Source organism: Eretmochelys imbricata, chromosome 4 (assembly GCF_965152235.1).
Source record: "Eretmochelys imbricata isolate rEreImb1 chromosome 4, rEreImb1.hap1, whole genome shotgun sequence".
Classification (NCBI taxonomy): domain Eukaryota; kingdom Metazoa; phylum Chordata; order Testudines; family Cheloniidae; genus Eretmochelys; species Eretmochelys imbricata.
The window spans coordinates 114,300,377-114,588,734 of NC_135575.1; the positions used below are offsets into that span (position 1 = coordinate 114,300,377).

General features: G+C 42.6%; 5 protein-coding genes and 1 pseudogene across 8 annotated transcripts; 2 read left to right on the forward strand and 4 right to left on the reverse strand.

Moving 5' to 3' along the window:
* Positions 1 to 2,624: 2,624 nt before the first annotated feature.
* On the forward strand, positions 2,625 to 92,290 carry FAM184B (family with sequence similarity 184 member B). Its single transcript, XM_077815815.1, has 18 exons — positions 2,625 to 2,759; positions 40,488 to 41,258; positions 43,807 to 43,942; positions 44,050 to 44,198; positions 45,222 to 45,428; positions 50,650 to 50,760; positions 52,171 to 52,308; positions 76,254 to 76,360; positions 77,024 to 77,156; positions 78,174 to 78,386; positions 80,016 to 80,169; positions 82,460 to 82,572; positions 83,853 to 84,034; positions 87,715 to 87,861; positions 89,699 to 89,816; positions 90,378 to 90,482; positions 91,578 to 91,780; positions 92,200 to 92,290. The coding sequence occupies exons 1-18, from the start codon at positions 2,625 to 2,627 to the stop codon at positions 92,288 to 92,290; spliced, it is 3,213 nt and encodes a 1,070-aa protein (XP_077671941.1).
* A 3,249-nt stretch (positions 92,291 to 95,539) lies between these two features.
* MED28 (mediator complex subunit 28) lies at positions 95,540 to 106,645 on the reverse strand. Of its 4 annotated transcripts, XM_077815820.1 has the most exons (4): positions 106,456 to 106,645; positions 106,006 to 106,072; positions 103,529 to 103,641; positions 99,132 to 102,753 (listed from the first exon to the last, which is right to left on the reverse strand). In XM_077815820.1, the coding sequence occupies exons 1-4, from the start codon at positions 106,615 to 106,617 to the stop codon at positions 102,556 to 102,558; spliced, it is 540 nt and encodes a 179-aa protein (XP_077671946.1). In that variant the 5' UTR covers positions 106,618 to 106,645; the 3' UTR covers positions 99,132 to 102,555. The 4 variants fall into 4 exon arrangements, with proteins under 4 accessions (XP_077671944.1, XP_077671942.1, XP_077671945.1 ...); XM_077815818.1 differs by lacking the exons at positions 99,132 to 102,753; positions 106,006 to 106,072 and adding an exon at positions 95,540 to 97,668 and having other exon boundaries at positions 106,456 to 106,592; XM_077815816.1 differs by lacking the exons at positions 99,132 to 102,753; positions 106,006 to 106,072 and adding an exon at positions 95,540 to 97,694 and having other exon boundaries at positions 106,456 to 106,592.
* A 1,523-nt stretch (positions 106,646 to 108,168) lies between these two features.
* On the reverse strand, positions 108,169 to 134,722 carry LAP3 (leucine aminopeptidase 3). The gene is made up of 13 exons (XM_077815821.1): positions 134,565 to 134,722; positions 133,184 to 133,299; positions 132,772 to 132,826; positions 131,041 to 131,146; positions 125,764 to 125,923; positions 123,794 to 123,958; positions 122,794 to 122,952; positions 119,863 to 119,987; positions 118,528 to 118,616; positions 115,494 to 115,596; positions 111,932 to 112,011; positions 111,079 to 111,191; positions 108,169 to 109,270 (listed from the first exon to the last, which is right to left on the reverse strand). Exons 1-13 carry the CDS (start codon positions 134,691 to 134,693, stop codon positions 109,075 to 109,077), a joined length of 1,596 nt encoding a protein of 531 aa, XP_077671947.1. The 5' UTR covers positions 134,694 to 134,722; the 3' UTR covers positions 108,169 to 109,074.
* Positions 134,723 to 145,937: 11,215 nt separating this feature from the next.
* Positions 145,938 to 153,485, reverse strand: CLRN2 (clarin 2). The gene is made up of 3 exons (XM_077814622.1): positions 153,233 to 153,485; positions 146,695 to 146,874; positions 145,938 to 146,203 (listed from the first exon to the last, which is right to left on the reverse strand). The coding sequence occupies exons 1-3, from the start codon at positions 153,483 to 153,485 to the stop codon at positions 145,938 to 145,940; spliced, it is 699 nt and encodes a 232-aa protein (XP_077670748.1).
* Positions 153,486 to 156,304: 2,819 nt separating this feature from the next.
* On the forward strand, positions 156,305 to 169,509 carry QDPR (quinoid dihydropteridine reductase). Its single transcript, XM_077815822.1, has 7 exons — positions 156,305 to 156,458; positions 157,021 to 157,113; positions 158,588 to 158,684; positions 160,962 to 161,102; positions 163,954 to 164,062; positions 165,516 to 165,599; positions 168,588 to 169,509. The coding sequence occupies exons 1-7, from the start codon at positions 156,363 to 156,365 to the stop codon at positions 168,691 to 168,693; spliced, it is 726 nt and encodes a 241-aa protein (XP_077671948.1). The 5' UTR covers positions 156,305 to 156,362; the 3' UTR covers positions 168,694 to 169,509.
* A 115,689-nt stretch (positions 169,510 to 285,198) lies between these two features.
* On the reverse strand, positions 285,199 to 285,594 carry LOC144264417 (ubiquitin-like FUBI-ribosomal protein eS30 fusion protein pseudogene; annotated as a pseudogene).
* Positions 285,595 to 288,358: the final 2,764 nt, after the last annotated feature.

A 288,358-nucleotide genomic window follows, 5' to 3' on the forward strand; every position in this document is an offset into this window, starting at 1 on the left:
ATGGATCAAACCATTAGTTAATTTATATTGATATTTGTTTGAATAATATGAAGGGCTTAGAATGTGATATACATGTTTTAAAGGCTGAATAAAAGTTTCAATCCTTATGAAGCTTTTAGCCAGAACAACAAAACTTGGCTAGTTTAAGATGGCAAGTATTTTATAATAATTTTACCAGTGTTTGCCAATCCTGATAGTATTGATTTAGAGCATCTTTGAAAGATTTATTTCTATTGACTCACCAGTTATGGAGGAGTGTTTCTGACCTCTGAGTCACTCATATAGAATAAATGGGCAACATGACAAAGTGTTGTTATGTTAGCAAAACAGCTTGTCACTGCTATGTTATTGTTGTACAAGAATTCCAGATAAGGACTAGGTAGGTTTACTTATTCTGCATGCAGGTTTTGTTCTGAACCCTTCACTTTTTTGTAGAGGGAGGAAAAAACATTTCAAAAACGTTTTGGAAGGGGAGGCCATATTTGATGCTCTCCCTCCCCTAGAAGTAGCCAGGACTCACGGGTCCAATCCAAAGCCCACTTAAATCAATGGAAGGACTCCTGTTGACGTCAGTGAAATTTGGATCAGAACCTATATGCAGAAAACAAAATATGTACTGGTTAGGGTTGCCAACTTTGGCTGGATGAATTCCTGGAGGTTTCATCACATGACATTATCTTTAATTAAAGATTAACCGTTAATTTCTGGTGATTACAGGACAATCTGAGAGGGTTGGCAACCCTAGTACTGTTACAGATGTACTATATGTACTGTACAAGTTTAACACAAATGCCTGAGTTTTATTTGAACTGAAGCCTGATTACACAATATGGGCTCAGTCCTACACTATTGAAGCAAAAGGAAGATCACCTCTAACATAAAGGATGGGCTAACAGTTTTCCAATTAGAAACTTTGAGCAATGATTTGCTAGGCTACAATACATTTTTCTAATGCACTGAAGATTAGGCTTTTTGCAACAACCAACATCAGTGTGCATAATTTTAAGAAACAATACTATTGTTATTCTGAAGTGTAACAGAATAAATGTTCAACATTGTTTAGTTGAAATTTATTTATAAAATAAATGTGTGGAAAAAAAGTCATATGCATATCTAACATTCTTAAATATTGGTAGAGCACGGGCACCATGAGCCCATCTAACTCGCCACCTATGCTCCTGGGGATCTCTGCCTTCTCCCTGCTTTTTCACTTACCTGGGGCTGCCTTTCCCCCTTCTCTTCACTCACACTCCGCCCATTTCTAATCCCCTTGGGTGAGGTCTCCCCTTCCCCACCACCCACTAACTGCGGCTCCTGGTGTCTCCCCCATCGTCCCCAGGGGAGTGAAGCGGTTGAGACTCTTGCAGGGGGAAGGAACAGCATAGCGTCCCCTGAAGGCAGCCACAGCCACCTGGGAGATGATGGAGTCGCTGATGACCAGGGGCCTGCTGCCTCCCCCTTTGGAACCTTTTGCACTGGCTACAGTTCAAAGGATGCTCCAAAGCCTGGGGTCTGGAGTGTCTTTCCCTGTTTGCCTTTTCATCCTTCTCTCTTTCCTTCTCCTTGCATTTCTTCTGACCTTCTCTCCATTTTTCTTCTTCCTTCCCTCTCCCCACCTCCTTTTTTTAAACACTCCCCATTGCTTTTGTAGCATCATCTCCTTACCATATTTTCACTCCTCACCAGCCTTGTCCTCCTGTCCCCGTCTCAATCATTTCCCCTTCCCGGCACCTTTTGTGCCACTTCGTCTTTCTTTCACACCCCTCTTTCCCCTGCCTCTTCTGCAGTCTCTTTTGGACTCAGAAGCCTAAACCCCCTGCACAGGAGCCAGGGCTGCAGATGGAGAGAAAAGGACCTGGAACCTAGGCACTGTGCCTCCCCTGCAACCTTCCAGCGTGTAAAGAGTTTCTGCACTTGATGCACCGAAGGAAAACTGATCAATTCTGCGTAATAAGCAGAGCGATTGCCAGGATCCTTCCTACCCAAACTTGCTCAACGCTCCCCCTACATGCTCCCTGGCTGGAGGGGGCTGCTCCATCCCACGTGGGAGTGGAGGAGCAAAGCGAAACTGACAAGATTCTTGAAGTACTTTGCTTTGCTGATGCACCATGGAGATGAGCCGTACAACAGAGCCTTCAACAAGGTGCCAAAGGCACCCGCCTGAGCCCCCTGCCCTCGCCAAGCAAGTGGTACGATTTAGTCTGCAGACCTCCTCTGTAATCTATCTCCGGTAATATCTGTGCTGCTGGCTGTATGGCTGGCTCAGCGTCGCCTCTGGGGAATTTGTAGCATCCAGCCATTGGCATCTTCTCGTGGCGGAAGCTCAACCATTTGGAGAGAAAGAATAATAATATTAATAATAAAAAAAATCCTGAGCAGGAGGAGCACATGTTGTCTGCCTCCTCGCCTGGGTGTTTTGCGGAAGCATAGAAAGGAGGGGGGCAGCTGCTCCGGCTGCCCTGTTTGGGGGCTGAAGTTCCTAGTGCTACTGGACTGTGTGTGTGCAATACACGGGGAAAGGGAGGGGGGGAGTGGTGCCAGGATTGCCGTACAGTACTTAGAGCAAACACCCCCACACACATCTACGTCTGGTTTTAGAGAGAGATTAAAATATTTCATGTCTGATGGCCTCTGGCATAAACAAGATTCATCAGCCCGGGACTTGCAATGAAGCTAAAGCCGCTCACTGCAGCTCGACAGAGGAATGCAACCAGGAACTCCACCTGAAAATGTGCAAGAAGATTGCCCAGCTCACCAAGGTAAATCTTGCTGTTCGTTCAGCGCCTTTCGGGCGAGGGGGCCGGGGCTGGAGGGGGAAGTGGGGGGGGGGGTGGCTGCTTGGAAATGTCCTCTCGTGATGATCCCCCCCTCAAAGAGGAGAGGAAGGAGTTTTAGCTGATCTGATAAGGAAATACCTGGGGGATCTATGTGCAGAAACTTCATTTCAAAACGCCTTCCCTCAGGGTGCTACAAATCAATCTCAATAGATTGCTTGTTGCCTCTGCGGCTAACGCTCAAGTCGCGGCGCACAGCATGCCCTGATTACAGCAGCGGAGAGAGCCGTAACTCTCTGAAGTTACGTCAGGTAGGTGGGAGGATATTATCCGGCTTTTATCTTAAGTCCTAAGGATCAGAGTTCGTTTGCCTTTTACTGCTTCTGAAGTAATATTGCCCACAAGTCTAATAACTTTGCTGTGTGGAATGCAATACTGCTTATAGCATATGTTGCATAGCTACCGGCTTCAGGTATGTTTGGGAAAATAAAAAATCGATTTCATTACCTTAGCAAAGGATCGTAGGTACTGGGGGTCAGAGTGGACTAAACTACCTCACTGGGCTCTTCCATATCTCAAGAGAGCCTGTCAGTTAATCCTGAGTTGCAGAGGTAAATCAGTGGTTTAGCCTGGCCACTTCCTACAGCATGTAAAAGTTTTAAAAAGTCTCCAACCCAGTAGCAGTAGTAACTGTCCTTCAAACTATTTGTACACTGCACCTGTGTCAATGAAAGAAAAAAAACCACCCTCATTCCAGCCCAGGTTTATGTGCTCCATTTCTACATATTATGCAAGCTCAACACAATCTATGGAGACATGGCTGCACATGGTCCATTAATCTATCTAATAACTTCCACTCCTTTCATTATTAATTAATACAGTACTAACTCCAGTTTAAATTGCCACCTATATAAATATGGTATGAACATAAAACAGCAGGAAATCATGAAAATATAAATATTCACTGGGCAGGGATACTGTATTGTGCTACTTGTGACTTCTTCAGTCATCCCTAACTAACGACAAATATGGAGTGTGTGTTGTATGTATGCTGTCCACACAGATATACACCAGTGTTTTGTGTTTGTGCATGCGTATAGCAATGGTTATTTCTACTTATTTTATATACACACATGAATGCACATTTTTGCACATGAATGCACATTTTGATCCTATAGTAAACTTAAACTACTTGTGCACGTATCTGCAGCCTTGCATTACTTGGGAGGTATTCAGACACAACTGGGATGAGGCCCATATAAGCACCTAGAAATAATCAGCATGTAAGGTTATGACTTGTTTAATCATGTTCATTTTTTATTTATCCCTGACATTGCTGCTCCCTTGCCCCACAACTATGCATGCACAAAAGGTGATTGGAAGATTAATTTAAATGGCTCCTCATTTTTTACCTACTGGTTCAGCCACTGTCATTGGTCCACTTTATCTTTGGCTGAAGACTCAAAATAGCAGCAACCTCTTACACCTACTCTACTTTACTGTTCTATGACACACCGCACAGGGCATGCTGAAGTAGTTGATCCATAAGGATCACATTCAAGTGCTAATTTTCAAATTCTTGTCATTTTTTCAATGTGAAAAACAATAGTAAGGTTATTATTTAGTTTTATTTTTTTAAAGTGAGACTTGATTGTTTACAGCATCAGTAATTCATAGGATCACCAACTCAACCTTTCAGGTGATCCTGCCAGATCAGACCTGAGGCATATTTGTGCAGCAGAGTGGTGAAACATGCTGCTGAAACTCTCTGTGGATAAATAGAGGTTTTCATTCTCTGAGGCTTTCAGCATGCTGCCTTCCACAAGCATTTAAGTCATACCAAAATTTTGCTTGAAAACATCTTTAATTCCAAATAAATGTTGAGAGAAAATCTTTTATTCTGTCCCAAACTACAGCAACAGTATTTTGTAAAGTTTGTCTCTGGATTAGAAAAAATAAATCTGGTGTCTGTTCTTATTCATTGTGGGTAAAAATTCAGCTGAGTGCAAAGCACTCCCCACTACTGAAGTCCTTAGCCAGTGATATGTGAGGCTTTTCAGAGCTTTTTGTTAGAATTGCACCATTAGAATTCTTTGCCTTTGATGGGATTCATCCTCTGGATACTGCTACATCATCTAAAACTGAGATGATTTATCCCTGAAGCTCATAAAAATACATCTGAAGAGTAATTTCACACTATTATAGGATGTGGCCCTTACGCACTTTTTATTATTGCAATGAGATACTTATTAAGGCTATATACCTATGCAGAGATCATTGCAGGATTTGGGCTGAAGTCTCTTGCCATTTTGTTTTTTAAATTCTTGATGCAGCAATGTTAAATTAAATAAACACAATGAAACACTACCATAGTAGGCTTCAGAAAAGGTCTAACTTTTCAAAAAGTGGCCTCAGAATTTCAGCAGGCAACATCTCTCTTGCAATTCAGAGGCCAGAGTGAGGTCAGCTGAAAAATTTGGCTTCTGTTTGGAAAAACTGTCCAAGTAGGTCAGATTTTGGCCTAGCAACTAAAAAGATGCCCCTTTGACTGGTCCTCTTCTCCTGGCCAAATTCCAGTCTGGAAAATTACAATACATTACAGTAAATTCCTCCCTTCAATTTCAACTGGATATAGTATTCACCTCCACCTCTAACCTGAAACTAATGTATAAAGTATAATGTTGCTATATATGGTTAAAGAGCTGCCACCTTCCATCCCAAAGGTGTCAGTATTTCAGTGATTGAGTGGGTGGGGTGGGAGGAAATACATTTTTTGTGTATTGAGGTGCAGCCCCGCTTCCAGAACCTAAGAGATTCTGGCTGAACATTTTCTCACATCTCCTAATTCATGTGCACCCCATCCATGGCCCTACAAAGTCACAGGACCTCCTTGCCAACCTCCTCCTGGCAAAGATGGCCATCCATCACATGAGGAGGAGGAAGCTAGAGAAGGGGTTACTCTGACTTTAGGGACTATTTCCAGTCCCCCATCCAATCGTGTCTCCAGGCAGATTTCCTCTTGGCAGTGTCCACTGACGCCTTAGACACCTTTGAGGAGCAGTGGACACGGTCTAGGGTTCTCTGCTCAGGGTCCCCTTCAGGCTCCCTCATTTTTCACCTTGTACCTCACTTCCATTCCTGTTTTTTCTTTCATTTTCCACATACTAACTTGTGGACTGGGCCTAGTGGTTCATCTCCCGTTTAGTCGAGGGAGTTGGCCTTTAATCTTATGGAGAGGCCCTAGACCCGCCTGTCCCATACTGACAAATAGTATCCCTGATAATTCTGTTCACAAGGAGGAAGATTATGGCATAGCTTTTGTACTTTCAGCCAAGTGCATTTTTGCATGGAAGGGGCTGAGGTTGCCTGTATGTACGTAGCTTGTAAAGCATAGAAAAGCCTTTGGGATGAAAGGTGCAATATAAATGTCAGATAGTATTAGCAGTGGTTATTAATAACTATCTGCAAGTGATGTAAGAGAACATCAGTTTGGCTGTGGGAAAATGACTAATTTCATTTTAAATACTGCATAATAGAGCTGTATGAGTCTGAAGTGCCAGAATCTAAAGAGTTTGCAAGCCATCCTTGCTTACGGCATAGCCGGAGCAGGGACTGCACAGAGTTTCACTGGAGAAAAGATGTTCATGTCTTGGTACAGAAAGCTGTAGATTGATTTGCTTCCCACAAAAAAAATAAAATAAAATAAAATAAAATAAAATAAAAACCAACCACAACAGTATTTTCAATACATCAGTCCCCTTGTTATACTTATAAGAAGCACACGGGATCTTTATAGGGAAGAAGGCGGCACACCGCATTTGTTGAGAATACAACAGTTAGCATATGCTTTTCAATCTCTCTCTCACACACACACACACACCCCATGCACACAGTCCTGCCAGTTGATTTTTAGTTACCAGTCCAAGGCTGGATCAATCTAGTGGCCAACCAGATTGGTCGCAGAGGGGAGCAGGTCGCGATCCGATGCTCCTGGAGTGTGGCAAGACGAACCCAAAGTCCCATGGCCAAGCACCCTGTTCTTACAGTCTTTTTTCTCTGTTGAAGTCGGATCCGATGAAGTGAGCTGTAGCTCATGAAAGCTTATGCTCAAACAAATTGGTTAGTCTCTAAGGTGCCACAAGTACTCCTTCTCTTTTTGCAAATACAAACTAACACGGCTGCTACTCTGAAACCTGTCATAGTAGACATTATAACTTATCTTAAAACAAAAGGGTGACCATAATCAGTCAAAAGGATTGTTTTGGTCTGTCCCTGCCTTAACATCAGTACAGACAGTGGCAGTCTGTCAGATGCATTCCTACCAATGTCCCAGAGGGTCATTCCTTTCTCCTATTCAAAAAGGGTGGCTGATAAAATGAAATCAAGACATACATTAGTACCTCTATTCTTATAGTACAATTATAAAATCCTGTTCCTACACCCTCAAATTTTAAACAACCAGTAACCACAGGTACTTTCTCATTATTTGAGAGTTTAGCTAGACCTCCAGCTTCCTGTGCTTGATATATGCCTATGATGTGAAGAACTCTTTTTATCAGTACAACACTGAAAGGGTGGCAAGCATCACATAGTTACCAACTCTTGTGATTTTTATTGCATATCTGATATTGTTCCAGCTCCTGGATCATAAGAGAATCTCTATTTTTTATTTTATTTATTTATTTATTTTAATGAAAATGAAGTTTCTAGTTGTCCTGGTTCCAGAGAGAAGCTTAAAAACATGAACCCTAAAGTTTCAAAAATTTTGGTTGGTTGGTTTTAAAATCATGAGATTGTTTTTGATAAAACTCAGGATTTTTGGAGGGTTTGACTCAGGACCTAGGAATGCTTGGTATTGGCAATACTATGTGTATGCACTGATATTTGTGTAAAGTATTCCTAGTCAGTGTTTGGATGACTCAGATTTGTGTCCTAGAAAGGGAAGGAAGAAAAACAAACACTTGCTCAATGGATTTTTATTAAGTCTGTGTAAAACTTTCATAATGAAATCCATGTTTCACTGCAAACCCGAAACTTTGGCCCAATTTGCCAAGATCACAAACCTTGTGGCAAACTATATTCAAGTTTCAAGTGGACCTTGGGACCTGGGGAGATCTATGGGGTTGGTGGAAACTAGTTAAACCTAAAACAAGGTAAAATTAGCAGTTTCAGCTGAACTTTTCTTTGAGTTTGAGTTCTGAAAACAAAACACAGGGCATGTGAACTCACAAAGTGCATGTTGTAAAATGGAAACTGCCAGCTTTCTCACAGTTGTAGTTGTGCTTGACTGATACAAAGACCACTTCTGCTCTCAGATACATACCTATGCAACCCCAATGGATTCAAATCAATAGGGATTTAAAATCAGTGGACTTTCATGTCTGTAGTTGAGTGTGGAATTTGGTCAACTATGTATTAGTAATTAAACTTAGCTTTCTGTATTGGACCCAACCTAGTGAGAATAATACTACAGCCCTGGCTTACTGTATGTATTGCACTTGCCAACTCTTTGTATTTCTGTTCTGTATCACAATAACATTCAACTTAGAATGAAATGGCAATTTTCATTTAAAACTTTGGGCCCAATCCTGAGAAGTACAGAGTACCCACAACTCTGTAATTGCACTCTGTAACTGCAATTGACTACAAGAGGAGTTACAGGTGCTCAACACTTCTTAGGATTGTCCCTTTTATTTAAGACAACTTGAGAAATGCAAATGAGCTTTCAGAGACCAGCAATGAGGGAAATGGATCAACTTTCATTTAAAAGGAGATTCTGACATGGCTGGCAAGAACTAGGCATTCTCTAGATATTCATTATATACAAACTTCTCCTTGAAGCCATACCAGTGGGTCTCAGTCTATTCCAGACTTTAGTCTCTTGAGCAGAGCCTGGCAGGCATAAGATACCCTGCTATAATATCTAATGATATTATCAAGCAGAAAGCAAAAAGCCATTCGTGAGATGAGTCCCAGCCCAGTTCTTTAACCACAAGACGGTCCTTTCATCCTTCTCCTGTATTTCCCAGGATTGAAATTCTGGAGGCTGATGGCAGAATATTCTCAGTGGAGGTTGACCTCCGCTCTGGAACTCATTTTCCCCACAGATCCATCTGACCCTGTGTATTTAGCGATTGTTAGGCATCTGTGCCAGATGTACATTGGTTTTTGTTTGGCTGTTCAGTTACGTGGACTGTGTTAGTCAGTGGAGAAAATTGGCTTAGGGGAATGTTGTATGTGTTGAAGTCAGAGGCACTGGTCACATGCTTAAATGTAAGCACATGCTTAAGGGCTTTTCTGAATGGGGGCCTTACTTTGCTTAAGCACTCCCTTCATTGGCATCCTATATCAGTTAAAAAAGGAGTCTTAGGGTGTGTCTATACTACAAGCATTAGTAACACAGCTGCAACGAAGCCATGGGCAGCGGGTGGACTCCCCCTTCGAGGAGGCTAGCCCCCTGGCCCCGCCCCTTCCACCTGAGACCCCACCCCTCTGCCTGCCGGAGCCCTGAACACCGCCCCCACATCCCAGCAGCCGGAGACCTGAGCTCCCACCTGCACCTCCCAAGCTCCGGGCCAGCCCCAGCTGCCAAATGAGAAATACACTGCGCTGCGTCTCCCCTCCCGAGACCCCGAGCTGCCCCCAGCAGGAAACCCAGGAAGCTGAGGAGCAGATACTGCCTCCTCAGCCACCCCGGAACCTGCATTATGCATAATAATAAGCAAGAATTTCCTCTGGCAGAAGCTCACTCCTAGCTCGTGCAAACCGTAAAAAACAGCAACCTGGCATCCGGTGGCAACAGCTGCACCAGGGGAAGTTTAGTCTCCCCATGCCTATTATACTGGCCACCTATGACAGCGATGCAGCTACGCTGCTGTAGCTCTGTACTGTAGACACTTACAGCAATTGGAAGGGGGTCTTTTAGGGCTGTCAAGCGATTAAAAATATTAATAGCAATTAATTGCGCTGTTAAACAATAACAGAATACCATTTATTTAAATATTTTTGGATGTTTTCTACATTTTCAAATACATTGACTTCAATTACAACACAGAATACAAAGTGTACAGTGCTCACTTTATATTTATTTTTGGTTACAAGTATTTGCACTGCAAAAAACAAAAGAAATAGTATTTTTCAATTCACCTAATACAAGTACTGTAGTGCAATCTCTTTATCATGAAAGTGAAACTTACAAATGTAGAATTATGTACAGAAAATAACTGAATTCAAAAATAAAACAATGTAAAACTTTAGAGTCTACAAGTTCACTCAGTCCTACTTCTTATTCAGCCAATCACTCACACAAACAAGTTTGTTTACATTTGTAGGAGATAATGCTGCCTGCTTCTTGTTTACAATGTCACCTGAAAGTAAGAACAGACGTTTGCATGGTACCGTTGTAGCTGGTGTTGGAAGATATTTATTTCCAGATGCACTAAAGATTCATATGTTCCTTCATACTTCAACCACCGTTCCAGAGGCCATGCGTCCATACTGACAACAGGGTCTGCTTGATAATGATCCAAAGCAGTGCAGACTGATGCATGTTCATTTTCATGATCTGAGTCAGATGCCACCAGCAGAAGGTTGATTTTCTTTTTTGGTGGTTTGGGTTCTGTAGTTTCCACATCAGAGTGTTGCTCATTTAAGTCTACTGAAAGCATGCTCCACATCTTGTCCCTCTTAGATTTTGGAAGGCACTTCAGATTCTTAAATCTTGGCTCTAGTGCTGAAGCTATCTTTGGAAATCTCACATTGGTACCTTCTTTGCATTTTGTCAAATCTGCAGTGAAAGTGTTCTTAAAATGAACATGTGCTGGGTCATCATACGAGACTGCTATAATATGAAATATATGGCAGAATGCAGGTAAAACAGAGCAGGAGACATACAATTCTCCCCCAAGGAGTTCAGTCAGAAATTTAATTAATGCATTATTTTTTTAACGAGCGTCATCAGCATGGAAGCATGTACTCTGGAATGGTGGCAAAAGCATGAAGGGGCATACGAATGTTTAGCATATCTGGCACGTAAATGCCTTGCAATGTTGGCTACAAAAGTGCCATGCTTGTTCTCACTTTCTGGTGACATTGTAAATAAGAAGCAGGCAGCAGTATCTCTCGTCAATGTAAACAAACTTGTTTGTCTTAGCAACTCGGTTCACAAGAAGTAGGACTCAGTGGACTTGTAGGCACTAAAGTTTTATATTATTTCGTTTTTGAACACAGTTATGTAACAAAATAAAATGTACATTTGTAAATTGCACTTTCATGATAAAGATATCGCACTACAGTACTTGTATGAGGTGAATTGAGAAATACTATTTCTTTTGTTTATCATTTTACAGTGCAATTATTTGTAACAAAAATAACAATAGAAAGTGATCACTGTGTTGTAACTGAAATAAAAATATTTGAAAATGTAGAAGAACATCCAGAAATATTTAATAAATTTCATTTGGTATTCAGTTGTTTAATAGTGCAACTAAAATTGCGATTAATCACAATTATTTTTTTTAATTGAATCATGTGAGTTACCTGTGATGAATTGACAGCCCTAGTTTTTTCCTATCGCTGTAGTAAATCCACCCCTCGAGAGATGGTAGGTAGGCCACCAGATGAATTCTTCTGTTGACCTAGCTGCATCTCCAGTGGGGGTTAGGTCGATATAACTACATCACACAGGTTATGAAGTTTTTCATGGCTCTGAACAATGTAGCTAGGTCGACCTACGTTTTAGGTGTAGCCTACGTGGTAGCCATCTAAATTCTAGCTTCCTGGAAAAAGGTAAGGAAGGTATAATTATTGATCTCAGCACTCCAGAGAAGAGTTCAATGTTCTCCAGAAATGAGGCAGCATGAGACTACATCTAAACTAGGATCACATTTTTTGGAGCAATTTTTTTTTCTCATGGGCATGCAGTACCGACACTGGTCAGACAGGAAAAGTTAATCTCTTCCAATGCATCTTAAAGGATCTCATCGCCCTTTGCGAGCATTAAAGACTCAGGTTAGACTTTCCAAACTTGAATGCCTCCCATCTCAATGGGAACCAGGAATGTAAGAGGCAAGGGAGCTAGGAATCCTTGGTCCCACTAAAAACCAGCCACTTAGTTTCGTAAATATGTAAGTTTCGTATTCTGGGGAGCAGTTCAGACCAGTGAGGCATTGTGTCACCACTTGACTTGTAACCATGGGTGCCTCACAATGCTCTGCTGCTCATAGGCGCTGACTCTAAGGAACCTAAGTGTTTGTTGACCCCTTCAAAGAATTCTAATAGACTGGTGAGGCATGTTTTCCCTTTACAAAAGCCATGTTGGCTCTTCCCCATCATATCATGCTTACCTATGTGTCTGATCATTTAGTTCTTTACTACAGTTTTAACTAATTTGCCTGGTACTGAAGTTAGGTTTTTTAGTTTGTAATTGCCAGGAACACCTCTGGAGCCATTTTTAAAAGTAGGTGTTACATTAGCTTATCCTCCAGGTATCTGGTACAGAGGCTGATTTAAGTGATAGGCTGCATACCACAGTTAGTATACTCCTGGGGGGAATTATATGCCAAAAAATTAAAAATTCTGCACACAATATTTTAAAATTCTGCATATTTATTTGTCAAAATAACACAAAATAATCACCCTAGTTTCAATTATTTTGGTAATTTATTTCAAAATATCTGTCAGCAGGTATGTCTGTAACAATACAGACAAGAAAAAGATTCAGGAAATGTTTTTTGTGGGGCTGCTGATTAATTGAAGTTAACTCACACAATTAACCCAAAAAAGTTAATTGCGATTAAAAAAAAATTAATCGCGATTAATCGCAGTTTTAATTGCACTGTTAAATTATAGAATACCAATTGAAATTTATTAAATATTTTGGATGTTTTTCTACATTTTCATATATATTTTATTCTTGTTGTAATTGAAATTAGAGTGTATGTTATTTTTGCTTATAAATATTTGCACTGTAAAAAAGATAAACAAAAGAAATAGTATTTTTCAGTTCACCTCATACAAGTACTGTAGTGCAATCTCTTTGTAATGAAACTGCAACTTACAAATGTAGATTTTTTTTACATGACTGCACTGAAAAACAAAACAATGTAAAACTTCAGAGCCTACAAGTCCACTCAGTCCTACTTCTTGTTCAGCCAATCGCTAAGACAAATAATTTTTTTTACATTTAAGGGAGCTAATGCTGCCGTCACCAGAAAGTGAGAACAGGCATTCACATGGCACTTTTGTAGTTGACACTGCAAGGTATTTACGTGCCAGATATGCTAAACATTCATATGCCCCTTCATGCTTCGTCCACCATTCCAGGGGACATGCTTCCATGCTGATAACGCTCATTAAAAAAATAAGCATTAATTAAATTTCTGACTGAACTCCTTGGGGGAGATTTGTATGTCCCCTGCTCTGTTTTACCCACATTTTGACATATATGTCCTGTTATAGCAGTCTCGGATGATGACCCAGCACATGTTGTTCATTTTAAGAACACTTTCACTGCAGATTTGACAAAACGCAAAGAAGGTACCAATGTGAGGTTTCTAAAGATAGCTATTGCACTCCATCCAAGGTTTAAGAATCTGAAGTGCCTTCCAAAATCTGAGAGGGATGAGGTGTGGAGCTTGTTTTCAGAAGTTTTAAAAGAGCAACACTCCAATGCAGAAACTACAGAACCCGAACCACCAAAAAAGAAAATCAATCCTCTGCTGGTGGCATCTGATTCAGATAATAAAAATGAACATGCATCGGTCTGCACTGCTTTGAATTGTGAACGAGCAGAATCCATCATCAGCATGGACGTATGTCTTCTGAAATGGTGGTTGAAGCATGAAGGGACATATGACACTCTAGCACATCGGGCACATAAATATCTTGCGACGCTGGCTACAACAGTGGTACGAGAACGCCTGTTCCCAGTTTCAGGTGACATTGTACACAAGAAGCGGGCAGCATTATCTCCTGCAAATATCTCTAGACAAAGCTCTGGCTGGGATGATTTAGTTGGGGATTAGGTCCTGCTCTGAGCAGGGGATTGGACTAGATGACCTCCTGAGGTCCCTTCGAACCCTGATATTCTACGATTCTATGAAATGTAAACAAACTTGTTTGTCTGAGCAATTGGCTGAACAAGAAGAAGGACTGCAAGGAGTTGCAGGCTCTAAAATTTTACATTATTTTATTTTTGAATGCAGGTTTTTTTGTACATAATTCTACATTTGTAAGTTCAACTTTCACGATAAAGAGATTGCACTACAGTACTTGTGTTAGGTGAATTGAAAAATACTATTTCTTTTGTTTTTTTACAGTGCAAATACTTGTAATCAAAAATAAATATAAAGTGAGCACCGTACACTTTGTATTCTATGTTGTAATTGAAATCAATATATTTGAAAATGTAGAAAACATCCAAAAATATTTAAATAAATGGTATTCTATTATTGTTTAACAGTGCAATTAATCACGATTAATTTTTTAATCACTTAACAGCCCTAGTTTTTTGACAAATGGATTCTGTACTAGTCATATTAATACAGTACTCTGAGTAATAATTCATTTAAATTACAATACAGAAATCTATTTCCCTCACCCCTCAGAAGCAGTGCAAAGGTTTGGCAGAGTCAAGGGTATGGGAGGAGCCGAGAGAGAGAGAAATAATTTCTGGGAGCCTGGAAGTGAACCTGGAGGGTTGTTAGGTGTTGGGGGGGAGAAGTATGGAATAGAGTTTTTTTTGGGGGGGAGGGATTGTTAGGGAGTTGGGGAGCCTCCCCCATACAGACCGTGGCTGACCCATAGCCTCTCCCATTCAGTCAGGCACATCTGTCTCATCCCCATCTTTCCCTGCACCTCCTCCACATACACACACCTGGTGCCCTTGTGTCCCTGCACCCCACTCCCATTCAGCTCTTGGGTCAATGCTGTCACCCCACTTGCTCCTGTGCCCCTGCCCCAGTCTGTCACCCACTAGTCCTTCTGAACTCCAGTGTATGTAACCCCCCCAGCAGCCCTGTGTGCCCTGCTCTGTCTTTCCCCCTATATACTGTCACTTCTCGCCTGGCCCTGCGGGCATATCACTGTGAGAAAAGCAACCTCTGTTCTCTCCCTCTCCATGGCTGGCTGCTCGGGCTCGTGAGCTGGCTGCCCTCTCTTCTGGCACCACAGCAGCCTTTGGTCAGTGAAAGGTGTAATTGCAGCATCTCTCCAGCAGAATGTATTATTTTGCTAAGAGAAAACAATCTGTAGGTAACATTAATTCTGCGCATGTGCAGTGGTGCAGAATTCCCCCAGGAATAGTTAGTAATTCTGCAATTTCATAGTTGGGCCCCTTCAGAACTCTTGGATGCATATCAACTAGTCATGGTGACTTATTACTGTTTAATTTATCAGTTTGTTCCCAAACCTCCTCCTGTTGACGTCTCACTCTGGGACAGTTCCTCAAATTTGTCACTTAAAAAGAATGTCTCTGATGTGGGGATTGCCCCCATATCCTCTGCTGTGAAGAACGATGCAAAGAATTAATTTAGCTTCTCTGCAATGGCCTTGTCTTCCTTGAGTGTTCCTTTAGCATCTTGATCATCCAGTTGCCCCTCTGACTGTTTGGCAAGCTTCCTGCTTCTAATGTACTTAAAAATAATAATAATAACAATAATTTTTTTGCAGTTAGTGTTTGTGTCCTTAGTTAGCTGGTCTTCACATTTTTTCTTGGCCAGTTTTATACTTTTACATTTGACTTGCCAGAGTTTACATTCCTTTTTATTTCCCTCAGCAGGATTTGACTTCCAATTTTTAAAATGATGCCTTTTTGCCTTTAACCTCCTCTTTTACTCTGCTGTTTATCCATCATGGCATTTTATTGGTCCTAGCCAACTGCACTAAGTTTGCAAAGAACTTCTAATAATTGGCAAATAAATGCTGATTTACAGTATAAATTTGGACCAAATTCAAGCTACTATTTCAAGTCCCCTTATTTAATGTTTTTATCTGAAATGGCTTACATTTTGCCTGTAATGTAAGAATTGATAAAAAGTAGTAAAGCTTAAAAGTAAATGAGCCATTAAATGTATAAAAGAAATGGCAAGTACGGGCTCTAGTCTCAGTAACCCTTTTCTCATTCTAGCTTTTAGTTTTGGATACTATACATAAGTGCCATTTTTCAGTGACTTTCTAAATTGTATATCTCCAACACCCATTTATTTAAACAGTATTATAGCTGCTAGGGTTGAGACATTACAATCAGAAAAAAAAATAGTATCTGAGTTAGGAGTTGCTACAGCACCCATTAGCCTAGTTTTCTTAAGGTATTGCATTCTCATGTAATCCTTTAACAGAGGTTGTACAGCAGTGGATTATATTATGTGTCCTGAGCATTTCTTTACACTGTGGTATACATGAGACACAAAATATTTCTATCTATCTGTGATAGTGATGGTCTACAAAACGCAAGGGGAGGACAGGGGGCCTAAACCCCCTCCAAAATAAGCAACTGAATTGATAGATTGCATACAATATTATTGTACTATAAAAATGTATTGAGTAAGGTGTCATAACTGGTGACACACTGGTCATGAATATGATTGTGTGAGGTATGGATGGATGGTGCGTAAAGAGTTATGTATGTGTGCTGGACATATGTTCCTAAAATATGTTTTGGGGACAGACTTGATAAAGCTTGTCTTAGGTAAAGGGATGTTGGTTTGCCTGTGTCTCCAGTGTAACTGAGCAAGGTGATGCGAGAGAGAATAAAAGTTACATTTACACCAAAGTCAACAGGAGGATGATAAGACAACAGGAAGAGACAAACAGAGGGGAGACTAACTTTATCTGGGGATACACTTCAAAAAAGTACATGTCAGAGGTTTACTGGACTATTAAAAAGGACAGAGAACCCCTTACTTATTCATCGCAGAGGGGACAGCACAATTTGATTCTGGGTGTGTTGAATCATGCTCCTGGAAGGGCTGGAGTTGCTGGTAGTTTGATATAAATGAGAAAGCTGGATAGGCAAAGATTGTAGCTTGCTAAAGTTGTCTTGGACACTAGCAATGTGTTTTTATTTGGGGGGTTGGTTGTAACCATTTTCTGTTACTCTCTCCTTAGTATCACTTTAATCTGTTTTTTATTAATAAATTTATTCTTCGTTTCACTATAAACCATCTTAGTGTTGTGTATTTAGGCAAAGAGTGGATCCTCAGTGAGTTAACAGGCTGCTGTGTGTTCTGTCTCTTTGGAGACAGCAGACTTAATAATTTCTAGGTGTCCAATGAGAGGGACTGGACACTGCAGGGAGATGTCTCGGGGAACTCAGGAACTGAGGTTCACTGAATCTCACCTGCAACTCCGGGTTTAGACTGGCAGAGTTTCAAGGAGTTTGCTGGCAGACAGACTGGAGTGGCAGGGAACTGTCACACAGTTTAAGCTCCAGCAAAGCCATAGCTCTGGGTGCCCCAGGAGAGCATCACAGCATGCATACAGCCGGTAGCAATTGGTGGACAGTGAAATACTGTAAGTATCTTAATGGTGGTTTAGATAATGACCTTACATTGCCATTCGCTAAGGCTGTTTCTAAGGCAGGTAGAACGTATGGATTTTTACAATAGATAGTTAGCATATCCAGCTACATCCAGCTACATACAACTCAGCCTGTCTACACTAGGATCTTAAAACGTGTGAGCTACCTCACTGTAAGAACACGCCTATTTTTCTGGATGTGCCCATAGTCTAAGAGATTGGTCATATGTGGTACTGAATGCCTTCTGACTACGGTGGGAGTTAAGGCCACGCAGCAGCTCTCGGACTGTATCGTCAGTAGGAAAAAAGCTGTGTTCTTGCATTGAGGTAAAACCCTGGTGAAAACAAGGCAGTTTGTAGGCTTCAAACAAGTTAGCAGGTCAAGTTAAAGGCTACAGGGGACCCCAGTGTTGTCTTATCTGGGATTGTATCCTACGTTAGTTAACTCAACTTGCCTAATTCAAGTTAAGAACACATCTTTTTCTCTAATGAAGACAAGGCCTCAGAAGGTCAGCACTTTGTATGATTGGACTCAAAGACCATTTAAATTTATGGTTAACTTTAAGCAAATGAGTAGTTCTGTTAAGTCAATGAGACTATTCACATTCTTAAATCTAAGAATTTGCTTAAGTTCTTTGCAGACCTAAGGCCCAACAGAGGAGCACGCATGCAGTAATGCCTATAACAAAAGGGGACACCTTCTCATTGCACACTTCGAAATTATTAAGTCTGCTGTCTCCAAAGAGACAGAACACAGAGCAGCCTATTAACTCTCAGAGGATACACTCTTTACCATAATTCAGTATGTGGAAGAGAAGCTAGCTCATTTGTTTGCTGATGCATTTCTAGGCAGAGCAATCTTTCCTTTAATTGTTCATCCTGTGTTTGCTCCCGGTTATGTTCAGGCCAGGTACAGCTAAATCTACTCACATTTGTTCTCAAAACAAGATAAATTGCATAAGCAAGTAATTGTAGGAAAACAACAGCCAGAAAGCTATTTGATACCCAGTCTTCATTATGGGATTAAAATTCTATATCCCCACTGTTTGGATGTTTTTGGTCTCTCATGGACATACTGCAGTTCAAAGTTATCTCTTCCCTTTGCCTCTTCTAAATTTCCGCTAAACATACCAGAAACAATTACAAAAGTGTAGACTAGAGAAACCTTCCCTTTAAATTATCTTTGGAACTTGAGACATTTGCTTGGTTGTGGCTACAATTGGACAATGAGTGAGTTACTTAGCTGGCTGATTCCAGTGACAGATGAAATAAACCTATAAACATACATTTGAGTTTTACATCCAGAAAGTGTTTTGTATCTATCTACAGTCATGAAGTGAGAGTTACTAGTTAAACTGATAAGGAGACTTGATAGAATTGTGTCTGTTTCTTAATATTTTTGTTTAAATTGGATTTCTAAGCTGCTCTAGTGGCTTAGCATCATTCCATGCAAAATACCATCCACCATATCAATGGGTGGTGGAAATTGATGGGGCCAGTGGTGAAAGGGGGGCAGTCCCCGTAGCAAGGGAGGGAGGCACTTGCTGAGTGAAAATAGGTAGCTCCTCCCATGGGAGTCTCTGGCACCCCTTGGCCAGCTAGCGGAGAGTAGGCTGATTGGCCAGCATTCCCCAGCTCTCAGGATTTAGCCCAGCACAGGGGCCATGTGGAACTTCTTTGCAGCATCCCACCCTACCCACTGAAATAGGAATGGGAATCCAGCCTGATGGATGCTGTGAGTCTAGCCAATAACCTCTTTTCGGAGGTCAGGAAAGAAATTTTTCTCCCAGAGGCCAAATTGGCAGAGGACCAAAGCATTTTTTGCCTTCCTTTCATGCACCTGCAGGCCACAATGGGTTAAGTAGGAATGCACTGGGACCTAACTGAGGTACTGGTGTGGTGTTGCTTACTCGTCACAATTCGCGGACAGTTTCCAGTGCAGTTAAGAGAAGAAAATGAACAGTTCCTAGATGTAAATGATCTTGGATTTTGGTAATGGGCCTTGGGCTCATGTGATAGGGTCAGACCTGGTGGCCTCACGGGCTGAGGTCACCACCCTGCTGCACCCTCTGTCCCTCTCGCGGGCAAGGAGAATAAGATTCACAACTCTCAGTATTGTATGGAGTGTAGCTGTAGCTGTGTTAGGTCCCAGGACCTGAAGAAGAGTTGTGTGGCCCAAAAGCTTGTCTCTCTCAGCAACAGAAGTTGTTCCAATAAAAGATATTACCTCACCCATCTTGTCTCTCCCACTCCCATTATTGTTAGAGAAAGTTGCATGTCACATTTCACATGTCCTGCCTGGGAAATTTATCACTTATATGAAATCCCAGGTCAATAAAGTATATCAACGCCTATAGCTCACTATGCAATTGTTTTAAACAAACATAATTTGTCAGCTGACAGTCCCCTAACAAATGCAAGAAGCAGAATTTATATCCATGAGTAATTGTGAAAAGGGAACTGCCTTCCAGGTTAGTTGGCAGTGTCTACTTTTTCAGCACATCACAGAACTGCCTTCTAAGGCCCCACTACTGCAGCTGGCTCCACACTGGCCACTGACCTCCGTGAGGTTCCCCGCGGGTGCAGGAGAGCCTGCTGAAGGGCAGACTGGAGCCTGGTTTGTACAGCATCTCAGGAACAAAGCCATGCCTTTCCCATTGAGTCAATGACTACTTCTCACAAGTGTCCCCTTTGAGCTAATTTCTTCCTTCCCCCAAATATGAAATACTCTGTTTATGTCGCTGCCTTTGAGGTGTAGGGCAGCAGATTTGAACCAGCCAGGGCAATATATGTGTTGCTGATACTGAGTTGAAGAAAAAGTAAAAATTTGAGGGTCGCCCCCAGTGTCCTCTTCTTACACTAAATGGACTAGCAGAGCAAAGACTTAATGCTCTGCCAGTTGCTCTCTTGGGATCCTTTTAAAATGCTTTTTAACCATCTCACATAAGCTATTGATCTTGGGGGAAATTCCTGCAGAAGTACTTAAAATCTCCAATAGCGCCATAAATCCTCTGACAGTTACAGTATCCAATAAGTTCAGCTCCATCTTACAAAGCTCTTTTGGGTAGTTAACATACGGGAAATGGAAATGTTCTTGGATTTAGACCATATTTATTTCCACTTCCTTTTCTGACATCCCAGTTCAAGTTTGGTTTTAAGGTAGTTGTATTGTATGTGAATTTTAAGCATAGAGATGTAGTTACCCATTCTTCAGTAGCAACGGAGAGAAATGCAAGGCATTATTCTCATGCTCTGCAAAGCCATGCAAGACCTTTTCTATATCTATCTAACAACTACTTAGAAGTGCACATCCCAGAGGCAAGGCCATTGTTATATTTCAAATATATGAGCTAGTGCATCTCAGTAAGCAGTTCTAAGTACACAGAGAGAGAGAACTGATTTGCCACATTATCAATAGTGGAGAATCATTGCCATGTGTTAATATTTAGCTACAAAGGGCCAGATTTTTAAAAGGTAGGCACCTAGGAACTTTGAAAATTTCACTAGGTGCCTATCTTCCACTTAAGATACCTAAATACCTTTTAAAAATCTGGCTCCAAATAATTATCACAGAATACGGTACAGTATTCCAGAAACCTCAGCAAATCAACAAACTCTCATAGGACCATATCCTTCTCATTCTCCTTTTTAAAAAATATTTCCTAATTTTAAATACTGTTAGAGTAGGATTTGGGGAATTTGATAAACAGCCTGGAATTCTTCTATAGTTAACATCTTTAAATGCACAGTTAATTATGAACATTTAGTCCTTGTTTAGCCAAAATCTTTGCCCAGTCAAATTGACCACTTCTTAGGAGACAAAGGCCATTAGTAAAATATGGTTTATTTGAAAGTGGTGTAAAATGACAAGCAATCACTATAAATTACGGTTGTCAGCCCTCTAGGATTGTCCTGTAGCCTCCAAGAATTAAAGATTAATCTTTAATTAAAGATTATGTCATGTGATAAAACCTCCAGGAATACATCCAACCAAAACTGGCATCCCTACTTTAAATGTGAAGGATTTTCTGGTCCTGCTTGCAGGTTAGGAAGCTCTGAAGGAAGCTATATGATCTGTGTCATCTGTGTCAGCTAACAGACAGGCAGTCTGAAAAGAGTGAAAAAAGCAAGGTGAAGTGAGTTGTACCTCACTGCCTCAGGGAGCAGCCTGTTTCCTCTCTCTCTGTTTTTTAGGTTCATGTGTGTTATCCTTCTGAATTCTAAGAAATAAAGTGATGTTATGTTGCAGTCTTCCAGCAAGAACATTGATGTTTTTATCTAACATCTATGTATGCTTGAATATAACATAAGTAGGTTGCAGCTGTCCTCATCTTTAATACAGAGATGTGGCCTGTGGAGACAATAGGTCCCAGGGAAGAATGTTCCATCTTAATAAATGTGAAAGCATTGTGCTTGGTTTAGTCAGACCCTGACTCTCATAACATAAGAGTAGACTTTTGGTGGAGGAATTTTTAAAACTCAGGGAAATCCCTTAGAGATCTCTAGACCTTGCTATTGAAGAAAGGAAATTTCTGGGCAAGCATATATTTCCCTAATCACACTCCCTCCAAGGCAGTAGCTAAGCAACACTCTTCTGGTGTAGATCAGACCACCACCAGAGGAGCTGACCCTGTCTTGCTCTCTCTTTCATTCTCTTATATATAGCAGGGGAGTTGTTTTTCTTTTCCTTCCTTCAGAGCTTACAGTACATTTATACAGAAATTGGAAGTGCTTCACTTAATGTTCCTGAATATTTTTACTGAGATCATCGCTAGTTATATAGGGAATTCACAAGTTAGCTGCAGTAGATCTTCAATTTTAATTAATAAAGCCACCCGAGAAATGCAATATTAAAAAAAATAATCTGTCCCATTGTTTCTCTTGATTAAACAGCAGGGAGCAATTTAGAAAATCAGAATTTAGATTAAAGCTTTAATCTAAACAGCGTCTCTTTGAGAACAATTCCCATTTCTTTTCAGGCAGTTTACGCTACAAATGTTTCATAGATTTTTATCTGTGACATTTAAATGAGCTGGTTTTACATTAGACATGCTGTGTAAGTCACTTATGAATGCTGGAAGTACAGTTCATTAAAGGCAGTCTGTAATATTAAAGAAATCAAAGTCCCTGCAGAGTAAAATGCCCCTACTGGGAAACTTCAAAAACTTCAGAAAGCAATAAAAATAGACATGACACCCAACATTCCACATAAATGAAAGTTGCCATCATCTAAAATGTTCTGTTACTTTCCCAATATTTAATCTTAAAAACAAAATTCCTATGAGAAATACCTTCAGATTTGCCACACCTGCATGTAAATGGGGATGGATAAGGAGGAGAGTAGCTTCTTATTTAAATTATAATAGCTAAAGGCCGCTATCCTTTTGGCATTCAAATCCCTCCTGGAGAGTCGCTTCTGCTGTGATTCCAACAAGAAACTAACCATGAGCTGATGGCAAGGTTGATGGGTGGTTTGGGATCGTTTATATATTGTATCTAGGGGAAGGAAACTGTATTAGCTAAGTATTTAAAGTGGCTTATCTCCACTTTTTCCCACACCCTCTGTTCACTTGTTTAGGCCTCAATCATCCAGACAGCTACATATGAAGATATGATTAACTTTGTGTGCAATACACATGAATTGAATTCAGTAGGACTGTTCATGTGTGAAAAGTCCACTCATACAGATAAGCGTTTGCAGGATCACGTAATCTTATATCGTAAGCCCTTAGGGCAGAGACTGCCTTGAGTGGGATTTGTTGGTCCCCAAAGAATACTGCAAAGTTCACAGCAGGCCAGGGTGGAGACTAAGCAGTGGGGCACTGGCCTTGTAATGCTCGCATAAAGGATTGGCGGGTCCTTCCAGCCTCCTAAGAGGATTTGTCGATCTATTTAATCTGTCCATATAGATTTTTATACTGAGCTTATATGGTGGAAATGGGGATAGAAATGTGTGTGGAGACAAGGGAGGAATGTGAATGAAGCCCATGCCAAGAAAGCCATAAAGTGAGCTGAGAGTAGATGGATAGTTGTACTGTCTCATTCATAGTTACTCAAAAATGATATGGAGGTGGGGAATTTGAATGAGACAAAACCCTTCTTGAAGAGTTTTGGTGAAGGGAGAGGGAATGGTGGGAGATGCAAAGCAAGGAAGAAAATGGGAAGAAGAGAAAGGGGGGATAGCTTTTAAAATAAATATAATGTAACAAAATTCTCACTGAGGAATGACCATCCACATCCATATAATACTCAAGGAAACCCCCCTGTTCATTTGTGTCACAGGGTGGGCTGGTCCCTTTAAGGGAGTTTGGGCTCAGTCTCACCTGTGCCTGATTTACCTCTCAGAGCATGTATCTGAGAACCCGGGCCTGCTAGGAGCTACAAGGGTAGCTTGTGGTCGAGGGAGCAGAGCTCGTAGGAAAAGCTGTGTGCTGAGAGGAAGTCTAGCAATGGGCCATATGACAAAAGGAAACTGGTGGGAATAGCTGGAAGGATAACAGCTTGCTGAGGAAACTCCTACGTAACCCTGTGAGACTTAATTACAGAAGCTCAGAAAAAGGTTGAGTAGTGGAAGGGGCCCTTCATTGCAGGTTAAGTGAAACGAGAGTGAACTATAATATTATGGGGTGGAAACACGAAATTAATTTGCTGTATAATAAGTGTTTCCTTTTTAAAATGAACCCTAAACAGTTATTAAATCACAAAGCCTATGTTTATATAAAAAGACATATTATTTTGAGTTGTGAATTCCTATTTTTCTTCAAAAGAAATACCCATGCTGTATCAGCCAGCCAGCGACTTTGCCATGTTCCATCAAAGTGCCTTACAACTATTAATAGACTTGGGGTTTGTTTGAACACAAACATTGTGCTGTAACTGTAGGCTTACATCACACAGTTTTGTTGACAAAAGTCAGGCTTCATCAAAAAAAACAGTGGAGGTGAACACACAACAATGCTCCTCCCGCTGATTTAACTCTCCTGATATGCCAACACAATAAAACCACGTCAATGAGTGGCATAGAGCTTTTTGTGACACAGTTAGAGCAACGCAGTGTCAGTGTAGACAATGCGCTTGCTTAAGTCACTCTAAGTGGCCCTCCAGGAGGTCTCCCACAATGTCCATCATGACCGCTCTGGTAAGCAGTTTCTACTTCACTGCCCTGCAGCCAGGTACACAGGCACCCCCCTTTAAAGCCCTGGGAATTTTTGAAATTCCACTTCCTGTTTGCTCAGCATGGACAGCTCACATTGCATCTTCCCAGCTGACCATGCAGCAAACGCACTCTCAGCTTTCCACAGCAAACGCGCTCACGCCTGGAGTACACCAGGGAGTTGCTGGGAGGGGAGGCTGTGCAGTTGCAGCTCCGATCCAGCCGTAGGAACTTTGACACCTATAAACAGATTACTCGTGTCATGGATGACAAGGGACTCAAAAGAGACATGTAGCAGTGCTGTGCTAAGATCAAAGAGCTGAGGCAGGCATACCAGGAGGCAAGGGAGACCAACCATTGCTCTGGTGTGGTGCCAATAACATTCCGCTTCTACAAAGAGCTGCATGCCATCCTCGGTGGCAATCCCACCTCCACTGCCATAAGCCCTGTGGATACTTCAGGGGGACTGGAGGCAGTGGTCAGATGAGTCAATCCTAAGGATGAAGTGGTGGATGAAGAAGTCGAGTTGAAGGAGGATGTGAGCCAGATGCGTGGTGAGCCAGAACCTCTTTTTGACTCTGGAGGGGTCTAGCCAGTCCCAGTACTCCAGCTCTGGCATGCCTGAAGCAGGAAAGGGGAGCTCTAGTAAGTACTCATTTTTCTTTGATAGTGCACAGTTATATGAGGTAGAGATGTCCTTTATTTCGTTACATGGTGCACGTGGGAGAAGGGATAGAAATTAACAACACTAGGTACTATTTGTATCTGCATCGCATTCTCCTGTGCAGCTACACAGTGGGGGCCCCGTGGAAAAGTTTGTTAATGTACATCAAAAGCTCCAAGGAATCCTCCATAGAGATCTCTAGGAAACCTTCCTGCAGATACTCTGCAATCCTCTGCCGAAGGTTCCTTGACAGAGCTGCTTTGTTTCTTCTCCCATTGTAGGAAACTTTGCCGTGCGAATCGGCAATTACTTCAAGAGGAACCAAAACAGCACACAGGTGAGCAGCATAGGAACCCACTCTGAAGCTGCACACATGCAGAAGATGCACCCTGGCATCTTCAGTTACCCTCAGTCATGTGATTTCAGCGTCGATCGCCCCCATCTGTGGAAAACAGTGCCAATATTCAGAATAGTCTCCCCAGGCGCATGTACTGATCCCCTTCTGCTGAAACCTTGCAGATCCTTTGTCCTGTCTTGCACCCCTCCTCCTGGACTGAACTCACCATGTTTAGTGGTGTGGCCGTGCTGCATGCTTTCCAAGGGAAAGTGAGAAAGTATGTAGCTTTTATGATTCAAGACTGTGAGTGCACACACAGTACTGACTCTGTGCATTGTTTCTTTTGCTTCCGTAGATGTGCCCTTGAGGGCCAGCCACTACACACTGGTGGAGCGCTTCTGCCAGATAAGGAAGCAAATGAGAAGGAGTAAGGAGGACACAGTTTCACAAAGTGCTGCCATCATCAGATCAGGCCGATAGTGAGCATAGAGTGTGGAGAGAGACAATAAACAAAAAACTAGAACAGGATAGACAGAAGTGGAGACAGGACCAGCAGCAGATAATACAGGTTCAGGAGTGGATAATAAAGCTCATGGAGATGCTGAGGTCCCTGACTGCAGGTGGAACATAGGAGTGCTTGATTCCTCCTGCAGCCCGTACAGAACTGCCTTCCTTGCCCTCCCCAAACTCCCACACTCACACATTCCTCTCACATTCCCGGCCCGATGCAGTACCCCTTGCACTCCACCCCTAGGGATATTTTCCGTAATGACAGCTGGACTTACACACTGCTGTGAGATCCTTACTTCAGAGAGTGCTGTTCACTATCATGTCCCTTGTAAGAAATGTTAATTTGTGTATTGCTGTTAAATAAAAATTGAGTCTTACAAAGACAGAGATTCTTTATTTGAGGATGGTTGCAACAGAAATTCATACACAATGGGAATCGCCACATTTGCAGACTACAATTAATGCTCAGCCAGGAATCATTACAGGGGTCATTCAATGTGGCAAGTAAACAAAGTCTGGCTCAATTAATTACAGAAAGACACATTACTGGGGCTCATTGTCAAAATGCTGCTTCAAAGCCTCCCTGATTCGAATAGCCCCTTGGTGAGCCCCTCTAATAGCCCTGGTGTCTGGTGTCAAAATCAGTCGCCAGGTGATCCACCTCAATGCTCCACCCCAGGAAACTTTTCCCCCTTGACTTCACAAATGTTATGCAGAGCACAGAAGGCTGCTATGACCATGGGAATATTTTCTTCACTGAGTCTAGCCTGCCACAAAGGCAGGGCCAGGAAGCCTTTAATCTGCCAAATGCACCTGCTGAACCTGTTGTTGACGCGCTCCTTGCTGCTGTCAAGGTTTCCGGTGCATGGCTTCATGAGCCACGAGAGTAAGGGGTAGGCTGGGACACCCAGGATCACTATGGGCATTTCCACATCCCGTATTGGAATCTTCTGGTCTGCAAAAAAATTCCCTGCATGCAGCTTTCTATATAGCCCAGTGGTCCTGAAGATGCATGTGTCATGAACCTTCCCTGACTATCCCATGTTGATGTCAGTGAAATGACCTCAGTGACCCACCAGCGCATACAATACCACAGAGAAGTAGCCCTTTCTGTTGATGTACTGCATCGCCAGATGATATAGGGCCAAAATTGGGATATACGTGCCCGCTGAAGTTAGCAAATCCCATTGCCGCAAAGCCATCCACTATTTCCCACACATTGTCCAGAATCACAGTCCTTCGTACTAGGATGTGATTAATGGTCCTGCACACATTGCAACCCCTACAGTGTACTTTCCAACTCCAAACTGATTCGAGACTAACCAGTAGCAGTCTGGAGTTGCCATCTTCCACACAGCAATCGCCACTCGCTTTTCCACCATTAGGCCAGCTCTCATTTTGGTGTCCTTGTGCCGCAGGCCTGGGGCAAGCTCTGGATAGAGTTCAAGGAAGGTGGCTTTACGCATATGAAAGTTCTGCAGCCACTGCTCATCATCCCATACCTACATCACAATCCGATCCCATGTCTTGGTGCTTGTTTCCTGAGCCCAACAGCGATGCTCCACCATGTGCAGCTGCTCCATGAATGCCAGCATCAATCTTGAAATGTTTCTTTCCAGGGCACACAGCAGGGCAGGCACCATGGATTCCTATTCAGATTCGCAGCTCATGAAACACTGCAGGATCAGCCACATTGTGTTCATAATGCTTATCCCAAGACTGGTGAGTGGTGCAGGATCCATGCTTTCAGGCAAAGATAGCAGGCACACAATTTACAGGGGCAGCTGAAAAATGGCACGAAACGCAGTAGGATGCCCTGGGAATTATGGGACCGAGAAAACTGCACCATAAGGTGATCATTCTGCCCCCATGATGCACTGCAATCCATTCCCAGAACTCCTAGTGGGAGAAGGTGGTGATTTGCACAGTGGGATAGCTACCCACAGTGCACTGCTCTCTCTGTTAGTGCTAGAATACCAACTGTGGACGTGCTCTGCTGACACAAGGAGTGTTGTGTGAACACGCGCAAGCGATGTAATTACAGCAGTTTATGATCGTCAGTGGAACTTAAGTCAACTTAACTCTGTAGTGTAGACACGGCCTTAGTCTCCACTACAGAGTTTTGCCGGCCTAGCTATGGTGGCTAGGAGTGTGGAAAAAATTGGCATAGCTATGCCAGTGAAACTCCCCAGTGTAGAAGCAGCTATGCTGACAGAAGAGTGCTTTTGACAGCATAGCTAATGTCTCAGGGGCGAAAGGGGGAGGGGGGCTAGCTATGCTGGCAGAAAAACTCCTGCCAGCATATGCTGCACCTACGATAGGGGTCTCTGCTGGTATAGCTGTGCCAGAAAGGTATTTGTAGTGTAGAGAAGCCCACAGAGGTATTGTTAAAGTCCTACAGCCCTCCAAGTGTGGATGTAGTTATACCTCTATAAAGGTGCTTATACTGGTAGAGCTTATTACTGTAGTGAAAGGGGAACAAACTGTAAGAGTATTAGGCACCTTGGTATCAGTACGATTGCATCCACACTAGGGACTGTACCTAACCCACACCTGTATAAAAACTGCATGTTGACCAGGCTCTAGTCTCACAACAAAGCCTATGAGATGATGCCCTTTTTTACAGGTAGGGAAGCTGGAGAAAGATTAAAGGACTTGACCAAGTTCAGAAGAAATCCCTGGCAGAACCAGTAAAACCGTCATCGTGTGACTCCCAGTCCTGTGTCTTAACCACAGGTTCATCTTTCCTCCCCATGCAAAAGCATGTGAGAATTATAGCATTGTGGTTCATCCAGCAAAGCAATAAATGTTTAACGGAAAGCATCTTCAGTCAGTTCCCACTGTGGCTAAATGAATAAGCAGCATTCATCTAATTCTGTGAGGAGTGTGCATCTATCTTGCACCACAGTCCTTGACTTCCAAGAGACAGCACCCTTTCCAAATAGCCATAATACTCTAGTGATGTGATGCAAGTCACACCTCCCAGACCAGCCTTGACTGTTGGAAGCCACGTACGGTTTATTTAATGGAAGGTAGCATCCACTGTGTGCTATGTACACATTAGTGAAAATGCAGTGTGTTTACAGCGAAACAATGCAGACCCCTTTGATTTTAGTCTAATTCCAGATGATTAAAGATTCTATTTGTGTTTATTAAACCCATCAGTTTAACTAAATGCAACAGCAAAATAATCTCTATCTGACTTCAATGACCATATTTTTACTTAGGACTTAGCTTGGTAAATACGTTGAGGCTCAGTTTGATTAACCACAGTAATTACCAGAGCAAAAAAAAGGAAATATATTTCATTTAATGATAATACAAGTTGCTTTTTCTTCCACTTTCATAGCACTTTAGTTATTGTCAAATGAATTCAAACTAGTTTGGATAAGGGCACTGCCACATGAATTGAAACCTGGCTTAAGAACGGTAAACAAAAGATAATGATAAACAGCCACATATCAAGTTGTGGAGAGGTGGATGCTACAGGGATCTTGCCTTATTTAACACCTTAATTAATTATATGGAAGTGAGAAAAGTTAAGAAAAGTCATAGATGATCCTAGGTCATGTGGAATCACAAACACCAGTGAGGGAAGAGAAATAAAACAAAAGGAACTGCAGAGGGGGAAATATGGACAGAAAGCAACAAAACTGAATTCAGCTTAGAAAACTGCATGCGAGCGCATGTGGAGAAAACTAATCCAAAATGTGGCTATTGAATGGGAAGGAGAAACCTGGAAAACTGTAATATTGAAAAATATCTGGGAGGAAGGAAGTAAAAAGCTGTTCCACAGTGATTTATGTAGGAATCCTGCACTGGCAGAGGTATTGACAGGATGGCTAATTTCTGTCCCTAATTTGTGTGTCCAGTTCCTACCTTGCTTTACAGGGTGGGAAGAGCTCCATAAACGCTACTGGACCACATGAAGTGGCTGCACTCTGGTCTGACTAAATCCTCAGTGCACAAAAGTCAAAGGAGTAAATCATGGAGCGGAGATGAGTGGAGAACTCGAGCTTCCTGCCTCTGAGAAGTCATCCATCCATCCTGATCTTCCCTCACTGTAGGGCTTTCTGCCTGCTCTGTGGGAACAGAGAAGGACCAGAGCCTTTGCTGTTCAAAAATAAATGCTTATTATGCAGGGAGAGCTGTTTGTGAGAGAAGAGGGAATTGCTGGAGTTTCGCTTTCTGTCTTTCCTCACTGTGAGTTCCAGGGGGTCTCATCTAAGCTGTCTTGCTGATAGAATTCCTTGCTCACAGTTCTGAAATGGAACTTTCTTCTTTGAGATTTCCCAGCTAACTGTCAGTCATCCACGAAAGGCCCACTCCTTGGGTCCTGGCACTGCATCTGCCCAGAGTTATGGTGGTTAGAATTTGTGACTCTACCTCTGGATATGGGGAGGAACTTGAGGCTGCATAAACACTGTCACACATCCCCAAAGGCTAATCCCACCCACACAGTATGCATTTAGGCAGGCTGTGGAGGGCACAGAAGACTCTGTGTCCTGGATTAGACCTTCTGATTCTATGATTTATTTTTCCTTTCCTGAAATTATTTGGATACTCTATTGGTGGTGCCTTTTTCACTACCTCCCCTTCCTTGGAAACTTAAAAATACCATTACTGCAGTACATTTTTACTTTGCAAATTCTTAAACTAGCTGAGCAGCTATTTCCAATACAGGGCAAATTTAGCACATGTCTATATTTCACAAAAGAGACATCCAGCTGGCCTCACTTTTATTCATAGACCTTAATGTGATTAGCAGAATGATAGACTGCTGAGTACATAAACAACTTGGGTACTGTGTGTCCAATATTAATCTTAGGAGTTCAGGAACATTTCAGCTCAGATAAGCAAAAAGAGCACAGGAGGGAGACGAATGTATGTTCTTGTCTGGTTTCTGGGGCACTTTAGGTGAGCTAAAACATTTTAATTTAATTTATAAAATTTCAGTTGAATGGGGGAAAAAAAAAGATACTCTTCCCCCTCCCACACCTTTCCAAAATCTTAACAAGAACAAGGAGGAAGCATAATCTAGGCAACAGGCATAGCAAAAGAAAGTAAATAGTAATCTGAAGCAAAGTATTCTATGGTTAGAATCTCTTAATGCACCTCTGCTGATATGTATTATTGATAGCAATAGATAGCTCATTCAGGAGAAAAGGGCATACATCGGAATATCCAGGATATGAAGTGACATAATTTGATGGTAAAATTTCACTAGAATAGTTTTAATAATGTGTTGGTTGATGGATAAAGGCTTAATATAAGATTGCTTCATTATGTGTTGGTAAATGGAAGTCAATACCACTAAGATCAGTGTAGATTCACGATAACGTTAATGGACAATGATGGAAAAGTTTTAATCTACTGTAGCAGGGATGGGAAAACTTTTTGGCTTGTGGGCCACATCTAGGTATAGAAATTGGTGGGCCATGAATGCTCATGAAATTGGGGTTGGGGGCGGGAGGGTGGGAGAGCTCTGGCTGGGGGTGCGGGCTCTGGGGTGGGGCTGGGGGTTTGGGGTGCAGGAGGGTGCTCTGGGCTGGGACCAAGGGGTTTCGAGCGTGGGAGGGGGGTCAGGGCTGGGGCGGGGCGGGGGGTGGCTCAGTGGTGCAGGCTCTGGATGGCGCTTACCTCAAGCAGCTCCCGGAATCAGTGGCATGTCCCCCACCCTCTGGCTCCTACGCGGAGGCACAGCCATGCGGCTCTGCTGCGCACTGCCATGTCTGCAGGTGCCACACCTGTAGCTCCCAGCCGTGGTTCCCAGCAAATGGGAGCTGCGGGGGCGGAGCTTGGGGTGGGGGCAGTGTGCCGAGTGGAGCTCCCTGACTGCCCCTATATGTAGGAGCTGGAGTGGGGACATGCCGCTGCTTCCGGGAGCCGCGCAGAGTGGCCTCCGACCCCGCACCCCGGCTGGAGCGCCAGAGTGGGGCAAGCCCCAGACCCCACTTCCCAGCGGGAGCTTGAGGGACAGATTAAAATGCTGGTGGGCCGGATCTCACCCACGGGGCGTAGTTTGCCCACCCCTGTACTATAGGCAAGTAAGTGAGCTATGAACTACGGTCAGAGAGTGAACTGTGTTTGTTTCTTATATACAAGTGGAATTGTACTTTACAAAATCTCTCTCATGGATGTAGTAATAGTGACTTGAATTTATAAAACCTGTCAACCTGCATGTTCAAAGCAGTGTTGCCAACTCTTGTGATATTAGGTAATTTTTTTCTGTAGCTTTTGGAATCAAGAGATTTCAGGAGAATTAAAAAATAAGTTTCTAGCCTTCATTGTTACAAAGGGAAACTTGAAAACATGACCCGAGTTCATCCTAAAGGTTCAGAAACCAGAAGGCAAGTAAAAAGCACCCCACATTTATTATAAAAAACCTCATGATTTGGGGGACTGACTCATAGTTTTTGAATGCTTGAGATTGACAGTACTTCAAGGACCTCAATCCTGCAAATACAAACATGAGTCACTTTACCATTATTCAGTAGGACTATTCATGAGCATAACGCTACCTATGGGTATGTCTACATTGCAGCTGGGATCATGCTTCCCATTCCCAGCTTGAGCAGACATGCTAGCTCTGCTCGCAGGATAGCTGGGGTAGCACATGCAGCAGTTTGGACTAGTCAACAAAGTACAAACCCACCTGGACCTCTGTGTACATAGGGGGGCAGCTAGCCCAAGCCTCCTGCCATGCTACCCCTGGATAAACTGCCTTTTTAGCACACTAGCTGGAGTGGAGCTAGTCCATATCTGCCTACTTCAACTGAGAAGCACCCTCCCAGCTGCAGTGTAGATGTATCCTTTGTGTGTGTCTTTAGGTTCTGAGCCAAAGCGCTTTAAAAATATTGCAAAGGAATTGTATTGAATTACAGACTATAGGCCAGTGATGTGGCATTTGGATACATCAGGTCTGAATTTGCTCCTATTTGTGTATAAAACTAATTTCACCCACCATTGAACTGCAATGATGTGGACTGAGGTGACCCTCCAGATTGAAATTCAGAGAAGTTTTAACAGTGCGCAGCAGCAGCACCCAACATACCAAGGCAGGAAGTTAAAAATTCCTCCTAATGATGTCAAAGCCCTTTACAGCACTTGAATGTATCCTCACAACACCCCAAGTGACGAAGGGAAATCTTATTCCTGTTCTACGGGTCAAGAAACTGAAGCAAAGAGGGACTAAGACCCACATCCTCAAAAGTATTTAGGTGCCTAAATAACTCTTGAGGATCGGGGCCTAGATGACTTGCCTAAGATTATACATGAAGTTGTGGAGGAGCCAGGAATAGAACTCCGGAGTCTGATTCACCACTGCACTATTCCAAGTTCATATGAGTGGAACTCCACTGAAATCAGTGAAGGTCCATTGGCATAAAAGTACTGCAATGACAAATCCAGAACTTCTGGATCTCAGACCTGTGCCTTCATCATAAGAATATCTTCCTTCTGCTTGAATATGAATAAAAAATATGGGAAAAGGATGTCGGTGTGGACATTTATTAAAATATTTATTTGGGATATTTGTGAAATGTATTAGTTGGTTTTGTTTTGTACCATTTATATAGTTATATCTAGAACACCGGGAGAGGAAGATGGAGCCTGTCCTTTTACTAAGGGAGACTTTGCTTCAAAACTCATTGCATTATTTTTGGAAAGTAACTCCTTTCAGGCTGACATAATAAAATATGCTCTTCTGTAATCTGCTTGGACAGTAGACAATGTAGAGTTCATGGTGACAAACTTAGCTGCCATCGGTGGAAGTGAGAGATGCTGTCTCTGGAAACAGAGATGGAAACAGAGATGATGCAATCACCTGACCTCAGTGAACAGATATCTAACTAGTTAGTATTTGAAGTTTGTCCCCTCCGCATGCTGTGAAGAGTTTGCATAACTTTGTAAATCTATGTCTGGTTTAAACGAGGTCTGTCAAGTGATTAAAATTAATCACGATTAATCGCACGGTTAAACAATAATAGAATACCATTTATTTAAATATTTTTGATGTTTTCTACATTTTCAAATATATTGATTTCAATTACAACACAGAATACGAGTACACAGTGCTCACTTTATATATATATATATATATATATATATTGTTACAAATATTTGCACGGTAAAAAAACCAAAAGAAATAGTATTTTTCAATTCACCTAAGTACTGTAGTGTAATCTCTTTATCATGCAAGTTGAACTTACAAATGTAGAATTATGTACAAAACCCCCAGCATTCAAAAATAAAACAATGTAAAACTTTAGAGCCTACAAGTCCACTCAGTCCTACTCGTTGTTCAGCCAATCGCTCAGACAAACAAGTTTGTTTACATTTGCAGGAGATAATGTTGTCTGCTTCTTGTTTACAAGTAATCTGAAAGTGAGAACAGGCATTCTCATGGCACTGTTGTAGCCAGCATCGCAAGATATTTACGTGCCAGATGCGCTAAAGATTCATATGTCCCTTCATGCTTCAAACACCATTCCAGGGGATATGCGTCCATACTGATGATGGGTTCTGCTCGATAACAATCCAAAGCAGTGCAGACTGACTGTTCATTTTCATTACCTGAGTAAGATGCCACCAGCAGAGGGTTGATTTTCTTTTTTGGTGGTTCGGGTTCTGTAGTTTCCGCATCAGAGTGTTGCTCTTTTAAGACTTCTGAAAGCATGCTCCACACCTCATTCCTCTCAGATTTTGGAAGGCACTTCAGATTCTTAAACCTTGGGTCGAGTGCTGTAGCTATCTTTAAAAAATCTCCAGTGAAAGTGTTCTTAAAATGAAAAACATGTGCTGGGTTATCATTCGAGACTGAAAAGGAGTACCGATGGCACCTTAGAGACTAACCAATTTATTTGAGCATAAGCTTTCGTGAGCTACAGCTCACTTCATCGGATGCTGTAGCTCACGAAAGGTTATGCTCTAATAAATTGGTTAGTCTCCAAGGTGCCACAAGTACTCTTTTTCTTTTTGCGAATACAGACTAACATGGCTGCTACTCTGAAACCCATCCGAGACTGCTGTAACATGAAATATATGGCAGAATGTGGGAAACCAGAGCAGGGAACATACAATTCTCCCCCAAGGAGTTCAGTCAGAAATTTAATTAATGCATTTTTTTTTAACGAGTGTCATCAGCATGAAAGCATGTCCTCTGGAATGGTGGCAAAAGCATGAAGGGGCACACGAATGTTTAGCATATCTGGCACGTAAATACCTTGCAATGCCGGCTACAAAAGTGCTATGCAAATACCTGTTCTTACTTTCAGGTGACATTGTAAATAAGAAGAGGCAGCATTATCTCCTGTAAATGTAAACAAATTTGTTTGTCTTAGCGATTGGCTGCACAAGAAGTAGGACTGAGTGGACTTGTAGGCTCTGAAGTTTTACATTGTTTTGTTTTTGAGTCCAGTTATGTAACAAAAAAAATTTACATTTGTAAGTTACACTTTCACGATAAAGAGATTGCACAACAGTACTTGTATGATGTGAATTGAAAAATACTGTTTCTTTTGTTTATCATTTTTACAGTGCAAATATTTGTTATAAAAATATGTTTGATTAATACTTTATTTTAAATTACAACACAGAATACAATATGTATGAAAATGTAGAAAAACGTCCAAAATATTTAATAAATTTCAATTGGTATTCTATTGTTTAACAGTGCGAGTAAAACTGTGATTAATCACGATTAAATTTTTTTAGTTAATCACATGAGTTAACTCCGATTAATCAACAACTCTAGTTTAAACTGGTATATTTTCCTGACAGGTGCTAGGCAGGTGTTAATGAACATATTTAGGTTTCGCAGACTTCAGAGAGGTGCCACAAGTACTCCTTTTCTTTTTGCGAATACAGACTAACAAGGCTGCTACTCTGAAACCTATGTATAATATAATGTTTCTCTATAAGCATTTTTTTCTATTTTCATCAATTTAAGCTTTCTCAGTTGCAGGAAATTATGGGGGTTGGACAACATGGGGATCAGACAATAATTACTGAATGACTATAGATGTTGGGATTCAAAATGTTAAAGCTTAATAGCTGTTAAAATACAAATTGTCAACATCGTATGAAAAAGTAAAACACCTTAAATCAAACTAATGAGATCTCAAGCAGCATTTTTCTTACTGTGTCTAGCTGTATATTTTGAGTATTAATTAATGGAAAAATTTTTCATCAGTTTGTGTGTGTACAGTGAAATCAACATTTACTAACAAAAATCTAGTCCTTCCAAGCCTAAAAACATATTTTTGAATGCTGATTGCCTCTAGTATCACAATCACTTATGATTTTATTCTCCTTTGATTCTCATCTTTTTCCTAACACCTCGCTCTGACAAATTTTATCCAGCTAATGAAGCAACCTGCTGGAACAGCACCTTCAGTGCTGGCATTCAGGTTCCTACAAGAATAATGTGCCTGACACTTCTCTGTAAACACAAATCAGCTTTTTTCCACAGTGAGCCAGTTAACCCCATCTCCACTGCTGAGGTGAAATTCGATTTTTCTTTTAATTACCATTTTTAATTACCAGATTTAATAACAGAAAGCAAATGATTTAGAGAAATCAAATAATAAAGTGGGAGTATTAAGGTTTATTATCCATTGCACTGGTAATGCTTTGGTGTATATTGTGTGCCAGTGCTTTTTACCAGCATGTCATCTAACTCTGCTCAATAGCAGAAAAATAGGTAAGAAATTTCTTAGTGCACACATAGCTTTGGAGAATTGCTATGGCAGCAGTAGCCTAGATATTATGCTGGTGATTCAAAGAACAATATAATCATCTCTGCAGGTCAAGGTGGTTCAGTCTTTGCTGTCACACCACACTGATTGGCTATTTAGGGTTGCCGTTGAAAACCACTTAAACTGCAACTAGGATGCTGCAGTGCAGTTCCACAGAGGCTTTCACCAGGTTAACTGATGATACCTTTGCTCCAGTAACTGCACCTGGTGGCTTATAGTTCAGCAATTATGCTTTAGTGTCTTCCTTCTGGTATATTGAGCTATAAATAACAGGAACAGTCCACCTGACTGCTTCCCATACCCTCTATGACAGCATTTTTGATTGATTGGGTTAGAGCATCTCACAGTGCACACAGAGGCTTCTCCGTCCAAAGCCCATGACTTTGGAATGATTATTCTGGGGCAAGGCTAAAATGTTTTTTTATTTTCTTTTTCAATTTATCTATGTGGGTTTCTTTTGCTGGGCTTAGTTTTATATTTTTGGGAGTTCTAAATGTATTATTATTATTTTATGTTATTTTTAGAGTTGGGACATTGTTGTCAATTACCATTTTTATTACGGGGCTTGGATGTCTTTGGGCATTAGCATTTAACAAAAATTGATTTTTGTTTTCTTATTTAGGCGAGTTTAACTGTTTATAAGATTAATGGCTTAAATTTTCTCAAAAGACTAATGATTTTGGGCCTCCAATCTGAGGATCATTTTTAGAAAGTGCTGAGCACCTGCTCTCTGAAGATCAATTTCCTTTAAGTCATTTCAATTTGAGTACCCAAAAACTGAGGTACCCATAACCACTCGTCACTTGTGAAAATGTTATGCCCTTAAACCTAACAATATTTAAATCAAAATTATACCTGCATAGTGGTTCTAGTCACCAATAAAAGACAGGATACCAATAATTTCTAAATGGCCACAATGGGTAGATAAGCCATTGTCTCCCAGCCTTTTTGGGCAACGGAACCAACTACAACGTTGGCTATTCCCACTAGCGCAGGTTGACTCCCATTCCTTTGTACCTGCTCTGACCTTCATTGGAGTTTGGGTTCCTCTCAAGCCCAATTTCACAATAGCCAGTAGGGGGCAAGGAGCAGCCCAAGCTCAACAGCGACCAGCAACACAACTGAATAGGAGGCAAGTAGCGGTGGCACACTAGAATTCAAGACAGGGACTCAGCATTAAGATGTGAGTGAAAGTCAGGACCCTATTAATCGAAGGGTTACCCAAACAAGTTACTTTGGTCATTGCCAAAATACATGGATGGAATGAATCCCTTCCCCCTATTTTTCAAGCAGACTATAGAATAATTAAATATGTTCCCAAACTGACTTAGGTTAGCACTTTCAGAGGAGAAAGAATCTGCTCAGTTCTTCCAAGCATTTCTGTTTCATTGAAAAACAGTTAAAAATAACAGGGTAGAATTAACAAGATGTAATACAAAGCTAAAATATATGTCTAAATTGAGATAATGGCCAAAAGACTTTTGGCTGTTGGTTTGCTTGGCTCTGGGAATATGATTCTATCACTGTCTGTTGTCATATATTTATCCAGAAATATACCCAGATACTGCTGTACTTGTGTTATTTTTATTAAGGCCCCTCCATGGACTTGAATATTAGCAGGGCATGAGGTTACATTCTGCAGGAGGTAGTTGCATGTCTGCTTATTTTTTTTTTTAATGGATAGCTGAAGGCTGAAGTCCAATGTGTGAATGTCACACTGTGGAATATATAAAATAGTACTATGGATAGCACAGAAAACTCTTACATGTGACCAGACAGACTCATGTTACCAACAAAGTATCTGGAAGAAATCTGAAGATCTTCTTAAGGTGTACAAAATATAGGCCCCAGACCTGCAGTTCTTACTTAGACAAAGCTCCTCATGATCTCTCAGTTGATGTTTTGCCTGAAGATTGAGCAAGGATTGCAGGACTGGGATCATACTGTGACCAAAGAGTTGGATGTGATTCTGATTCTAGATGCATGCATTTGAGGCTAGTGTTGGCTATAAATGAGTGGTCAAAAGCCCATTGGGACTCTTGCCATTGATCTCACAGGGCTCTGGTCAGGCCCATAATCTCTAGCATACATTGTATGTAGTCCCAGATATTTATGTAGAGCTATGAGCTTTGAACTTTTGATATGAAAAATAAAAGCAGGAAACTCCAGGCATATGTCAATATATTAATTAATATCCTATTTGAGTCTTGACACCATTCTATATTTTTATGCCATCACTTTGTATGCACATGCTTAATGAGAAAAGACATCCTATTTCACAAAGGGATCCAGAAACAGCCAGGCCAGAGTAGACCAGTCCATTTATGCCAGGATCCTGTCTCTGATAGTGCCAGAAACTATACGTTAGCCAATAAATACAGAAAAGGGAGCCACTAATAAACAGAAGGAAACCAAAAATCCATGGAAAACATTATAACCAGACACATGTATCTGACTAACATAGATGTCACCTGTAGGGCTTTTAGTGGGCGGACATATGGATACTAAATGACTACATCTATATTTCTGTAGTGTATGTTGGTAGCAGCACAGTTCAGTACTGACCTTTATACATTTCAAACACAATTACCTCTGCATTAGTCCTAACAAATTCCTCTAGCTCAATCCGTTCAGAAAGCCACTAACAGTAAATAACATGAATATGCTGATGCATAAGTTTTACATACTACAGGATGACTTACAGCATCACAAGGGATTTTGAATGTATTAAATCAGTCTGTTTGACATTTAGGGGGGTGACTGTTATTAACAGTACTGGGATACATCAAAGCTTGAAGCAGAAAATAAAGAAAACATCTATAACAAAATAAAGATGAAAATATTTATAACAATCAGTTACGTCCCATGGGCCTGATCCTGGTCCCTGAAGATCAATGGCAAAATTCCCATTGATTTTGCTGGGAATGGGATTAGGCTCCAAGTATCTCTTCAAAGAGAATACTAAATATTTTGCAGTCACATATAACAGCCTTGCAAGCTCATCATGCAAATTTACCAGCTCAGGCAAAAATTCTATGAATCTACCCTTCATTCCAACCCACTGTAGATTTTTAATAGATAATTCAAAATAATAATAATATTTTGTATTTATATAGTATTTTCCATATGAATAAGAATTTATGTAGTACTTTCCATATGGATAAACTTTACAAATATTGAGTGAAGCATAATCAGCCCTGAGAGAAGAGGATTATCACTCCCCATTTTATAGACTGAGCAAAGTAAGTTGCAGAAAGTTTAAGACCAACAATTTTAAAAGTGGCCACTTATTTCTCAGCTGTTGAATGCTCAACTTGAGCCAGCCAAAACCTGATTTTCTGCAGCATTGTGCAACCAGCGCTTCCATTGACCTCAAATGGATTTGTGTGAACTCAGCACCTCTGGAAATCAGGCCTGTGTTTTGAATTAGGTACAGTGGACACTCCTGAAAATTTTGTCCTTAGTGACTTGCCAAAGTTGTCTGAGGAAATCTTTGCTAGAGTCCAGAAGAGACCCTATATTTCCCAGGTCTCAGTCTCCTATCTTAAACTCAGGGTCATTTTTCCTCCCTTCACCTATGTTGCTTTCTAATTTGCACTTGAGGTGTGTCTGCCTGTTATTTTCACTTTTTTCTCCTTGCTAGTAAGGAACAATTTACATTTAACTGTAGTGATCATCATCTTAGACATTAATTTAATACATTGATGAATACAACTGCTGAATCTTTAATACCATAAATTAAAACATATTGTAATATTCTATTCCCGGTCTATAGGTGATATATGCTTTGAACACTAAAAATGACGAGCATGAGGCCAGTATACAGGCTCTTAAAGAAGCCCATCAAGAGGAAATTCAGCGCATCCTTGCTGAGACAAGGGAAACCATTCTCCAATATAAATGTAAAGTAGGAGAAGAGCAGGAGCTACGAAAGCATATTCAGACCCTTGAAGATACACTGGAGCAACACACAAGGCTAAAGGAGGAAACCTTAGCAGAATTTACCATGTGCAAGAAGCAGGTGGAAGAGAAGGCATTCAGAACAGAGGCAAAACATACTGAAACGATCATTACCCTTTCCAAGGAGATGCTAGATTCAAAGACAGACTTTGAAAACAAGCCTCAACATTTCAACCAGGAGTCCGAGAGCCTGGTAAATGAATGTAAGCCATTTAGGCAAGATAAATTGGATAAAAAGGAGACAATAGATGAAAAATGCAGCATAGAGTTGCAGGCTCTAATTAATGAAATGGAAAACCTCAAGAGGGAGAACCAGAAAATAACTGAAGAATATGCTCAGAAAGCCAGCAAACTACAAGCCTCTTACAAGAAAGAAAAAGAGACTTTGAAAAAAGCCATGCAGCAGTCAGTGGCCGATACACAGCAACAGTGCCAGCAAAGAGCAACAGAGCAGAAGAAAAGCTCTGAGGCCCAGGAAGCTGCTTTGCGGCAGCAGGCGAAGAAGCTGGAAGCTGAGCTGGAGGTGAAAGGCCAGAAGATAAATGAGTTGAAGAAGCATTCCCAGAAGCTGAAGGAGAAGATGCAGGTAGAATGGGAGATGCTGATCCATCTGCCTATAAAGTAGCAAATTACTAAATCTTTAAAATTCTGTTTTATAAAAGCGTTTTTTCTTTCTATAAATAGCCCTTTGAGTTAAGTGCTTTGTAAGCACTAGAGAAGTGTAAGGCAAGAGGGAGAAACTTAATTAACTGACAGAGTTTCGGAGACAATTAAGAATCCATTGGGGAGCCTTCCGGAACAGCACCCTCTCTTAAAGCTGTAGATGATGCGTGGGGGAGAGAGGTGAACCTTGTGCCTTGCCTGAAAACTTATCCTCCCCTCAGCTGCCAGGTGAAGGGGGCAGTAATGTTGCCAAAGTGTGGCAGGGGGTATGCAAGGAATGGGGGACGGCAGCTGTGTATCCTCCCACCCTCTGGCCATCAGCAGCCCATCCACTTCAATATGAGGTGCATTCTTGGGTAGAGAGGCTAGCCAGCAAGACAGCAGGTTGGACCTCAGCTGCTTTATGTTGTATGCTCCTAGTCATGACCCTCAATTTAGGTAGCATTTAATAAAGCGTGCATCTTGGAAGATTCTGATACAATGATGATAATAGGCCGGATCACTTCCTCAATGGGGAATAATCTGTTGGAGGGGGCTCAAAAGGAGGAAATCTGGAAATCATAAGGATCCCCTCACAGAAATTCCCTCATACTGTTCCATTGGGGGTGCAGGAGCAGGGTTTACCTCCCAGTCAAGGCTCGGAACTTCACCGATTCCCAGGGTCCATGGGTGGCCAGGGCCAGACACAAGGAAGCTCCTTCCCCCTACGAGAGCGCTGGTGCCCTCTGTCCCCACCTCACTGACTGGCAGTACAGCTCTGAGTGAGCTGCACAAGCACAGACTCCTCCTTAAAGGTGGATCCCTGCTGACGGGGGGCTTCAAGAAAAAAAAAATGAGACAGCCCCAGGCCACATCACCTGTTCTTTGTGAATTCCACAAGGCCAGATGGGGAATGTGTCCAGACTCCACTGCCTCCCTCTCCCCCACACTCCAGAGAAGAGGGGGAGGGTGATGCCACAGAGTTGGGTAAGCCCTTCCATCACACAGGGCGGGGGGATCCAGACACAAACCTTGGTTCAGCAAGGTACTTAAGCATGTAGCTAACTTTAAGCAAGTGAGTAGTCCCATTGAAGTGACCCCTGCGGAACTTTTCTACATGCAACTCACTTACTTGAGCTGTGTTCAGGGTCCCGTATCTGTTCTTAAGAATGTAATATTTCAAATTTTAACTTTACAGTTAATTAAGTCTTAATTTACAGTTGCTAGAAGGCCTGTAGGATCTAGGCCCCCATTTGGCAAATCGCTTAAACTGAGTGCATGCTTAATCTTAAACAGCTGCTTAGCCCCACTGAAGTTAAAATTAAGCATTCACTTAAATGCTTTGCTAAATTTGGGCCTTGCTGAACTAGCTAATCTGAAAGAAGCAGAAGCTGAGGGATAGAAACAACACTTCCTAGAACCTGGTCCCAGAAATAAAGATTAGATTGTAATTATACATGTAATAGTACAAATATAAAAGACTTCATGCTACTGGTGTATGTGTACGTGTAGCCTATAGTTTATGCATATTATAACATGCAACTGTTTTATATCTATTAGTTTTCCACATACCATAATAGTTTATGTATTGCTAGCAGAAACTGATTTAAATGGAAGAAAATGCAGTGTTTCTGGCATGCAATAAATAAATAAAAAAGGAACTGGAGGTGTCGAGGCAGTTTCAGGTCTTTTGCTTTTAGTTTCTGATTTTGGTATCAGCTGAATGGGGCTCAGGTTGAAATTACATTAGGAAGATCTGTTCTGAGGGCCAGATCCTCAGCCTGTGTAAATTGGTGGTGTTCCTGTGAAGCCAATGGAGCTATGCTGATTCACATAAGCTTAGACTCTTGCCTTGAGTGTTGAAAGAAGAACTCTCACTTTGGGATAAATTTGGGGGAGAAAGAGAACAGTTACACAAAATGTAGTTTCCAATATTTTGTTAATATTTGTTTTCACATAAAAGCTCTCCTTCATAAGGTGGCTTTTTCTACTGTTACATATTTATGACAACCTTTCGCAAACACATACAAGATGACAAACTGTGAAGAAGAAATTTCTTTAGTCACAAATATCTCTGATCATAAGCAAATACTGGCAAGGAAAGCCATTAAATGCATTAAACATAAAAGGAAAAGGATGTTTAAGTGTGATGAATTTTCTATTTTTTCCTCAGTGCATGACAAGTGCTTGGAGACCTTTGGATGAAAGGCCCCATATTAGAGCAAATTTATTATTATTATTATTATTTCAGAGCCAGTGCATGTGTGATGAAGCTGGTTTAAATAAAGTTCTAATCTTTCTAATCGATGTTGGAGGTATTGCAGTGCTTGACAGAGGCAAAACTAACTAGCTTACCTCTAAGTTTCCAAGGTCTGAGGCATCACTATATAGTAATGGTGACTGGTGACTGTTTGGTGACCTCTGCACCTTGAGAATAAAATGGATTATATGCAAGATGCCAAAGAAATAAGTGATATCCTATGATATTTTAGGACTTGGAAATACAGCTTAAGGAGTCTCAACAAGAGACTCTGGAGTCCCAAAGCACAGTGCAAAAACTGGAAGAAGAACTGACTGTAGCCAAAGAGAGGCTCATGCTCCAGGAGAATGAAATATTGAGTAACGCAGGTACGATGCTCATTAATGTCATTGTTAAATATTTCCCTTGCTAGTCAATCACGTTGTAAACTCCCAAGTGATGTATGTTGTTTGAAATGTAAATCTTACAACCGCAGAAGAAATGGAAACTGTACTGAATTCCCAAAGCAAAGCTGAGAAAGAAGTAGATGAACTGAAGAATCAAATAATGCAGCTGCAGCAAATGACCTCCACCAAACAAAGCCAAATGAAGAAAGGCAGTGAAGACACACAGGTGCTTACACAGGTATTTACTCCCAGACCTCTTAAGGCATGGTACCCCATCTAGGGCCTGATCCAAAGTGCATTGGTATTAATGGGGATCTTTCTTTTGACTTCCGTGGACTTTGGATTACGTGTATAGGCCTCAGTCCTGCCAGGTACTGAGTGTTTGGCCCAATCCTGCAAAGCACTTAAACACACACTTGACTAGTTTGACAGGTTTCAGAGTAACAGCCGTGTTAGCCTGTATTCGCAAAAAGAAAAGGAGTACTTGTGGCACCTTAGAGACTAACCAATGCTCAAATAAATTGGTTAGTCTCTAAGGTGCCACAAGTACTCCTTTTGACTAGTTTGGTTGACTTCACTTGGACTACTCACATGCTTAAAGTGAGGCTTATACTTAAGTGCTTTCCTGGTTCAGGGCAGAATGCTCAATAGCTTGTAGGATCAAGCCCTTAAAAAGGGAGAGGATCAAGGCAGACTTCCTAAGGCTAAGATGCTGATTAATGTAAAAAAAGAAACTTTTCGATTCCATTTAGAAGCTTAACAACAAAAAGTTCAAATAATGAACTCCCACCAGTAAGGAGTTTATAGACCCTAATAGCTCCCTGATCACAATGCCTCCTGCTAAATTAATTATCCAATCCAAACTCTCTTTACCATGATCTGTTAGCTCCCCTTACTGGATTATTGCACTTGGATGTTAGAAAAACACACTTGGTGTGAGAAACATAGCGGGGACCAAATTTATGGTGGTATATCGCCATGAAAGTGCAGTTGTCCATGGGGAGATCTCTAATTTCAGAAGTAGATCGCAATATGAAAAAGTGTGAGAAGCTAGATTATAAAAGTTGTGTACAGTCCTGGAGCGTTAACATTTCACAGGAAGGGAGTGCTTTTTTTTTTTTTTTTTTTTTTACAAGAACCCAGTGTTGTCCAATGAAATTCACCTCAGAGGACAGGAAATCCCCTACAGAATAGGTGGACTGTTCAGGCTCCAGGACTTTATCTTGATTTTCTTATATTATAAGGCCACTGTATTTTATAGGCCATGGAAGCTGCAGCTACTGAAATAGAAGATATAAAGCAACGGCACAAAGAAGAACTTCATAAAATTAAACAACAGTCAGATGAGGAGAAAATGCGTTTGAAGGAGCAGCTTGTGAAGGGGTTGGAAGATCTTGTAAAGAAACACACAATGGAAATCAAATCTGCTCAAACCTCCATGGAAGCTGAAAGAAAAACATTGCAGAAGGTGGGGATGTTCTTCTATTAATAGATACTCTGATTCATCTGTTTTTAATCTCATTGGTCATAGTAATTTTCATTATTCTAACTGGAGGCACTTTGAGTTACTAGAAAATGAAAGGATTTTGTTGCTGCATTTCTGTTCTAAAAAGTGAACTGAACTGGTGGTTTTTCTAAGAAAAGCTTCACAGTCAAAGTGAATTTATCCTTGATGTGACTCCTGTGTTCTTGGCAGTGCCTATGCTTGAATGCCTTGCCTGTGACAGCAATGTGATTAAATTAATGTCCATCCCAAGGGATAATGACCAGGGGTTGTATATTCCAATCTCAAATTTAAATTCATATGGATCCTTGCTATTCAAAACTCGAATAACATTGACCTACTCAATATTTACACATTTTCCAAACATAGAGCCCAATCCTGCAAGATGTTGATAACCTCCTGTAAGATAATAGAATTGAGAGGATTTAGCACCACTCATCATTGGCTCCAGAGTGCAGTTCTTCAGGTCAGATGTTGCTGCTGACTGCAGGAACCAGTGGCCACCCAGGCACAGAAGAGACTAAATAAACTGATACTAATCTCCATACTTAATTCCAATCAGTAGGAGTAATTCTTGTCTTCCCTCAGATCCAAATAGGTTGCCTTGGTAACAACAGTAGTCATGGAAATACTGTAGGAGTCTATACTGCACTTTAATTTAAACTGTTGGCATAGCATTGGCACCCAGTCGCTAAAGAGATTCATCAGAGAGATGTAGTTTTTTGAGAAATAACCCTCTGCGATAAATTCTGCCCTTGTGTCCGTGGGTTGCACTCCCTTCAGTTCAGTGAATTTGCACATTGCAAAGGCCTCGATACAGCAAAGCACCTAAATACATGTGTTAAGTCCATCCTAATTTAGCAGAGCACTTAAGCACCTGTTTAACTTGAAGCAGGTGCTTAAATCCCAATGGGACTTAAAATTAAGCATATACTTAAATGGCATGTTGAATCAGAGCCTAAATCAGAAAAGAATTTGGCCCTCTGTCTCCTAATGGGACTTGCTTATTTCTGTCTATAAGATATATAAGCAAAACTATTAGAGCACACAACACAGCAATCAGACCAACTGGTCTGATTATCATTCACATCCTTGTTGGAGCTGCAAGGGCTTCCCTACCCTATTTTCTCTGCTTTTACACTTTTCTCCTTGGAGTTCCACTTCTGGTTAAGAATCACTGAGCACACATCCTTGTAAAGAGCATAAGGGAGGTTGCTGCTAAGCCACGTAAGGCACTCTGCCCTGCTTGTTAGCTGCTGAGTACCTTGTTTTGTAGTACTCTTAGCCCCTGCGAGCCTGGGGAGCAAAAGTCTGGGGATTGAACGCACGTTCTTCGATGTAACAGTGCAAAGCAGTTTGAGTTTTCATTTGTATTGTGAGTAACCCTAATTTTTAAACAGGATGGATTGACTTAAATCGCTTTGATTTAAATGAGATTTAAATCAGCAAGCAGGAAACTTTGATTTAAAGAATCGATTTTAATCAAATTTTGCATGTGTACCTTTTAATTATTTTCCTAAAGAAAGATTGATTTGCAACTAAGTATAGCCTTTACACTAAATTTGGTGTTTCTTTTTGCTAACCGGTAGGATACCCTATATCTAATACACATCTGTTTAAGTAATTATTTAGCTTAACTTTTTACTAGATGGTGCTTTTTTTCCCTTGTGATTTGTGTCAAGCTCTATTTGGATGGAATTTCAAGTTAACAATGCAAAAAGCAGCTTTTTAAAAATTAAATAAAACAACCTTAAATGCTGGATACATTAGAAAAAAAGTTTATCAACACATGTTTTGCATTTAAAACTAACTGATTTTATTAAACAAAGGATGTATTATCTGTAGTTAGTGAATTGAACTGATTATTTTTGATCACCGTGTCCTTCATGAACTAGGAGATCACATTCTCTCACATCTAATTTTTATTCATAGATTGGTGAAAGAAAACAAGCTTTCCTGCTGTTTCAATTCCCAGTTGGTTTCTTAACTTTGAATGAACTTGTCATTGAACTGATCTAGCTGAATAAACTAATGAAGAAAATATTGTTTCTGAACCTACAGAAGAGGCTCTTGATGTCAAAAGCTGGTTTAGCACTTCAGCAAACTTGGCTTCCAGTGCTTAGCCAGTGACTTCCACCCATTCAGTGGTTTGATTTTGTTTAAAACTTGGCAACAAACATGTACTCTTTAATATTTATTGTAGTTATTTAAATTATTTCATGTGTTATAATAAGTTTAGGCCTCAACAAAAGTTGTCAGTTTCAAATTTAATTTTAAATAAAACTGCATTTAATTTAAATAAAAAAAATACAATTTAAATTAAAAAACCCTTCAATTTTTTTATTTTTAAAAAAATCATAGTTTTTCTACGCTGTTTTTTTAAGGGGCCACAGCCTGGCCCCCTTTAATGTGTGTGCACATTTGCATGTGCAAAACATCTGCATACATACTCTCATTAATAATAATATATATCTATATTACAATAGCATTCAAAGGCTCCAGTCAAGAGCTGGACCCCATTGTGCTAGGTGCTGTTCAAATTTTTTTTGAAGCACTAATACATGTGCATGCAGCAATAGAGTTTAAATGCACAAAATCTCATTTGTCAAAAAGGGAACTGTGTGTGGAAAATTCCATCCCCTGACCATGAAAGTGCAAGTATTTGAACAGGGCGTGTCCAGGTGTTTGAACAGGCAAAGTTGTGCTCACACAAAGGGAAGCCTCCTTCTGAAAATCCGACCCCTTATTTTTGAATAGCACGTATCTATGAGCAATCTCATGTGTATGCCAAATGGCGCTGGGAAAAGCCACAGGACGTTTTCTGTGTGCACAATTTAAACTTCCAGGTTCAAATGTGAGTTACTTTTTTTGTCAATGATAAATGCACAGATATAGATACTGCTTGTAGGCATCTTCCATAAACAGTAAAACAAAACTTGTTTTTGTCAAATAATATTTTTCACTGCTACTGTTACTTCTGTCCCAGGATCTAATGAGTTAAGTCCCTCAACAGCTTCATGAGGTAGGGAGAGATGATAATATTCCCATTTTCCAGCTAGGAAAACAGACATAGAGAGGTTACATGCCAAAGCTCACACAGAAAGCTTGTGTAGATTTCTGATCCTCAGTGCTTTAACCACAAGACCATTTGTTCTTCTCCTTTTCTTTTAAAACTAATTTTATCTATTCCAACTCTCTTCTCAGTTCTCTGTTAATCTCTGTCTGCCAGTTCACAGCACCTCCACACTGTGAATTGGTGCTAGATTTCCATTTGTTTGTTAGCTATGAGGAATCCCCATTACTCCACGGTCTTTACTTGTGGTTGCTAACCTTGTACCTTCCTTTTAATTATATTACTTGTCTCTTCAGGAGTTTACATTCACATTCTGTTATGTTGAATGCTTTTAAGTCATTCTGCTTTAAACATTATAGACTTCCATTGGGGCTGAAGTTCATAGAATTGGCATCTTCACCTTCCCCCTCCCTTCCCCCCAACCTCCTGAAGTGGTCTCTCAAGAGCTGCTGGAGAAATGTTTTCAGTCAGCAAGTTGACACAGATGAGAAGAGCAAGTATGCAAATGAGCTTCAAATAACAGATTGCCCAAGGAAATATTTAGGAGTTGCAAATTCAGTCTTTCTATAGCAAATGAGCACTCTAAATGTGCAGGTATTCAGACACTCAGGGGTACATGTTCAGCTCAGAGCACAGGGAGTTAGATGAGTTAAACTGGGTAAATCCCCACCTTCTGCTTTGACAATGATGTGTACAAAGTTGTGCATGCCCTGAAAGGAGATTTAATTAACTATAAAAGCATTGGATTGACGACCCTAGACACTGAAATCCTCCATCCATTGAGCAGATACATCATGGGCAGCATCACTGCAAGCTTCCAGTCACTCTCCTGCCAATGGGCATCAACCTTGAACTGGAGGGACAGTTTCTAAGGGTGAGAGATGGCAGTTCAATCTTCATTTAATTTTTGATTTCTCCACTGGGGTTGTCATTAAGGTTGCAGTTGTAATGGTGATTTCTGAGATGTGCATACCTTTCCACTAGAAACTCTACTGAGATTATCAGTCATCAGACTTTGATGATATAGTAAATACATGTTTAAAAATGTGATGGATGGTTTTTACATTAATACAACTTTAACCCTTCTTGAACATAGAAGCAATATCAGACAAGTGTCATCTACCCACTGCAGTTTTAATACTCCAAGCTGCTTTTTGGTGGAAGATTGAGACCACAGCCAGTGTAAGCCTATGCTGATCACAGAAACAGAACAAAACACTTAGATGACTCTGTAATTAATGTAAGGAGAGACACTACAGGAGAGCAGTATCTATTATTGAATAAACTGTTATGGCTATGCAGAATGCATGGAGGCAGCCTTGCTGAATCTGAAGAGACACGACAGAGTGTGAATCCTGAAACTAAGTCGTGAGAAAGTGTATCTGATTTCTTCAGCTGAAATTCCCTCGCGCCCTCACATGGAAATCCTCACCACAATTCAGTTATGCTGGAAGCATCATCAGGGTCAAGGATAACAGTTTCTAATGGGTTGTTTGTAGGAGACTTGCACTCAATGATTTTTCCACATAAAAGTTGCTTGCAAAGTAATGAGATATGATTTCATAATATTGATTAATAATTATATTTTCTAAAATGCAGAAATTAGTGACCGAACTCCATTATCTATTAATATGCATTCTCTGCCAATGCTTTTGCAATCCTTTGCTAAGGGACAATGTGGTCTAGCTCTGGTCTGACTTCCAGTCAAGACCATTATTTTAAGCTCTCCTACTGATTCACTCTGTGACCTCAGCCAAATCACTTCCCTTCTCTGTCTCTGTTTCATCATCCAACAGCACTTAGATACTACAGTGAGGGGGGCAACAGAAAACCCTAATTAAAACCCTAGATCTAAAATGGGGACAAGGATACTTAACTTTCTTTGCAAAAAGCTGTGACAATCCTTGGATGAAAAGTGCCATTCAAGTGCTTAAGTATTATTATTAGCTTTCATAGAACTGTATGGACTCCTGTGATCTGCCTCTGTTCATGTTCCTGAAACATATTGTCCATACCTCTTCCACCCTACTGAGACACTTCCTTTCCTTCCTTCTATGATGTATACTCTGGGCATGCTCCTGCATGTTTGTAATTTTTTTAATTTACTTTTAGGAGGTTCAGATACAGTTAGAGGAATTAAGAAAGAATGCTGAGAATGAAATAAAGCAGCTAGAGAAGGAGAAAGAAGCCCTAAGTAGAAAACTTCAGGACTCTTCACTTGAGGTATGCTGGGCATAAATCCACTGTGATATTAAAAGGACTCTTAATTTTTCTTCTCATTCGAAAGATTTTTAATGAGATTCATAATCCTTGCTGTGTGCGATATCCTTCAAGGAAATTTGCAAAGACTATAAGTAGAAATATCAGGAATTATTATTTTTAAATGTCAACAAAGATTTTAACAAAATGATATTAATTTTCACTGAGCTTCATATAGGCTTACTCTTTTTTTGTTGTTGATTTTTGTTTTTTGTTCCATAGCTCTCTAATGAGAAATTTGACTTAATGAGGGCAAGATTGTGACTTGGACTATGTGCTCATGCAAGAGGGGAATAAGAACCTTATTAGCTCCCCTATATGGGCTCCCCCAGATCTTGGATCCAGGTGCCTAGAAGTAACCTGCTTACTCGTTCCATGGAGCACATGACGGAGAGGGGAAAGGAATGGATGGAACTTTGGCTCTATCCTCCATGCTCACTAGCCAGAGTAGCTGAGCTTGCATGGGATAGATAGTAATTTACTGCTGGTATAGGGCAGCAATTAGTCCCACCCCTCTCCCAGGAAAGAAAAGGATGCAGGGGAGGAATTGGGACCCAGAGGTATGTCTCTGAGTCATAGTGTCTCTGAGAGTGCTGCAGCTTACACACCAGGCCTTGCTAAGGGCTGTGCAAAGTCACAGTGTATCCCTAATCCATTTTTAGCATAGAAGTGTCTATTCTAATACAGAATCCAGCTGAAAAATAAGTCTGAGACATGTTAAAATCCAGATGATGCCTTTGTAGCACTTGTGTATAATCTATGGGCTAAATAATATGCATTTGCCAAATAAGTATATCTGTCAAAATGTTTATCCTATGGAGTATAATGACTGAAGGTTCGATAAATAATTTGCCTGTCAAAATAAAAACAGAACCCTCATGAAAGCACTTCTTTACCCAGAGAAACAGTACATCTATAAGGATGCTGACAATTGTGAATTTTGATCTACATGAATCTGGAAGGCATTTTTATCTTCTCCTAGCTTTCTCCCTTGCATCAGCCAGATCTCTTAGGGAAATGTTACCTGTTTTAAAACTTTCCATACATAATATTTCCTTTTCATATGCTACTCAGAGATTTTTGCCTGTGAGCATTTTTAACATTTTATCTCACAGGAAACAAGCTGTCAGAGGCCAGGAAATTCCTTGTTCTCATCATATTATAAGTGAATTCAGTGCAATGGTGACATGCACTGATGATGCTCAACACCATATTTGCTTTTCCATCTCATTACATTTGATGTCCTGCCCAGAATAACAAATTAACTGACCTGTAACTTGCTTCTCTGGGATTACATTAAAGATAAGAAGATGGGTTTTGGGGAACGGGGAAGTTTTCATCTGTCGTTGTTGTTGTTCTCGCCTGCCAACCTAGGTTTTAAGGCTTGAAGATTTTATCAGGCAAAATCAGGACATTCCCAGATACAAAGAATTTCTTCACTCTCACTCCAGAAAAAATCATGAGAGGCAACAGGAATCAGATAGCCCACGCTACGGAATGAGTGAGGCACAGGTAGGACCTGTTGATTTTATGTTGCAGTTTAGGTTTCCCATCACACTGTATCCTCCGTTTCACCACTTCTAAACCGTTTCACTTCCAGCACAGGGGGGTGGGCCAGTGGGAGCACTCATGACACCACTTGCTGCCAACCAAAACATTCTGTTTCAGCTGGTACTTACAGACTCAAGGTGGTCATAATAAACTCTGTCTTCTTGACTTACTATAATTCAGTGTACAAAGACACAGAAAACATAGGGTTCCATTGCCCTGAATGAAGGGGAACTGCACATTCCAACATCAAACAGTTGTCTTGTGGGCCTTCTACTAATTTCCTAGTGTTGTCAACTGAGAATATAACTGTAATCTGAACTCCATCTAACTCCTTTTTGCTTCAGTTTCTCTCTGTTTGCCTCTTGGCGCCCCTGTAAAAAGACTGCCTGTGGATGATACATACATTTTGACGTATTTCAGATGGTCTTTTTGTGGCTTCCAGGGTGCCTGATGCAATACGGTGCGTCATTTGGGAAGCCAGAAGTCACAATACTCTTTGTGCCTTTCTGTCATCCTGCAAAAATACACGTATTCTTAGTACATTCAAAGTTGAGAGGTTCTTCCTTACCATGAAATAATGTCACTCTCAAACAATGCTTGAATATTATAATGATAATAAGCGTTGATTGCTTTTGGAAATCATCAGTTGTCATAATAATTCTGTGCATTCATAGAGTACCTTCCATGCAAAGATCTCAAAGAACTTTATAAACAATAATTATTTAAAACGTACCTGAAAATAAATATTATTGTCCACATTTTACTGATGGGGAAACTGAGGCAGAGAGCCATTAAGTGACTTTTTCAAGGTCACAGAGGAAGTCTTACTGGCAATACAGGGAATGTAGCCTAGGTCTCCTGACCTCCAGTCCTGTGGTGTGGTTATGAAATCATTGTAATCTCAAGAGACTTATAAGAAAGGCCATACTGGGTCAGACCAATGGTCCATCTAGCCCAATATCCTGTCTTCTGACAGTAGCCAATGCTTGGTGCTTCAAAGGGAATGAACAGAACAGGGCAATCACTGAGTGATCCATCCCCTGTCATCCACTCCCAGCTTCTGGCAGTCAGAGGCTAGGGAACCCAAAACCTGGGGTTGCATCCCTGACCATCTTGGCTAATAGCCATTGAACTCCATAAACTTCAATAATTCTTTTTTGAATCCAATGATAGTTTTGGCCTTCACAAATTCCCCTGGGAATGAGTTCCACAGATTGACTGTATGATATGTGAAGAAGTTCCATTCACTAGGTTGTAAAGTCATCCATTCATCTGCAAGTTCTGGCATAGAGAAAAGGATTTCCTATGAAAGGACATGTGGATTCTTGATGTCGCTCTGTAAATTGCTTGTCTAGAACCATCATTTCTTGGCACAATTGCCCAAGGATTGAGGTCCAATCAACTGATAATACTACCCTTTCATATGCACTGAGTATTCACAGCCAGGAGACCACTGTGTACTGTATGAACAGTATTGTGTTTTGCTAAAGACATGATTCCCAGCTGGAAACACTGAAATAGCTCAGTCTTGAGCTTCTGCCTCGAAGGTTAAGCAGTGTGCTATCACTAATCCAGTTCTAACCTAGACACAATTTCAGACCTAAAAATAGCTGCATAAGGCACATTTGTGGTTGGGTTGAAGTAGTGAGAGTGTTGTGCAGAGTGGAGGGAAGCGTTATAATTAAATCTCACTCTGGATGCTCCTGAAAACACAATATTGATATACCACTGAGATTTTCTAGGTAAACTAAATAAATCAAATTCTTGCCTCTTCTCACTCTCAGAAGGAAGCATATGGGAAATGGACTAAAATAAAATTCTAAAGCTTAGGCATATTTGGTCATCTCCTTAAAGCTTTAGGAGCTTTCTCCATATGTACTAAAGTGCAGGAGCTGATATTACAAGATACATAGCATGGAAGGGCAGGGACCATCTTTTCATGTTATATGCATGGACAGCACTTAGCACAGTGCGGTCCCCTGATCCTCGTTCGAGGTACCTGAGGTACTACCAGAGTACACATAATAATAATGGCAACGTGGTAACCCATCTTGGTTTCCCCATTTAGGAATTGCCCTGAGTATTGATGGGGTGAACCTGTGACCTTAAATGAGCCTGAAATAACTTTGGAGCCAGCAAAACAACATCACATGGTGCATCCGATGAAGTGAGCTGTAGCTCACGAAAGCTCATGCTCAAATAAATTGGTTAGTCTCTAAGGTGCCACAAGTACTCCTTTTCTTTTTGCGAACATCACATGGTGACACTGTGTCACTATGTTGTGATGTTTTGTCTAACATGGTGCCATTTTGATGCAATATCATCATATTGTGAGTGAAACATTGCAACATCATGGTGTCCAAATTTGTCTCACTGACAGGGCTGAAAGTAACTTAAAAGTCTTAACTGGCCCCCGGAAGGGGCGGGGCCTCGGCCAGAAGGGGCAGAGCTGGGGGGGGTCAGCCTCCCCTAGCTAGCCCTTCAGCGCTGCCTGGCCCACGCCGCCCAGACCTCCAGTAGCAATTTAAAGGGCCTGGGGCTCTGGCCACTGCTGCGGTAGCAGCGGCTGGGAGCCCTGGGCCCTTTTAAATCACCAGGCCCCAGGGCAGCTGCCCCTCCCCTCCACCCGCTCTGGCAGACCTTGTGGGGGGCAAAAGGGGCAATGACATTAAAGCGCTGCCATGCAAGTGGTTTAAGGACCCTATCAGCAGGGCCACTGACGTGGGGGGCGGTGCAAAAGGGTTAGTGACGTCAAAGCGTTGCCGCTGCAGTGCTTTAATATCGGCTGTGTACGGGCCCATACCGGCAGCCACTTCTTACCGGTATACCGTACCGGCCCGTATTGGCCCACTTTCACCTCAGCTCACTGAACACATTCTCAAAAGTGGCAATTCTAATATGAATGCATCAGAAGGCAGTTTTAAGTCTTCCCAATGAATGCAGCCCCTTACAATAGGGATAGCAAGAAGAACATCAAATTTTCTTTGTAATCAGATAGCTAGTACAGTAAGCCAAATGCTTCTCTTTGATTGCAAGAGCAGAGCTCAGCCCTGGTATTTCACTCTTCTTACAGGCACCAGAAAGAAGGAAGGTCCAGGAATTAGGGCGCTAGCTAGCACTTAGGAGACCCAAGTTCAATTTCCTACTCCACCACAGACTTCCTGTATGATCTTGGGCAAATTGATTAATCTCTTTGTGTCTCAGTTCACCATCTGTAAAATGGGGATAACAGTACTTTCCTCCTTCACAGGAGTGTTGTGAGGATAAGTACATTAAAGATTGTGAGGGGTTATGATAAGGTGATGGGGACCATATAAGTCACTTAGAAAGATACAAATCTTTCACTGGTGTCTAGCTGTTTAATTTATCCATACAAGACATTTCTAGTGCCCCCCAAACCTTGGCAAATAGGGATTTCCACATGTGTAGAGAGAGCAGAATATGGATTGAAAGCAATAAACCCATTTTCCCAACAAAGAGATCCTAGTTATGGTTAGAAAAGGATAAGACTTCTGAGGAAAACTGAAATATTTTAAAAGTTTTATAATTCATATTCTTTCTATACCACACTGGATGTTTTATCAGTCATTTTCTCTTTTCTTTTTTTTTGTGGGAGAAGGGGCAGGGGAGAAGGTTGGGAAGCAAAGTCAGCTGTTCTTAGAGGGACAAGTGCAAGCATACTGTGAGAAAAAGACCTTAATATTGGTGAAAAAATGATATTTATGAAACTATTTGTTAGGTCATTGGTTAGGCCATTACAAAGTTGTCTGTGTCTTTATGGAATATTAAGATATATAGCTACAAGTATGTTACAGCCAGGATATTTGAAAATATAACACTACATAGTATGATTAGCTAGTTATGACACAAAATATTCAAGCTAATCAAAGAAATTCCATGAGGTTTCTATCACCATGGAGACAAGCCAAATGTCAGGAAGTTTCCCCTCCTTAGTCAGAAAACAATGTTCATTACCCCTAAGTGTCTCATCTAGACACCCCCATCTTATATAAATATCGGTTTGATACAAATGTCAGCCTTATCTCAAGACAAACAATGTAAAACATTCACATTTTAGGAAGAGACCTGCTTTTGAAAAGAAATGTAGGGTTGAATTATCAGAGCAATAAATCTAGGGGTAAAGTGGGCTTTTTCACCCTCCGAAGAGAAACTTCTAAGTAAATCCACACAACAAAGTCTATAAATATCTCTGTTGAAATGAATTTTTTAATTACCCTAAAATCGTCATTCAGAAAAGCTTATAGGAAATATATGTGTACTTGGAAATGTTTTAAACCTTTTGTTTATTTCTTAAATGAAATGCCAAACAACTTTGTGAAATACATGTTTGCAAATATGTTAGCTAAATTCAAAGCTCCTAATATCATAGCTTTATAAATGGTTGTCAGGGTTCCCTCCCCCCTCTGAACTCTAGAGTACAGATGTGGGGACCCACATGAAAGCCCTCTAAGCTTATTTCTACCAGCTTAGGTTAAAAACTTCCCCAAGGCACAAATCCTTTGTCCTTGGATGGTACGCTGCCACCACCAAGTAATTTAGACAAGAATCAGGGAAAGGACCACTTGGAATTCCTATTCCCCCAAAATATCCCCCCAAGCCCTACACCCCATTCCTGGGAAGGCTTGAGAATAACATACCAACCAAATAGGTAAACCAGATTCTTAAAGAACAAAACTTTATTATAAAGAAAAAAAAGTAAAAGAAGCACCTCTGTAAAATCAGGATGGAAGGTAACTTTACAGGGTAATCAGATTCAAAACACAGAGGATTCCCCTCTAGGCAAAACTTTAAAGTTACAAAAAAACAGGGATAAACCTCCATTTTAGCACAAGGAAAATTCACAAGTTGAAAACAAAAGGTAATCTAATGCGCCCTGCCTTATTTACTTACTCTTTTTGCAATATTGAGACTCACTTTAGGATGGTTTATAGGAGAAGGAGTTTTCTGACCTTGTGCTTCTCTGCTTCCCAAGAGAACACACACACAAAGAGCACAAACAAAGCCTTCCCTCCCTTCCCCCCCACCCCAGATTTGAAAGTATCTTCTTTCCCCATTGGTCCTTTTGGTCAGGTGCCAACCAAGTTATTTCAACTTCTTAACCCCTTACAGGTAAGGAGGAATTCTAGGCTACCCTTAGCTGTATGGTTATGACAATGGTAAAATGCTTTATGTACTGACATAGGATCTAGAGACCTTGCTGAACTAATTAGTAATGTAAGAAGACATTTAAGAGTAGAATATTTAAATTAATGGGGAATTGATTAATTAATTAATTCCTGGCAGTGGGCAAACAACTCCCTCACCCATCTGAGGAAGACACAAAGAATCATCTCTCCAAAAATTGTTATAAAGAACTAATAACTCGTTAAATAACTATTTAAGCAAAAGACTTTCTGCGAATTATTTAATTTAAAAAAACTGTTTTGAGAGCCAAACACTTGGCTCCTATAAATAATAGGAGTGTTTGGACTCTTTAAAAACAAAATTTCATTTCCTGACAAATTCTAATAAAATGGAAGGAATATCTCAGAAAGTGAACTGAATAAAAAGAGAGAGTTAAAACTCAGTTTAAAAGTTGTCTGATGCTGTCCTGCCACAAGAATAACAAAGGCAATTAGACGAGTATTCAGGAGCTATAGGTGTCACCTAAGCCAATCCCAAAGGCATAGAGCCAGTGAAAGAGTGACAGCAACCGACTTTGAATCTAAACAAACCTGGAAAAGGTGTGTTTTCCTACAGTTCCATGGAATTAGGAAGGAGAAGAGTATAAAAAAACTCTGAAGTGAACACCCCTCACACACACACCTGCTCTGCTACTCTGCTTAAACAGCAAGCACTCCACAACTTATCCTGTCAATCTCTACAAGCAAGCTACCAGAGACACACAAGAAAAACAAGTATCGGGGGTAGATGTGTTAGTCTGTATCCACAAAAACAACAAGGAGTCGGGTGGCACCTTAAAGACTAACAGATTTATTTGGGCATAAGCTTTTGTGGGCTAGAACCCACTTCATCAGATGCATCCGATGAAGTGGGTTCTAGCCCACTAAAGCTTACAAGAAAAACAGAAGACTCAAGAAGAGAACAAGCCAAGGACAACCTCCCCAAGAGTTGAACGTGGACTGGTGAGAAAAAGTTAACTAATACACTGTCAAGGGATTAGATTTAAAAACTCTTGTAATGATTTTATTGGAATATTGAAATGCAATTGTAACTTAAAATATGAACAGTTTCTCTTGTTAATCACCAAATGGTTAGACCATGTATTCTTGGAGAGGGCTAAACATTAATAAACCAAGAAATAATGGGACTTAATTGGATTTTAGATTCTTTATATTGGTTAAATAGCCTAATTTAAGGTGACTCTTTAAATGGCTTCTTCTAAGTAACTCCCTTTGATTTCATAGTATTCAGTTAAGATTGCTTACTTTCTCATGTATAAACTAGCTGGTTATTATAAAATAAACAGGATCTACCTGCTTATAAACAAATTTGTTTGCTCAGCTATAGGCAGTTCAAGTATGAATGAATTCACAATAATTTTGGGAAATGAAACAATATACTTTGGGATTAAATTTACCAGATGAAGAACACCTAAGAGTCGAGTTCACTCTCGATGGCATCTCTCCCAAAACTCTGCACAGAGAGGCACACAGGTGCGATTGTAATGGAAATAACCAGTTTATTATTTGTGTTGTTTTGTTTAATGTTTTCTTTGCCTTTCTTTAATGATAAAATAGCCATTGCTATTAATTGTGATTCTGGTCTCAATTACGGTGTCCCCTAAAAGAACCCCTGTGACTAAAATAGTGGGAGTCACACCCCTGAGTTGACAATAAGAGGAACAATAATCAGTAAGTGCCAGCCTACCACTTCTTGTTTCTCTAAACTTAAAATTACTTGGTATCCCACAATTTAAAATTACCCTCTTTACTCCACAATACTCTTGAAATTTGAAAATAATTCAGCAGCACATAGTAAACATACTGCTACTTGCTGTTGGAGCTGTGGAAAAGGGATTTGATGCATCTTTAGGTCCCTTAACACAAAGTCTTGTTGGATGGAAGTGTATGAATTATGGTATTAGGTCTACAACAGACTGTGCTTTCAAGAGGCTTTGTTTTGCAGTAGGATGGTATAAAATACAAAGTCATACAAGCTGTTGCTATTATTATTGTCTATTAATGCCAAATAAAATGAGCCAGATATTCAGCTGATGTAAATTGGCGTAGTTCTTTTGACATCAGTAGAGCTATGCCAATTTAAACCACCTGAGGGTCTGGCCAGATATTCTGAAGCAATGAAAGACTGCAAAAAGGCTGAACGTAGCAAAACGATGGGGAGAGAGGGCATGCATTGGTGAATCTTGAAACCCGTTTTCGTGGCTTGAAAGATAAGAAAAAGAAGTTTAGTGGGATGTAGCCTTTGTTTCTGGACGTCTGTCTAAGATATTAGAAATAGTGGGGTGCATAATGTATTCCTAAGAAAGCACATTCATCCCTGCTCCCAACTCCGTTTCTACAAAATAAAATATTTGAAATAGGAAATCCTTTTTCCATCCAATTTCCTCTTCATCCATTATTCTCTGTGACCCTGCAGATTTACTGCTCAACCTGTTCCTAGTCAGTGTGAACTTAATATTACCAATGTTTTGAACCATTAGTTTCCCCTTAGAGTCTGGAAGCTTTCTAACCTGGTAAGCCCAGTTGGAGTTCAGATGTCCCTCTTCTTTTCTTCATATTTATTTGATTCACAAAAGGAAAAAGCACCCTGGGTTTTTTAATTGGAAAATACAAAGCCTGAATCCAAACACCTCATTTGAAAATTGTACTTTGATGCTTCCTCTCAGTGGTATTTGGGCCCAGAAAAAGAAATAGGCTGTGGACTAAATTAATGCTAATGTGTGTTATGCCCAGCCCCACAGGAAAGCTAATATACCATTGACTATGGATATGTCTACATTGAGAGTTTACCCATGTCTTGGCTCATATGCATTTGTCCACATGTCAGTCAAGCCTGCTGCCAGTCCACACTGCAGAGATGCACGTGTGCCATACCCTATGTAGCCATGTCCACAATGACACTATAGCTACTTGTTATTCCAAGCCTGTATTCATAGGTGTGCCTAATTGGGTACAGAATGTGAGCGAGGCCAAACAGCAAAAATTAAGATGTTTGTACACCAATGCGAGGAGCCTAGGTAACAAAATGGAGGAACTAGAGCTATGGTGCAGGAAGTGAAACCAGATATTATAGGGATAACAGAAACATGGTGGAATAGTAGTCATGACTGGACTATGTGTATTGAAGGGTATGTGCTGTTTAGAAAAGACAGAAATAAAGGTAAAGGTGGTGGAGTAGCATTGTATATCAATGATGAGGTAGAATGTAAAGAAATAAGAAGCCATGGAATGAATAAGACAGAGTCCATCTGGGCAAAAATCACATTGGGGAAGAAAACTACTAGAGCCTCCCCTGTGATAGTGTTGGGGTGTGCCACAGACGGCCAGGATCTAATTTGGATATGGATAGAGCCTTCTTTAATGTTTTTGATGAAGTAAATACTAATGGAAACTGCGTGATCATGGGAGACTTTAACTTCCCAGATATAGACTGGAGGACAAGTGCTAGTAATAAAAATAGGGCTCAGATTTTCCTAGATAGCTGATGGATTCCTTCATCAAGTAGTTGCTGAACCGCCTAGAGGGGATGCCATTTTAGATTTGGTTTTGGTGAGTAGTGAGGACCTCATAGAAGAAATGTTTGTAGGGGACAATCTTGGTTCAAGTGATCATGAGCTAATTCAGTTCAAACTGAACGGAAGGATTAACAAAAATAAATCTGCAACTAGGGTTTTTGATTTCAAAAGGGCTGACTTTCAAAAATTAAGGAAATTAGTTAGGGAAGTGGATGGGACTGAAGAACTTATGGATCTAAAGGCAGAGGAGGCCTGGGATTACTTTAAATCAAGGCCGCAGAAGCTATTGGAAGCCTGCATCCCAAGAAAGGGGGAAAAATTCACAGGCAGGAGTTGTAGACCAAGCTGGAGGAGCAAGCATCTCAGAGAGGTGATTAAGAAAAAGCAGAAAGCATACAGGGAGTGGAAGACGGGAGGGATCAGCAAGGAAAGCTACCTTATTGAAGTCAGAACATGTAGGGATAAAGTGAGAAAGGCTAAAAGTCAAGTAGAGTTGGACCTTGCAAAGGGAATTAAAACCAATAGTAAAAGGTTCTATAGCCATATAAATAAGAAGAAAACAAAGAAAGAAGAAGTGGGACCGCTAAACACTGAGGATGGAGTGGAGGTTAAGGATAATCTAGGCATGGCCCAATATCTAAACAAATACTTTGCCTCAGTCTTTAATAAGGCTAAAGAGGATCTTAGGGATAATGGTAGCATGACAAATGGGAATGAGGATATGGAGGTAGATATTACCATATCTGAGGTAGAAGCGAAACTTGAACAGCTTAATGGGAATAAATCGGGGGGCCCAGATAATCTTCATCCAAGAATATTAAAGGAATTGGCACATGAAATTGCAAGCCCATTAGCAAGAATTTTTAATGAATCTGTAAACTCAGGGGTTGTACCATATGACTGGACAATTGCTAACATAGTTCCTATTTTTAAGAGAAAGAAAAAAAGTGATCCGGGTAACTACAGGCCTGTTAGTTTGACAACTGTAGTATGCAAGGTCTTGGAAAAAATTTTGAAGGAGAAAGTAGTTAAGGACATTGAGGTCAATGATAAATGGGACAAAATACAACATGGTTTTACAAAAGGTAGATCGTGCCAAACTAACCTGATCTCCTTCTTTGAGATTTTTTTAGACAAAGGGAACGCAGTGGATCTAATTTACCTAGATTTCAGTAAGGCGTTTGATACCGTGCTACATGGGGAATTATTAGTTAAATTGGATAAGATGGGGATCAATATGAAAATTGAAAGGTGGATAAGGAATTGGTTAAAAGCGAGACTACAGCGGGTCCTACTGAACAGTGAACTGTCAGGCTGGAGGGAGGTTACCAGTGGAGTTCCTCAGGGATCAGTTTTGGGATCAATCTTATTTAATCTTTTTATTACTGACCTCGGCACAAAAAGTGAGACTGTGCTAATAAAGTTTGTGGATGATACAAAGCTGGGAGGTATTGCCAATTTAGAGAGAGACCGGGATATCATACAGGAAGATTTGGATGACCTTGTAAACTGGAGTAATAGTAATAGGATGAAATTTAATAGTGAGAAGTGTAAGGTCATGCATTTAGGGATTAATAACAAGAATTTTAGTTATAAACTGGGGACGCATCAATTGGAAGTAACAGAGGAGGAGAAGGACCTTGGAGTGTTGGTTGATCATAGGATGACTATGAGCCGCCAATGTGATATGGCCATGAAAAAAGCTAATGCGGTCTTGGGATGCATCAGGCGAGGTATTTCCAGTAGAGATAAGGAGGTGTTAGTACCATTATACAAGGCACTGGTGAGACCTCACCTGGAATACTGTGTGCAGTTCTGGTCTCCCATGTTTAAGAAGGATGAATTCAAACTGGAACAGGTACAGAGAAGGGCTACTAGGATGATCCGAGGAATGGAAAACCTGTCTTATGAAAAAAAGAAAAGGAGTACTTGTGGCACCTTAGAGACTAACCAATTTATTTGAGCATAAGCTTTCGTGAGCTACCGCTCACTTCATCGGATGTCTTATGAAAGGAGACTCAAGGAGCTTGGCTTGTTTAGCCTAACTAAAAGAAGGTTGAGGGGAGATATGATTGCTCTTTATAAATATATCAGAGGGATAAATACCGGAGAGGGAGAGGAATTTTTTAAGCTCAGTACCATGTGGACACAAGAACAAGTGGATATAAACTGGTCATTGGGAAGTTTAGACTTGAAATTAGACGAAGGTTTCTAACCATCAGAGGAGTGAAGTTTTGGAAGAGCCTTCCAAGGGAAGCAGTGGGGGCAAAAGACCTGTCTGGCTTTAAGATTAAACTCGATAAGTTTATGGAGGAGATGGTATGATGGGATAACATGATTTTGGCAATTAATTGATCTTTAAATATTCAGTGGGCTGTGATGGGATGTTAGATGGGGTGGGATCTGAGTTACAACAGAGAATTCTTTCCTGGGTATCTCACTGGTGAATCTTGCCCATATGCTCAGGGTTTAGCTGATCGCCATATTTGGGGTCGGGAAGGAATTTTCCTCCAGGGCAGATTGGAAGAGGCCCTGGAGGTTTTTCGCCTTCCTCTATAGCATGGGGCACGGGTCACTTGCTGGAGGATTCTCTGCTCCTTGAAGTCTTTAAACCACAATTTGAGGACTTCAATAGCTCAGACATAGGTGAGAGGTTTTTCGCAGGAGTAGGTGGGTGAGATTCTGTGGCCTGCACTGTGCAGGAGGTCAGACTAGATGATCATAATGGTCCCTTCTGACCTTAATATCTATGAATCTATGAATCTCATAGTCCTTGGCGTCCTCTCCACATGGAGCTGCTCCAGTGCTACAACTTGTCTGTCTTTCCCGATCGCCTGTGCGGAAGTGCTTTCAGGTTGCCATACTGTAAAAATCAATTCTGGCTATGCAACCTGCTCAAATTCTCTCTGTTCCAGCCTGGGGACAAGCCATGATCAGCTGCCCCTGCTTGCAGGTGAATGGTTTGTGCAGTGGAATAGACATTCGGCGAGACACTGGATGGCATTTCATGAACAGTTTCATAAACACCAACTTTGATAGCAATGGCAAAGTGCCTGACGTGTGGGTTGTCAGGGGATCTAGACACTACCTGCTGGGAGAAGCTGGGGCCTTACTTCCTCCTAATAATATCATTATCAATGGCGTGTTGGTGCCTACCATTATTTTGGGGAACCTGATCCTAGCATGGCTCATGAAACCATATCCAGACAACACAGGACCTGGCAGAAGAAGGTTCAGTTACATGACCAGAAGTTGCGGGATGGTTGTGGAGTGTGGCTTTGGCAGGATAACAGTGAGATGGTGCAATTTACTGACCTCTTTGGGTGCCCTTGTGGGCAATGCCGGCCATGTGATTGCAGTCTGCTGCGCTCTCCACCACATCTGCAAGGTTAAAGGTGAACATTTTTATGGAGTGGATGCAAGACAAAACATCATTGGTCAGGGACAATCACCAATAGGGGCTCTAACTTTGGGGAACATAAATATTTTTGAAATACTAGAATGGAAAAAAGTGCTGTTCTAGTGGTGGGATCCTATCAACTTACGCAAGGGAGAGTTTTAGAAAACTGGCCATGGAACTGCGTATCCATTGAGCAGAGAGGCCTAGTGAGCTACCAGCATGGTCCAAGAAAATGTTCTCTTCCCAGAAATCTGAGAAATCATCTGGAATTTTTATTTATGAAAAGTTTTCAGACATAATGTTCCCAGAGGGGAATGAAATCATGATGAAAATGAACCAAAGTTTGCATTATGAGGCATACCTCTAATGCCCAGTGTCTGAAGCAGGGTAGGGGGAAGTCTGGAGCAGAACTCAATTGTGCACAGGTTGTCAGGTAGCCGGGAGGTCAATCCATATAAGAGGCTGTCCAGGGCAATGGTCAGGTTTCTCACAGGGGTCAATAGCTGGAAGATCCAATCCAAGGGGCTGGGTCAGCGGATTAGGAATGCAAGGTAGCAGGGTAAGATCAGGCAAGGCAGCAGGGCAACAAGGTAGGGTCAGGCAAAGCAGCAAGGCAGTCCAGGCAGCAACCAGCAGATAATTGTCTGTTGCTCAGACACCTTCCTCCTACTGTTGGGGCCTCTATATAGTCCAGGTACACAATGGAGTACTGCCTGTCCATCCAATCAGGGACCTGGAGTGTAGTTGCTGTGGGTCTGTAGGCCTTGAGCACTACGGTTATTGGTCAGGAATGGCATTTCAGTGCCCTACTGTGGTGCAGCAGTTAAGGATGATGCTGGTGGGCATGTGTTTAATACTGGGGTCTTGAGATAACCCCTATTCCCATCGTGGCACCAAAGGAGCAGGCTTGTCTGGATGGACTCTGTGGAAGGCTCTGGCTTTTTCTGGAGGGTGCACTTGATGGTTCCCAAGACCGCTCTTCCAGCCTGTATGCTTCCCAGTTGATGAGGTACCATATCTTCCCTCTTCATATCTATGAGTCTACATTTTGTGGACCAGGTATTTGCCTTGGACTTGGACTGGTGGAGGGGGAAGTTGTTTTTGTTGGGAAAAAGATTGTTGGAGAGGGGTTTAAGGAGGGTGACATGAAATACAGGTTGCACCTTAAGATATTGGGGAATTTGAAGTTTGAGGGTTACATGGTTGATCTGCCTGCAGATCTGGTAGGGCCCTAGGTACTGTGGTCCAGTTTACGAATGGGTCTGCCTGTTTTGAGGCGCTTGGCCAATTCCCAGGAAATATACCCTGCACTGCTTCATTAAACCCCTGTTGTAGCACTCTGGTAAGGTTCTGTGAGTTTGGCTCCTGAAGGCAATGTGGGCTGTGAGGCTGCAGGAGATGTTCCCTTTTGCAGTCTTGTGAGCTGTTCTTGAAGGGTGTGGTTTTCTGCACAAAGTTGGTCCATTGTAAAGCTTGGTTTTCCACCTGCAGGCAAGTGATCTGCTCCTGGAGACTCAGCATCCCCTGTGACTCTGCACCTGTGAGTTTTATACGCTTTTTGGGTAGGACAATCCAGGCGGAGACTGACATGGTCTGAGCAAACTGTAATGCCTGGTGGACAAGATGGCTAAGGGGCAGTCCAGAGCAGTAGTCAAGTGTGCACAGGTTGTGAGGTAGCTGGGAGGTCAATCAGTATCAGAGGCAGTCTGGGGAAATGGCCGGAGTTCTCACAGGGGTCAGTTACCAGAGGCCCCCCCATCGCGTTCTTGGGCGTCTGGGTGAGGAGGCTATGAAACTTGGGGAGGAGGGCAGTTGGTTACACCGGGGCTTTAGCGGCAGTTTGTGCTCCAGCTGCCTTTGCTGCAGCTCAACCATACACTGGAGCATATTGGTTTGATCCTCCAGCAGCCTCAGCATTGAATCCTGCCTCCTCTCATCACGCTGCTGCCACATTTGAGCTTCAGCCCTGTCTTCAGCCTGCCACTTACTCTCTTCAGCCCGCCACTTATTCTCTTCAGCCCGCCACCTCTCCTCCCGGTCATTTTGTGCTTTCCTGCACTCTGACATTATTTGCCTCCACGCATTCGTCTGTGCTCTGTCAGTGTGGGAGGACAGCATGAGCTCAGAGAACATTTCATCACGAGTGTGTTTTTTTTTTCCTTTCTAATCTTCACTAGCCTCTGGGAAGGAGAAGATCCTGTGATCATTGAAACACATGCAGCTGGTGGAGAAAAAAAAAGTGACAGTGGTATTTAAAAAGACACATTTTATAAAACAGTGGCTACATTCTTTCAGGGTAAACCTTGCTGTTAACATTACATACATAGCACATGTGCTTTCATTACAAGGTCGCATTTTGCCTCCCCCCACCGCGTGGCTACCCCCTCAACCCTCCCCCCTCCTTGTGGCTAACAGCGGGGAACATTTCTGTTCAGCCACAGGCAAACAGCCCAGCAGGAACGGGCACCTCTGAGTGTCCCCTGAAGAAAAGCACCCTATTTCAACCAGATGACCAGGAATGATATCTCACTCTCCTGAGGATAACACAGAGAGATAAAGAACGGATGTTGTTTGAACGCCAGCAAACATACACTGCAATGCTTTGTTGTACAATGATTCCCGAGTACGTGCTACTGGCCTGGAGTGGTAAAGTGTCCTACCATGGAGGACGCAATAAGGCTGCCCTCCCCAGAAACCTTTTGCAAAGGCTTTGGGAGTACATCCAGGAGAGCCGCAAATGCCAGGGCAAATTAATCCTTTCACATGCTTGCTTTTAAACCATGTATAGTATTTTAAAAGGTACACTCACCGGAGGTCCCTTCTCCACCTGTCGGGTCCAGGATGCAGCCTTGGGTGGATTCGGGGGTACTGGCTCCAGGTCCAGGGTGAGAAACAGTTCCTGGCTGTCGGGAAAACCAGTTTCTCCGCTTGCTTGCTGTGAGCTATCTACAACCTCCTCCTCATCATCATCTTCTTAGTCCCCAAAACCTGCTTCTGTGATGCCTCCATCTCCATTGAAGGAGTCAAACAACACGGCTGGGATAGTGGTGGCTGAACCCTCTAAAATGGCATGCAGCTCATCATAGAAGCGGCATGTTTGGGGCTCTGACCCGGAGCGGCCATTCGCCTCTCTAGTTTTCTGGTAGGCTTGCCTCAGCTCCTTAAGTTTCATGTGGCACTGCTTTGGGTCCCTGTTATGGCCTCTGTCCTTCATGCCCTGGGAGATTTTAACAAAGGTTTTGGCATTTCAAAAACTGGAACGTAGTTCTGATAGCACGGATTCCTCTCCCCATACAGCGATCAGATCCCGTACCTCCCGTTCGGTCCATGCTGGAGCTCTTTTGCGATTCTGGGACTCCATCATGGTCACCTCTGCTGATGAGCTCTGCATGGTCACCTCTGCTGATGAGCTCTGCATGGTCACCTGCAGCTTGCCATGCTGGCCAAACAGGAAATGAGATTCAAAAATTTGCGGTTCTTTTCCTGTCTACTTGGCCAGTGCATCTGAGTTGAGAGTGCTGTCCAGAGCGGTCACAATGGAGCACTCTGGGATAGCTCCTGGAGGCCAATACCGCCGAATTATGTCCACAGTACCCCAAATTTGACCTGGCAAGGCCAGTTTAAGCGCTAATCCACTTGTCAGGGGTGGAGTAAGGAAATCGATTTTAAGAACCCTTTAAGTTGAAAAAAAGGGCTTCATCGTGTGGACGGGTACAGGTTTACATCGATTTAACACTGCTAAATTTGACCTAAAGTCCTAGTGTAGACCAGAGCTTAGTGCTAAAGGCCTATAGACCCACAGCAACCATCCCCAGGCCCCTGATAGGATGGACAGGCAGCACTCCATTGGGTACCCGGACTACATAAAGACCCCAACAGGAAAAGGAAGCTGTCTAAGCAACAGACTATTGCCTGGTGGTTCCTGCCTGACCCTACCTTGTTCCCCTGCAACCTTGCCCCACCTCACCTCCCCAACCCACTGACCCAACCCACACTTCACCACAGAGGATTGCCCAAAAAACAGAAGGCTGTCATTCAATAAATTTTAAAGTTGTAAACTTTTAAAGTGCTGTGTGGCATTTTCCTTTCCTCCTCCACCACTCCTCCTGGGCTACCTTGGTAGTCATCCACCTATTTGTGTGATGAATGAATAAAGAATGCATGAATGTGAAGCAACAATGACTTTATTGCCTCTGCAAGCGGTGATTGAAGGGAGGAGGGGAGGGTGGTTAGCTTACAGGGAAGTAGAGTGAACCAAGGGGCGGGGAGTTTCATCAAGGAGAAAGAAACAGAACTTTCACACTGTAGCCTGGCAAGTCATGAAACTGGTTTTCAAAGCTTCTCTGATGCGTACCGCACCCTCCTGTGCTCTTCTAACCGCCCTGGTGTCTGGCTGAGCGTAACCAGCAGCCAGGCGATTTGCCTCAACCTCCCACCCCGCCATAAACGTCTCCCCCTTAGTCTCACAGATATTGTGGAGCGCACAGCAAGCAGTAATAACAGTGGGATTATTGGTTTCGCTGAGGTCTAAGCGAGTCAGTAAACTGCGCCAGCGCGCCTTTAAACATCCAAATGCACATTCTACCACCATTCTGCACTTGCTCAGCCTGTAGTTGAACAGCTCCTGACTACTGTCCAGGCTGCCTGTGTACGGCTTCATGAGCCATGGCAGTAAGGGGTAGGCTGGGTCCCCAAGGATAACTATAGGCATTTCAACATCCCCAACAGTTATTTTCTGGTCTGGGAATAAAGTCCCTTCCTGCAGCTTTTGAAACAGACCAGAGTTCCTGAAGATGCGAGCGTCATGTACCTTTCCCGGCCATCCCACATTGATGTTGGTGAAACATCCCTTGTGATCCACCAGAGCTTGCAGCACTATTGAAAAGTACCCCTTGCGGTTTATGTACTCGCCGGCTTGGTGCTCCGGTGCCAAGATAGGGAATGGGTTCCATCTATGGCCCCACCACAGTTAGGGAATCCCATTGCAGCAAAGCCATCCACTATGACCTGCACATTTCCCAGGGTCACTACCCTTGATTTCAGCAGATCTTTGATTGCGTGGGCTACTTGCATCACAGCAGCCCCCACAGTAGATTTGCCCACTCCAAATTGATTCCCAACTGACCGGTAGCTGTCTGGCGTTGCAAGCTTCCACAGGGCTATCGCCACTCGCTTCTCAACTGTGAGGGCTGCTCTCATCTTGGTATTCATGCGCTTCAGGGCAGGGGAAAGCAAGTCACAAAGTTCCATGAAAGTGCCCTGATGCATGCGAAAGTTTCATAGCCACTGGGAATCGTCCCAGACCTGCAACACTATGCGGTTCCACCAGTCTGTGCTTGTTTCCCAAGCCCAGAATTGGCGTTCCACCGCATGAACCTGCCCCATTAGCACCATGATGCATGCATTGGTGGGCGGGGGGGGAAGGGCGGAAGCAAATGCGTACAAGACAAATCTGGTCTATTTCTTGTTTTGATCCACTCCATCTATCTTTTACATCTTTGGCTGGCAGCAGACGGTGCAGAAGGACTGCAAGCCATCCACATCTCTTGGCTGCTCGGCAGAAGATAGTACAATAGGTCTGCTAGCCATCCTCATCTCTTGCCTGCCCGGCAGAAGATGGTACAATAGGACTGCTAGCAATCCATATCGCCTGCCTGCTCACCATAAGATGGTTCAATAGGACTGACTGCAGGACTAAAGAGAATGACCTGGTCAAGTCACTTCTAATGTAGTCCCTGCACGCATGTCTACACAGGTGCTCCTGGCCGACGTGGCCACGAGCACCTCGGACATGACGATGACTGCTACCAGTCCTATTGTACCATCTGCTGTCAGAAGGCAATGGGTAGCTGCTGCTGTGTAGCAATGCAGTACCACGTCTGCCAGCACCCAGGAGACATACGGTGACAGTCAGCTGAGCAGGCTCCATGCTTGCCGTGGTATGGCGTCTGCACAGGTAACTCAAGAAAAAAGGCGCAAAACGATTGTCTGCTGCTGCTTTCATGGAGGGAGGGAGGGAACAGGGGCCTGACGATATGTACCCAGAACCACCCGCAACAATGTTTTAGCCCCATCAGGCATTGGGATCTCAACCCAGAATTCCAATGGGCAGCGGAGACTGCGGGAACTGTGGGATAGCTACCCACAATGCAACACTCCGGAAGTCGATGCTTGCCTCGGTACTGTGGAAGCACTCCGCCGAGTTAATGCACTTAATGCACTTAGAGCATTTTCTGTGGGGACACACACACTCAAATATATAAAAACGATTTCTAAAAGAACGACTTCTATAAATTCGACCTAATTTTGTAGTGTAGACATACCCTAAGACTGGTCGGGGTGGCCGTTCAGTGCACTACCATGGCGTAGCAGCTAAGGGTAACTCCTAAGAACCTGGTGGACTCAAGACCAGCGACCTGGCTACACTGTTGCCCCAAACATCACTTGCCCCATCAAGAGAAAAAACTACCTGCTGCATGAGCACTGCACTACCTGCTGCATGAGCAATCATCTTAAATGGCCTATTCAGAGAGTCCAGAAGAATAAAAATGGACTTGCAATGGACATACCATCACCACAACATGGGACAAATGTTGTCTAGCCAAAGAATGCAAATGTAGCGTTGACAGGATGAATGAGTGACAGTCACAAAGAACTTTACCATTTTTTGAAGCCCTATGGATGTATAAGTGCTACCATAGGGAACAGCAATGTGGTAGCCAAAGTACGTGTCTGTACCAATAACAGGATGAATAAACTAAAAGCAATGTCAGTCACAGTTAACTTTACCAGTTGCTGCAGCCAGATAGGCTTGTAAGCAGTAGTTGATGGGAAAACCAAGGAATACAGCCACATTACATAGTCAATCCCGGTTTTACAAAAGGCATTACTGGCAAAATTCCACATTCATGCCTGCTAGGCCATGAATTCTGTACCCTTATAGGAAGGCTTAATTGGATACAATGTATGAAACAGAGTGTTGAATTTACATAATTGTTTCATTTTTTTCTCCTGCTTGGCATCCATCTTGGGTAGCTTGCGAGCGTGGGGAGAGGGTGGGCGGGAATTCTATATGGGTGGGTGTAGTTAAACAGCTGCCACCCAGGATAAACAGTATTCTATGGTGTTTAATTTTTTTTTACTCCTGGCATCCAATTTGGGTAGCTCATGGTGGGGCAGTGGCAGTTTGTAGGGAATATCCCATAGGGGAGTTGAAGTGTAGTACCCACCACCCAAGACAAACACTTGTCCTCCTGGAATCTAGCATCCTCCTGCATGAAAAAAAATTACTTGTCATATCCCAAAATCCTGCCCTCATGTACCAAAGAAGAAGTACTTGGCAGTAATAATAGAAAATGTGATGATTGGTGCTTACCAGGCTGTAGATCGGGGCCCCAGTCCAGCTCCACACTCTGTCTCCCCAGGGTGGCCCACCCCAAACAGGACCTGAGGGGATCCACCCGGACTGTCTGCTAACCGTCCTGCTGGGGGTCCTGACTGGGAGCACTAAGTTCTATGGGCAGCTCCTGTCACACCTGCCTCTCCTTCCTCCTGCCTCACGACACTCTGCAATGAGGAGGAAATCATGTCTGTGCTGTCAGCCAAGCACATTGCTGAGCTCCCCACAGCAGGGGCATGCGACCAGTCTGGCAGTTGGAGTACTTTTCCTTGCAGTACATGGACTTGAGGTGTTTAATCTGCTCCCAGCATGGCACTGTTGTCCGGTGGATGCCCTGCTCAACTAGCCTCTGAAATCTTTTCATTGAGATGAATATTACGCCAGCTCCTACTAAAGCCATGGCTCTGGATCACCAGGCAGCACCTGGTGTGGTTCTCCTGGCAGCTTGCAGCATGCTGGGATTCAGCCATTTTGAGATGGCCACGCAGGCATCTGTGAGTTGTCAGCACAATCCTCCTGCACAAAATAGGAGGGGGCAAAATGCTGTTCAAGGGAACATAAACAGTGGGTAACTTCTGGCCCATAGAGAACAAGAGGGAGGGAACTGAGGGGGCAGAAAGGCAGGAACATACAGACAAGGAATTGTGGGAGTGACAGTGGAGGACTATGTTGTCTCAAGGGTGGTTCACCTTGTAATTGGTACACCCACATCACAAAGTGGGTGGGTACTTAGGTGGGTCAGATGGTGACACACTCTCTTACCCACACCCCCAAACGGGTATGTTTCCTCATATTTTACAGCCCCTAGCCTAGATGCATGTCTAAGGGCTTCCAGTGTGAATGCTAGGGGCAAAAACCCGTGACTCAACACGCGTAAACCCAGAAGTGTAGACATCCCCGTGTTATTTTGAAGGCCAACTTTATCAGCAACAGCAGTATCTAAAACCTTCAGTAAGTGCTGTCTTTCCATTACATGTGGTAAAACAGCCATGACCTCCATAGCTCACAAGTCACAATAAATGTGTTAGTTTCATCTTAGGCCTAAGTGGCTAGTTGGCCAAATCACAGACCTGAGCTGATTCACCATCTCTTTTTCAGTGAGACCTTGGGCTAAAATAGTAGCAATGTTGGAAGGTGGGTGCAGTTGGCAGGTGGATGAAGGAAGCTCACCCAGCATCTGCCTGCACTAAGTATATTTATAGCCAGTGTGACTAGTCCCTTAGAACATTACATAAAAATGTTTAAAACATAAAAAAATCACCCCATTTTAATTAATAATAATAGGGTGTGAGCCTGGATACAGTTACTCATGCAATAGTCCTTATTCATGCAAACATTTCCCTTAAACTCAATTGGACTATATGAATAGGTGAAGACTATTCACATGAATAAAGGTTTGCAGGATTGGGCCTATACTCTCTGCAGAGCCCAGTATGCAGGGCCCTCCCACTCATTTTGTAACTCCTGGCAGGCATCCACACACACCGGCCCTCAGTCCTGAGCTGGAGTTCTGAAATGCAGCTTTTTGCCCCAAGTGACCTATTTTACTCAGACTTTATGACTTTGGAATCTCTTATGGCAAAAGGTGTTTTTTTGGACTACACTCTTTAGCTGCTCACATTATGCATGCTGTTTTTACTTCTGTTTACAAGTGAACAGACAGATGTATCCTTTGATGTGGTGCATTAAATTTACATTTGATCTTAATGAGTACATATTGTATTGGGATAAATGAACCTGAATGCTTATTCCTATCAGTCTTTTTTAGTGGGCTCAAATAGCTTGTATATAATTTTGCCAGTAGATGGCACTAAGTGTACCGCAGATTAAACAGTGTTTACTCCTTCCAGAGTGATTTTAACTGCACACGCACAACTTGTGCTTCTTGCCATATTGGCACAAGGACACTAGATGGAACTAGTTTCGTTTCTATATACATTAAGTAACAAGTCTCAGTATAACTAACATGGTGTGTGATTTTTTTTGTGATGTGTGAACCTGTCCGTTAGACACTAGACCAACCTTTCGAGTCTTCATTTATTCACTCTAATGTAAGGTTTTGCGTGCCGGTAATACATTTTAATGTTTTTAGAAGGTCTCTCTCTATAAGTCTATATTATATAACTAAACTATTGTTGTATGTAAAGTAAACAAGGTTTTAAAAATGTTTAAGAAGCTTCATTTAAAATTAAATTAAAATGCAGATCTTATCAATTTAGTGCAATGGTTCTTAACCCTGCGGGTGCGAGATGCCCTTTCTGGGGGTGCGAGACATGCGAGATTTTTTTAGAAGGTAAATCATCGAAAACACAAATTAAGCACAGGCACATAAGTAACAACTACTTTGTTTCATCAAACCTATGTATTTATTAACATTATACATTTTTTAACGATTACCGTAATATACAAAGTTTTCAAGTTTTCAAGTTTTTAAGCTAATTGTAGTGTAATTTTTAATAAGGGCTGCAGAGTGCTGGGCCCAGGCCAGGAGCAGAGCCCTGGGCTGGCTGCCGATACCCAAAGCTGGCAGGAGGGCTAAGCAGGGCTGGAGGCCCAGAACCAAGCTGGCAGGGGGCCGGGCGGCTGGAACCCCAGACCAGCAGCGAGATGAGCAGAGCTGACGGCTGGTATCACAGGCTGAGTGGGGCCGATGGTCAGGACCCCGGCTGGAAGGGGCCGGCGGCTGGAACCCCAGACTGTCCATGGGCTGAGTTGGGTGGCGGACAGAACCCCAGACCATCAGCGGCTCACCCGCTGCCAGTCTGGGGTTCAGTCCGCCAGCTCCTGCCAGCTGGGGTCCTGGCCACCAGCCCCGCTCAGCCTGCTGCCAGCCTGGGGTTCCATTCACTCAGCCCAGCAGTAGGCTGAGAGGGGCCAGCAGCTGAGACACCGGCTGGCAAGGGTCCGGCAGCTGGAACTCCAGACTGTCAGCGGGCTGAGCGGGGCCGGTGGACGGAACCCCGGCTGGAAGCAGCGTGCCAATAAAAATCGGCACGGGTGCCGCAGGTTGCCGACCCCTGCACTAGACTGAGTCTACCACCTAACTTTGCATAGGCCACCCCAATGGTTCATATAGATTGTAACTTTCTTTCACAACTGACCTCAGCTTGATTTGACCTGTCAAACTATGTGAAAAGCTCCAATTCGCAAATCTAGCCACTGATCCAATCCACACATATCCCAGTCTCCCACGGTGAATACTGAAAGATGTGGCAATGGTACAGACTTGGCCACACATCGGAGACTTGAATTTGTTTCCAACTTTCTCTGTGCATGTAATGAATGGTGAGTTGGGGAAGTCTGATATATATATAAAAATCATCAGGGTTGATTCAATTTCCCTGTTAGATAAGCTTTCTGTCCTTGGCAGCCCTGCTAGAGAGCTTTTTTTAGCAAGGCTTATGGCTGCTTGCAGCCTTCTGTCGTGTCTTAAGTACAAACATTGTAATGCATCCATGGACGCAAATGGCCATGTTTCCCAGCTAAACTTCTACACATGCAGCACCAGTGATCGCGATCCAAAACACGGACTTCTACTGCTTGAGCTACAGGAGTATCCCCACTATCTGTAGTACTGCTGGGACTTCAGGCCTTTGGGCAGCTACTCAAGGGGGAGGAAATATATGATCAGAGTGGATAATATATCCAGCAAGGACAGTGGGACAAATTCACACAAGCCACTGTATTATATAGTCTTCTCTCACCCTTGCCCTGTTAAACCAAGCTCATCCTTGAATGTCTGACACCCAAAGGAGAATCAGATGCAACAGGTGTGTGCCAAGCAGCCACACATTTATAGGCAGCTGGTGCCTGAATGTTGGAGTCGATCTCCTGTGAGCCTCATACAATCCAGGACAACAGTACCTGAGTGGAGGGACTACAGTGTTCTGGTTTGCACTTATGAGCACCAATGCTGTATCCATGAACTGAATGGAATGTCAGACTGAGTCCCTCTTGTGGCTGGCCTATACAGATATAAAATCATATCTAACTAGGGGAGAGACATGGCTCAGGTGCTAGAGACCTGTGTTGTTGGAACAGCTGCTTCTGAGTTTTGTCCCCAGTGTTGCAAATTCATGGCCATGGCAGATTCATTACCGCATTCTTCATGTGATCATCACATATAAAGGAACCAAGACTACCCTGCTTTTATTTTACTCAAAGCCATAAACAATACCAGCCCTGCCACCACCAACCCTGCCATTTATATGCAAAGTTCCTTCCCCGTTCTCCTTTGATTGTTTTGCAGAAGAAATAAATTTGAGAAAAAAAAATTACAAATAGCAAATTAAAGTAACTTTACAATAGAAATAAAGAGCTTGTGATTAATTAAGCTGCAGGTGTCTCTAACAGCAAGCTTCATACTTGCCTTTTTCTTTTAATCCCAGGAGCCGTTTCTGCAGCAGAAAGACAGGTCTAAACTACAGAGAGAAAGGGGCAAAGGCCAAGAGCCCTTGAGAGCACAGACAGGGATCAGAAATGAAGTCAAGCCACGGTACAGTGCAATCAGAGGGCTCCAGTCATAAAGTGACTTGGAATTTAGGTTTTACCTGGAGTATGTTAATGGAGACTGTAGAGGGGAGTATCCTGAGACCCTGGGAGTTACATCCCTTCCGCGGTTTGGGGAGGTTTTGTGCTGAACCCCGGAAGGATAAGGGCACACTGAGTACTTCGGGGATGGGCCATGTGTGTCTGGAAATGGGGAGAGGTAAAGAAAATCTGCTGGGAAAGTGCTCATCCCCTAGAGGAGAGCAGCAGGCATGCTCATCCCCGGCAGGACGGACTAAGTACCTAGGGAGAGGGAGCACATTGAGACCCTGGGAGAAAATGCATGGAAGCTGTAGTATGGAGTGAGGATGTGGTCTTGCATTGCTCATTAGCACCTCCCTCTGGCCACTGCAGACATGAATGAGTGCCACAAGAGCAAAGCAACTGTAGACTATAAGCAGCTAATAAAGCTTTTCCACTTGACAAGTAATTGTAATTAGCTGATGTAAACATAGAAAACCCAGACCACACTGAAGAAGAGTAAAATGAGCATGCAGTAGTTTGGAGAATGGTCAAATTATTGCCTATCTGGAAATGTGTTTATCACATTAAGTAAATTACAGGGCCTGCGAGGCTCTACCTTTAACAACATGGGCTCTGTTTCTTTAAGGCTGGAAAATGCACGTGTTCCCAGAAGGGAAGACAGGCAGCCTTCTCTTTCTTCTTTACAGAAAGAGAAGGCAAAAGAAGCAAAGGTTTTGCAGAAGGAATGGCAGAACCAAAAGACGGATTTACAAGCTCAGGTACAGTGACAAAACTCTTAGTGACATTACATGGTAAATGTGCTCCTTGGCTCATGAGACATCTGCAGCAGTGAATTTTGTCATGGTAGCCTTTAGGAAAAATCTGTTGCTAGTTATTTAGAAAATGTAGCAATAAAAAAAAAAAAACAGGAATGAGCATACACTAAATGGCCCCATTGCCCCCAAAAGAGAAAGCTGTAATTCTAGTTACTCATACAGTAAATATTATTTCTTCTGTATTTATTTGTTATGGTGAGAGAGAGAAAGCACACAACATAAGTCTAGGATGTGATGCACGGAACTCCCATTACCGCTAATGGGAGTTTTGCACTAAATTCTTCATCTACCATTTTGTCATTGGACCCTTCAGTGTCACAACTCAAATGCCACTCAATTAACTGTGCTCTTGAGCCTGCTCTTTGAACTGTGCCCTTCATTACTATGCAGCCTGGACAATGGACTACCCACACGAGCAGGAGATGATTTGGGAAGATAAGAGATCAAAGCTCTGATGCTTTATTTATTTTTTTAGTAAATTACTTGATGCAGTCTAACCAGACAGTTGGTGGAAAAAGGATGGTAGTGTTTCATTACATTCTTTCTGGGAGGGTATTAGCATCCCTGCAAAGCCCTCAGACCTGCTCCACTTTCCACCAGTCTAACACCTCCATCCTCAAGGTGTTCTATGGCATCCACCATTCTTCAAGCTGGCCATGATTTTCAGCGCTAGATAGGCCCGTAGGGTCATCGTTGAGAGAAATAAGGGCTCTCTCCCACCAGGAAATGAATGTCCTGTTGTTTTCTTAGAGCATCACACGTTCATAAAATATAGTAAAACTGAACACACTTTCTTCAGATGAGTCTGTTTTGATGCTGCGCAGCAGCCGAGTGCAGTGGTTTGTACCGTACGTAGCACAGTGTGGTCCTGACTAGGGCTTGTAGGTGCTATAGTAATACAAATAATAATTGATGAGGCTAACAGCTAACCACAGCCTAGTAATTGTACCATTGTTGAAGGTTGCTCAGCTGAAGCAAACATTAGACCAACAAGCAAATAACTTCAAAGAATCTCTGAAGGAGCAGACGCTACAGTTCAGCAAAGAGAGGGAGAAGCTTTTGCAGGATCTTCAAGACACCATTCAACAAAGCCAGAATGTTAAAGCACAGTTGGAGGCATCACATGAGAGAGCTCTACAAATACTAGAGAAAAGCAAAAATCAGGAACTCAAGGTAGTTTTGTACTGACATTGGTGCTGTTTATTTTTATTTGCTTACTTGGGTCAGACTTAAATCATTTTAGGGTAACTATAAGCTGAGAGATGATTCTCTAAATTCAGGTATTTCCAGTTATCCTAAAGATAGGTCAATATTATTTCAAATAACAGGCTACCCTGCTGTTCTGATTGCTCATGGCTCTGCTGTTATGCTTTATTTCTTTATGTCAGTGCTTGAATATAGATCACACTGTGCATGATATGTTTTTATAGGAATTATCTGAGCCTGGCCTCAAAAATAAGAGGAAATTCCTAAGAAATATATATTTTAAGCATATTGTTAATAGGACTCTGACTTTCTCAGGTTCATCCATAACTCATTTCTACATAGAATACTTATTTACAATATAATAAACTGATTATTATAATAATGTGTACAGATTAAAGAAAGTGTAAAAAAATCAATTATACAAGTGTAAAAACCACTGCTTTTAAAAGCTTATGTAGATTTACCTCATTGACAAAATAATAATCAAAGTTCATACTGTGTATTGTCCTAAAGGGAGGTTTCCATTCAAGAAAAAGGTAAATTTTAAAATATCCATGTGATTGTGACATTGACTTCATATCCAGATTGCACACCTGCTGTAAATTACTTTTTCTAGCTATAGAGTAAAACAAACACTTTGGGAATGGAGGTTGTTTGTAACTCTGAAATGTTCATAACTCTGAACAAAACGTTATGGTAGTTCTTTCAAAAGTTTACAGCTGAACATGAGCTTAATATAGCTTTGAAACTCACTGTGTTGAAGAAAAATGCTGCTTTTAACCATCTGAATTTAAATGAAACAAGCACAGAAAGTTTCCTAATTTTGTCAAATCTTTTTTTTAAACTTTCCCTTTATATTTTTAGTAGTTTTATGTTTAACACAGTACTGTACTTATTTTCTTTTCTTTTTTTTTTTTTTTGACTCTTCTTCTGCCTAATTGCATTTTTTCAGTTCTAAATGAGGTGTGTGGTTGACCAGTCAGTTCCTAACTCTGGTGTTTGTAACTCTGAGGTTCTACTATACATGGTATAACCATCCCAGGAGGAATTTAACTTAGACCATTTGTTTACAAATTCTGCCTTGGACACTTGGAAAACCACAATGAAGTCAGATCTAATTTAGGGGAGCATTTGGCCCTCAGAATGTCCCAATCACATAGTGCCATATCCTGCAGGCTAGACTCAGTCAAAATTTCACTGACAAGGGCAGGTTTTTTTGGACCAAGTAGGACCGCAGGTTTTGGCCAATATATACTAATAACCAATAATGCTGAGGCCTTACTGGAAGCTGAAGAAAAATTACCTTTCTAATGACTAATAGTACAATCTTCAACATTTGTGTTTCACAGTTGATACAAACATTGAAAACCTCTCAAATTCTACTATAAGAAGTCTGGAAAACGTCTTCTGTTCCTTTGTTGCTTGGTTTTATTTTGTCTTGAGTCTTCTGCTAATCTTGTATTGATGAAATAGCAACATTTGGTGATGCTGCAAATTAAATATGCTGTGTGTATGAAGGGTCTGATTCACCCTTGCATTAAACCTGTAGTAGCAAAGGAGTGAATTAGGCCCTACATATATTTATCTTACTTGCAGGAGGCAGAAGAACGTTTGAAGAAAAAATATGATGACAGCATCAAATTCCAACATCACTCTCACAGATTGGAAGTACAGTCTTTGGAAGAGAAGGCAAAGAAAGAATTACACGGTGAACTTGAACAGAAACAAAAACAACAAGCTGCATGGATAGGTATAACAAGCCACATGTCACACACAGCTTCCTACTTTATTATGATTTGAGAAATGCTCTGGTCATTCCATGGATCCCATGCCCTACAAACCCAGCTCTGTCAGTTCCTGCTGTATTTCCCAAAGTTTTAGCCATACATGCTTACTGTTAACTTAGCTCCTAGTTGTCAGTGGCCTGTTTAAAAAAGCTGCCTTTGCAGTCACAGTAAATCAGTACGTGATAGCTGGAAATTTGTGGGATTTCCTTTGTTTCTTTTACATCAGGATTGATCAGCTGTGGGCCAAGTGTGTCCCACTGAGTTCTGTGATGCTGCCAACGGCAGCCTTCATCTTACTACTGTGATCCGCAAATATCTCAGCCGAACATGCTCAGGTCTAGATGCAGCACTGCTTGCTGTGACCTGTGGTCTCTTTGCACAACACCTTAAAGCTAAAAGGCTTCAATTTGCTCCACTTTCTGCAAATTAGGCACATCCCCCAGGTTCATGGCAAATTGCCAGCATAGCCCTTGCTTAAATAAAGTCATCAGTCTTGATTGTTTCTAGCCAGTGTGATTTACCTGGTACTGGGTCATAAGTGAAGTGTTTGGGGGTTTTTTACACCTGGCTCAAAAGTGGGGAAAAAGTGAGGCTGAATGATGCAAATGTTATCATTTTTACTTTTAAAAAGCAATACTCGTGGGGTGCACACTATTTTAATTACAATTAAGTTGTTTGTCATATGAAATCATAAGAAAAATCAATATATTTTATTGTATAATAAAATGGTTTAGACCCGCTTAACTATACCTAACTAGTAGCCTAATGCCATTAAAAAATGGACACTCCACTACATTGGATATACGGGTGGAAATTCATCCTTGTGCCAAGTGCTACTGCAGGCCTGCACATCTCTAAGTCCCTATAGGTGGGACAAAGTGGTGCAGAGGTCTTCTGCTGGCCCTCTGTAAAGTGGTGAATCTCACCCAGAGGTGAAAGGAGAGTAGCAGAAAAAGTCAAGCCTGTAGAGTACTCACATGCTAGGAGTTAAGCACAGGCTTTGTTGAACAAGGGCCAAAAAGAGGAACCAAGCCCATGTGAAGTTAAAAAATACTTATTCATTTGCAGAAATATGAAAAAATGTGATGTTAGAAAATCAGCTGTTCACTAATGTTGGTAGCTGGCTGTACAGAAAAGAGAAGCTGGGAAGTCAGAAGTGTGTGTAAGAACCTTATGTGAGACTCTAATTTAGTCACTAAGGAGGTGTTAAATTCAAAGAAAAAGGATTCATCTTTACCATTCCCTAGGAAGTGATCCAGACTATTCAAGCTCACTATTAAAGGGGCATTCTTGTTGAAAAAAAGAATAATATGAATATTCTTAAAGATATCATCCCCTGCAACCACAGCTGGAAAAATAAGATCAAATGTAAGTTTAAGCTTCAGGCAATTTGAGGTTAAAAGATTAATATTTCATTTACTTTCCAGGTTATATTGCCAGGGTACCCTAAAAACTGATCATGAAACTAATATATTCTGTATAAACATATTTTAGAGAACCGTTCATAGATTTACATGCTGGTTGACTTTGTTTTAGAGTAATGTACACAGAAATCTCTCTTAATGTACCTTTCCAATATAAAGAAAAACAAAGAATAGGCAAAATTCTACCCACTGATGCAACACCATTGATTTTTAAGGATTTTGAGTGATTTGAGTTGGCTGTGGTGCAGGCCAGAATTTCTGTAGTGCTCAGCGATATAACATGTCCCCTCCTGCTCTGATCAGCTCCCCTCCCTCCCCCCAACCTGGTCCCAGTATGCCTCCTATGCCAGGGACTATGGTTGGTATAGAGCCATTTACATCAGCCCTATACTGCTCCTTCTACATGTGGGACTCCTTTACAATCCTCTATGCACCACCAGTATTACATAAAAGAGGACCGGATAGGTGCATTCATAGATTTAAAGGCCAGAAGAGACCACCGTGATCATCAGTCTGACCTGCTGCATAACATAGATTATAGAACGTCACCTACTGATTCTGGCATTAAGGTCTTGTTGGGGAAGCACAATAACCTGTGGTTATTATTTAACAGATGATTTATGCCATCAGGCCCAACAGGCTCCTCTTGTACAGAGCATGTGGGGTAACTTCCTGCTCTTTCCAATCTTATTCAGTGGACGGAATGGTGGCACAATTGCGTGTCAAGGCAAAACTTAATGCTTTAACTTCTACTGCAAAAGTAGATGTGCCCTATGTCTGGCCTCTTACCTCCTTCACTCCTTGATAAGTCTTTTGTTATTGTTGCTAGAAACTCTGAGGATGGAGCTGTCGGAGCAATACGCATCCTGCACCGGTCACAAAAAACAAATGGAAGAACTCCAGACGGAGCTGAAGAATGTGAGAGCACTGAAGAACCAACAGGCAAGCTTCCAATTTTTACTTCACTGACATACAGTGTTACTGATCAGATAGCGAAAACTCTGTTTTAGGTTTTTAACTGACACTATTCCTGTTTAGAAACAGACGGGGTCGCCTTCCTTTGAGTCACAGTCAAAAGGCATTAGCACTGTTTATCAACAGTTTGGTGGGCAGATTTGTATTTCATGCAGCATTTTGACAATGTGATCTACAACAGAAATAAACATTCAACCAAATTATCACTAATTTCAACATTGATTGTGTATGTCGGTGGCAGTGGGGATCTTACTGCACTCACATTTGATATTGTAAATCCACAAGCCCTTATCAGGGATTAATTGAATACCAACGCTACCAGTCCATGAAAAGTGCAGCATTTGGACTAGGAGTCTGTGTAGCTTTCTTCTCATATTCAATGGGAAACTTATAAACTGAGTCTGTCCCCATTCCAGTGTTTGGTATTGTTTAGCGTTTCATGTGTTTAAAAGTACTTGCTCCTTTTTCTTCCTTATATACAATGTGCCCCAAATTTTCAAACATTTTGTGCCTAACAATAGGTACCTAAAATAAGTGGCCTGATTTTTAGAGGTGCAGCGCATGCAAGAGTACCATTGATTTTAATGACTTGCAGGTGCTCAGCACCTCTAAAATTTAGGACAGTTACTGATGTTTATTGTTAGGTGTCTAACTACAGATTTAGGAACATAACTTTAAGCATCTAGGTTTGAAAACTTTGACTTGTGTGTGCATGTGTGAGAGTTTAGTGGGGGATGTGTGTGTCTGTACTACATAAGATGAATACATATATATTTTAGTACCCAATCCCTTGATTATATTATAGCCAGTTAATTTCTCATTATATTCAGTTACTTTATAGACTCATTCATGTCATGCAGCTTCCTGGCACCTTTAAAAAGATCCTGACCACAGAAGTTTGTTCATTGAAAGTATTCCTAAAATCTGTTTGAATATTTTCTGTTGTTTTGACTCATATCCTTAAACTTTTATTGATGATGGTGGTGTTGGTGGTGGTGTTTTATTTCTGGCAGTTTGCTAGGAACAGAGAAAACAGTCCTGAATGACCGGATTTGAAAGTGACATGATAACATCTGAACTATATAAACCATGCTGTACATCATAAACTTTGTGTTTCACTTGTTTTATTCAAGTAATAAAATTGTAATTATTATTACAACTGAATCTCTCAATCATGATCACCAATTGCAATCCTGTGAGAAATTTAACCAGCAGATAAAAATAGCTAATTCTGGCCTTTTTCTTAGGAAGGACGTAACCAAAACCAGATTAAATTTCTAAATGAGGAACTGGAGAAACGTCAGAATGAGATTGCTGGGCTCAAGAAAGAGAATTCGCTTCTAAAGGACACAATGGAGCTGCTCAGTCCAGAGATGGACTTACAGAAGCAAGAATCTACACAGCTTTGGGACAAGGAGAAGAAACACAGGTCTGCCTTATATTACTGCCCTTCACAGCTTCCTCATACAGGGTCAGCATATTGCTAACATCAGTATTCTTCCAAATGCTGTGAGAGATCTGAATTTATCCTTCCTAAAGAGAATTATATTTTAGGCTTGGAGCTTTTCAAAAGTGGTCTTCACTTTTTGCAGTTCCTAACGGTGCAGCCAGCATTCCCCTTCCCTGCTGCATTGAAAATATTGATGTTTACTGCTTCATCCATCTAAATACATGACACAGAAATGTGTTCTTTGTAGCCACCAGGGAACGCTACTTACTTTCATATTATAATGAAAGGAACTAAAGGTTGACCAGTCCAAAACTTCCCCCATGCCCTACACACTAAATTCGTTGTAAATGTCTGACTGAGAACTAGTCTCAGCCTTCCAAAATAAGGGCTTCCCACAGGGTTAAAAAAAAATCTCTGCTCCTCAGCTAGTAACCAGCCAAGTGTTAAGACATCCCAGGGACCGTTTTTGAATGATACTTGAAGTGATCCCTGCATATATGGGGCTCGGTTATGGCTGAGAGATCCATGACTGCACTGGGGAGGGGAAGTGGCAGTAGCTATTGGCATTGTGCCTGCAGAGGCCAGGAGCAGACAATTTGCCTCCTGGGCAGAGGGAGGAGCACACTCACTAGTGAAGATGGCAACACTGCATGACTGGAAAAGGTGTAGTGTGTATTCCCTAAACATAAGCCATAAGGCAGTGTGCAGGGGCAATAGGGCACAGGATCATGGCCCGGAGATGTCCCACTGGGGCACTGGATACTGCTGCAGTGCTTGCAGCCTCACCCCCTTTGCATGCAAGGGGTGTAGGCTATCTCCTGCTCTAGAGCATAAGGGCTTCTCTGTGTTAGTGCAGCGATCATTTGGCTCGTAGTTTGTAAAGTGTTTTGAATGCTTTGGGATCTTTGGAGGAAGGGAACTCCCTGAGCATCACTCAGCGTTGCTAGTGTTGTATTGAAAATGAGGAGAGATTGAGGGATCTAGAGTCACATTTTCAAAAAGCTTTTCCACTGGTATAGAATGCTTGTCCATAATTACTCAATTTGTACGACACATGGACGCCAGCCACTGGACAGGCCCTTTACAAATCTGGCTAGGACAATCTAGAAAGAGAACTCAGGGAACATATTGAGAAACTCATTACCTTCAGGAGTGCCTGAGTAACTCTGTTGGCCTTTGTCAGTCAGTAACTAATTAATGAATGGGAATGAATCCTCTTCTTGCACCATTTTGGAAGTTACTTGAAGGTGACTTTAAACTAAGTCAAGTATTAAAAAGAACTGGAGACTTTGCAACAAGATCAACAGAAAGAAATGCAAACCACAGTGTCTAATTTCAACAGCGCTTCCACTTACTTTGGAGGTATTTAGAACCTGTGTTCATGAAGGAAATAATTATTCACAATCTGATAAGATGATAGGGAAAAGGAACAATGACCTGAGGCTAAAAAAGGAGAAATGCAGGATAGACACTAGGGGAAAAGTTTGAGGTGTAAACATTCTCAACAGTGAGAGCACCTGGGTATTAGGATAAGGGAAGTAGATCAAATTACCTCATTACAGTAGCAGAATGCAAGGAGTAAGAGTGGATGGCCCAAATTGTCATTGCTGGTCATAATACTTTAATTTCAACCCCTTGCTAACTCATAGAATGGAGCGGACAAGCAATTGGTAGCATGGCATGAGGTGCAATGCATGTACCAGCCATTACAGGTACCCTGGATTTTCTTTTTGCAGATCACACATTGGAGGAACTGGGATCTGAAGCCCTGTTTGGGAAGGACAGTAATAGTATTTTAAAATTTAAGGTGCCATATGTGCATGTAAATTTGATACTGTTCCTTTCAGGGCACTGACTCTCCCTTCTTTTTTTCTGCAAGTTGTTTTTCAGTTGGAAGGTCCGACTGATGACTATTGTAGCCTGCAGTCATGTCTCACATAAGTTGGGGGTGGAAGCACAGAACAGGCTCACCACAAAGAGGAGCGAGATTTGTATACACCAGCTTATTATAACTGCTGTTACTGAGAGTTTTAATTGCTAAGCAGCAGAGCAAATTCTACATATGTTATGTTAAGGTGTCATGTGCCACACTTGTAAAAAATGGCCTGATTTTTTTAGCTCACAGTTGTCACCAAGTGAGGTGCTGTGTGTGAGAGGGTCAGATAAACATGTGAAAGTCTGGCGTACTCAATGGGATCATTTACATCGTTAGTGACATTTATAGTATTAGTCCCATAATCTTTATTTCAAACCAAGTGTAAAGTATTTCTCATGCGGTACCATGGTCAAATTAAATGCAGTATCAAAGAGCTTCAGCTTAAATTCCCAGATCCCTCAAACAACTAAACATAAATATTGTTAACAGGGAATTCACATAATATATTATGTCACTTTCAACCTCAAGATTGACTGTTGTCCTTGGTGTTCCTCTGGTGCTTCAAGCCAGTTACAGCCAGAATGCCAAAAGCATCATGTGGGCCAGGACCCCCTTTGAACACAAATGCAACTTGGCTGAGGCTCAGACCCTGTAGCCCAAAGGATCGTTTGCCTCTTCTTAGAGCAGCTGGCCATCCCCATTCCCTGGAGAGTAATGCAGTGGGGTCCAGCTTTAAATTCCAGAGAAAACTCCTGTAGTCTTATCTATAGTTATGGGTTCCTTTAACTAATTACCCAACCCAAGGAGAGGGTTTACACCTACTTTAATCTGTGAGAGTTCAGCCCCAAGATCGACTACAGAGAGAGGTTTTCAGTAGAAGGGGGACCCCATGGTGCACCACAGAGACGATACAGTGCTTTTTCTGTAATAACTGGTTGGTTAATAAAAGTAAACAGCAACACACAACCTGCAATCTGGTAAAGGAGAGAGAGGCCATACAGAACACATAGTATTTGCATTACCCACACCATGCCTTGCGAAAAACAAGAAGTGTTAGTCATCATCCTCACCACCAGTGTTTGTGAATCTGGTGTCTCCCCCAAGGCAGGCCAGCATACAACTTTTATAAAGTGTTACGCTGAGGCCCAATGGGGTTCACACATTTATGAAGGTTTCACCCCCTTTTCCTTATTTGAACTTCCATACTCCACGACTTTTGGGGTGCCCTGTTTTTCATAGACTAATTCATTAGTTCCCTTTATACTCGTACATACTTAACATTTATGTCACCTTATCACCATAGTAACAGGCAATTACCTTAAGGAAGTCTTTTAACATTTCATCCCAGCTGCCAACAATCATCTTGCGATGTCTTCTGATCTGTTATTATTCAAACTCAGCAGTTATTTTCAAAACATCAGCCTATTTCACACAAACACAAGCTCAGCAAGTTGATTTTTATCTTATTTAGCTATATTATAAAGATAATTTAGCATAAATTATCCTAAGGCCTAATTTGGCTAAGCTTAATATCTTACAAGCGTGATGCCTGTAGGCTTTGAGTTATAACATTAATTCATATATTTCACCTCGATAGCCTAAATATTTCTGATATCTTTTATCCTTGGCTGAACTTCACAGGAGCCCCATCAATGGGTGCTGCGCATAACCCCCTCCCGAGCCTAAAAAAATCAGAGCTCTTAATAGTCTTTACCCATCAGTAACTAAATAATGAATGTTAAAACACTTGAGACTTACATAATTTTTAACATCATTTTGACAGGCTACTGGAAGAAGACCTCAAGGTCAAGCACCAGAAAGAACTGGACATCTTGAAACAAGAGCATCGTAAGGAAATCCAGAACATGATAGCTGATTTCAGTAGTGCTCAGGCCCATCTCCAAGCAAAGATTGTCTCCCTAGAAACTGAGTAAGTGATTTCAATAAGACACAGCTGCAGTAAGGATGTTTCACTATATCAGTGATAAGAATTAATTATTGTTAATTATTATTTTCATTACATATGGGTGGAATATTTTAAGTGTTGGAATAATAGTGTATTGTATAACTATTTCCCAGGCACTCAAACCAGGCACAAATATACTCTAATGAAGCATAGATATGCCTGACTGTACACACATAATATCAGTACCAGTAAATTACACCATGCACTATTGCACTTATGCACGTCATCAGTCTTACTAACTTTAAAATAATTTACATCATGATCCCATAGGCCCTGATCCTGCAAACACTTACACACATGCTTAACTTAACTTCAAGGGAACTACGTACATGAGTAAAGTTAAGCATGTGTGTAAGTATTTTAGGATAGGGACCAAAGTGGGAATGACAGAGGATAAACCATGTAGTTGCTGAAGCAGTATGTTCTAGGTTAGATTCAGGGGACTAGGAGTCAGGAGTCCTGGTTTCTATTCCTGGCTCTGGGTCAAAGTGCTCACACTCTGTGCCTCAGTTTTCCCATTTCACAAATATGGGAAATATCCCTTGGTAAAGTGCTTTGAGATCTTTAGAGGAAGGTGCTCTGTAACTGCAAAGTGATTATTAGATTATTATTAATTATTATTATTATCAATTTTGATTTTTTAATGTTAAAAAGGCCTATCTGAAACAACAGACATCCTGACATCAGTTAAAAAAACAAAAATAACTATTACTTAAACCCACAACAGCCAATGAAACTCAATCCCCCAAAAAATTCCCACCCACAGACACAAACTGACTCCATCACACCGCTCCCTCTGCAAAAGCCTGAATAAAGCGAGGCACCTTTCACCATGCCCTGAAGGTCACCAGCTCTGGGCTGTTTCAGACAATGCAAAGAATTGGTTCCAAAGCTGAGCATCCCTCACAAAGAACCCTCTGCTCCCAGCCCCCTCCCTTTTAAATCAAGTGGCTGCACCAATCACAGCTGTGGTAGCATGGCAGGGATGCCCAGAGGATTCAGGGGGCCTGGGGTCTTCGGCGGCGGGGGTTCTTCCACTCCGGGTCTTTGGGGCACTTCACGGAAGACATGGAGCGGAAGTACCCCCGCCGCCGAATTGCCGCTGAAGACCCAGAGTGGAAGAAGCGGTGGTGGGTCTTCAGCAGCGGGTCCTTCACTCCGGGGGTGTTCGGCAGCACTGAAGGACCCGCTGCCAAAGTGCTGCCGAAAACTCTCGTGGGGGCCTCTACAGGGCCTGGGGCAAATTGCCCCACTTGCCTACCCCCGGGCAGCCCTGTAGCATGGCAGTGGGAGAGGGGCAGTCCAAGCCATTGATTGTGTTTTATCTGCGTGCTGAGGAGGCTGGAGGCTTCCTTTCTCTTGACAATTTCCAGCTAAAACAAAAGAATAAATAAAATATATTCTCTGTAGTGCATTGCTCACCATCACCACTGAATCATTTAAAAATTTAGCTTATGTGAATTGAGGCCCAAATCCTGCCTGGGGAGTGGCTAGCACAGATCCCTGTTCGTTCCTGTGCGGAGTCCTACCGACAACATAAGCTGGATACACCTAGTGTACAGGGTTGACTTCAGCTGAACTTTGCCCAGGAGTGGAGGGGGGCACATTTGTATTTAATGTGTGCTTTCTTCACCACATTCCTCTTTTTTAAAAAATACAGTTTTGTCAGGGGAGCCCTGAATATTTTCCTGGATTTCAGGAATGGGGTTTATGATGGGTCAAAGAGGTCTAAACTCTTAGGCCTTGAATGAAGTTGTTTCCTGATCTGGATGAAAGTGTTTGCATTTTTTATTTGACACAGACTTAAAGAATTAGAAGAGAAACCAAGAAAGCGAGAGTCCAGGCCAGAAGATATGCACCTTATAGGCTGCTTGCAAAATAAATTAAGTGAGAGAGAAGAAATTATCAAACAACTGACGGTAAGCATTCCTTGGTAGCAATATACTGTATAATGTGTGTGCTGTCACTGAAGTCAATGGCAAAACTTCCATTGACTGCTATGGTACAGGATCAAGTTCTTAATTTATCCAACTGGTATAGCAGCAGAGTATTAACGATAAACCTAGGATGCCAGGCCCGTACACTATTCTAAGTACACTCCTGCCCCTTTCCATAGCAGCTTTTCAGCAGAATGAGGCCCCTTACTTGACTCAACAAGACTGAGACATTCATTAGAAGTGACATGAGATGGGAAAACATTCCATTTCCTAAATGTAAACCCCCATGCTGTTAACAAGAGATAGTGAATCTGCTTAAAAGTATTGCAAAAAACCTTTCAATCTTTTAATAGGGTCTTTTCAATTGCCAAAGCCCAGTGCTTAGGTCCAGCTCATAATTAACAATTTCAGATTATACTGAAAGGCTCTATCTGCTAGTCATTTCACACAACTCATCAAGTTCTTGCTCTCTTACTGCTCTGGGCCATTCTGAACATTGTGTGCTTACAGACCAAGGACACACATGGTTTTATTTCCCTTCAGGAGGGAAGAAAATTTCAGCATTTGCTTTTACCCAGCACTGAATCTCATCCAAATAGATCCTTTTCTTTCAACACTAATCCTGGATGCTTAACTCCTTCCATGAAGGTAAGACAAACAGTTCAAGTACAATAGCAAATCATGTTGTGTTGTTAGTATTTGAACACTTACAGGTGCTCAGATTCCCTGGAGAGCAACGTACAATAAGTAGATGGATAGAGATTAATTTTTATTCTTCAGCTAGTTCATTCCTAATATTTCAGCCACTATACTGCTGCTTTTCAGTAGAAGTATAATATGCCATAATGTGAGCTAACCTAGAACCAGGTGATGAAGATAATGTGTGTATTCATGCAGATGTGAGACAGTCTGCTTAGAGATAAGAGCCTGATCTTGTGCTGGGATAAGGGCTATTTCTTGCATATCCCTAAGAACTGGCCACTCTACCTCACTTACAGTGAACAAGTAGGTTAGCCACTGAATCGATGGCTACACCACCTGTGCAGAATCTGCTCTCCTCTGCTCAACCTTAACCAACACTTCCCTGTAGTACCCTGGCGTGCAGGGGAAGGGGGCATGTTGGTGGAGGAGAAAGGGAGGCCCAGTGGCTAAGGACACTAACTCAACATGTTATTCAATCCAAAGGGTCTGTATGGCAGCTACTGTAGCTCTCGAGTAGGAGTGACCACACATGTGCAGCAGTATAGCCAATAGTGAAGGGTTGCTACCAGTGGCTGTAGTGAAAACAAGTGTATGTCAATGTCAAGTAGTGAATGTACTTCTTGTCAAAGCCACTTAGAACCCCCCCCCCCCGAACTAGTGTCAACAGATCTGGGGATCTGTGTGAAGCTAGCAGGGTTATGGCACTCCAGCAATTTTAAAATCAAGTCACCCAACTGCTTGGGGTGGACACCATTGACCCATGGGCCCCTGCAGCGTGTTCTAACTGAGCCTACAGGAAAGGTTTTAATTGAAACGTTATAGCCAGAATTTTCAAAAGTAGCTATTAGTTTTGGGAGCATCCATTTTTGGGTGCCCAATATGAGACACCCAGATTACCTGCAACAATAACTGAAATCCATGGAATTGGCCCAGGGATGAATTTGGCCTATACTGTTTTGAAATGAGCATATGTAGTGTTTATAGTACCATCCGTGTGTAAGAATGTGTGCATAATATACATTTCTGTTCCCACAATAAAAGCAGAAGAAACTGAACGAGGTGCCAAGCCGTGTTGTCAGTGTTCCGAATTTAGCCTCCTACGCAAAGAACTTTTTGAGCTGTGACTTGAGATCAAAGAGAAATTCCCCTCCAATAACTAAATCGACAAGCTTAGACCAGAGTGCTGGCTGCATCAGGGCCAGCTATCCATCAGGACAGTCGTCAGACAGTAACCAGGCCTCAAGGTAAATGTGCACTTTGTAGAAACTTGATTATGAATTAATTAGTATTTAGTATTTTTCAAGCACCAAGACAGTGCTAGGTACCACAAAAAAATAAAAATAAAATAAAATAAAAAAGCTATAGGTCCGAAATTCTGCGCGCACACATACACAGCTCACTGCAGGATCTGGACCATTGTCTCTGCCTGGCAGAGCTTGCAATTTAAATTCAATATGGCACAAGTGATACTGGTGAGGGTTGCACCTGGCCTCTTCCAGCTCACAGGGACATAGCTCCATCCATTCCAGGGTGTTTAGTAGTTCAAATATTTTTGGTTATTTCCAGAAGAATTTGAGCAACAAAGTAGCCCTTCTCTCCCCCTTCCCCGCCCCCACCCAAAAAAAGATTTCTGAGTAATGGTAGTATTTGTCTCTTTGCACAGGACACAAGGCAACGAAGCACCCATAACCAAAGATGACCAGAAACAAGACCCTCAGCATCAGGAATGGTTTACTAAGTACTTTTCATTCTAAAACCAATTATTTCCAGAGTACTCAGAAAGATGACCTCAGATAATTTCACACTCTCCTGTGAAATGTTTAATCAGGGTACGGACTGGAAAAAAAATTGAGCGGCACACAGCTGACTAGGAATCTAAGTGTTCTTGGCATCCAGATACTATGGGATTAGAGGGTGAGCGCCTTAGAAATATATATTATTATTATTGTAAAAATGAAGGCAGGTTAAGTGAAAAATTATGGGTATGTTGTCATCTCAATAGCACAGGAAGAGTCTTTCATATCAAGATAGGAACCATTTCACAGGCAGAATGCTGAATTTGTTCCCCAGTGACTCCTGTTCGGCTCTCTTTTAAGAAAACACCTTAACTTTATTTTGTGCATGTTTTCATATAAATCATATATAATTTCATATTTCTTACATCCCATGCTTTCTTTTCCCTTTTTTTTGCTGTTTAATATTCAAATAAAATAAATCGACGGGAATTACCTTTACAGGGTGTTTGTTTAATCTGGTAGTTGTGTTAAATTTGTTGTACGGTATACTGAGAGACAATGTCTGCAAGGTGCTTTAGAATGATTAATATAATTAGAATAGGGAAGTATCCCTTTTACAGTTGTATAGACAGCTCATTACGTCGTTCTCATTAAACATATTTAAGGATCAGTCTGGAAAATTCAGGATAACATTCAATTATGAATATTAATAAAATATTTGCTTACAGATCAAGTTAATGTTTTACACTTTAATTCATGATGCAGAATTTTGAACCAGACTGTGTACAATTCATAAAGTTTCAAGTTTATGAAAGATGGGTATTCAGTACATTCCATCCATGTGTATCTTCAATATGTCTACCTCTGGTATCTAAGCACCAGGTACATCAATCCACTGGGAGGATCCAATTATCCACATCTTACACTGCTTTTTTAAGTGGGTCATTCTTGATTGCTGTTGCTCATCATTCTGAGGGAAGATATGCATAAAGAAATGTGCATTTTACAGTAAATTACCGCCCTGAAGCTGGCATAGCTGTGTTTCACCCTGATCTTGGATAGCAAGGAGTTCCACATCTGAGAGCCTACTACTGAAACACCCACCAGCCTCCAGGACTTCTGCTCTGTTAGCCTATTGTTGTTTGGAAACAAGTAGTTTGGTTCTGAAAGGGATTCAAGACAATTTAGTTTACGGACAGAATGTTTGGTAACAAAAGGAGGAAATTACAGAAGGGCTATTTACTCTGTTCTGTGTTTGTACAGCAGCTAACACCGTAGGGTCCGGGTCCATGACTAGGTTCCTGGCCTAGACTATAACAATACTACTAAGAATCAAGTTAAAAAAACAGTGTGCAGGAAGTATCTGAGAAGTATCTGTCTCTGACAGTGATAACTCAAATTATACCATTTTTCATGACAAAATGTTTCACATAAATTCTATTGTCCTATGACTGAACTGAAGGACTTAATAGGTGTGGTTCTGATCTAAATAAAGCTACATTGTTTATAATGAACAATTAGATACATTTTGCTTATGGACAATATGCAAGATGTTATTCTCAGCTATCCATTTATTAATTTCCTAAGCAAATGATGGAAATAGAATCATAGAACCATATGGTTAGAAGGGACCGCAAAGGTCATCTAGTCTAACCCCGTGCCAGGATGTAGGATTTGTTGTGTCTAAACCAGGGGTCCCCAACGCAGTGCCCGCGGGCGCAATGGCGCCTGCTGGGGCAGTTGTGTGTGCCTGCAGGACACCGCACCCCCAAAATGCCGCCGCTGAGCGCGACCACCTGAGAACTGGCTGCCGAAATGCCACCGAGAAGCATTGCCATTTCTTGGCGGCATTTCAGCGGCAACGCTTCTTTCCGCTGCTGCTTCTCGGCTGCATTTCGGCGGCGGGGTGTTTGGCGCCCGCCACAGTCTGTTGGGAATAGGAATGTGCTATTCCCACAGAAAGGTTGGGGACCACTGGTCTAAACCATCCAAGACAGATTACTATCAGGCCTCTTTTTGAAATCCTCCAGTGAAGGAACGTTCACAACCTCCCTAGGCAGTCTGTTCTTTTGTCTTACTGTCCTTACAGTTAGGAAGTTTTTCCTGAGATTTAATCTAAAACTTCTGTGCTGCAATTTGAACCCATTGTCTCCTGTCCTGCCCTCTGTAGGAAGAGAGAACAATGAGAGAACATACAAGGGGGCATAAATTATATGATTTAGGATGGCAATACAAAATACAGTAGCCTGAAACCACAATTATATAATAATGAAAAAAATGAAGTGTATTAGAAACCAGAGCAATTTACCCTTTCAAGGGATGTATCTTAAGTATGGTCATTAGGAAAGATAAAAGGTAGGCTAGATTAGTGTGAATGGCACTACTTGTTTTATGGGGTTGAATGTGGAATAAAGGGACTTTCATCTGTAGGTTGTAAATTTGAATCAATCCCAGGTTAATGGTAGTGGAAATTTGTTACTTTAGGATGAAGACTGGGTGACTTAAGTGAGCTGTAGCTCACAAAAGCTTATGCTCAAATAAATTGGTTAGTCTATAAGGTGCCACAAGTACTCCTTTTCTTTATGTGAAATGAGTTGATCTTAGTCCAGGTCGCAGTGGGAAGTTGTCCATCACACAAAAACCACCACCACTAATGACACTAATTGACAACTGTGTTGGCACAGAGTTTAAAGGACTAAATAAGCCAGGGACTGAACTCTCCTCTCATGGTTAGAGGGGATTCCTCCAAAACAGAAGAACGGCAGATTGCTGGAAAAATTTGTGAGAGAGCTAGTACTTACTCTGAATGTATGGAGGTTTTAGGTGTTGTCAAGGTTCCTTCCCCACTCTGAACTATAGGGTACAGATGTGGGGACCTGCATGAAAAACCTCCTAAGCTTATCTTTACCAGCTTAGGTCAAAACTTCCCCAAGGTACAAAATATTCCACCCTTTGTCCTTGGATTGGCCGCTACCACCACCAAACTAATACTAGTTACTGGGGAAGAGCTGTTTGGACATGTCGTTCCCCCCAAAATACTTCCCAAAACCTTGCACCCCACTTCCTGGACAAGGTTTGGTAAAAAGCCTCACCAATTTGCCTAGGTGACTACAGACCCAGACCCTTGGATCTTAAGAACAATGAACAATCCTCCCAACACTTGCACCCCCCCTTTCCTGGGAAATGTTGGATAAAAAGCCTCACCAATTTGCATAGGTGACCACAGACCCAAACCCTTGGATCTGAGAACAATGAAAAAGCATTCAGTTTTCTTACAAGAAGACTTTTAATAGAAATAGAAGTAAACAGAAATAAAGAAATCTCCCCTGTAAAATCAGTATGGTAGATACCTTACAGGGTAATTAGATTCAAAACATAGAGAACCCCTCTAGGCAAAACCTTAAGTTACAAAAAAGATACACAGACAGAAATAGTTATTCTATTCAGCACAGTTCTTTTCTCAGCCATTTAAAGAAATCATAATTGAACACGTACCTAGCTAGATTACTTACTAAAAGTTCTAAGACTCCATTCCTGGTCTATCTCCGGCAAAGACAGAATATAGACAGACCCACAGACCCTTTGTTTCTCTCCCTCCTCCCAGCTTTTGAAAGTATCTTGTCTCCTCATTGGTCATTTTGGTCAGGTGCCAGCGAGGTTACCTTTAGCTTCTTAACCCTTTACAGGTGAGAGGAGCTTTCCCCTGGCCAGGAGGGATTTCAAAGGGGTTTACCCTTCCCTTTATATTTATGACACGCCCCCCCAAATCTCAGCTACGGTGAAACACTGGCTGGGATTTCTTCCTGGAGCTCTAGGAAAAACAGAGTTAATAAGACACATGCATCTCTAAATATACTACCAAGTACATAAAGACTAACAATATTTTCTACATCTCAAGGACGATTTTAACCAGTTGATTCTGGGAAACTTTCACGGGACAGTGCATCAGCCACTTTGTTAGAAGCTCCTGAGATGTGTTGGATGTCGAAATCAAAATCTTGGAGAGCTAAACTCCACCGAAGAAGTTTTTTGTTAGTTTCTTTGACGGTGTGAAGCCACTTCAGTGCAGCATGGTCGGTTTGCAGGTGGAAACGCCGTCCCCAAACATATGGGCGTAGCTTTTCCAGAGCGTAGACAATGGCGTAACATTCTTTTTCAGTGACCGACCAGTTGCTTTCCCTCTCAGACAGTTTTTTGCTGAGAAACACTACAGGGTGGAATTCTTGAGCAGGTCCTTTCTGCATTAAAACTGCTCCCACACCACGCTCAGACGCATCTGTGGTTACTAGGAACGGTTTGTCAAAGTCTGGGGCCCTTAGTACAGGATCAGACATGAGTGTCGCTTTAAGCTTGTTAAAGGCCTTCTGACACTTTTCGGTCCACTGAACAGCATTTGGCTGTTTCTTTTTGGTTAGGTCTGTCAGTGGGGCGGTGATTTGGCTGTAGTGCAGTACAAATAGTCTGTAATAACCGGTCAAGCCTAAGAAGGATTGAACCTGTTCCTTTGACTTTGGGACAGGCCACTTTTGGATGGCATCCACTTTGGCCTGTAGTGGGCTGATAGTTCCTTGACCCACCTGGTGTCCAAGGTAAGTCACTCTGTTTAGGCCTATTTGACACTTCTTAGCCTTAACAGTTAGTCCTGCCTCCCTTATGCGCTCAAGGACTTTTTGTAGATGTTCCAGGTGGTCTGCCCAGGAATCCGAAAATATGGCCACATCGTCAAAGTAGGCGACTGCATATTCTCCTAATCCCGCTAGGAGACCATCTACAAGTCTTTGGAAGGTGGCGGGTGCATTTCGCAGCCCGAAAGGGAGTACATTAAATTCATACAGCCCAAGATGTGTGGTGAAGGCTGACTTTTCCTTGACAGATTCATCTAGCGGTACCTGCCAGTACCCCTTGGTTAAGTCCAAGGTAGAGATGAACTGGGCCCGTCCCAGTTTCTCTAATACTTCATCTGTGCGTGGCATTGGATAGTTGTCTGGGCGAATTACAGCATTTAGCTTACGGTAGTCCACGCAAAAACGTATTTCCCTATCTGGTTTGGGAACTAGAACCACTGGAGATGCCCATGCACTTTCAGAGGGGCAGATTACACCCATCTGTAAGATATCCCTGGATCTCCCGTTCTATAGCAGTTTTAGCTTGAGGAGACACCCGGTAAGGTTGGACCCTAATTGGGTGAGCATTACCTGTGTCAATGGAGTGGTATGCCCGTTCAGTCAGTCCTGGGGTGGCTGAGAACGTTGGCGCGTAGCTAGTGCACAGCTCCTGGATCTGCTGTCGCTGAATACGCCCAAGGGTCATGGAGAGGTTCACCTCTTCCACACCACCAGCTCTTTTCCCTTCGTAGTAGACACCTTCAGGCCACTCAGTGTCGTCTCCTCCCTGGGCTGTAAACTGACAAACCTTTAATTCTCTGGAATAAAAGGGCTTTAGAGAATTAATACAGTAATATGGCACTATGGCAGGACTAAGTATATCTAGACGATCCCTGACAGGTGTTTGTCCAATCTGCTCTTAAAAATCCCCAATGATGGAGATTCTACAATGTCCCTAGGCAATTTATTCCAGTTCTTAACCACCCTGACAGGAAGTTTTTCCTAATGTCCAACCTAAACTGCCCTTGCTGCAATTTAAGCCATTGCGTCTTGTCTTAGCCTCAGAGGTTAAGAACAACAATTTTTCTCCCTCCTCCTTGGAGCAACCTTTTATGTACTTGAAAACTGTCATCATGTCCCCTCTCAGTCTTCTCTTCTCCAGACTAAACGAACCCAATTTTTCCAATCTTCCCCCATAGGTCACATTTTCTAGATCTTTAATCATTTTTGTTGCTCTTCTCTGGACTTTCTCCAATTTGTTCACATCTCTTCTGAAATGTGGTGCCCAGAACTGGACACAATACTCCAGTTGAGGTCTAATCAGCGTGGAGTAGAGCGGAAGAATTACTTGGTTACAATATCGTATCTTGCTTACAATACGCCTGCTAATATATCCCAGAACGATGCTGGCTTTTTTTGCAACAGGGTTACACTGTTGACTCATATTTAGCTTGTGATCCACTGTGACCCCTAGATAATTGTGAATATTCTACGTTCATGCTATGCTGGGTACCCAGGGCAGTGAGGCCACCTTGCTACCAACTGCCCTTAGTGTGAGCAAGCCTTGTCTCTGCCTGCCATGGGTCAGCTCCCCAACTACACTGTGGCCACAGGCAACAGAAGCACTCCCCTCCCAAGATATTAGACAGACTTGGGGTGGGGTGGGGTGGGTGAGGGGTTAGGTAATCTTTTTTTACTGGACCTAAAGATGACCATTGTGTAAGCTTGAAAGCTTGTCTCTTTCACCAGTTGGTCCAATAAAAGATATTACCGCACTCATTTTGTCTCTCTCTGCTCATATATTCATTCCAGCTATTGCAAAGCAGAAATACCCAATTTTGAAAAGCCATAAAATGAAAAACACGTCCATTTCCATACCATGCAAGTTAATTGTTGAACTGGTTACCAGTTAATACTCTAACCCTACAGCAGTCTCCAGTGTGAGTCATTCGCACTCTGAACTCTTGCCACCAATCACCTGGATGCTTTAGTATACTCAAAGCTATGACTTATTAGGATTCTACATCAACTTTTGCTAGAAACAGTCTACTGTTCTATCTGGAAATATTTTTAAAATTTCTACATTTTTCATCTCACAGCATGTACCATCTGGCTTCATTTAAGTAGGAGGTTTTTGCACCCTCACATAGTACACTTTATACATAACTTCAAGATTTGCTAAGGTCTGTTAATCAGTGCATTTGAAACTTCTCATCTTCAAAATCCTTCTTTATAATGTCATACATCAGGCCAAGTTGTACTTCAATTAGTTTAATCAAATTAGCAGTATACATATTTTATACACAATTATTTTCCTTCTGGTACAGTGGTCCCATCTTTACAAGGTTGCCTTTGCAGACAGATAATCCCATAGTGATCTCTATTCTTGATTTAAAGGGTGACCATTGCTTTCCAATTTTATAAGTATTCCCCTTTCTACTTTAGTGTGTAATTTGTGGTGCCAATATTACCAAATATGTTAAATTTCTGGCTATCCAATATTCAGAAGCCATAGCAACTGTCTTTCATAAGACAACATTCTTTGAAAGATAGTTAAGGTTAATACATAGCTCGTATAGTGCTTCCCTTCAGTAGTGCTCAAAGCACTTTACAAAGATGGTCAGCATTACCCCCATTTTACTGAGGGGGAAACTGCCGAACCTCAGGATTTTCTAAAGGAAAACAGACTAGGCCTGTCAACATGGCAAAATGGGAGAGCTCCAGTAGCAAACAAATCTGCCAGAAACACTGAGTGAATTTTAGACTGCTACCACACTTCCTTGTTTCTTCTCATTGACCTCTTCCCATGGAAAGTCTAACTCCAGTCCCTCCCCCAAATCTCCGTGTAATATCTAGAAGGCTTAGTTTTCCACAAGCAACCCTTTAGAAAATCTACGAACAGTGCAAAAAGCTTTTTCTGTCTAGTAAGGGAGACATTTTGTATGGCATCCAAGAGTAGATTGACAACCTGTGACAAAAATGATTGCAGTACCAGACCATGTGGCAAAAGCTTGCTCTCATTTAAAAACCTAAAGCACAGAGGTCTCTCCCACAGCCAGTCTTGGCAGCATATGCTACTGCCCAATCCTGTAAGGCCATATTTTTGGGTTTTAATAAGCCAACTATTTTTTGTACTTACAATACATAGCTACAAGTATTATGAGTAGAGCAACATATCTGGTAGTTGAGTAGGTGGGAATTGGGGGGAGGGTTTGGGACTGAAGAATCAATATTTTAGGATGTTTCTGATAAAATGATCAGCAATGAAAGAGCTACTAGTTAATAAATTGGAGTAGTAGTGCGTGTATTGAGAGATGCAAGAGCAAAATGAGCTTTTTAAGGTGAAAAAAAATCTTTTCAAAATCTGAGTCCAATGAACAACTAGAAGCCTTATGAGGAATAGCAGTAAAACCACTCAAAAACCCCACAAAGGACAGACATTATCGACTTCGATTCTTATCATTCAGCCATTTTCAGGTCGATGAAAGCCTTTTTCCACTGAGGGAGTTCCCTTTCTCATTTCACAGGTGCAGACAAAAATGGACACAGTAGTTAAGTGTGATGTACATGCCTAGACAGATTGAGTTAATTTAAAAAGCAATCATCATGTAACTCAAGTCCTGTACTTGCAGCAATCAAGGGGAGTTTGTTACTGACTGACTTTGTGGCAGCCTTCCCATTCCTTGTGTGAAAATAGGTGACTGTCTCTACAGGAAAATGAGAAACTTCAAGTACTGTCCAAGTCAAGCAGATGGTTTCCTTAAGTCAGTGGTTCGAAGAGAGGCTTTGAGAGAATATTTAGCTCCAGAAGTTGGGAGTAGTTTCTCCTGCATTGCAGCTTCTCTCCACTTACAGCAGAGTGAAGTTAATTTAAACCTACTCTCTAAAGGGAGTTTGAGGGCTTGGCTACACTTGCGAGTTACAGTGCAATAAAGGAGGCCCAGGCGCACTAGCTCACTACCTGTCCACACTGGCAAGGCACCCAGAGCGCTCTGACTCCGTGGCTACAGAGCTGCTGGTACTCCACCTCAGCGAGTGGAATAACGTTTGCTGCGCCCCCGCTGGAGCGCCGCAGCACCAGCGCGAACGAGGTGTTGCATTACTGTGCTCTGATCAGCCTCCAGAAACGTCCCATACTCCCCTTAAGTCAAGTGGCCACTCTTGTCATTGTTTTTGAATCATTGTAGGAATGTGACTATGCCCTTTGAAAGCTCCGTTTCTGACAGCCGGCTGCTTATCTGCTCCGAGACAAAGCAAGCCATTAGTGTGGAATGCTGTGTGTGTGAGAGAGAGAGAGGTGTTGGGGGGGGGGCGGTCTGCTGCTGTCTGAACAACACGCTCCCTGTCACACTCCACCCCACCCCATTTGAAAAGCACGCTGCAGTCACTTGCATGTTGGGATAGCTGCCCATAAGGCACTGCTCCCAATGCCACTGCAAGTGCTGCTTGAACAGTGCGCTTGAAGCTGTCAGTGTGGACAGACTGCAACGCTTTCCCTACTGCGCTCTCCGAAGGCTGGTTTAACTCAAAGCACTCTACATCTGCAAGTGTAGCCATGCCCTTAGTTTACATTCTCTCCTGCACTGTGCTCTCAGAGCACAATGGCAAGCACAGAGCAGACAAGCTGTCTGGTTCCCTCACTTACAAAGCCTCAGGTAATTAGCCACATAGTACACAATCAGGCAGTACTTCTCCACTCGCTTTCCATGGCAGCTGCAGCGGCCTGAAACTGATAACACTCAATTTCTAGCTACTTCAGCTAAATCTGCTTTGATGAGGAAAGCCAACAACGTTCTCCCAAGGTGCCAAACCCTTAAACTGAGTGGGTATAGTTTCAGGAGGAAAAGAAGGCACCATACATTTGTAGAAACAGGCCATGGAAAGGGTAGAAAATGCCAGGCATTATGCTTAGATGGAGGATGACTGGGAAATATTAACCACATCTCCATCCCTTTCCAACAGGAAGCTCTCCTACAAGATTTTAAAAGCATCAGATGCCAGAGCATTTCCCATTAGCACCAATATCCCATCAGCTCTTTCTGGCCATGTCTACACTAGGAAAAGAGATGTACTTTTTAAAACACATTTAAAATACATTCTCCCCCACTCCTAGCGAAGACAAGTGCCTAAGTCACAGATAGCAGCAGTGCTCAATAGAAAATCCTTGCTTTGATTTATTTGACTAATCAGTCTCAGCAATAAGAAGTCTGCACTATTTCTCCAGAATCTTAGGATGTGACATGATTAGAAACACTCACAGTGAAAACTGTATACAAGGCTACACTTGAGATGAACAAATAAACTCTGCAAGTACTTCTAGATCAATAGTGCCTTAACTAGACTTTAGCTTCATTAGGACTTCTCTGTCAGTTTCCCCAAGTAATAGGAGGGGGGTTTAGCATATTCTATGCAAGTGTATTGTGACGACAAGATAAGACATACATGAGCATTTGTTCAGTTTGAATGTAAAACCAATCCATACTTTGATAAAAAGTTAAAAAACTACAGATTCTTCCCCATTTATTTTATGCTTAGTTGTGTCCCAGTGTCGTAGTAAAACACTATTTATGTTTATACTACAAATTACATCACATATTATACAAGGTAGAAAGTTCAATATTCCATTTCACTTTAAGTTAAAATACTACTCAAAGATCTAAATTCAAACATCTTTCTTAATCATGTTTGCTTCATGGGTGCAGGAATATTAGCAGAAGCCTGTTCTAGATAAGCTAATGGTCCTTGAGGCATTTCTGCAGGTTTTTTGTGTTGCACATTCATGTCTTCTAGAACCTGCTGCCAGTGACGCAGTTTACCCAAATGCTTCTGAATTAGTGCTTCTTTCCGCTGTAATTCATTTTTCAATTCTGAAACATCCTGCAGTTGATAGACATCTTGAATTAATTAATGACTTATTTTCCTTGTAAAAAGATTACATCGTAAACTCATTTTAACTATTACAGTTTCTATGAAAGAATGGACAATTCTCAGAGTGAAAACAACTTACTATGAGAACTGGCTGAACTGGAGATAGAATAATTTGGCTACTCCCTTCCATGATATACATTCTACTTGAGTGTACCAGGTCTCTGTTTCCATACCCCGCATGTAATTCAGAAAGAGGTCTACCCTCTGCACATCCAAATTTGACTAACTGGTCTGTTCCCTCAAAGGGGCATATCTATATCCAGATTTTCTTACGTGCTGTAAAGAGCTACTGAGAATGATCCAGGTGAGCTCTACAAACTTATAGGGACAGGGCAATAAGCTAATTAAAATCAACCATTGTTTGTTCTGTGCTGCATTGCACCTATTTGTACCTTTAGATTCTAGGATCTTCAGGAAAGAGACCTGCTTGTTTGCACGGCACACTTGTAGTATTAATGTAGCCATATAAATAATAATGGTAGGACAGTTAGGAAAACCAGCATAAATGGGAATAAATTTTAAAAATCCAGTATGCTTGCAGATGGAGAAAGAAGAGAAATGTTCCACTGAACAAAAACTACATTTCTTGATCAAATATGTGCCTTGTCTCAGATTCTCTGTACTACCATGGAACAAAAGAAATACACCCTTAGTCTTAAAAGAAAGGAACAAATTAAAGTTGTCACAGGTCAAGTAAGTAGATAAAAAGATGGTAATCTCCTACCTCTTTAATAACTAGCTCTGGTTTCTGGACAGACAGATGTAATCTTTTTTGTAGGAAAAAACATTCTGTTTGTCTCGCAACATCCAGGAATTTCTGGATACATTGATCAACACCTAAAATACAGAAATATAACAAGATTTGAAAGATAAAGAAATCAAAGACCAGATTAGTTTAACAACATCCATAGAAGGAAATTAGTTAATGTACATTAGCCTCTTTGTCCAAGTAGCCGTGTGTTCAATATTTAAAAACTAATCTACAGCTTTTTACAAAAGACATTTAAGAAAGTAAATCCAAAAACTTGATTGTAAAGCTCTGTATTTTTAGTGGCCTGTATTTTTAAAATCTGAAGTCCCTAAATAATGGAAAGTAAATTGACTAAATATATCTATAGATATCCCCCCACAGACCTTTACTTCTACAAGCTCAAAGAGGCATGCCTCTTTTTTAATAGTAACCAAGTTACAATCAATATTCTGTAAGATGTGGAAAAGAATACGGTCACTTCCCGTTTCACTGCAAAAGGTTAATTAAAACTTCTCTAACGACAAAGGGCCTCAAAACCCAAGTATACAAATGAACAGAAAATCACTTCTGTGGGTATTGAATGCAAATACATTAAGTAACATTTCAGTGTATTCCCATGTAGCAAGATCACTGCACAAAACCCTACAGTAATGTTTAGAATAGACGAACAGTACTCAAAAAGGCATATTTGTTAATGACTCTTATAAAATTTATTTAGTTATCCAGTGCAAGAGTTTTCTTCATTCCAGCATAGTCCAAAAGCAGTGTTCCCTCTAATTTTTCCCACTCATGTGCAGAATGAATTTTATTATGTGCACCAATATGGACACACATCACCTCCATATTGGTGCACATAACAAAATTCATGTGGTGGGGGTGGGGTTCAGAGTGTGGGAGGGTGAGGGCTCTTGCTGGGGGTGCAGTCTCTGGGGTGGGGTCAGGGATGAGAGGCTCAGGGCTGGGTCAGAGGGTTTGGCTCTGGGGTGTGAGGGCTCCAATTAGGGGTGAAGGCCCTGGGATGGGGCTGGGGATGAGGGGTTTGGAGTGCAGGCTGCCCCAGGGCTACAGCGGGGAGAGAGGACTCCCCCCAGCTCTCTCTCCCCGCAGAAGCGCCTCTCCCCCAACCGCAGCAGCTCCGGAGCTGGGGGAGAGCATCTCTCCCTGCTGCGGCAGCTCCGGGGCTGGGGCCAAGGGATAGGCACCTCTCCCCCAGCCTCAGCAGGGTTGGGGCTGGGCTTGATTGGGTCCGGGGTGGGGTGCCTCTTCCCCAGTTGCGGCTGGTCTGGGGAAGGGGCGCCTCTCCCATGACCAGTCCGGGGATGGAGCCGGTGAGGAGAGGTGTCCCTCTCTGCCGTGGCAGGTCCGGGGCTGGGATCTCTCCCAGCTGCAGCCCTGAGCACCTACGCAGCACTTAATAGGCTACTGTGCAGACGCACAGCTTACAGAGAACTTAGTCCATAGGTATAACCTGATATCTGAAAAGAGAACAAGGAGCTAGAGTTTTCAAAAGCTCGTAAGTCACTTTCGAAAATGGGACTTCAATTCTTAAATCCCTTTCATTTTCAATAAGACTTCTGAACATTTTACCCAGGCCTTTTTCTACTTTATAAGCTACTATAAACAACAGGGATTCCAGAATTAGAAGTTGGCTTCTAATGCTGCCATTGCATGAGCAGAACAGCAATCCACTAGAATATATTCCTCCCAGTCACATAGCTTTGAGTGCAAAAGAAAGATTTTTTTAAAAAAGGTATTGTTAAGGTAAGCAGAACTCAGGTTCTCCTTTCCTCCCTAACCTTTTTGCTCAGTCACTGTAATTCATGAGGCTTATCTGTTTTACAAACCAAATGCTTCAGTGGGATTCTCTCTCCCATTGCCAGCTAACTATAATAGTCGTGAAAAATTCCACAAGGCTGTGGCTATACTAGGGACATTTTTCAAAAATTCTTGTAATTGTTAACACTGGTTCAGACCCATTGGATTAGCCACATTTGGATCTCTACCATAAATGACACATAACTTGCTGATATCATGTTAAGCACGTTGGGCAGATTTTCAGTAGTGCCTAGGTGCCTAACTCTGAGAGTTATATGTTTTTGAAAATCCCACTAGGCACATGACTACCTAAATACTTTTTAAAAAGACCGATCTTAATAGGGTGAGATGACATAGTATTTAGAACAGTGGCAGCAGATACTGGGCTCTCTCCACTACTGCTTCCAAATTAGCATAGACCAGTGAAGCTCAAAATATATTAACAGTGGTAAAATTTTTTTATAGATTCCCTAGTGTAGATAGACCCTATAAATGCACAGGTTCCTGAGATTATGTGTAGGAAATTAGAAGGTTTGTAGTTTAAAAATTAGCACAGATAACTTAACAGTATCTTTTTAACGAACCCAATGTGCCAACCCTGTTATAGCCAGAACAAAATACTGGCAGGCTCTTACCAGTTCTAATTTCTTCCTGATCTGTGCCATTCACATAATCCTGACTCACAAGTGAAGCAAAGCAAGCCTGGATGATTGGGAAAATAGAGATACTTGTTTTAAAGGAGAAACCAGGCACCTTATGCACATGTCATGCAAGGACAGCCAGCCAGCCGCCACTGGTCAACAGCCCTTGCAAATGGCAAGAGTGGACCAGGGAGGCAGAAAGTCAGCGCACACTGCTTCATGCAGGTTCATTCCCCCCAAACTCCTCAGCCCTGTATGCCTCCCCCAGCCCCTCTGCCTCCTCTTCCCCACCCCGCCCTGAACCTCCCCCCGCCCCTCTGCCTCCCCCCACCACCCCCCGAACCTCCCTCTGCCTCCTCTCCCCCCCCCCGGTCCCGAACCTCCCGGAGCCTCTGCCTCCCCCTCGCAACCCTGAGCCCCCCAGTCCCTGAGCTCCCCCCCCACCTCAAAGGAAGCTTCTAGCTCGTCCACCAGGGTGCTGTTGGGGTTGCGCGGTCCCGCGGCGGCCGGGAGGAGACCAGCCTGGCCGGGGCCGCCGGGAGGGAGCGGAGGGGGAGGCGGCCCCGACGGCTGGTTTGTAAACATCCCGCTCAGAGCCGCCGCCATGACGCACCGCCCCGAGAGCGAACTGCGCCTGCGCGGCGGAGGGGACAGGCGACGCCGCGGTGCCGACGCCCGGGGCTCCGCGGAGGTGGGCGTGGCCTGCACGGCAGCGTCGCCCTCGCGCGCCTTGGGAGCCGGCCCTAGGGGCGGGGCCAGGGGGGCCAGGGGCCCAGCACCAGGGAGCTGCCCCGACAAGGCCGGTGTCACTGCCCCGGCCGGCGGCAGCTGCTGGCTCAGGCCCCCGTCCTGACAGGAACGAAGAACAAGCCCCCAGGCTGCCGGGGGTTGCAGGCCCACGGAGTCGACCTCTGCCCCTACGGCTGAACGGAGCCCCCGGAGCTGCGATGGCTGTAGGCAGCCCCGCGCTCGTTGGCCTCTCTCCACAGAGAGGCAGCAGCTCGCTGGCCCTCTGAAGGCCACCCCAGCTTCCTTCTATCACCGGGTTGCCACTTCTCCAGGAATTAAAGATTAATCTTTAATTAAAGAGGTCATGTGATGAAACCTCCAGGAATCAATCTGACCAAAGCTGGCAACCCTATTGCATCGTCACCCAACAGGGGTACAGGTTTTCCCACGTCCTGGCAGTCACATACACAACCCCCGGCTGTAGCTTCTGTCGTCAAATGCCTCTCCTCTTTCTTGTATCTATGATCATAGTGGCCTTTTTTTAAACCTGGAGAGGTTCAAATTTGGTAAAAGTATGCTTCAGCTTTTTTAATCTGGGCTGCCTTTTCACTGTCCATCCAAAAACAAAAGCAGCAGATGAAAAATAAATGAGTGCTAATAATTAAGGATCTAATTTGCATATGGAATTAGCAATATGTACTGAGATATACTGGTGTTTTTGCAAAATTATGCACAGGTAAATGCTGAATTTAGGACAGCTATCTGCATATGGATCAGATAGTGGTTAAAGCAATTAAGTTGCAGTTCCAACTCTGCCACTGATTAGGTGTACAAATCTAAAATTATCACTACACTGCTTTGAAATGATCAGACAGAAGGAGCTTTACAAATGCAAAGTATAATAGCAAGACAGAGGAAAAGATTATCCTTTCACATGTATCCTGTTAACAGTTTATTTTCCTGTCACACTCCTACAATTGTGCTGAGCCTGTATCTATGGCACTCAGATGCCACATCTGCTGTGAATTCTTGGGGCCAACCATGGTTACAGGAAGCTAAACAGGGGTGCTGTCCTCTAAACAATTAGCCAGCCACAATTAAGTCCCAACTGAACTGCAGTTGGGAAATTTACAGGTGTCAGGGGAATACTAATATGAGGGCTCAGATTTCAGAAATTAGAATTCAGATGATGTCACCTGATGGTGCAGACTGATCAGTAAAAAAATAGTAGTTTTAGTCTCTGTAAACTCCTCTATTTAAATATACTGACACACTGCACATTAGAAAAGCTGTCCCTCTTACTGACACACACTCCAAGAAAAAGTTTTTCTTTAAACAATCCCTCCCCTAAAACTGTGATCAGATTGAGAGTACCATTAACTATGGTATTACACAACCAAGAAGTTACCCAAATCAAAAACAGTCATGTTAATTTCAGCTTTATTGAAGGCACAAGAGAAAAATCAATGCAAGCACAATGAAAAAAGCAAAACCACCATTAGGGAGACAAATTTTTATGCCAAGCTTTTTGAGAGGAATTTAAACAATTTCCTGCAGTTGTTTATATTTCCATTAATTATGCTCAATAAATTGGCATCTCATATAGACATTGGCAAGATAATCCATCTCCCTGACAACATAGGAAGGTTCCTTACAGCTTATTTTCTGGTTCATTATCTAGTTTAAGATACCTCTAGCAATGGAGTCTCCCAATACCTAATAAAACACTACCATGGATTAGCTGATTAAACAGATGGTAACAGTACCTCTAGCTTCTTCCAGTATGTTGTTCTGACAAAATTTCTGTCAAACACTATCCAGACTTATTCTTCCATGTATGGTATATCCAAAACACAGAAGAAGGGCCATGATTCCAGATTAATGGTTTTATAGTGGAGGCTACATTATACTGTTTAGACAAAAGAACTTGCTAAAGCAACTAAAAAGGTAGATTTATTGTTTGTGACCATTACACAGATCACTACTACTTATACATCTGAACACAAATCCAGATGTTTACAATGATCTTTTTTCAGTATTAAATGTCTAAAAATAGTTCAAACAGAACTTCTCACCTTCAACAGCATAAAATGGGAAGAGAGAACCTCAACTATGGGATAGTCTTACTCAGTAAGAACTGTTTATAAAATGCATTTGTCTTTCATCATTATATCTTTTTAGATTATGGGAAGTATTCCTGGATTGCAGATCTACTTCCACATTTGGCATTTTATCAGTGTACACATGCCATAGGCCATTAACTCGTTTTAAAACAAATTTTAAGATTAATTGAAGTAGACAGGTGGAGTGGAAGATTACAGAATTAGTATTTTACTAGACACTTCGCTGGTCTTGGCTCAAGCGTGTAGCAAACTCTACTAATGTTCGTGTGGGTCGTCCTGCCATGCCTTTTCGAAGATAAGGAACCTCATCTTTATTTGACATCACACCAGCAATATCTAAATGAGCCCAGTTAGCTGCAGTCACAAATTCTTTCAGGAAGGCAGCAGCTGTGCATGCACCTCCAGCTCTGTTGAGGGAGGAGGGAGAAGAAAAAAAAAAAAAATGGATTTTTAAAAACTTTAAACAACTCTAAATCAACAATAAAATGCACACTGAATGGTCAGCTACTCTCCAGCAACTGGGGTTCTTCAATATGTTCAGTGTGGATCCACCTCATGATTGGAAGCTTCTGCATAGCCGTGTCTGTCAGAGCTGTAGATGCACCCTGTGCCGTCTAACGCTTCCACACAAGGGCATAAAGGGTGAAGCAGCTGGAACTCTCCCTCAGTTCTCTCAATTAAAAGCTGAGAACTTCAAAAAGTGGGGACTGAGGGCAGGGCAGATCCACATCATCTCAAAAGAACCACAGGGTAAGAAACCATTCTTCCTTCTTCAAGTATGCATCAGTGTGGATCCCACTGTCGGTAAGTGGCAAGCAGTATCACCTCAGGATGGTGGAACTGAAGAGTCTCAGCTTCAAATAATGACAGAAGCACTGTTCTGCTGAACTTGGCATCAGACCTGGCTGCCATGTTAAGGACATTATGTTTAACACAAGTCAACGGGTTGCTCAACATCGCTCTGTTGTAGATCTCAGATACTAGCATGCTTCTCAACCAAGCTGACAACACTGCCTGTGCCCTGGTGTAGAGTGTGTCTTGGTGTTTGTAGGGAGAGGCTTGCCAGTTATCTGATGGCAAGTGGAAATACATTGCTTTTGTCCACTGCTTTTGTCCAAAATGTCACATAGGCCCACAAAGAGGTGGAGAGGATCTAGAGTATGTTGCTTTTCTCCTTGTGTTGAGTGTGGTTTCAGGAACAAGACTGGAAGATTAACTGATTGATTTAGGTGAAATTCTGAGACCACTTCAGGGAAGAATTTGGGGTGCTGTCTCAGCATCACTGTGTCCCTGTGAAAGAAGGTGTAAGGAGGTCTAGCTCTGAGAGCTTGGAGCTCATTAGCCCTCTCTTCTGAGGTAACAGCCACTTGACGGTAAGATGATGTACCAAGCAATCAGACAGCAGCTCAAAAGGATGCTCCATGAGCTTCCGGAGAATAATGTTGAGATTCTGTGCAGAAGCTGGCTGACAGATGGCTGAGTATACAGGAGGTCTTTGAGAAAACTGATGGAGAGTTGTGGCTGCCCTTTACACATTCAGACAAGGTGCATGCATGGCCCCCCAATATTAAAAAGATTATGATTTTGTGACATGATGCACGTGAACCTCTATGTGGGATCCACACTAACACGCACTTGAAGAACACAGTAATACTCAATGTTTGGTAGAATTACAGAGCCATGTGCCTGTTTAAACATAATATTACCCCTCCCCCAGACCTGTAAAGTGATAGTACTGATGTTCTGTTCCCCAGCTTCCAGATATGCTGGTTACATCATTTTAAGATGGTAGAGCTTCTTTTCTTTGGTGAAGCTGGCCCACTCTCAGCCCTCTTTGCAGAGAAACATGCCCCTAGGGCAAACTCTCCATGCTTCCTGGTGTGCAAGGACTGGACTCTTAAATACTCATTGGGCAGGACACAGAGCGGGGGTGGGTAGGTTCATTGTGTGCTCGCCCCCTGAACAAGAGTCATTGTCACCATCTGGTCCTAAATGGACAAATAAAGATTTGGCTCTATATTTTAGCAATTTTTAAAAGTAAAAATACTGAAATCCCAACTCCTGTTTTAAAATCTAACTGTACTAGTGACTGTTAGCGCAAGTTCAAAGTATTCCAATAACTATGGAAATGCTGGCTATTTCTAAAGCAATAATGTGATGATAAATAAGTGTATCAGTCAAGAAAGCGTTGCTGCATTTCAGTTAAGTAATGTACCTGCTATATTTTCCAACATTACTGAGGTCTGCAAGTGGACAATCAGTAACTTGTTTTGTGTAATGTTCAAAGAGAGGCATTCTCCAAACGCGGTCCCCTGTCAAAATACTGGCCTGCAGAAGAAACAACTGTTATACTTGGGGCAAAATTGATGTGGTATTTTTTGTTTAGATTAACTCTGCAAGTACTGTAATGTATACTGCAATCGCAGCTTTGGGTGGACTGGGTAGTTATCAAACCACTTTGAAATTAGTAACACACGATAACTTCAGAAAGATAACTTCACAAGATAACATCTGAAAAAAATATGCTAAAACAATAAAAGAGGAAACTCAATTTTAGATGCTTTAAATTTTGCCCTCCATGATTATGATGAAAAAGAGCCAATTTTCTGCAAGACATTTTTCTGCTGGTAATGCAGATTTTTCATAAATCACTTCCTTTGGAGAATTCCCTCAGGAATTTCAGTTTGACCATATATTAGGCATTTTTAAGAATTTAATGAATGACACATAATCAAGACCAATTCACCTTTTAACACAAGTTACTGGCAACCAGTAGATCTAGAGCTTATAATTAAGCAATAAACCATAGGAGGGTGTGTATCCTTGAGACACAGGTGCATGCCACTAGTGGACTGTAAGCTACCCAAGAAGTGTATCAATGGGCCTGCAATTCATACACACATACAACCTATGTTTCTCAATTAAATGCAATATTAACCCCCCCCACAAAAAAACCCCACTATATTTTAAAATTTAATACAATATCTATCATCTGACTTATATAAGAGACCTTCAGGAACATATATACCTAACATTTAAAGAAAAAAAAAGTCCACCGTATGGCCTACCTCATAAAGGTGAGTCCAAAGCCAAGATGAATTGGTAAAAACTCCAGTCGCAGCAGATCCTAATGCTACATCCATGGCACCTATAAAATACCACCCTGTAAATTATACCTCTTGCTCTTGGAGATGGAGCAGAACATTTCTTTTGCATTCTACCTTCCAATTGTATTTTTTAAGATGATTTCCCGTCCTCCTTATCCCCAATTCCTACCTTGGACACTTGGAATCTTGGTACTCTTGCATTTATTTGGAAAAGTATTATTGAAAACCTGCTCCTTTGTTAATTAGTAATAGGCCCAATTGTGCCCTCTGGTCGCCCAGATGGAGACAGATGTCATCCCTCTCACATGGAAGGGGCAGACATCTTCACAACAGCATCCCCCGTTGCCCAGGACCCAGCGGAAGGCTGTCTGGATGGAAGGGAGCAGGCTGACACACACTATGTCCCCTGTATCATGATCATCAGGCAAGAATGGAAGCGCAATCCAGGTCTTTTTAGCAACACGAATTCCCCTTTCAGGAGGCTAAACCCTAATAGTACAGATAGAATGCAAGTGAACAAAGACAAGCTCCCAAAATACCACGGTAGATGGCCCTAATCTCCTATAGATCCCCAAGCACAAGAAATCATCTAACACCCATTCCATAGTTCACACAACAATCTGAGAGGAAATTTGCATACTTCCTTCTCTTTATAACTGGCCTGCCATGGATTTCACCACAGAAAGGGGCGGTCTGGCCAATAACCTTAATATGGACTTTTTATACAGCCGGTTATAGAAGTTCCTTGTCCTTCAGCTCTGTAATTACCATTTTGGGCACATTAAAGGCACACTGTCAGGTAACTGAAGGCCAAAATAATATTTTCTTATAGAAAACCTACAATAGAAATATTTTTATAAATTTGTAATGGCGTGGCACTCACCTCTCATGAGCACCCCATTCTGGTAGGGTGTGTCTGCAGTCTTTAAATAGTCCTGGCATCGGGCCGTACCCCCAGGGCTTCCTCCATGGAAGCAATGGTTTCACCTTCTTGGTCTACTTTGGCCCCAGCTCTTCAGCTGGGCCACTAAGTAGTTCAGTTCCCCTTCTGGGGCTCTCACTGTCTGATTGTAAGCCAGTTCCCCAGTGGCCTATGAGGGTAGAGGGGGACCCAGGCCTGCGCCCACTAATCTGGGTCCCAGGCCAGGGATCCTAAGAACAACAGCCATGTGTTGCAGTGTCCCTTTAACTATACTGCTTTCAGTTACATTGACCATTTCCCTAGGTCCCAGCCTTTGTCAAAGTTTCACCCTTACCTCAGGGCTCATCTAAGTTCAGATCCAGCAATCAGCCAGGAGCTCTCTTCAGTCCCCTAGTCGCTGCCAGCACTGAGTTGTCCGTGGTGCTGCAGTTCCCTTTGGCCAGCCAGGAGCACCAGCTGCACTCCTACAGCTCCTGCAAGGAGCTGACTATCTCTGGCTCTGCAGCTTCTTTTATATGGCCCTCTGGACCCTGACTGGCTGCTCCCTGCAGCCTCTCTGATTAGTTGATTACCCTGCAGTAACTCTAGGCTGCATGGAGGACTTCTCTACTGCTCCTTTCCTGGGATCAGTGTGGCAGGACCCTGAGGCCTCCAGTGGGGGGGAGGGGGGGGTGGGTCTTGGCCTCGTCCATCCCATCACAGAATTCTTACAAGTATTCAGTGAAACAGGTTTACTTGTTTGGAGTTTGAAATTCCCTTGCAGTGTTTGTAATCTAAACTTTTCAGCTTAAAAACCCACGAAAACTGAAGCTTGCATCACTGTCTAAAACAGAGTGAACAGAAATCAACATGCTGATCCAGTTAAAGCGGGAAAACCCTATCAAGATATTGACCCATGTATAAAGGTAAAGGGCTCACACATTAGTATAACTGGTGCCACAGAGCTGCTTCTTGATGCTGACCCTTCTTGGGACACTCAGGGTATGTCTACACTGCAGACAGACACCCATGACTGCCCTGTGCCAGCTCACTCAGGCTCATGGAGGTCAGACTGCACAGCTATTCAACAGTGGTGTAGACATTTGGGCCAGGGCTCTAGGATCCTGCGAGGTGGAAAGATCTCAGAGCTATCTCAGGCTGCAGCCCAAGCCCAAATGTCTACACCGCAATTAAACAGCCCCACAGCCCAAGCCCTGTAAGCTTGAGCAAGCTGGCACAGGCAGTCACAGGTTTCTAACTGCAGTGTAGACATACCCTGAGTGCCCAGGTAATAATGAGGAGGCCTATTTTAACAACGGAGCATACCAAAACTGAAAGGTCTGCAGGAAACCTGCACAGACCAAAAGCATGCAGCGCTTTGGCTCCTCTTCATCCCCATGACACCTACATACCCCAGACAGAATCATTACTATCATGGTGGTGGCCATTACCTTCTCCTCCTCTGGGCTGTCAAGTACCTCAAGGGGAAGTTACTACGTATAAGCCAGTAATCCTTGAATCAGCTTCCTCTGTGGCTGCAGAAGCTGGCATATACATGAGTATATATCGGGGTGGGCAAACTTTTTGGCTCAAGGGCCACTCCTGGGTGGGGAAATTGTATGCAGGGTCATGAATGTGGGGCTGGGGCAGGAGGTTGGGGTACGAGGAGGAGTGTGGTGTGCAGGAAGGGGCTCAGGGCAAGGGGTTGGGGTGCAGGAGCGGAGTGCGGGAGGGGGCTCAGGGTATGGGGGGGCTTAAGGCAGGGTGTTAGGAGGCTCAGGGCAGGAGGTTGGGGTGCGGGGTGCAGGAGGGGTGCTGCTTACCTCCAGCGGCTCCGGGGTGGCAGCGGCGCGCAGCGGGGCTAAGGCAGGCTCCCTGCCTGCCCTGGCCCCACGCTGCTCCCGGAAGTGGCCAGCATGTCCAGCAGTGGCTACTGGGGGTGGGGCGGGGCAGGTAGCTCCGCCATGCGCTGCCGTCAACTGTGGGTACCACTCAGGAAGTTCCCATAGGCCACGGTTTCTGGCCAATGGGAGCTACAGGGGCCTGGTGCCTGCAGGCCAGGGCAGCATACAGAGCCCTCTGCCCCCCGTCCTCCCAGGGGCCGCAGGGACGTGATGCTGACCGCTTCTGGGAGTGGCGTGGGCCCAGGGCAGGTAGGGAGCCTGCCTTAGCCCTGCTGCGCCACGGGGCTGGAAATCCCATGGGCCGGACTGAAAGCCCTGACAGACCGAATCCGGCCCATGGGCTGTAGTTTGCCCTCCCCTGACATATATTAGCACAAGTGATTAAACAAATGTAATTTAAGGCATTATTAGACATATGCATAAATAATTCTTTGGTTTCACAGATGCATTTTAACCTAATTAAATACTGTTTGTAAACTACAGATTTCCTTTTTTTATGACAACTGCTTTACTGTGATGTATGTGAACAGAAAAGTTAAAAATATTAAAAATAAAATGTAAAAATAAAACTACAACATAATTCATGCATAAACAAGGAGGAAAAAATACACAAAGTTCTCATTTGTTAATGAAACTCCTAAGAAATGTGTTTAAGGAGTTAGTTTCTCATAATGAAAAACTTTTTTGCAACATGAAGCAGGAAAAGAAAGTTAGTTACCTGTTAATGTTGCAGCATTCACAATGGCCCTTGCATTAAAATTGTGGGCATAACAGAGAGCATCAGCTAATAGCAACCTTCCCTCTGCATCTGTGTTATCAACCTGTAGATACAAGAGGGGAGGGGAAAAAGCCATCTACTCACAAGTTCCCCTTTACTTGATTTGCTTCTTAAAAATTCTTTTTAAAGAGACCATCTGGGTTTTTGGCTATCAGGCTGAAAGTGATCCCTGTATTACAGCTTGTGTAATAACTGCAAGAAGTTGAAATTTACTTTCTAATATAAATACAAAACAAAACCAAAAAATATTTTGATGATCAATTATTTTTCAAAGTGATCTTAGGTAAGTGAACTAAAACAGGACACTAAAATCAACCCAAAATGGAGTTGTCAAGCATTCAGAAAAAGCTTATTTTTAATGTAAATCAGGGAACCTCACAGCATTGCCGCCAGGCCTCCCAGGCCAGGGCTCTTAGGTGTCAGCAGCATAGAGCAGGGCAGGAGGGTACAGCAGAAGATTGGTTGCTGTCCCCTGCAAAGCCCATGGAAATCCAATGGCTATTATCTAGCACAGGGTGGGCAAACTATGGCCCATAGGCCGGATCCGGCCCACCAGCTGTTTTAAGCCGACCCTCGAGCTCCCGCTGGGGAGCAGCGTCTTGAGCTTGTTCTGCTCCGGCCCTCCAGCCGGGAAGCAGGGTTGGGGGCTGCTCCACGCAGCTCCCGGAAGCAGCGTCATGGCCCCGCTCCGGCTCCTATGTATAGGGGCAGCCAAGGGGCTCCGCTCTGCACACTGCCCCTGCCCCAAGCGCCACCTCCACAGCTCCCATTGGCTGGGAACTGCAACCAATGGGAGCTGCAGAGGTGGCGCCTGCGGACAGGGCAGCGCGCAGAGCCTCCTGGCCGCGGCTCCATGTAGGAGCTGGAGTGGGGACATGGCTGCTGCTTCCGGGAGCCACTTGAGGGAAGTGCCACCTGGAGCCTGCACTCCTGAGCCTCTCCCCGCGCCCCAAACCTCTGCCCCAGCCCTGATCCCCCTCCCGCCCTCCAAACCCCTCAGTCCCAGCCTGGAGCACCCTCCTGCACCCCAAACCCCTCATTCCCAGCCCCACCCAGAGCCTGCACCCCCAGCCAGAGCCCTCATCCCCATCCCCCACTTGCCTGCCCCAGTCCGCAGCCCCCTCCTGCATCCTGAACCCCTCATATCTGGCCCCACCCTGGAGCCTGCCCCCCTACCAGAGCCCTCACCCCCTCCCACACCCCAACCCCGATTTTGTGAGCATTCATGGCCCGCCATACAATTTCTATTCCCAGATGTGGCCCTCGGGCTAAAAAGTTTGCCCACCCCGATCTAGCAGCTGCAGGGGAACCTAGTCAGTGGAAACACAGATCCTACTGGAACTATATTGCCAGGAGGGAAAGGAAACTGTAGGGTAGCACAGAGGCAGGAGGCATCCCTGTAAATGGCTCTGATATCTGTAGATTCAGAGATCTACTTCCTTTGGTTCTTGAGGGCTCCTCCCTCCAAAAATCCCTGCCCCCTGCAGCCCCTCCTGTTTGAGGGGTTGCATTAGAGTGAACTCTGCTTGGTAACCCTTGTGGTGCTTTCCTGAGCCTCTGGTTCTTTCCAATGGGTTTCTTTATGGCAGGGGGTTATGAGGCCCCTCAGAAGCACAATGGTTTAGAAACCGATAGTCATGCATATAGCTTGGTGAAGCCTCAAGGAAAGGAAAGGTTCCCAATGTCAAACTCATGAATGGGGGTAACAGAATTACATAGAAATTCTGGAAGGAGAAATATTGATTTGTCCATTAATTCCTACAGGGAAACAACAATCTATAGCATTAGGGCATGTGTTAAGATTTAACCAAATGGGGAATGGTTATGTATTTCAGATTAAACACAAAATATGTACTTTAGGCCCTGATTCTGCAAGCTGCTTTGCACAGCCCTGGTGTTATGGGATGCTCACCCCACCCAAGGCCTGGAGGGGTTAAGGTGGCTTGGCAGGCCAATTAACTGCCCAGACTACACCTGAAGAAGGAGACAGGGAATAGGCCAGTAACTGGAAATGGGCTCAGCTAGACAGGAACAGGAAGTAGTCTACAGTCACTCCCTGGGAGGAAGAAGCTTGGGCTGGCAAACCCAGAGAGAGGGAGAAGCCAGAAAAATAGGAGAAGCCAGAAAAACAGCAGCAAGGGATAGGACCGTACAGATGTTGGCTGCTTGTTATAGGGTCCCTGGGCTGGAACCCAGTGTAGAGGGTGGGCCTGGTTTTCCCTACCAGCCACTGGGAAGTGACACAGGGTGTTGGAGATGCCAGCCTGACAGCTGGTCTGGAAGGCCTTTGAATTCCCCAGAAGGGGAGGACCTTAGTGACCTGGCCAGAGGGCCAAGCCATGAACAGGAAGCAGCAGCTCTGGGAGTGAGAAGAGCCGCAGGGTGAAAGAGCCGATGGGTAGACACACCGCCAAAGGAGGGCAGTGCCTGACAAGAGCTACCCCCAGAGCCACCAGGCAGAGTCATCATGTGTGGTGAGTGGCCCTCGCGACACCCGGGTTCTGCATATGTGGAGCAGTTTGTAGGGTCAACGCCTTGGTTATGTCAGCAGAAGAGTAATGCTCTCGTGTTTTACAAAAGAGGTGCCTGAAGAGGGCCTTGAAAATGTACCAAAAGCAACTACCATTTTGCACACCATGTTTGAAGACTATCTTTAACTCTGGCTTTATAAGCACTATAACAGCCTCCTGTATGGATACAGCAGATTCTGGAAAATGTAAGTGACTGGGCTTTTTAGCTTTCCCTAGTCATTTATAATATTTTTGCAAATACAAACCCCCAAACCCACCCCCAACACTGAAAGAATGCTCTGTTAGCAATTTTAGTTACATGTATTTCTCATACTGTGTAAATTCACTAGTTTTTAAAAATAGTCTTTGTGCACTTATTATAACAGAAGTTGAAACGGTAAAACTTGATTGATTAGTAGGTTTGCAATGAATGTGTCTAAAACCAAATTTAAACACACACATACCTGGATTGTTTTTCCATTCTTGGCCCTAACAACATCTCCAGGCTTGCTTGCCCTACTGCTGGGCATATTTTCACAGAGAGGTGCCAAACCTGAGAGGGAAAAGAAAGAAATACTGCAGTGTACCATGGGTTTCTAAATTCAGCAGTTACAGAAAAGCTACTTAAAAGACAAGTCTTTACTCTAAAATCACTTGTAACAGAAGGATAGCATTCTTGTCTGGAATTTACATACAATTTCTAGACTGGCACCTGAAATTTCCTGAAGAATGACATGTTCCAAATTTCCCCATTAGTGACATTTCTGCATTATACAATTAAGTCTGTACATTTATCTTTAACATGCTGCATTCATAGAAGCATAGACTATCAGGGTTGGAAGGGACCCCAGGAGGTCATCTAGTCCAACCCCTGCTCAAAGCAGGACCAAGCCCCAAATTTTGCCCCAGATCCCTAAATGGCCCCCTCAAGGATTGAACTCACAACCCTGGGTTTAGCAGACCAGTGCTCAAACCACTGAGCTATCCCTCCACTCACCTATGCTATTTTTACACCATGTGTTATACCTGATTTACATCAAGTGAGGACAGAATCAGGCACATTGTCTTGAAAAAGAGTTGTGAGCTTCTCATCTCAACGGTGAGGCTCCCGGTCAATAAATTACTCCTTACAACATGTAGACATATATGCATATTTCATATGCTTATAAAGGGCTGTTTATTTCTGGAATTCTAAAGCTATCTGGGGAATTTCAAGAGCTTCTCATTCCAAACAAACATTTTACAGTGTCAAAAGAAAGAGATCCAGGGGAACCACTATACAGGACTGACATAAGGGCAGCTGGGGAAGATGGTAAAGAGCCCAAGTCAGTGCTCTGGTTCCAACTGTGGCTATAGCGATAAGGAACATGGTAGTCCACCAGTCATACACAAGGAGAAGCCCATGATCATGTGTTCTGGACAGAGCACACTAAAGAGGATAATGCTGGGCTGATGAAGTAGTTTTCAGAACTAACAAACATCTTTAATTCCCATAAAATTGGGGTTTCTCAAACTTGTTAGTTGTATCAGCCTCCTCCTGGACATCCACTTTTGCTATTGTGTGAATCAACTCATTTATTCACAGCTGCACAACATCCTGTGGCAACTACAACCAGTACTTATACGGAAAAATATTAAAAAGTGAGTTAGCTAATCACATCTCCATCCTTAAGAGTGGCTCCTATTTCCTTTCTTCCTGTTCTGCAGCAATGGCTAAAATAGATATTAAAATAGCTTTGCCCTAGTGTAACATTTTAAAGCATATTTTCTGATATTTTCCCCTCTCCCCTGCAACTTACCAATTATATTAAGTGGTAGATTTAGTGTTGCTGCTGTCACAATAGCTGAACACACCGTTGCTGCTCCTCCCATATCTGCTCTCATTGCATCCATACCTGAAGAAGGCTTAAGTGAAATGCCACCACTGGGGATGCACAGATCAAGAATAGACGTTAACAGAAAATCTCATTCAGCACATAGAAGCCTCACACCACGTGCTTTAAAATAACTATTTTGTCCATCTGTATGTTTATGACAATAATATCAATAGTTCGTTATTTTTTTAATTTTCTAGTATTCTAAAAAGCAATATATCTTGTTTTAGTAAAAGCTATCGCCTCATCAATTTAATCTGACACAATAAAACATCTCCCGGATAATCCGCAACATACTAAAAATGTAACCAGGCAAAACACACAATTACATTTAGGAAAACAAAGATAAATCAAAAGGATTTAACAGAGGGAAGGTGGTATCCCTAGTAAATCAGTTTAACTAAAGTGCAGAAGATGAATAAATTAGTCAGTAGTTAGGTCTTCCAGGTGAGAGAGTGGAGAGGAAATTCTGTAAGAAGAAAAAAAAACCAACCTATGTTCACTCTGCCAAAACACGCTACAGAAACAAAGCAGATGCTTCGATGACTGTAGACTAAGAAACTTATACCTCATTTACAACTGTAACAAGGCCAAAAAAACCAAAATAAAAAACAAAAACAAACCAACAAGTCTGCTCTACATCTGCTGTTGGCCCACTGAGGCTCCATCTCCCCTTTGGAAGCAACAAGGTACAGCAGAACCTCAGAGCTACGAATGCCTTTGGGAATGGAGGTTGTTTGGAACTCTGAACAGAACGTTACAATTGTTCTTCCAAAAGTTTACAACTGAACATTGACTTAATACAGCTTTGAAGCTTTACCATGGAGAAGAAAAAATGCTGCTTTTAACCATCTTAATTTAAATGGAACAAGCACAGAAACAGTTTCCTTACCTTGGTCTTTTTTTTTTTCTTTTTCCCTTCAACTTTCCCTTTATTTTTAGGTAGTTTACATTTAACACAGTACTGTACTGTAATTGATTTAATTTTTTTTGGTCTCTACTGCTGCCTGATTGCGTACTTCTGGTTCCAAATCAGGTGTGTGGTTGACCAGTCAGTTCGTAACTCTGCTGCTCTGAGTTTGTAATACCAATTCTGCTTTATGCAGACACTCAACCCTGCTGTGTTCCCAGGGAGAGTGGTAGTCTACCACATATGGCAAGTTCATGGGAATGATACGAAAGATACACTGAGCATGATAAAAGCATCTCCTTGTATATCATAATATTAGAGGGTCACTGGCAAGAATTCATCTGTGCCTGGCTGAGATCAGCAGCTCAGAGAATAAATGTTAACTAATTTCTGACACTGTAATCTCTATCTCCCTGGCAGAGTTCCAAAACTAGTCCATCTGAGCTAAAGAACCCTACCTTCCCTCCTGCCCATCACCAGGGACACTGACGAGAAAGGGAAGGATAAAAAGCAGGGAGCCTCTTCACTTGGATCAGGAGACCCCTTTGTCTCTCCAGAACGATGGGGGTTGGCTGAGGCCCTCACACTAGCAGTCAGGATGGGAGAGTCCCAACTCACCCACTTACTCTGATGTATAGTAAAACATATATAAAACAAAATTACTATTGATATTGGGTCTCATCAGTTTCTCTCCACTTGCCCAGCCCCATGTACAGCATGGGGGTTGCAGTAGCTTTCTTGGTCTCCATGGGGAGACAGATGGCTAAAAGATGGGCACTGCACTGCACAGGAGGTGCAGAGCTCATGTAAGCAAGCACTCCTTTTGCCTCCTGAGCAGCTGCACACACACCAGGCCACAGGAATGTTTGGTTTTCATTTTGCTCTTGCACCGGAGGCTAAATTTTCCTCTGGAGCGGTTGGCCCACAGCAAGTGTATCTGACCTTCTGAAGTAACATTTGGATTTTCTGATTGGAATATGCTTCTCAAAGTTACTTTAAAGGTGAGATGCACATCTTTTTGTAAACAAATTTTTAAAAACTTCTCATTAAAATTTCAGACCAAGAGAACAACATTGGCAAATGCAAAGCCTTGAAATTACTATTAAATACATTTTAGAACAAGAGCATTTAAAATCCATTCCTTTCTCATTCTCCTGAGAGACCATAAGTTGAGGATGTTTCATTTCCCTTGAAACAGTTGATAAAGCCAAGCACTCATAGTAGTGGCCAACTTGTACAACTGAAACACAGGATCCCTATCTCTGAGCTTGGCAGAGAAGTGAAAAAGGGACAGGTTTTCAAACATCCTGTTTAAAATGCACTTATGTGCAATATTTAGGTCTCCATATATTCTGCTATGGGTTTGAGATCTTCAGCAAATTATTAAAGTTTTGCACAACCTGTAAAATTTTATGCTGTTGTGTTTTTAATATAATTTTACATACCAATTACTAATTCTCATTTGATGAATTTCCCCTGAAATGCTATTTGTAAGCAACGCTAAACAGAAGCGGGCATAATGGATTATTTCCTCCATGAATAAAATAAAAGAAATTGCCAAACTCTTCTTGGTATTTTCCCAAATTTTGTTAAAGTAAGCTGTTCTGATTGGACAATGTTTTCTTCCAGTCATTTGCAACAGAATATCGAATTGTAAATAGTAAGCGGGGTTGTTAATGGTTCAGGTTTCAAATACGGTTGATTTTTCAATGGAAATACCAAGAGGTCTATTACTAAATTTTATTGGATAATCTCTTTAATTTGTTGGCATACTTTACAAACAATAGATTGGTAAAGTGTTAGCTAATCTGCCTGTTTTGGGAGAAAAAGAGCGAGTGGCACAACGACAAATATTTTTGTAGTACCCACTTTTTTATAGGCACCTCAATTCCTCCACAATTGGATTATAGTTTTTGTTTCAGTCATAAAAATATTAGCAAACATACCTATCAAAGGTAACTCCTTTCCCAACAAACACTAACGGAGAGTCGCTTGCATTAGCACTGCCTGAATAGTGAATCTCCAAGAAGACTGGAGGCTCATCTGAACCCTTAGCTACACTCAAGAATGCTCCCATCTGTTGTTCTTCTATCCATGCTTTTGACCTATAATAAAAAAAGATTTTAATTAGAGCCATTACAAAAGACAAGAAAAAATATATACAAAAGATCATAACTCTTAAGAGTTTTAAACACATCTGTAAGCAATTTTATTTACCTGACAGATTGCCAAGTAAAATCACTGTTTTTTATCCACTATTACTTCTTTGTTAAATAGAAAAACACTTTCTCAAAGTTATTTTGTTTTCCTTTTTAAACTATTGTTTCCTGGTTTTCCACATTACAAATACCATGCCTTCCCTTCTCACCCTCTTGGCTGGAGGTGTGCCCTAAAATCTTTGGAGGACCTGAACAGTAATGTGACATGAGACTGCATCCACAAAGCAGCAGGGCACAGCCTGGTTCTACAGTTTCAAAGAAACTGCTACAGTTATGGGCAAATTCATAGAAACAGGTAATGAGAGTTTGCTTACCACCTCCAAAGGATAAGCAACTAAAACCAAGAAGAAGGGATGTATATTCACTGGGAAGTAATACGAAAAGATTGTCAGGCTTCCTCTTCCATAGTTTTTTAGAAGGCTTGTCATGTTACAGAAGTAGTTAACATTTTCGTCTTGTTTCTTTATTTTTGTCCCACCAGACTATTCTCTGCCTACTGTAGTGACTGGAAGTCCTGCTCTTGATACTGAGAATAACTTGCTATTTCTGGGAACCAACAAAGCTTTTATTTATTTTAAAGTTTACAGACTGTTACACAAATACTTTCCTTGCATTTGTCATCGTGAATGGCAAAAGGGTAAAAATGAGCAAACTCCAGAAACATTTTACATGCTGCATCTTAATTAATTACAACTTACAGAGAAGGAATGATTTAAATTGAACTTACCTTATATGGACCTTCACATTGCTATTGACACTTCTGAGTTTCTGTTCAATAACTTCAGCAAATTTCATCGGTGTTATATAATTAGCAGGGGCCTCCATCAAGTAGCGAGCCAGGTTTTGACCCTCAGCAAACATGACACCTTTCTGCCAAGCTTCCTTGCCATCACTAAACAAACACCACATAATTATAATTGAACCCTTGCAAAAATAAGATTGTCAGTATTCAATTGTCTATATTTTGAAAAGAAAGCTGCCCCACGAAGGGAAGGTGAGAAGGAATGTTACATTAGCTCTATTATTATAGGAACATGGGAACTGCCGTACTGGGTGAGACCTGAAGTCCACCTAACCTAGTTGAGTACCTGTCTATGGCAATGGTCAGCGCTAGATTTTCAGAGGAAGGTGCAAGAACCCTGCAGTAGAAGATATGGGATACTCTCTGCACCCACATTACATCTCATAATAGTTAGAGATGGCTTAAGCCATGAAGCATGACGTTTAATATCCCTTCCAAAATGTGTGTTCACAGTAACAACAACTCTGGACATTCTTATTCTCCACATACCTGTCCAATCCATTTTTGAATCTTGCTAAAATTATGATTATGAGTTGATAAAGGTGGAGCTTGGCTAGTGGGATCCCCACTTCAAAGCATAGTTCTGGTCACTGAACTGTCAACAGTCACAGTAAGGTGTTCATAGAGGGATACCCCTAAATCCTACGTATGCTGTGCTATCTAGGCGCTCGCAACACTACTATGAAGAATGGAAGTACTATTTCCCCATTTTACAGATGGGAACCTGAGACACCCAGAAAATAAATGATTGGCTCAGAGTTGAACAGGGGAAGTCTGTGGCAGAGCTGGAATTGAACCTAACTCTTCTTAATCCCACTCCAGAGCCTTAGCCACAAAGCCACCCATGTCTTGAGAAGTTAGTTGTTTCATAAAGACCAATAATCCTGAGCGACTCTCAGGGTATCTGTTGCCCTGGGAAATGGATGAGTGTGACACTGAGGCGTATCAGTATAGGATTAGGTTGAGAGATTTTCCAAGACTACTACTTAGCAGGGTGCAGCTTCCCTCTTTCAAGGAAGGAACTGTCCTAGTGCATATCTGGGATTCATTCCCTAGGAGCAGGGAAGATGTGGGAGGCGGGGAGGGGAGGGGATATAAAAGAAGCCATTGAATTATTCTGGGGAAGTGCTATATTACTGAGAGAAGTTCTGTTATTTGTCTCATCTCCCAAGGAGAGGTCAATGCCATTCAGAATCCAAAAGGAGTGTGTGTGTCATTTTTCTTGTTGCATACTAAATACATTGCCTATCACAGTGTATCTAGTGATTTATGTAAGACATGCTGGGGTTCAAGAGCTTATCAGAACTCAAAAAAGAATCAGATATTTCTGAACAACAAAATAAACAGAGGAGATATAAATCCATGCACTCCAGGGCACATACCAACCTCTAACTAACAAAGGTTAGGAAGTGTCTTCCCCTGTGGATCCAGTGTTGTAATTGTTCATTAGGTTTCTTGCAACTTCTTCTGACATACCTGGTACTGGCCACTGCTAGAGACAAGGTGTCAAGTGGAACTCTGGTGTGATCTGCTACAGCATTTCTCATGTCTTAGAAGGGTTTGTTCATTGAGTGAGAGAACGAACTCCTGCACTTCTGAGTTTTTGATATCATTAAAAGGACTGTACACATCATAAAACAGACAGAGTGGTTTTTCCCCCTTCTTTCTTAATCCCAGACCCTTTTTTGCTTCAGGGAAGCACTTATGAGAGGAAAAACAAACAAACATGACACACTATTAATGGTAATTAGACATGCAAAGCAAATGCTGTAAAGATGTCTCTGCTGCTAAAATATTTTATGCAACACCAACTAAAAGAGAGGTGGGGGGAAAGGGAGTGATACATACTCTAGGTATCCAAATGTTTCACAAATAAAACTTTAGTTTGTCATCACCTTCCATGTAGCTGAGCAGTAACTACAGGTTTCTTTTTTTGCTTAAGTTCATTGTATTCATATAGCCCAAGAACAGCTCCTTCTGCAGCAGACTGAGCATCTCCACAGGGGTCTACTTCAACACAAGGTACCTCCAGGTCCTGAACTTGTCTGCATCCAACTGGAAAATACAATACATCAATACGTGAATACTGACTGCAGCAGCAAAATGGATTCCGGAGGTAATTAATATAACTTTTCAAGGAAAGAACCCAGTTCTATTGACACCTGGTAGATTCTGGCATAAATCAGCTGAAAAAAATTTTCAATAGAGCAAAGCCTATAGCAGCAATTTTTAAAAAGCAGAGTATTGGTGTTTGTCGTGCAACTGTGAACTTTGAATATAAGACTTATCAAGTAAGCAATTCAGCAAGGGTTGAAAGAGAAAACCAAAGTTCTTAAAACTACACAACTTTAAAGTATTTCAGGTGACCAAAGCCTGTAGCCATCAGAAATTAAGTTGTAATACAGTGTGTTGCTAGTATAGCTTAAGTAGCAATTAGTTTTATAAAGTCACAACAGCCTTTTGATTCAAAAGGCACATCTACGTGCAGCAGAAAATATGAACGTATTCCATAGCCATCACATTTGTTTAAGAGGGACTCCCATATAGCACCCCTGCCTGGAAGCACCCTACTGCTGCAGGTTGTGGCATGACAGGCACACCTGCCTGAGTTTCCCTCTTTCAGTATCCCCAGTAACTCCACTACCCCCTCTTGGTGCTGGTTTATTACAGCAGCAAAACATACATAGTCCAAAACACAGGTGTTGGATCATATTAAAGAAGTTCTGTATTAAAATCACAAATGAGTTTGATTCCACATAGTTTACATTCCAGGGTATTACTAATTAAGGTCTCTTGGTTTTTGGTACGGTTTCTCTCCCTCTATGTGTGAAACTTGCAAGCTGCTAATTGTGTTAGTACATTCTAAGACAGAGTCTGTTCTCAGAGCAATTCTTTGTAACAACAACTACTCACACAGAGAGAGACTCAAAGCAATACTCTGTAACAACAGAAACAGCACCCAGAGACTCCCCGTCCTTTTGTTGTATTCATCTCGCTTTGTTAACAATTGTGATTAAAATAGAGATAGAGGATGTATGTGGATGGATGCTTGGTGTGGATAATAACAATGATCAGGGAGGTGCCAGCCTAAGAATCCAGTGTCCATCGGCTGAAGAAGGCGTCAAGTGGAAATAACCAGAAGACCCCGGAGGGTAGACTGGAATCCACCCAACAGCCTCAAGAATGGGAGAACAAAAGAACAAGATAACATCTGGCAGCACAGAGCCATCAGGAATGTGCCATTTGCTGATTGATTCAGCAACAGCATGATGAAGCAATTCCCATAGACTGGCATAGGAAGAATTCCTATAAAAATGGACTCTAGAAAGTGAGAACTTTGGGGTCTGATTCTGCAAACCAACTTCCAGGAGCATCAGATGAGCATCTGACAAGGCCCTGCTCCCTCCTCATGTCCAGGCCAGTGGCTTGGCATGAGCAATTCTAAGACTAGTAACTATAATAACAACCTTGCACGCGCGGAGGGAGAGGGGGAGAGAGACTAAATATGAAATTGAATGGAATGTTATAGCTATAACTAACTGCTTACTATGATTCTTTCTGTTTTCACAATAAATGTGGCATTTTGCCTTTTCCCCTTTAATAAGATCCTGCTGGTTTTTATTTTATTGGTATAACACAGGCCCCAAAACCCAAGCCTGTTTCTCACCCCAGTGTAGTCATTAAGATCACCTGTGGTCTTATTCCATGACATCCTACATACCACACGCTGGCATCTTCATCCATGCCCAGACTCTGTCAGTCTACTCCAGCCTTATACCAGAACAGCCACCCCAGCCCTTTCAAGTGGAGTGCAACCCTGATCTTCCCAGCAGGAACCCCTGCCAGTCCCTCTGCTCAGGAACATCCTTGCCAGGGGAGCATCCTTCACTCTTCTTGGCTCTCTCATGAGTCCTCTGGGACCAGATCTCCAGCCCTGTAGATGTCGGTGGGTAAGCCCCTCCACTGCTTGCCTGCCTTCAGCTCTCTTTGGCCCTTGGCTCTGGGTTACAGCCAGCAAGCAACTCTCCCTGCTGCTGCTTCTCCTGCTTCTGCCCTTTCCAGCCCTCACTCTCTGGCTTGGGGACATCAGTCAGCAAACCTGTCTTTCCTTTCTTTAGCCTTCAGCTTTCTTCCAGGTCCCAAACATACAATTTTTGGCAACTCTCACCTACCCCTGACTCCCATTGGGCATAGGCAGCTCTGATTCACCAGGTCTCTCCATCTCACTGAATCTCTTCCTGTGTGGGTCTCCCTGGTCTTTTACAGCCCCCAGGTGCTGTTCTCACTTAATTGGCCAACTAGGAGCACCTGTTCTGGCACAGGGGTGCTGGACCTACTTCATTTACTGGGGCCAACCACCCTGTGACAAGGAGCAAGGTTAAAAGCGATATCCCTCTCAATTAAAATGCTAGAAAGCAAGGCTATACCAAATTATGAGACACCACATAAACATGCCTAGTGCTCACACAGCATGATTTCACTGATTGCAAGAGACAGACTTCACAAATTCACAAGGAACTTTCTTCAGCCCCCAGCTGATGGGGGGGGGGGAATGGGGGGGGGAAGGGCAAATATAGTGCCAATCTATAAAAAGGGAAATAAGGGCAACCTGGGGAATTATAGACCAGTTGGTTTCAGTGTTCCCTCTTAGTTTTCCAACCCATGTGTGGAATGAATTTTGTTACGTGCACCAATATGGAGGTGATGTATGACACATCACCTTCATATCGGTGCACATAACAAAATGCATGTTGTAGGGGTGGGGCCAAGGGACTTGGAGTATGGGAGGGGGCTCAGGACTGGGGCAGAGGGTTGGGGGCAGGGTTGTGAGGGCTCTGGCTGGGGGTGCAGGCTCTGGGGTGGGACCAGGGATGAGGGGTTTGTGGTGCAGGAGGGTGCTCCGGGATTACAGAGGGGAGAGAGGACCCTCCCCAGCTTTCTCCCTGTAACAGCACCTGGGCTGGGGAGGAGAGATGCCTCTTCCCACCATAGCAGCTCCGGGGCTGGGGCCACAGGATAGGTGCCCCTCCCCCAGCCCCCACAGGTCTGGCTGGGGCTGGGTTCAGGGAGGGCCACCCCATGACAGGTCTGGTCTGGGCCCCCCTGGCCGTGGCTGGGTCCGGGCTAGGTTGGGGCTGGGGCACCCCTCTCCCAGCAGGTCCCCAGGTGGGTTCCCTGAGCACCTGCACAGCACTAAATAGGCTGCTGCATAGCCACGCGGCTTCGCAGGTTCCTGGGAATTTAGGTCAGCTTAACTTCAGGACCCAGAAAGATAATGGAGCAAATAATCAAGCAATCAATTTGCAAACATCTATAAGATAATAAGGTGATAAGTAAGAGTCACCGTGGATTTGTCAAGAATAAATTGTGTCAAACCAACCTAATATCCTTCTCTGACATGGTAACAAGCCTTGTGGATAGGGAGAAGTGGTAGATGTGGTTTATCTTGAATTTAGTAAGGCTTTTGACACTGTCTCACATGAACTTCTCATAAACAAATTAGGGAAATACAACCTAGATGGAGCTACTATAAAGTGGGTGCGTAACTGGTTGGAAAACCGTTCCCAGAGAGTAGTTATCAGTGGTTCACATTCAAGATGAAAGGTCATATCAAGTGGAGTCCTGCAGGAATAAGTTCTGGATCTGGTTCTGTTCAATATCTTCATCATGATTTAGATAATAGCATAGAGTGCACTTATAAAGTTTGTGTATGATACCAAGCTGGGAGGGGATGCAAGTGCTTTGAAGGATAGGATTAAAATTCAAAAATGATTTGCACAAACTGGAGAAATGGTCTGAAGAAAACAGGATGAAATTCAATAAGGACAAATGAAAAGTACTCCACGCAGGAAGGAACCATCAGTCACATGCATATAAAATGGGAAATGACTGCCTAGGAAGGAGTACTGCGGAAAGGAATCTGTGGGTCATAGTGGATCACAAGCTAAATATGAGTCAACCGTGTAACACTGTTGCAAAAAAAAGAAAATATTTTGTGATTTATTAGCAAAAGTGTAGTAAGCAAGACACAAGAAGTAATTCTTCCACTCTACTCTGCACTCACTAGGCCTCAACTGGAATATTGTGTCCAGTTCTGGGTGCCACATTTCAGGAAAGATGTGGACAAATTGGAGAAAGTCTACAGAAGAGCAACAAAAATGATTAAAGGTCTAGAAAACATGACTTATGAGGAAAGATTGAAAACATTGGGTGTGTTTAGTCTGGAGAAGAGAAGACAGAAGGGGGCCATGATAACAAGTTTCAAGTACATAAAAGGTATTAACAAGGAGGAGGGAGAAAAATTGTTCTCCTTAACCTCTGAGGAAAGGACAAGAAGCAATAAGCTTAAATTGCATCAAGGGCGGTTTAGGTTAGACATTCTGAAAAATTGTCAGGGTAGTTAAGCGTGGGAATAAATTTTCCTAGGGAGGTTGTGGACTCTCCGTTACAGGAGATTTTTAAGATAAGGTTAGACAAACACCTGTCGGGATGGGTTAGCTAATACTTAGTCCTGCCATGAATGAATGGGACTGGACTAGATGACCTCCCTTCCAGTCCTACGATTCTATGATGAGGAAACACATAATATATCATGTTATATTGTCAAGGATATCAAAGTCTTAATTACCACCTAAGCAACAGCAGAAAACATTTAAGGTTGTCATATGTGCAACAGGTTAGGGGCATATGGTTATAATCTCGTCAATTTCACTGATCCTCACATGGTGAAGTGAAAGTGACAAGGGTCTTTTCAATTTCATGCTACTTGGGAAAGCTATGAGAAGCAGATACTGGAGTTGCTTGTTTGCAGACTTAGGAAGACTACTCTGCATTGATTGTTATTTGGAAGGTTTTCCACAACCATAAAGCTATAGTTTGGGAGTTGGAGAGAGGGGAGGGTTGTTTTTTTTTTAAAATTGTGGAAAATACATATTCTGCAAAAAATTAAAGGCCTCGGCCCTTTTCTCACCAGGGAACCCTTCCCACTTTTCAGCGGTGAGTGAATTTTCCAAGCCATGCATTAGGTCTTATGCTTTAAAACAAAATGTGTTATGGTCTGTTTGATTTAAGCTCATGTGCTTCACCGAAAATGGAATGTATCACATTACAGTAGGGCTTTAATAGATCAAATACTTGCAACAGAAACAAATATTAAATGAAAATAAGTTAACCTGCAACAGCTGTCCGAATGTTTTCTTTGTCCTCATTCCAGTTTTCCTGATCATTTACTCCAGCAGCCTTCTTACCCAAGCTGACAACTACAATGCTTGGAAAATCCTGTGCAAAACCAACACACAAGTGGATTTAATTTCTTCACTCTGATAACCATGATGTAAGGTTAATATCAGTTATAAAGAGTATTCTTTTTAAATGAAGGCAAACATAACCTGAAAATGTATCCATTATCGTTAGTATGTCATTATGATAGCGATCTCCTCTCTACCTGTCATAAGCAGATGGACAAATTCACGGTTATCTAATTGTTAATATTTATGTGTATTGTTGTGGTGCCTAGAAGACCCAGTGTCCCATTGTGCTAAGCCCTGTACACACACACTGAGAAGTTGGTGTCTGCCCCAAAAAGCAATCTAAGTAATAAGACTGTTCTTATTGGTTAGGGCTTTATGTTCAGTATAACATGATGAGGTCTGTGCACTTTTCAGCCTGTCCCCACCTATTAGTCTACACAGCATGGCAGGATGCCTCCATCCTGAGCAAGGGTATTTACTTTTGTGGCCGCTCCACAATTCAAGGGCAGCAGGCCACTGGCTAACTGATTCTCTACACACATACCCCTACCTTTTGAGCACTACAGAGAGCAAGGAGAAAAAGTCTCAAAAGGGCAATCTGTCTTTTCCCACCTTACCACTGCTGAGAGCTCTTTCTAGTGCTGCTATGCACTGAAAAATTATTTAAAATGTGATGTGTCTCCATCCACAAAGATATAGAGGTGGACGGATCCCCATTCATCCTGAGCAGGATGAAGTTAGGAGAACTTGAGGTCTCCTCACACTTCTATTACAAAAACTATGCTCTTTCAGTTTATAACAACAACGAGGAGTCCGGTGGCACCTTAAAGACTAACAGATTTATTCGGAGACAGGTTTCAGCCTGGTAGCCGTGTTAGTCTGTATCAGTAAAAAGAACGAGGAGTACTTGTGGCGCCTTAGAGACTAATAAATTTATTTGAGCATAAGCTTTCGAGGGTAACAAACCACTTCTTCAGATGCAACTGAAGAAGTGTTTTTTTACCCACAAAAGCTTATATCCAAATAAAGCTGTTAGTCTTTAAGGTGCCACCGGACTCCTCACTGTTTTTGTGGATACAGACTAACATGGATACCCCTCTGATACAGTTTATAATAATCATTTTTAAAACTGCTGCACCACGCAACATCCAGCTCACAAGAGACTGCAGCTAGTATAAGCTTTCCAGCCCAGCTACAGCCAACAGTGATTTGAACGGTTTTCTTTTTATCACTTTTTCATTCTCTTGGGAGAGAATTGTGTAGGGACCAATTCTGCAGCCTTTTCATGCAAGGAATCCCTACTTACTTTAATGGCAGTTCCACATGCTACAGAATTGGGATTTTGGGACCTGATCTAATCTCCACTAAAATCCATGGGAATCTTTCCACTGACTCTGTCAGTTGGATTGGGCCCTTGTAGAGGAACTTAGATAGAGAAGGCAAAAATCACTAAAAGTATTTCTTTGAAATTTTAGAAAAACCACAGTATAGCAACACATTAAATTCAAACACCACAGTATTTAATGACAAAGAATAACATTCTGCTGTAATAATATGCTGCGCCCAGAATGAGCTTATAATAAGGAATAATGCCAAGACTCAAATTCAAGCCACCCACTAGTCATTATACTCATAAAAATTCAAGTTTCATACCTGATGCAAGCCATGAAATAGGCGTGTTTTGCCTTTCTTCAAAGGAGGCCCAGATCTAGAACACAAAAAAGTGCCATGAGCTCTTTTAAAAACAGAGATCCTGATTTCTGTGGTAATAATTTTATTCTCCGGTCATGCAATATCACTCAACTCCATACAGGAACATTGGATCAGAATGGATTCAAAGGAAAAAACATATCACCAACAGAACCATCACCACCACCACTTCCTGCAGCCCTGGTTTTTCATTAGAGGTCCCCTTATCTGATTACTGACTTAATTCTGTTTAGCAAGAGAGATACGAATGTCAATGCATGAGGTGGTATGGCTGCACACTAGAACAATGAATAAAGATGTATTTTCTGTGTTTACACTATCTTAAAAAATATAAGAAACTGATCTAAACACTTACATGGACAATAGCTCTGTCAGCTTTCCAGATACAAGTCTATCAAAACTCTCTCCAGCATTAGTAAATTGAGGAACCGCCTCTTCTTCTTCTTTTGCATAGACTCCTAAGATGAGGCCCTTTTAAAAAAAACAAAAAGTACACTAATGCAAGATACTCTTTTCTAAACAATATATATTGAGATTTGATAAATGTTTCTGAACATAACCATAACACTGTATGAAATAGGTTTAGTGAACTCAGTTTATTAAATAATCGAGAGTCTAAAGTCCAGATTAGATAAATCAGGATACAAGCCAAGACCAAAAGGAACATTCTTTAAACAGGAGAAAGAAAGATAGAATATGAATAATTCCATGCTTCAGATCATGGTGCTGCTTTTTAAAGGTATTTAGGTAAGTAGGGATATAGGCGCTTTGTAAAAATCACACTAAGCACCTACCTGAATTTTGACACCCTCAATACCTTTAAAAATCTGGCTCACCATGTACAAAAAGAAAAGGAGGACTTGTGGCACCTTAGAGACTAACCAATTTATTTGAGCATAAGCTTTTGTGAGCTACAGTATCATCCGATGAAGTGAGCTGTAGCTCACGAAAGCTCATGCTCAAATAAATTGGTTAGTCTCTAAGGTGCCACAAGTACTCCTTTTCTTTTTGCGAATACAGACTAACACGGCTGCTACTCTGAAACCTATGTATAAAAATGAAGTTTCCAGACACTGATTTAAAATACAGGCTATTTTGCTTGTTAATTAACATTATCTCTGAACAGACACACATCCTGAAGAAAGGAAAAAGCTGCACTGTTTGCGACTGAGTCAGGGTCAAGGACATTATCGGGTGCATTAAGAAGGAAACAAAACCACCAAACAAGAGGAAATCAGGTGCAGGAGGGCTCTGCACTGGTAGCCGGTCGAAGATCAGCTGTCAACAGAGACCCTTACAAATAGCTCCAGAGCGCCAAGGAGCGCCCCGAGTTGCTGACTCTGGCCCCAGTCCCACAAAGCCAGAGGTTTAACTCTGAGCACGACAGCCCTCGCAAGGGCTTCCACGCAACCGCTCCTGACTGCGCACATGATGGGGGCGTGTGAGTGCGGGGCAGCAGGTGAACCAGCGAGTGAAGAGGGCCGGGAAAAGCCGAGGGGGTGGAGGGGGGCTGATGACACTTAACCGGCAGCCTGGCCAGTCTTCACTGACAAGGGCGCCTCTCGGAGGACAGCCCAACTACCGCCTCCCCACCCCTGCGGCGTCCGCTCTGCCGCTGGCATTTCCACCCTCGGGACACAGACACGCGTGGCCGGGCCAGCGCCTGCCTGCAGCTCGTCGCTCCCCTCCTCGCTCGGCTCCCCGCTCCCACGTGCTGGCGGCCCCGCACCCTTTACCTTGCGCCCCGCGCTGCTGCTGGAGCCCCGCGGGGAGGAAGAAGGCCCCCGGCCGGGGCAGCAGCAGGCGAAAGGGGGAGCCCGGCTGAGGCTGCCGTGAACGAGCCTCCTCAGCAGCGGCAGCAGCATGACCCAGCCCGGCGGCGGCAGCGCGCGTCCCCGGCCGCTGCAGGGAGGCAAGGAAGCAGCGCGCGTGTCCCGCCCCTCTGACCTCGGCGCACGCCGCGTGCTTCGGGGGCTGGGCCTCGGCCTGGGGCTCCCGGGGACGCCCAGGAGCAAGGGGAGTTCCAGGGAGGCGGCGGGGGCCGGGCCCGGCGAGCGCCTGGCTCATGCGGGAAGGCGGGAGTGGCGCGTTCCCGGCGCACGGGGGTAGCCGGGCGGGAGCGTGTGGCTGGCTCCCGCAGAAGGAGGCGGGAACAGCGCCGGGGCGAATGGGGGGCTCTTGCCTTTGTTGGTGCTGCGGTGTTCAGTATCTGCGGGCGCAGACACAATCTCGTCTGAGCGGCTGCCTACCCCGCCCGACTGTTTCCCTCCCCATCACACCAGACTTTGGGAACATCTGGATTTGGAGCCGGACTTTGTGGCTCGGGGTCATTTTTATATGAAATCACCCACAAAGACGACCTTGAAAGGACATGGTTAAGATTTCAAAGACAGCGCTCAAGAGTTAGGAAATGCCTGAAATAATGGGAATATTAAGGACAAGTGGCTAGACCATGGTTTTATGTCTTATTCAGAAAGAGTTAAATCAATCCAGCACCATAGAAATTACAGTGTTAAATTTGCTGTAGCCATATTAGTATGCAGTACATCTTGCATAGAAAAAGTGGATAGTTGCCCTCTAGTGAATAGTCGTTCGATGCATTCATTTATAGTAGTAAAAAGTATTGTTCAAGATGAACATTATTAAAATATTTTCTCCATTTGCTTACTATAAGCTTTTTAAAAGCATATAGCTGTAATTTATGTTTTATGGTCACACTAAAAGTCACCCTGTTTGTAACTTGCATTTCGTTAGGATGAAAAGAATTCTCAATACAGGATTGTGTTCTTTTGTGGCATATGAAAAGCTTTCTTGATTTTTTTTTATTTGATTAATTAGTCTTTTGAATTATTTCTATTTGGTATGTCTGGCTGTGATCCTACATGAACTGCATCAGTAGGACTACTCACTCATAGGTGAAGTTATGTGCATGTTTGCAGGATCAGGCCATAAACTGCTCAGATACCACAGTTAAGAGCATAATATACATGTTTAGAGAGAGAGGTTAGGTTCTGAGTGAAGAGAATGTAAATCTCGGAGATGAACGGAAAAAAGGAGACAAGGTAATAACTGAAAATTTAAGATTAGTGAGTGTCAAGGTTCCTCCCCCACTCTGAACTCTAGGGTACAGATGTGGGGACCTGCATGAAAAACCTCCTAAGCTTATCTTTACCAGCTTAGGTCAAAAACTTCCCCAAGGTACAAAATATTCCCCCCGCTGTCCTTGGACTGGCCGCTACCACCACCAAACTAATACTGGTTACTGGGGAAGAGCTGTTTGGACGCGTCCTTCCCCCCAAAATACTTCCCAAAACCTTGCACCCCACTTCCTGGACAAGGTTTGGTAAAAAGCCTCACCAATTTGCCTAGGTGACTACAGACCCAGACCCTTGGATCTTAAGAACAACGAACAATCCTCCCAACACTTGCACCCCCCCTTTCCTGGGAAATGTTGGATAAAAAGCCTCACCAATTTGCATAGGTGACCACAGACCCAAACCCTTGGTTCTGAGAACAATGAAAAAGCATTCAGTTTTCTTACAAGAAGACTTTTAATAAAAATAGAAGTAAATAGAAATAAAGAAATCCCCCCTGTAAAATCAGGATGGTAGATATCTTACAGGGTAATTAGATTCAAAAACATAGAGAACCCCTCTAGGCAAAACCTTAAGTTACAAAAAAGATACACAGACAGAAATAGTTATTCTATTCAGCACAATTCTTTTCTCAGCCATTTAAAGAAATCATAATCTAACACATACCTAGCTAGATTACTTACTAAAAGTTCTAAGACTCCATTCCTGGTCTATCCCCGGCCAAGACCAGCAGACAGACAGACAGACCCTTTGTTTCTCTCCCTCCTCCTAGCTTTTGAAAGTATCTTGTCTCCTCATTGGTCTTTTTGGTCAGGTGCCAGCAAGGTTACCTTTAGCTTCTTAACCCTTTACAGGTGAGATGAGCTTTCTCCTGACCAGGAGGGATTTCAAAGGGGTTTACCCTTCCCTTTATATTTATGACAGTGAGAATGACTGTTGTAAGATTTCTTGCAAAATCTACTCAGGAGTGTACCCTATATTTTCTGAACAGAAGTGGATTTGTGATGTTATAGCAAAAGTACCAGTCATAAAGGAACTGCTTTGGGTGTGTTGAGATTCATTGGATTGTTAGCATGTACAGTAGAATGTAGCATTTCACTAGGACTTCACATGCATTACATTTTAATGCCAAATGATCTAGAAAATCTTTGAGAAATAAAGAGTGGTTGACTGCTAAGCACAAGAATCTGAGACCTTGAGCTGCTGAGTGATGCAGTCATTTTACTTTTCCAGATTCCTGTAACTGAACTTACACTGCTACATTTAAAGTACACTTTGAAGCAGCTGGCATGTCCATCATTTCTTCTCTCACCTAACTGTGCAGTTTTTCCACTAAATGCTAGGAAGCGTTTTAAATAATAGGTTGCAGCATTACTAAGTGGTATAGAATTATATCAAGATACAGAGATGTGTGATATCTAACCTGGTATCACTCAGCAAGAATGGTCTACAAACAATCTAACATATTACCTTTTTAAATTACATTTTTAAACAGTTGCTGCACAATATATCATTTGAAAATCAACAAAGTGGTAACATTTGAGGTAGTTATTTATTTCTGGGAGGGCCATAGCTAAAAACAAACATTTAAAGGCATGAGCTGGCCATTGGAGGGAGGCATAGTTAAGGCTACGATTTAGTCATGGAGGTCATGGTAGTCACAGATTCCGTGACTATACCGGACCTCTGTGACCTCTAGGGACTCAGGAGGCAGAGACAGAACTGTGTGCTTCTGCCCTACAACTGGGGCTGGAACCAGGACCCTGCAGCCCCAGCCTCACAATATCCTGGGTTTGGCGGGGCCTCGCGCCCCAGCCCCGCGGCATCTCAGGCTTGGTGGAGGCTGCAGTCAGGGCTGTGCGCCACTGCCCGGCAGCTGCAGTGAGGGCCTTGCACCCCCCTCACAGCTTCCCAGGGCTGTGCGCACCTCCCCTGGCTGCCACCTGCCAGGCACATGGGGCTGCACTCCCCACTGTAGTTGCTGGAGATGGGGTGGTGCCCCCTGTCATAGTGGGGAGCTCAGCCTGTCAGTCCTGCCCCCGCCCCCATGGAATTCTATTCCACCCCTTCACCTAGTCCTGCCCCCCATTATGTGTAGTTAAAGTCACGAACAGGTCACAGGTTCTGTGAATTTTTGTGTATTGCCCATGACCTGTCCCTGACTTTTACTAAAAATAACCATGACAAAACCTTAGCCTTAGGCATAGTATGTATAGCTACATAGGTTTTATTGGATTCTGTATATGGGATGGCCAGAAGCTGGGAATGGGCGACGGGATGGATCACTTGATGATTATCTGTTCTGTTCATTCCTTTTGAAGCACCTGGCATTGGCCATTTTTGGAAGACAGGATACTGGGTTAGATGGGCCTTTGGTCTGACCCAGTATGGCCATTCTTATGTTCTTATATGTTATCTTCTACCCTCTTGGTGAGCACACCGGCAATTGAACTGAGGAGCTCCAGAGCTAAAAACATGAGCGGTTACATCTTGAGCTAAAAAGTTAAGGCTCTGTAGTTGAGGCTGTAATAATTCATATTCTCTGTGGATCATACAAGGGGGCCTGTAACATTCACTCACCAGCAGGTTACATACATACAAACTCAGTGGCTCATTTTTCCAAGTGTGTGAAAATGTCTTTTGATTGTGCTGAAAGAGGAACCATGTGACTTGTATCTCTGTGTAATGTTCTTGAAATATTATCCCCCTCCCTACTGCTCCCCTCCCTGTTCCTGACTAGGACTTTTATTGTTCCAAAGTTGAGAGAGCCCTCAAAGAATCCTTCCCAGTCTTTAGACCATATCCAGTACATGGAAGGGCATGACGCTGGAGTTTGTAATATCTTCTCTGCAGAGGTCTAACTGAAATAGATATCTGAATAAAACAGATTTCAAAGAAAGGTTGCTTCGGTTAAGTTCCAACATCTTCATTAGACACCTAAATAAGTGGCTAGATTTTCAAAGGTGCCAAGCACCCAGCATATCCTACTAACTTAAAATATGGGGAAAACTGGATGTAAAAAATTAGTAACTCTGAGTTAGTGAAATCTCTTAGTAAAAAAATAACTCTAGATTCCATTTAAAAACACCTATTGGTCATAATCCTGCTCATTGTGAGCTTTGCCACCGACTTCAGTCGGAGCAAGACCAGGTTTTTTATTTATAGTGAAGAATGCTATTATTGCAAAGCTGCAGTGTTTTATATTTCAACACTGAAGACTGATCCTTTTCATGTGGGAGTCAGGGATGGAAGTTCCGAGTCCTTATTCTTTCCAAAGCCTGTGCTTTACATCAAGCTTGATTTTGTACCATTTACTTCAATAGAAGTTTTAAGTGTGAATAAATATCAGGATCAGGCCCTTAGAGTTTTCTTTCCTATCAACGTACGGTATAAGGGATCTATGCACAAATCTTTAAGAGCACATCAATCCTTCATGCTTTAATGAGACAATAACTCCTTTAGATGCCAGTGTAATGCTGTAGTTTAGGAAAATAAGGGATAACACTTTATTACTAAAAGCAACAGACGTCCTCATTAGTATGCACAAGAAAAGTTTTGCTATGCAGTATGGAGAAAGGCTCTTAATAGCTTTGTCTGATCTTGGAAGGCACTGAGTACTGTCAGCGTGGGCTGAGGCCACTTTATTACTTTGCTGGATATACTTAGAATCTTGCAAGGTCATGGCTTAAATATTCTACTAACCGTGCACCACGGTGCATCACTTTATCTTTGTTATACATTGTCTGGGGAAGCGTCCCTCCATCATCCATATTAGCAACACAGTAGAGTAATTGGATTCACTTTTCTCAATTCATATGTACACCTCTGTCAAAAACAGAATCAATAATGTTAACTTAAAGGTGGGAAAAGAGCAAGCTAAGCTCTCCCCTTTCCTAATAGCACATTTGACCATACATAAAGCCGAATGTTCCACATCACTCAGGAACCTGCCTTTTGTATAGAAATGTTGTTTCAGCCATTTTCAGTTGCCACGGCTTTGCACTTCTTCAAAACGCAAGAGTGATGTTCAGTCCTCTAAAACTGACATGCTGCACTTAAGCTTATATTTTCATTCTCTGACCAACTTTGATGTGGGCAAAGTGGCCATCAATGAACAGTAAGTGATACTTCCTCCTTCTCTTCTTTTTGTAAAGAAATTAGTAGTAAGCAGAAAAATCTACACAAGAAAAATGACAGCTCCCAGCCACTGGCCTGTGCACAAGTACTGTACTACAACTAGGGGTACTTCAGGCTTTTGTGATTGCCGCACTAGACTCCGGACTCTCAACTAATGAGCCTTTGTGCTAGGCTTCATCATGCTCTGCTGTCCACCTTCCATTCAGTTGTAGACACTCTAACCTGCAGTTGATCTTCAGTGACCATGACATTTGGATCTGGAGCAATCCAATTCTGACTGCAGTTGAATGGAAAGCAGCAGGCACCGGGCACAATCGTCATTTGCACTGGCTGGAATTCGGCTCTTTGAGAGAGATTTTTAAACTTGGTTGCTCTTGCAGTGCAAAGGGACCTTAATAAAGCCAAGGATCTAGCTTAAGTTTGGAAAAATGAAAGGTTAGGAATCACAACCGCTGTACACTTACACACACACAAAAACTACATTAAAAGAACAAAAAGAAAAGGAGTACTAGTGGCACCTTAGTCTCTAAGGTGCCACGAGTACTCCTTTTCTTTTTGCGAATACAGACTAACATGGCTGCTACTCTGAAACCTGTCATTAAAAGAACACTATGCTATGCAGGGTGAAAAGTCTAGCACTCAAAAGTTGGGAAATGTCATCAATATGGTTACCTATACAACCTTAATTGGGCTCCGTTGTCCATATGGGGGATGGGACACTTTGCCAGGGGGTTTCACGTGTATTTTCTGACAGCAGAGGAATAGTGAGGCTCCGTGATCTTGGGTACCATACCAGGCACTGGAGGGAAGTGTGCCCTTGTGGGCACAGACTCTTCTGCCTATTCTCCCCAAGCTTGATCCCTTCTATGCTGTTCCCTCCAACCTGTCTGTATTCCCATCCTGTCTCTTCCCCACTCCTGGCTCCTTGTCCCTGTCCCATTCTCTTCACTTAACCAGTCCCAGTCTCTATTTCTCAGGCTTCTCATTCCACTCTCCTTGCCCAACAAGTCCTAGTCTCACCCTTCTGGACTCCCAGGCCCAGTCCGTCCCCTCACTATTCCTTATCTCCAGTTGCATTGCCCAGCCAGTCCCAGTTTCCTCACCTGCTGTCTCAATCCAATCTGTCTCTCTCCTACCCTGGCCTCCAGGCTCCCCCCACCACCCACACTCTCCACTGACTCCCTGTCCTAAAGTCCCGCCCTGGGCTACTCATCCAGTCTCAGCATGCCTCAGCCTCCTCCTCCCAAGCCTCTTTGTCCCTCCAGTCCCAGTTCTCCCCATGGACACCCACTTCTTGTCAGATTTATCTCCCCTCTCCCTTCACCTCCTTCCCTCTGCCCTACCAGTTCTCACTCCCAGTGTCCTTGCCCAGCTAGTCCCAGTTTCCCCACACTCCTCATCTGGTCTCAGTCATCCCCCACCTTCTGGCTCCCAGGCCCTCTCTTCTGTTGCTCTCCTCAGTTCCCAGTCAGAATCACCTTGCCTAGCCAATCCCAGTCTCCCCCATGCCAACTCCCAGGCCCATTTTCCCTTCTCACCCCCCAGGTACCATCCTCTCTGTATATGAATAAGACAGTTTCCTCTACCACACGCCTAGGCCCAGCAGCAGGCTCACTGATAGATGAGGAGAGACTGGCTCTCTGTTCAGGTACCCAAACCCAGCACAGCCCACAGCAGTGCAGAGCTGCAACTGCAAGAAATTTGTGCTCAGCCCCTAGCTAGAGCATGCCCAGTGCAGACAGAATCTTCAGTTGAATTTAGCTGCTAAAATCTAAGAAATCTCTGATGAGCACATGTGAACTGCAATTTTTCAAAGGAATATAAGTTGGCCAAATATGGCACATTCCTGACATAAAACTAACCCCCTTGCCAAATTTCATACTCCAAAGCTCTAGAGCAGTGATACTCAGACTGAGGCTCAGGAGCCCCAAATGGCTTTTTAACGTGTCTCCTCATTGCATCACACAATATTAGAACAATGTGATTTAATTATTAACCAATCAGGATGCGTTTACTATGTTATTAACCAATTGTAGAATACCTGGTCAATCATTTTGCTGTCATCACTGCTCTAAAGCTTCTTAAGAAAAGGCTGCCAGAATATTTTTTAACATGAGCAAAACAACATATTTCCCCCCAACCTCGTTCTTGGAAACAGCAAACTATTTTGGCTAAAATTTACAAATGATAATAATAATAACCAGCTTGAGGCAGATTCCTGACATTGAATATATCGACCAAACAATTAAAGTTTGGTAACTGAAAACAGTGTCTTACAATAGGAAGTGTTGGGCAATCTTAAAATAGATGGTGCTATCAGTTCCATCTATAATTGTAGCAGACTGCTAGTCTCTCATAGTTAAGGATATATATTCAGTCATTAGTAATCATAATCACTAATATGAATCACTGGCAAATATTAGTAATGTATGAAGGCACTAAAAGGGCTTTAAGCCAGAAGAGTGGAGTAATTCTAGCAGAGTAGTATTATTCATAACCTGGGGAGTATAAGCTAAATGTAAATCTGTGAACTAAAGTAATAGCAGTATTTGTTGACAACTGAATGAGTCCTTATGACAAAACTCATTTGAAAGAACAAGGATACATGTGGGACGTTACACTAGTAATAAGGGTCATTCAAAAGCACAAAATGTTAATTAACCCTCAGCATCTGAACCAACTGAGGTTATGGGTCAAATTCTCTTATCATTTATACAAATCCAAAGTAACCAACTTAAATGAATGGGGAATTATTCTGTATTTGCACACCATTAACTGTAATCAGAATTTGGATTTTACAGAACGTTACAGTACAGACAGCTAAAATGCAAGTGTCCTCCACCCTCTCCTGTCGACATGTCTCAACGCTATTTTGGGGAGATGACCTCTGGATGTGAAAGGCTAATTCAGCCTGCAAATCGGTCCAGGTGACTTCCTCTAAGGGTATCAGCTGTCATGGTAGTTTTTGTGATTACAAGCACTTGTCTACCAGGAACAAAACTCAGGTTACCAACTCATTTCCCAGGCATCAGATGATAATGATAGTTGATCACACTACACACTGTGCAAACAGTACTACAGTCTTCTAGGGTGATAGCCATGAACCTATTGTAAGCTATATCATTTTGGACTATTATTGCAAAATGTTGCATCCATTTTTATGTGTGTGATGTTGGCTGAATTTGAACTGGTGACCAAGAAGTAAAAGGTTGTTGTACAAATCTTCTGAGCCATCTTCTCTAGTCTTATTTACACAATGGCTCCTAATGGTACCTTTAGAGCCACTTTGATCAGTTTGTGAGCCTAGTCCAACAAATGTTTACTCTGATCAGTAATCCTTACTCAAGTGTGTAGTCCCACTGTAGATTACTCATGTGAGTAAGAGTTTTCAGGACCATGCACTATGTCAGCAGTTTTTGAAATGTGTTGGAATAAGTGGTAAAAATCCTCATGAAAAGTAGCTCCAGTACACTTTTATAGCTATTTCTCAAAATTAAATATCTCAGAGTGCCTTTCCTTTTTCAGTTCCTAAAGGCAGTTATGGCTAGTTATGGATAAATGACTTGCCATGATTTCATTGTTTCTGCATCAGAGCTGCTTTTAAGTTATATGTTCACAGAACAGCATAGTAATTTGACAAATATTTCATTTTACACCAAAGTTCTTTGGCTAAAAATAAATAAGTGCTGTATTGTAAGGCCTTGTGCTGTGTACCAAGCTTCAACTTGGAAAGAAGTTTTGCAGTTAAGTTTGTGCTTAAATTCAGCCTTAACTACAGCAGCATTAGTGAGATCTGCAGTTATGTAGTAAAGCAGAGCCATGTGCCCAAGATTCAGAACCAGCCAGAACTGTTTTGGGAGGTGAGGGTAAGGTGGGAATACTAATGGTGAGTTCTTCCAGGGGGCACTGACTGACAAGAGTGGGCTGCTAAGATATAAGTCATAGTCACTTTGTGGGTTGGATTTCTGCAGTCCCTCTCCTAATATTGCCTCCTCACCATAGTCTTGACTCAAGGAAGGAAAGTCAACAAAGCAAAAGTAAAACAAATACAAGACAAAATTGGCTGTTATAGCTTATGTTAGGAAACATCTCCTTTATTGACTCTAGCTTCTCACTCATGCAAAGCTGATGGTAATAGTGCTCCAAAAGAATTGAAAATTCCAGCTGCCTTCCTTATCCTGATATTTTGTAATCTTTATGGGTGAATTTTTTGAATGCTTATGGAATGAGTTTCCAGCTGCTCTGTCTGGAATCAGATAAAGAATTCTTCCTAAATTTAAGTACCCATGTTTGAAATTGTGGATCTTGGCTTTTAAAATTATTTTTTTCAGTGGAGAGGGATTTTCATATAAAAATGAAGGATTTTCTTAAAATATCCTGCAGCAGTATAAGAATTATTCAGATCTTTCTTCTAAAAGATTTTCATACCTCCTTTGGGAGAGGCTTTGACTAAAATAAAGATTTCTATTTGCAATTTACAAAATATAGCAGTTTTCCATTAATCAGATGACTACAAATAAAATGCATTTTAAGAATTAATTTGGGATGGCAGCTTTACTATAAGAATTTTTCATTAATTCAAATAAATTCTTTACATCCAATTTTCTGTAACTGTCATTTATAAATAGTTTAGGAATCTATTTTGTTTCACTCTGATAGGTAAACTCAAGAAGTCTCATGTTTACCTTAAGGCTTGATAATTTTCAGTTTATGATGCATCACTTGCAACTCAGTTTATTAAATGCTTGTGGTAGTGTTGGTATTTCACACAAACTTTTTCACACATCTAACCATTTTAGTATAACGTTTTTTCATTTTAATACTGTTTCATCAAACAACATTTTGGACTTAATTTCAGATAAAAACAAGAATTGGCAGAGGCTTGAGGACCATAAATCTGTCAAAATATGAATCTTCAGGTTATTATAAAAAGAAAAGGAGTACTTGTGGCACCTTAGAGTAATGATGCATCCGATGAAGTGAGCTGTAGCTCACGAAAGCTTATGCTCATATAAATTGGTTAGTCTCTAAGGTGCCACAAGTACTCCTTTTCTTTTTTGCGAATACAGACTAACACGGCTGCTACTCTGAAACAGGTTATTATAACAATTGTAATACCATTACTTAGAGTCTGTGTACAAACATTTTGCCCATCATTGGCTAGAGAGCTCTTCACTTTTCTTACATGCTATTATTCTTCCCTAAGAATATTCTTATTATAATATTCCATATTCTTCTTCTTTCCACTTCTCTAGAGTCTAGCTTTTGATGTTTGTTTCTCTGTTTCTAAATCTTTCCACAAGTTCTTGGTGATTTCCTTTACATTTCAGTCTTCCAGGTAATGGAGTTTACTTTTCCAGTTCTGTAGCATATCAATAAACAAGGTGTACTTGTTCCTCTCAGATTTTCTAGAGAATTCTGAGGAAATAGCTTGCAACTCTGGATAAAACCTTAAATCCTGTGTCTGTTCTTCCTGCTTTGAAATAAAAATGCATTCTAGTAACTTAAAGGCCAAAGTATGGCGATTTATGTATTCTCTTCCTTATTTATAGTTCACTTTTTGGTTTTGGTGAAAACATACTTTAACTCCAATATGTAAAATATTTAAGATGAAAGATATTCTAGAAAATAACTTTATTGTTGTCCATATTGGTTGGTTTTTCAATTATGTGGTTTCTGTAGTTTGTCTTCCATGCAGTGAATATTAATTGCTGGTACTGACAACTGGCCTCAAAAATACTGTATATTTCTGAAAGTGGCAGTTTTACTGTCCATGACAGCAACAATCTCCATCCAGTACTAAAGTTGCAGAACCAAGGAGTTGTTCTTTTCATGAGAGTTCACTTTGTAGAACTAGTTTAATGTAGGTGAAGGTTATCAGTACATGATATCTTCTGCTGTAACAGTCGCCTCTTCTGTTTTAGTCTTGAATTCAGGGAAATGAACCCCACTTATGGCTATTAGCAACAAATTTACTACATGAGATGTAGCACTAGCCACACAAAGCCAAATGGAGCTTTCATACCGTTCTTCCAAAATTACAAACTGAAAGACATTTTCCTGGAAATTGGCAATTCTTTCTGTGAGGCGATGAAGTTTAACAGCAGCTATAAAGCTAGTGACTGCCAGTGCTGTAAAGCCTCCTGCAACAAAATGAAAAAATAATTAATCATTTTCAAAACAAGTCAGACATTTTGGCTGTGATTCACAAAAACATGCTTTAAGCACATAATTAAAGTTAAACACATAATTAAGTGCTAGTCAGATTAAGGATGGATTTAAAGATGTGCCTAAGTGCTTTCCTGAACTGGGGCTTTTATTAGTTATGTGACCAAGCATTGCACCAATGTTATGTTTCTATTAAAGTTCTCTTGTATGTGATATTGAGGCTATATATGTGAATTCCCTGTTCATACAAAACAATCTACAATATGCTGAAGGCTGAAATGCCTTCTAATAGTTTTAGTCTAATATGGGGGAATACAGTGCTAACTCTATTTTTGCACACAAGTATATAAGCCAAGGAGAAATACAGACTTGGCAAGGGGAAGATGTTTTCATTTTTGTACACATTTACTTTTACCATTTTATTCAAATGTGGTTGGTAGTAAAAGTTATTTTAAAATTATTTTACCTGCAAGTAAATTCCATAGGCATATACCGGCTGGACCTTTAATAGCTCGGTATGGAACTTTTATTGCATTGAGAATGCAGAATCCAAAACTGACCAGAGCAAAGGAAATGGCCGCACAAAGGAAGATTAAAATCATCACATGAAGGCCTGCATTCAGCTTTTTCACCAGATGCGGGAAGACTGGCAAGAAACAAATATTCAGTTATTCAGTGTATAAATCTTCCTGTGAAAATGACAGGATACACATTATACTGATGCTATAAACTGCTTTTCACTCAAATTAACAAGGCATTATTTACGAGAGGAATCAATCTGGTAGATACAGGTGTGTTAGTTCATGAGGGATGAATTTATCTGCTCACTACATCAGAGGAGCAGAATTCGGACCCTGTAACCCCCTGAAGTTTGGGGAAATTCAGATACAGGATATGTCCATGCTGTGAGCTGGAGGTGTGATTCCCCCAGCTTGAGTAGACCTATTCACACTAGCTGTCATGGAGCTAGTGTGCTAAAAACAGTAGTGTAGCTGCTGTTGCATAGGCAGCGGCGAGCAGCAGCATGGACCAGCTGCCAAGGTTATGCATCCTTGTGGCCCAGGTGTGTTCGTATGCAAGGCAGCTAGCCCATGCCACTGCTCACTGATCCCCGTGCTACTTCGACTGCATTATTATTTTTAGCATGCTAGCTCTATTAGAACTAGGGCAACTATGTCTATATGAGCTGGGAATCATATACCTAGTTCCAAATGTAGACACAATCTCAGATCCAAACCCAGTGCCATGAGCTCATTTCTAATAGTTACGTATCTGTATTGTATTTATACAACTAAATGTGATTAAGTGCCTTGCTGAATCAGGCTGTCAGCCTAGGAGACTTTACTACAGGCCAGGCTGCCTTAAGCAGGCTAGATATGCTACTGCAGTCACAATAGATAGTGCTAATGAACAAGTTACTTCTGTCTTGATACCACCACCAAAAAATAAAAAGTTAAAAGAACATTATTAAGGTTGCAAAGTCCAGTATGCAAAAGTTAGGAAATGCCACAGTTAAGGTTGCCTGTTCCCCATGTGTGTATGCATTATAATACGGCCTTTAATTACAGAGTCACGAACTATTTTTTCCATAGGACTCCTGCCTCATTTCATGTTCCCATGGGTCCACTGTTCTGTCCATTCTCCTCAAGCATAACCCCTTCTACCTTGTTCCCTCCAACCTGTCCCAATCTGGTCCCTTCTTTTTCCTACCCCAGCTTGTTCTCTCAGTCTCATTCGCTATTTCTCAGGCTTCTTGCCCAGACTCCCTGCCCATCAAGACTTAATCCCACCCCTCCAAACTTACCTTCTCAACCAATCCCAGTTCCCTGCCACTCCCAGCTCCTCATGCGATCTATCTGGTGTGTAGTCACTACCCCCCTCCTCCGCCCCGCAGCCACAGACTCTATCCCCACTTGTTTGTAGTCCCAATCTTTCTCCATCCAGTCTCTGTGTCCTTGTTCCAGTTTCTTTCCCTAATCAGTACCAATTCTCCCCCCTGCTCCCTGGTTGCTCATCAGATAAATCTTTCCCCATCCCCTTTTCTCTCCTTACCGAGGCCCCACTGGTTCTCAGTCTCTTTGCCTAGCCAGTCCCAGTCTCCCTCGACAGCTCATCCAATCTCAGTCTTCCCCACATCCACTTCCTCCCAGTCCCTCCCACAACCTCCATTTCTGGCTCCTAGTCCCATCTCCTTGCCCTGTCAGTTCCAGTGTCCCCAGGCCCAACCTACAAAAAGCTCTTAATAATACAGGCCCAAAGTTTCCTCTGTGTTCCCTCCAATGTATCTGCGGTCAGATGAGTTTTCTCAGTCTCCTTTCTCAGGTTGCCTCTGAATGAGGCAAGGGAATAGCCATTCTCTGTTTAGGGACCTCATCTGCAGAATCAAGAAGCTGTTCAGCAGAATCCTTCTATGACTGTTTTCCAGGAATGGTCTAAGGCCTTTGTATTTGGGTCAGTATATTACTGACCATTTTAGCCTCCCCCTTTCACCTTCTTTTTCTTTTCTATGTTTGGCTCAGTTGTAGTCTAGGAAGGTAACAGCTAGTTTTGCTGCAGCACTGGCCAAGTTTTAGTTACATTTTGTATAAAGTTTGCAGAGCATCCCAGTCCGGGCTGGCCTTAGGTTTTATGTGGCTCTATGTGAAGTAACACATGCAGGATCCCCTATATGTTATAAACTGTTCAGGAAGGACAGGCAGGGCAGAAAAGGTGGGGGAGTAGCACTGTATGTAAGGGAGCAGTATGACTGCTCAGAGCTCCGGTACGAAACTGCAGAAAAACCTGAGTGTCTCTGGATTAAGTTTAGAAGTGTGAGCAACAAGAGTGATGTAGTGGTGGGAGTCTGCTATAGACCACCGGACCAGGGGGATGAGGTGGATGAGGCTTTCTTCCGGCAACTCGAAGAAGCTACTAGATCTCATGCCCTGGTTCTCAGGGTGACTTTAATTTTCCTGATATCTGCTGGGAGAGCAATACAGCGGTGCATAGACAATCCAGGAAGTTTTTGGAAAGCATAGGGGACAATTTCCTGGTGCAAGTGCTAGAGGAGCCAACAAGGGGGGGAGCTTTTCTTGACCGGCTGCTCACAAACCGGGAAGAATTAGTGGGGGAAGCAAAAGTGGATGGGAATTTGGGAGGCAGTGACCATGAGTTGGTTGAGTTCAGGATCCTGACACAGGGAAGAAAGGTAAGCAGCAGGATATGGACCCTGGACTTCAGGAAAGCAGACTTCGACTCCCTCAGGGAACGGATGGGTAGGATCCCCTGGGGGACTAACGTGAAGGGGAAAGGAGTCCAGGAGAGCTGGCTGTATTTCAAGGAATCCCTGTTGAGGTTACAGGGACAAACCATCTCGATGTGTCGAAAGAATAGTAAATATGGCAGGCGACCAGCTTGGCTTAACGGTGAAATCCTAGTGGATCTTAAACATAAAAAAGAAGCTTACAAGAAGTGGAAGGTTGGACATATGACCAGGGAAGAGTATAAAAATATTGCTCGGGCATGTAGGAATGAAATCAGGAGGGCCAAATAGCACCTGGAGCTGCAGCTAGCGAGAGATGTTAAGAGTAACAAGAAGGGTTTCTTCAGGTATGTTGGCAACAAGAAGAAAGCCAAGGAAAGTGTGGGCCCCTTACTGAATGAGGGAGGCAACCTACTGACAGAGTATGTGGAAAAAGCTAATGTACTCAATGCTTTTTTTGCCTCTGTCTTCACTAACAAGGTCAGCTCCCAGACTGCTGCGCTGGGCATCACAGCATGGGGAGTAGATGGCCAGCCCTCTGTGGAGAAAGAGGTGGTTAGGGACTATTTAGAAAAGCTGGACGTGCACAAGTCCCTGGGGCCGGACGAGTTGCATCCGAGAGTGCTAAAGGAGTTGGCGGCTGTGATTACAGAGCCATTGGCCATTATCTTTGAAAACTCGTGGCGAACGGGGGAAGTCCCAGATGACTGGAAAAAGGCTAATGTAGTGTCAATCTTTAAAAAAGGGAAGAAGGAGGATCCTGGGAACTACAGGCCAGTCAGCCTCACCTCAGTCCCCAGAAAAATCATGGAGCAGGTCCTCAAAGAATCAATCCTGAAGCACTTACATGAGAGGAAAGTGATCAGAAACAGTCAGCATGGATTCACCAAGGGAAGGTCATGCCTGACTAATCTAATCACCTTCTATGATGAGATTACTGGTTTTGTGGATGAAGGGAAAGCAGTGGATGTATTGTTTCTTGACTTTAGCAAAGCTTTTGACACGGTCTCCCACAGTATTCTTGTCAGCAAGTTAAAGAAGTATGGGCTGGATGAATGCACTATAAAGTGGGTAGAAAGTTGGCTAGATTGTCGGGCTCAACGGGTATTGATCAATGGCTCCATGTCTAGTTGGCAGGCGGTGTCAAGTGGAGTGCCCCAGGGGTCGGTCCTGGGGCCGGTTTTGTTCAATATCTTCATAAATGATCTGGAGGATGGTGTAGATTGCACTCTCAGCAAATTTGCGGATGATACTAAACTAGGAGGAGTGGTAGATACGCTGGAGGGCAGGGATAGGATACAGAGGGACCTAGACAAATTGGAGGATTTGGGCCAAAAGAAATCTGATGAGGTTCAATAAGGATAAGTGCAGGGTCCTGCACTTAGGACAGAAGAACCCAATGCACCGCCACAGACTAGGGACCGAATGGCTAGGCAGCAGTTCTGCGGAAAAGGACCTAGGGGTGACAGTGGACGAGAAGCTGGATATGAGTCAGCAGTGTGCCCTTGTTGTCAAGAAGGCCAGTGGCATTTTGGGATGTATACGTAGGGGCATTGGCAGCAGATCGAGGGACGTGATCGTTCCCCTCTATTCGACATTGGTGAGGCCTCATCTGGAGTACTGTGTCCAGTTTTGGGCCCCACACTACAAGAAGGATGTGGATAAATTGGAGAGAGTCCAGCGAAGGGCAACAAAAATGATTAGGGGTCTGGAACACATGACTTATGAGGAGAGGCTGAGGGAACTGGGATTGTTTAGTCTGCAGAAGAGAAGAATGAGGAGAGATTTGATAGCTGCTTTCAACTACCGGAGAGGTGGTTCCAGAGAGGATGGTTCTAGACTATTCTCAGTGGTAGAAGAGGACAGGACAAGGAGTAATGGTCTCAAGTTGCAGTGGGGGAGGTTTAGGTTGGATATTAGGAAAAACTTTTTCACTAGGAGGGTGGTGAAACACTGGAATGTGTTACCTAGGGAGGTGGTAGAATCTCCTTCCTTAGAAGTTTTTAAGGTCAGGCTTGACAAAGCCCTGGCTGGGATGATTTAATTGGGGATTGGTCCTGCTTTGAGCAGGGGGTTGGTCTAGATGACCTCCTGAGGTCCCTTCCAACCCTGATATTCTATGATTCTATGCAACTCTTCCACTTCTCTGAGGTGTCCATGCCTTCATAGACCCAAGTTGACTGGATTACTCTGAAAAACTCAGTGGTCTTCAAGCATGTGTATTTTTAAAGTTTATGCTTCCATTTATTTAATTTTTGGGTTGTTAATTGGGTTAAAAAACTAATCACCATACTGCCAGGCTTTGCTATAATTTGGAGCCTAAGGAAAAACAGGACCAACAGATGGAAGAAGAGTGGGGGAGGTATGAGGATGCCTGAGCAGTGTGGAGACGGAAACTAGTATCCTTTGTTATTAGAGAATAATTATCATGGTAGGGTGTTCTGTGGCACACACTGTCGGTGTGATACTGGGAGCACTAATATAAAGCAGTTTATTAGGGGAGAGGGCATAAGGACAAAACGTACAGGGCAAAATTCCAACTAAGCCTTCAGATTTGTGTGGGGAGGAAGGAAAGAGGATGAAAAGTGCGTCCTCATCAAGGGATGAGGGCAGATAACCCACCACACAGTACTCTGAGGTCACTGGGTTTGGGGGTCTGTTCAATGCCTGTTTCTACAGCAATAGAGAGAAGGGTCCTTATTAAGTGTGGTCCCCTAGGGCCTCCTGAGGTGTTCTACCTGTGTATGCTGCACACTGGCAAAATGGCTCTGGAGTGCCTGCCAGCCTGCCACACCCAGCATAGGCAACCCCTCAAGGGGAGAACAGGTGTTTGCCCACAGTATCTAACTAAAGATTTCATAAATCTACATTTTTTGAAAAAAGGAAATCTCGATACCGTATTCATTTACAGAATTTGTGAGGGCCCGATCTTGCAGTCCTAGCAGGGAAGATTCCCGCTGATTTTAATTGGAGTTTGGTTTGCGTAAGCACTGTAGGATCAGACCCTTTGGGCATAATATCTATGTATTCCAGTAGTCACTGCAATTATAGCACTCCCCTTCAGGTTGCATAGCAACTGATGAGAAAGTCTGTATTTATTAAGGATTGAATTAGCCCTACATGATTGAGCAGGGGACTAAGGGGATATAAAGTTGCCCCTTCCTCCATTCCCCTGAGCAGAATCTACCCAGATATTGAGCTCAGGTATGGGCAAGTGAGTGAGCAGGGGCTGTATGCCAGTATTCCCTCCCACAAGCAGCTGGGCATGGTGGAAGAAGAGAGTGTCAAGGAGCAGGCAGAGCCATGGCTCCTTCCCCTGTTACAGCCTTTGGAGTCAGCTGGAAGGGTAGTTGACCTACACAACATACTTCCTCTTCCCCCATGTAAAATAGGAGCTCTAAGACAATCCTGTCTCGGAGGGGTGTCTCTGAGTCACAGTTCCTTCCCAGAACTCCTCCTAAGGTGGCACAGAGATACACACAGGCCCAACACAGAATTTAAAGGAAACTCTCAGTCTATCCCATAATAATTAAGGAATATTTTTCTTATCTTGCTTATGCAGTGATACAAGGTTGTACCAAAGAACGTAACTAAATGTTTGTTTTTTAAAATTCTCTCTCATATTTCAGAACCATAAAAGCCCCAAGTAAACTGAGCCATAGATGTGAGTTCAATAACTATTCCTATTCTATGGGTACTACAAACAAAAGGACTTACAATGCTCTTAGAATTTATTTATATATTCAACCAAAACTTTACTTACTTGTGAATTTGGAAAGCCGCCCACCCAAACCACATTGTCGTATTTTTTCCCCCCGAAAGAGTCCATAGTGAATATCTCCAATGAACTTGACTAGCTCTGGATCTGTGGCGTTGACCAAATCAGCTCCTGTTTTACAAAGGATTTTGCCAGCCATCCACTTTTGGATCCCCATAGCAATGACAATCAAGAGAAAAGACACAAAACTCAATGCAGAAGCCAAGGCAAACAAGGTCTTTTTAAAGCAGTTGGGCATCCTAGTAGTTTCAAGAAATCATCTCCAAGGCCGCTCTGCAGTAATTAGATGAGTTTCACATTTTGCTGCTGCTCAGAAATCCACAGGTGGTAAGATGCCAGTTATTCCACACACACCCTTTAAATCTCATTGTATTTTAAAACTTCAGAGGCACAGTTAAAAATCAAGCCCAAAGTATAGATTTGCTGCAACAACATCCTGAAATGGTTGCAAAGAACAACTTCATTACACTGTAGCACAGTGGTGCTTGTTTCTGCAGAAAGTAATCCTATCTCTATTGCACGACTAATGTTTCATCAGAGGGTTTAATTGTTCCCTGTTTTAAATATTCAAATGACACCAATTTCTTGACAATGATCACGTAGGAGAAATTTAGATGCACAATTCAGTTGTATGAATTATAAAGAAAAGTTAAACAAATTGTGTGAATAGGACGTAGCGTGGAAAAAAAAATTGGCACCAGAATTCTGCTGACACCGAAGCTGTATCAAATGTCTTTCCCTTGGTGCGTGCTGCGGTCCCACTTTTTCTAAATGTCACTACTGTCACAGCCACCAGAAGTGTTTGTAAACAACAAAATGATGACCCTCCATTCGCCAAGCCTGTTAATTGAAGTGTATAAATTATGTTTCAGGATGCCAAGACTTATTAGATTAATCTTCTATATAAAATGGGGTGCAAAGCAAGTTGTTGTAGCTTGGAGAAGCACAATGCCAGCCTTATTTAACATATACCAGCAACTTGCTATTGTAAACATGTGCAGAAACAGCCACCACTGTACATGCCAGAAGTTCTGCTAGATAGCACTGTAAAAAAATAGTTTGCATGTCTATAGGCACTTTTACAAAAGGACCTCAAAGCTCTTTGCAATCATTAATTAATCAATTCTCCCAGCATCCCTGTAAAGTAGGTAACATAATACTTCTCTGAGTAGTGCCTAAACAAGTTGTGGAGGGGTACTAGTGCTGCCAAAGGTACTGCTGTCTGTTGGGTAAAATACAAAACCAAAGTCTTGATCATTTATCGTCAGTGAAGGTCCCATATAGCACTATTTGCAGAAGTAAGGAGGGTAATCCTGGAGTCCTGAATACATTCCAACTCAGTTAATTACAGTGGACCTAAATTTCACCTGCAGATTCAGTTGGTTACTTAATCTTCTTTTATCTAATCTATATGTACATATTCTTATACCGTGCCCATCATCAGAGAATAAGATCACCTGACAAATTTATTAAAAGGAACAAACATTTCCTGCCCTAAGTTATTATGTAGTGTTCTGCTTAACAGCTGCTGTCATCAGAGGTATCTGCATTTTGTTGGTAAATTAACATATAGGGATATAGGTTCATTGAATATGTGATAGACATTTAAGTAGGATGTAATGATTTGAGTTGGAGTTTGACCAAGATGCCTTTATTTTTACATGAAGTGCAATGTGGGGCCAGTAGTGACCATGAGGGATTGGGGGGAACTTGGTTTTACATCCCAGCCACAAGACAGTACTGTCCACCACAGGACAGTGCTCTCAAACATGCTTCTTGGGCACTGGCTTAGTACTGAGTGACTGTCTCCTCCTGAATTTCCAGCACCATTTGCACCCTGGCTTTTCCTTGTATTGGGGCATTAACGTGTTGCTTGAAAGACCCTTTTATTTTTAACTAAAATAAGAAAGTTTCTGCTGCTGCCACTAGTCTACAACGACGCCTAGCCGCGTGGGAAATCTGTGTAGGAGCGCAAAGGCAATCCACCGAAGGGAGGGAAATGATCGAGAATGCACATTCCGCCTGCATAGGACTCTGTTGCACAGCTCTGTCTCAGCAGCATTTGATAGATCCATCCATGGTGTGCAACCGGGCGTCCTTATTTAAACCACCGTTGCCGGCACAGAGTGCCCCAGGCAAGCAACAGCGGGGTTTGTTGTTTGGTGTGCCTTGCGCCAATGATTACAAGGGGGTGGAGAAGCGGAGAGTTTTATTTGAAGCTTTAAATAGGGACACAGGGAGACTGGGGCGCAGGATTTAAAACAGCTTAGAGACAAAAAGAAAAGGAGTACTTGTGGCACCTTAGAGACTAACCAATTTATTTGAGCATAAGCTTTGGTGAGCTACAGCTCACTTCATCGGATGCATACTGTGGAAAGTTTAGAAGATCTTCTTATATACACAGAAACCATGAAACAATACCTCCTCCCACCCCACTCTCCTGCTGGTAATAGCTTATCTAAAGTGATCACTCTCCTTAAAATGTGTATGATAATCAAGTTGGGCCATTTCCAGCACAAATCTGGAAATGGCCCAACTGGATTATCATACACATTGTAAGGAGAGTGTTCACTTCAGATAAGCTATTACCAGCAGGAGAGTGGGGTGGGAGGAGGTATTTTTTCCATGCTTTGTGTGTATATAAAAAGATCTTCTACACTTTGCACAGTATGCATCTGATGAAGTGAGCTGTAGCTCAGGAAAGCTTATGCTCAAATAAATTGGTTAGTCTCTAAGGTGCCACAAGTACTCCTTTTCTTTTTGTGAATACAGACTAACACGGCTGTTACTCTGAAACCTAACTTAGAGACAGGTTACACCTTACAATTTATGCCTTTTTTATGCCTGGAACTTAAACCGAAGGCCCCCCGCCGCAGGGCCGCCTTGTACTGAGCCCTGTCCCGTGGGAATTGGTGCAGCCTGCCGGCCCCGCGCAGCTTCTCAGCCAGCCTAGGTGGCGGTGGCGAGCGCGGAAGCGGGAAGCGAAGGGGGCCCCTCTGCCGCTGGTCCGGCGGCCCGGCAGGGAGGCGGAGCTGCTGGGCTGGGCGGGCTCCGGAGCCCCTGGCAGCCGCAGGCTCAGAAGGCGAGAGGGAGCCGGGCGGGCGGCGGCCGGAGCATGGCAGCGGCGGCGGAGGCGCACAGGGTGCTGGTGTACGGAGGCAGAGGGGCCCTGGGAGCCAAATGCGTGCAGTATTTCAGAGCCAAGCACTGGGTAACCACCGGCAGAGCGGGCTGGGCACTTGGTGCCATTGCTGTATGGCTTGGGGTGTGTTCTGGGAGCAGCTGCCTGGGGAGGAAGCGCTCTCCAGTGTATCGCAGCCCTGCACCGCTCTGCGTTGCTTCGGCCCAGCGGCCAGGGCTCTCCCCCGTGCAGTGACCTGTGAATCGCAGAGCTCCGGAAACTGACGAGCCCGTGTAAATCTCGCCCAGACTCAGAGCGAACTCCTCTCTCTCCTGCCAGAGGAAGAGATTTTCAGCCCTTCCTGGCAGCAGCTAATCCCCAAAGAGGAGGAAGGCTTCCTCCCCGCGAAGGAGTAAAGCTCGGCAACTAGTTTGCAGCTGGCCAATTGCTGCCTTCTTTGCAAATCATCCAGTGCATTGGTTTTTCACCCCAGCTGTGAAGTGGGCAAAGTACAGACTTTGTTATTAGAGAATAATTATCATGATAGCCACTGCCTGGCTCCTTAAATACTTAAAAAAATGTAGTTATTTACTGATAAATGATCCATTTAAAAATTAAAACGCTCTTTGTTGTCCTTGTTTGTTGTTATCAGTGGGTTGCCAGCATTGACCTAGCAGAAAATGAAGAAGCTAATGCCAATGTTGTTGTGAAAATGACGGACTCCTTCACTGAGCAAGCAGATCAGGTGACTTATTCATTTTCCTTTAAGTGTTGTAATAAAGCTTGTGGTATCAAGCTCTGGGGCAGCTGCTTTGCATTAGGAAGGTGCTTGGGCAGTTCTTTCAAGTGTTGAGAAAAGCACTGGGTCTCTAAATGTCTTTGGGACTGGAGTATGAAATCCTATCTAGAATAGACTATAGAATAGACTGCCTTGCTTTGTTTCTTATAAGCTGTTTCCCCGTGGCCGCACAGTTAGGTCCTTTTCAGCTTGATACCTGGCTTGCCAATGGTTAAGGCTATCATCAGTGTATTCATATTTAAAGAAAACAGAGTTCTCATTTACTCTTGGGATTACATGGAGCCTATGTATATGTATTATTACATTCAGAGAGCCCAGGGACACCCTCCTTTTATTAAAACCATATTTATCTTTAAAATCTGTATCTGGGTAACAACAAACTATGTAGACTCCCTACTCGGGCACAAGAACAAATCCGCACAGACATACCCCTGGAACCCCGATCTGGGGTATTCTGTATGCTACCCAAGATCCATAAACCTGGAAATCCTGGACGCCCCATCATCTCAGGCATTGGCACCCTAACAGCAGGATTGTCTGGCTACGTAGACTCCCTCCTGTAGGCTAGTAGTTCTCAAACTCTTGTACTGGCGACCCCTTTCACACAGCAAGCCTCTGAGTGTGACCCCCCCCCCATAAATTAAAAACACATTTTTAAAATATTTAACAGTTAGAAATGCCAGAGGCAAAACGGTATTTGGGGTGGAGGCTGACCGCTCGCAACCCTCCATGTAATAACCTTGCAACCTCCTGAGGGGTCCTGACCTCCAATTTGAGAACCTCTGCTGTAGACAGAATCTGAAAGAATTTTACAAATCTGTTATTTTTTATAAGTTTCACAGAGATAAAGTTCAGTGCTAATATATATATGAAGCCCTACACTTAGGAGAGGAAACAAAAATAGGGTAGGCTAAAAGTATAAACTCTCAAACTTTAAGCTTATAAGTAAGGTTGTAAAGTATACTCCCAAGCTTTAGGGTTGGGCAGAAACTTTACCAACAGCAAGGCTAGTCCATTATCAGATTTCTTCCTTGCACCTTCATTCTGTGTTTCTGAACAGTACAGTACAAAGGGAAGGACTATTGCCTGAAAAGCAGTGTCCCAAGAGAAACTCAAAGTGTTAGTAGCTAGTAAACTAAGGGCCTGATCCCTGAAACTAACTGATCCTGCAAGCCTCACTCATACGTTAGTTCCATTGACATCACCTAGCACTTGGTTGTCGTTTAATCTGTTTTCAGTATTCAGCATTGTTGTTTTGCTTCCAGTGGGTAAAATCATAAACTCTAATTTTGAATAGCTGCTTACATCACCATGTGTGCAACATAATTTAAAAAATTACAATTTAAAGGCTGGGTATTTATATCTTCTTCAGTGCAGTATTTTCAGAATGACTTTATAACTTCTTTGTTATCTATTTAAGGTGACAGCAGATGTTGGAAAACTTCTGGGTGAACAGAAGGTGGATGCTATCCTATGTGTAGCTGGAGGATGGGCAGGTGGCAGTGCAAAAGCTAAATGTAAGCTCTTTGTTAGTAGCATACTTACAAATACATTAATGCAATGGGAAGAAAAAGTCATGGTAAGAGGTAGACTAAAATCTCTCCTTTACTGTGATCACACAGAAAGGGAGCTAATAGCTCCACCCAAATCAATGGGAGCTGGAACACCTCTAAGTGCCTTTCATACCCTTTTCTATTTGATGGTTTCATGTGATTAATAATCATACCTTGTTCTAATGTAGCATTTTTCATCAGCACATCTCAAAGTGCTTTACAGATGAGATCAGTATCCTTAGCCCCATTTTACAGATGGGGAAACTGAGGCATAAAGAGGTTAAAGTGACTTGCCCAAGGTCACTGGCTGAGCCTGGAATAAACCCCAAGTCTCCTGAGTCCCAGTCTAGTGGTCTATCTACTAGGCCACACTACCTTCCAGAGTCTTCAGTGCTGGTGTATTGTGGCACTATACTGTCGCATCCTGACAGGTTTTTATGTAGTGCCTAAAATAGCATTTTTAAATGGATGCAGGTCTTCAAGTTTAACATTTAAAATGGCTTTTTACTGAGCTCCTAACATTTCATAATAGCCAGTAATTTTTCTAACCTAGGTTAGGGTACCCAAAATTATTAGCCTTGTTTCTGGTCTGGAGCATATAAAGCAGCTGGTGGACCCTCCCCTCCTCACCCCATACAAACATACAAGGCAAAGGTATTTCTTATTTTTAAAGACAACATAGGAAGATGACATTCACTACTGTTTCATAAAAAAGAAAATATTTGTGTGTGTCTGTTATAATCCAACACAATGCAGTCAAACAGTTTAACTGCTGTATATGAGATAACACATAGTACTACCAGTTTAAGTTATTGACAGTGAGGATGGGAAACGTCTTGGGATGGGTGGTCATCCTGTCCACTTCATGCCATTAATATGTGTGTGTGTGAGTTTTAGTTTTTATGGAAATAAACATCTTAAATGCTAAAGATATAGGTATTCGATATTATTATTTGCTTAATCTTAATTTTTCTTCCTCTGTCCCCCAATAATATGTTGCTAAAACTAATGATTGCTGAATTGATTTTAAAATTCTATTTTCATTTGAATTGACTAACTGTAATACAACAACTCTTCTTTTTTTTTTTTTTTTTTAATTGAAACTACGTGCAGGCCAGTCCTTTAGAAGTCTTGAGATTCTGAGCCTGTCTAGGCAGCAGTCGTACAGTCCAGACCGCCTGTAGGCAGATGGAGCCCCTGTTTGAACAATAGTCTGATGAACAAAAGATGTGTTTCCCACCAATTCCTTTATGCCTTGGAGTTTTCCATCCACTAGGTCCAGTCTTGCATAGCTTATGAGATCTAACAAGACCAAAGCCCCTGGGAAAAAATGGTTGTGGTCCAGCAGTTACAGTGTTGTTTTACATGAAATTTCAGGGAGTAAGCAAGCAGCGTTTGAAATAAAAGCCTAGGTTTTACATAATACTCCAGAGCACTATCCAAAGATCACCACTGCAGACATAAAATATTTTAGAGCAGTCTTTGAGATCACAGAAAAGAAAAAGCATATAGAGCATTTGGTTTTCTCAGGTGGTCACCCATCCAAGAACTAAGCAGACTTAAACCTATAGTTTATGGAAAACAGCATGACTTTATTTTATACAGCTTCTCTCATACAAACTAATTGGACTATAGAGTTAAATAATACAGTTACAGAGTTAAAAGAATAAAGAGTGAGACCTTAAGAACGATAGGCAAGGAGAAGAGTTGTTTATCCTGCAGATGAAAAGATCATTCTAGAAGGTAAGAGCTGCAGAAGAGAAGGCTCTCTCACCGTCACAGGTAAGACTATGCAAAGGGACAGAGAGAGGAAGCTGATGCAAGATAAACACAAGAGGAGGAAGTAAAGAGAGCGACAAGGTCTTTGACACTGATGAAAGCAAAGTCAATGGGAGTTTTAGAAATGAGGGGAGTTTTGAACGGGGTCCAGAAATCAAAGGTGAGCCAATGGAACTGGCTGAGGTTAGGGGATATGGTCACACTTGTTGTAATGAGAAGTCAAGTAACGGTATTGTGCACGTGCTCTTGAGCAGGAACTTGAGGAAGCCAAAGAGAACGGAGATACAATTGGCAAGGCGAGAGGCGCTGAAGGCATTGATGAGGATTGCAGCAGAAGTGGGATATATGAAGTGGCGTAAGGCAGATTTGCATGCTGCTGTTTTAGTCTGTATGGTGGGGCACAAGCTAGAACTAGAAGACTTTTGCTTTCTAGGTAATTGACCCAACTATTTTGTTTTTCAGCTTTATACAAAAATTCTGACCTTATGTGGAAACAGAGTGTTTGGACGTCAACTATTTCCAGTCACTTAGCCACAAAACATCTGAAAGAAGGAGGCTTATTGACTCTGACTGGAGCAAAAGCTGCTTTGGCTGGAACTCCAGGTAACCAGCAAAATGTGGTGTTTGCTTTGACACCAACAATAATTGTTTTAATTATTCCTATTTGAGAAACAACAGTTTTACTCCCTTAACATTTCTTCCCATATTATACATATGGTAAACTGCTGTTTGAATCCCTTGAGGAAAGTTGTAACTTTGCAGTTGGCAATCCAAAACCCATGGCAAGTATAGTGTAAGAAAGAAAGAAAGAAAGAAAGAAAATCTGTTGCTTAAATACTAGTTGTCTGGTTTTGGTGAAATCTTTTTTAGTATGCCAAGCAGTCAGAAGTGCTTGGGAAATAATGAAGAACAACACATTAAAAATTTTAGGTTTAACATTGTAAACCCTTAGAGAAGGTTAAAGTCCATATTTGCTTTCCTGGAAGGCAGGGTTCTTAGGTAACTAATTTTTTTTAAAGTTAGTGATGACTCAGTTGTTTTTATTGAACATGGTCATCCTGCTTGTGTTCTGAATCCAGTTCACCTTGCTTCAGACATAGATAAGCTTGATGACCTTCTGCCTCTGTCTCCATTAGTTGTTTAGTATAGACTTTGTGACATATACCTTGTGATCTTTGATCTCATTCCAGTTTTTCTTGCTCTTTATAGAGAAGAAAGTCTGAAAGCAAATTAAAAAACACAGGTACTAGGGGACTGTGGGCGTGAAGGGTGAAGACAGAGAGGTTAACATCCATTAAAGTCTGCAAGATTTATCTGAGATTCAAATGAAGTAACTTCCATTTAGTCTCTTATATTAGTGTTACTTTGCTCTGTTAGATATCTGCAACAATATTCTGATATGACATAAGAAACTTTAAAAGTTAAAATGATGGAATGGGTTGTAAAGATAAGGGGTAGTGCTTCAAAGCTATGTCTGAAAACCGAGCTAAAGGAATTAACTGTTACCATTATGTTCTAAGAAAGTATACTGTGTTTTGTAATTAATGATTTGGCCTCTATATTCGCATGTTTAAAGCGGCATCTAACGTAGTCTGAAGATAAAATTGTTATTACTGAGTGAAAAGGTTGTTTTGTTTCCTTTTTGCAACAGACTGACCATGTACTGTTACAAATGCAAATAGGTGAACTCTTTGGAATAATTCCGTGACAGTTTGTTAGGGAAGAGAATCAATTTAATTTGCTTTCATGTTTTGAGCAGGATGGTTTCAATCATTGTGGATTTTTAGGACAAGCAGTGCTGTGGGAAAACACATGAACCTTATTAAATGTGAGGAGGAATTGGGAAAGACATTTGCACGAGTTGAGCAACAATTATCTTCTGACATTTTAGGCTTGTTATTATTCATAATTATGGAAGTCTAGCTATTCTTGTTTTTCAGTAGACTCTGGAAACAATTTTCCTATTTAAGTACCGTAACTTTATTGGCAATCGCCTACAGCAAACTGGAAAGAAAAAATAAATAGAAGAAGTAGAAGGGGCTCAGGGATGGATGGCAAAGATTGAAAGATTGGGACTATTTGGTTTACAAAGGAGACAAATAAGAAGGGATATAAGGGATACAAACAACAAATAGTAAAGAGAAGGTAAATTGTCCACTTCTATTTAGGCTTTCTCTTAATACACAAAAAAAGGAACATTTAGAGAAACTGTAGGGCAACACATTTAATATTGATCAAAGGAAATACTACTTTGCACAATGCATAACTAGCCCGTGGAACTCATTATCGCAAGATCTCATTGAGTGCAAGAATTCAGTAAAATTCCAAATAAAGTAACAGGCATTTATAGGGATAGTGAAAACATATCCAGTTACATTAGATAGTATAAGGCATTTGTTTTTGGAGAGAGAAACTCTCATGCTTCAGAACCTAATTCAGCTAGTAACTAATAAGGGTTAGGAAGAAAACTGCCCATAAGGGAAGTTATTTAATGACTTTCCACTGTGGGGTTTCTTGCAACTTCTGCCAAAGCATCTGGTAGAGGTCTGTGTCAAACATGCCAGTACACAAGACGAGGTGGACCACTGGACTTATCTAATATGGCTGTATGTATTTACCCCTGATTCTGCTAACATTTAAGCACTTGTTTACTGTTAAGTATGTGAATAGTTTCATTAAAGTCAGTAGGACTACTTGTCCTTAAAGTTAAGTACATGCATCAGTGTTTGCAAGATTATGGCCATAGATATATCTACAGCGGGGTAAAAAAAATTTTGACTAAAAAGGCTGATTTGATGATTTTTAAAATTTGTGTAGATTTCACTCAAGTATTCATTTAGAAAAACAAAACAAAAAAAAATTGAAAAAATGAAAACATTTCATTACAACATTTCCTAAACAGAATGTTTTGATTTTTGGGGGGTTTGAAACAGCTTTTTTCAAAACTCTCTTTAATTTTTTGTTTTAAACATTCAAAACATTTTAAATGGTCAAAATTGAAACAAAATGTTTTATTGAACCTGAAACAATTTTTTTTCCAACTTTTTAAAATCGCCAATGAACTGAAAAATCTGTTTTCTCAGCTCTAGATATATCTTCTCCGGGTGTCTTTTTAAAGGCAAGTGCTATAACACTGTGTTCAGATCTCATGGCACACAATCTGTGAGACCAACTAAGCGAATCTTAATTTTTAAAAATATTTTTTTAAATTCCGTGTTTCTAGATAAATTGAGCTCTGTGATAGCAACGCAATTCCTTTGTCACGGGTAAGTTCTTCTAAAAACGTGTATACATTTGTGCAATGTGCTATAAGACTGATTCGGTTCCAAGATTGCTGCAAGTGAATATAAACCTTCCTTTCATTAAATAACATAGAAACTTTCACTGTCTCCTTTTTATACAACTATTGTCAGTGAGATAACTTTTTGTAATCTGTTTTATTTCTAATTGTTAGGGATGGTTGGGTATGGCATGGCAAAAGGAGCAGTACATCAGCTTTGTCAGAGTCTAGCTGGTGCGAACAGTGGCTTGCCATCTAGGTCTGCTGCTCTTGCTGTTCTACCGTAAGTGGTTGCATAGTTACCTGTGCTATTGCATTGTTTAATTTTAAAGTATGGCTGTAACTGAGTGACACATGGATGTGCTTCTTTTCTAAGGCCCCATCTGCACTACAGAAGTAACAGTTTAAACACGGTTGTGGTTTCTCAAAGGAGGGACCATCCCTCTTCAGTAGTCTCTAGAGCATACCTAGCATGTTATAGGCATTACCATCAACAATAAATAACATTTTTTCTTTCCTGTGCAGACAGAAGGAATCATTGTTACAACAATGTTAGAAAACCATGATTTAACCTTGACAGATGGTTAAACCATATTTAAATATGGTTATTTTGTAGTGTAGATAGGAGTCTAAAAGTGACACATTAGACATGAAACTGTTTAAAATATGTTTTTTTATTTGAAAATTTATGTGAAAAAAGAAAATAGTGGAATGTTTTATTTAGCTGAAAGTGCTTTTGAATGTTTGCATTCACTATTCCTTAATTTTGGTTTGGGCAAAGCCAATGTCTATCAAACTTTACTTCTGAATACCAAGTGGTGTTTAGATGAGGAAAATATGTCTTGCCAAACTTTTACCTTTTTGAGATTCTTTCCCCTAGAAATGTAGCTTCTACTGTAGTGCATAATATTATATATCCTCTTGGTAGAGTGACTTGGGCAGCAAAAGTAATTGTCCCTTGAAGACTTGTGAATACAAAAGGTTTAGTTCCTCTTTTCCCTGCTACAGACCTACTAACATTTATTATAAGTTGGCTGCCTGCATTGGCAGAGGGGTGAATGAATTGGCTGGCCTAATAGATATAGAAAAGATCTAACTTCTGTGATTCCCTTTGATAACCTAGTTAAGGATTTGAGTATTTCCTTTCCAGGCTTGTGTGAAACATAGTCTTTGAAGATTGTCAGTGCTCAGAAGTACTGGAGAGGGGCTTAAAAATGCTGTCTGAACTCATTTAATTGCATCTCACCCTCTTCTTTACAAACTTCTCCACCTGCATTTCTTTTTGGACAGAGAATGACAACATACAGGATAGTTGAATAATTAACACCTGGCCCTGCAGAGTACCACCAACAGTCAGATACCAAGTTCACACTGGTCTCCTGGCTATTGGCCATTCCAAACTTGCATAGATGCCTTGAAAGGTTTTGGTATTGTACAAAGTTTGAAGAGAGTAACAGTTAAGGGTGGGATTTTCAGCAACGTATAAGTGACTTAGGCATTTTTGAAGATCCTACCTTACAAATATCATCATATTTAATTATATAGATTTAAAAACTTAAGACTGATGATTACATGCTGTTAGAGACATACAGCTTTCGAGAGAAATCCATCTAACGTTTGGATTTCAGTGCCCTGTTCTGCAAGTTCAGCATACACTAGAGCAAAGGACGGAAGAGCAGACCGCTCTTATCAGAAGCATGATGTACAAATGAAAGGCTTATCTCTCTCAATTGCAGGGTTACCTTGGATACGCCAGTGAACAGGAAATCAATGCCTGACGCAGATTTCAGCTCCTGGACACCCCTAGAATTCCTTGCTGAGTGAGTATATGCACAATGACTAAACAATTCCTAGCTCTCCTTTTAAAACAGCTGGGTTTTTTTTTGCATCTTCCCTTCTTAAAAATAGGCAGTCTTGTCACTCGGATTTGGATGTTTCCGTGCACCCCCATTTTCTGTACCTTGAAGTTAGGTTAAGCTTATAGGGCCAAATCCTCAGCTGGTGAAAATTGGCATAACTCCATTGACCTAAGTGGCCCTGCATTAATTTACACCAGCCCTGAGTGTTTTTAAAGTCAGCAAGCCTTTTAAAGCATGCGGACAATTAAGTTAAATCACAAACAGCTGTGTCAGACATAAGCAGTCTGGTTTAAAGGTGAACTGTAAAGAGAAAGGTGTTTATGCCCTTTACTGCTCGTTTTATATTGTCTTAAGGTAGATGTAGTTCCCCCTCCTTCTGTGTGCCCACTTCCTCTCCCCAGAAGTGCTATTGTCTGCTTATTTCTTGAGTAATATCACTCAATCAAGTCCTCACTGGCTAGATCTGTGGAGGGTCAGACCCAAATGAAGCTGCAAGATGAGCTGCGGATCTCTTTGCTCCATACTGAGGGGTAGAGGCTCAGCCTCTTCTCCTTTGCTCGGCCGAGGGTAGAGCTCTGCAGCTCATTGGTGCTGGCTTTGTGGCATTATTCAGAACAGGCCCTTCAAAGATCTTGCCAGAGAGAGGGAAGTGAAGGCATGATATAGGATTTTCTTTCTGTTTAAACAGCAACATTTTTGGGAGGGGTGGGGGAGAGAAGAGTGGAAACCGATCCAACTTCGTACATCATAAAGGGCACTGAAAAAAATCTCTCTAGTTTTGTAGTTTCCCTTTAAACCTGCGGAAGCCAGGACATTTGGATTTGAGGCTGAAGCTGTGTCCTTCACAGCATGTCTGTTTTGACTCTGGATTTCCTTGCCTTTTGGAGTGCTTTCGTTGGGCCTTCTGTTCAGGGATGGTTTTAGGCAGAGGAGGTCTAGGCAGCTGTTTGAGTTGCCTTATTTAAAGGGCCACTGCCAACTTGACATAGTTAGTTTAAAAAAAAAAAAAAAAAAAGTACTTTCAGTTATTTACCCACACTCCTGAGACCGTTTGGCGAAATGCTGTGGTTTTACAAACATGTTCCTAATTTTAAGGGCTGTTTTTAAATTTTTTTTCCTCTTGTGAGAGAGGCTCACAAACAGGGGAACTGATTCTACATGTGAGACTGACTGCACAGAGTGATGCATAAAGTAAATAAATCGGGGGGGAGGGGGGAGGAGAGGAATAAACTATAAGCTGTTCCACTAGATTAATTTTAGCCATAGTGGGTAAAACAAACCCCTCCCCCCACCCCTCCTTTTTTAAAAGAGTTAAACCAGTGCCATCAACTTAAAATCTTAAGTTGAAATTTTTATGAGTCAGTAATGTTCACACTCTGTAAAAAGCTCCATCACACTTCCTGGTAGAAGCAAAGACTATTTTCCTGTATTGTTAACCCCACATACTCAAAAATCACGAGCCAGGCCCCCCCAAATCACGAGATTATCTTGAAAATCATGCTTCCTTTAATTTGCCTTCTGGTTGCTGAGCCTGTAGAGTGCTAAAGATTTACTTCCTTAATGAAAGCTGAGATTCTCCCATAATCACTTGCCTGCAGGAGCTAGGGCTTTAAGAAAAACACCAAATATTGTGAGAGCTGGTGACAGTGCCTTCCTCTTGAGAATCCCCACAAGAATTCTCATACCATCTAGTAATCACATTCTGGGGCTTAGTGTGCCCCAGAATTCATTGCATCAGATTGCATGACCATTCAAAATAGCTACTGGGGAGTGCAGAGCATGAGGATAGAGTATGGACCCTGAAGAATGCCTTGCATTCTCTGGATGAAATTGGACTCCTCCCTTCCTCCTCAAGCAGCTAACACAAGGCCTCTACACCTCTTCCAATCTTCAAAGTAGAGTTTAAATTGAGCGTAGGCAATGTGGTGGCCCACTGCTGATGGGTGAATTCGTCCCTGTGAGACTTCAAGTCCCACTGCTCCCCTCACAGCCCTGAAGAACCATTTCCACAATTGTGCAGTTCAGTGGTGTGATGATGGGAGAGAGTGGTTGAAGGGGTAGGCTGCCTAGGGAAGGAAAAGAGCTGAAAGAAAAGAGTACTAGACAAGGGAAAGAACATGAGACTGAGAAGGATAGGGATGGGATAGGAAGGGAGGACATTGGAGGTGAAGGAAAGAGAGGAGGGAATCGGGAAAGACTCAGAGGATGATAATAGGGGGAAAATAATGGACAGAGAAGGGAGAAGAGCGAGAAGAGAACAAATATATGAGAAAGGGAAAGAAAAAACCAAATCACAGCTTTGAAGTATATTAACTTTATTTTAGCCATAATCTTCAGTGGAAGGTTGCCTCTGAAGGAAAAAAATCTCTACTGGGATGCCAACAATATTTTTTGTTTTGGACCCCAATGTTCCTAGTCACCTTGATGACATCAGTTTCAGTAAATTTCTGTTGGATTATCTTTTATCTTTAAAATGTTTTTTTTCTAAGAAATTGAAATATTTTGCAAACTTTAGGAGCAGAATCGAGGTACAGTTACCTTCCACCCAAAGTTAACGTTTATTATTTATTATGTGTTTTTAAGACTGAATTTTCAGAGGTGCTGCACGCACTCTGAAAATCATGGTGATAGAGCCCAACAGGACAATAGGTGCTGTGTATACAGATGAGAGACAGTTCTTTGCCCTGAAGAACTTACATTCTAGGCCCCGATCATGCCATCAGATCTCTGCGGGTGGATCCCTGTTCCTGAGCAGAACATTATTGATTTTGTGGGGCTCCATGTGAGTGTAAGGATCTGTCCTCGTGGAGACAATTATAGAGGATCCACACATAAAAAGACAACATACGGAGAAGGAAGTGGATATGGCAGGCTGACTCTATATTTTTTTTTTTTTTTTTACACCTCTTGCCTATTCACACTTATCATATTCTCATATTTTTTTAACAGAACCTTTTATGACTGGATCATAGGGAAGAACAGACCAAGCTCAGGCAGCCTAATCCAGGTGGTAACCACAGGAGGGAAGACAGAACTAGCTGCCGCACATCTTTGAGACTGATCAGTGTGATTGTGAAAACACAGCAAATGAGAAGGTTGTAACATTCTAGTCAAGTTTGGGTGGTCTTCTGTATCCAGTGATTCTATTATCTTGTTTGTGAAACAAGATGTTGACTAATGTTTCTCTGTTCTTAGATGCAAGCTGTGTTCCTTTACCAAAAGGTATCCATTGTCTTCTCTATATATCAAGGCTGTAGATTTTAAAATCTTAAAAGTCCTAATCTTGAGCATTCTCTAAGGGGTTACCTCTATTCTTTAAAATTAGGCAAACAGTGGTGGCTATGTATCAGAAATTGTGCTTAATGATGTGATGCACCTACATTTATAACTGTCAAGTTCTGTCTCAATTGTCTTTTGTGCAACTGTTTTTGTCCATTTCAGCAATATCGTTGTCTTCTAATATCCTAACTCTAGGTTTTTTTTGTTGGACAAGATATAAAATAAAATCACTGCAGCCCTACGAAAAACCCAAACCTGCTACCCCTTTTCCTGTGAGTATTCTATACCAATTCAAGTTGTTCCATTGGAGCCAATGGGACTGAATAAAGGTTACTTGCACAATATGGGGTTGCAAGATTAGAGCCCTTAAATTGCCTTAAAGCTTTCAAAAGGGCTGTCAGCCCAACAATTATTGTGGGGTGTTTTCTGTCCCAAATAATTGATTTACGATATTATAAATGTGTCTTGTGTAACTCCTGTTGGCTCTTTACTATCTGAAGGAGCAAAAGTGCCCTAAGGAAATATAAATAGAACACACAGACTATTGTTAGACTATAGAGGATTTTGGGCTAAATAAATATGTATTGTTTTATTTATTGGGTTGGTTACTTCTTTATAATCTAAATTTGTGGTGTAAGAGATTTGTACAGTGCTTCCAAAACAACTCTTAGCTCCCCACTTGAGATTATTGTGTACAGACAACAGGAATACTTTAAGGTCTCATGTTTTCTTTCTTATAGTGGAGTTATGGAAATGTTATAAATAGTTTCTTACTATAGAGAAGTAAGGAGAATCTAGCTTGGACTTGCCTTATCTCCTTTGTATCTGTTGTCTACTATCCAAAAACTCTCATTTGGAAATGAGATTTGAGTCAAGTAGAGGTCTCCGTGTTCATGTTCAGCACCCCCTGTCTGACACAGGACTGGGGCTGGACTTACAGCACCACTCAAATTCATAGGTATGGGCTAAGGTATACTGGCAGGGGCTCTCCAGAATGAGAAGATGGCTGGAAGTGTGGCTGGAAGATGGCTGGAAGTGTTGTCAACATCAGCTGATATTCTTTGAGACATTTTGCTTAGTGCACACATTAAAGAAGGCAGTATTTTGCCCACCTGCTTTCTCCGAGTAGTGTGGCACTGTGATCTCCTCATTGTTCCATTGCCTGAACCAAACCTTATGAGTTTGCTAGAGTTCTTAGGAGAAAACACCTTTCTCTTGGGGTTTTATGATATTTCTGATTCTCCTGCTATTTAGAACCTGGACTGGAACAAATGTAAAATGATGAGGGTAGAGAAGATGGGGGCCCAAACTGAACTGCAGATATAAATAGCCCTGAACTTTTGAAATTCACATGAGGGTCTGAACTTCGCAGCTAGCTTTACCTCTAAAATGAGCTAATCCAAAACTAGTTTAGAATCTCTCTCTGCTTCTACTACATGCAGATTTGGATCTGAACTGCATAATTGGGCCCAATTCTTCATTATTTTTTTTTTAAACTAATTCAATTAAATGTGGTCAGAATTTTTTTCCAAAAATGTCATTTGAGGACAGATCACGAGGCAAAGTAGCAACAAAAATAACTGCAAAGGATTATGTTAGAGAATATAAACTGGGAGAGCTACATGAGGAGATGTACTGTACAGCCTGTAATATTTCCCTGGACTACCATTTAGAAAGCCCTGTGCACAAAAAAGGAAATTGAAAAGGAAGCAACAGAACAGGGCTGAAAAGAATATGAAGAACTCTAAATATTGGAAAGATAATTAAGACTAAGAAAATCATGGGCTGCGATTTTGTTGTGGAAATTGCAACTTTCAGCATTCACTACAACATTGCCACAAATTTTGAGGGAATTAAAAAAATTGATACTTTTCATTGGTTAAAAGTATGATATTTTGCACCTATAGAAAACTGATGCACTTAGTCATGGTAAATTTGATTGATTTTCCAGAGAATTTTATATAATAGAATCACTATCAAATATAATTGTATCAATTTCTGAATCATTTATGAATTGCAACTCTTAGTCAAGCCAAAATTATGCAGTGAGATCTTTTGTGGAAATAATCCACTTGTGTTTAGTGGGCTCAAGAATTTATAGCAGAATAACAACAGAGGTGAAGGGAATATGCTTTACTGCTCCCACCTCTTTTTCTCTCCCTCCCTGTGTCAGCCAGCCAGAGTGCAGCAGCTAGAGACTGTCTGTGTGGGAGGGAGATGTTTCATTCTAATCCTTGTGTTCGACTGATATCTGAAAAATGTTGCAGAAGTCAATAGCGAATGTCACTTGTGACTTGGATGCCTGCCAGACACACTTATTCCTAGAATTTGACACACCTTATCCTAAGGATTTGCTCTGTAAACAGTGATCTAACAAGGCCAGCCTTTGAACACTAATGGTTTTTTTGTGAGAGAATTACAGAATCTTACAGAAGAATTGTGAGCAATTTTCAAGAATGCCTGTAGAGGGCAGAAACTTGCAGTACATGGGAAAGACCTCCTTTTTACTCCCCTGAATATATGGTTATTTAACAGGTTTTGAAATGCTCTTTTTGGCAGGGAGGATCCTTCAGCTATTTCAGCAAAGACTGCGGCATGCTCTGTTTTTCTTCCTCTGCTTTGTCGTCCCTAGCTCAAGTTTTCTGGCCTTTCAGGGCACTGTGCAAGACCAGGCTCCCACCACTTACCATGCTCCCCATGAGGCTCCCAGACCCATCCCCTTTCAAGAGTTTCCCACTATTCTCACCCCTTCCATCTTCCTCTTGAAAACAAAATAAAGAAAAGATTGCTGCTACTCCCAGTCCCAGGGTGCCATGGCTGTGGAGGAGGCACTGGAGCGGGGTGTGCCATTGCAGCAATGAGTTGTTGACAGGTTATCAGCAGTTGCATTTTCAATGCATGTTCTGTCATCCAGCTTCATCAAGGGCCTAGACATGTCTGGGATGGGAAGAGGAGCATTTAACTTTGACGCTCCTTGTAAGGAGGGCAAGAAGCTGCAGTATGCCTGGGCCCAAGTCAGGGGAAATGGCTTATTTTCAGAAATCAAGAGTTAACAAGAATCCAGAATTTGGGTAGAAGGCAGGTTTAGTTATAGCATTTAAATTTGGAGGAGCTGAAATCGGGTTTAACTCTTAAACAAGTGGCCCTAAGTAGTAGATAATATCACAACAATGTTACTTAGGGGTGGGAACACAAAGCAGCCAGCCACACAAGTGCTAGTGATATAACTTGAAAGTTGTTGTTCTGAAAATATAAGCTACCCTCCATAATGGTGGTTCTTTTCTTTGTATACTGTATTTCCTTTTAGACACCATTACCATTTTGTTTACATTAGTCATTGTTCAAGAACAGCAGCAGAACCAAATACATATATGCAGCCTATGGCCATTACTACAGTATGGCCTACAGGCTAGAGCACCGGACTAGGACTCAGGGGAACTAGGTTCTATTGCTGATTCTGCCAATGGGCTGCTGAGTGATTGTAGACAAGTAATTTCATCTCTCTATACCTCAGTTTTCCCCTCTGTAAAATAGGGTTAATGATTCTTCTTTTGTACAGCACATTGAGATCTACTGTTGGAAAGCACTATGTACAGACTAGGTATTATTTTTCCACAGATTCAGTATATGTACACACACACTTTTTTAGTCATCAGTTTCTTTCGGGGAAGAGAAATTAAGAGTGTGATGGGCGGCCTCAAATCACATCACTTCAATAATTTTTTCAGTGACAGGTATGTACAGTAGTTGCAGACTGACGGTAATGATTTACCAACAGTTGCCACACAATGGTAATTGAGATACCACTATTATCTTCAGAGTAACAGCCGTGTTAGTCTGTATTCGCAAAAAGAAAAGGAGTACTTGTGGCACCTGAGAGACTAACCAATTTATTTGAGCATAAGCTTTCGTGAGCTACAGGTCACTTCATCGGATGCATACTGTGGAAACTGCAGAAGACATTATATACACAGAGACCATGAAACAATACCTCCTCCCACCCCACTCTCCTGCTGGTAATAGCTTATCCAAAGTGATCACTCTCCTTACAATGTGTATGATAATCAAGTTGGGCCATTTCCAGCACAAATCCAGGTTTTCTCACCCTCTGCGCCCCCCCCCCCCACACACACAAGCTCACTCTCCTGCTAGTAATAGCCCATCCAAAGTGACCACTCTCTTTACAATGTGTATGAAAATCAAGGTGGGCCATTTCCAGCACAAATCCAGGTTTTCTCACCCCCCCACCCCACAAAACACACACACACAAACTCACTCTCCTGCTGGTAATAGCTTATCCAAAGTGACCACTCTCCCTACAATGTGCATGATAATCAAGGTGGGCCATTTCCAGCACAAATCCAGGTTTGCTCACCCCCCCACCCCCATACACACACAAACTCACTCTCCTGCTGGTAACAGCCCATCCAAAGCGACCACTCTCCCCACAATGTGCACGATAATCAAGGTGGACCATTTCCAGCACAAATCCAGGTCTTCTCACCCCCCGCCCCCCCAAAACACACACACACAAACTCACTCTCCTGCTGGTAATAGCTTATCCAAACTGACCACTCTCCTTACAATGTGTATGATAATCAAGGTGGGCCATTTCCAGCATAAATCCAAGTTTAACCAGAACGTCTGGGGGGGGGGGAGGGGGTTGGAAAAAACAAGGGGAAATAGGCTACCTTGCATAATAACTTAGCCACTCCCAGTCTGTATTTAAGCCTAAATTAATAGTATCCAATTTGCAAATGAATTCCAATTCAGCAGTTTCTCGCTGGAGTCTGGATTTGAAGTTTTTTTGTTGTAAGATAGCAACCTTCATGTCTGTAATTGCGTGACCAGAGAGATTGAAGTGTTCTCCGACTGGTTTATGAATGTTATAATTCTTGACATCTGATTTGTGTCCATTTATTCTTTTACGTAGAGACTGTCCAGTTTGACCAATGTACATGGCAGAGGGGCATTGCTGGCACATGGCATATATCACATTGGTGGATGTGCAGGTGAACGAGCCTCTGATAGTGTGGCTGATGTTATTAGGCCCTGATGGTGATGGTGTCCCCTGAATAGATATGTGGGCACAGTTGGCAACGGGCTTTGTTGCAAGGATAGGTTCCTAGGTTAGTGGTTCTGTTGTGTGGTATGTGGTTGTTGGTGAGTATTTGCTTCAGGTTGGGGAGCTGTCTGTAGGCAAGGACTGGCCTGTCTCCCAAGATTTGTGAGAGTGTTGGGTCATCCTTCAGGATAGGTTGTAGATCCTTAATAATGCGTTGGAGGGGTTTTAGTTGGGGGCTGAAGGTGACGGCTAGTGGCGTTCTGTTATTTTCTTTGTTAGGCCTGTCCTGTAGTAGGTGACTTCTGGGCAAACTGGACAGTCTCTACGTAAAAGAATAAATGGACACAAATCAGATGTCAAGAATTATAACATTCATAAACCAGTCGGAGAACACTTCAATCTCTCTGGTCACGCAATTACAGACATGAAGGTTGCTATCTTACAGCAAAAAAACTTCAAATCCAGACTCCAGCGAGAAACTGCTGAATTGGAATTCATTTGCAAATTGGATACTATTAATTTAGGCTTAAATAGAGACTGGGAGTGGCTAAGTCATTATGCAAGGTAGCCTATTTCCCCTTCTTTTTCCTACCCTCCCCCCCCAGACGTTCTGGTTAAACTTGGATTTATGCTGGAAATGGCCCAACTTGATTATCATACACATTGTAAGGAGAGAGATCACTTTAGATAAGCTATTACCAGCAGGAGAGTGGGGTGGGAGGAGGTATTGTTTCATGGTCTCTGTGTATATAATGTCTTCTGCAGTTTCCACAGTATGCATCCGATGAAGTGAGCTGTAGCTCACGAAAGCTTATGCTCAAATAAATTGGTTAGTTTCTAAGGTGCCACAAGTACTCCTTTTCTTTTCACTATTATCTTGGGGCTTGTCTTCATGGCCCCATAGTGTAGTATCTCCGATACTATGGTATAGTAAGTGTTAACCTTTTTTTTTTGTTACCTCTAAAGCTTGAATCTAAACGCTTCATGTTTTTTGGAAGGAATCACTCCTCTCTTCACTGCAGAAAGCGAGTCCCTTCCCCACACCTTGCAGTGGCAAAGCTATATTAGCAGCATGTGTGGTCCGTATTAGACCCCTGTAATTCAGATGAGCTAATACAAAAGTTGTCTTTCATGTGAGACCATGCACCTGCAACATATGAAAAATATGCTCTCATATTTAAGAGCCACACATCTTTATGACCGGACTAGTCTTATGAACATATTAAAGATACTTGATAGCCAGGCAGAGTACAAATGTCCTTGAATTTCTGTCACTTCAAGATTCTTAAAATGCCAGCTACTTAGCTGTCCAAAATAATAAATGCTGTCCTAGCTAGCAGGGAGTAGTTAGGCACAATTAAAATAAGTGCCATTTTGCAGCCAGGTAGAGAAGTGTCACGTTTATAGTATCAATGGGTACTCTATGCACGTCTGTTGCAACTGTTCAAAGGGGCAGTCCTCAATCCAGAAACTATCAATGACTAATTTTTCCATAATATATGATAAATATCTTTAATGTGAATAATTTAAGTGAATAGCAAGTTTTGGTTTTTTTACAGCAATAAAACAAATGCTAATGATTTGCAAATTTAGGTCCAAATCCTTCTAACCTTTACTTCTGCAAACCTTTTGTCACCTAAGCAGTTGATATTCAGGTAAGTAATGCCATTAACAAAATGAGGCTACCTACCAGAGTAAGGATTACTTATGTAATGCTAGGAGCCTGGGAATAAACAAGAAGAATTGAAATTGCCCATTTATGATGTTTGTTTAGTTGATACTACTGAAACTTGGCGGGATGATTCCCATGATGTTAAAATCAATGTTTATAACTAGGGCTGTCAGTTAATCGCAGTTAACTCATGCGATTAACTCAAAAAAATTAATCGTGATTAATCACACTGTTAAACAATAGAATACCAATTGAAATGTATTAACTATTTTTGGATATTTTTCTACATTTTCAAATATATTGCTTTAAATTACAACACAAAATACAAAGTATACAGTGCTCACTTTATATTATTTTTATTACAAATATTTGCACTGTAAAAATAATAAAAGAAATAGTATTTTTCAATTCACCTCATACAAGTAGCATAATGCAATGTCTTTATTGTGAAAGTGCAATTTATAAATGTAGATTTTTTTTGTTTGTTACATAACTGCTCTCAAAAACAAAACAATGTCAAACTTTAGAGCCTAAAAGTCCACTCAGTCCTACTACTTGTTCAGCCAGTCGCTAAGGGCTTGGCTAGACTTGCGAATTAGAGCGCATTAAAGCAGCCCCTGGCACCCTACCTCAGTACCCGTCCACAGTGGCAAGGCACATAGAGCGCTCTGACTCCACGGCTAGAGCGCTCCTGGTACTGCACCTCAGCGAGAAGATTAATGCTTGTTGTGCTTTGGCTGAAACTCCCAGGCATCAGCGTGAACAAGGTGTTGCATTACTGCACTCTGATTAGCCTCCGGAAATGTCCCATAATCCCCTTAAGTCAAGTGGCCACTCTTCTAATTGTTTTGGAATCGCTGCAAGAATGCAGATATGCCCTTTGAAAGCTCCCTTTTTGACAGCCGGCATGCTTATCTGCTCTGAGACAAAGCAACCATTACTGTGGAATGCTGTGTAAGAGAGAGAGGTGGGGGAGGGGAGTCTGCTGCTGTCTGAACTTACAAGACAGCATGCTGACATGGTCTCAGCCCCCCGCAAAACCCACTCTCCCCCCCCACATACGCACAATACACTCCCTTTCACACTCCACTCCACTCCCCCCCCATTTGAAAAGCATGTTGCAGCCACTTGCATGCTGGGATAGCTACCACAATGCACTGCTCTCTGTGGCCGTTTCAAGAGCTGCTAATGTGGCCCCACCAGTGTGCTTGTAGCTGTCAGTGTGGACAGATCGCAGTTCTTTCTCTACTGCGCTCTTTGAAGGCTGGTTTAACTCAAAGCGCTCTACATCTGCAAGTGTAGCCATGCCCTAAGAGAAACAAGTTTGTTCACATTTAGGGGAGATAATGCTACCGGCTTCTTATTTATAATGTCATCTGAAAGTGAGAACAGGTGTTCGCATGGCACTTCTGTAGCCGGCATTGCAAGGTATTTACATGCCAGATATGCTAAACATTTGTAGGCCCCTTCATGTTTCAGCTACCATTCCAGAAGACATGTTTCCGTGCTGAAGACGCTCGTTAAAAAAATAATGGATTAGTTAAATTTGTGACTGAACTCCTTGGGGGAAAATTGTATGTCCCCTGCTCTGTTTTACCTGCATTCTACCATGTATTTCATATTATAGCAGCCTCGGATGATAACCCAGCATGTTATTTGTTTTAAGAACACTTTCACTGAAGATTTGACAAAACGCAAAGAAGGTACTAATGTGAGTGAGATTTCTAAAGATAGCCACAGTACTCAACCCAAGGTTTAAGAATCTGAAGTGCCTTCCAAAATCTGAGAGGGGACAAGGAGTGGCACATGCTTTCAGAAGTCTTAAAAGAGCAACAATCTGATGCAGAAACTACAGAACCCTAACCGTCAAAAAGGAAAATCAACCTTCTGCTGGTGGCATCTGACTCAGATGATGAAAGTGAACATCTGTCAGTCTGCACTGCTTTGGATCGTTATCGAGCAGAATCCGTCATCGCAAAAGGGCCCATTTCACAAAGCTGAAAAGAATTCTGAACCAAATCACTGCAAGGAAGAATTTAATCAGAAAAATATGAATGATAATTGGGAATATTACAAAAACACTTTACAAGATGTTTATGATACAGAAGCCTATTGGTGGTTCGCTACTCTGTGTCAGCAACTCTTGCGAGGCCTGACATACTCACTTCATCTAACATACTGTTATCATAAAATTATATATGGGAACATGTAATACATAATTGAAAAACTAATAACTCACTGATCATTAATATTCTAGTGTGATGGAGGCATGGCATGTATACAAAGAGTTATGGATAGGTGCTCGAATTATGTTAAATGTGTTTGGCAAGTAGTGCGTAAGTCCAGTCTCCCCTAGACAAAGGAATGGATATTTGCATGTTGGACTAGCCTGGTTGTCAGGCAGAGATTATGAAGGTACATTTACATACAAGGTAAACAAAGCCATCAAGCTAACAAGGGGAGGAGGTAATGACAACTATCACCACATAAGGACTTTCAAATATAATGGAGGGAGACTTCTCTCTTGCTGGTTCCAGTTGTCCTTGGGCCTCCCAAAATTCTTGGTTTCTCTCTCTCAATGCTAGTGAACTACTCAGTTCGCCGTTCCCGGCCAACGAGAGCTGTGGGCAGCCATGCCTGTAGATGGTCAATGTAAACAAACTGTCTCACAGTCCGCCAGCAGATTACCCTGACTGGCCACGTGGGGCCCATGGGCTGCAGGTTGCCCACCACTGACCTAAATCATTGAGGAAGATATTGAACAGAACTGGACCCAGAACTGATCTCTGCGGGACCCCACTTGATATGCCCTTCCAGCTTGACTGTGAACTACTGATAACTACTCTCTGGGAATGATTTTCCAACCAGTTACGCACCCACCTTATAGTAGCTCCATCTAGGTTGTATTTCCCTAGTTTGTTTATGAGAAGATCATGCGTGACGTTATCAAAAGCCTTAGTAAAGTCAAGATGTACCACATCTATCACTTCTCCCCATCCACAAGGGTTGTTACCCTGTCAAAGAAAGCTCTTAGGTTGGTTTGATGTGATTTGTTCTTGACAAATCCATGCTGACTCTAATGTATCACCTTATTATCTTCTAGGTGTTTGCAAATTGATTGCTTGATTATTTGCTCCATTATCTTTTCAGGTACTGAAGTTAAGATGACAGGTCTGTAATTCCCTGGGTTGTCCTTATTTCCCTTTTTATAGATTGGCACTAGTTTTGCCCTTTTCCAGTCCTCTGGAATCTCTCCTGTCTTCTTGAAGATAATTGCTAATGGCTCAGATATCTCCTCAGTCATCTCCTTCAGTATTCAAGGATGTGGAATACAAGGAATCTTGTCCTCTCTTGCAGTGAAGGAGTTAAGAAGGATGGTTCTGGGGAAAGGCCAAAAACTAACAACACTGGTAGAGGAAAGAGAGAGAAGGGTAAGGATACTATTCACATGTTGTGTGAAAATCATAGACACTCTCTATCATCAGGATTGTCCCTAGCTATTCTGGGGCCCTATGCAAACCCGCTGCATTGGGGGCGGGGGGCAGGCCTTTGCAGGGGAGGGGTGGACTTGGGGGCAGAGGGGGAACCACTCCCCAGCACTCACCAGCGGCGCAGCTGGGGCTGGGTCGCTGCACTTCCCACCACTGGTGAGTGCAAGCCCAGCCCTGCTGCAGTCCTCAGGGGAGTAGGGGCAGGAAGGGGTGGGGGCCAGGGGGAAGAGGCGGGGCAGGGTAGGGATGGCCTTGTCTATCATGAAAACTTTTTAGATTAGGCGATAGCTTAGGAAAGTCCACGTTCTCCCATTCTCCTTCTTTAACAGCTGCTGGAGTGCATTAGTGCTGGTTTGGTTTTCATAAAACCACTGCTGTGTATCACTCCCCATTGCATCTGCACCACCTACTGGAGGACTCGCCTGCTGTGTGTGCCAAGCATGTGGGTTTGATGAATGTAGTATCTACATAATGCGTCCATGGAAGGGGACATTTTGGATCCCATGGAAAAACCTGAAAACTGCATGTTGGACAGGGGAGGAAAAGCAGGGGAGATTGCTATTGACTACATAGAAACTTACTGCAGCTGATATGCACAAGCATGTATTCTTTAAAAAATGGCAGTTGGCTTCAGGAAGTGCAAAACATTCCGCATGTACCTGACCCAAAAAGTATGCAGCTGGCATTGGGTATTAAAATGCTGTTTGAACAAATTTTTACAACATATAAACTGTCACTGTTGGCCAGTGGTCCCCAGCTGTGGGGTATGCCCCACTATGGAGGGGCGAGGAACGTTTGGGGCACGTGTGGCGGGGCCGGGCCAGCCCCACAGGGGGTGGGGAAGGAGCACCACCCAGCCCCACTCCAGCCGCAGCTCAGCTCTGCCCCCTGCTCCACCCCGCCCCAGCCACAGCTCCGCTCACTGATCTACCCCAACCCCAGCTCTGCCCCTAACTCCACTCCACTCTTCCCCCTCTTTCACCCCTAGCCCAGCTCTGTCCTCATTCCCGCTCTGCCTCCAGACTAGCTCCGCCTCTAGCCCCAGCTCCTCCCCCATCCCCAGTGCTGCCTCCAGCCCAAGCTCCTCTGCTGAGCCAGCTGTGCTGTAATGGGGGGATGGGGCGCAGACAGATTCCATTCCTGGTCGGGGAGGGGGGACATGACAGGAAAAGTCTGGGCACCACTGCTGTAGGCTCTTTGCCTGGAACCATGTATTGATGGCCACGCTCCCTGTCTGCATTTCCAAATAAAGAGGGGGTGGGAGCATGAGTCTGCCTACACGCTCAGATGTGTTCACATAGTACAGCGTGAACAAATGCTTCAAGTGGCAGTTAGCCTCAAGAGTTAAATAATTTAAAAGCAAAGGAACCTAACTGTATAAAAGTCTTTCAGCACGCAGAAGAGGTCTGATGGATGCCTTATCTAGGAGCTGTATTGTCAAACAAGGCAATAACTGACCCCTTTGTTAGCATCTTTGATATCTTTTTAAATATTTTAACACAGCCACCGTTTCAGGTTACTTAGTAATCCTGTCTAGTGTGGACTGGATTCTTAAATGAACTCCTAAATCCTAACCCTGTAAGTAACGCATTCCAGTATTTCACCACCCTCCTAGTGAAAAAGTTTTTCCTAATATCCAACCTAAATCTCCCCCACTGCAACTTGAGACCATTACTCCTTGTTCTGTCATCAGCTACCACTGAGAACAGTCTAGAGCCATCCTCTTTGGAACCCCCTTTCAGGTAGTTGACAGCAGCTATCAAATCCCCCCTCATTCTTCTCTTCCGTAGACTAAACATCCCCAGTTCCCTCAGCCTCTCCTCATGAGTCATGTGCTCCAGTCCCCTAACCATTTTTGTTGCCCTCCGCTGGACTCTTTCCAATTTTTCCACATCATTCTTGTAGTGTGGGGCCCAAAACTGGACACAGTACTCCAGATGAGGCCTCACCAATGTCGAATAGAGGGGAACGATCACGTCCCTCGATCTGCTAGCAATGCCCCTACGTATACATCCCAAAATGCCATTGGCCTACTTGGCAACAAGGGCACACTGTTGACTCATATCCAGCTTCTCGTCCACGGTAACCCCTAGGTCCTTTTCTGCAGAACTGCTGCCAAGCCATTCGGTCCCTAGTCTGTAGTGGTGCATGGGATTCTTCCGTCCTAAGTGCAGGACTCTGCAGTTGTCCTTGTTGAACCTCATCGGATTTGTTTTGGCCCAATCCTCCAATTTGTCTAAGTCCCTCTGTATCCTATCCCTACCCTCCAGTGTATCTACCACTCTTCCCAGTTTAGTGTCATCTGCAAACTTGCTGAGGGTGCAATCCACACCATCCTCCAGATCATTTATGAAGATATTGAACAAAACCGGCCCCAGGACCGGCCCTTGGGTCACTCCACTTGATACCAGCTGCCAACTAGACATGGAGCCATTGATCACTACCCGTTGAACCCAACAATCTAGCCAGCTTTCTATCCACCTTATAGTCCATTCATCCAGCCCATACTTCTTTAACTTGCTGGCAAGAATACTGTGGGAGACAGTGTGAAAAGCTTTGCTAACGTCAAGGAACAACACGTCCACTGCTTTCCCCTCATCCACAGAGCCAGTTATCTCGTCATAGAAGGCAATTAGATTAGTCAGGCATGACTTGCCCTTGGTGAATCCATACTGACTGTTCCTGATCACTTTCCTCTTCTCTAAGTGCTTCAGAATTGATTCCTTGAGGACCTGCTCCATGATTTTTCCAGGGACTGAGGTGAGGCTGACTGGCCTGTAGTTCCCTGGATCCTCCTTCTTCCCTTTTTTAAAGATGGGCACAACATTAGCCTTTTTCCAGTCATCCGGGACTTTCCCCGGTCGCCATGAGTTTTCAAAAATAATGGCCAATGGCTCTGCAATCACATCCACCAACTCCTTTAGCACTCTCGGATGCAACGCATCCGGCCCCATGGACTTGTGCACTTCCAGCTTTTCTAAATAGTCCCGAACCACTTCTTTCTCCACAGAGGGCTGGTCACCTCCTCCCCATGCTGTGCTGCCCAGTGCAGTAGTCTGGGAGCTGACCTTGTTCGTGAAGACAGAGGCAAAAAAAGCATTGAGTACATTAGCTTTTTCCACATCCTCTGTCACTAGATTGCCTCCCTCATTCAGTAAGGGGCCCACACTTTCCTTGACTTTCTTCTTCTTGCTAACATACCTGAAGAAACCCTTCTTGTTACTCTTAACATCTCTTGCTAGCTGTACCTCCAGGTGTGATTTGGCCTTCCTGATTTCACTACTGCATCCCCGAGCAATATTTTTATACTCATCCCTGGTCATTTGTCCAATCTTCCACTTCTTGTAAGCTTCTTTTTTGTATTTAAGATCAGCAATGATTTCACTGTTAAGCCAACCTGGTCGCCTGCCATATTTACTGTTCTTTCTACACATCGAGATAGTTTGTCCCTGTAACCTCAATAAGGATTCTTTAAAATACAGCCAGCTCTCCTGGACTCCTTTCCCCCTCATGTTATTCTCCCAGGGGATCCTGCCCATCAGTTCCCTGAGGGAGTCAAAGTCTGCTTTTCTGAAGTCTAGGGTCCATATTCTGCTGCTTTCCTTTCTTCCCTGTGTCAGGATCCTGAACTCAACCATCTCATGGTCACTGCCTCCCAGGTTCCCATCCACTTTAGCTTCCCCTACTAATTCTTCCTGGTTTGTGAGCAGCAGGTCAAGAAGCGCTCTGCCCCTAGTTGGTTCCTCCAGCACTTGCACCAGGAAATTGTCCCCTACATTTTCCAAAAACTTCCTGGATTGTCTGTGCACTGCTGTGTTGCTCTCCCAGCAGATATCAGGGTGATTGAAGTCTCCCATGAGAACCAGGGCGTGCAATCTAGTAACTTCTGCGAGTTGCCAGAAGAAAGCCTCGTCCACCTCATCCCCCTGGTCTGGTGGTCTATAGTAGACTCCCACCACGACATCACCCTTGTTGCTCGCACTTCTAAACTTAATCCAGAGACTCTCAGGTTTTTCTCCAGTTTCATACTTGAGCTCTGAGCAGTCATACTGATCTCTTACATACAGTGCAACTCCCCCACCTTTTCTGCCCTGCCTGTCCTTCCTGAACAGCTTATATCCATCCATGACAGTACTCCAGTCATGTGAGTTATCCCACCAAGTCTCTGTTATTCCAATCACATCAAAATTCCTTGACTGTGCCAGGACTTCCAGTTCTCCCTGCTTGTTTCCCAGGCTTCGTGCATTTGTGTATAGGCACTTGAGATAACCTGTTGATCGCCCCTCTTTCTCAGTATGAGGCAGGAGCCCTCCCCTCTCACGCTCTCCTGCTCGTGCTTCCTCCCGGTATCCCACTTCCCCACTTACCTCAGGGCTTTGGTCTCCTTCCCCCAGTGAACCTAGTTTAAAGCCCTCCTCACTAGGTTAGCCAGTCTGCTTGCGAAGATGCTCTTCCCTTTCTTCGTTAGGTGGAGCCTGTCTCTGCCTAGCACTCTTCCTTCTTGGAACACCATCCTATGGTCAAAGAATCCAAAGCCTTCTCTCCGACACCACCTGCGTAGCCATTCGTTGACTTCCACGATTCGACAGTCTCTACCCAAGCCTTTTCCTTCCACGGGGAGGATGGACGGGAACACCACTTGCGCCTCAAACTCCTTTATCCTTCTTCCCAGAGCCAAGTAGTCTGCAGTGATCCGCTCAAGGTCATTCTTGGCAGTATCATTGGTGCCCACGTGGAGAAGCAGGAAGGGGTAGCAATCCGAGGCCTTGATGAGTCTTGGCAGTCTCACCGTCACATCGCGAATCTTAGCTCCTGGCAAGCAGCAGACTTCTCGGTTTTTCCGGTCGGGGCGGCAGATAGATGACTCAGTCCCCCTGAGGAGAGAGTCCCCAACTACCACCACCTGCCTCCTTCTCTTGGGAGTGGTGGTCGTGGAACCCCCAACCCTAGGACAGTGCATCTCATGCCTTCCAATCGGCGGAGTCTCCTGCTCCCTTCCCTCAGACATAACATCTGGACCACTCTCCGCATTAGTACCTGTGGAGAGAACATGAAAACGGTTACTTACCTGTATCTGCGTTGCTGGTACATGGACGTTCCACTTTTTTCTTCTGGAGGTCACATGCTGCCAAATTTCTTCACCATCCTCCTGTCCCCTATGTGGAGTCTGCTCTGAATCTTCAGAACCTTGTGCCCGTAGAAGCATATCCTGACGTCTGTCCAGGAAATCTTCAGTTTCTCTTATGCAACGCAGGGTCGATACCTGTTGCTCCAGACCTTGAACCTTCTCTTCCAATATGGTCGCCAGCTTGCACTTTGTACAGACAAAGTTGCTTCTGTCCTGTGGAAGAAAGACAAACATGGCACATCCAGTGCAGGTCACAACAGGTCCAGTGCAGCTGAACACCCCCCATCCATATTACCTTCCTTCTACGAGCTTACTTAGGAGTTGTAGTAATTACTCAGAGACTTCAGCAAGATGTAAGCCTCAGTGGGCTCTCCCCAGGCAAACTCCTTCTGTTAGCTGCTGTGCTGTTCGCAGCTCAGCTTGTCCACAGCTGACTGGCTTTTTATACAGTCAGGCCCACTTAAGGCTCACCTGGAACAAAGCACTCCCAGTTCCCGCCCTTTTCAAACAACCAATCAAGCACACGGTCAAACTGTCCTCACAACAAACACTCAGATACTCACAACAAACAAACACTCAGATACTTACCAACACAGCCTCCTTAATGCAGCCCTTAGCATATCTCCTCTCAGGCAGATCCCAGCCAAAATCCTTCTGTTAGCTGCTGTGCTACTCGCTGCTCAGCTGGTTCACACTGTCACATCTTTTTGTGTCTCTTTAGCTACAAGCGCTAGGCTCAGATGCAAACCTTTTAAAAAACATAGCTCAGTTTATTCAGTGAGAGGTGCTTCTTAGCTGCTGGCCTAAACCCAGGCCTCATTGGGTCTCCCCATGACGGACATTTTACCCACGGTAGGAGATCCCAAGGCAGTTGCAACCTCCCCTCCACCACAGTGCCAGGTTTACAATGGCGCCACTGGCGACATGGAGCCGGGCCTATGCTCAGAAGGGCCCCAGCCTGCTTTGCTTGCACTGTTCCCTGAGACCCCACGAGCCCCCTGGCTCTCCTCCCCCTGCCTCCCACCCACCACTTACTCCTTTCAGCCTGTCCGCCTGCGAGCCAAGGGCTCCGCTCCACCCCTTGGCCCCCACCTGCCGGCTTCTCACTGCCTCCTGGCCAGACCCCAGTGCAGCTCCAGCTCCGGGCAGTCTCTGCTTCCTATCACCTGTGGGGCCCCATCTGTCTCCCTGGAGCTGAGCCGCCTCGCACAGGTGCAGAAGCCTGGCCAGTCTTGGCCAGTTTGGGAGGGCACGACAGTGTGGGGGCTTGGCTGGGCCCCTCCAGGCAAGTGCGTCCTGAGGGAGCCCAGCCAGAGCAGGCCATGGCCTGGCTGACCGCGCCACTCCCAAGGGGCTGGAGCAATTCCCTGCTCCGGGACCAGCCCTGGCTGCACTGGCATCTCAGCCCGGCAGACACAGTCACCTCGCAGAGGGCCAGTGAGTGCGGCCGGGAGACAAGGTGTAGGGGAGTGGGTCTCTGGAGGGCCTGGGTGGGGGTGCTGGGCTGTGAGATGGTGGGAAAGATCTCTGTGTGTTGGGGCACTAGGGAATGGGGGTTCTGTGTGGGATGCTGGGCAATTGTGGTGGGGCTGTGGGCAGGGAGGTGCTGAGCAGAGGTGGTAGTGTGCAAGGCGCTGTGCATTTGTGGCAGGGTCTGGGGGGGCTCTGGCCATAGGGAATCATGGGGGTGTTCCGGTGTTGAGCGGGGGGTGGGGGATGTGTGGCGCGGCATGGGCCCACCCCCAAGGGGAAAGGGCATGCTGGCAGCACAGGGCCGGGTGGGCCATTGCGCGTCTGGCAACTGCCGGTTTGTAAATAGTGCCCTTGCACTGGGCTGGGCGGAGCAGGGCCGCCTCTGCCATGCCGTGCCCTTAGTCGGCCCCTCACTCCGGAGACCGATCGCCCCATGTCATGCTCCATTGCCCCCATGGGAGCCCACAAATATGTTTGGCGCCAGGCCCACAAAAGGTTAATCTGGCCCTGCTCCACCAGGGTGTCTGTCAGAACTGAAGCCAAAGCTGGGCAGGGAGGGAATATGGCCAAAGGAAGCTGGGGTCTGAGTGCTGACTCAATGAAATCTATTGCAGCTACTGCTGGCAGGGGCTGCCTCAAAAGGGAATGGGGAGAGAAATACCACTGGCCTTTCCCAGGCTACAGCAGCCTTTCCTGGTGCAGGAGGTGAGACTTGAATCTCCGGCAACAGCGACTGTACCTCTGGTCCATATGTCTAACTGCCCACTCAGTGCCAGAAACTCTAATGGGCTGGTTTTCAGAGCTATTAAGCATGCAGAAATTGAGTTTATATCCATGGGAGCGGCAGGCACTCAACACGTCTGAACATCAGGACCCAACAGCTTAAGAACAAGGATCAGACCAAGGCTGGCAGTTGAGATGGCAGCAATCTGCCCACTCACCCCAGGATAAACAAGCCAAACTCATTTGATGGCAGATCTCAAGAGTCATGGGAATTGCAGATTAAGAATCATGTATGTAGAAAGCTGGATTTACATCTTTCCAATTTCCTTGCGAAACAATGTCACATTTACAAACCATCATCTAAATGCTGCACAGGAGCAAAGGATACAAGCAGAGCTCTGTATTAACAGTGACCTACATCCTGGGGCAAACCAGAGCCACAACAATGTCAGACAGGATCTTCGTATTAGCAATTTAACTGTCAGCCACATGATTTGTAGCTGGATGGAGTGAAGGCTAAAAAGCCAATATTTCTGTTAAAATGAGCCTAATTTATTGCATATTATGAAGAGCAACAGAAGTTTGGCAGGATTAAAAGAGGCTTTATTCACTTGAAAGTCAGGGGTTTGGACAGACCAGGCTAATTTTCCAAAACTTGGTACATTTTTTGTGATAAACAAATCCCCTCATCTTTCCTCTCTCTTCCAAACAAAACAAACCCCCCAGAAAATGCACACACATGCATGTAACTGGTAAGGGATAAGAATACATCCCTTGGCTGTAGACAAATCTTAGGGGGAGCAGACACTGTCTCTTGGCTGCAGTGGGAGAGGCAGTCTGTGAAGTAAACTTGACCTAATCTACTTCGAGCTTTGAAGATCAAGACTAGGACCTTAAACTATGTCTGCTATTTGAAGCACTTCTGCATCCCTCCAGTGAGCTCTGTTAACTCAACCTCCCTCCCCAGTTCTGCTCCATTCTCTTCAAATGCCCTTTTCTCTGGCCTTGTCTTCCTAGTTCTGCTCTATATCTGTCTGGACAAAAGCCTCGATTTAGGGTTGAGCTCACTGCAGGCTTAGAAGCTTGTAATCATGGCTGCTGGCTCCCTCTGCTGAGGGGAGGGGTGTCTGGCCCACTGTTTTGCCCCACCTAGTCCTCACTGGAATAAGTGGAAGAGACATGGGATCAGACTCAGTCTTAGTCCCAGACTTTCTTTTCCAAATGAGGAGCTGGGGACTGGCCTCGCTTCATGTGCTGAGGGAAGACAGGAGTGGCTTTATTTCACTGGGGAAATGGCTTACTTCAGCCATGGGAGCAAGAGAAGCTGTAGTGCTGCAGATCACCAGGGAAGTGCTCAAATCTCTAGAACCACTGAACCGTTCAATTTGTGTGTAACAGCCACCCACTTGATTCAACAGAGGGGGGAACTTGATGGGGCTGGGGGTGAAAAAGGACAGGCTCAGCAGCAAGGGCGGGAGACACTAGTTGAAGGACACCAGTTAGCTCTTACCCACCTTGGGAAGCTCTGGCACCCATTGGCCAGCTTGGGAGAAGGGATGTGGATTCGCCAGCATGCCCAGCTCCCAGGATTTAACTTGGAACAAGGACAGAGGCCACATGAAGCCTCTTTTGGCAGGAAGGGTGGCTTAGGTAGTGTTGAAGGAATGTGCAGATGAACCCTTGTGCCCTATAAAAGCTTTACTAAAAATCTGGGGCCAACAGCCAAGTCCACTGTTCATACACAGTGAGGGCAGCTTTCTCACAAGGTACCAATTTGCGACAGTACTGAGAAAAACCTTGCCCTACTGTGGTCTTGACCCACTTAAACTTGGTTCTCATTCTTTCAGAACGTCAGTGGCTGCAGGAGGCTTTGGTCTGTAGCCAGTTTAGGTGATAAGGCACTGGAAATCAAGGTGTTACAGGACTTACATTCGCACCAGGGAAAAGATGGCAGGGAATAGGAAGTGTAACTAAGCCAGTGCACTTGTTTGTATCAGAGGCTACCCAGAGCGTACTTGGTATTTGGATTTGCAGGCGCTCTATGGTGCATTGGGCCCACAAGAGGGCAGCCAGGACAACAGGCAGAGCTAAGCTGGGCTTCAGGGCCGAAGCTGTTTGCATCCAGTGGTTTGGCAGAAGAGGCAGGCAGTGGGATCAACTCATGCTGCTTCTGCACTCACTGACAAGCACTGCAGACTCACCTCATGTCCTGGCTGCTCACCTTGAAGAGACCACACTCAGGGGCTGTACAGGCACCAACTTCAGGGACAGAATCAAGAGGCATGTTAGTATGATCAGGCAATTATGGCTGGAGGTGAGGTTAGTATGGCCAGAAACTCTCGCAAGGCAGGTTCGGCCAGGAGCCGCAGACACAGCCCATATGGACAAGGCTAGGAAGAAAGTGACTAGGGAGGTCACCAGGATATCCCTGGAGCCAAGGGGTTCAGTGACACAGCACAGGCACATCCGTTAGTCTTGGCCTGAATTTCCCAGGGATGATGGCATGGGTATGGAATGTGAGGGAATGGATTGGCCAGGAGTTTGATTCCAGGCTTCATGGCTGGGTGGGATATGACCAAGCTAGGTGCTGGCACCCCTTTGTGACTAGTTTCCACTGTGGTTAAAAGGCTAAAATGAATGGTTCCCAGAGGCAAAAGACCTGGGATTTTGGTGACAGGCCTTGGGCTCATGGGATAGGGTCAGCCCTCGTGGACTGAGGTCCCCACCCTTTTGTCCCCCTCATGGGAAGTGTGTGCTAGGACTCAGAGAGAACTGAGTGCTGGGGAGTAAGCTGAGGAGAGCCCACCCTGAGCTACAGGTTCTGTGGTAGGACCCCTATACCCTGGAGTCAATTAAATGCCTGGTATAGGAGAACATAGGTGGGGGGGGTAGTGCCCCTCCCCTGTGTTGAAATTTAATAAAAGTGGCAGCCTGTTGCTTAAATCCATCCATGTGTCTGTCCTCATTTTGCCAGTTTCCATATCAAAAGATGTGCATAAGTTTCTTCCACTGCATTGGTCATGCAGTATTACACTGCAGTGCCGTGCCAAGTGAGGCTGCAGAGTAAGCAGTTACATCATATTTATGTAGCCATGACTTGTGTTCTGTACTCTGGATTGTATTATATATTAGGGTTTTTAATTGCAGGTAAAAGCTGCAGCAGCTATTGAAATACGCTAGTTTAACCAGATTTCACCTGAATGTCCCTTTCCACATATCAGGGGGTAGCCCTGTTAGTCTGTATCCACAAAAACAACAAGGAGTCTAGTGGCACCTTAAAGACTAACAGATTTATTTTGAGCATAAGCTTTCGTGGGTAAAAACCCACTTCTTCAGATGCATCCACATAATACATTAACTACAGCATGTGAGTCTACGGCTGACAGTTTAGTCATAAATGACTATACTAGCATCAGATATTGAAACCTCAGCCAAGTATCAGAACCTTCCTTGTACCATAAAACGCCAGATTTTGTCCCTGGTGAGCCTCCTCTGCACAGCCCAGGAGCAGGATTTAATCCAGTTTAACCCTGTTTCTCCTCTTGTAATTCTACAACTAAGTCACTTCTGTTGTCGATCTCTTCAACATTCCTCTGCCCTACTACACACAGCTTTGTCAGCAACAGCTAAATGGAAATTATAGGTTGTTCTAGAAGGTGGAAATGTTCTTCTCATGCAGCCCTCCAGCCTTCACTCCCCCTCCAATAGAGATTCCTAAAGTATACAAGTGGAAAATTTAGCCAAATAACTAAATGGCAGAAGTGACACAACCATCCTTTTCAAGTGGTATGGCAGCCTTTCTTTCATTTACTTTCACAGTCTGCAATCCCACCCTGCCTCACAGCAAGTAAATACAACAGAATGGCTGGCTCTGCTGAATGGGATGGGTGGGCAGGATGACTTTGGAGAGGCTGCGAAGAAGCGTGGAGGTAGTGTGACCAGTGCTCTGCAACTTCAGGTATCCACTCGCCCAAACTTCTCCGTACTGCAGAGAATGATAGTTAATGCTCGGCTGTTACACAGAGCCATTCATCTGCACATCTCCAAGTTCTTTACAAAGGTGGTAAGCATAATTATCGCCACCTAGAAAATGGGGAAAACGGACACAGGTAAATTGTGAGCTTTGATGGACGACTCCATCTCCATTATGCCCCAGAAAGATCCTCTGTGCAAGAAGAAAAGGAGTACTTGTGCCACCTTAGAGACTAACAAATTTATTTGAGCATAAGCTTTCGTGAGCTACAGCTCACTTCATGGGATGCAAGGTTCATTTACTCAGGCATCTGGAATTTGGCAAACTGTGAGCAGTCCCTCTGTTGAGCACTTGCATGGGAAAGCTCTGTGCTGCTTTCATTTACCCCGTGCATCCTTCATACTTGTATCACTTGAATAGAAATGTGATGCTAACTTGATTTCACATCCACGTCTATATTTCACTCCTTAAAGCTTGTTGCACATGCCTGTACATTTTGAAAAGTTGGAGAGGGTAAGGTAATGAGGAGGAGGCGGCCTGTATTTTGCTGTTAAAAAGAGTGGCAGAAAGAGGAATACTGAGAAAATGGGTGCATGTAATAAAGCTGCACTTTAAAGGCAACTTTAACATCTGTGACCATTTCTTATGTATCAGATTATCACATAGGACTCTCTCATCTTGGTATTACTAGAGCATATTTTAACATGGGTAAACTGATCTTAACCAATTTCTCTTGTGCATAAAGCAGCATCAGGGATGCACGTTCTCTTTCCACTTAGCTTATCTTCATGAAACTTATGATGGAAAATGGAAGGAAAATATCCCTCCTCTTTCATGGTTTGAGTTCCTACATCCCCCTCTTACAATATCCCAGGGCAAAGTGGCACATTCCTGGTGGTGGGTTTTGGATCTGCAAAGAGAGGGGGAGGTGTTGCTTGATCCTTTCCAAAAAGGATTGGCAAAGGGATGAGAGTGGGGATCTAGAGAAGGCTAAGCCTTCATCTTAGTAGATGGTTTGCATAGATCCCTAGTGCTCCCTTGTCCCATCTCTCATGTATTAGGAGAGTACAGGAGGCAATCTTCTCTGTCAGTGTGGTGGTGGAAGTATTTGCACCCATTTTGGGTATACTACATTGATTGTATATCCTCCTAACTTCTTTGAGTCACACTAAATCCAGTCCTGTTCGCTGCCCACTTCTGGAGACTACCTCTTCGTGGAAGACTCAGTCGTCATTTCCCTTCACCTTGTGTAGTCATGCCACCTGTGCAAAGCGTGCATAAAACACTTCCATTCTGATTGGGTAGCATTAGCAATAGCAAATTAGGCCTGAAGTGTGCATTGTGAACACACTGCTAGTACTCTACTATTAGAGACTATGCATGTTAGACTAGAGGATATGTGGAAATGTAACTTTTATAGCCTCAGGAGAACACAACATTGTGTGTCTAAACAATAACTCATGAAAGTGTGTACACTGAGCAGTCTATACACTCGTAACTTGGATGAGCTAAAGCAAGCAGCCCAACTCCCAACGTGTTATCCAAGTCCCAGCCTGAGAGACCAGTGCCAGAAAGTTTTTGACTATTGCTACCACTGGATTCTTTAACAGCAGCTTAGTTGTGCTGCAGCAATGAAGATAGAACTAGCTGGCATTGTTTAAGATAGGCGTTTGTCAGCTGGAAGACTGCTTGAAACAGCTTAGATGTGTTTTATAACAAATCCTTGGTTGCCACCACTGCAGAGCCACATGAATAGGGCCCTACCAAATTCACAGCCATGAAATACGCATCACAGACTGTGAAATCTCTGGTCTCCCCCTGTGAAATCTGGTCTTTTATATGCTTTTACCCAACAATATACAGATTTCACAGGGGAGACCAGCATTTCTCAATTTGGGGGTCCTGACCCAAAAGGGAGTTGCGGGGGGTGGGGTGTCACAAGGTTATTTTAGTGCGGTCACACTGTTGCCACTCTTACTTCTCTGTTGCCCTCAGAGCTGGGCGGCCAGAGAGCGGCGGCTGTTGGCCGGGCGCCCAGCTCTGAAGGCAGTGCACCACCAGCAGCAGTGCAGAAGTAAGGGTGGGAATACCATACTGTGCCACCCTGACTTCAGTGCTGCTGCCTGCAGAGCTGGGCGGCCAGAGAGTGGCGGCTGCTATCTGAGGGCCCAGCTCTGAAGGCAGCAGTGCAGAAGCGAGGGTAGCACTACATGCCATCCCATCCTTCTGCGCTGCTGCCGGCGGCAGCTCTGCCTTCAGAGCTGGGCTCCCGGCCAGCAGCCGCCGGTCTCCAGCTGCCCAGCTGTGAAGGCAACGCCGCCGCCAGAAGCAGCGCGGAAGTAAGGGTAGCAGTACCGCAACCCTCCCTTATAATAACCTTGCAACCCCCCACAACTAATTTTGGGGTCAGGACCCCTACAATTACAACACCATGACATTTCAGATTTAAATAGCCAAAATCATGAAATGTATGATTTTTAAAATCCTCTGACTGTGAAATTGACCAAAATGGACTGTGAATTTTGTAGGGCCCTACACATGAATATCAGAAGACTCTGAACAGTAGAGGTATGTCTATAGTCCAGTAAAACACCTGTGGCTGGCCTGTATCCGCAAGCTTGGGCTGTGGGGCTATAAGAGTGCAGTGTAGATGCTTGGGCTTGGGCTGGAGGCTCCAGCCTGAACATCCACACTGCAGTTTTATAGCCACTGGAGCCAGCTGCAGGTGTTTTACTGCAGCATAGGCATACCCTAGTTGTCCCCTCAAAAACACATTGGTGCTGTAATTTCAGGCTTTACTTTGAGAACTTGGCTACTCAACCTGTAGGTGCAGGTGCATGAGGAAGCAGCAATAGAAGTCTGCTTTTAACACAGTTCCTAGTTAGTTATTAGCAAGTAACTGACAAGATCTATCACGCCAACCTCTCCTTTTCAAGGAATTACAGCATCAGCAATTTGAAAGAGAGGGAAGAAAAGGGGCGTGAGAGCTGAATTGAGCGAACCTGTGTGATGCTGGAATACGTGTCAGCTAAGCCCTGACAGATTCATGGCTGGAAACTAGACCTGCTCATCTGTATGTTAGTATTGTTCAAGAGAGGAGTTAGACTTGTAAGGATGTATTCAATATCTAGACTCTATAAAATGTTTGTAAGTTGCTGCATACATTAATCTTACTTGTAATGGCTGCAGTTGATACTAAAAGGTACTAGGTAAGTTTTGCTTTATAACTGTAAAAAAAAAAAAAAGCCTGCGCTGAACTTGTCGTAGTTCCCCTGCCCATCAAGAAAGGCTGTCAGAATTACATAGGCATCACAATACAAAAACTGGGCTAATGGTCTCCTCACACCCTTGAACTTTCCTTGTGCAAGAAAGCTCATCCACTCAGCTTGAATCCTGGAAGTAGGAAATAAAGATAACTGTCATGAAATTTTTTCATCTCCTTGCTGTGTGGACTCACAAGGCTGGCGCTAGGAAACGAAAGCAATGATCCCCAAGGTCATCCAGCATTAGCCCTACAATACATACAGTGCTGACAGATTAGTCCATAATTCCATTAAGTGACAGTTGTAGTAAACGCATTTGTGTATATATGTTGTCCATTTTCACCTTGTAATAATTCGTTCCTTTTTCCTGGTTAATAAATCCTTAGTTTACTATAGGATTGGCTACAAGCATTGTCTTTGTGAGATCTGAGGTACAAATTGACCTGGCATAAGTGACTGATCTCTTGGGACTGGGAGCATCTTGAGTATTTTGTGATTTTTGGTGTAAGTGACCATTTATCACTAAGTCCAGCTTGCCTGGGTGGCAAGATAGACTGGGGTGCCCAAGGGGACTCTGACTCCATGGTAAGACTCTTACAGTGCTTGAGGAGTTTGCATTTGTTACGGAGGTGGTGAAATGCAATTATAGAACATGCTGTCAATTTGGGGTGTCTGCCCTGAGGTTGGCACTCATATTCATGAGTCACTCTAGACAGCATGAAAACCTGTAAGAAGAGTCTTGTTTAACTTAAATCATTTAGTACTTGTACTGGTCTTTGACTGGGATGATTCAAGGCTCAGTCAGAAGGCCTTCTATCTCAGGTATTTTTGTAGCATACTACATAGACATTTGCAAGTCTCTTAAAAGGTAGGAAGTAGACTACACAATTTTTAGCATCCTAACATGATCAGAGCTAGCATGGGTATGTCTCCTTTGAGCTAGGAGTGTAATTCCCAGTTCAAAGAGTATACACACCCTTAGAGGCAAAGACAGATGAGTCCCAGACGGGGGGCAAAGACATAGCATAGAACCCACTGAACTTCAGGTTTTCTGTTTATACTTTTTTGTCCTCCTGGAGGGGGACTATACTGACAGGTGATGTGGACTGAGGAGCAGGGCACTGAAGAAGCAGACTGCTACAACATGCCACAGGTGCCAGAGCAGAAAATCCTCTGCAATGTTTCATTCTGGCCCAAGGGGATGAGTTTGCCCAGTGAGATAGTTACTCTCACAACTAACAAATATCACTGACTTGAGTATGCACCCAGAATTTGTGGACACCCTTAGCAGGCACTACTTCCCCACATGGAGTCTATGTATGAAACAAGGAAAACTATTAGGGGGAAAGGATACACTCTCTCCTCACTCCACAGTAACACTGGCTAGAGTCCATTTAACTTGGTTCCCCACCCACCACTGTGAACATCCACTAGACCAGTGGTGGGCAACCTGCAGCCTGCAGGCCGCATGCAGCCCGCCAGGGTAATCTGCTGGTGGGCTGCCAGACTGTTTGTTTACATCTGCACGGCCGTCTGCAGCTCCCAGTGGCCACGGTTCACAGTTCTCAAAAGTTTACAGACTTTAAAATATAATTTCAGTGTGTATATAGACACAACTCCTTATATAGTGTCAATACAGACACTACACAGTGATACTAATGAACAGTGTGTCACCAGCTTTCACTGGACACTTTACAAGATGCTTTTTGGATAAATAGAATAAAAGCAGCATGTTTGGTGTAATGAGTTTTTCAGGCCTAATAGGAGTTGCTGTTACAGAACAGTAGACTTTTTGCCAATCGGCATTGAGGGGGCCTTAGGGTCACAGTGGACTTGTGTATCATTTGCTGCACACCATCCAAAGCATGCACTGATTGCAGAATTATTAACTTCATCCTGGGCTCTTCTCTGGTGCATTGCTACCTGCACATCCTATAATAAAATATAATAGTGTTATCTCATTTTGGCACCATGAATGAGGGCTGTATTTGGGAAAGATACACACACTCTCACCCTTTCCTTTCCCAAATCAAGAAGGAGCCAGCCCAAGTAGCCTAGCAAGCGCACAGAACATCTGAGGGGGAAACCAAGCCCAAGTCTCCTGCAGACCCTATGGGCATACTCAGATTTCAGCGAGGAGCCAATCGCGAGGAGCCCAGAGAACATGCAAAATCATATTTGAACATGTGAGTAGTGCCTTATTTTGGTGATTCACCTGGGTGAGCTTACTGCCCTCTCCCACACGCCACCGTCGCTTATGCTGCACTCCTCCAGTTCACCTCCTGGCATACTATTATTTACATAACACTTTCTAGTTGTCTTGGATGTATCCAGTTATTGCACCATAACTGCAGAACCTATCTTGCATGACAAATTGTTCCTCTGTCTGGCCTTATAGTCAAACAGCTTTTACAAAGCTGCATAATGGACAATGCACAGACCTCTTAGCATCATTGCAAGTGGACTGCAATTTATATCAAAATAATTTATACATATTTATCTTGTCATCCCAAAGGATATTGCACAGCACTTAATTACATACAAATCCAATACATAAAATTGGTGTCTTGGAATGCTACAAATTTTAACACCAGGGTGAAAGCGTCTAATTTGAAAAAGTATTATCCTTGAAGCCATTAAGTAATATTGAACAATACTGATGAATAATAAAGGAAATATGGAAGGACACACAAAGGACAGAGACACAGAGGATCATAATAAATATAAGTAAATATGTAATTTAAGTAATAGATTTTTTTCTCCAAACTTTTAATCAAATGATGATCTTTTTGTCTGAGTAAACTTTACTCAGTGGACAAAAAGTTGCCAGACACCTGTTGGTGGTAAAAATAATACCTCTCTCTTATATCATACTGTTCATCAGTAGATCTCCAAAGTACTTCATAATTTTTAATGTGTTTGCCCTCACACCTCTTTGAGGTAGGAAAGTATTATCCCTAAAAAGAAAAGGAGTACTTGTGGCACCTTAGAGACTAACCAATTTATTTGAGCATGAGCTTTCGTGAGTCTCTAAGGTGCCACAAGTACTCCTTTTCTTTTTGCAAAGACAGACTAACACAGCTGTTACTCTGAAACCTGTTATTATCCCTAATTTACAGATGGGGCTGGCTGTAGTGTCAGCATGCCTCTGTGGGTCACAACTGAGAATGCCAATTTCAGGACAAACTGCTGAGAGATAGGGCAGACACACCCCAAAACTGGTGGTTATTCTCCCACAAGATATACCAAACCAGCAACAAAAGTAAATTTCTGTGTCACCACACTGGCTAACAAGAAGTCAGAAAAGCAGTTTCTTTAGGCATTCCTGTCCTTGTATCACCACCAAAAACACTAGATTTAAAGATAAGTGGTTCTTTTAAAACCAATTTAATCAAATAAAAGGTTCTTCTGATCCCAAAGGACCAGCCACACACCCAGGTCAATATACAGCTTATATCTTACCCAATAATCATGCTGTTGCCAATCCTTTAGTATCTAAAATCAAAAGGTTTATTTATAAAAAGAAAACAAAAGAAAGAAAGAAAGAAAGAAAGAAAGAAAGAAAGAAAAAGAAAGGTGAGAGTTAAAATTGGTTAAAGGAATCAAATACATACAGTAATTGCAAAGTTCTTGGTTCAGGCTTGTAGCAGTGACAGAATAAACTGCTGGCTTAAATCAAGTCTCTGGCTACTTCCAAATCATTGGAAGGACCTCAGTCCCTTGGTTAGAATGCTCCCATTAGCATAAGTCCAGAGGCTTGAGCAGGAAAGACGCAAAATGGAGATGTTTCCAGCACCTTTTACAGCTTCTGCCATGTGGAGGGAAATCCATTCTTTCAAACGAAGCCCTCAGCACAGCTAGTGGAAAATTACAGGTAAAAGATGGAGTTTGGAGTCACATGGGCAAGTCATACTGTCCATGCATGATTTCGCTTAGTCACAGCAGAGGCCATTACCTATACTTCAATGGAATGTTCACAGGAAAGTCCATTCAGCGTAGATGGGCATCTTCCATTGTGAGTGAAGTGTTCTTTTGATGGGCCACTTAATTTGAATAGTCCCTTCAAGATGTGCAGGCTAAATACCTTGTGGGCATTACCACAGGAACAAACATATTTGAAATACAGGTATAAAGCCAATGCTCATAGCTTCAAATACAAAAATGATATTTGTATACAAATAGCATAATCATGTTCAGCAAATCATAACCTTTCCATAGACACCTTACTTGACAACCTTTGTTGCAATTATATAACAGTGGTAGCAACAATGATCTATACGGTCATATTTTATTAGATAACGTCACAGGGGGAAAGTAAAATACTGAGAGACTAAGTGACTTGCCCAAGGTCACCCAGAAAGCCTGTGGTAGAACATAGAATTGAACCAAGAAAGCCTACATTCTAAACTAGCACCCTACCCACTAGACTATCCTTGGTCTACTAAGTGTATTGTTGAAATACTTCAAATTAACCACCCGTCTGCAACTGTGTGGCCTGCTGTTGACCCTGGAAAAGCAGAATTCCCGGAGCCACCAGCCAGTACACCCCATCAAACCTGTGAGCGAGCACTGCCGGTCCAGGTTGGATCTAGTACCTGGACAGAAGGGACAGTGCCAGACTTTGTTGTTTTCCAATTTTATCTCTAAACAATGGTGACCTGTGGAAAATGCTGGGACATCTAGGTACCAGCCAGCCAGCAATAGGAATGGTCCATTGTCTCAGTAAAACAAACCTGGAATCCCTCTGGCTCCCTCAGCCTTTGAGGGCAGGCCACAAGAACCATATCAGCCTGACATCAAATCTTGCAGTAGTCCATGGCAAAATTCTACTTAAAGTCAATGGAGCCAGGATTTCACCCTCTGTCTCTAACTGTCCTCTAAAGTTATGATCTAAAGAGTGCTTATCTGTAGGAGCAGAAATTAAAACCACTTGATATAATCCCAGTGATGCCATAAGATTCTGAGCCAACAGACCATTGCCACAATAGTACTCAGACTCCTTAGTATTTAGTAACTTCTGGATGGTTGATGTTAGATCCTGGGCTTTCAAAAGTGGTTGAAAACATCTGGTAAGCTTACCTATGGCATTTCCACAATGTAATATTATATACTGTGCACCAAACATTAATTACTTTAACACTGTGTTGCCTGATGTCTGCTGGGTTTTAAAAATTCCTTCACTCAGATGGCCTCTTAAAGTGTGCCATAAGCCCTTTTCTCTTCAGATGCCTATAAGCTCTTTTTTTACAGTACCACAAATCTTAATTTTTTCCTTACACAAACACTAATGCAAAATCTCTCAATGAAATATTAAAACTAGTTCACCCAAGAATTCCTGCTGTGTCTAAACTGCTTGGACTGTGCTCTTGTGATCTGACATCAACAGAAATTCAAGACTGAATTGTTGTCTTGCCATCACTGGGGGCCCATATTGTACCTATAAAAATTTGAATGAAGGCAGAAATACCCTTATTTAAGCCCACATCTGCTTTCTATTTCACATATGGCTGACAATTCACCAGGTAGGAAAATTGCAGTAAAAAATCTTGACCGTTGGTGTTGCAAAAAGAAGGGAGGGAACACGCATACACAAACTTTAATTATTCCAGTCTGAAGAATCAACATTTACATGAAATTTCTAAAACCCAAAGAAATGTCTGGCAAAAGTTACTTCTGGGATATTGCGGCAATGAGCTTTGGAAAAGGAATCAATGAACAGAGGCTTAATGCAGTGGATTTATGTATGCTGTCAGTTTCTAGGCAATAAAACTATTGTCAGTTTTTTGCCTCTAGCTACTTTCTCTAGCTTCTGGGAATAGCTACAGAATGTGTTCAGTTATGTGACTTATTTTTTTCCTTTGCAAAACTAACCACTTTTCCCCGTTGGTGGATTTTATATTTTAAAGCACTCAAACATTCTTGCCTGAGTTTTTTTTTTTAAATATCACATGACAAAGATTCATTTTGCAATATTGCAGCTGAAGTGGTTTTCCATATCACATCGACAGCTGAGAAATCAATGTCAGGATTACATCCAGGCAAGCATACAGGCTTAAATAAGATGGAAGTCACAAGATGCAATACCTCAGCTTTATAAAAAGCTGCAACTTGACCATATGATAGATGGTTTTGATTCATTAATGCACTGTGCTGGCTAGGCAATCCCCTCAGAGAATTATTTACTGGAGGTTAACTTCTTTCTCCCTCTTTTCCCCCCCATCCCTATTCTTCTCTCTTTTCCGCTCCCAGTTTATTGTCCTCTCTTGTCACTACTACTCCAATATGACCCTATATCCTGCAGCTGAATGGCTACCTGACACTGCACGTCCTTATGTCAAATTCTGGGAGCTGGTATGGTCAGTGCAGGGTAACCTCCATAGGTTAACAGTTGTTCAGTGTTTAACCACTTGGGAATGGAAGACATTCAGTTTCTGACCTGTAGTCCTGGCCTTCATTATGAAGATTCAGGTACTGACTCTAATTTTAAATAGACACTACCTAGGTATAATTTTTTCATGGTCCTTTCATGTTAGGGACAAGTGGGGATTGGTATTTTGTTGTTATCCTGAGTTGCTATTATAAGCAATCAGTTTTATTGCACGGAATAGTAGCTAAATACATTAATGGTAGTATGTTAAAGTCTTAAACCTAAATGTATAAATAGCTTTAATTGTTGTCATTATACATTATACCTATAGTTATATTTTCCTTTATACTACTTTTATATGGACATGAACTTTGGAACAAAAATGTCCTGATGGAAATAGTGTGTTTGTAACTGATAGCTTTTGTTAGTGTTGGAAATAATATTCTGGTGCTACTGATTTGTTAATTTCTAGGAGGAAGGGAAAGATCTATTCTTTTGCAATACAGAGATCAATGATTAGGAAGGGATGGGAAAAATCTGTAATATCTGAGATGAGACACACTAATTCTCTTTTGCTGCTGGCTATAGAATTAATGATCTACCTTGTTGATAGGTGAGAGAGCCAGTAGGAAAAAAACACTCCTGTGGAATACAGCAAGAAAAAAATAAAAAATTGTCAATAAGTGTTTTCATTGACAAGATTTTCCTATTGATTTGCATACATGTTTCTTGACATACAAGATCATGATTAGACCTCCTTCATTTCCTTCATAGTAGGAGCACTGCTTTCATTTTTAGGTAAGTGATGTTTGTGCTATAAACTAGAATATATGATTAATCATAGCATCATAGAATCATAGGCCTGGAAGGGACCTTGAGAGGTCATCTAGTCCAGTTCCCTGCACTCATGGCAGGGCTAAGTATTATCTAGACCATTCCTGACAGGTGTTTTTCTAACAAAATCATTGACGAAGATATTGAACAGAACCAGACCCAGAACTGATCTCTGCAGGACCTGTGAACCACTGATAACTACTCTCTGGGAACAGTTTTCCAACCACTTTGCACCCACTTTATAGTAACTCCATGTAGGTTGGATTTCCCTAGTTTGTTTATGAGAAGGTCATGCAAGACAGTATCAGAAGCTTTACTAAAGTCAAGATACACCACGTCTACCGCTTCCCTCCTATCCACAAGGCTTGTTACCCTGTTAAAGAAAGATATCAGGTTGGTTTGACATGATTTGTTCTTGACAAATCCATGCTGACTGTTACTTATCTTTTTTTATTTTTTGATCATTGGAGATCTCCTGGTTAAGACAGGGTGGTCTCTTTCCATACTTCCTGTCTTCCTACGCAGTGGGATAGTTTGCTCTTGTGCCCTTAATAATGTCTCTTTGAAAAACTGCCACTGTCTTCAATTGTTTTTCCCCTTAGACTCACTTCCCATGGGATCTTACCTACCAACCCCCTGAGTTTGCTAAAGTCTGCCTTCTTGAAATCCATTGTCTTTATTGTGCTGTTCTCCCTCCTACCATTCCTTAGAATCATGAACTCTACCATTTCATGATCACTTTCACCCAAGCTGCCTTCCACTTTCAAATTCTCAACCAGTTCCTCCCTATTTGTCAAAAATCAAATCTAGAACAGCCTCTCCCCTAGTAGCTTTTTTCACCTGCTGAAATAAAAAATTGTCTCCAATACATTCCAAAAACTTGCTGGATAATCTGTGCCCAGCTGTGTTATTTTCCCACCAGATGTCTGAGTAGTTGAAGTCCCCCATAACCTCCAAGTCCTGTGCTTTGGATGATCTTGTTAGTTGTTTTAAAAAAGCCTCGCCCACCTCTTCTTCTTCCTGGTTAGGTGGTCTGTCATAGACCCCTACCATGACATCATCCTTGTCTTTTTACCCCTTTCATCCCTGTTTTTATGCCTTTTATCCTTTTTACCCCTTTTATCCTTACCCAGAGACTTTCTCTGTGATGCCAATATGCCATAGTTGTGTTTATTTACTAGCATTTCAAGTTCTTCCTGCTTATTCCCCATACTTCTCGCATTAGTATACAGACATCCAAGATACTGATTTGATTTCCCACCCCCACTCCCAGTTCTGTCTTATCTCTCCTTTATTCTCCTGCTATAATAGCCCATGCTACCCCCAAATTCCAACCCTTCTCCCAGGTCTCCATGTTTTTGTCTTACCAGTGGGCTTTGGTCACCTGCCCTCTTTGAACCTAGTTTAAAGCCCTCCTCACAAGGTTAGCGAGTCTGTATCCAAATATGCTCTTCCCCTTCCTCGGTAGGTGGACCCCACCTCTGTTTAGCAGTGGGATTTAACTGCAGGCAGCACCTATATGTATCTCACAAAGCCATCAAATAAATTGATATGACTGCCATTCTCTGCTAGAAAAGGAGTGTGAAATGTAGTAAGGATTGAAATGCACTAAGCAGAGCTATTATGAGACACATACATAGTGTCTACTAGACCTATGCATGGAATAATAGGATTAATAATAAAAGGATAAACTTCTCATTTTTGCAGATTCACGAGGTGAAACTTTGTCTCAAACATGTTCATGAGAACTAGAGGAATCTTTCCAAGGACTGTAAAACATCAGCCAGAGGTTCTGGTATTTATTGGTTACCCGCTACAGTAGCAAAGTTTGAAATGCTTGTCATGGCAGATACCCAGAGTATATTGCTTTTTTTAACTGTGGGTTGTCTGAATTTGAAGAATACTGTTAAGAAAAAGGGAAGAAATGTCTTTCAATCCTACATATTTAGTTTTTGTAATATTCTGTTTTTTAGAAACATAAGAAATCCAGAAAAATAGTATGAATTTGTAGATATTTTTACATCTTACTCTGATACTGTGAACCCTTTCCTAAATGCACCTTGAATACTCTGTTTAGTGTCTCTGCTGCTCTCTAAGCCCCGAATTCAGGAAAGCACCGAAAGGGACAAAGGATTTGTCTACACAGTGGGGTAATTCACTTTGGGGGGGGAAGGAGGGTGTAACTTCTAACGGGCATGAAAATGTTGTGCATTCATTGGTCCATATAGCCCCTGCGGATGCACTTTAATGTAGTGCTGTTTGAAGGGTACTGGGAAACCTTTAGTGCGCACCAGCAGGATGCACATGGACCAACTAATTGCCACATGTTAGTGCACTGTAAAAATCAGCCCCATTGAGTGGATTACCCCATCGTGTAGACAAGGCTTTGAACACATGCTTAAGTGCTGTTCTGGATGGAGATGCTTTCCTAAATCAGGGTTTGACTTAGCTTGATTTCTGCACGACTCTGACAGGTTTTCTCCCGTCCCTAATCCCCAGCCTGTCTTGTAACAAGACACTCTTTTTACTATATGCCAGTCTCTTTGAAACGCTTGCACTAGCTTCTTTGGATCTAGTCTGATTTGTTTCTTTAAGCAGGACAAGATGAAGAAGTGCAAGGACCAGTAAAAATATGAAATAAACTGAGCTGTGGTCAAAAAAAGCCAAGTCACCACCTCTTCCTTCCTCGGACCCCTCCCCAAATAAATTAATGAAACTCTTAAGGTCCACATATGCCACAAACTGAGTAACCATGTAATCTTAAAGCTGCAGCCCTCTCCCTTCCTCACCATTGGTTCCCTCTCACTGCATCACATTTAAAATCTAGTGAGCTAGTGAGCTCCATGGGCCAGGGATCTTGGTTGATCTGATAGCATGTAAAGTGCTTCTGCACATATTTGGAAGTAAGAAACAAACAAAAAAACCTTTATTTGGAAAACAAATATCACAGTAATAAACGTATTAGAAATAATAAAACAAATGCATAAGGAACGAAACCTGCCATAGTCTAAATTCTTTGATTTTTCACTTTTTCAGTGAATTCAGCAGGACTACTGACATGCTTCAAGTTAAGCATGTGCTTATGTACCTTGCTAAATTGTGGCCGATTAGAGCCGGCAGATCAGTTTCAAATCTAAAAATTTTCAGAGGGAACGGGGGGAATTTTAAAATTTTCTAGCCTGCTGTAAGTGCAACACACTCCCCGCCCCGGTGCCTCCTGCTATCTTAGACATACATGTAGTATCTTGGAATAGTTTTTAAAGAAGTTGGGTTAGTATATAACTATTGTGTGTGATTTACTGTAAGATTAAGAAGATTGTATATGTCACCAGATTTTCACTATTATTCTTTAAGGCTTAAACGATTCTTATACACATACTACAGAGATTATTGTTTACTTATCATTTGAGTGACTTTGATGGCCTGTTTGACATACGTGGAGTGTGCTGCAAGATTTTACATATGTATCAAATGTTGTTATAGGGGGAAAATGATAATTTAACTAAATACAACTATAATGACTACACAATAGGTAGCAGGATTAAGGGCTGTATGTACAACCTTAACATGTCACTTCTTGATTGTTATGTTAAATACCAAAGAAATGAACACATGTATATTGCACTGCAGATGGTGATTATCATATCATGCATAACAGGGATTTGTAGATTATTAAAATAAACATATAGGATTTATGCAAGAGACTCCCATTAACACTAGTGGGAGTCTACCTGAGTAAATTATTTAGCCAGTAATGAGAGGATAGTAAATGATCACAGACTGTGTCAATATGACTGTTACAATACACCATTTAGCCATTGATTTTAGCATGATTATCTTTTCTTTGTGATTCAGGTCAACAAATGCCTTGCTTCTTAGTGATTTTAGCTAACAAAAATGTTTAAGGAATTGAAAAAGATGAATGTAGTTACTTTAGAAGTATGGATTTTCCTGACACTTCACACATTCCAAATAATTTACTTTCTTAATATGTCACAACTAAACTGATGGTAGAACAATACCACTATTTTATATGCATTGGAATATTACAAATCTGGATGATTTTTTTCCATAGTCATAAAATCTGTTTACATGTTTTTCAATAACTCAAATTCTTATCACCCATTAGCACAAATATCAGTTACATAAAGGTTGCTTCTGTCCTCTGAGGCTGCACTGACTGAAGCTAGGCATATGCTGTGTATGTGTTGTGACTACTGCTTCCTTTACCAACTATACTTGTTTCACCACTATTTTGTCCACCAAATTTATTTACCACTGTTGTCTCAACAAATGTTTAAGCCAATTCCCCTCATCAAGTCTCTACAGTCCCTAACCTCTAATTTATATTGACTTCTATCTTTAATGTTGGGACTGTGCATGTATGCACATGCAGTGTCTAGTACAACCGGGCCTTGATTCCTGACTGGGCCTTCTAGAAACTGTCATAATGCAAATAATAATGAAGCTCCAGGCCTGCAGTAACTCAACTTCAGGCATCAGACTAATTCTTGCCAGACTGAAGCTAAGATCTGTTGCTGCTCTACTCCTGCAGCGCTTACCTTCAGCCCTGCCAAAATGCAATTTTTACAAAGGTTTTGAGGGTCCCAGATATATTTATAAAATTGATTGTATTTATGTAGGGGAATGCAATAAGTATGAGTTACTGAGCGGTACTTTCAGCAAATAGATAACAGTCAATTTAAATTAGAATGATAAAGTATAGACAACCAGGGAAGCTTAAGGCACCAGCAAAATAAATAAATAAAATTAAATTAAAAAACAAAAAATCCAGAGCTGGCAGGGCTAAAGAAAATGAGAAGACATTAAGTATATCAGGAACAAAAGAAATTATATCAATGGTATAGGCCCATTACTAGATATAGATGGTAAAACTATTAATAATTCAGAAAAGACAGAAGTGTTCAGTAAATATTTTGGTTCTGTATTTTGGAAAAAAGCAGGATGATGTACTTGTATCATAAGAAGATGATAAAGTACTTTCCAATCCATTAATAACTAAGTAGGATGTTAAACAATACCTACTGGGGATAAAAAATGTTTACATTAGCAGGTCCAGATAACTTGTACCCAAGAGTCTTAGAAGATCTGGCTGACATCTCTGGCTCAGTGATGTTAATATTTAATGTATCTGTGAATATCCGGGACATTCCAGAAGACTGGAAGAGTGACAATGTTAAAAAAGAGCGAGTGGGATGACACAGGCAACTACAGGCCAATTAGCCTGACCAATCCCTGGCAAAATCCCAAAAGCTGACATGCAATTCGATTAATAAAGAATAGAAATATAATTAATGTCAGTCACCATGTAATATAGTTCTTGTCAGACAAACTTGACTTTGTTCTTTAAGATGACAAGTTTGTTTGATAAAGATAACTGTAGATGTAATGTACTTATTCTTATTTATATTACTGTAGTGCCTAGAGCCCTAGTCATGGATCAAGACCCTAAACAGAACAAAAATAACATTCCCTGCCCCAAAGAGCGTACCAGTGATTCTTGTAGGGCATTTGACTTAGTACTGCACCACTTTCTGAACAGGAAATTATCATATTACCATATCAATAAAGTACATGTTACATGGATTAAGAACTGGCTAACTGACCAATCTCACAAAGCAGCTGTCAGTGGGGAATTGTCACTAAATTTGGGTGTTTCTAATGGGGTTCTGCAGGGACTGGTAGATCCAGTGCTATTCAACATTTTTTTTTAATGATCTGGGAGTAAATATAAAATCATGGCTGATGAAATTGGCGGGTCAAACAAAGATTTGGTGGAATGATAAATAATGACGAGGCGAGGGCAGTCATACAGAGTGCTCTGAATGGCTTAAAGAGCTGGGCTCATTCAACCAAAGTGTGTTTTAATACAACCACATGCAAAGTTATGCTTCTAGGAGCATGAATGCAGGTCACAGCTACAGAATGGGGACTGTATCCTGAAAGCGGTGACACTGACAAGGATTTCAGGGTCACAGTAGACAAGCAACTCAGCATGAGCTCCAGGTGTGATACTGAGGGTAAAAGGGCTAATGTGATTCTTCTATGTATAAGCAGGGGAATAGTGAGGGAGAACAGGAAAGTAATTTTTAGCTTTGTTTATTGCATTGTGAGACTGAAACTGGAATGCTGCCTGTAGTTCTGGTGTCCACATTTCAAAAAGGATGTTGATAAATTAGAGAGAGTGCAGAAAAGAGCAACAACAAGGATTGGAGGGCAGAAGAAAATGCCTTACAGTGGTGGGAAACTTGAAGATCTCAATCTGGTTAATTTATAAAAAGAAGACTGAAAAGTGATGTGATTGCAATATATAAGTACATTCACGGGGAGAAAACACCAGGTACTAAAAGCCTCTTTAATTTAGAAGAAAAAGTCATAGGATGATGTAATAATGGGTGGAAGCTGAAGTGAGGGTGAAGGTGATTAATCACAAAATCAAACAAAATCCAAGGGAACTAGTGGATTCTCCATTTCTTGATGTCTTCAGATCAAGACCAGTTACCCTTCTGAAAGATATACTTCAGTCAAACACAAGTTATTGGGCTCACTACAGGGGTAACTGAGTGAAATTTAATCTAATGGCCCCTTAGGTCTTAAACTCTAGGATATGAATCTAAGAAAAAAAAAACAAAAACGTGTCTTCCAAGTGTCTCTAGCTGGGAAAATGACAACCAGGCCAACTTTCCTTTTTGACAAAAAATGACCTTTTACTCAAAAACAATTTTGCAGCACTTTTTTTTTTATTCAAACTTTTCCAAATTTTTGACCAAAATAAATAGTGTTCTGGTTTTCAGGAAATAACATTTTTACTGTCCTCCTCCTCCACGCCACAAAAAAGAAAAAAAGAAGAAAAGAAAGCTGTAAACTTTTTTGTTTTACATTTTTCACGGAAAATTCTTCTATTTTGCAACTAGATTTACTGAACATCCACAAACTGGGGGATCCTAAATCATTAGCCACTTTTTTAAAATCTTGGCTGTAGCTTTTCCCATGGAACATAGTACAAGAGCCAAATTTATTTTGTCAAAACAGGTTTCTGTTGGAAAATGCCATTTCAATTAAGCTATTTTTTTTTCAAATTCGTATCACATTGGACAAAATTTCATTTTGAAAAAAAGATGGAAAAAACAAATTTGAAAATGTCAATGGTTCATTTTGATATTTTTGGAATAAACTTATTTGACTTTTCATTTCAAAATGATGTCATTCTGAAATTCATTTCATATTCAGAAAATAAAAAATAAGGGGTAAAAATTGAAAGGAAATGTTTTAATTTACCAGAAACTATTTTTTTGTAATTTGCATTTTGTGCAAAAAAAATGGAAATTTTGCCTTTTTGTGCTGTTTAAAAAACCCCCCAAATCTCAAAAATTTTCATGAGACAGAAAATCCATTTTCCAAGGAACTCTACTCATCACTATTATGGAAGCCAAGCCTGTAAAAATTGTAGGCAGGACACTTTTTTATTCGTCTGTAAAGTTATAATTCACATCAAACAATGAATAAATACATAAATATATTAGGGTGGGTTATGTTTTGTTGACGTATGAATTGTATATTCCATACACATTCGTCAGTTACTTGAGTACTTTGAGGACTCAAGGCACCCTATTTGATTTTTTTTCCTGTCTACCTGCATTGTGTATCTTTATCAGATTAGGTTGCTTGTCTCTCTGGGAATTGCTACTTAAACTCCTGAACAGTACACTGAACAGTGTGCAAATTCTACTGTGAAAATGCTCCGTTCAATATATTATTTTAAATCTGTCTAGAGTGGATGTATTCCTTGCCTGCCTTTTTCTTGATCTATTTAGTTTGTGCTTTTCTTTTGTCACACAACTGTTCCCTCTGGGTTATGAAATGTCAAGGTCAAACTGAGGTGAATCTGAATGGTGCCGGGGATCCGACATGTAAATAAATTTGAGACAATCCGTGTGATGTTCAGAGTGCATCTAGTCTCACAGTCATTAGCATTCAGGGATACTCATTAGCACTCAGACGTCCCAGTCAGGATGCACTAGTAAAATTAGATATGTTGATTAGAGATACAAATTACATGTTGTATGTTTAGACCCAAAGGAGGATGACTTAACATTTTAGATTTAAAAAGATCTTTAATCTTGTGAACATTTTATTTTTTCTTGGGGGAGGGGAAAAGGAGGGGAACTAACTCAGTAGGAATACGATGATGCATCTTTTCCAAAATAAAGTTAATTTTAAGCATATAAAATAGCTATGTGAATGGTTGAATAAGAGTGAAATTAGAGCTGAATTTAAGACAAGCATTTTTGTTTTGTTTTTTAATCATTGACAGGGGTGTTAGGTGCCTAAATATACCTTTAAAAAGCTGGCCCTATACTCCTGGGGGCAAAAGCAAATCTTCCTCTGTTTTGCACAGTGCCTAGATACACTGGTACTGTATGTAAAACTTTGGTGACTTTGGATAATTGACATGTATTGTGTGCTAATACACCTCATTCAGTGATTCAAGTGAGATCTAGCTAAAATGGAAGCACCATGCAGAAAGCACTGATATACAGGTTTTACTATCTGCCTGTATTAATATTAAAATTGTATCACAATGTGTCATGTTTATATCATACAGACAGCACTATCTAGTGTAAACCCAGCGGACAAGGATACTGTACTTAACATTAGGCTATCAGCACTTTGGATAACATTAGTAAAACATATCATGCTTGTTGTGCAGTGTGCATCGATATGGGTACACCAGGAGAGTTATCTTAAGCAAACATAACACTCTAATGTCTAGCACTACCAGCCTTCAACACTGCCAACATAAGGTACATCATGCAGGCAGCTAAATCAGTTATAGTATATAGCTCAATGAGATGGAGAAGTTTCCACTCAATAGTTTCAACAATTCCTTGCTTTTAACTGCCTTGTATAGAACAGGCTAATGCAAACTAATATTAGCAAGGTGCTTATTGGTCCTAAATGCTTTGCTGTTGGTTCTCACACTACCTAAAATCCTCATCTGTGCATTGGTGGCAAAATCCAAATGGACAGAGTGCAGATGTTTCCTGTGCTCTGTTCTTATCTTTTCTGGACTTATGGGGCAGAGTATCAGGATAGGGCCAAGTATCAGAGAGACAACTATTTTAAATGAAGTTTTTTCAGTGCAAGGGTTGATTGGTGGAAGCGACATCTCTGAGAGGCCAGGAGGAAACTTAGGTATTTGGATTTTCACAAAGGACTCAAGGCTACACCTAGCAAACAGGGTCCACAGCTGAAAAGTGAAGTGAGCAAACTGTGATATATATTGGTTATGGGTCAGCACACAGTTGTCAGTTATTTGGTCTGTGGAAGTGTCTGAAGCAGATTTCTGAAAAGCACACCATAACAGAGTCCCACACTTTTGAGGGAGCAGGTCACTAAACCTATAGTTCAGAAGTGATCTGTATGCATGAAACTATATTCATGATTTACTTGGGAGGTTAGCAGGTGTGAGGGTTGAGATGGAGAACACTGAAACTGGAAATGTAAAACATATCTGTCTTCTTAGAAGCGGGAAATTTTAGGAATTGCCTTAGAGAACTGATCAATTATTCATGTAAGCTGAATGCTTTGGAGGAAGTTACAAAAACCTTGTAGTGACCCAGCTGTGTAATGCTATAGTCTATGGATGAGAGGAGAAGTTTTCCTGATCCCAGAGTAAAGATTCAGTTGGACAGCAGACAAATAGGCAGTGACAGTTTAACAAATAATTTAAAAGGTCAATATCATTGGCTAACATTTCCAAAAAAACAGGTGCTTAGAGGTTAGCTTTCTAAATTTGTATTCAGGCACCTAAATAAACAGCCAGATTTTCAGTGATACTGAGTGAAGGCTGTGTGGTTCTGGGTTTCTTACATTCTGGAGTGTCACAGATCATAGAAAACACGACAGTTGCACTGACATGGCTCATAGGCCCCAAGTGAGTCAGGGTATATATATACCATAAAAAGAAACCCGCGGCACCAAGTCTCAGAGCCCAGGTCAACTGACTCGGGGTCACAGGGCTCTTGCTATGGGCTAGAAATAGCAGTGTAGACATTCCTGCTCAGGCTGCAGCCCAAGCTCTGAACACCAGCAAGGAGGATTGGTCTCAGAGCCCGAGCTCCAGCCCAAATGAAAATATTTATGTGACAATCAGAATCCAGACACCCCAAGGGGAGAACATTGTCCAGCCAGGAAAAGACAATGGTGGACCACTAGAGTTGATGGGGAAAAAATGTGAAATGGAAAAGAAAAAACCCAGTCTTGGAAAACTAAGAGAGTAGGGAATTTCCCTGACCATGAGTCACCACACTCTGAGAGAAAGAGAACAAATTGCAAACCCTTAAAAGGGAAGGGGTGGGAAGTGGAGGACATTCAGAAATGGAGGGGAAGCCTCTAAGAGGGAAGTGGTCCATGAAATGCTGGATCCCATCTCTGATGAAGGATTCACTGGGAAACTGTTCAAAGGCAATAGATGACATATTAGAAAAGGGAATTTAGCTAATATGGAAGTGTAAAGCCTGAAGCTGCATCTTTATGTTTATTTTCTGTGTAAAGTGGATGTAAGGATTGCTTTCCTTACTATTTCATTTTTGAATTTGTGATTCTTCTACTAAATAAACTTTTATTTATTTTTACCACAAGCAGGTCCCTGTTGTGCAAACTGTGTGGAATGCGTGTGCCAAAGTGAACTGACAACTGGGGGCTGTTTCCATACTTGTGGTGATCAAGAATCAGATGTCAAAAGTGTGTCTTGTAGTTAAGAACTCAGGGTAGACAGATCTGGGGACACTTGGGACCAGAAACTGTTGAGGTCACCCGGCAAGGAATAGCTAGGCTGGGGGAAGCCAGAGTCAGACCTTTATGTGGGCAGGACTCTGAGACAGAACAGTACAGCACTAAGGCACCCAAAGTTACAAGGCAGGTTGTGAAAGAACCCCTTCCTGGTCTTAGTGATCCCCAGAATTTCACGGTTTACACTATTTTCAGCCTCATAGCATAAGACCCAGTCAGATGACCAAGGCTCTGCTGCCAGGCTTGTTTTTTTTTTTTTTTTTGCATTGTAGCTGTACCCTCAGGTTGTTTGTGTGGCATGACAAGTTCCCTCTCTTTATAGCCTAGTTTGCTGGTGGATTCTGTGCACTTCAAAATTTAACTCCATTTTAACATTTCTTGTGCTGTTCTATCTTCTAGTTTTATACTGCTGCCCATCATCACACCTCAGCACCTTCCATGTAAAGTCAAGAGCAACTGCAGAGTCCCCTATTGATTTCATGGAGTCCCTGGCACTTACGTCTTTTCAGAGTAAAAACTCTGCTTGGGGTAGAGTTTTTGGTTTTGATTTTTTAAGATTTCTGTTGTTAGGGGTTTATTGGGTATGAGGGGATGTCAATGTTGTGTGTCATTCTTATGGTGGCAGGGCCGTCTCTAGGCACCAGCAAAACAAGCAGGCGCTTGGGGCGGCACATTTCTAGGGGTGGCATTCCGGCGCCGGCCATGCCGCCCCTAGAAATGGGCCCCCGCCGCCCCAGCTCGCCTCTGCTCTGCCTCAGCCGGCTCCCCTGAGCGAGCCACCGCCTCTCCGCTTCTCCCCACTCCCTCCGAGGAGGGAGGAGAAGCCAAGCGGTGGCACGCATGGGGGAGGTGGAGGCGGAAGCAGTGGAGCAGAGGCGAGCTGGGGTGGGGAGCGGTTCCTCTACCCCCCCCGTTACTTCCTGTGCTTCCCCCCCCCACTCACCTCCACTCCGCCTGCTCCCCAGAATGCGCTGTCTCTCCCTCGCTTGAGAGGGAGGGGGGAGAAGCGGAGCAGTGGCGTGTTCAGGGGAGCAGGCGGAGTGGAGGTGAGCTAGGGCGGGGGGTTTCGGGGTGGGGGGGAGCCGCAGGAAGCAATGGGGCGGTGCGGGGGGAATGCGGCATGTCCAGGGGAGGAGACGGGACCAGGGATTTGGGGAAGGGGTTGGGAAAGGACAGAGTTGGGGCAGAGCCAGGGGCGGGGGGGCACAAAAAAAAGTGGGGGCGGCCAAAAATGTTTTTGCTTGGGGCGGCAAAAATCCTAGAGCTGTCCCTGTATGTTGGAAAGGCTTTTTCAAAGAGGAAGGTTTTACAGCATTTCCTAAAGATGGTTAGACTCTGGATTCACCTGCTCTCCTTTGGAAGTTTATTCCCTAGCCAGATCCCACTGAGTAAGAATGCTTTGGCCCCACATCATCTTCAAACTCAAAATATTGTACGAAATGGCAGCAAAACAGTGTTTCTTCTTTTTCTTTCCTGATCATGTCAACTTACTTAAAAACTTTGTCTCTTTGCTTTACAGTTGTGTAAAGTACCATGACACTTATAGTTTCTTGAGAGATAATCATAAATAGCCCTGTCACACACTGAATTTGTTCAAGACAGAAGGAATTATGATCTGTTTTAAATTAAATTTCACTTATAATGGTAGAGTATGGTTGGCCTTTCAGAAGTGAAAGCCTTCAAACTTTTCTGTGATCATTATTAACTAGCTAGAAAATAATAAAATGTAGTCAGCTGAGTTCCCTGTGAAACTAAAACATGTGTGAGGAATGGCGTTCCTCTCTGTATTTGTGAATCTGGAATCAATAATTAAAACAGCACCAAAAAAAAAAAAGACTAGAAATATAAGCCATAAACCCGTGTAGACATTTCTCAGATCTGCTATCTGGTTTTAGTTTCTAACTTCATAGTAATTAAAATCTTTGCAAAGTTTCTCAAGTAAGTGGGGAGTAAAGACATTATGAAGCGACTCTGGGGGATGAGTTCACTGAGTTTCTTTCCCCTCCCTTTAATTTCCTCTTGTTTAATTTTTCTGTCTTGAGCCTTTACCTGACATAACGAAAGCTTTCCTTTCATGATAGTGGATTAATAAGCCTATATATTGTTTTCACTATAAATGTACAAAGGAATTTGTATTAGGAAGTTTTCTGAAAGGTCAGCAATAAGCTTTTCAATAGAATCATAGAATCATAGAATATCAGGGTTGGAAGGGACCTCAGGAGGTCATCTAGTCCAACCCCTTGCTCAAAGCAGGACCAATCCCCAATTTTTGCCCCGATCCCTAAATGGCCCCCTCAAGGATTGAACTCACAATCCTGCGTTTAGCAGGCCAGTGCTCAAACCACAATAGAAATACCCTGAATCTGACTTTTAGAGGTGCTGAGAATCCACTGTTCTAGCTGAAGTCAATGGGAGTGGTAAGTGCTCAGCATATCTGAAAACCTGTTCAAATTTGGTTTGGGTGATTTTTCAAGATATCTCATAGATTCATAGATTCTAAAGTCAGAAGGGGCCATTGTGATCATCTAGTCTGACTAGCTGTACAACACAGGCCATGGAACTTTTCCAGAAAAATTCCTATATCATGGTTTTTAGAAAATCATTCAAACTTGATATAAAAATTGTCAATGATGGAGAATCTACCATGACCCTTCATAAATTGTTCCAGTGAATAATTACTATTACTGTTAAAAATTATGCCTTATTTACAGACTGAATTTGTCTAGCTTCAACTTTTAGACATTGGACTGTGTTTTACCTTTCTCTGCTAGATAGAAGAGTCTATTTTTAAATATTTGTTCCCAGGTAGCTGCTTATAGACTGTAATCAAGTCACCCCTTACCTTTCTCTTTGTTAAGCTAACTAGACCGATGAGCTCTTTGAGTATATCATTATAAAGGCATCTTTTTTAATCCTTTAATCATTCTCGTGGCTCTTCTCTGAACCCTCTCCAGTTTATCAACATTCTTCTTGAATTGTGGGCACCAGAACGGGACACAATATTCCAACAGGTGTCACATATAGAGGTAAAATAACCTCTCTGCTTCTACTTGAGATTCTCCTGTTTATGCATCCCAGGATTGCATTAGTTCTTTTGGCTACAACATCTCACTGGGAGCTCATGTTGAGCTGATTATCCACCATGACCTCCAATTCTTTTTCAGAGTCATTGCATTGTTAAATGGTGTAGGGCCAAGAATCAATCCCTGTAGAACCCAACTGGAAACACGCTTGCTCGATGATGAGTCCCCATTACAATTACATTTTGAAACCTATCAATTAGCCAGTTTTTACGGTGTGCCACGTTAATTTTATATTGTTCTGGTTTTTAATCAAACTGTTGTGCAGTGTCAAGTTAAACACCTTACAGAAGTCTGAGTATATTACAGCAACATTATTACCTTTATTAACCAAACCCGTAATCTCATTAAAAAGTACCAAGTTAGTTTGACAGGATCTACTTTCCATAATCTATATCGATTTGGATTTATTACATTACCATCCTTTAATTGTTTATTAATCAAGTCCTGTATTAGTTGTTCTATTATCTTGCCTAGGACTGACATCAGACCTATAATTACCCGGGTTATCCCGTTTACCCTTTTTAAATATTGGCAGTACATTAGCTTTCCTCCAATCTTCTGGAACTTCCCCAGTGCTCCAAGACTTATTGAAAATCAGCTTTAACAGAGCTCTTCAGTCAACTCTTTTAAAACTCTCGGATGCAAGTTATCTGGACCTTTAGATTTAAAAATGTCTAACTTTAGTAGATCTGTTTAACACCCTCCAAAGATAGGAGTAGAATGGAAAGAATGTGATCATCACAGTATGATGAGACTATACAATCTGTTTTTTCCCCAAATAAGAACAGAAACATTTATTGAACGTTTCTGCCTTTTCTGCATTGTTATTGATAATTCTACCATTTCCATCTAGTAATGGACAAATACTTCTGTCAGGATTCTTTTTGTTCCTAATATATTTAAAAAACACCTTAGAGAAAATCGGTCAGATCATAAAAATACCATGTTTGGCAGGAGTGGCAGCCTTTACGCCTCCTCTCAAAGGGAAATATTGTCATTGATTGCAGCAAGAACAAAAGTGAGTCCTAACAGGATAGCAGGGGTGGAGAGGGTCACAGCTGGGTTGTCAGAATCTTGGGGTATTGAAAAAAGAAATATGGAATTAAGATTTTATTATTTGAGTAAAATAGCATAGTGGAACTTTTGGCAGGGACTTGGGGAGGAGGTATCTGAGGAGGAATCAAATGAATCTATCACTTTTTTTGTTTAGGTGCTTTTGTCATGCTTTAAATGTGTGTAAGTTTTTCCTGCACAGAATTATAAAGATAAGTGTGGCTTCATCGCTGGGGTTTATGAGAGGTATACTTTAGCCTGGCAGACTTTTAACCTTCCTTTGCTTACAATAAGTTTGCCGTCCTTTTAAAACCCTTTGATTCGATGGCTTTTGTTCCCCTTCAAGGGGGACAGGGCTGCCTGGTTACTCAAGCAGATGCCAAGCTTGTGATTTGCATTTGATGAAAGCCACTTATGAAAGCAGAATCAATGCTCAGATTTAGAAACGGTAAATGTGGGTACTGGCTTGTCATTTCTTCCTAGGATATTGTCCTATAAAGTCTCTCAAGTTCCTCTCTCCACAACATCTTTCTGATATCTCTGCTGCCCTCCTGTATGATCCTGGCGATATGTTAGACCGAGATGCAGGGTAAGTAATGTTTTCTCCTCCATTATCTTCATTTTGTATTCAACGGCAAAAGCATGGAATAAAAATGTAGCCATTGAAAATAATCTGTTATAAGTTGATCAAATGAACCATAACCAAACTGTGTGTCTGAATGGTCCTAATCACAGAACACCAGAGACACAACAGGGAGTTTACTGCAAACAAAATAATGTTATAATAATGCAGTCACAGCAGTGGCTATAACATGAGCATTAATACATGTGTTTATATACAGGTGAAGAGAGAATGGCATAGAATACATCAAATAAAGCAAAAGAAATGAAGTTGAGATGGGTTATATATGACAGCGAACCAATCAAAGTTAGAGAGGAGAGAGGCTTTATCTTGAATGAGGTTAACTGGAAACAAAATGGCATTTAATATATTCATGTTTCTAAAATAAAGATGTGTGTCTGTGACATTACCCAGGGAGTCTTTACACATGAGAGCGTATAAAGAGTGTGTGTGTGTGAGAGAGACAGACAGACAAGCAAGCATGTGAGACAGAACCTCATGGATCATGATTTTAGACTAGTAGATTAGCTAGTGTGTGCTGTTGTATTTTCACCAAGACCAGTGCAAGGCATGATGACATATGGGGACACTGGAAGTGTTTTAAATGTTTTGTTTAAGGGAGGTAGTGTTTTCCCTTTTGGATTCATGGAGCATTGTTGATATTTCATGTATAAAGCATCAAGGGTAAGAACCTTGTTGACTGTTCCAATCTTTAGATACTCAAACTCTTATTAATGTGGCCTGATAAAAAGACCATCAGAGAGAAATGTTGCCATTTCCCCTGAATAAAGGCTACAGTGAATCTAACTTATCCTAGATTGAGGGTCCTACCGACCCACTCTCAGCAAAACTCAGTTCAGTAGGGTGGTGTATGATAGTTCTGAAGGAAGGGCTGGGAGGTTTGTGTGTGCCTGAGACAGAACTTTCAGAGGTGCTGGATCTGGATTAGGAAACTCGCTCCCACAAGCAATGAGATGACCACTGATCTCAGTATGTTCAGAAGCTCCCTTCTTTGACTTGCCTTTCCTCCAGTTTCTTCACACACTCAGACACACAGCACACCCACTCATTGACACATGAACATAAACAAATTCTTACACATGAATCAAGCTACGTGAAGGGAAGGAAGAAAGAGGGAGAGATGGTCACTATAAGCGTTGATTTTTAAATACTTCCTAGGCAGTCAGATACTGCAGTGTTGGGGGCCTTCTAAGTAACTACACAGAAATCTGAGTGTAAGATTTTGCAGCTACAGGCTGTATAAACTTTTAAAATTTAACTGTTTATACAAGAAGTTATCAATTAACTGTCTTAATTGTTTATATAGGAAGTTTTAACAGGTTTACAAATTATCACTAGCCAAGCATCAGAAATTTCTTTAGTCATGTTTATTAATGCAGGCATGTATCTCAAACTTAATATTCAAAAACGTTCATCAAATATGATTCTTGTTTGGTGTATTCTGTCTGAGTATTAAATAAATGATAACCAAGTAGCAAAATGTCTACTTATCCTCTATCTATTTTGCTGGGTATACGTTTGATGCCTTAATATTTCCATAATAAACTTCCATATTTTTTGGAACTACCCTACTAATACTGGGCTATTTTTCTTTTTCTAATGAGAACCTACCAATAGTCTAGCAGCTGCTTGCCAATAAAAGATTAATTCTTCATTTCTCTGAGTGTGACCATTTCCACTAGTAAGTCCCTGGAGGATTATCATAGGACATTTGGTAATAAATAACCACCAGTTTGTAATATTTGGTTATGAATTGCATCCATGTACCCTTTAATATTTGAACATGTCCATCATAGGCATAATATTTTAAAATGTATGTATAACAGTGTATTATGGAACTCTGTCAGTTTAATACAGAGCATTTTATCTTTTGTAAGTCATATTTTTTCAGCGATAATATCTTTTAAATATGTAAAATGAGAGGTCAAGTTACACAGAAATGGTATCTTTTTAGGCCTGATTTTTAATAGTAAAGTGTGGTTCTACTTTGAAAAGTGACTGTATGAAACATACTGTGGAGTTCTGTGTTCATGGTTGGGTGTTTATGGGCCTCTGGGATTGCCAGAGCCAGCTTGCTCCATTTACAAGTAAAAATGCTTTTCCTAGCTGTGCAAATTCAACCTGGGCTATGTCAGTCAAGCTACATGTTTTTTTCCCATGTACCACAGTAACAGTAACACAGTAAAAAAGATTTTGCAAAACCAAGTTTTGCCTTTAGTCACATCATTGCTACCCCATGAAGGTGTAACCCTTCTGCCCATCAGAGTTGGCAGCAACAAGGGCCGGGTTCAGTATCTAGGGGTTCTGTTTCAATAACACAGTGCAAAACCAGCTCAAGCCCCCATTCAGTGACCTAGGATAATTACATACCACCCCCGTGGGTGCCTCTGAGGGGCAATACTTCCCCTCTTGCAAGCACAGAGTCTGAGTGTAGCAAAAGCCTTTTAATAAAGGAGGGAAACAATGCAGCACTATGTTGGGGAAACACCACAAACAGGATTCATAACATAAACCATGAGCAAAAGACCCACCCCCAAGTAAGTCTGGCAGTGTCCTTTTCCCCTCAGGGTCTTAAGTCCAACAACCCAACAATCGCCTCACCCACAGTTTCTGTCCTTGGTCAGTGCAGCCCCAGAGTTCAGAATTTCATCTGCAGTTTACCTCCCAGCCTGGGTGGAAGTGGGGGGAGGTATGAGGTCATCTTACATGCTCCACTGCCCAGATCAAAGGCCACTTGCCACACCTCTCCGTGGCGTTCTGCTGCAGTCTTCACCACCAGCTGAGCCTCTCCACCAGCCGCCCTGCTAGCCGTGCCTCTTGGTCTAATGCTTAGACCTAGGTATCAATAATGTCAGCTCTACAACATGTAACAAGACTCCTCATGGAGTCAAAATTAGCTCTGTTATTACACAGTGCAGAGGTCAAAGTGATGTTTGGGTCCCACACTACCAGGTACACATATCCATCCCCAGCCTCTCTCAGTTCACTGGGCTCTGGAACCCATGTCCCTTGCCTAGCGAGTGCTACTTAGTTGAGGGTGAGTCCCTCCATCATAAAATGCCAAGTACAGTTCTACTGTCCTTGATTCCATAACCAGGATAACAACCCTTTACTACTTCTGCCCCAGTAACAAAGAGACTGGGGATCCCACAGCAGCCAAAGCAACCATTTGGCAAGCAGTCCCATCAGGCTAGGTTGGGTGGATGTGCCCAGGCAAACGAGATCAGCCACTGAAGTCCTTTTCCACAGCTCACCACCAGATGTCAAGGTAGAGCTCATTCTGACTCTGCTTACAAAGGCAACGGGTTTGCATAGTTTTAACTGAGAGAAAAATTTGCCCTTACAATTGAAATTTAGTTAATATTTTATTTGCAAAGGAACAGAATAGAATCCAGCTCCCTCTCCAATGGCACTTTAGAGGCAACATGGCTAATAAGAGTAAAAAGACTCACTTTTTCTCCCCTTGCCCACGAGGAGATGGAGATTTAGTAGCGGTGGTGTAGGATTCTGAGGGCTATATGAGGAAGCCAGCTAATTCTTGTTGTATTTATTTTGTTGCTGGGTTATTTATTATGATCTGGGGTAATGGACATGTCTTTATTAGTGTATTTTAAATAGATTATCAGTGTATTTTTATAGGTAATTGAATGGGTGCTTTTTCATTTTAGCTTAATAACAAAACAAATAAATACAAAGCAGTAAAAAGGTATGTTAGTCTCATTCATCAGATATTGTTCTGAATACATACAATTCCAGATCCCGTGAGTAAGAGAGTGCAACTACTTTCATGTAGTCACTTCTAGTAGAGCCTCACTATTAAAACCTCCAGATAAAGAAAGTCTTTGGAGGTTATAGTAATAGAAATTCCAGATAGGTAGTAGAGATCACTGCTCAGAGGGACAAAATCATTTCAGTTCTTCTCTTGTCTACACTGGTACCACTCCATTGATGGGGGTGGGATTGTACTGGTGTAAATTTGAGTTTAATTGGCTCAGTAATTTGAACCTCTATAACTGAGCTGGATATCAGTGAATTGATGTTGGAGGAGAAAACTGGAAAGTTATCAACACAGAGTGAAGTACTATGCTGTGCATGTGCTTCCTGCATACCCAGGGTTTGAGGAGGACATTTGTCTATTGCAGTGGTGGCCAGCAGAAAGGGAGGGCAAGAGCCAGCCTGCATAGGTTCTAGGAGATGTCTGACCTGCCACCACATAGTGATCACTTCTAGCCCAACTGTGACTCTTGCCCGTCTTGAATGAACTTGGGATCCACTTGCATTTGTACTAGGATGCAGAGCATCCTAGATACATTGTTACTTGTCACCTGCCTTTATTTTAGATTCTAGATATTCTAGAGTTTGTATCATCCAAGACCAAAATTTGAATCTCCCCAGAGAGAGAGCTGGGGGAGGGGGTGGTAGGAAGAGGGGAAAACTGTCAGGCAAGTGGATGATCAGAGGAAATGTCCGTGGAGTAGACACCACCCCAATCTGCCACAACCCTTCTATACCACTAGGGACAAGTTCTCTGACAGCACTCCCAGCAGTCATACCCTTCTGCACTCTTCCTCCAACAGCGATGAGCAGCTGAAGTCACTGCTCAGTTGTCAGATTGCACCACAGGCTTTGCTATCACTGTCTTACAATTCTCTTCCTTTCCTGCCTGTCTGACAAGGTCAGTATCCACTCCAAAAGACCCTTCACTGGCACCGTATCCCTTTTTGCATTAAGTTCACTCCTCATCCCGACACTCAATGCTCTGCATAACTCTGCTCCAGGCTTACATACACATCTCTTCTCTCATTCCCCATTTCATACTCTATGTTCCACCCATACCTCTTACCTGACCACCCTCCTTTGTCTTCTGCTTTGACACATGATTTGATGCCTATTTCCATGCTATCCCTTCTGCCTACAATGACATTTCTTGCAATTTGCCAGTAAAAAAATCATTTCTTTCAACTTGCCTCCCCTTCTTAATCTTTGCTCTGGTACAATCCTGATAGCTCTTTTGGGCACTGTCTATAGAATGCCTAGCACAATGGGCTCCTGGTCCTTGACTGGGAATTCTATGTGCTTCGATAATACAAATAATTGGGGATCCATGTCTGTCACAGAGGCCACAGAAGTAGCAGATTCCATGACTTTCTGCAACCTCTGGGACTTCTGCAGTGGCCAGTCTGGCTGACCCCAAGGTGCCCAAGCAGAAGCTGGTGCAGCTGGCCCCGGGGACCGTCCATGCAGCGGTTGGTGCAGCTGGCCCCAGGGACCACCTGACCAGCGGTCCCAGGGGTAGCTGGAGCAGCTGCTCTTGGCAGCCCCCGGCAGCTGGGGCCACTGGCCCCAGCTCCTCCCCGCAGCAGAAGCCTGCCGGCTCCTCCTGCAGCAGTAGCTCCCCTGGTGCCCCCCAGTAGCGCCCCCCCTCCAAGATTTAGTCAAAGGTATTTGTAGTACAAGCCATGGACAGGTCACGGGCATGAATTTTTGTTTATTGACTGTGACCTGTCCATGACTTTTACTAAAAATATCCATGACTAAAATGTAGCCTTACAAATAATAATAATCCCTTTCTCACCTGTGACTACACATGGAAAGTAAAGGCCAAACAAACATCTACATGTCAGATTGAAAAATCTCAGACCCACAGCACATCCTCTTGTAAATAGCAATCTCTCTAGAGCAGTTTTGCCTTTTGCCTTGCTTTCTGCTGTTAGCCTCCCTCCCCAATCATCTGTCATGATTTGATCATGATTCTTTCTCAGTTAGGCTGCTAGCTCTTCGGATCAGGGACCTTGTTTTCTCAGTTGTCTGTAAAGTGCCATCCACACCAATACACTGTACAAAATAACTTCTGTTTTATTGTAGACATGATTATTTGTCCACCTATTCAGAACCAGAGTTGGGGTTTGAGTTCATTTTATGTGATCTCTTTTGTGCCTCAGATGGAACAGATGGCTCAGCTCAATACACATCTGGATGTGGATTATAAAGAATTCAGACATTAGACTGTATCAATGCAAAGTGAAACCTGGCTATCAATATCAGTTTGCAAACTGTATTTTTGGGGGGAGGGGAGATTAGGAAAGCTTCCTGTTAACATTCAAATCATACTTAGGGATAGTTGCTATGAGCAAACTTTAAAAAAAATCCCCAGACATGACTATCTATTGAGCACCAATAATATGCTTGGCCAGGGACAATGCAAAATTTAGCCATATGCTGCTTGGAATTCTCTCGGGATCTTGCATTGGGTCACTTATCTGTAAGTGATTTCCAGAGGAAACAGTATTGAAAAGGCATCATTTGCTATGGGTTGCCCTTACTTCTGTTACCTCTGACACATGATGTTACAGCAAAGCTGCCTGTGGTAAGAGATGGTAGTTGCGTTGCCTTAACAGGAAACCGACCCTTACCCAATGCTCTGTGTACTCTGTGGCAAGCTGGATCTAAATCATATGCAATGCCCCATGGGTTCCATGGAATTCCAGTTCTGAGTTCTGTGGCAGACTGGCAGAAAGTTTTTCTTTCAATATTGATTCTGGAGACTCCCAAATATACGGGTTCCAGGGATTTTCTTTGTGCTTAGATTTCTATTTTTTCTGTCAATTGGTATGGCTTGGTTTTGTTATCATAAACTCAAGAGCTAAATGGATGCTAACACAGTTGAACTGTAATAAATCAGTCTTGCCTAGTTCTTACACAAACTAAATAGTTAACCAGCCAATTTTCAAGACCCTTAGGTATGGCCATCACATTGTGAATACTCAAACACCATGTTTGTGAAGTCTCCAATGCTTCCCTCAACTCCTGCTGGCTTCACTCTCATCTCTGATTTTTCTACTACATTTTCTCTAAACCTCTTTCCACAGAAGATGAAGTTCATTGGAAGCTTTTTCCTGCTTAAGTTAGATGGGCTGATTTTTGTGACTTCAGTGTCATGGCTTTTATTACCATTTTCCTTTGCTTATTGTTTCTGTGTCTTTGAGAAAGGGTTCTACACTGAATGATGTAGGCAGATGAAAATAATCAGTACTAGAGCTGTTTCAAAAATATCTGTTACAACTTTTACTTGCAAGAAACTGTTTTCAAAATGTTTTTTCCCCCCATCTGTCTCTAATCAAGAAATAAAACAAAAAGCGGGGGAGAAAAGAGAAATATAGAGGGGGCTCTAAATGAATGTTGCATAACAAATCAAATTGGTTTCACAAAGAATCAAAGGCATGACATTTAGGACTTGGGAGCCAGTATGCAACATCAGGCATATTATTCAGGTACATAATGTGCTTTTCTTAAATCGTGCTAGGTAAATCTGGGCACTCAGGACTCCTCCTCATTCAGATTTGACTTTTCCTCATCCAAGCTGTTTGCATCTGCGTTGTATTGAACTAAGTGCTGCTGTGCTACTATGCAGTGGATAAAGAGGCAGTTAAGTTCAATGACTATCTGTGATTGCACTGTGTAAATATTACATCGATCTGGAAAAGCCCCATCCTCTTTCTTTCCAGGTTTGAGACATCGCTCCCACAGGTTTGAACTAAGAAAAGCACCACCTGACAAAGTCAAGGAAACGTTAATTTTCTCTGTTTTCATAAAGTGAATGTTTTCCAAAGCAAGGAGGTTAAAAGTGAAGATTACTGTTCTCATAGGGGAAGTTATTTCGAACAAGTAGACAAAGATTTATCATGATCTTACTGCTTATAATGGAAATAAAAATAGAAGAGTCAAAATAATAATTTAAAAGGGAAGCACATGAGGACACTATTTGGAAGCATACAAGGCAGATTTCACTGTTTCAGCTGCCTTGGCTTTTTAGCAAGAAGTTTTTTAAATAAAATGTTGGTGTTTTTTCTGTATTTGTATTTTTTTAATTGCACCTGTTGCAATCTGTGAGTTTACACAAGTGATAAAAAGCACATGAATTAAAGCCCATGTCAAATAAACCAAGGTCAACTCAAAATTTGCCAGGACATGGGAGGTGGGGAGGGGGGGCTGGGGGGGACAAAACCCCTCAGGCAAAAGCCCATATTCTAAAGAACAACAAGCTTCAGCCCTCTCAGACCAATGAGTGAAGCAAATTTTAGGGTCAAAGCCAGTTATTTAAATCTAGGGACTGTAAGCATGAACATCTCACTTCATCTCAACTATGTGGATGGATCATAAAGTATCTGTCTGTCTCTAAAATGGCCAGGATCCATACCATATGGGCTTTATGGATCAAAGCCAGCAACTTATACCCACAAATTCAAAGCCGCTACAGTCTTGTGAAGTACAAATGCCCTATGACCTATGTGAGAAGTTATACTAAGCAGGACAGCTGCACTAGCAGAAGTTACTAGTGAACTTCAAGAGTAGCTCATAGTGATAAGCCATTCCAGAAGTGACAAAGGCATGGATTGCTGCAGTGAGACCCAGGTTTGAAAGGAAAGGTCACAACCTCCTTGCAAAAGGCGCAGACATCAGCTCTATTATCTCCTCTCAATGTTTTCCCCAGTCCAGTACACCACTTATGATTTATGTAGATTGAGCATCAGACAGTTAGTTCTCATCCAAGCTGTAATTATGGCTAGACAATTGAAAAAAGGGAAGAACAGGGACTATCATTTGGATCTGATGAAAAGGACAAACATTGATATATTGCCGTCACAGCATCCCAAAACTTTACTCTCTCTCCTAGTGGCTTTGCATACATACCGTGAGAAAAGAGGTGAAGTTATAGAACCTAATGGACCCCAGGTAGTCCTTGGGTCAGATGATCAACTTGCCTTCAAAACCAATCAAAGGTTCAAGACTAGATAACGCCACAAAAGTCCCTTTGTCATAATCTTTCCCCAAGAAAGGTTAGAGATTGTGAGGGACTGAGATTGTCAGTGCAAAGAGATGGTTTCTTGAGCAAGGGCCTAACAATCACTCATCTGAGAGATCCTGATACTAGGCCCTCCTGTAGGAAATTGTTGACAATTTTGATTTTGCCAGCTCTGTAGCCTTGCCTACTATTAAGGGTACCCAACACTTAAGATCCTGTTTCTAGTTGCTTAAAACTTTGCTAAATTTAAACCATTTGGGTTGAAATTTTCTCTACTGGGTGTCTGCCCCAGGCTGAACTTTCTGGGGAAAAAAATCAGCCAGAATGGTTTAGATATTTCCAAAAATAAGACTAGGGAAAATAATGTGAATAATGTCAATGTGAAATTCTGGTGACCGTTTCTTTGAAAAGCTCTACAGCCCCCATGCTTTGAAGCAGGGACTTAAAGTTTGGCTGGCAGATGGCTTTTGTGTTAGGGATGTGCCTTTTATTATACCCATGGAAATCTGTCAAATTTGGCCAAATTATCAGCCTTTGAAAAAACACAGTTAACAGATGCTGAGTACAGAATTCTTAGTATTTAGCAGTCAAATTCCCTGAAGATGCTGTCGGCAATGGATAGCTGCCTGCTCGGGGCTGATCAGGACTATCCCTGCAATTGTAGCTGTGGGCAGCTACAGTGTGTGCTAGGACTGAGTCCAGGCACCTGAACTGAAAGCAGGGAGCCTGTCTCCCTGTGTTCGCACTGACACCCTCGTCCCCACCCTCTGGGCCCTGGCAGAATGGAAGAGGAAGTTTCCTGATTCCAATGCAAAAGGGACAAGAGCTGGACTTGAGGGGTGAGGGAGGGTTGGAGGGAATAGATTGGGACAAGGAATTAGGAGAGATGGGGGTGGAAACTAAGGCTGGAGACTGGTGGGGGAAGGAAAACTGGGACTGGGAGTTGGGGTTGGGGACACTGGGACTGGCTGGACAAGGAGACTGGGATCCACCGGAAGGGGACTGTGAATGGCTGTGTTAGGAGACTGGGAGCTGGGAAGGAATAGTTGGGGATGGGTTTGGGGACTAGGAGACAGAAATTGGATGAGAAATCTGGGGGTAGTGCTTGGGACTGACTAGGCAAGGAGACTGGGATTGAGAGCCAGTGAGTTGGCATGGGGAGGAATATGCTGAGGGGGAGAGGAACAGAGCTGATTGAGTAGCTTGAGAGTGGAGGGACAATGGGGACTGGTAGGTCAAGGAGATGGGGGAAGAAGGTGGGATGGGTGAGGGGAACTGGGAATGGAATAAGGAATTTGGAGGGTGAAACTGGGTCTTGCTGGGCAAGGAGACTGGGACAAGGATGAGAAGCCTGAAGAATTGAGACTAGGTAAAGAGAATGGAACCCATCAATATGAGGATAATTGAAATCCCCCATTATTATTGAGTTTTTTATTTTTATAGCCTCTCTAATCTCGCTGAGCATTTCACAGTCACTATCACCATCCTGGTCAGGTGGCTGGTAGTACATCCCTACTGCTATATTTCTTATTATTCAAGCATGGAATTACTATCCATAGAGATTCTATGGTACAGTTTGGTTCATTTAAGCTTTTTACTTCATTTGCCTCTGCGCTTTCTTTCACATATAGAGCCACTCCCCCACCAGTAAGACCTGTTCTGTCCTTCTGATATATTTTGTACCCTCATATTGATGGGGTACATGTCACCTCAGGACGGGATGCAGAGATAAAGTTTCTTGATACCTTAAATGACTGCTTCTTGGAGAAGCTAGTCCTGGAACCCACAACAGGAGAGGCAATTCTTGCTTTAGTCCTAAATGGAGCACAGGATCTGGTCCAAGAGGTGAATATAGCTGAACTACTTGGAAATAGTGACCATAACATAATAAAATTTACTATCCCTGTGGGGGGAAAAACACCAAAGCAGCCCACCGCAGTAACATTTAATTTCAGAAAGGGGAACTACACAAAAATGAGGAAGTTAGTTAAACAGAAATTAAAAGATACAGTGCCAAAAGTGAAATCACTGCAAGATGCATGGAAACTTTTTAAAGACACCATCATAGAGGCTGAATTTAAATATATACACCAAATTAAAAAACATAATAGAAGGACCAAAAATGTGTCACCGGGATTAAACAACAAAGTAAAAGAAGTGGTTAGAAGCAAAAAGGCATCCTTTAAAAAGTGGAAGTTAAATCCTACTGAGGAAAATAGAAAGGAACATAAACTCTGGCAAGTGAAATGTAAAAAACAGAAATAGGAAGGCCAAATAAGAATTTGAACAACAGCTAGCCAATAACTCAAAAAGTAACAGCAAAATTTTTTTAAGTACATCAGAAGAAGGAAGCCTGCTAAACAACCGTTAGGGCCACTGGACAAGAGAGATGATAAAGGTGCACCCAAGGAAGATAAGGCCATTGTGGAGAAACTAAATAAATTCTTTGCATCTGTCTTCAGTGCAGAGGATGTGAGGGAGATTCCCACACCTGAACCTCTCTTTTTAGGTGACAAATCTGAGGAACTGTCCCAGACTGAGATGTCAGTAGAGGAGGTTTTGGAACAAATTGATAAATTAAACAATACTAAGTCACCAGGACCAGACAGTATTCACCCAATAGTTCTCAAGGAAACTCATGTGGAATTGCAGAACTACTAACTGTGATATGTAACGTATCATTTAAATCAGCTTCTGTACCAGATGACTGGAGGATAGCTAATGTAATGCCATTTTTTAAAAAGTCTCCAGAGGTGATCCTGGCATTTACAGGCCAGTAAGCCTAACTTCAGTATAAGGCAAATTGGTTGAAACTATAGTAAAGAACAGAATTATCAGCCATATAGATGAACACAATTTGTTGGGGAAGAGTGAACATAGTTTTTGTAAAGAGAAATCATACCTGGCCAAGAGCTCTAGAATACTAGAATTCCTTGAGGCGGGTCAACAAGCATGTGGACCAGGATGGCCCAGTGGATATAGTGTACTTAGATTTTCAGAAAGCCTTCGACAAGGTCCCTCACCAAAGGCTCTTAAGCGAAGTAAGCTGTCATGAGATAAGAGGCAAGGTCCTCACATGGATCAATAACTAGTTAAAAGATAGGAAACAAAGGATAGGAATAAATGGTCAGTTTTCAGAATGGAGAGAGGTAAATAGTGGTATCCCCCACGGGTCTGTAATGGGAGCAGCCCTATTCAATGTATTCATAAATGATCTGGAACAAGGGGTAAACAGTGAGGTGGCAAAATTTGGAGATATTACTAAACTACTCAAGATAGTTAAGTCCCAAGCAGACTGCAAAGAATTACAAAGGGCTCTCACAAAACTAGGTGAATGGCAATAAAATGGCAGATGAAATTCAGTGTTGATAAATGTAATGCACATTAGACAACATAATCCAAATTATACATATAAAATGATGGGGTCTAAATTAGCTGTTATCACTCAAGAAAGAGATCTTGGAGTCATTGTGGATTGTTCTCTGAAAACATCTACTCAATGTGCAGCAGCAGTCAAAAAAGATAATAGAATGTTGGAATCATTAGGGAAGGGCTAGATAATAAGACAGAAAATATCATATTGCCTCTATATAAATCCCTGGTACACCCACATCTTGAATACTGCGTGCTGATCTGCTTGCCCACATCTGAAAAAAAGATATATTGGAATTGGAAAAGGTACAGAAAAGGGCAACATAAATGATTAGGGGTATGGAGTGTCTGCCATATGAGGAGAGATTAATAAGACTGGGATTTTTCAGCTTGGAAAAGAGACAGCTAAGGGGGAATATGATAGAGTTCTATAAAATCATGACTGGTGTGGAGAAAGCAAATAAGGAAGTGTTATTTATTCCTTCTTGTAACACAAGAACTAGAGGTCACCAAATGAAATTAATTATTTTAAATAAACAAACAAACAAAAGGAAGTATTTCTTCACCCAACGCATAGTCAACCTGTGAAACTCTTTGCCAGAGGATGTTGTGAAGGCCAAGACTATAACAGCGTTCAAAAAAAGAACTAGATAAGTTCATGGAGGATATCCATCAATGGCTATTAGCCAGGATGGGCAGGAATGCAAAACTATGCTCTGAAGTGTCCTTAGCCTCTGTTTTCCAGAAGCTGGGAATGGGCGACTGGTGATGGATCACTTGATGATTACTGTTCTATTCATTCTCTCTGAAGCACCTGTCATTGGTCACTATTGGAAGACAGGCTACTGGGCTAGATGGATCATTGATCTGACCCAGTATGGCCGTTCTTATGTTCTTATGAGTCTGTACCCACTAGTGACATACTCCTCCAGAGCCTCAAGTCTCACCATTCCTCTGCTGTCAGCAAATATCTGTCAAATCTCCTAGCAGTGTCCTATGCCCCTCTTGTGGTGTTCCACATTGAGGAGGACAACTTACTACTGCTATCAGTGACTCCTTTAGTTCAAATGGCACAGGCCTGTGTGATGGATCTAAAGGTGCCAATCCTGCTGGTGACCATGTGGATGTCACTGTAATGGGAGTTCAAAAAACTATACTGAAAATATGCCATACAAGTATGGACTTTTGGGACAAGAAGTGTTAAGTGGATTTCCTGGGGAATACCCTAGGGAGAGCTTAGTGCAAGTTACACATCTCTGGTTATGCAAAAACCCAGCCTTTTGAAGCTATGCCTTGAGGAGAGGGTCTTTGTCTGCTGATTACCTGGTCCACAGGCCCAAGATCAAAAGGTTGATCTGCCCAGCCATGGTTCTGGTTCGGGATCCAAGACAGATAAACTTGTAACCCAGGGGAAAACCCAGCTGTGTGTTTTGAAGAACAGAAAGCACAGTGCAAGCACAGGACTGTTTAGGTAGTCTGGTTTGCTGGGGATATCATAATGTGATCCAGGGAGCTGTGCAGCCTTAAAACCCCTGGTGAGAAGGGAGTGAGATTCAGATCTCTGTCCAAAATAGGTGCTGGCTGGGAGTCAGAAATCTTTACCTGGATGCTCCCAGGGACCATGGAGGGGGGTACAGGTGCAGTTACCCTGAAACTATGACAGCCACACAATGGAATGTCTACATTTTCAGTTTGCTTTTTTAAAACCTAGGAAATCATACAAACATGTATAAGCTACATTAAAAGAACATCATGAAGGAGTCAAAGTCAAGCACTCAAATGTTAGGAAATGCCAGAATTCACATTGCTGGTGCAAGATGGCCCTGGAGAACTGGATTCTATCCTGGCTTCTGCCACAGAGTTCCTGTGTGATGCTGGGCAAATCATTTAAACCAAACTTTTCACAGGTGGCCACTAATTGTGTGTCCTTCATTTTCTGGGTGCTTGACTTGAGGCCCTGGGGCCTGGTTTGCAGAAGTGCTGAGCACTCACAGCTGAAGTCAAGGAGAGCTGTTCCCTGAATATAAAGTGCTCTGTGATACTAAGTACTCTGAAAAGTCAAGTCCCGGGCGTCTCAAATTGGGCACCCAAAATTAGTGTCTACTCTTGACCTTCATCCATCTGTGCCTCAGTTCTGTACCTGTAAAATGGGATAGTTATCCCCCCATCCCAACTTACAGGGGCTTTATGAAGATAAAATAATGTTTGTGAAGCCCTCAGTTACGACAGTGGTGAGCGGCCTTTGTCCTTCATTGTGTGTCCTTCATTTAAACCAGACTTTTCACAGGTGGCCACTAATTGTGTGTCCTTCATTTTCTGGGATAGATAGAACTGGATTCTATCCTGGCTTCTGCCACAGAGTTCCTGTGTGATGCTGGGCAAATCATTTAAACCAGACTTTTCACAGGTGGCCACTAATTGTGTGTCCTTCATTTTCTGGGTGCTTGACTTGAGGCCCTGGGGCCTGGTTTGCAGAAGTGCTGAGCACTCACAGCTGAAGTCAAGGAGAGCTGTTCCCTGAATATAAAGTGCTCTGTGATACTAAGTACTCTGAAAAGTCAAGTCCCGGGCGTCTCAAATTGGGCACCCAAAATTAGTGTCTACTCTTGACCTTCATCCATCTGTGCCTCAGTTCTGTACCTGTAAAATGGGATAGTTATCCCCCCATCCCAACTTACAGGGGCTTTATGAAGATAAAATAATGTTTGTGAAGCCCTCAGTTACGACAGTGGTGAGCGGCATAGAAAAGTCCAGGAGGAAATTAGTAATTCTGTCTTCAGATCAGGGTTTGAATAGCATAGTAAGGCAGGAATGGGGCCACATATTGAAAAATGAGGAAAAACAAAATATTGAACAGCTGCTCATTAACTGAGCGCTGTCCATGCTGTGCACTGAATGCAGGAGGGGTCCTGTGGAAAAACAAGTAATTAGAGACTGTCATAGTTCGTATACACAGAAGTGTTGAATTCAGGTTGCAAAGGCAATCTTTATTCTGGTATTTCCTAGCTTTTGAGTACTTTACTTTGCAATCTTAATGTTCTTTTAACGTAGGTTTGTGTGTGTGCGTGATATATCTAACTGTAATTTTGGATATACACATTACATTTAAAAGAAAGAGAAGTATTGGGTTGCCATAATCTAGAAATGTTTAGAAAGAGGGATGGGCATCTGATAACATGGTTATATATAAAGCTGAGTATTGACAGGGTTGAATTCACTAATGGTATGTCTTCATTGCAGTGTTAACCTGGGCTGTTACTTGGGGGTTGCCGCTAGCCACCCTCCTTTCTATGAAGCAAATCATCTCTCATTTGGGCTGTAAGCTAAAGCCTGAGTGAGGTTTTCCCTTGGGCTGGTAACCCACCCACTTTGCAGTGAGGGCACAGGCTGAACCACACCATTGGTGATAGGTCTCCAATGCCTTCCCATAATCACTCCCATGTACCTAGGAGGATGGACAACAAGTTCTACAGTTCACTGGGAAAGAGGCAGAGAGCAGCTCAGATTAGTGTAGCCCAAAGAACTATTGGCTATGCCCCAAGAAGTCCTGGAGGCACACGCAGGTGAGTGCAGCACCACTGAAGGCTCAGTACCTTGGGTAAGGCTTTGCGGTGTGGCTGTTCACACCCAGGCTAGACTAACCTGGGTGCTGAGATCTGGGTGCCAGTCATTCAAATTCGTTCTGCAATGAAGACATACCCTAAGTGGCTGTTTCTCATTCTGAGTGTGGCATATGTGAAAGCTGAAAATGAGTGGTCAGTGTTCAGTGATCACCAGACATTAGTGTGTGACTTTTTCTGACTCAGCACGCCTAAACTTGAAGGAAGTGAATCAAAAGAAATAATTGGCTGGATGGACATAAACCGATGATTCTTCTAAAGTAAAATGGAAGCAGAAGTTCAGCAGCAAAATAGAAAGCAGGATGGGGGATGATATTGTCCAAGAACGAATGCCTCACTGAATGAAACTTTGTGAAGAGGAGAATATTGGTGACTTTGAGGATGCTACAAGTGACACTTTAGATACCAGCGTTGTAACTGAAATGTAGCCACAGTGATGATTTGTCTCTCTTCCAGGCCGTCTAATAGCTGTTCAACATCAATTTCATTCATCCTAGGAAGCAGTCTGCTTGCCTTTGACACACCCCAAAATGGTGAAGATTAATCAGTGCATAGACCACTAAAAACAACTAAAAGGCAAAGACTTGAATTTCTTTTATGCCACCAACCTGTCTTTGATGCCACACAAAATGAACTATTTTAAAGAAATAATTGCAGTCCTTCACCCTGGATAGTCTTCCATGACCACCTTCAGCCTCATGATTGATTGAAAAAGGAGGACCGCTGCCTCAACTTTCCAGCGATATTCCCTGGACATCTCAGGAAGATTGTGTCTTTACATTTGCATCCAGTTTGCCATAAACCGATTAGAATATGCACCAAGCCAGAGGAGAACTTTGTTAAAAACATGGAAAGCCTTTTACTAACCGGGAGACTCTGCAGAAAGACACTAAATAAGTTTTGGAGGGACTTGACAGTTTATAAATTCATATTACTGTTACAGTCTAAGTGGAAATCTGGCTTGATCTAAATTACAAAGAACTGGAAACCACACGAGGACAAAATCGAAAAACTATTAAGGGATGCTATGGACCGCTTCAATAATTTAGATAAGCTATTACCAGCAGGACAGTGGGGTGGGAGGAGGTATTGTTTCATATTCTCTGTGTATATATAAAGTCTGCTGCAGTTTCCACGGTATGCATCCGATGAAGTGAGCTGTAGCTCACGAAAGCTCATGCTCAAATAAATTGGTTAGTCTCTAAGGTGCCACAAGTACTCCTTTTCTTTTTGCGAATACAGACTAACACGGCTGTTACTCTGAAACCTTTCAATAATTTAGCCACTCTGACCAACCCCAAATCAAAGATTGTACTTTGAGCCCAGAAGAAGAAAAGAGGCTGAAACATGGCTGATGGAATGTAATTCTGAGTTTTCTCCTTTTCTTCTAGCACTTAAAATCAAAGATCTATAGTTGAAAAGCAGTGTGTTGCACCAAAATGTTGGAAAATTGTGGTGGAAAAATCATGGAAAATAGAACAGTTGTCAGTGTTTTGTCAGTTTTTAAAAGACCTTCACTCCTGTTCAGCCAGCATCATGGCAACATGTTTCCACCACATTCTGATTTTTTGGGGGGTTGAAAAGTAGCAATAAGCATGCCAGAAAACCAAATAACCTGGTGAAATTTATTCGTATCTGAGGGGAGACGTAAATGACTGGTAGACCTAATTAGTAGACTGAGGGCTTGATTATTGTGTTCCTGAATCTCAGGGTTGCAAGTATTTCATATTGGAAAATATGTGCATTTCTGGAGGAATTCTAACAAAATTATAATATGTTTCATTTGTTAAAAGTTTCATTGTTTCCCCCTCCACCCGGGGCTGGATTTACACCTTACGCGTTCCTAGGTACAGCATCTTCAGCACCTCCCCCACATCCCCACCTTCAGCTGATCTTCATGTTTTCTGTAAAAAATGAAACTTTTAACCCACTTTTCACTTTTAGGCACCCCTAGAATGCCGGCACCCCTAGGCACGTAACGTCTGTGGCTAATTGGAAATCCAGCCCTGCCTCCACCTCACCCAGGGATTTCTGCCACTTTAAACGCTCCAGATCATAACAACACTGTAGTGTAGAAGGGAAATATTCCCGGGGTTTGATACTCATTAAGGAACTAGATTACTGGCACCTGTGTCATAAGAGTTGCTTTCTTAGCGTAAGTTAAATAACTATTTTATGCCTATCCTACTTTTGCAGTATTTTTTTCAGCCATGATTAATGTTTTATTCCTGTTACAATTAGAGCTAACAAGTATGTGATCACCTCACTTCAGATGTAATCTATAGTAATTAGCAAATACATAAATTATGCTGAGAGTAGATATTGACCTGTTTCATTAATTATCAAGAAAGATACCACAGAAGCCTGCAATCTTTATTCAGGTTCAGAAAACTCTGTTTCAATTTAAGAAACAAATAAAGGAAATCCCCATGAGCAACTGATTATTGCTAGGTAGAACATGTGCTTCTGAACTTGTCCAAGGGTACAGCAAATCAGTGGTAGATCTGGGAACAGAACCCAGGATATGACTCCCAAAATCATGCTCTAACCATTAGTCACAGATAGAATTAAATTTCTTGAGTTCAGGCATCTTATTCTGCTTTGTCTATTTACAACCAGCCACACACTTCCCTTTCTTCTGGCTGCCTTGTAGAATTTGTTGACCTGGTATCAAATCTGTGTGATGTGTAAAACACACCAGGATAACTAGCTACTTTAAGTAGTTAACTATACATGGAAAGCACAGGGATAGAACCCGGGACCTTCTGGCTCCAAAAATCATACGTCTACCATTTCAGGAGAATTCCCTTTAGCTGTAAAAAGTATCAGGGGTTATAATTTTCAGAGTGGTAGGGTGTTAGTCTGTATCAGCAAAAATAACGAGTCCTTGGGGCACCTTAGAGACTAACAAATTTATTTGGACATAAGCTTTCGTGGGTTAGAACCCACTTCATCAGATGCATGGAGTGAAAATACAGGAGCAGGTATAAATACATGAAAGGATGGGGGTTGCTTTACCAAGTGTGAGGTCAGACTAACAAGATAAATCAATTAACAGCAGGATACCAAGGGAGGAAAAATAACTTTTGAAGTGGTAAGAGAGTGGCCCATTACAGACAGTTGACAAGAAGGTGTGAGTAACAGTAGGGAGAAATTAGTATTGGGGAAATTAAGTTCAGGTTTTGTAATGACCCAGCCACTTCCAGTCTCTATTCAGGCCTAATCGGATGCTATCCAGTTTGCAAATTAATTCCAGTTCTTCAGGTTGGAGTCTGTTTTGAAGTTTTTCTATTGAAGAATTGCCACTTTTAGCTCTGTTATTGAGTGACCAGAGAGATTGAAGTGTTCTCCTACTGGTTTTTTAATGTTATGATTCCTGATGTCAGATTTGTGTCCATTTATTCTTTTGCGTAGAGACTGTCCAGTTTGGCCAATGTACATGGCAGAGGGGCATTGCTGGCACATGATGGCATATATCACATTGGTAGATGTGCAGGTGAACGAGCCCTTGATGGTGTGGCTGATGTGGTTAGGTCCTATGAGGATGTCCGTTAAATAGATATGTTGACAGAGTTGGCACCAGGGTTTGTAGCAGAGTTTGGTCCCTGGGTTGGTGTTTTTGTTGTGTAGTTGCTGGTGAGTATTTGCTTCAGGTTGGGGGGCTGTCTGTGAGCGAGGACTGTCAGCCACTATAAGGTAGTTTAAAAATGCTCCTTTAAAATCATAAACTGTATCTTCTCTCAAGCATACTCTCTTGTGCAGTACACGATCATCTCCCTTGTGAACCAGAGGTTGTCCTCAGCAATGTCTTTTCACTCCTTGGGTGTTGCCTTGTGTCTTCCCATCTTTGCACTCTGCATCATAGTGGTGCAGGCTGCAGGAAAGAGCACCCCTTCATCTCTGAGTTTTTTCTCACCTGCTTCTCTCTTCTCTGTGGAGCTGGGGCTTTTCCTGTCCTCTCACATCTATCGGCTCCTTCTCTCTTTCTCTCTCTCTCAGTGCAACCCAGCCATTTTGGGGGATGCACTAGTGCTTGAGGGTTGAGGAAAACAAACCCTCCCAGTCTCGTCGCTTTGGTGTAGAGTCATTTCCTTTATGGCCCCCTCTCTGAAAGGATATCCTGGTGATGTTGTGGTGCAAGCAGGAGCAAGGAGCACAGCGAGACCCATGTGGCTGCAGCACAGATGAATTATTAAGAGAAAGCAGAAGGGACACAGTTGGTGCTAGTTCTGGGTGTATTGAGACCTACCACACCGACACTCTGTGTGGCTTCCAGCACAGCTGTCATCCTTAGTTCAAATGTGCTGTATTTTCCCCTGCCTCTATCAAAACTGCAGCCATCATCCTCCATTATTAAGAAGAAATTTTCACCTGCTGACTGCCATCTGTCTCCAGTGTCCCTTACCTCAGAGAATTTAAAAAGCAAATGGTTCTCTTTCATCTGTCTGAACTCCACTCCCAACGCAGCCTTCTTGGTAGCTGCTATCACTCTGGTTTTTCAAGTGTCATGGGTATTGCCTGCTTTTTTGTCTGGCTGCTCAGATCTACTCAGTGCTAACCATGGAACGCTTTCTCCTTTCATTCTAGTTTTCATCCTCCAGCTTTTCTTCATCTCATTCCACCATCTACTTTCTCTAAGCATTTTGATCAAGGATCCAGTGTGATCAGTGCCTTTTTTATAATTCCTGGTTTTGACTTTATGGACCTGATTCCTTAGGGCAGGTCTACACTACAGCGGGGATTGACGCTCTGAGATTGATCCACCGGCGGTCGATTTATTGGGTCTAGTAAAGACCTGCCAAATTAACAACAGATCGCTCTCCAGTTGACCCCTGTATTCTACCCCCAATGAGAAGAGTAAGGTAAATCGATGGGAGATTTTCTCCCATTGACCCCTCACAGTATAGACCCCACGGTAACTCAATCTAAGGAATGTCAACTCCAGCTATGTGAATAACATAGCTGGAGTTGCTTAGCATAGGTCGACTTACTGTGGTAGTGTAGACATAGCCTTACTGCCTTCAGTCTGGTCTACTGATTCAGGGCTTGTCTTCACTACACCACTAAGTGAATGTAAGTTACGCTGCTTCTGTTATGTAAACTATATAACTGAAGTCGACATAACCTACATCAACTTACTGCAATGTTTACATCACGTTATGTTGGCAGGAAACACTCTCCTGTTGACATAGCTTCCACCTCTCATTGAAGTGGATTACAGATGTCGAGGGGAGAGCGCTCTCCCATCAACTTAGCATGTCTTAACCAGACTTGCTAAATCGACGCCGCTGCATCGATCACAGCAGTGCTGATTTAGCCCATAGTGAAGACAAGTGTGTTGAATGTCCTTTAGTGGAAGTAAAGAACTACTGCGTCAGAATTCTCCCTTTACTTACTTTGATAGTTATTTACACCTGAACTAGATGGGTGTAAAAAACTATGCAAGGTGCAAGGCTGTAAAGAATTTGTGTATCTATATATGAACTGCTCCTTTTTTGTTTCTGGTAGAGAATATACATTTTCTCCTTCTTCTCTTCCACTGTGGAGTGCTCTAAGATTTTCTCCTCCTCAAAACTTTTCTTCCTCTGGGAAATCTCTTTGCTAATTTTTATCCTAGAAATCACTTTATTTACATTTCAAGTGCATCTCTCAGGCTCAAGGCATTTTACAAAGCTGAAAAATCCATTAGGCAACACCTCAGTGTGGAGGGCAGGAGCATTGCCCAGTCAGTAAGTGGTACTCTTGATTCAGGGTTTGTTTACACAGGAAAATTGACCAACATAGCTGTAGTGGAATAAGGTATATGTCTATTCTGGACCATCTACTTTTGTGAATGTTCTATTCCAGAATAAAAGTGATTTAGCTAAGTAATTATTAAAATCACTTTTATTCTGGAATGGAATGTCCACACAAGGAGATATTCCAGAACAGCTATAGTGGAATAGGTTATTCCACTATAGCTATACTGGTCAATTTCCCCTTGTAGACAAAGCCTTTGTCCTGAATAAATGCTCCAGCATAGTAGTGGGGCCACTGTGCTCTGTTCCTGTAGGAGTCCTCCCTGCATCAAATGGAAAATTGAGATCCTGACGACTTTGGACTATTCAAGATCCACTACCACGCTTCTTAAGTGTAGGGGTGTTAAACTCAGTGCCCTAGTCAAATTCCAGTAAGGGTAATTACATCCTGCCTGTTTAAATTGTTTCCTCCCTTTCAAATAAAAAAAATATTCCTCACCTAGAATTGTTGCAAGGATGCTGTTAAAACAGTTGTTGCATTTCAGTTTCAGATTAAGTGATTCCCTACAGATAATTTCAATATTTATTGCTTGATTTATTTTTATTCTTTTTCTGTCAGACCTAGAGGTTTGGTAGTTGCTGGTTTTGTCCAGCTCTATCTGTAACATAATCCCGTAGTGTTCTGCAAAAATATTCCTCTTCAAAAACTTGTTTCATTATTTATTTGGCCACTAGGGGTCATTAATGATCTAGAAGAAAAGCAAAGCTTTGTTCCCACCTTCATTATAAAACTGTACCAAAAACAGAATCATGTTCATAAAAACTTTTTTTTTTCATATTTTGCTATAAATCTTTATCTGAAAATTTTATTGTAAAATTCACAAAGAGGTGCCCTTTTCCCCAGCTTCAGTGAAAGTTTTGGTACTGAAAGTGTCATTAATTACAGAAAGTAACAAGGGATTTAAGGGTTTTTGTACAACTTAACTCTTCTTAACATAAAATCTATATTAGCTATTATTTGAATCAAGGACCAAAAGTGTAAAAGGGAAAATATCTTCCTTTTTGCAGGGTACAACAAAGGGTAGTGTATAAATAAGAAGTCTGGCTTTTAATGCAGAAGTGTACAGTCAAAGTAAGGCTCCCTAACTGAAATTTCACTTTGTTCCCACTCTGTTTTTAAGAACCTGTAATTAGAAGTACTAATCATATATATATATACACCCACACTGACCAATGAGGGCAGAAAAATCAGTAGTCTACAAGATGTTTTATTTTTAAAAATAAACCATAATCTAGTACAGAATATACTTGTATTTTACAATTGTCCCTAGTCTTCTTAGTGTACACGGAACATGCCTCAGGTGGAACGTGACCAAGATTCATCACCGAATGTGGTCCGCTGGTTGGATCATTAGCTTCCCCAGCCCGGGCCGAGTACGGAAGGGGAGTGCAACGTGAATGCTGATGCATGTAGAGAATTAGAGCTGAATCCCTTCAAACTCCATGGCTGTCTGGACCAAGAGCTCAAACCCTGAGTCTCTTGTTCACGTACAATGCATGGTAAATGCAAGATGCCATTTAGGAATGTATGCTGCTATTCTAAGATGAAATTTGCTCTTCTTGTGAGAGGAAAACCTGCTTCCTTTGCTGCAGTCCTAGATAAACATCTTCTTACATCTATTCCTTTGCTTTTGGCATTCAGCAGAGTTTAAGGCTATGTTTACATTACGCATCTTTTAGTGACACAGCTGTGCCGCTAAAAGAGAGTTCTCCCATCGACAAAAAATTCCACCCCAATGAGAGGCGATAGTTTTGTCAGGAGAGGTCTCACCGGTGCTTTTAATTGGTAAAACTTTTGTCATTCGGGGGGGAGGGGTGGGTGTTTGTGTTTTTCACACCCCTGAATGACAAAAGTTTTACCAATGAAAGTCCAGTGTAGACAAAGCCTACGAAAAATATCTTAATGGAGACTGCTTTCTAACATTGGCCATACACCTTGGGAATGTAAAGGACTAGTGATTATGTTCATAATGTTTCTTCTAATAGTTGAATTGACAGCAAAATGCACTTCGAAAGGGGGTAAGTAATCCCTGCTTTGAGGGAAGGGTCAGCTGAGTGTTTTGTGAACCCTCATTTTCTTGCAACAAAACCCAAACATTTGTGTGCCCCAGGACCTCCTGTGCTGATCACAGTTCAGGGGGACCATATGAGATGGTCCTGGTTTCACTTTCTCTAACTGGGAATGGCAAGTTTTTAAGTGGATCTTTGGTTCTGCAGGATATTGCAGGCCCACAGGGAGGAGTCATGTCGTTGGGTTTAGTGTGTGGATGCTAGGAGGTGTTAGTAGACTGTGATATGCAGGAGGTCAGACTAGATGACTGGAAGTCCCTTCTCACCTGAAACTCTGTATATGTTGCCTATCCCAGTGTACCTTCAATCCACTGCAGGTCACCTTCTTTTCTATTTCTGTCCATGAAAATAACTGTCATCTACCAACAAAGAAACATTTATTTAGAATCATAAATGCATCTGAAACTATACTATAGAGACACTTTCTTTGCCCCAATACTTCATCACATATCCCAGGATTGGGCAGTGCTGGCTCATTTTCAGGCCATTTCTATAAAACATTTCCCAGATGCATTGCTTCTTGGATAGACACTAAGAAAACATGACAGATTCCAACAGATAGATCCTTGTTATCTTACCATCCTGGGGATTTCTCATCATGCCCTGAAAACATTTTTCAGCTGAACATGGAAGATGGCAGTCTAAGCTTTTAAATTGTGAAATATCTAGAGTCACTCTTAAAAAAAGAAAAGGAGGATTTGTGGCACCTTAGAGACTAACAAATTTATTTGAGCATAAGTTTTCGTGAGCTACAGCTCACTTCATCGGATGCATTCAGTGGAAAATACAGTGGGGAGATCTATATACACAGAGAACATGAAACAATGGGTGTTACCATACACACTGTAAGGAGAGCGATCAAGTAAGGTGAGCTATTACCAGCAGGAGAGCGGGGTGAAGGGAAACCTTTCGTAGTGATAATCAAGGTGGGCCATTTCCAGCAGTTGACAAGAACCTCAGACGTTCTTGTCAACTGCTGGAAATGGCCCGTGAACTCTCCTTGAGCTCCCTTCAAGGATCCAGTATTGCCCTAGTATCTGCCAGCATAAGTGCAGGCTCCGTGGGTGCTCCGGGGCTGGAGCACCCATCGGGAAAAAATGGTGGGTGCTGAGCACCCAGCAGCAGTCCTCCCGATCAGCTCCTCCCCCTCCCCCCAGTGACTCCCACCTGCTGCAATCAGCTGTTCTGTGGTGTGCAAGAGGCGCTGGGGGGGGAGGGGGATAGGAGCAAGGGTGGGGTATGCTCAGGGCAGGGTGTGGAACAGGGCTGGAAGAGGTGGGGCAGGATAGGGATGGGAAGAGGCAGGGCAGAGGTGGGGCTTGGGGGAAGGGGTGGAGTGGGGGCGTGGTTTGGGGCAGAGCAGTGGTCAAGCACCCCCACCTATGCATTTGAAAGTTGGTGCCTCTATCTGCCAGCATTTTTTATGAAACTCCCACCCCAACTTCTAGCAAGCACCAAGGACCCTCCCCTCCGTCCCCACCTCCCATGAAGTCTCAGGCGATCTTGCACTCTCTAGTATAAGATGTGTCCTAGAGTGCTAGAGCATGCAAATATTCAAAAAAGGAGATATGCAGGGAGTTGGGCCACCCAGCAGGTTAGGTGTGAGACTGAACTTCTTGGGATGCAGGGGCAACTCTCTGTAAGTAGAGTCACAATTACAATGTGCAAATTACAGTCTCCACCTGTAACTGGGTAACATGGCAGTAAACACATGGACTGCTATGAGTTATCTCCCAGAGGAGCCAAGAAAATGTTCCCCTTAAATCCATGAGAGCAGTAGTAGTGTTATGTGTATGTTTAATAAGAGGAAAATTACAGCGATATTCATGTAGCACGTAAATAAATATAGGCAGTATTTTCACAGTGGCTACAGTAGGGGTATTGTAATGCCTACTGCTTTAACCAGGTTAAATAAAGCAGGGCAAGCATAAACCAAGAAACCCCAATCTGATTTGCTAAACAAGTTCTATCCTGACTTCTTGGTATAGCCTAAATCTTTCTCCAGCTGTTAGTCAAAACAAATGCATAATTAAGGACACTACCCTTTAGCTTGGTTTCATTTCCTGGCAATACTATTAAAAACGAAAATTAAATAAAAATCTTCCCAGAAACAAGCCCCATTTCACCCCCTCCCTCAAAACCCAATCCCTACACTGACACAGCTATTGGATTTTTGTAAAGCAGAATAGCAAACTTAAAAAAAAAATCCACTTCCAGGGCTTTTAGATTTATGCAGTTTAATTGTTGGTATATTTTCCTGATAAGGTGAAACTTGTCCCATGTCACTGGGGGAATGGTGTCCTGCTGTGTTTTTCCATCCTCATTTACAATGATTATGTTATCAGGCTAGCCAGGCAAAAGGGTGGAGCAACTATAATTTCAAAGCAGGATTAGGTTGAAATAACGAGGTCACCAAGTTGTGGTTGCCATGGCAACGTCACATCTAAGAATATGGGATGCTTCTAGGAGATGAGGCAAGCCTGGAGTCTCTCTCCTGCTGCACAAAATCCCAGACTACTATAAAATTGCTTAATTGCTTTTAAACATGTTATTTTTTTAAAAGTGGCATCTGACATAACAGTGGACGAGAGTTAGCTTGTTTTGTTTTGACAGTGTCCAGTGTTCACATTACCTCTCAGTTGCCATTGAGTCTGTTTTTCTGTCACCTACCAGATCCCTTCTTCAAAAATCCTTAGTTTAACATACAAGCATTTTTTAAAGGTTATGAGGGTGAGAGTAAATTGACCAGAGTTCAGGGGGGTCTGATCCCATTCCTCACTTAACACATGTTTTTTTCTGTCACTATACTGGGACCTCTGTGATTTCCAGGCACAAAGGATGGCATTTGTCTCTTAACCCCTGTTTGTCTATGCTCTTGATGGTTTGCATCCATCCCTTACCATTATTTTAGCTTAAAAACAACAAAAATTATTTTCCATTGTATTTTGATACTCTAAAGTGTTTTTAATGCATAAATTGATATTGTTTCATGTTCTTTTGGATGCCATCTAAAGAGTGGCAACTCTACAGTGTAACTGCTCTTTCGGAGTCATTATGCCGTTAACCTTTAGGGGTGGACTTTTTAAAAAAGATCCTGTCAAATGAAATACTGACCAGCTGGATTTGTTTTGTTTTGTTTTACTATGCAAAATCATAACAAAAGAATTCGCAAAAAGAAAAGGAGTACTTGTGGCACCTTAGAGACTAACCAAGGCACTGCATTTAGCCGTATGGAGTGGAAATCTATCAACTGCATGAAAAAACTTGCACAGATACAGACAGACATCATCTTCCTTTCCAAATGCAAACAGATGGACATCGTACCAAAAGTTGTTTAAAAATTGGTTAGTCTCTAAGGTGCCACAAGTACTCCTTTTCTTTTTGCGAATACAGACTAACACGGCTGTTACTCTGAAACATAACAAAAGAATTGTGTTTTACTCTCTCAACCTTTTAGTCTTATAATGTTACGCTATAATCTTAGTGAAACATTATGATGTAAATCTTGGGACACAAAGTCCTATTGAAGTCAATGGGATATTGTGTTATCCATGCCAAAGATTTACAGTTAATAGTGTAATATAATGTTTAAGGGCCAGAGGGTTGGGGATTTATTGAGAAAGGGAGTGTGTTACAAACACTCCTAAGGAGGCTTGGCTGTAGCAAAAATGGCAATGCACAATTTTAACAAAGCAGGTGGGTTTTGCAATGTGCTCTGAAAATGGTTGCATATGCACTCAGTCTGATCTCCTCTGAGAGGGCCCTTGATCAAAAAAGCTTTATCCCTGATATGCTAGATACCAGTCAGCTGCATGCTCTGAGGGGAGCACAAGTGTCTGAATGAGTCATAGGTGGAGTGGTGAGGTCTGAAGAAGCCACTGCCAGGTCCTAACTCACTGTGGGCTTTAAAGATCATTATGTTCTTTAGAGAAGGGTCTGTGTCTTCATATGTTTGGAAGGCACCTACCTCACAGTGATTCTCCACGGAAACTGTACTGAACTGGAAGTGGACTGATAGTCAATAGGAGGTGCAGTGCGTTTTGGTAATATGTTCTGTGGTTTGTTCAGCTGCTACATTTTGTGCAAATCAGTGTCTGTGTTGCCTCAGTCTTCAGCCCCAGGTGGCATGAATTAGAACAGTCCAGTCTGGAGGTGATGAAGGCATGGCTTACTTTGGACAGATCCTCACCCAAGAGGATCCAGGCAAGCTGATGGTAAAATAAGGCATTTCTCACCACTTTTGCTACCTGGGTATCTAAGTTTAGTGATGATTAATAGACCCTTGAGACTTGATAATACTTTTAAATTGAGGACAGATGCCTTGAAGGATGGAGGTCAGGTCTCTAAGTCCCCTCTTCCCACCATTCCCACTTAAATCTCTTCTTCTTTCATTATGAGCCAGCCACTCTCTATGAAGGTGTTAATTACATGCAGACATAGTGACATCTTTATTATGGTGCCGATGGTATCCAGTGAAAAGGAGGTCTTAGAGAGGAGTGCTGGTATGTTCTTGGTATGGGAGCCCTTGGCTTCTCCATGAGGGCTCATAAGATGCAGAGGAGAAGGGGCACAGCATTGATTCCCATGGGACTCTCATGAGATGGTCCTGGGGGATAAGGCCAGCTGGCCATCACCACACTCTGGATCCTGATCAAGAGGAATAATTGAGGCCATCCTATTGCCGTGCTGCCCACTCCAGCTATGCTTCCTAGGGTAGGGTCCCTATGGGAAGTCACATATCTTCCCTCCAGTAAGAGCAAAATATATTGAGTCCCAACACTTAAATATAAAGAATAATACTATCTAACCTGATTAAGAGCCCAGGGCAAGAACAGGGCACCTCCCGTATTTTGTGGGGGTTCCTAGTGCTTGGTACTGTGTGAGCTCAGAGCTGTGTATTCAGATCTCTACTATGTCATCAAACGCCCATGCTATGCCGGTCACGGTTTTCTCTGCTGGGACAATCCTGTCCCAGCTGTGCCTGGGGTCTGCTGCCTGGCCAATCCTCTAGCCCCAGGTTCAAGCTGAATTTAGGCCTACTCCTACAATCAGCTATGTGTCCTCCGGCCTCAACCACATGTCTCCTCTTTCCAGTCCCACCCAGCCAATTAGCCCAGAGCCTATCCGCCATTCCCACTTGGGCTTGGCTTCTGCAGGGGAGCTGCACCATTCTCCAGCAGTGTGAGGCAGGATAGCAGCAGGAAGCAAGGGTTAGAACCAAACTGTCCGTGCATCTGTCCTCCAAATGGTGATGTTCTGACAATAATTTGATAGTAGAATAGCTAATGTTTCTGGGGCATTTTGAAAGTTCATTGGGTTTTAGAGTGAGTGAACTTTCTAGCTATTTCACTACCTATATGGGATGGAAGGAAAGCCATGATTTTCAAGTGATGGTCAGACTAGTGGAGAGGGAAAGAGGTTCTAATGTTTATCCCCAGGCTAAAGAGTAGATCCAGTCTGTGCTTTGTAGAGCATGGATCAGGAAAATATCTTGTCCTACATGGAAATTAGGATAATGCTACTGTATTGGAAATGATATTTGCATGACTAGTCATCAAGGCCCTGCTAACACAGAGTCTGGAAGACCCCAGTACTATGCTGGGCAGTTTCTCTTTCGGTTACTTAGAGAGAACTGTGGTATATTTTTTTCTTGGAAGTTTGGGGGCAGGACTTGGTCATGTAACACTGTTTAGTTCCAGGATCTTTCTGTCCCTTGCCTTGCAGATCATGTGGGTGCACTCAATCATTTGGTTTGTTGGATGTTGCCTCTTTTGCATTTGAGGTTGAAAAGGAATTGAACTGCTTCACTCCTGCTTTTTTTTTTTTTTTTTTTTTTTTTTTGGCTTGCTTCCGAGTGGAACAGCCTGCAGGAAAATTCCTGTGTGTCATGGAAAATTACACAGTTTAAGTTCTGGCTTTTTCTTTGTAATATAGAATAAACATTACATGCAGCCAGTGCATGTGAATAAAGCATAGTAGCTACTTAGGGTGTGTCCACACTGCAATTAGACACCCATAGCTGCCCCTTGACAACTGTTGCATAAACTTGTGAGGCTAAAGGGCTGTTTATCTGTGACGTAGATGTTCTGTGCATAAAAAGACTCTACAAGTGGGGGAGGGTCCCAGAGCTTTGGTTCTAGCCCAAACCTGAACTTCCACACTGCAATTAAGCAGCCCCTTAGCCCAAGCCCCACAAGCCTGAGTCAGTTGGCACGGGCCAGCCATGGGTGACTAATTGCAATGTAGACATACCCTCAGGGTGAAATAATTTGGCTGTTTAAAAAAAATTAATTTCACAGTTAGAGCTATTGGTTCACTTTGAAGAATAATTGCTGGTAAAACTTACTTCGTCACAAGTCTGCCAGTTTTTCTCTAGCAGAGTGCAAAAGAGTATCAAAAACACCAGGAATGTTATTCAGTGCAACCTTACATCACTAATGATCAAAGAAATCTAAATACAAATGTGTGGTTCTGTATTATGCCTAAGTCTTTTTTCAGCTGTCAGTGACTCTCTTATATTCATAAAAGTCAAACAAAACTATTCAATAGGATATTAGCCATATATTAACACAAAACAGGCCAAATTTAATCAAAAAGTGAATTAAACTGGCTATGTTATGTGCCCTCAAAGCCCTAGTTCATAATGGGAACAAACACTCTTGTGGCTGGAATGTCAAAGACAGTAAAACTAATCTTAAAGTCAGATCTGTCAAACAAAATGCTTTTTTTTTAAAAATGTAAAAGATATGAAAGAACTCTGACAGGGTAATATAGAACTGTATTTTACTCAGAACTACCCACTAGAATATGTATTGTACTAAAACACATTCCCACCTATTAATTCTGAATCACAAGGCCAACTCTGATTTCACTCAGATGAAGAGCACAATTTGGTAGGGGTCCAGTGCTAATGTGAGGATAAGTCAGCTGAGCCTCCTCACAGCTCCCACTCTGCTAGATAGAATTGTGCAGTGGGCCTTGGGAAATCCAGATTCAATTCTTTTCTCCGACACAGGCTTCCTTTGACAAGTGGTGTAGCAGCACCTGGGGCCACATGGCTTATAAAAGGAAATGCATATGTTCCTCCTTTCCTCTTTTCAGCTGCCAGGATGGTATTAATGGGAATTTACAGGCTGTGGATTCTAAGGATCTAAATCAGCTTTGTTGATCTAGTTCTTGCCATGAGCTTTCTTTAGCTGGGAAAGCAGTGACAGATTTTGTGTTGTAGCAGGACCACTACACGTTCAAGAACTTGAATATGGCTATTCTCCTATTGTGCCTGGCCCCCTCTACAGCAAGCCCAGATGGGAACCTAATGGTCTTGTATCTGTTCATTTACATAGTTAAGTGAGGAAAACATTGTTTTTATCATCCTGGGGCTAGGAAGGTCAGAAGTGGCATCCCCCATAGCCAACACTCAGGGCCGCTCTACGAATTGCTTCGCTTATGCATTTGTCAACACCCACCACTCAGGACCCAACTTGCTGAGTGTGAAAGGTCTGAGACTGCTGGTGAATGCTGGTCTTTCGCATTGTGTGACATACATCAGCCCTACAATTTTTGAAAAGTGGGGGCAATGCAGCTGATTGCACTGAATGCAGCATATATGATTACCGCTTTGTGGGCAGGTGGCATATGTATGTATTCAGTACAAACAACTCGTGGCCTTCAGAGACCAAGTATGGCTCTTGAGACCAGAGTGACCAAACTGGATGATCTAAGGGAGACAGAGAGGTACACAAAGGAGACTTTCAGGCACACAGTAGGGCAGTCCCAAACCAGTCTGACCACCTCTGTGGTGTTGAGGAGAACATTTAGCTGGAGCAGAGGGAAACAATCCCATAGCTGGGACCCCCCTCATTCAAGATGATGTCTTGATATCCTCTCAAACTGAGGATATCCCTCCAGAGGAGGGGCACCCAGTTATTAGGAAGAGACAGGTAACAGTAATGAGAGATTTAATTCTTAGAAATAAAGATAGCTGGGTTTGTGATGATCAGGAGAACTGCATGGTGAATTGCCTCCTGAGTGCAAAGGATGCACACCTCTTGAGACATCTATACAGACGTATGTGCAGTGCTGGGAAGGAGACAGTGATCATGGTACTAGTAGGTACTAGTGACATAGGGAAAGGTAGGAGAGCATTCCTACTGGCAAATTTAGGCTGCTAGGTAAGACATTAAAGTCCAAGACCGCCATGGTCGTATTCTCCAGTTCCACTTCAGGCCAGTTAGACAGGCAGAACAGCAGGGTCTCAATACATGGTTGAGACAATGGTGTTGGGAGGAGGGATATAGGTTTATTAGGAATTGGGGAACCTTTTGAGAAAGGACGAACCTATAAAGGAGGGCTGGGCTCCATCTAAATCAAAATGGAACCAGACTGCTGGCACGTAAAATTAAAAAGGTTGTAAAGGAGCTTTTAAACTAAGGGCTGAGGAAAAGATGCCAAAAAAGAAAGAGGATAAAGAAATGTCACCATGGCTAAACAGCAGAATAAAAGAGGTGGTTAGAGGCTAAAAGACATCCTTTAAAAACTGGAAGTCAAATACTAAGGTATATAGAAAGGAGCATAAACTCTGGCAAGTCAAGTGTAAAAGCACAATTAAGCAGGCCAAAATAGAATTTGAAGAGCAACTAGCAAAAGACACAAAAGCTAACAGCAAAAAAGTACATGATAAGCAGGACGCCTGCCAAACAATCAGTGGGGCCACTGGATGATTACGGTGCTAAAGGGAAGCTCAAGGAAGACACTGTTGTTGCAGAGAAGCTAAATGAATTCTTTGCATCTGTCTTCAGTGCAGAGGATGTGAGGGAGATTCCCACACCTGAGCCATTCTTTTTAGGTGACATATCTGAGGAACTGTCCCAGATTGAGGTGTCATTAGAGGAGGCTTTGGAACAAATTGATAAATTAAGCAATAATAAGTCACCAGAACCAGATGGTATTCATCCAAGAATTCTGAAGGAACTCAAATGTGAAAGCGTAGAAATTGTGGTATGTAACCTATCACTTAAATCAGAATCTGTACCAGATAGATGACTGGAAGGTAGCTAAAGTAATGCTGATTTTCAAAAAAAGTCTCCAGAGGTGATCCTGGCAATTACAGGCCGGCAAGCCTAACTTCTGTACCAGGCAAACTGGTTGAAACTATAGTAAAGAACAGAATTATCAAACACATAGATGAACTTGATATGTTGGAGAAGAGTCAATATGACTTTTCCAAAGGGAAATCAGTTAGAATTCTCGGAGGGTGTCATCAAGTATGTGGACAAAGGTGATCCAGTTGATGTAGTGTACTTGGACTTTCAGAGAGCCTTTGACAAGTTCTCTCACCAAAGGCTCATAAACAAAGTAAGCTGTCATGGGATAAGAGGGAAGGTCCTTTCATAGGTCAATAACTGGTTAAAAGGTAGGAAACAAAGGGTAGGAATAAATGGTCAGTTTTTACAATGGAAAGTGGTAAACAGTAGGGTCCCACAAGGATTTGTACTGGGAGCTGTCTGTTTAACATATTCATAAATGATCTGGATGGGGGCAGGAGGGTAAACAGTGAGGCGGCAAAGGTTGTAGATGATATAAAATTACTGAAGATAGTTAAGTCCAAAGCTGAAGAGTTACAAAGGGGTCTCACAAAACTGGATGACCGGGCAAGAAAATGTCAGATGAACTTCAATGTTGATAAATGCAAAGTAATGCACATTGGAAAATGTAATCTAAACTTATATGTGCAAAATGAGGGGTTTTAAATTAGCTGTTAACACTCAAGAATAAAATCTTGGAGTCACAGCAGATAATTCTGTGAAGACATTTGCTCAATGTGTAGCAGCAGTCAAAAAAGCGAATAGAATGTTAGGAACCATTAGGAAAGGATAGCTAATAAGAAGCATATGTCAATTCTACTGTATAAATCCATGGTATGCCCACACCTTGAATACTGCATGCAGTTCTGATCACCTCATCTCAAAAATGATAGATGAGAATGGGAAAAGATACAGAGAAGGGAAACAAAAAAGATTATATGTATGGAACAACTTCCATATGAGGAGAGATTTAAAAAATTGGGATTGTTCAGCTTAGAAAAGCGACTACTAAGGGAGGATGTGACAGAGGTCTAAAAAATCATGAATGGTGTGGAGAAAGTGAATAGGGATCACAAGACATAACACAAGAACCAGGGGGTCACCCAATGCAATTACTAGGCTGCAGGTTTAAAACAAACAAAAGGAGGTACTTCTTCATGCAATGCACAGTTAACCTGTGGAACTCATTGCCAGGGGACATTGTGAAGGTCAAAAGTATAACTGGAATTAAAAAAGAATTAGGTAAGTTCATGGCAGATAAGTCCATCAATAGTTATTAGCCAAGAAGGTCAGTGATGCAGCCCCATGCTCTGGGTGTCCCTAAATCTCTGACTGCCAGAAACTGGAATTGGATGACAGCGGTGGATCACTGGATAACTGCCCTGTTCTGTTCATTCCTTTGAAAGTATCTGGCATTGGCCAGGAAGATGGAATACTGGGATAGACAGACAATTTCGTGAGGAGTCCTGACAATGAAATGACTGGAGGTAATTGCACCGGACTACACCTTGCCCAGTCAGGAGGAGCCAAATAGTGCAATCTTTCTTCGCTTTTCTTTTGTTCTATATGAAAGGGCATTATCCATTGCTGACTTGCTCCCTGAGTTGTCTCCTTCTTGGGGAAGTGCAGCTTGAATCTGTTGTTCAGAAATCTGTGGGAGAGCTTTCGCAAGTTTTCCAAATTGTGCAAGACTCTATTAGAAAATAATTGAAAGGCTTGTGAGACTCAACAAATATTCCTGTTTGCTCTTGCTACATGTAAATGGATGGCATTGTGCTTCCTCTTAGTTCAGTGTATGCCCTGGTACCATTTGTGTCATGGCTGAATGTTGACTGGCAGTACACTCTGTACATATATGGAGTATTTGAGATGCAGCCAGCAATGTTTATAAACTGTGTTTCTTCGGTGTTTCCTTTCAGGTATTTGGTTTTTGGCGCACATTGTACCAGAAGACATGTGATGCCTATTCTTCAAACGTGACCCACTCAAGGGACTCATGCAAAGGCAATGACACTTATAATGTCATACAGGCATCTATCTAAAATGTATGCTGGGTTGGCACCCACGCCTTAGTGAAACTGTCCAGCTAACTTGTAAGTGGGCATCTTGCCATCTGAACAGATGGGCATATGTAGGCAGTCAATAGTCAGGTTTGTTCCTCATTTGTGGGAATTTAGACAAGGATTTTAAATATCTTAAAGCATAAAAGGCAAAACACTCTAAGTACAGGAGACATGATGGGGTAGGATATCCTGATGTGAATATCCTGATGACTGTGGATCTTGTCCTGGTGGCCTGTGCTGAGGGGATTTGCTGTCAGTAAACTAGTTCTGGCCTGGGATAGCTTTCAAAAATAGATTTTGCATTGATTATTCCCCCCAACCTCCTCCTTCTTTCCTGGCTTTTCAATTTGCTCCTCTCCAACCAATTCAAAGTGCTGCTGCAAAAATCCATAGTCTCTCCCAGCACTCAGAATCCCTTTAATGGTTTCCTGTTCATATCGCATTAAGTTCCAGCTTCTGGGTCCTGAGTGACTCCAGTTGGGCCTGCTTCTCTGTTAGTTTCTTCCTACTCTTCTCATGCCCACTTGCTATCTTCAAGCCTCCTGTCCAACTGTTCTTTTGTACCTTTTATACTCTCCCACCTTCATGCTTTCTTCCCTGTTGCCACTTATTCATGGAGCAGTCTTAGCACCAAAGAGTCCCACCCCCCTTAAATCTTTCCTTAAAACACACATGTATGTGTGATACATGTGATGATTCTGTATACATAGCAACAGAGAAGAATGATAAAGGCCTGGCCCTTCAACTGATCACACTGTATCACTACTTTGAATGTCTGTACTGAATTCTCTGTCTAACTTAGATTTAATCCCTTGAGGCAGAGACCATATCTTCCTCCCATATCTCACAGCTGCAAGCACATCTTGGTGGCTCTCAAGAAATAGTAATCAAAGACCAATATTTTTCCATGACTGACCACATATGGAATGTTTCTGGCCCATTTTAAAAAGTGTAAATGCTGTGTAGGAAGTGAAGAGGGGAGGGGGCTAAGGGGAAAGTCAGGCCTCACTGTGTCTCTGGCAAAACCCTTTTCAGCATGTTAAAATAAGTGTTCATTGGACTCCATGGTAAACTACCTCCTGCAGACTTCCACACATGTACAGCACTTTGTCCGAATGGATCCTTCAGTACATATTTCTGTCTACTGGCTGAGAAGCTCTCTCTCATGTTTATGTAAAAATCATACCAACACACTTTATGACCATGTGTGGTTTGTGACTTAAAAGGAGCCATATAAACATAATTTTCTTGTCTCCTTGTTAATAAATGAATGCGTGCACACTTACACAAATGCAGTACACACACAGATCTACTGCAAGTAATGAACCCCACCCCCCAGCCCCACATGTCCAGAAGAACAAGGCAGTGCTAGCAGTCAGTCAACAGCCTTAATCATTTGCTAGGCAGGGACAATGTGAAAGCTGCCACAATGATTGCCTATGGATCTCGCCAAGGATCCAAGTACCCTGGCTGAGAATATAATATACAGACTGGCATCTGGTCTCTCTGATTGTCATCAGTCCCTGAGCACCGCGGAGGAGGAAGCGGATAATAGTAATTGAAATGCTCACTGCGGCATTTTAAAAGTAATGATTTTAAATGTTTTCATTTAAAATATCCACCATTGTGAAAATATTTAAATGTGGTTTTTAACGGGGTTGGGTGGAACAGTGTTATCAAAGCAATACAAGACTCCTTTTCAATGGATTGCTGTTTAAATGGCCAGGATTTATTTCCTTTGCTTAGGAGTCCCCTCCACATTGCACTTTTACTATTAATTTAGCCTTCAAAATAATTTTCCTATATTGCTGTAGCCTGAATAACAACTGTCTGGAGAGGTGTAACACAGTCAACACACTATCCCATTGAAGTGCATGCCTGTGCCTCTTGTGGTCCTGGAATAGCCACACACCATACAACTATTGTTTCAACTAAAGTCACCCCTTCTCGGGTGTGCTTCACTGTTGCCAACTCACACAAGTAACACTATTTTGACCCCCTGTTGTAGGCAGTCTCACAACGATATGAGAGACTGCAGCCTCCACATGATTTGAGAGAGACCCCCACGTTACCCTACCCGCCGCCCTGTAGCCTAGTGGAAGGTGTACAAAACTGCCAGCCCAGAACTGCCAGTCCCTGCGCTTCCGTTGAGCGCTGTTAATATTTATGAGCCCTCCACAACCCTTGTGATGAGTCAAGGTTTCATACCTTGGGGGGTAATTATCATTCACCACCATCACAGATGAGATAACTGAGACTTTATACCAGGTCACTTCAGACAGAGCTGGGAATAGACTCCCAGTCTAACAGAACAGAACTAACTCTCATCCCCTTTACCACACAGGTTTTTGGAAGGAACATCCCAAATGAAGTGCTTGTGTAACCCATCTTTACACAGTAGCTCTTTCACAGTCTGACAGATCACATATAGCAGTTTCTAGTTCTGCAATTACTTCCATGATATGCAAACGGTGGTAAAATTCTGGGTCCACTGAAATCGATGGGAGCTTAATCAACGGAGTAAGATTTCAGCTGTGCTTCTTTTGCTCCAGTGGGAGAGACTCATGCTTTTTTAACATCCAGGTGGCTCCAGTTCATTCCTCTTACATCAGTGGTTCTCAACCAGGAGTACTCAGAGGACTTCCAGGGGCTACATCAACTCATCTAGATAGTTGCCTAGTTTTATAACAGGCTACATAAAAACCACTAGTGAAGTCAATGCAAACTAAAATTTCATACAGCTAATAATGTGTTTATACTGCTTTATATACACTGAAATGTAAGTACAACATTTATATTCCAATTGATTTATTTTATAATTGTATGGTAACAATTTGTATTTTTATGTCTGATTTTGTGAGCAAGTAGTTTTAAGTGAGGTGAAACTTGAGGAGGGGGTATTCAAGACAATTCACACTCCTGAAAGGGGTACAGTAGTCCGGAAAGGTTAAGAGCCACTGCCTTAATGACAAAACAGTCATGGCTACATTTGGCTATGCTGTCTCTAACTGCTAGACCACAAGCTGCTCTCAGGCCGAGGAAGAGAATCCTGATGTACAACATTCCACTGCTCTGTCATAGACATGTGTGACCCACTGGGAATGTGTGTGAGGTGGTCCAGAGAAAGAACAGCATCCTGTCAGATCCCCTGCTACTCCGATGGCTGAAATGGTCTGTGCTGTGAAGCTGAGGATTGTAGGCTCAAGCCTGGGTTGATGAAAGAACCCATAAAGGAGTGAAAAAATATACCCATATATGTTTAGAAGTTAATAAAAGGACCCTGGAGTAATTTTTAGGATTATTTTATATTGCAGGATACTGTGGTTGAAAGAGAATTTCGATGTTCTAATATTTCTTTTGTTGTTTTTTTATTATTTGTATTTTGGTTAATCAGAAGTCTCCCTTTAAGAATTGGGTGTGGCAAACTCAGTATGTTTAAAGACTGAAAGCAGTGGGTGGGAGATTTGTGAGTGCTGTAAAGGTCAGAAATGGGTTTAGTAGTCTTATCTTTCCAGAAAATAAGCCTCATTACTTTAAGAATAATACTATCACTGATGGGCTGAATGTCACAGGACATTTCTAATAAGCTATAAAACCTTTTGCTTTATGTTACTAGTATGAATCATGCCCAGTAGGGCTAATATGTTTCCATTCAGTGGATGTGGATAGCCCCTGTGAAATGGGTATGGCAAGTCCCAGTTTTGACATCACAAACTCCCTGCCCTACTTTAGTTTGTAAACACTTCAGGCCAGGGCTGTCTATTGCTCTTTGTACAGTACCTAACACATGGGTCCCTGATCTGATTTGGGTCTTCTAGTGACAGCTCCTGTAGCAGGGACAACAACTGCCTCTCTGGCTAGGAAATTTGAGAGAGTTGACAACCTTATATGGTCGCACATGCATTATGGGTGGGGTCGGGGACTTCAGAGATCAGAAGGCAGTCCACAGAACGTGACCTAATTGGAAACTTTTTTTTAAGGCAAATCACATGATATTTGAACTTTAGGGGTTGGCAGTGCTGCTATCGGTATTACTACAAAGTATTCACCTTTCACCCTTGCATCAGAGCGATCCAAGTCCCTTCGTCTGAGTTTTGCTGCATTACCTTAGCAAAGTCTATCGTTAATCTTGCTCTTGCCCTAGCTCCCTCTGCACAGGGAACTCAATCAGTCCTACTCTGGAACTTTGGCCACTGTGCTTCCCCAGACTGCTGTCCGTCTGCTAGGGTCTGCAGAGAGCATCTTCCCTGGGCTGTCCTAGACTGAGAGGAAGATGTTGTTTCTAGCTTGCAATCACGTCTCCTTAGTCATGTGATGAGGAAGGATTTCCACCTCTGATCAGGGGGCTTGCCTGAGGGCTCCCCAGATTCAGGGTAAAACCTGACATTAGGGTTACCAGGTGTCTGGTATTCGATTGGAATGCCTGGTCAAAAAGGGACCCTGGCAGCTCTGGTCTGCACCACTGACCGGGCTGTTAAAAGTCAGGTTGGTAGGGCTGCAGGGCTAAGGCAGGCTAGTCCCTACCTCTCCTGGCACTGCACTGCACCTCGGCAGCGGCCAGCAGGTCTGGCTCCTAGGCAGGAACAACAGGCTCTGCACGCTGCCCCTACCCTGAGCATTGGCTCTGCACTCCTATTGGCAGGGAACCACGGTCAATGGGACCTGGAGGTGGGGGAGCGTGCCTGCAGACAAGAGCAGCACACGGAGCCTCCTGGCCCCCCCGCCTAGGAGCCGGACCTGCTGCTGGCCGCTTCCGGAGTGGAGCCAGGACAGGCAGGGAGCCTGCCTTAGCCCCGCTGCATTGCTGACCAGGAGCCGCCTGACCAGGAGCCGCTGCACCCCATCCCTGAGCCCCCCCAAACCCAGAACGCCCTCCTACACCCCAAACTCCTCATCCCTGGCCCCACCCCAGAGCCTGCACCCCCAACTGGAGCCCTCACTCCCCTGCACCCCAACCCTTTGCCCAGTCCAGAGCCCCCTGCCACACCCTGAACCTCTCATCTCCAGCCCCACCCCAGAGCCCAAACCCAGAGCCTGTACCCCCTTCTGCACCCCAGCCCGCTTGGAGTGGAGCTGGGCTGTCAAGCCTAGGGGGGGCAGGACTTCAGGAGTTGAGGCTTTAAGAAAAACTCCCAATGTGAGCCTTGTGATGAATTGGTGAGAGTTGTGGCATAGTCATGCTGCCACCCTTTTGGTTTTGTCAGGCTTTATAAGTGACAGAGCAATGACTTTGGGCACACTGTTACAGAAATCTTTTATTTTTATTGTTAAGTATTTGTCTTGCAGTAGCATCCAGCAGTTCCAAGTGGAGCCCCATTCCCAAAATGCCAGGCACCATACAAATGTATATGAAGACATGGTCCCTGCCCTACGCAGCTTACAATTTAATGTGAGTAGGTGCAAAAAGTGGTAGTACGGGAGCTGACAGTCTTGACAGCAGCCCTGAAGTGAAGTTTGATCAGGAATTTGGAGGAGAGGGAAAGTGGCTGGCAAGCAGGAAGAGGAGGCTATTCCAGAAGCAGAGGGTGACATGGGGAAGAGGTGTAGGACTTAATGAGAAGAACAGGCACCATGTAGGAAGCCAGCCAGAGGAAAAGAGAACATGGATGTGGATAGGGGCAGAGCAGTGCAGCACTTTGGAATCCAGGTATGTACTTTTCAGATGCCAAACAATAGCAGCTGCCTGCTACCGCCCCATTGATCTCTGAGGGGTTAGTTGGATAGCATAGTTGGGCTGTAAATGCTATAATCACATACAAAGCAATGGCATCTAAAGTGAACTTCCTTACCTGGAGTTTGTAAATCATGAGTTCTCTTGATTATTGACTGAGACATCAATTGGTCAAGCTCATTTTGTTGTTTGTTCACAGACTGGACATCTGAGATCAATCAGGACAAACAAAAAAAGGCTAACTTACCAATTCTGGGGTACCAGGCCTATCTGCCTGCACTGGTCCAAGGAGCGTGACAACCACAGGGTTTATGTCGATGATGACTCCTTTGTTTATCCCATATTACAATTGTTGTGATTTAGCTGCATAGCGGGTGCCATCCAATCGCTAACAAATGCCGTCTTATTGTCAACCTCTTACAAATTCCAGTGTGCCCCAAATTTCCAGCTATAAAGAAGCATAACTTTAACCTATTTTGACATGAATTCAGAACAAGTCTTTAGTCCTTATTTAATATTCAGTCATGCTTACCTTTTCCTTGTTTTTTCCTTTTTATAATGTTCTTATCTACTTTCTTGTGGTTTCAGTTACAATTTGTAACTTGTTGTTCAAGTTGCTTAGCCAAACATATTTTACCTAGCAAGCACATATGCTATTAAAAACAACCTTATACAGCTATAACAAAAGGTCATGCTCATAAACATATTCCACCTAACAAGCAGTTTCGCTCTTATTGGCTAATAATTCTATATCCTCTCTTTTAGCATTACTTTTTGCAAGCCTTATGGGAGTTCTTTAGCATACTTATGATAAATGCTTAGAGTTTAGGCCTTCATATGCCAGGAAGTTGAGATGCTTTAAAACTGTGGGCCTGGTTCTCCTTGCGTTTCTGCCAACTTCCACTGGCATAAATCCTGGCACAAGTCCGTGAAACTGAAAAGTTTGCCAGGAGGCGAAGGTGACAGCAGCATAAAGCTGCTGCAACCTTCCTTCTGCCAAGGGACAGTTCAGAAAGGGGCTACTGTAGTCCCCCAAAGAGGGTGATGTTTAATGAAAGGCATTGCCTGGGATGTGCCGTTTTAGCAGCTTCTTGCAGCAGAAGTCTGATAGAGCCCCTGGTGCAGTATGAACAGCTGACCCTTGCTGACAGCCTTAAGGGAAGTATAGCAGAAGCATGACCTGCCCGCCATTGGAGCACGAAAGGCATCTCTGATGGATGGTGTTGTAATTCCCCCCCTCCACATACACATATCCACCTACACACACACAACTAGCCTTACCAAATCCTGCCAGTTGTCTCAGCTGGCTAGTGTAGACAGAACAGCCTTTGAAGCACTGGCAATGGAGAATGGGCAATCTTTCACCCGTGCTGTACAGGTCACTTGGCAGGTGGTGCTGTGAAGCCCTGACCCTGAGGATTTGGTAGCTTTTGCCAGCTCAAGCACAGGGCGCAGGGACAAAACGGAAGAAACCTGTGACAGCCAGCAAATGCAAGTTCAAAGAACGCCCAGTGGCATCATTTAGGTAACAGTGAGCAAGTGTGAATGAGCATTGCAATGTACTGCATAAGTCTAAAACAAAACCCAGCAACTTTTTGCAAATCTGACCTTTTTTATTTCTATTGGTCAATCGCAAAACAACATTTATTTGAACAGAAACTCCAATAGAAGGTTACAATTGGCAGCAAAATGCCTCTCATCTTGGAATGGGAGATAATTAAACAGATCTATATATCTATTCTTTTATCTTAAGTTCACCAACTATAGCAGGTTTATTAAAGTCCTGTTTGTTTGTTTTTTTACACACAGATGGTTCTAACTCCGACCATGTTAACACAATAATGGGAAGAAAAAAGCCACAACAAATAAACAGAAGGCAAGTTGTGACTTTTACCTTTACTAATTTAGTAGAGACTAAATTATCTACTACCTTTAGCTAGATAGGTGGTGAAAGAACAACTGCTTTGCCATTAACTTTTTGTTAAAAGAAAAATATAAATACAGGCACAATCCTGTCCTTGTCTGGCAGTCCTCAGAATGAAATTGCCTTTATTTTTGTTGCCAAGTAACTCCAGTGGAGTGGACAGATATTTCGCTGTACAGAGAGATACCTGTAGAGAGCAAACGGGGCCAATACCTATTTCATGGCTCTGTCAGTGGCATCTCTTTTATTCCTTGCTCAGATAGGTTGTTGAAGAACCCATCTCCATTTGTTTAAAGGTGATCTGTAAAGGGTATTTTTTAAATTGGGATTTTGCCCTTGCTTTGACAAATAAATAAAATATTTGGTTTTCTTACCTTAGAAATATCAATAATGTCAGGTATTGTCTTCCTTGGTTTTGCTTGGGGAAGTCTCAAGGATATTTTTTGTGAGACTTGTCACCTCAAATGAAGTGCTGAATCTTTAAAGAGGACTTCATTTTCCCCAGAAGTTCACTGGTCATTGAAGTTACGTAGATGATAAGCGCAAACAAAAAGTATTTTAAGCAGTGTGAGCAAAAAATCCCTTCCCCTCTCAATTGGCCTAGCCGACATAGGAAGTGAATTTCTAATTTTAAAAAAATTCCCACCTGATGTGGTTCACTGTGCCTCAGACAAACTTGTTGAAGATTGCTGGCTAGATGAAAACCCACTTATTGGATCTGATTAAATACTAAAATCAATTACATAAAGAAAATATAAGGCCTCCAAGTCACAAATTGTCAGATGATTTCTCAGACAACTGCTCCTTCTGTGAAAAGAGGAGGCTTTAAAATGTTCACTTTTTTTATGTTTAAAAATTGACACTGGTGACTAAAACTTACTGAAGTTTTCTTTCAATGGAAAACTTCAGTCTTTCTTTTCGTAGCAATCAATATTAAAGACAATACCATAAGCTTTGACTTTACCTCCTCCTCCCCCCCACCCCCACCCCCACCCTCCTTTTTTTAGGACACTTCTGAAATGTTCCTTCCGTTGGACTTAATCTCATGTGGTTTATTTATTCTTAAATCTGCCACTTACTGGATGGGGTGCCCTACGCCATGGCACCAGCAGTTTTGCAGAAGCAGTAAGAAGAGCCCATGCATAGGGGTGAACCAGTAGTTTGTGCGGTTTGTCTGCTTTTTTCTGGATCTGATGCCAGATTAGAAAATACTAGTTGGGACTAAGGTTTTCCAAGGCCTGGGTTTTGGACCAGGTGATATATCCCACAGGCTCTAGGGAGGCAGATGTAAGCTTTCAGACAGCTCTGTTGTTGAAATTCTGGAAAGCACATCACTATCCAGGGGGAATGGAAGAATGCCACACTGTCTCGTGATTTGGCTGAAATGTGAGTAAGGGCGGGGAAGATGTTCTAACATCTTCTGAGCAAGATAATGGAGGCTAGGGACAGGTGAATAACTTTTTGGTTCATCTATCCCAACCAGAATGCCCAGGAGTCAGGCATTTGCCAGATTCGTTTGGTTTGTTTTTGGTGTGGGAGGAAAGAGGATTTTGTTCAAGGAATCCATTACAAATAACACCTATGCCTGTTGTTGCTCTGTGGCCATCTGGTAGTGGTCTGATCTCAGTGTGGAGTCCCTTGGCCTAGTATGGTATTATGCCCAAAGTGAATTTGATGTGAGAAGTATGGTACTTTCAGGTATGGATTAGTGATGTGCCCCTTTGAAAGGTCTGGCTTTGATGGGAATAGTGGTATTAATGCAGCACCCTATAGTGATGTGATGGTGAGAGAGTGGGACGGGTGGGATCTGGCTCCTGTATGAACTGGTGGGGCTTGGTGGCCCCGTAGAAAAAGATAATACAAACTCATTTGAGCAAGCTGGAGATGGAAGGGGAATGCTCTAGGATGGGGCAAAAGGCTCCCAACAAAACCTGCTATGGATCACACACAGGATTGGTGGAGGGGAGGAAAGGCTGGATTAGGTATTGTGGCTTTGTAGAAGAATATTCCGGTCTTGCTTGTAGTATGTATGTCCCTGGAGCCATGTGGTGTGAAAGGGGCTAGTCATAGCATGATAGCCAGGGCTTAATTTGTGCCAGGTCTTGCCAGGGCTGAGCCCCAGCGCATTTGGCTTGCAAATTCATAGCCCCGGCACCTCTGGGTTTGCTGTGTCAGTTATGAAAGTAGAAAAACTGCTTCATCCCTGGCACCTCTTTCCTTACCCATTAAGCACCCATAGCTGCCATTGTAAGATAACCCTGACGTCCCTTGAGCGTGTATACAGACAGTTCCTTACACCGTTTTTTTGAGGTTTTGATCTGGTCTCATTCTATATTATAGATATGGGAGCAACACAGTGTCCATGGCACAGTTGTTGTAGATCTCCTTCCAAATGGAGAGTAACATGGTGTGGGGCAGATCACTGGTCTTAGTACACACCAGGCTTAGATCTGGTGACACAAAGGGAGTGGGAGTTGATGCAGATAACTTTCACCTAAAGCAGTGGAGTGATTTCAGTTACACAATAGCTGAGGAATGTGTATGTACCTACATTTGCGGTTTAAGGATTTTGTGTTTGTGGTTTTTGTGGGTCCTTTTGGGCTTGATAAATTTAGTGATTAAAGCAAAAATATTTTCCCTTTCATTACTACGATCATCATTGTGATGTCACACTCCATATTCTTCATAGAAGTATTGTTATGATATGGATATGGCACAGCTAATATGTTTTATGCAAGATGGGTCATGTGAGATATCAATGGAAAGGTTATGATTTACTGACTGTTTGTCCAATTTGTATGCGCATATCATTTCTGTATCCAAAGTTAGCCATATTGACTATGTAACAATTACAACTGGGTGTGTACTTGGGGAAACACTCACCAGACAACAGGCCATCAGCCTTGATGGGCCACTAGGAAGAAACAATAAGACTTGGAAGTGTGATAGACCCAGGCCAGTTAAGTACAACAGAGTAGTCTTATTGGGATCCAGGAAGTGGGCGGGCAAAGCTAAAGGATCCCTCCCCAGCCTAAGCGGGGATCCACAGGACCTGGGAAGCCAACTAATTATGGGGGACAACTAATGAAGAACAGGGACGGGAGTGCGGTCAAAGGGTCAAACGAAGGGAACCGAACGGGGACACCGAGCAGAGAACCCCGGACAGCGCCCACCGCTCCTCAAAGGCGTCAAGGGAGTCAGTGGACGCCGCCCAGAGGAACTCTGCCCGGAGGCGTGAACGGACAGAGGATCGGAAATAGGCCCTGCAGTCACAGGAGACTCCATCGGCCAACCTCCCCACCCTGGTTTTATAGATGGCCACTTTAGCCAGGGCCAGGAGGAGGTTGACCAGGAGGTCCTGTGACTTAGTGGGGCCATGGACAGGGAGTGCGTAGATAAGAAGGTGAGGAGAAAAGTGCAACCAAAACCGTAACAAAAGATTGGTGAGGAGCCGGAATAGGGGCTGCAACCTGGCGCACTCCAGATAGACGTGCGCCAGAGTTTCCCTCACGCCGCAAAAGGGGCAGGGGTCCGGGATTGGGGTGAACCGCGCCAAGTACACGCCCGTGCTCACGGCCCTACAACAGAGTAGTCTTATTGGGATCCAGGAAGTGGGCGGGTGAGGCTCGCCCACTGCTAAAGGATCCCCCCCCAGCCTAAGGGGGAGATCCACAGGACCTGGGAAGCCAAACAGAGTAGTAGAAGGCAGATATACTGGCCACTGGTTTAGCAGTTTTCTGTTCCCTGACAGCCTGGAGCATTCCCTGCTTTGGTCAGATGAGAACACCTGACTTCAATTAACCTGCAAAGAGTCAAGTGAGTCCATTAAGTTAATGTGAACACCTGACTCTAAGGCCCTTCTGATACTATAAAAGGGCTCACTCCAGTCAGGCTGAAGAGAGCCAGAGGAGAGGAAGTGCGGCTGAAGGGCTGAGTAATGAAGACACCCTCAAGCCATTGGTAAGGGTGAAGAAGAGCACAGCGGGAGAGCTGTGGGGAAGTGGCCCAGGGAAATGTAGCAACTCTGGCAGTGAAAGGTCAATGCCGACAGCTGCTGCCGTTAGGGTCCCTGGGCTGGAACCTGGAGTAGAGGGCGGGCCCCGGTTCCCCCCAACCCACCACTACAGAAATGCCTCCTGGGAGGAGACTATAGGCCTCTGTCAGGACAGAAGGCTAAACTATTATGGAATAAGCCCGTAGGGACAACAGAGACTGTGGGAGTTCTCTCACCAACCTCCTTGCTGACTTATGGTAAGGGCTCAGTAGACTGTAACCCTGGCCCTAGAGAGAGAGAAGGGCTATGTGGAGGGTCTCGGTGAGCCTCTGAGGCTAGCATAAACCTCCTGGAAGCGTGAGACCTATGGGGACAAGGTTGGAGCTCTGCCACAGAAGATACTAATCTCTCTCCTTCCTGAGAAGTGTCCTGGGACCTTGCTTTGACACTACAAGTCAGGTGGTCATGTCACCTAGTACTAAACACCATATTGGACTTCGAGTGATTTTTCCACTAAAAGGAGGGGGAGGTCAAGTCTGGGAAACCAAAGATTCCTGCCTTATGTAAATTCTATTTAAGACTGGGGAATAAGGTGATCATGGTTCACTCTTCAGTGAATCCCCACCCAGGATGACAACTGGAAAGATCTGAGAAACAAAGACATGGTGGGGGGAGAGGGGGAGGAAGAGTTGAGCCCAGGCTGGAAAAGGGATCTGGTCTGTGAATATGGTGTCTGAAGTTTTTAAGCTGCAAGCAGGCTTGCTAACCTTCAAGAATTTCTGCAATCTGCCCCCTAAAGCAACATTTAGGATGAGAAATTACTTCTTGAAACCAGTCTCTTTAAGATCTTAAGCTTATTATATGTGTTTTGTTTTATTTGCTTAGTAATCTGCTTTGTTCTGTTTGCTATCTCTTATCACTTAAAATCTGCCTTTTGTAGTTAATAAACTTGGGGTTTTTTTATTATAAAACCCAGTTTGTGCAATATTTAACTGGGGGTGGGGCAAGAAGTTGTGCATATCTTCCTCCACATTGAGGGAACAGGTGAATTTATGAGCCTACATTGTATAGCTTTCTCTACAGCGCAAGACAATATTACTTTGGGCTTACTCCCCAAAAGAGGTGTGCACATGAGTGCTGGGTGAATCTCCGAGCTGAACCCTCTCACACAGAGCTGACTTCAGTCTGTGTCTGCAGCTGGGCATGGCCGTGTGTGTTAGCAAAGGCTTGAGGGCCTGGCACAGCAAAAACAGGGTAAGGAGGCCCTGGCTGGTGAAACAGGCGGGCTCAGTGAGGCCCCAGCACATCAGATGGCATCCCAGATGGGGGATCCAACCAGTCACACTCATGTGCATGTTTTCTTTCCGTTTTTGATGCACATATTGTAGCTGATATCTTTATTTCCAAGGTGTGTTTGGTATTTTCTGGTATTCTTTTTTGTTTTACTCCTTATTTCCACATGCTTTCTGTAAATTTTCTCATATATGGCTTTGTTTTTGTGGAAGTCTGTTACCCTGTTTTTTGGGTGGGGAGCAGTTTGTGGTTTTCAAAAACTAAATTCCACAACATAACACGTTTCAATATCAGGAAGATTTCTCTTGTTAAGAACAAAACATTCAAACAATTTAATTCATTCCATTACTCATAGTTGTTATGCCCTAGGATCACTCTAAATAACTCCTCTTCTTCTTTGTGGTTTACACCTTTCAAACATCTATAGATTACAGTTTTGTTCATGATGTATAAAATGTCTAGACCCTTGAGTACTATACTTGATTTGTGACTTCAGGATAAAACATAATTTTGGATCTTTCACATCTTCAGATTATGTGATGCCAAAGGAGTTCAGCTAGCTGACAAATGTGCATTTTTAACTGATTGCCATGAGGTTGTCTATAGTATGTTTTACTTTATTAGCATTCACATTTGATTTGAGATGCTAATGATTTTGTTGGATGTTAAAGGATAGCTAGCTTGAAAGCTATAGCTGGAACCTGTTTAAGATGTTTGTGTATCACAGTGTCTCTTGCCGTATATTGATTGCAGCCTTCAGTGATGAATAACTACATTAAGAACTCTTCCAAGACTATTAAGTTTCTTACAGAAATTGGTATAGTGTGGTGCTCTCAGGTTGGAGAGGGCATGGATTATTTTTCTTTTAATCATGCTTACTCAAAGGTGCTGCTCATTGTGAGTAAAATTTTCAGAATTGGGCTTTAATTTTTCCAGCAGCAGGAGGAATGTCTTTAAACAGATGTTTATAAATTCCATTATGTGCTTAAAAAAACTTGGAGAACATTTCAAAACAGTGGGGAGAAAGAAGCTTTTGCTTCAATCTGTTGTGCTGCTCATGGAGCTTCTGAGTACCACAGTAAGGTCAATTGAAGAGCTAGCCTTCTAGTCTGGGGAAATGTGGGGCCCTTCAAAACTGGTTTAAGAGTAGTGACTGGCAACCGTAGAGTCAAGTGGGGCTATCTCTGTCTCTACCACATGTACCTTCATTAGAAGTGCAAAAATTCACTGCAGCCTCATACCAGAGTTTTGTCTCTAAACATTCTGTAGTTCCACAATATCCTGTGCAGCAGTAGAAATGCTTTGTGTGTAGCTTTCCAGGGTCGGGATCTAGGTGGAGAGCTCTGCTTGTGCTGGGATGTGGTGCTTCAGCCTACTGATACCTCTTTTGTGCTGTCGCCAGGGTCTACAGAAGCTAAACTTTTTTTTTTTAATTTAATTTAAAAAAGTTTTTAGCAAGTCCCTATCTATTTGCTTTGGAATCGTGAACTGATGTAGAGACCTACAACAATAACTCTGAGAGGTGGGATTTGCCCCATTCATGTCAATGGTGCTAGCTCAGATGCCCAAAGTAGTTTTAAATGGCCAGCAGTGCAATAGTTAACAATGTGAGAGCATGTAAGAAAGAAGAAGAAGGATCATATTATGAAGAGCTACAAAATCTACTGAGTATCTTTGGCATCACAAGGGATTGGGCTTGGGAGATACTGCTGCAGCCTCTCCCCCTACGCAATCAAGAAGAAGCCTACCAGGGCATCTGAAACCCTCCACCACTGTCCGTGGAGCTAAGCTCAAGAAGCCTAGTGAGGCATATGAGCTTTACTAGGGGCAAGCTAAACCCAAGGAAGTCAGCGGAGCTCATCCATGTACTCAGTCCTCAGTGAAAAGGAACTGAGACCAAGGAGCCCAAATCATATCTTGGACATGTGTGCTATCTGTTGTAAGTGGTATCTTACTGTGGGCAGATTGTAATTTATAGTCCTATTTGGAAGGGTACCACTGCCTTTCTATCCCCCAGTCTGACCCCTACCTAGAAGGATGAGGGCACAATAGTGTAGCCTGGTACAACCAGATCTTCTTTTGGGGAGCACTGATTGATACAACTGACAAGGAACTAACAGAATTCCCACCATAAAAATCATCCACTAGGACAGCACAGTCTGCCAGCACTGTACATAGCAAAATCTGCATAATTTGTTAGCTTATTACAGCACCGCTTACAGTGTTTAAATTGTGAACAATTCTACCTTGCTCATTGCCTCTGTCCTCAGCTCAAATATACAGTAGTAGTAATACACTAGAAAATGTGGAAGTCTCATTTGGATTGTCCTCATTTATAACATGGAAGGAAAAGCCTTAGTCCTTTTCTCCATGATGTCTGTCCTATAGTTCCACATTTGCAAAGGCTATGTGTGATGTGACTCAACAGTTACTGTAGATTTCTATCCCCTTTCCCTGCCTTTTGCACTGATCAATTCTTCTTGTCCCCTTGGAAGTGCTGCCTCGGCATGTTCCTTGCTGTGGGTTTTGTGTGTTTGTTTTTTTAAATACACAGGTATCAGTGTGGAAATTTGTTATTAACCATGAGTGGAAGTTTTCTTATTTTAGTTTTGCCTCTTATCTGGTTATTTCTGTCCAGTCTTTAATTTTCTTGCTTAATTGGTGCACTTGTAATACCAGGAAAATTCATATGGATCCCTTCCCCTTTTGATAAACCAGGAACAAAGAATTAAAGTTACTAAATATGTAGAGTGTCACAGTTGTAAATCATGTGGTTTTAATTAACTTTTTAACTAATTCCTTTTATCTTGTCATAGTAATTAGGACTATCCAAGTCCTGTCATCATTAATGTGAAAACAGCTCTTTGGCATTGCTGGCCAAGAAACAAAGCCATTGTGATCTGTCTTGCTAAATTAAACCAGAGAGACTGATCAACTTGTACTTTGCTACCTTCTTTGATAAATTGTGTTAAAAGGTGAAAAGTGTTAAAGCACCAACACACAATGGTGCTGAATATTCCTGAACTGCAGCAGCAAACAAATTGAGAGGAGAGTTCTTCAGACCTTTTAAATTTATGCCCCAGGCATTGATAACAAAAAATGAAATGACATGTAGCAATAAAGTAGTTTAAGAAAATTGATAATGCTTGAACAAATCTAAACTTTATACAGTGTTAGTATAATGGAACTGGTGCTTCAGAAGGCTATTTCCTCCCTTTTAAAAATAAGTGACTTTTTGGCCTCGGTGTATAGCCCTGATTTTGGATGTCTGAGATCCTGGGTTCAAATCCCAGGCAATGCCGACGCACAAGGAAATAAATGTATGAGGTCCAACTAGATGATTAAAATGGTCCCTTCTGGCCTTAAAATCTATGAATTATTCCATAGAAACTGGAAATAAGCAGAGGCAGGTAAAGGGTATTGTCACAACTGACTCCTGCAGACTCCATATCTGACTCACAAGAGGTGAGTATGTATGTATCTGTCTAATATACTTGGCAAAGGTTGGAAAGGGGAGGAAGCACCTGCACTCCTCCCAAGGGTCTCTTAGCTATTGGAGAGTGTTTCTCCTAAACCATCTGACTGCTGTGAGGGGGTAGATCTCCTCTCCCTGCCAACCTTTGCCTTTTTTGGGGCCTTCTCTTTGATGAATAGCTGCAGTGCCTATTCTGTTGCTGTCCCAGGCAGCAGCAGGGTGAGTTTCTTCAGAGTCTGGTCAGGTTTACAGCTGCTATTTAGAGCCTAGTTGAGCAGTGACCCTGCCCAGTCTTCAGTTGCACTCAACTGCTCCTCGAGGAACATGCAGAGTAACAAGAGAGGCAACAGAATGGCTTGTTGGCAGACTCAGAAGGACAGCACTGCTTTGGTTCATGTCTAGAAGGGTGTCTTTGCAACACTATGGGTTAGAAAGTTGCATTTCATTTTCAAAAGTAACCTTATTCTTCAGAAATGGAGGGCTTATGCCCACAACTCTTCAGAGAAAGTTTCCTATTGGCTGCTGGTGAGTGGCTTTGTTGAAAGCCCAAGTTAGAGAAACTGGGTGGATAGCCTGGGAAATGAAACTGCTGCTCCATTTCCAAACAGATTTTTAGAATTATACATTTAAGTACCATAATTTTTTTTCAAGTAGAAATCAACTTTCACATACTGGATCTTCTGCATTAGAGGTATGGACAGGCCATTTGGAGTGGGGGAAATTAGATGACCTTAGTAATGAGGATTTGAAGACTGTTAGGGGTCTAGGTGAGGAAGATGAGTTAAAGATTTCCACCAATTGAGCTGTGACGCTGTATGATTTGACGTATGACCATTTATATAATATTACCACTGTTAGACAATTCTAAGAAAACTTGTACAATGTATCATGAGAGGTGTCAGTGGAAAAGTTATTTGCTAAATAAGATTATCCTGGTGTGTGTGTGTGTTTGTTTGTTTTTTTAAAAAAAACAACCACCATGTATCTGAAGTTATGAATATTGGCTATAGCCCCAGAGGTGCTGACTTCCTCCTTGCTTCATGGTTGCTCAGTCACCGTTCTGGCCCAGGCCCTGCCCACACTCCACCCCTTTACCCAAGACACTGCCCCTACCCCTGCTCCACCTCCGCCCCGCCCCTTCCCACTTCGTCTTCCAAATGCGCCCCGTCACCACTCCTCTCCCTCTCCCCAGCACCTCCTGCACACCATGGAACAGCTGTTCCATGGCGCTGTGGGGAGGGGAGGAGCTGGCTGCCGGTGGGTGCTAAGCACCCACTAATTTTTTTCTATGGGTGCTCCGGCCCTGAAGCACCCCTGGAGTCGGCGCCTATGTATAGCTCTGTATCCCAAATCTGTTTGTTCCTAGGGTAACACTCACTAGGTAAAATCTACATTGAAGCCAGACAGCTTTGGGTTAATGGCCCATCAAAGACAATTAATTCTCACAATGGGCCATAGAAGAAAGTCTTCCCTTCCAAGATGGCTCTTCCTGCAGACACCTTAGACTTCAAGTGGCCAACGTCTGCCCATGTGAGTCAGCAAGCCATGTAAGGACATATAATTTACTCCTGTGACCCTGGACTCCATCTTGTGCCTGTCACTTTCCACACACAGACATTGAGCTTTGTTTTGGGACAGTAAAATTCCATCCACATGGCAGAGGATATAAGACCCTTGAAGCATCTCCATGTTGCTTCTTTCCAGCTCTGATTCTCTGGACTATGAACTTACAACTAAAAGGAGCATTCTGATCTATAGACTGAGGATCTTCCAATCTTTTGGAAGTTACTAGCGACTTTACAAAAGCCAGCAGTCTATAACATCATGGCTACAGCCCTGAGATAAGAACTTTGCCATGATTGTGTATATATATGATCGATTAACCATTTAACTCTGTGAATCACTTTGAATGTTAAAGAAGCTGGATTTCTCTTTAGTTTAGTAAAAGAGCTGAGTATGTGGTGGTTTTAAAGCTGTCTTGTCAAAACATTGTTTAACCAGGCCCTATTATAGAAGCTCTTAGTACTCGTTGAATGGCCTAAGAGCTACTTGAGCACTGGTCTACGGTGTTATCGGGTGTGACTGGTGAATTGGTTCAGGAAAACAAATGAGGTTCTGAACTCCATCCTTCCCGCCCCCCCACCGAACCAAATACAGCCTCAACTCTGTTCATTGCAGAATGATTTGTATAAATATCCTCCTTGACCCCATCCCTGCCATTAGGTTCTGTCTGTAGGTGCCATTCTACAGACAGGAAAAAAATATCTGGGAGATGAAATCTTGGAGTGGGTCATACATGAATTTTGTTAAAGGGGTACAAGAAACCACTGCACTTATAAAGTTTGACTGCTGTATCCAGCACAAAGACTGCAGACCTGCTGAGGCCATGTGAAAGGATGAGAATATGAAAGTTAGGGGATTACACTGCTAATTGGCAAGCTTTCGGGGGTAGAGAAATAAGGTGCATGTTGGTGGGGAGTGATAATGAGGGAGGAAGGAAGTTCTAGTTGGAATAAAAAGAATAAGATGGGCAGTGACAGAAAGAAGAAACTTACCTGAGCTTTGATAAGTTACTAGAACATTTCTGGCTTATCTGACCCAAACAACTTTGATGTTTGTCCATTGCTAATGGGGATGGTATTATGGAAGCTGACCTCCTAGGTGCTGCTTCAAGTCAAGTTAATTTTGTCCCACTAAGGTTTGCAATATGAAGGGCTGTGGTTAGAAGGCAGGCACCCAAACAAGAGAACAAACAATACTTTAGGAGAGCTTTAAAACCACCTGTGGAGTCTTTTTTTTTCCCCCTTCTCCTTCTGTCTGCTGTCCTTGTGTTAATCTGTACTATGAAAGAGACTTTACTCAGATGCTGTGATGTGCCCATTTCCTGCAGGGTTCTAACATGAATTAAAGCTTGCTGGAACAGAAGCTGACTGACTTTCGGGATAAATCACTGTTCAAAGTACCAGGAGCTCCTGTAAGTGGCACTTCCCCCGCGCCCCCCCCCCCCCAAGCTGGGCACCAGCCATTCTCCCCACTTCACTCAAAGAAAGAAAAACAATTATGCAAACAGTGAGAAAAATCAAACATTAAGGAAATAAAACCTGAAAAGGGGCGGGGAAGGAGGAAGCATTTAATGTAGGATCTGATGGAATCTGCTTTGCAACGTGCCCCTCTACTTCAGACACTGCTCCCTACCTGCTCTGCTTGCTGGCATAGATCTCTACTGTTGTATAAATTCCTACATTTTAATATTCTCCATCTGAAGAATTGGTCACTTGCTGTAATATTCTAATGTTTTCATAACACATTGCCTAATAATTGCTCGGACTTTTCTGTTCTCACTAAAATAATTCCACCCAACAGGGAAAAAAATAACATGTCTGGAAGAAGTAGTTACATAATAGGACTAATGGATATTCAACATTTGATTGGGATTTCATGATCTTAAACCCCTCATGCCCCCAAGAGTATATTTTTCTTTGTAATGTATTTAAACAGTTAAATTTGCACTTTAGAGGCCTGATCTAAAGTCCACAGAAGTCAATTGGAAGATACCGTGTGATATTATTGACTTGAACTTGCGACTTTGTCTGTACGAAGTGCAAGCTGGTCTTCATATTGGAAGAGAAGGTTCAAGGTCTGGAGCAACAGGTATCGACTCTGCGTTGCATAAAAGAAACTGAAGATGTCAGGATATGCTTCTACGGGCACAATGTTTTGAAGATTCAGAGCAGGCTGCGCAGCGGGGACAGGAGGACGGTGAAGAAATTTGGCAGCATGTGACCTCCAGAAGAAGAAAGGGGAACGTCCATGTACCAGCAACGCAGATACAGGTAAGTAACCGTTTTCATGTTCTCTCCACAGGTACTAATGAGGAGAGTGGACTAGATGATACATCTGAGGGAAGGGAACAGAAGGAGACTCCACTGATTGGAAGGCATGAGATGGATTGTCCTAGAGTTGGGGGTTCCACAACCACCGCTCCCAAGAGAAGGAGGCAGGTGGTGGTGGTCGGGGACTCTCTCCTCAGGGGGACTGAGTCATCTATCTGCCGCCCCGACCGGGAAAACCATGAAGTCTGCTGCTTGCCAGGAGCTAGGATTCACGATGTGACGGAGAGACTGCCGAGACTCATCAAGCCCTCGGATCGCTACCCCTTCCTGCTTCTCCATGTGGGCACCAATGATACTGCCAAGAATGACCTTGAGCGGATCACTGCAGACTACGTGGCTCTGGGAGGAAGGATAAAGGAGTTTGAGGTGCAAGTGGTCTTCTTGTCCGTCCTGCCCGTGGAAGGAAAAGGCCTGGGTAGAGACCGTCGAATCGTGGAAGTCAGTGAATGGCTACGCAGGTGGTGTCGGAGAGAAGGCTTTGGATTCTTTGACCATGGGATGGTGTTCCAAGAAGGAGGAGTGCTAGGCAGAGATGGGCTCCACCTAACGAAGAGAGGGAAGAGCACCTTAGCAAGCAGGCTGGCTAACCTAGTGAGGAGGGCTTTAAACTAGGTTCACCGGGGGAAGGAGACCAAAGCCCTCAGGGAAGTGGGATACCGGGAGGAAGCACGAGCAGGAGCATGCGAGAGGGCATGGCTCCTGCCTCATACTGAGAAAGTGGGACGATCAGCGAGTTATCTCAAGTGCCTGTACACAAATGCAAGAAGCCTGGGAAACAAGCAGGGAGAACTGGAAGTCCTGGCACAGTCAAGGAATTATGATGTGATTGGAATAACAGAGACTTGGTGGGATAACTCACATGACTGGAGTACTGTCATGGATGGATATAAACTGTTCAGGAAGGATAGGCAGGACAGAAAAGGTGGGGGAGTTGCACTGTATGTAAGGGAGCAGTATGACTGCTCAGAGCTCAAGTATGAAACTGCAGAAAAACCTGAGAGTCTCTGGATTAAGTTTAGAAGTGTGAGCAACAAGGGTGATGTCGTGGTGGGAGTGTGCTATAGAACACCGGACCAGGGGGATGAGGTGGATGAGGCTTTCTTCCGGCAACTCACGGAAGTTACTAGATCGCAGGCCCTGGTTCTCATGGGAGACTTCAATCACCCTGATATCTGCTGGGAGAGCAATACAGTGGTGCACAGACAATCCAGGAAGTTTTTGGAAAGTGTAGGGGACAATTTCCTGGTGCACGTGCTGGAGGAACCAACTAGGGGCAGAGCTCTTCTTGACCTGCTGCTCACAAAGAAGAATTAGTAGGGGAAGCAAAAGTGGATGGGAACCTGGGAGGCAGTGACCATGAGATGGTCGAGTTCAGGATCCTGACACAGGGAAGAAAGGAGAGCAGCAGAGTACGGACCCTGGACTTCAGAAAAGCAGACTTTGACTCCCTCAGGGAACTGATGGGCAGGATCCCCTGGGAGAATAACATGAGGGGGAAAGGAGTCTAGGAGAGCTGGCTGTATTTTAAAGAATCCTTATTGAGGTTACAGGGACAAACCATCCCGATGTATAGAAAGAATAGTAAATATGGCAGGCGACCAGCTTGGCTTCACAGTGAAATCCTTGCTGATCTTGAACACAAAAAAGAAGCTTACAAGAAGTGGAAGATTGGACAAATGACCAGGGAAGAGTATAAAAATATTGCTCGGGGATGCAGGAGTGAAATCAGGAAGGCCAAATCACACCTGGAGGTGCAGCTAGCAAGAGATGTTAAGAGTAACAAGAAGGGTTTCTTCAGGTATGTTAGCAAGAAGAAGAAAATCAAGGAAAGTGTGGGCCCCTTACTGAATGAGGGAGGCAACCTACTGACAGAGGATGTGGAAAAAGCTAATGTACTCAATGCTTTTTTTGCCTCTGTCTTCACGAACAAGGTCAGCTCCCAGACTACTGCACTGGGCAGCACAGCATGGGGAGGAGGTGACCAGCCCTCTGTGGAGAAAGAAGTGGTTCGGGACTATTTAGAAAAGCTGGAAGTGCACAAATCCATGGGGCCGGATGCGTTGCATCCGAGAGTGCTAAAGGAGTTGGCGGATGTGATTGCAGAGCCATTGGCCATTATCTTTGAAAACTCATGGCGATCCGGAGAAGTCCAGGATGACTAGCCAGGAAAAAGGCTAATGTAGTGCCCATCTTTAAAAAAGGGAAGGAGGAGGATCCTGGGAACTACAGGCCAGTCAGCCTCACCTCAGTCCCTGGAAAAATCATGGAGCAGGTCCTCAAGGAATCAATTCTGAAGCACTTAGAAGAGAGGAAAGTGATCAGGAACAGTTAGCATGGATTCACCAAGGGCAAGTCATGCCTGACTAATCTAATTGCCTTCTATGACGAGATAACTGGCTCTGTGGATGAGGGGAAAGCGGTGGATGTGTTGTTCCTTGACTTTAGCAAAGCTTTTGACACAGTCTCTCACAGTATTCTTGCCAGCAAGTTAAAGTAGTATGGGCTGGATGAATGGACTATAAGGTGGATAGAAAGTTGGCTAGATTGTTGGGCTCAACGGGTAGTGATCAATGGCTCCATGTCTAGTTGGCAGCCGGTATCAAGTGGAGTGCCCCAAGGATCGGTCCTGGGGCCAGTTTTGTTCAATATCTTCATAAATGATCTGGAGGATGGTGTGGATTGCACCCTCAGCAAGTTTGCAGATGACACTGAACTGGGAGGAGAGGTAGACACGCTGGAGGGTAGGGATAGGATACAGAGGGACCTAGACAAATTAGAGGATTGGGCCAAAAGAAATCTGATGAGGTTCAACAAGGACAGCTGCAGAGTCCTGCACTTAGGACAGAAGAATCCCATGCACCGCTACAGACTAGGGACTGAATGGCTTGGCAGCAGTTCTGCAGAAAAGGACCTAGGGGGTGACAGTGGACGAGAAGCTGGATATGAGTCAACAGTGTGCCCTTGTTGCCAAGTAGGCCACTGGCATTTTGGGATGTATACGTAGGGGCATTGGCAGCAGATCGAGGGACGTGATCGTTCCCCTCTATTCGACATTGGTGAGGCCTCATCTGGAGTACTGTGTCCAGTTTTGGGCCCCACACTACAAGAAGGATGTGGAAAAATTGGAAAGCATCCAGCGGAGGGCAACAAAGATGATTAAGGGACTGGAGCACATGACTTATGAGGAGAAGCTGAGGGAACTGGGATTGTTTAGTCTGCAGAAGAGAAGAATGAGGGGGGATTTGATAGCTGCTGTCAACTACCTGAAAGGGGGTTCCAAAGAGGATGGCTCTAGACTGTTCTCAGTGGTACCACATGACAGAACAAGGAGTAATGGTCTCAAGTTGCAGTGGGGGAGATTAGGTTGGATATTAGGAAAAACTTTTTCACTAGGAGGGTGGTGAAACACTGGGATGCGTTACCTAGGGAGGTGGTGGAATCTCCTTCCTTAGATATTTTTAAAGACAGGCTTTACAAAGGCCTGGCTGGGATAATTTAGTTGGGGATTGTTCCTGCTTTGAGCAGGGGGTTGGACCAGATGATCTCCTGAGGTCCCTTCCAACCCTGATATTCTATGATGAACTGGAACCGTATAGAACATTGTTGCAACCAAGGTCCTGTAGTGGCACCAAATCTTGTATCAAGGGGGTCAAATAAGGTGTCTAAGACGAGGTTATGGTTTGCTGGTTATGATTATCCTATCTGTTTGCATGTATCATTTTTGTATTTAAAGGTATCAGTATTGGCTCTATACTGTCTGTATTTCAAACTTATGCTATGCTTCTGGAAAGTTGGTGTCAGCTCTGCCTAGCCTGCTTGATGGCCGATTTGAGGACCATCAGCTATACAATTGACCCATTGAGAGGAGGCAGACACGCCTGGTGACTCGGCAAGGTATGCAGGGACTTGCCTATGGACAGAACTCTGAGGTTTTTCCAGGTCATGTGATGAGCTGCTTGTCCTTGGGACAAAGAAAGAGAGACCACATGGCAAGAGAATATAAAAAGCTGCTGCAGCTCCTCCATCTTGTCTTCAATCCTGCTTCTTACCTCTGGAGGAACTTTTGCTACACTGAAGCTTTGAATAAAGGACTGATGACCCATCCCAGCTGTGAATGTCCTCCAGAGACTTGATTTGAACCTGCAGTTTATTCCGTTACTGCTACAAGCCTGAACCAAGAACTTTGCCATTACTGTATGTAATTGATTCCATTTAACCAATTCTAGCTCTCATCTATATTTCTTTCCTTTTATGAATAAATCTTTTAGATTTTAGATTCTAAAGGATTGGCAACAGTGTGATTTGTGGGTAAGATCTGACTTGTATATTGACCTGGGTCTGGGGCTTGGTCCTTTGGGATCGAGAGAACCTTTTTTCTTTTACTGGGGTATTGGTTTTCACAACCATTTGTCCCCATAATGAGTGGCACTGGCGGTGATTACTGGGAAACTGGAGTGTCTAAGGGAATTGCTTGTGTGACTTGTGGTTAGCCAGTGGGGTAAAACCAAAGTCTTCTCTGTTTGGCTGGTTTGGTTTGCCTTGGTGTGCATAGAAACCCCAGCCTTGGGCTGTAACTGCTCTACTTTAAGCAATTTGCCCTGAATTGGCACTCTCAGTTGGGTCCCGCCAGAACCAGCATCGTTACGCACCCATTGATGGAATTTAAGATGAGGCCCTGGGTGAATGGCATTACAGTGGAATTTAGTGTTAGAATTCATGTGCAGTCTCCTAACATTTTACTTGTGTGCGTTTTTCAGCCATTCACACGCAATAAGGTATGCCCTGGAAATTTTGCACTGGCCATCTAAGGCAAAATATAGGCTTTTTTCCAGTGACATTTTCTGAAATAGATAGAACAATGCACCTTGAGCTAAATTTGGCCAGTCACTACAACGAGGAGGGGTTGTGCGACTTGGAGGGTAGGATATTGTGTAACTGACACACTGTACAACCTAACCAGTCGGAGATCAATGTTCCCTCAAATTTTTGACAGGCCATGTGTGCAAAAAATTTCTTCTGTGCAAATTGTTGTGCTGTTGTGCAAATGTTTGTGTTTGAGGTGTTTTGCCGTATGTGCAGGGTTTAGGATCTGTGTGCACACGCACATGCGCACAGCTTAGAGGGAACCGTGTCAGAGATACAGAAAGCAACGATGAGAAAAGAATACTCTGTATGTGGTTAAAAGGGGAGAAATGGAAATATCAATCCACTAGACATTTATTATTGGTAATACCTACTCTTTGACCAGCTCCAGTGCTATTTTAGTAAAAGCACCATCCTTAGCTGTCCTGCTTACTCAGCTCAGAACAGCAGCTGTTCCAATAAGCAATTTGATGTTTAGCAGCTGAGAATTTACTCTCTCCTTCAACCAAGATTGCAAGCTCATCAAAACGTATAAAGGCATGAAGTTTCATAACTCTTTCTCTCTAATGCAATAACCATAGAAAATCTGTACGGTGCAGTCATTAGCTCCATAGTAAAATTTAGTTTTGATACCTTGAGTTTTCATTTTTATTTTAAACCACAATGCAAAATCTCTGAGATATATAACAGGAGCTATTTTAAAATGATACAAAAAAATATTTAAAATGTGAAGTGTTAACACGACACCAAAAATAGCTGCTACTCAAATATGTATTATTATCTATAGCCTACATTTTATATTCTGGGTTTTACCAGGTTACCACAATTTAAGAGTGGCTGGACCAGCACAATCCGTACACAAAAATAAAATATTGAGGTGGCAAATGCATCCTTATTCCTCTGTGTCCATATTCACATTTATTCAGAAGGTACAATAGATACTTTCTCACCTTCTTAGAGCATTGAAGGTGAGTAAATACATCTTCTCCCTTGACTGGAGATCCCTCCTAGCTAGTTGGTCTCCCAATGCTGAAAACTTCAGTGATATATATATATTTTTTTTAATCAGAGGTCTTGCATTTATTTATTTTAAGTCCCAGCTTCTGGTGTCATGTGATAACATAATTACCTTTTTTTTTTTTACATTTAATTTTTTTAGACCTCATTGCAGAGAAAAGCTTGAAAATGTGATTCCAAAGTATCCTAAAGGCCCAAACCAGAAGGCAAGTAAAAAACCCCCTGTATTGCTTTAAAAAAAAAAATTCTCATGATTTTTAAAGTCACTCATGCCTTTAGCGAGGATGACTCCTAATATTTGAATAATTAAGGCTGACAATACTGCTGTCCTTCCAAAACAATGACCTTTCTCATACTTCCACCCACCCCACCTTCTCCCCCTGCCCCCTTTTTCCCCCTCTTTGGTTCCAGACCTATTAGTCTAGTCCTGATCTTGGCTTCTCAACACAATTGCGCACCACTGCTGATTCATTGCCCTAGAGGAAAAAGCTTGGGAACCAGCACCTACTGGAATTGGGGCACACCTGGATGCAGGCTGGGAATGGAGAGTTTCTGGTAGTGGGAATAAAACGTCAAGGTTTGCTCCCCAAAAAAACTCAATGGTGGGAGAGCCCTACTAATGTTCCACCAAAGAGTCCCTAGTGGTGAATATCCCTCTCAATCTCCTTTAGCGGACAAAGAAAACCCTTGGGAAAACTTGCCAGTTACCAGGTGTTCAACACCAAGAAAAACAGCTGGTTTCACTGCTTTTTAAATAAAATATATTAATTTCTTATGTTTGGGGGAGAAGCCTTAGAAATCACCAAAAAAATAGTTTCTCCATGAATCTCAGCTTTTTTCTTTTTTTCTTTTTTTTTTTTAAAGCAGTAATAAGATTTCATTACAGTGTGATGGATTGGCTGCCATGGAAGTGTTCTGTATTTCAGAGGCCGCATATGGTATGAGGCACTGCAGTCATTTCTGTGGCAGTTACACTCAGGCTTATTGAAAGCTGTACATAATCTCACTCTACTCCAAGACCAGTCAAAAGCAAGCCCTCCTTCTATCACAGGGGTCTCCAAACTTTATGAGACGAGGGCCATATTAGATTTTTGAAGGGGCTTCGCGGGCCGAAGCGACTGTGAAAGAAATTAAATATATGCAAAATCGTTAAACAACACTACTGTGTCAGTGTTGCATTAAATTCTAAATCTGGTATAAAAAGTTGGCTCCCCTTTTTGGGTCTGCTCTGGCCCGTGCCTGCGAGGCGTGCCTGCTCTGCTGAAGAAAAGGACAAAGGATTGAAAGTTTGGCTGTACTTTGGTAAGAAGCTCCAGGTTCCCATTGTTGGCGGGGACTGTTTGATTCTATTAGTGCTGTAGTTAAAATGTAACCATTATGAAATTGTTAATTTCCATCTTCTTTACTCCATTTATTGGAGATGTAATTAAGCATCGGGCTTGTATTTTTACTCTAAGGCAGGGGTCCGTGCCTGCTCGGCTGCAGCAACGACTCTCCCGTAAGTTGGCTCCCCTTTTGGGGGCACGCTGGCTCCCGGGGGCACTCACCCCTCTGCACAGCTCAGCTGTGCTGCCACCTCACTTGAGCTGTTGCTGGCGGCCCCTCCCCCGGCCTGCTCGGTGTGCCTACTCAGCTGTTCACTTCTCCCCTGTTGGTTGGAGGGCCGGACAAATGGAAGCCCCGGGCCGGATCTGGCCTGCGGGCCCTAGTTTGGAGACCCCTGCTGTATCAGACTGAAATAATGGTCTGGTGCTTTGCTCTAGTCTCTAAGGTGCCACAAGCACTCCTTTTCTTTTTGCAAATACAGACTAACACGGCTGCTACTCTGAAATCTATATAGAGTGACACTCAGTCGCCATCACTTCAGAATGTCTTCCTGGGGAAATTCTGCAAAGATGCCACGGCTCTGGGGACTGCTGGTTGGGAACAGAGAATTTGGTAGATTGGAAAGTAGGGACTTAAGAGCTGCTGGGTTGGTGGAGATGGAGAATGGGGCTCCTCAACTGGGGGAAGAAGTGATGGATGGGGATCTGGTGGAGGCTCGAGGAAGATACATACTGTAGCAGCAGCCACTTTCCCTCATGAATAATATCTAGAAGAGCAAGATCTCCTAGTTTCCTTCCTGGTAAATAAGAGGATCAGGCCCAGCATGGCGGGATTGGGTGGGAAACCAGCTCTGCAAGACTGTTTAAAAACTCGAGACAGCTCTGGCAAGTACAGACTCTGCCCTCATCAGCTTGGTACAAAGAACTGGAAGTCAATTTTTTGCCAGAAATGCAAAGTTACATAAGGCTATGTTTAGGGCATGGATTCTCCTACCTGATGGAAAATTTCACAGTCCTGGAAAGTGACTGAGACAAATGAGTCGGTCCTTTCTTTGCTAGCTAGAAATTTACTTCCAATTTACAGTATTGGCTACCACAGTACCACAATGTTGAAATACCCATTTTATCAGTATGGGATAACTTTGATTAGCAAGAAAAAAATCAAGAACCATTTGTATTACAGTAGTATAGTAGGACCAGCCATATATCTTATATGATCTGTGACCACTTCTGTTGTTAATCCCATTGTTAGAGTATGCATACTACATTTATGTATGCAAAAAAAACTCTTGTGGAGGGAACTCCTAGAAGCCCAAATTTTCACCTGGTTTCTGTGGAAACCACACTTCAAAGGACAGATTCATAGATAAAGCCAAAAGGGACCAATGTGCTCATCTAATCTGACTTCCTATCTAACACAGGCCATAGGACTTCCTTGCATAGGTGCTGAAACTAGGGATGCAGTGCAGCAACACCCCCTGTCTTGAAGGGGTTTCTGTCATATACAGGATTTACAGTTTGGGTCAATGTCCCCCAGAACCCCACTATACAAGTTAGTCTACCACCCCTGTTTCCTTGAATTAACTCCTGTTAGAACTAGAGCATATCTTTTAGAAAAATATCCAATCTTGATTTTAAAATGATCAGTAACAGAGATTCCACCACTGCTCTTCATAAATTGGTCCATAGATTAGTTACTCTTAAAAATTTGCATCTCTTTTCCCTTCTCAATTTGTCTAGTTTGAATTCCCAACCAATGGATCTTGTTATACTTTTCTCTGCTTGAATGAAGAGCCAATTATCAAATGTTTTGTTCCCCACTTGGTACTTACAATTTGTGATCAAGTCATCCTTTAAGCTTGTCTTTGTTAAGCTAAATAGATTGAGCTCCTTGAGTAAGCAATCATGGGATAAGAAGGAAGGTCCTCTCATGGATCAGTAAATAGTTAAGACAGGAAACAAAGGGTCCAAAAAAATGGTCAATTTTCACAATGGAGAGTGGTAAATAGTGAGGTTCCCCAGGGATCAGTACTGGGACCTGTGCTATTCAACATATTCATAAGTGATCTGGAAAAGGGGATGAATATTGAGGTGGCAAAATGTGAAGAGGATACAAAATTACTCAAGATTGTAACTCTTCAGTCAGTTTTGGACTTAACTAAGGGATCTCCCAAAACTGTGTGACTGGGCAACAAAAATGATAAATGAAATTCAGTGTCAATCAGTGCAAAATAATGTATGTTGGAAAGCAATTCCAACTATACATACAAAATGATGGATCTAAATTAGCTGTTACCATGCAAGGAAGAGATCTTGGAGTCATTGTGGATAATTCTCCGAAACCTTCAGTTCAATGTGCAGTAGCAGTCAAAGTTAACAGAATATTAAGAACCATTTGGAAAGGAAGTTAATAAGACATAAAATAATCCATGCTATGCCCATACCTTGAATATTGTGTGCAGTTCTGGTCACCCCCATTTCCAAAAAGATATATTAGAGTTGGAAAGTATATAGAAAGGCAAGAAAAATGATTAGTGGCTAAGTTCCCTGTAAGTCATGTGGCTTTGTAGCAGCCCTCTTAGCGTGGTGCAAGTGCTCAGGGAACCCGTCTGGGGACCTGCTGGGGAGGGGCACCTGGCCCCCAACCTCCTGCTGTGGCCAGGGTGCCCCAAATCCAGTCGCAACCAGCCCCAACCCAGCCATGACAGCACCCCTCCCCCAGCCTGAAACCAGCCCTGGCCCAGACCTGCCGTGGGAGGGGCACCTATCCTGCAACCCCAGCCCCGGAGCTACCATGGCAGAGGGAGGCACCTCTACCCCGCAGCCCAGGTGCTGCTATGGGGAGTCCTCTCTTCCAGTCGTAGCCCCAGAGCACCCTCCTGCACCCCATACCCCTTGGCCCTACCCCCACAACATGAATTTTGTTATGTGCACCAATATGAAGGTGATGTGTCACTGATTAGGGGTATGGAACCGCTTCCATATGAGGAGACATTAAAAAGACTGGGACTGCTCAGTTTAGAAAAGAGACAACTGGGATGGGGGGAGATATGACCGCGGTCTCTCAAATCATGAATGGTGTGGAGAAGTGAGTAAGGAAGTGTTAGATACTCCTTCACATAACACAAGAACCAGGGGTCACCCAATGAAATTAATAGGCAGACTAAGATAAGGAAGGATGTCATCACACATTACAGTCCACATGCGGAACTTGTTGCCAGGGGCTGTTGTGAATGCCAGAAATATAACTGGGGTCAAAAAAGAATTAGATAAGTTCATGGCAGATGGGTCCATCAATGGCTATTAGCCAAGGTGGTCAGGGAAACAACCCCATACTCTGAGTGTCCAAGCCTCTGACTGCCAGAACAGGGAGTAGATGAGAGGGGATGGCTTATTCAATAATTGCACTGTTCTGTTCGTTCCCTCTAAAGCACCTGGCACCAGCCACTATTGGAAGACAGGCTACTGGGCTAGAGGGACCACTAGTCAGACCCAGTATGGCCACTCTGGATGTTATCATCCCTATACGGCATGTTTTCCAATCCTTTAATCATTATTGTGACTCTTCTCTCCAATTTATTAACATCCTTCTTGAATTGTTGACTCCAAAACTGGACCTAGTGTTCCAACAGCCATTGCATCATTGCCAATTACTGAGGTAGGGATTGATTTTTTCCAACTGCCCAACCCTGCAAATAGATCTTGTCAGGTGAGGTGAATATAACGTGCCAAATTCTGTAGAATTTGTTCTGTGGTCATGCTGTAGATGGAGTTCTGGTAAGATCAAATGAGTACACCAATTTAAACTCTTTCCCTCAGAAGAGATGGAAATTAACCATGAATGAATGAGCACTGTTCAAAAATAGTTACTGTAAAGAGTTAACACATGATTTAAATAGATGGGTGATTCTCTCTCTCTCTCTCTCTCGTGTGTGTGTGGGGGGAGGAGGGGCAATAAACATAATTAAAATGAATGCTCTTCTCAAGATCCTTTTTAAATCTGAATTCCTTCTTTATTCATATTCCTACCTTTTTATTTTAACAAAAGCCAGCAATGTATTCTGGCCTTCCATATGGAATGCTGATAAGCCCAGACTCACCTTACAAAGATTGCAGCTCCCTAGCAAAGCAGGTGGTTTCAGATTTCATGACTTTAAACTTTACCATCAGGGACCAATTCTTAGCCAACCAGCACAGTGGCTCATTCTCTTATGCTGTAGAGCCCTGGATTGGCTATACGTGGATGCAAAATGTGTTGCTCCTTTTACCCTTTCCCAGTGTGCTTCACTCAGACTACTATTGATTCCCTGAAGAGCAATTGCCACTGACTGTGACAGCCAGAAATACTTGGCATACTATGTTTCTAAATTCAGAAATGATCCCCTTCTACATACTAAGGCCTCTGTCTGGAGTAAATCAAAACTATATAGCAGGCAACCTCATCATTTGGGCAGTTGGATAAGGAAAGGCGTCTTGACTATCAGCCAGTTTATGGAAAATGATACCTTCCTGCTTTTACAATATTAAAAGAAAAGCTCAACCTAGAGACGGAGGAGTGTCAATATATATACAACTTAAATATGCCATCACAAATCAGTTTTGCCTTGATGTATGTGCTACCTCAGATCCACCTGAACTGCTTTCATTTCCTCAAATATTACCAAGAACTATGGGAACTCTATATTCACACCTGGCCAGCAAATTTGAATTAAACATGGATTCCCTAAAAACGGAGGAGGAACTAGGCCAGTTATTCTCTGCTAACCAATGAAAACAAATTAGCCAGTGCTCTAAACTGCTCCATCTCTGGTTAAGATTAATCCATCAGAAAATCATACAGACGATGGATTGGACCTCTCTGATTGTTCAAAATGGGTGCCACTCAATCAGAAAAATGTTGGTTATGATTCAGCAGGTTCTAATTTAACCCATATGCGTAGGAAGGCTCCTAAACGCAATGTTTTGGGTAAAATTTAATTGGACAGTTAACTTTTTTCTATCAAATAAAGTTGTGTTATAAGCTAAACATGAAATTTTAAACCTAATGAACATTAATTGGAAGCTGAATAAATATGAAAAACTTTGGCTCAGCAGAGCACTAATAATTGTTAAAAGACTAGTGCTACAAAAATGGAAATTCCAAAAAACATCCAATAATTGAATACTGGAACACAGACCATGTAAGCTTGGCCACAATGGAAAGAATTCTACTTTAACAGGAATATACTCAATTCTTAGAGGTACGAGAGATACTTTCCTGAAAGTATCTAAATGATACTATTAAATGCACTGGCCCCACGCTCAACTCCCCCTTTTTCTCTGCCTCACTTCCTTCCCTTCCCTTTCTCCCTGTCCCTTCCTGTAGCTTGCTTCTGTTCTTTATTTTTATTTGAATAATCCTTCCCTCCCTCCCCATTTCATCTGTACATAAGACAGAATAAGATTTAAAACTAGTTTGTTTGTAAACTGTGTAATACAAACAATTGCTGTATATTTTAAACCATATTATAAATCAAATGTTTCAAGTATAGTTAAGATTAGGTAGGAAATGGTTAATACATTTCAAGATGGTTTGTGTGCATGTGTGTATAGATATAGCTATGGAGAGAGATGCACATACAAAAAGTTAACAGGAAGAAGACAATTGCTACAAGATGTAGCCACATTCCTCTTAAAGAAAATGGACTCAAAGGGAAGAAATAAGAAAATCTATAACATGTTGGAGTGGAAACCTTCACAAGAAATCATCAGGGTTCAAAAAGAAAAACAAGGATCGATTTTTGTTTGCAGAGGATTTAACTCCTCTTTTTGTGTATCAACTAAAATGGAAGAAATCGACACATTTTCTAGGTTTTTAGGCTGAATTACAACCAACAATCTTTTCTTTGGCAACTAAAAGAATCCCAGTGAAGACAGAAGAGTCTGCACCTAGTACTAGTATTCACTATTAACTACTTCAGTTAATTGACTGATTCAGAAGCCACCTTGGAAGCTGCTTATGCTAAGTTTAAAATGAAAATATGGAGAATATATTTTTGCTGCCATAATAATTGCATGTAAAAATCTTTATGCTAAACAGTTTGTTGCAGAAGGGCAGGAAGCACTATCAAAGAATAGCAAAATGGGGTCCACTTGAAAAGTAACTGGTTACACAACTAGAACTGGCTGAAATGTAGTACAAGAATCTTATTAGATGTGAAGAATGCCTTTCTGAATTTATTGTGATGGCACTCATAGATCCCAATCAGGATTGTGTTGGATACTGTACAAATACTCAGACATGTACTCCACACTGAAAGAGCTTGTGTTCTAATTTTGAAAAAGGACAGAAGGAAAAAGGACTGAGTTGGTTTGAGCTATTAGTGGGGGGAGAGGGGAGGGGAGGGTTCAGGTGACATCTGCTTTATTGGGTGAGGAGGTGTGCCATTTAGGAGTTAGCATTGGGGCCCTTTCTTCTTGCCAAAGCCTGGCACGATATTGACAAAGCGCCGGTTGTATTGCATGCATCTCTTGGCACGGCCAGTCGTCTACAACTTCTTGCTTGCTTGCTTGCTTGCTTGGCAACCTCGGGAGCCTGGCCTCTCACCTTCCCAGCATGAGTCAGGGAGCTATGGACCTTACCACCCAGCATGCGAGCAGCCACCTCTAGGATGGTAAACTTGCTGATGCCACATTGCCCATTGAGAGATCCATCCTCCAAGGGAGTTCCACCCAAGAGAACCACCTGGTCCTCGGGTGCAATGCCCTCCACGGACTCAATGTGAGTGGAGGTTTCCTGTCCGGAAACCTCAAGATGTGTGCAAGTTCTGAGCACGGATGAACAGCTGCATGGTTCCAGCTATGCGCGAGACGCTGCTACCATGTTAGGCATGTCCAAATGCCCTGTGGAACTACAGTGTCTTTACCCAAGACTAATACTGACCCATAAAGACAAAGACAAAACAAAATTGCTGTGAATCACTAAAGATTTTCTAGATAGAGAAGCTTTGGAAGAAGAAATGTTAAAGAAGTTCCACAGCTTAAGACTGATTGATTAAAGGACTGAAATAGACTGGAAGAAAGAAAAGAAAAGCATGAAAGTCCAAACTAATGCACAAAACAGAACAGTCACCACTAAAGTCACTAAAGGTCGTATTATTAGCCTGCTAGATTGTGAAAGACTACTCACCAGGAGTCATACTTCACTGTGCAAACAGACCCATTCAAACCAGTACTTGTGTAAACAGGTACTACTCCAAGGTGAGTGAGGGATTCACAATGTGATCCAGAGAGAAATGAAATAAACCTGCCTTAATCAAAATTCAAATAAATCAGTCTAGGAATTAGCATAATGATGAATAAGGCCAGAAAAGGGGGAAATCTCCACTCAGGAAATGAGTGGAGTAGATCATGGTTGGAAAACGAAGTCTAGCTATTTAACCAAGTAGGAAAGACTCCAAGTAACTGCTTGAGGGTTGCAGCTGGATTTATGAATTTACATTAATTTTGAAAGTTTACATGTGAGACACTGTAGAAATGTCCAAGTATTCTATGTGTTTATTTCCTGTGTTCTAAAGGGATCATCAAGTAAACTATAAGGCAGAGAGATATAGATAAATATAAAATTGGGATTCTCTACAAAACAGGAATGCTAGAGGTATTTTATTTATTTTTTAAAGTAAATCTACACTGTGAAGCAGGAAAATATGCAGAGGTGAATAATGTTCTCTCTCAGAAATTCCAACAGATGGATCATTATGTATCTTTACTTTTTTGCCTTAAATTAGAAGAGTGCTGGCTGTTCTGCTGTCTTTATCATAGCTCGTGCATACATATACATCCTGTATTGGAGAAAATGTTATTGCTAGTTAGTTTCAGTAGCCTAAATGAATAGTGGTGATAGACACTGTATAGAGCCTAGAAGTGTTGTTGTGGCAAAATGCCTTGGCATATACAGCTGCAGTTTTATGCTTCATGTCATAATGCAGCCAGAACACAGTACTGTGTGAAAGAAAGCTTCCACAGTTTGCTGCAGCAAGGTAAACAGTAACTGGAAAACCAGTAGGGCTGAGTGAATGCACCGTGGTCTCAAAAGGAATACATAGTGCTCTGAGAATAGAAGCCACGGCAATCTTCCTTTAACTGTTGATCGTCTGAAACGAAATAGTGCTTGTGCTCTAAAAGATTAGTTCCTTTCAAAGGAAAGGGGAGGTTTATTTTTCTTAACAGCTTTAGTAGCTTTGAAGAAACTAAACTAAGAATCTTAATACAAAACGCAAAATGGGATCTAGCCATCTGAAATGACCTCTGGCATTCTGGGTCATGCTGGATCAGAGTGCTGCATTTGATGGGTGCGTGTTGTGCCGACATGAAGCACGCAGGGAATGGGTGGCCCGCACTGCAAGCCCAAAGAGGAGAGAGAATTCTCAGCAGAGTGTCTTGTATTAGCTTAGGGGTAAAAGACCCGATTTTAAAAAAAATCTTGCTCCCAGAGTTCCATGGGCTGGGTGTGATTCTCTACCCTGGTCCCATCTTTGGGATCCTTTAGTCTTCCGGAGCCTCTGGAGCCAAGAGGACCCTTCTGTTCTGCTGAGGAGGAGTGCTGCTACTAACAGATGGCTCCATAAGTGGATGACTTTACTGGTGTCTGGGGGCTAAGTGATCTTTGGGTCCCTATGGACCAGCTTCAGTCTGTTTTGAGGGGTGCAGCAAACTTGCCACACCAACTCACCCCCCCCATTGTGGCCAGAAGTGGCATTGTAGCAGTAGTGCCTTAGTTCCCCCGCACAAATGCACATACTGTCCTTTGGCCTACTCTGACCATAGGAGTGACCTGGCCTTCCAGCCAGACCCCTTTACAGAGTCCAGCCCTTTCCAGGGTCACAGAGTCCTTTTTCAAAGTCCACCAAAGGGGATGGGGAGGGGAGTATACAAATCCTTCAGCCTGGCAGGGCTCAGCAGGCAGTCCTCCATGCAGTTATGCCTCTGCTACTGCTCACTGGTTCAGTCAATCCCCCAATCTAGGGGTGGCACAGTCCTTCCTGCAGGCTTCTTCCTAGAGATAGGGCACACCCTGCCTTCTTGCCTCAGAGTCCCCTCCCCAACTGGACTCACCTGGTCTGTATGGAAACAAGCCTTCCTCGCCCCCAAGCTGGGCTTTAGATCTAATTTAGTTCTGGCTCACCCTCCAGGTGCACGCTGGCTTGCATTGCCTTGCTCGCCAGTATAACCCTTTTGCAAACTGTGTGGGGTAAACGCCCCACCATGGGTGATTAGCCAGAGAGGAGTGACTTGCGCTAGGCAGTCTTTTTCTGGTTCTTCCTTGTTTGATATATCACCCAGGAAAGAGAACAGCCTGTTTAATCAGACATCAGGTGGTTGAACTGACTGCCTAAGATGGACTGAGTGGATGAAAACAGCCTCCTCCACTGCAGTCTGCTGGTAGAAAGTCAATGACACTTCTTGCCTACATTGTAATGAAAGCAGCAACCTTCTTGAATTTCACAGTCTTTGCCCAGCTGGACTGCCATATGGTTGAGTCTCTAATACCAGTCCTGGGAAAGGACCAAGCATTGTGGCTGCTACTGAAGGGGGAGCACTCTCCAAGGAAAAAGA

Bases quoted from the DNA above. Each gene is read 5' to 3' on its own strand.
- FAM184B (XM_077815815.1), top strand. From the start codon at position 2,625: ATGGCCTCTGGCATAAACAAGATTCATCAGCCCGGGACTTGCAATGAA. The intron at 44,199-45,221 runs GTATTTACTCCC...TGTATTTTATAG, and splicing joins ACACACAGGTGCTTACACAG to GCCATGGAAGCTGCAGCTAC. The intron at 45,429-50,649 runs GTGGGGATGTTC...ATTTACTTTTAG, and splicing joins AAAGAAAAACATTGCAGAAG to GAGGTTCAGATACAGTTAGA.
- MED28 (XM_077815818.1), bottom strand. From the start codon at position 97,377: ATGGGTGTAATCTGCCCCTCTGAAAGTGCATGGGCATCTCCAGTGGTT.
- LAP3 (XM_077815821.1), bottom strand. From the start codon at position 134,693: ATGCTGCTGCCGCTGCTGAGGAGGCTCGTTCACGGCAGCCTCAGCCGG. The intron at 115,597-118,527 runs GTATGTGTGTGT...TTGTATCTACAG, and splicing joins AGAATGGAAAAACAATCCAG to GTTGATAACACAGATGCAGA. The intron at 111,192-111,931 runs GTAGGCCATACG...TTTCTTCTGCAG, and splicing joins TTTGGACTCACCTTTATGAG to GCCAGTATTTTGACAGGGGA.
- CLRN2 (XM_077814622.1), bottom strand. From the start codon at position 153,485: ATGCCCAACTGCTTTAAAAAGACCTTGTTTGCCTTGGCTTCTGCATTG. The intron at 146,875-153,232 runs GTAAGTAAAGTT...GTTTCTTGCCAG, and splicing joins GCGGCTTTCCAAATTCACAA to TCTTCCCGCATCTGGTGAAA. The intron at 146,204-146,694 runs GTAAAATAATTT...ATTTTGTTGCAG, and splicing joins CCTATGGAATTTACTTGCAG to GAGGCTTTACAGCACTGGCA.
- QDPR (XM_077815822.1), top strand. From the start codon at position 156,363: ATGGCAGCGGCGGCGGAGGCGCACAGGGTGCTGGTGTACGGAGGCAGA. The intron at 156,459-157,020 runs GTAACCACCGGC...TGTTGTTATCAG, and splicing joins ATTTCAGAGCCAAGCACTGG to TGGGTTGCCAGCATTGACCT. The intron at 157,114-158,587 runs GTGACTTATTCA...TATCTATTTAAG, and splicing joins TCACTGAGCAAGCAGATCAG to GTGACAGCAGATGTTGGAAA.